This window comes from Diuraphis noxia, unplaced genomic scaffold, assembly GCF_037042655.1.
Source record: "Diuraphis noxia isolate RWA-SAM2 unplaced genomic scaffold, SU_Dnox_SAM2 contig0002, whole genome shotgun sequence".
In the NCBI taxonomy this organism is placed as follows: Eukaryota; Metazoa; Arthropoda; class Insecta; order Hemiptera; family Aphididae; genus Diuraphis; species Diuraphis noxia.
Genome location: NW_028301712.1, coordinates 75,717,901 through 75,935,155, shown reverse-complemented (window position 1 = coordinate 75,935,155; position 217,255 = coordinate 75,717,901). Strand labels below are relative to the sequence as shown.

Here is a 217,255-nt window from a genome sequence, read left to right as displayed (position 1 = left end):
AAATGTCAATTCTATGTTTTATAGAATATGGATAACTTGACTGTTGAACAAATTCACAATGTTAAAATGATGTACATAAATATATTCTTTATTCAATATATATATTATACAGATTTTTATATTTGTACACAAGAATACATCTGCATTATGAAAATCGGAAGCGATACTTTACTTTGTCATTGGAAACGTTAACAGAAATGTTAACGACTGAACGAAGAAGCAGATGGCGTAGCACGAATTTTATCAAAACAATAATACTTAAATAATAGACTAATAAACAATGCTCAATCATTATTTGTTTTCAGATTATTTTCTTGTGTTCTAACTTTAAATTTTTTATCTTATATACTATAAACCTATGCTTTAAATAATAAATATTAAGTACCTAAATTAAAATATGAGGTAATAATAGTTTGATTCCACAAAATGTATATAATTTTATTATAATATATATGCTTATAATTTTAGTGGTTTGAAAATACAAATATAATTTACAGTTAACTACGACATATATTGGATGCACTGATGTATTTTAATATCTAATGAATTGACTACTTATGAACCACCTTAATAATAATTAACGGAAATAAATTCCAATTTAGTTCTAATTTAAATAAAATACCGTTTATATTCTATATACTATGCGGGGTTGTATACTAGTTTAATTACAATAAAATATAGTTTCTAAGTTGTTGTAGAGATTAAACACAATGATTATTTATAATTGAAGTTATTAATAAGTTTATTGATCACAAAACCAAATATAATTTTAAATAACTATTGAACTGCTAAATAATTTCAAAAGTTATTCAGAAAAAAATTTACTGGCATGTGTGAATATTGCCTACACTTCTCGCCGTATGATCAGAACTCGTTTTGGATCTATTCATTTACCTATATTATTTTTCTGATACATCCAGTTTCATTAAACAAATAACATATATATTTTTTTTTAAATAATGATTATGCTATGTATTTGAAAATGTAGGTACCTAAGCTGTAACTCAAGTTTTAACTTAAATCAATAAAATTATAAATTATATTGGTATAGTAATACTGTTTTATATCTATTGTTTTGATTATCTATCATCGTTTTACTCTCACATAATTTTAGAATATATTTTTTAATATTTTATTATTTGGAAAATAAAATTATTTGCACAAATTCTCATTATTTTTATGTAAGAAATATTTTCACTAGTTTTGATATTAAATAAAATACGTAGGTCTCTACTTTTTAATATGATATATTATGGTATATTCAAAACTGTATTTAATATATTATTTTATAATATTATCTATGAAATATAAGTGAATAATATACATTATTTTGTGTGTATAAAATATAACAATGAATACGTAACTTTTTTTGTTTTTTGTAAGGACATATTATATAGGGAAGTACACTCCCCTTCAAAATCTCTCATGATTCACAATCCAAATGGGAATTATCCTTGACTATTCCCTCTGAATATTGAAATTACCTAGGCGTTACAAAACGCTTATTAATTATTCTAAGAATGTGGATTATACTTAAAGCCGTATCATTTAATCACATCACTCTAGCTAACTAATTATCTATGTATAAATAAAAAGCGTTATTCTAACTTAAGACGTGTTATAATACAATGATTTTAAACACGATACGAAACTAAGTAAAATAAAATAACTAGGTCTTCAGATAAATAGTATTCGGCGCTTATGTACAATAATGGTAAATGTAATAGTAAAAATAATAAAGATAGTATAGTAATAATAATATAGACAATAGGACGTGTGTAAATAATAATATAATAGTTACAATAGAAAAACCTAACTCCCCTTCTCCCACCCGTCTTCGCTGTTTACTCGGACACGACAAGGAGGGTTGTAATAATAATTGTGGTCGGTGCCTTCTTGTCGCAGTTTTATGCCGTCGAGATCGATCCCCGTGTAATCTGTACCGTCGCCGTGCGAGCTCTTCATCGCAGCCGCCGCTGGCGAACTGTTTCGTTGCGGCAGTGGCGGCGGGACGGCGGCGCATATAAACATAGAGTCCGCCACATAATTAAACCTCACTAGACGACAACGAAAAAAAATTATTACAATGGCCACCAACTCGTAAACAATTTATTAAGGGTGTTCGACGGTGTTCGGGGGTTCGGGCTATAGTTGCAAGCGGTGGGAGAGGGAGGAGGAGAGATAAGCCCGGCATTGCAGCGCTTACAATACAGCGGAGTTATTTATTTATTGTTATTTTTCCCCTCAGATACTTCTAAAACACTTCGCAGTTTAATTTTTGAGAAAAGGCAAAATCGAACGGCTTTTTAGAAAACACGGCTTAAAAAATCGGAGAAATCTTAATATCACGAAACGTGAAAATCTCTCAGCCTACGCAATCGGTAAACGCTTTAAAAGATATGTTTATTGTATTTTTTACAAATTATATAAATTTGTACTTAAAATAATTATCATTGTATTAACACCTATAAATTTCCATGGGCATCGAGTTTCTAATTTCAGTCAGTGATACGAAGTTCTTAAAAATTGTTTATGATATCATATTATTACGTTTGAACAAACAAAAATATAAAAACATTTTAAATGTAACTCATAAATTGAAATATTATAAATTAGCAACGAATCTAAGAATAAATTTATATTTTATTATTTACGAACATCATCGCTTTCAGTCAAAACAAGTTATTTACGAAAATTTAAATTTAAAATGTATAATATAAATTAATTTACTTGGTCATAGATATAATTAAGCATCCTATTTTTCTTTTAGCATATTATTCTTGTATACAAAATTATTGTTAGAGAATTACTCATTTGAATTTCGGTTTAGATACATCAACATTAAAAAAAAGTCGTCTGATTTAAATTGTACAGGAAAAAAGTGGTATCGTAACAGAACACTTTCTAGTTAATTTAAAAATTATTTGAAATTTTTAAAAGATTATGATGCTTAAGTATGTATACTCAAAAGTTGGTTCCGAAAATCAGAATTTCAATAATTAAATAATTAAATGGATAAATGAGGTTGAACGAATGGTCGACAAATTACAGTGTAATTTATAAAACAATAATAATCTGATTTACAATAAAGTGTAATCCATATTAAAATGTAAATAAACATAATATCCACTTATCGTTTGTATTTACAATTGGTAACGTATTAAATTTAAAAATGTTTTATTGAATAGGCATACTATATTTTTCTTCAGGATAAATATGAATGAATGTTAATCAACTTAAAGTTATGAAAACATACTTATAAAGTTATGATGCAATCATTAAGTATTTAAGTGGTGAAATTATAAAAATCACATACATTCTGATGAAAAATACATTAATATATTTATTTTATTATGTTTACATAATTAGGTAAATATGTTCTTTTGATTGTATGATAAGTTAAATAATAAAATAAAGAACACACTAATTTAATCAACAGTGTTTAAAGTGACTTTAAATATATTTTCATAATTCTGTGAAACAATTTTACTTTTTAAATAATTAATTATGTTTTACTTAATTTAAAGCAAATTGTCTGCTAAAATAAAAAAGTAACTTGGAATCCATTTTTTAATTAGACATCATTATATTTTTTCCTACCTTAAAGAAATGCATTTGCCATGTATAAAAAAATTTAAAGCCTGATCTCTTATGTTTTATTTCTCTTATTGAAATAAAAATAAAAATAATATAAATTAATGAAATAAATTAGGACATTTTTTTGTATTATAATACAAACTCAAAAATGATAAAAGATTAGCTATTTTACTGAAATCAATTTAATTATATATTTACAATAATGGGATAAGGTATTTTATTTTCTATTATTGCTAAATAAAATATAATTAATAGATACAATCTTTTAATTTTAGATTCTGATCAATCTGATCACAAATTTTCTCTTTTGTGGTATGTTAGTATTTTAACATAAATGTGTATAAAATATTCAAAAAATACTTTTGGAGAATCCGAGTATTGAAAAAGTAATTAAAAAATTATCAATTTAAAAAGATACGGAAAAACTCGCAACATTATTATCAGGAATATTGATTAGTGATTACAAAATTTACACTTGATTCATCTTAAAAATGCAGAGAATTTGATATAGGTAATTTTTGTTATGCGATTAGGAGGTTGTTAACTTACTTTTATAGTAATTTCTTTTCCATTTACTATTGAAAGTTATAATTCTTGATATTTAAAATGAGAGTATAATTTTGTTAAATTATAGTTTATATTAGAATTTAAAAATTATAAAAATAAGTTATGTTCATATTGAAATAAAAAATAATTGAGTAAAATGTAATATTTTTCATCAATTTCAATGTCATTAATAATCTTTATTTCGTGAATTTACTTAGATTAAGAATTTCGGTGTTGGTTTTACTGTGTTCCACAATTTTATTAAATTTGAAAATTATATTTTGCTACCTTAATAATAATACTTTTCCGCTAATCAATAATGAATTAAAAGATAGGTGATTACTGGAACACGGTTATTTGTCTCTAAATAAATTACCTAATTATAAATTAATTTATTACCTTTTTAATTCTTGTAGCGACTTTCCCGTTGAAATCATGGTTAGCGTCTGAAGTATAGGATCAGGTGACCGTTTTGTATCTTAGAATAAAAATATCTTTTTATTGTTCACTATTAATAATTCAATTTAATTTTTTTAAACACAACAACATATACGTATTTTAAATTATTATGACAAAAATTACTTTCACGAATACGTTTTTTTGCGTAGACGATCTGCGCAGTCTTTTACACTAGCCTTTGAACGTCTATAAAAAAGATAGTAATAACATGTATGTCCGCGTGACTGAAAACTCAGCTTTTTATATATAATGCTGTGTATCCGTGTGCGTGTGTTAGTGTGTATGTAATATCTTAACGTTGTATTTTGTCTTATTATATTTGCAACTTAATCTTATCCTTAATGGCTATAATTGTTGTAGTAATTTTATTATAAATTTTAAATTTAAAAATATATTATGGCTTAGGCGCACATCGTTACAAATGTATACTGCCTGATATTTATTGAGAAGGGATTGAGAGAGTATAAGAGAAATAACTTCATAAAAGTAATCACATGCATTGTTGGTATGTTGGATTTTAATAAGTTGTTTTTATCTGAAAGTTGAGAACATTTTTTTGGATCAGATCAAAGCTCAAATTTTTAATAATAATGCTAGAAAATACGCTTGAAAAATAATAAATATTGTGTATTATAAAATGCATATTTTAACTTCTATAATTATAATTTTGAAAAGAGGTCTTTTATCTGACCTGTAAAATGTCATCTTCTTTTAAATAAAAAAAATATTAACAAAATCCAACTAATTTACTGACGGTGAGAGTTTTTCTTGTAAAATATGTTTTTATACTAAAAATACACCGGTTCCAACGGAGAATGCTGGAGTACGGTATATCTTAATTTTAAACATAAAGGAAATATGAAGTAGATTGTATTTAATATAGAACATTATATTAATAACTAGTTATATAGTTAGTTTAAATACATTTTAGCATATTTTATAGGAATTATTTTATAATTATTTTTTGAATTTTCATCTTGCTTATTATAATTTAACATTGAGTCATTCATCGTTGATTATTATGATTTTTGGTTTAATTAATAACGTAGGTTAGGTACGTAAGTAAAAACTGGTTGAATAATTGATATTGTCATTCAGTACCTTAACCTAAAATTATGGCATGTAAAGTGAACATATATTTAAGTAATAGACATAAAATAACATAAACGTTATGCGAAATTGATTTATTGATTAGCTAAGATGTTAATAAAACAAAAAAGCGGGAAAGTGGTTATCGCTCTGCTGTACTCGTACATTAGGTGGTGGGGTGAACCTCTGACTAGGGTAAGTTAGATTTGATCTAACTTAATTATTAATGATAGGTATTATTGTATACGAAAAACGATTCTGAACGGAGATGATTTGTCAGTCTAGGATATATTATATTTAAATATTATCATATATTCTATTTTGAAACAAATATTTTATTTTTCAATTAAGACGCATTTTGCATAAGGCATGGATAATCAATTTTTCCAAAAACATTGCATGTAGTTATCATAATTCATAATACCTTATATTATCATAAATATACATATACCTGGTTTGAGGATAAATCGTTATCATTACGCGATTTCATAAAAATTTAAAACTCATACGCTCAAAACATTTTTCTTATAATGACGCTTCAAATTTTTTCTATAGCTATTTGAAGCAAAACTTATGGAACACTTATAGTGTTGAATTTTATAATCTTAGATATAAATAAAAACAGTATTATGAATTTTGAACTACAAAATAATTTGCAAATTTTCATGGTGTTGAAGATTTTTTGTCAATATTTGAACTACTAATATTGTTCAAATACTAATAAAAAAAATTGTGCCTTTGTATTCTTATTATTTTTTAATCACTAAGAATAACTTATGAGAAACTTTGTATTAAATTTTCAAGTATTTTGATTGGGCCAAACAAATTTTATCAACACTTCAAAAAAAAATTTCAGAAAAATTAAAAATTTCAGTTGTCTATAAATATCTCGGAAAAAGTCAAAATATTTTGAAAATGAAATCATGTAAAGAAAATGCCAATCTAAATAACTGGTAAGATTTTCACGAGTATCTACGACTTATACTTTTTGAATAATAACAAATATTTAAAATCGTTTCAGGATAAATCGTTATCGTTACGCTATTTCGTAAAAATTTAAAACTCAAACACTCAAAACATTTTTCCTATAATGACGCTTCGAGTTTTCTCTATAGCTACTTGAAGAAAAACTTATGGAAAACTTAGTGTTGTATTTTTAATCCTTAGTTATAAACATAAAAAATTTTATGATTTTTCAACTTCAAAATTACTTGCAAATTTTCTCGTTTTCGACAGATGTCGTAAAAATTTGAACTATAAACGCTTATAAAAAAAAAATTGTGACTAACGATTTTTAATTTTTTTAGCTACAATAAGAACAACTCATAAGGAACCTTGTATTAAATTTTCAAGTTTTTTTGGTCATCTCAAATTTTTTTACCGACACTTCAGAAAAAAATCTCATAAAAATCGAAAATTTCAGTGGTCTATAAATATCTCAAAAAAAGTCAAAACATTTTGAAAATTAAACTGTATATATATAACACTAACATAAACATTTGGTGAAAATTTCAAGTATTTACAGTGATTAGTTTTTGAATTACAACAAATATCGATTTGGTCCAAAACTGGTTTTGCGTAAAAATTCTCGTTTTTCTGTCATTTTTTTTTTGTTTTTCTCGATTTTTTTGAAAACTCTTGGAAAATGTTAACTTTTGACCTATATAGCGCACCAAGGATATTCACTTTTACATCGGAAACCACCCCCAACGTATGTAATTGAAGCATTATTTCGACTAGTTATGCTGTACACAGACACAAGAAAAAAAAAACATCATTGTAAAATCAATCGTTCAGAATCTAAAATAGTTTGAATATAGTATAAAAAAAAATTGTAACGCATATGGCCCTCCGCACACTATGCGATTAACACGCAACACGATTGACTTACGATATGTTATATCAATCTAATATTTAACCAATTACTAAAAATATTTTAGCAAAAACTTGTGTTAAATTAATGATCTTTTGAATCATAATAATTTAATTACACATTTAATTACTGGAAAAAAATATATAACTGAATTTACAATGCAATGCCATAAATTATTTATTTTGTAATCAATAGAAATAAATAATGATTACTTAAAGAATATTTGAATAATTATTATTTATATACCACAAACTGATATTTTGATATTTGCTAACTCATAATGATTTATATATAATACGGGTTTAGGATCATGATGGTATAATGCATATTTTAAAATTTTAAAATTTACTAATTTTGTTCTTTGTATTATATTTTAAAGTTAAAAGAATTTAATAATCAAAATTTAGCCATTGATCTTATTTTAAAAGTGTTAATCTGTATTTTGTGTGAAATATGAATATTTAATATATATACATATATAAACACTACCTTGTATTCAGAATTGGTATACAATGTAAAAAATCATAAGAATTTGATAGACAAACATCATTATAATCCTACGTGGCTTATACCAAACACTTGCGGCCTTCACTTACTTTAGAGTTTAGACCCTTAATATAGTTATTTAAATTAAATAATTGAATTTGATAATGTGTTTTGTGTGCAGGAAATCGTTGTACCTAAGTATAGTCGAATGCATCGAATCTCATCTGGTGATAAAATAAGTTAACATAATTATTGTAATATAGTTTCTTGTATCACTTGAGATCAAATGTAGTTTTTAAATGTTTTTATCGTTTTTAATTTAGCTGAGGAGGAAAATGTTAACCATATAATAGTTTTACCAAGTCGCAGGAAGGTACTTCTAATTGCATAAATCCTTGAAAGTGGCGAGTCAACCGTTTTAAATAGGACTTAAAAGTTTTAGAATAAATTTTAATTCATACGTGTGGTATATTATAGACAAAATTTGTCATTCATTAAAGTTCTCCAAAAAAAAGTTTCAGTTGCTTTTATCATGCCAATAATAATATAATCATAATTAGATCACTCGGGAATTTATTGGAATATGATGATATTATTAACAAGTTGAGTCACTTAAATGATCGTATAAAGATGTAATTTAACTTGTTAATTAATTTTAATATCATATTGATTTGATTACCATAAAGTTGTAAAAGGAGCAAATGTAGAGTATGGTAAAAATGAATAAATAGGTACACACAAAATCAGGGCACAAGGTTTGAGAGAAGATGATGTATTGGTGTCCATTTAACACTATTGGTACTTCTTCAAATATTATATATAATTTTTAAATCACTTATAAATATTATGTTATTAGGTATATTATATCCATTTCAGTAAACTGTTTTCTAAGACTTTATTACATACTTGATAATTGGGTTAGACATTCATATAATATGGATATTATCGGTTTGCCATATTATTTATTGAAATGCTGTTATTACTCGTATTTTTATTAGCGTTCATAGTTCAACTAATGAAATATCGTGAGCTAAACATTTTTCGATCGGGAGCATGTTATGTCGTATATCGAAAAAAGTTACTCATATAGCGCTAGGAAAAAAAGTAGATACCTACTTATCGTATTAATCAGAGTGTAAAACTTAAATTATCGCCAAATACTAGAAGGGCATGGGTACATGACGTATTGACGTGTATTATGTAACCTCGGCCGGTCGTAACCATCAATTATACATCATTCAGCCGAATACACGATGTAAATATTTATTTATTTATAAATAATCGTAGGTACGTTATAACAATATTATACATGGCGTGCGTGGTCACTGGTCATCATAATATTCATTCAACAACGACAACATAATATTATTGTTGAGGGAAAACCGAAAAGGGTAATCCGTCGCGGTTGGTGACGCTGTCTACTCTCCGGGAAAAATCAACGGTGGGTCGGTTGCGACAACCAGTGTCGGTGGGTGGAAGATCGAGAGAGGTATATATAGAGGTTTGGTCGTCTCTGTTCCGCGAAAACCACACTTGGGTGAGCTGGCAGTGGTGGGGTGGGCGGGAGTGGGTCGTCGGGGATGTTACGTTTTTCAAACTCTCCGCGGACGGCCGAGAGACGTCGTCGACGTGTGGTGTACGACATCCACCCCACCGCACCATAGTCATCGCGACCGACCATCGCCTCGGTTGGGGGAGCACACCCCCTGTCGGCTCGGAGCGCGTGTGAGTTTCCCCTTCGGGCGGGTGGACGGGCGCGCGCGCACCTCCACCGCTGTCACCCGTTACACTACAACGACATACTGCGCCCCCCGCGACGGAGAGCGGACACGACCGACCGGCCGGCCGGCAGAGCGACACACATATCCGACACCGGCGCCACCGACGACGCACACCACGCGCAGTACCGCACGTTTTCCCGGCGTGCACGTACGCGATAACAATAATTATTATTATATGATATTAGATTTTTAATAATAATAATAATAATATTACAGTATTTACGTATACCTACTATACGGTACCGACGATAACACTCCGTTCGCGTGAAACTGTTTTTTTCGTAATTGAAATCATCGTCTATTCGTGGTTTTTTGTACGCGTTTATTCGTGGTGTACACCCCCTTGGCCAATAACCACCGGGAGAAGTTTTGCGCGCCCACCACGTGGAAGCTGTGACGGGCCCGCCAAATCTTCACCAGCTCTCCGTCACTTTTTTTTCTCTGAAATGTAAGTATTAGGTTCTTACTATGTTATATAGATACATGCTATTTGTACATAATTATATAATGTCATCAGATACATGATCATCGTACATTTTTGATAAGGAGGACAAATATAAATTTTCTTCGAGGCGCAAGCGTTTAAAAAACCGCTAATAAATAATTTTTAATAATAGGTTTATAAATATTATCATTTATGACAGTGGTTTTCATCACCACGATTTACATATTTTATGTCTAGGTAGTGAAATACCAAAATTGTTGAGTCAAAGCTTTTATATAAACGAATATTACCATTGATAAGTACCTACCACGTGTTACAAAACTTTAAGAATAAAAATGAATGTGATCACGATCGAAAATTCGCAGGATTTGACATGATTATTTAACAAGTATAACTATAGTAAAACTATCAACAGACATCGTCCTAATAATTATTCACGCATCTGCTTCACAACTATCAGAATAATATATTATACCCCTTTACATGCTGATCATGTATATATAATAATATATCGCTGTTATAGTTATATCTCAAAACCGTGTACCTACCTATAAGTTTCGATTTGCTGTTTTGTTTCCGTGTAGGTAGCCTATTATCGAGAAACATTGGCATCCCAGTCGTTCCGACCATATTACCCATAATCAAAAGTTACCTACGCGACCACAATTATTTGTTGACTTTTTTTCCGGACAACGACGTAACGGAGTCCTATTATTATATGTTTAAACATTTTGTACACACTGACATAAACATAACCGATAAATATCGAATTCGTTCAAATCGTATATTTGTTGTTTAAGACGATTCAAGTTAACCCATAAACTTTCTAGCTGTTTCAATTGATGGTTTTTCTATTCTAAAATATATTTTTATCAGAAAAACTTTTTTCCCTAGCGACGTGAAAAATGTTTTCCAGTTTGTCTATTATACCTAAAAATACTCGTATTGTTGTGTATATTGTACATTTGTATTACGCACGTGATAAAATCGTTGGACTGAAATACACCCATGACATTTTGAAATAAAATTATATTACATATACGATATACCTATTTAATACGCGACTACAACAGTAATAAATTAGAAGACGTGTCTATATTAGAAATCACAACAAAGATTTTAATTAAAGTGGTACCACTTGTAAAAATGTAGACATTAATTAATTTAGATATTTATATTTTATAACAATAAAGGTATTAAAATTTACAAAAAAAAAAAAAAAATGAACTTTGATACTTAGACATAATATACTATTAATTCAAAAATAATCGATTAATTATTTAACCATGAACTAAAATATTGGTTATTTTGTTTTATAGTTTATTAATTTATTATTAAAATTATTATATTTTGTTAGAACCTTTTTTAGACTATACGTTAGGTAAATATTTCACAAATATTATAACAGCGGAAATTCGAGTTCTTTTGAAAAGTTTTTGATATTATTTAAAATTGCTCAATATCTACAATAAAAAAGTGAATTAGTTTAAGTGATACTCGAGTTTTCCTACATAATACATTCAAATAACTATCTATAGACTTTATAAAAAAAGATAAAGTTATGTATTTAAATAAAATATTTTTTTTACAAACTCCTCATTTATTATATTATTATTTTTGTATTTTTATTTAATTTAACAATAATATAATACTACAAACATATAAGGATAAAAAAGACTCGTCTAATAACACTATGTATATAATTTTATCTATATTAATTGTTTTACGTATACAACTGTTCAGATATATTTTTACGACGATATTAAAAAAACACGATAACCTGTAATAATTGATGAAATTGTTTTAACATCTTAACGCGACTTTAATCAAAATGGAAGCTCTTGTGAACCCAACATAAATAGCAGATACCTAATTTTATGTGGTTGGAAATATTGTGCATTTTATTTTCAACCTCTTTGAGGGTATAGTAATATGCAGATAGGTATCTAAGTAAATTATTACTAACTATACTACCTCTGTAGTTGTACAGATGGTGGAACATTTTAATATAGTTATATTATTCTCATCATCATGAGTCATTCTTTGTCACATTTTTTCATTTATCTTTATGTACTTACTTTTTTTAAATCTAACCATATATAAGCTTCATGAATATTTATTCTTATTATAGTTTAAATATTTTAATGTACAATATTAGAGATTTATGAAAACTTTAAATGCCTGTAGCATTTTTTTTTTAAACTTTAATGAGCTACCAAGAGAGTTGGGTATCTTATTAATTAAATTAGGAAATTAGTATAGGTAAGTATAATACATATATATTTAGATATATCTTTTATGATTACATAATGAATAATTATTAAATAGTTTATAAACGTCGTGTTTTTTTAATTTATGTATATTATTTATTTTGAACGAATGTAAATTATTACTTCAAATACTCGATTGCAATCTAAAATATGAGTGAAACACAAAAACATAACGAAAATATATTTTGAGCCCTCTAAAACTGTGAACTTTTCAAGAACACTATTGGTATTCAGTATATAAAAAAATATTCGAGAATATCCCAGCTATAGTAAATACCCTATAACGAAATCATATTCTGGGAGACTCCCCGTTAATGTTTTAATTCTTTGGTCCGTGTCCATAGGACCCGTTTGGAATATTAGTATTTGCTAGTCAGCTAACTGTTTAGAATATAAATCATTGTGATGAAAACTCTTGCCACTAGCCTCGTGGTAGAAGCTGTAGGTGTTTCACTAACAATAATGTACTAGTTTCGGAACAATCATCCGATGAATTTCAACACAACTCAGCAGGTAAATGAAGGAAGGCTGCGATGGTTTATTAATAGCGTAAGCGCCTGGGTCGGATGCAAAACGAAATTATGGTGGAATCGGCCGGCTTTGTTGATTGGACGAGTAGCGGATTTCAGTGATCCCTCTTCGATGATTACCTACACGGTCGTCACCTACATTGTCGTCTCATCACGATAGGAGTATGATTCACGACTATAAAACTGTGGGGGTGATCCAATCTTGGATTCAGAGGAGCAGAAATGTACAAACCCTAGCTGATCTCATTTCTTCCAAAAAAAAATACTTTTTTTTATGCACAATGTACAAATTCAAAATTCAAAAAATGTATTGGAAAATGTTCATAACACTGCTATATTATGATAAATTCATATTTGAAAGCAATATGATAAAGTTTGTAAATTATTGAAAATGGGAGTTGAGAACGATGTTGTCCAAAGTAGTTCATGGTGTTACCATGTAGGTACCTAATTATTAAAACACATTTTATAATAAATTTAAACTAAATAGACTACAATATCTTAAAAATAGATAATTCTTTTGTTAACCATATTAGTTTTTTTTATTATTATTGTAAATGGTATAAAATTAAAAATATAAATACACATAAACACAAATTTAAGTCTTGAAAAGCGCTGATATATGTGGTTATTGGTTAGGTGTTTAAGAACTTAATGGTTTTTTAATCTTAGCTTAGAGTTAAAGGCTATCTGCAGTACAACGAGATACCGAAATCTGGGTTTAACCGATGACCTGATCGTATTGAAAACGTAATTTTTTCACATGTTGTATGGTACGGATACACTGCATATTAGTGGGTGTAATTTAAAATATTTTGATCGCAGTAGCTTATATGATAAAATTATATTGACTTGAAAATTAGTGATTCTGTAAACACTGATTATATTTTCATACGCAAATGAGTCATCACTCATCGGTACACACACACACATATATATATATATATATATATATATATATGTATATATATATTATATCCACTGAGTAAAGCTTTATTGCATTGTATAAAATTAAAATGTATAGGTACATAAAGTATAGGTACATAAATTTAATACATTTATCGATGAAAAAAACACATAGATTTTTACTCCAATAATTTTAATATTATAATAATATTTTTACTTGATTATTATCAAATCATGATCCGAATTTTTCGTTCAACATAGTAGTTAATAATTAATGACTAATAAGCGGAAGATTGTAGAAACCATTTATCACATAAAAGTTTTGCCAGTTGTAAAATGATTTATGAACTAAACTATTTGGTTTATATTTCCGACCGGAAATAAACAATGACCAAGAGTGTTATTTGCGGACGTAAAATGTTTATGGGCTAGTTTTCATATTATTTAATAATGCCCGATATCACTAAATCAGTATTGATAATTTTTTAATAAATGTCTTGGCTTAAATAATATTATGTTAATAATTAAAAAATAGTATAGATCTATCTTGTATATCAAATTATTATTATCATTTTATTAGCTGCTAGTGTTAAACTATGATTGCTCAGCTCAATAATTACAATAAAACATAATAATAAATTAGATATTATAGAATAAAACCAGATTTAAAATTACATACATAATTAAAAATAATCAAAATATCCATAAACATTTCAAAATGTATAGGTAAAACTATGTTTTTTTTCAACAATCAATTAAATTTCTTAGGTTTATCTCATATTATGTTACTATAATTTGATAACACAAAGAAACAACTAAATCATTATTTTTAAAATTTTGTGAAAACGTTTAAAAATACAATTTGGTAAAAATATTAAATTAACAAATTATGACGAAGTGTTAATAATGCGTATAATTTTGTTTTAAGTTAATACTTATCAATTATAGTTGATAAAATATTTTAATGTATTAATATTTACCTATATTATAATATTTAATAATACATTCTATAGTTTGGCATTTAAATACAAAGTTAGTTAAGCCTTATCCAGTTTTCCGTAAATTTGCTTATACAAGAATGTATTTAAAAGATATTTAATGAAATGTTTTTAATTACTTAAAAATGAAGGAAACTTTACTCAAAATAGTCTGCATAGATTATTATTATACCTATTTTTTTCAAAATTAAAAATAATTTATAACATTAATACTTACTTGCTTTACATTTTTGCTGAAGAGGGCAAAGTGGTTTCAAAATGAATTGTCATTAACAGGAATCAATATGTTTAGTATATTATATATGTATTATTAATTTATTAAAATTGTGTTCTTTATAATATATTAGATTATTTAAATTCATAATTATATTATGAATAGCATATTAAAGAATTATTGGTAAATTGTACAGTTCAGCATTATCGTTATTTAAAGTAATTGATAGGAACAATTTTTTTGAAAAAATTTATCTTTTATTGAAATCGAAAAGAAAGAAGCAGATCTTAACTATTTATATCAAAATTAACGTATTCAATTTTTATACCTTGAGATTGTTATTATTATTTATATTAGACTAAGTATTGAAATTAAAAAAAAAGAGTTAATTATGAAGATAAACGCATAAACGGTTTGCTATACAGTAGGTCTTGAATGTATCTCGCCATTGTCTATTTCGGTCACTGATGTTCATAATAATAAATCTTAGACTTAACTTTTTGGTAACCAAAGTTTTTTAAATTATTTTAATAGTTATACCTAATTAATCACTGATATATGTTATTTAAAGAAAAATGTAAGATACTTATAGGTAGTAATACCTAATGATTATTAACTATTAAGGTAGTGATGTTAAAAATTAATTAAGTAATTTGTAAATACATTTATAGGGATACCATTATTTATTTAAATTTATAAAACAATTGTAATTTGAAATAACACATCTATTTTGTTTATCCGGTTGGAATACTATGCCAAAAAATGCTAGATAGTTTATACTTATGCTTGCACACAAACTAGTCAAATACTCTAGACAGGAAATATGACTCGTTCATTATGCATACTTTGCATTATTATTTATGAGAAAAAGTTCAAACAAGACGTTTTTATTGTATTGTTTATTGCTAATAAACCGTCTCGATGTTTAAGAATGGAAAATGTATATAAATCATCCAGCCTCCAGAACTAATAGAAAGACATATTTAACATTGATATTATATACAAAATTGGGCGTTAAGGCCTTAAGGGTATATAATATTGTTTAAGCTACATGTACTAGTAATAATCAAATAAATACGAACATTATTTTTTTATTTAATATGAATTCTAATAATAGTATAAAACATGTCTTTATGATAATTATTACAAATAATAATTTTAATTATAGGTGGATGATAACAGTATTTTTAAAGTTGTGGTATTTGGAAAAATTTATTCAGTAGATTTGGAATTGCCTTTACTATATATACAGCAAACGAAGTTTCACAACGGTAAAAATAGGGTGCAAATTCATGGCATAATACAAATTCTTGTTTATTCGAAGATGAGCTTGGGGCTACTGTAGTAACAAGTGGCGATGGTGTTAGGGGTATTGTCGTAGCAGGTGATGACGGTGGTAATGTGTTTGATACTTCTGTAGTTACCGGTGGAAAAGATGTATTTGAAGGCGTTGTCGTAGTAGGTGATGACGGTAGCAATGTGTTTGATGCTTCTGTAGTTACTGGTGACAGAGATGTATTTGGGCGTATTGTCGTAGCAGGTGATGACGGTGGTAATGTGTTTGATGCTTCTGTAGTTACTGGTGGCAGAGATGTATTTGAAGGTATTGTCGTAGCAGGTGATGACGGTGGTAATGTGTTTGATGCTTCTGTAGTTACTGATAGAAAAGAAGTATTTGGGCGTATTGTCGTAGCAGGTGATGACGGTGGCAATGTGTTTGATGCTTCTGTTGTTACTGGTGGAAAAGATGTATTTGAAGGTGTTGTCGTAACAGGTGATGACGGTAGCAATGTGTTTGATGCTTCTGTAGTTACTGGTGGCAGAGATGTATTTGAAGGCGTTGTCGTAGCAGGTGATGGCGGTAGCAATGTGTTTGATGCTTCTGTAGTTACTGGTGGAAAGGACGTATTTGGGCGTATTGTCGTAGCAGGTGATGACGGTAGCAATGTGTTTGATGCTTTTGTAGTTACTGGTGTCAGAGATGTATTTGAAGGTGTTGTCGTAGCAGGTGATGACGGTGGTAATGTGTTTGATGCTTCTGAAGTTACTGGTGGAAAGGACGTATTTGGGCGTATTGTCGTAGCAGGTAATAACGGTAGCAATGTGTTTGATGCTTCTGTAGTTACTGGTGGCAGAGATGTATTTGAAGGTGTTGTCGTAATAGTTGATGACGGTAGCAATGTGTTTGATGCTTCTGTAGTTACTGATAGAAAAGAAGTATTTGGGCGTATTGTCGTAGCAGGTGATGACGGTGGCAATGTGTTTGATGCTTCTGTTGTTACTGGTGGCAGAGATGTATTTGAAGGCGTTGTCGTAGCAGGTGATGGCGGTAGCAATGTGTTTGATGCTTCTGTAGTTACTGGTGACAGAGATGTATTTGGGCGTATTGTCGTAGCAGGTGATGTCGGTGGTAATGTGTTTGATGCTTCTGAAGTTACTGGTGGCAGAGATGTATTTGAAGGTGTTGTCGTAGCAGGTGATGGCGGTAGCAATGTGTTTGATGCTTCTGTAGTTACTGGTGGCAGAGATGTATTTGAAGGTGTTGTCGTAGCAGGTAATAACGGTAGCAATGTGTTTGATGCTTCTGTAGTTACTGGTGGCAGAGATGTATTTGAAGGTGTTGTCGTAGCAGGTGATGACGGTGGTAATGTGTTTGATGCTTCTGTAGTTACTGATAGAAAAGAAGTATTTGGGCGTATTGTCGTAGCAGGTGATGACGGTGGCAATGTGTTTGATGCTTCTGTTGTTACTGGTGGCAGAGATGTATTTGAAGGTGTTGTCGTAACAGTTGATGACGGTAGCAATGTGTTTGATGCTTCTGTAGTTACTGGTGGCAGAGATGTATTTGAAGGTGTTGTCGTAGCAGGTAATAACGGTAGCAATGTGTTTGATGCTTCTGTAGTTACTGGTGGCAGAGATGTATTTGAAGGTGTTGTCGTAGCAGGTGATGACGGTGGTAATGAGTTTGATGCTTCTGTAGTTACTGATAGAAAAGAAGTATTTGGGCGTATTGTCGTAGCAGGTGATGACGGTGGCAATGTGTTTGATGCTTCTGTTGTTACTGGTGGCAGAGATGTATTTGAAGGTGTTGTCGTAACAGTTGATGACGGTAGCAATGTGTTTGATGCTTCTGTAGTTACTGGTGACAGAGATGTATTTGGGCGTATTGTCGTAGCAGGTGATGTCGGTGGTAATGTGTTTGATGCTTCTGAAGTTACTGGTGGCAGAGATGTATTTGAAGGTGTTGTCGTAGCAGGTAATAACGGTAGCAATGTGTTTGATGCTTCTGTAGTTACTGGTGGCAGAGATGTATTTGAAGGTGTTGTCGTAGCAGGTGATGACGGTGGTAATGTGTTTGATGCTTCTGTAGTTACTGATAGAAAAGAAGTATTTGGGCGTATTGTCGTAGCAGGCGATGACGGTGGCAATGTGTTTGATGCTTCTGTAGTTACTGGTGGCAGAGATGTATTTGAAGGTGTTGTCGTAGCAGGTAATAACGGTAGCAATGTGTTTGATGCTTCTGTAGTTACTGGTGGCAGAGATGTATTTGAAGGTGTTGTCGTAACAGTTGATGACGGTAGCAATGTGTTTGATGCTTCTGTAGTTACTGGTAGCAGAGATGTATTTGAAGGTGTTGTCGTAGCAGGTAATAACGGTAGCAATGTGTTTGATGCTTCTGTAGTTACTGGTGGCAGAGATGTATTTGAAGGTGTTGTCGTAGCAGGTGATGACGGTGGTAATGTGTTTGATGCTTCTGTAGTTACTGATAGAAAAGAAGTATTTGGGCGTATTGTCGTAGCAGGTGATGACGGTGGCAATGTGTTTGATGCTTCTGTTGTTACTGGTGGCAGAGATGTATTTGAAGGTGTTGTCGTAACAGTTGATGACGGTAGCAATGTGTTTGATGCTTCTGTAGTTACTGGTGGCAGAGATGTATTTGAAGGTGTTGTCGTAGCAGGTGATGGCGGTAGCAATGTGTTTGATGCTTCTGTAGTTACTGGTGACAGAGATGTATTTGGGCGTATTGTCGTAGCAGGTGATGTCGGTGGTAATGTGTTTGATGCTTCTGAAGTTACTGGTGGAAAAGATGTATTTGGGCGTATTGTCGTAGCAGGTGATGACGGTGGTAATGTGTTTGATGCTTCTGTAGTTACTGGTGACAGAGATGTGATTGGAAGTATTGTAGTAGTTTCTAATACAGATAACTCATCGGAATTTTCTCCTAAATTTTGAAATATAATTTAAAATTATTAAAATAATAGTTTTGTTAAGTCTATATCAAATAGTGTTAGGTATATTTTATTTTTAAATTATGAGCGTTATAATCATGTGTTTTTTCTGAAACATTTGAGATAGAAAAAAGCTTGAAATTGCAAAGGTCTTCATAGAATGCCTTAATAGTAATTTAAAAATATTAATAATACATAATAGACACGATTATTTTTACATACAAATCTGACAAAATGCATCAAACCCCAAGTATCGAAAAATTATTTTTTTTTTTTTTTTAAATTCATAAACGTTTTCTCTTCATAGCTTACATTAAAAATTTTAATGTTCACAATCTTTTTTTTATATGCATTGATTTATCATTGAATTGAAATCTAACAAATACATTACAATAACATTTAATTAACTACCACCTTGTTTTCCTAGATTGATTTTGAATTATCTAGACTTAATAGTAGACTATAATATATTATGCATTAGTCTTAATAGTAATAGGTTGATATATAAAAAATATATTTATTTATTATTATAAATGATGAGAAATTTGAATAGTTGAACTACGTTTTTATGATTCATAAGAATTTATCATCGTTATTAAAATAAAAAGTATTTACTAACATGATTATCATGGGTTGTGTATTTGTCCGTTTCGATTAACATTTATTTTTACCTATTTAAGTAATTTATAGATATTACTTTTCATTCCACAATAATTGAACTTCAGTAGTATTTCACGACTGTACCAATTTACGACATTATAATTACTTCAATCAATTTTCAAATATAGAAAATAATAAAATACAAGGTAACACGCTATAAAAAAAATATACATCTACATTAATGTCATTAAACTACAATCCAAGTAAAATGAAGTAAAATTATATTTCTTTCTATTCTTTAAAATACCTATTTATTTTATTTAAAAAACAATAATAGACTTAACTTAACAAAGTTTAAAAATATCATTCATTTTTCCAGCGTTGACTATTGGTATTTTTTGTGTACAATCTAGGAGATTCGGTGTCGATCTATTGTTTTATAGTTGATTTCGCGTAAAAAACCTCAATCAGGAATATTATTAGGGAAATTGCATTTCGCGTTTAGATAAATTGAGTTGGTACACTTAAATCTCTTTTTCTACTCAACTAATTTATTCAAAAATCAGATAGTTTTTAAATTGCATTAATAGTTAAAAGCTTAACGACATTTTATATTTTTAACATATAAAATAAATTTAGTTTTTAAATAATAATGTTTCTAATGTATAATCTTAAGTAAGTTCATATATAAGTCATGTTTTAGTGTAAATTCTAATAACTTGAATGTAATTTTATTGTAACTATGAACATAATTTCGTTTTAAGATATAAGAGAGACAATTAAATCACTGAAATCTGAAAGTTTGTGGAAAAAAATTATTGATAAGTTGGTTTATAATGATCTAAACACTCCTATTCCCTAGGATGTAACAATATTAAAAGTATTATACATAAATATAATTTTAATTTAATCTTTTAACATCTTGGGTTCCGTTTAATTTGTCTACCAACTTAACTTAAATGGTTTTTTATGAACTTGAAATCAACGAATTTAATTTTAATTTTAAGAAATTTCATAAGTATTTTTAAATTAGTTTGATTAAAATTTTTTGAAATATTACATATTATAAAAATACTGTAAAAACACTACCTATCTCTAATTTCTATAGTGTTGGGTTTGTGAAAAATAAAGTAGGCTAGTATTATTTTGTATAAAAAATAAAAATAACTTGAACAGTTTAACGAAATATGTATGTACCTACTTAACTATAAGTCACCCAAATATTAAATTTAAATTTGAATTTTTCTTATCAACACATATAATTAACTTAACTGCGTTTCAAAAAAACCATCAACTTGCACAACATTGAGTGTTCGTGATTATTTTTTCTAAATTTATTAGAAACATTTTTCTCGATTGAATTCTCTATATGACTGAATTTTTGTCATCTATGTTGACACTTAGTTATGTTAGAAAAACTTTTGATTTTTTATGATTAATAGTACAACAACTTTACTATATGCGCTAGACATAAAATAAGTAGCTATAATCAGTCATGTGGACAGTCATATGGTACTACATTTCTAAAGTCACTATATCATCAATTTCGCCTATTTATTATAATTGATAATCTTTTTTATATTAAATTCTGAGTTTTTGAAAATATTTTTAGCAACATAATTTTTAAATTATACTAATATCAAAATTATGCCTAAAATTCTGAACAATTTTCTTAATAAACAGATTTTATAAAACGAATATAAAAGTATAAAGCATTCGTTGATATTAAAAATACTCTTAAAAATGCATGTCTTTGTTATTTGACGATTTATTTGAGTCAAAACTAAATTTTAAAATGTCGAATTTTGAATTTTCATTAAAATCCAACAAACTAAAAATGCTATGACGGGGAAAAAATGAATTTGTTTATTTTTAAGTAAATGTTAAATCATACATCATTATATTACTGTCAAAAACTTAAACATTCAAATTTTTGAAAGTAAGTTTTATCTAAGTGTAATATTTGTATAAATATAAATTTATAAGTTATTTTTCGAGATATTATTTAAATTGTGATTATTACATGGTAGGTAGTTTAAGTATTTAACTAAATAAATATTGTAGGTACGTCTATGAACAGATAGATACTATGCATCTAGGATAAGTAGGAATAGCATTGCTTGTATTTAATTGACGTTTGTGAACTATCGTATGAGTATTTAATATGTTTAATCTTTGAAATTTAAATCAACAATGGAAGTAATTTGAATAAAGCTTTTTTATAGTGTATTATTGTTGTAATATGGTTAGTTATTATAATCATTATTTTATTGTATGTAAGGTACTTACTGTTTACTGGTTTCGCAAAACTTAAATTCAACACAGCTAAAATTAAAATATATAATATCAATGAAAAATTAAAATGATGCATATTTGTCGACATTATCACTGTCGAATATTGAGGAGTAAATTTTTAAATGAAAAATTAATAAAGTGAACAAAATAATTTAACAGAAGTCCGTTCGTACGATCATGAAAGGATTGATAGACTGCAGACACAACACATCATCACAATTATATTACAGGTACGTTATGGGCGTATGGGCACCTGCGTACGATAATTTTCTCCGAAGTTCATTCATTCAGATATGAATCACCTATTAAATCAAGAAGGAAACATGACAAGTCCGTATAGACGTGTGTTTTCACCAAAACGTAATCTAAAAGGCATAAAATAACCAATATTTAACAAAAAAAAAAATTATTCCTATCAGTCACGTAAAGTAAAAATGTTCGGTTTTGTATTTTGTCTTCGTGTCGCATACGTATTTTTAATTGTTTGTATTACAAGACATGTCAATGGTAATGATTTATAAAACTATTAATATTTTGAACTTCGAGATGATAACGATACTATATAGCTTCAGAACAAATTATAAATTTTTGTTAATTAGAAATTTTCAATATTATTCGTGCTAATTTTTCAGAAATCAATAGTTAATGGATATTTATGTCATTTTATCGTAAACCTAAAATATTTTATTATCATTAGATGATTAAATAATTTTACAACATTTTTTCATTCTATAAATATAAATATAAAAAGGAATTATTCATACTCTTTTCAAACAGACTATTGTTTTATATCTTAAATCGACCATTCAAATAAATCAATTAAAATAATATTCGATTCCGATTCGGTATACCCACTTTTGTTCGCAGTAGGTACGTTGTAGGTAGCCTGCACTGTCTCGAGCAATGTAATTTATAACAAAATAATTCAACCTCTAAGCATATAAATTATATTATATAATTTCTTCGAATTTGATGCTGGTTTGTGTAAACATTATATTTTACGTTTTCTGTGACCTTATTATTTAGTTGATAAAAACTTTTATAATAACAATACAAATAGGTATTTTAAATATTTTTAAATTACCTTTAAGTGGAAAAATTATTATACTTATACCTACCTATGAAGGATTGACATAATATTTTTATATTAAAATATTATATTGGATTTACAACGATATGGATTGTTTTTTTAGAAAGTTATGTATACGACCAATTTTTTGATAGACGGAGTGTTCTGAAAGTTTCATATAGGTATAACAACTTTTTAAATTGAAAATTTTATTTATTGCTAGTACTTTAAACGTTTTTTGATCTGGAAAGTATAGTTACCCTAAACATAATGAAAAAAGTACAGTAAAAAATGATATAAGAAAAAAAAATGATAAATGTTTTTGGTACTAGTTCGATTTTACCAACTTAAAAAATAAAAACAATTAAGACTTGAAACAGTTATTAACAATAATTTATCCAAAAACAAGATGAACGTTGTATGATTTTCTAACAATTATGTAATAAATTTGTAGTTTTATTCCAATTACTTTTTCTGAAATTTTTCATTTAAATTAAAGAAAAAACATAATTATTATAATAATTTGTTAAATCAAAAATATAATGTATATCTATCTGAAAAACTTGTTGAAAGATAAGTTTTAGTTAAGTTTGAGACCTAAAATTGTACATAATATTCCAGAATGTATCTTTAATTTATTTTATATTTATATAATTTCTTTCGTTCACTCTAAATTCTTGCTTACTGCAGAATAATGTATAAACTAGTTATTAGTTATGTAATAACGGTTATATAACCAATATTTCCTTAGTTTAAAACGGATATAGGTAGGTGGTGCCATATTACGATTATTGATTAATCATGAGAAAAATTAATATTTTCCTAAGTGTTTTTTTTTTTTAAGGCATATTTACAATCTATACAATTTGCACGATAAGTAAATTTGATAACATAGGTAATAATAATATAATGACTTGATGTCTTAAGGGTGGAAAACCGTCCTTCAACAGTACCTCCTATTTAATTTTGTGGATTCATACATTACGGAGACCGTTTTTTTTCTTTTTGTAATGCAAGAGCGTCTCTTTGCCATTTTCTTTTTAACCTCCTCGGAGGTTATAGAGGACATGCGAGAAATTCCTAAAAGTTAAATGGTATTTATTTTTATTTAAATAATAATCATAATAATAATGATTTGTAGTAAATAATCTCGATAAACATGTAATATTATTCGTAACAGTAATATAAATGTTTATGTATTAGCGATCTCCGGAAAATATTATATGAAATATATTGTCATTAAAACTAAACAAAAGAGGAAACGTTTTTATTTGAATTAATCATTATAATATTTACAAGTCAATATACATTATTAATTTTATTATTTTTCACACAGAATAAAAGCAGACATGTGGCGTAGATAATAATATATAATTGTATTAATTTGAAATAAATCTTAATATTGCATACGAAGAAATTCAAAGACAATAAAGTAATAAATGCGAACTGTTGTTTCAGCTCAATGGATAATGTAGATACATCTTCTTTACAAGTTCGCCCATATTTAATACGTTGAGAAAAAATTTAATATCTTTCAAGTGATTTAGAGTTTTACTTATAATTTATAACTTTAATAGAAAACTTTGTTATTGATTTCTATTACCTAATACCAATTAATAATTTTTAATAGATACAACATACTGATAAATCGAATTATTTATTCGGCGAAGGCATATTTTAGAAAATAGATTTGTATAAAACTATGCTGTACACATGTGCCTGATGACCAAAATATTATATGTAAATCCATGAATGAAAACATTTTATTGTAAGTAAAATACTCTGTTATTATATTTGTGTCTATAGTCTATATAAGATTTATGTCGTTATTTCGATGATTCCGTCATAATGTTTGAACTAAAAACTTTGACTTGTTTTGTGCTTGGAATCATCATACTAAATTGAGTATATATGTGTATGTTTTTATTATCTATTATGTATATTATGGTAATTCCGTATCCTTTTTAGTGCCGGGTGGTGACCAACATGTAGGTAGGACGTAGGCACATTATAAAATACAATACGTGTATATTATTTGGTGTGAAATGAACATATTACTAATGCAGTGGCTATAATGTGGCAAACCAATAATATAATAGCCGTGTGACCAGTTAACGTTAACGTGGTGCATTAGAAGTATCATTTGCATCAGGCTGGGTAAATGATATTATGGTATAAACAGTGCCCGTTGAGGGTGTCCGAGTAATTGATTTGATGTCAACTCTAATCTCGAGATAACAAAAACAACATAACACAGAAATAACACTGTTATATGGTATAATATTATTACAGTTGTTCTAATGCGATAATATAATACGCTTTATCAAAAGTAAATTTTTATTTTTAGCCACGTTATTATAAATTGTAAATTATTGTAAGTATAATATTATACAAATTGTATGACTATAAATTATAATTTTATAGTCTTTATATGGTCATTATCGAGAACTGGGGAGTATTTTAAAACGTCTTTGCTGTGGATGTTATTTCGTGAAATGAAACATAATATATCTATTAAATGAAATCTAAATGTTTTATAGCACATTATACAATACTATACATCTCATAACTTTTTCTAGAAAAACACTTCAAGAGTTAAAAATAACAAATTTTTAGTACTACCACGATCCAAAGTTATATTAATAATGTGCTTCTGTAATTTTCAAAGATAATATTTAATAATATCGTGAAATCACGTGGATTCCTCAAGTTTAGATTCCAAGTGAAGAGTTTAATGTACATATTAGTTTTACGATGATGTATTCTTATATATAAATTTTTTCGTGTCCATCATTACATTTTAAAGTACGAGTAGTAAAAATGTTCCAATTCTTCACTTAAAAGGTAGTTAATATAGTCGTAAATTGACCAATGTTCATACCTTATTTAGTCCCAATAAAGAAAACAATTTTCAAAATAATCGGGAAAAGCTACAAAAAAATTAATGAAAACAGAAATATTTTATACAACTGTTTGTGAAAAAATTTACTTTATATTTTTATTGTAATTTATTACTCTAGAAACTGAATTTTCAAAAAACATTTTTTTATACTGGATATAATTTTCAAAATCTTATGTCTATTATGTACTAATTATAGCTATTTGAAATTTTTAACTAATTTTTAATTTTTTTAAAAATTAATCTTGATATAACAATTTTATTTTTGAGTAAAAGCATAACAATTTAATAGGTACAAGATTCCTCATAACTCATACATTTTTTTTGCTGTAACTTAAATTTACTGAAAATACATCATACCTATAATAATTATACACTTTTTTCACTTTTACATTTTTTGTTTATATTTTAAATGTTGAATATTCTAATGCAAAATACATGAAAACCGAACCTATAGTCATTACGTTAATAATTATTTTATATTAACGGAGAAAATCTTATCATATTTAGAATCATTATAAATGTATATTCTATTTAAATATTTCTACTGCATTTCAGTTTTAATTTTTATAAGTTATCGAACTATTAAATAAATAATTTATTGACATGATGTTATTATAAAAAATGATATATCATCATTTTGGAAAAATCAGTTTCGAATTACAAATAGTTTTATAAATAAATAAGATATAAAATAATCTTTAAAATAGACACTATAGCTTAGAATCGATCTTTATAATATGCAATACATATGAATTCCAATTTAAAGCATTTATTACAAGTTATGTATATTCGAAAACTAAAATTTTATACGTTAAAGCGATTTCCCCGGGTTGTTTTATTACGATTTATTACCGAAAAGGGAAATATTTATTTATCATAAATTAGCGATGATAACGTTTTTATTATTTAAACCTTACGCAGATGTAACCTTACTATGCTGTTCGTTTAAAAATAATAAGATATTTCCAATTTTGATTGTGTATTAAGATAATAATAGTACATTGACTTACCCACCTCGGCAGATATCAATTTTTTGTAAGGTACCTATATATTTGATTTTAATTTTTAAAAGAAATCACTAAAAATGTGAAAATGTCCAAGGAAACGTATAATAATTGTGCTATAAAAATAAATAAATATTTGCTCAGCAGAATCACATCTTAAAATACTATATCCATTGTGAAGCATGTAAGTAAAAAACTTGTAAATTATGGTAGAGAAGTGGATTTTTTTTTATATACTAGTTTTTCATTCTTATATGAAATTATATTTCTTGTAATGTTTAGCGTTCTATATACCTTTCAACTGATAACATAATAACAATTTTATTCAGATCACATTATAGTCAAAACGAATAAACCTTATCTACAATATTGTTCGATATGAAATGGGTTTATTTTTTATATCATTTTCAAATTTATTTGATATTTTTATCACGGCTACCGATATCTGTACTTATTACTTTACATTTTTATTTTTGTATATCCGTGTCTTGAAAATAACTCGACATTCCGTTTAAAATCTATTGGCCGGAAGACATTTAAAGTCACTTTTAGTCCCAAAAATATCTTAAACGGATTATAAAAGTAAAATGACCTATAACAAATGACAAACATCGCCAGTACCGTAATAAAAGAAGAAAAGTTTTTAACAACTTTGGTCTATTATAGACCATTCCCGATGCTATATAAAGTATGGTGAATCGGATTTTTAAACGCATAAATTCAAGAATCGGACTAAACATTCATTGACTCTAATGCACCAAGTTCACAGTAATAATAGATTTTCGAGGAAAAGAACAAAATATCTTTGTAATTGCGGTCGTATGCTTATACGGTGAACCACACATTCGTAATGTTGCTCACATAAAAAAAAATATAAGCATGTACCCACAAAATAAAAAATATAAATATATAACTAAATATTTGTGTATTTGAATTCGAGTAAATTTTTTTTCCATGAATTATTATTCAAAGAAATTTATTAAAATGTCCTAACAGCCAATACTCAATAGGTATTAGTACTTACCATTCTATGTACATCATTAAGAATGTATTATTTCACAAATAAAATTAATTGTATGTTATAAGATGATTGTTAAAATATATTATAGGTTTTTGACTAACTAACACGTCACGAACGAAAATTAGCTTTGTATAATTCGGTCGAAAATTCCAGATAAATAAATATCTAAACAACACATGTTTTAAAACAAAAATCTGTTGTAATATTATAGTCTAATATTATTACTTAAAAAATGCATTGATTTCACTAAAGCAATTTTGCTAATTATTTTGTTGTAAACAGCTTTTTCGTCACGCATTAAATGTATTAGTTCAACGCAAAAAATTTAATTTATCGAAAAAATTCTGAAGAAAAATAAACAACGACACAGGCATGTTAACTGTGTATAAGGAATATTATGTTTTGACTGAATTAGACAATTTTTGTCCAAATGGAGCTCAACTCATAATTGTTTTACTAACATAAAGCACTCAGTTCCATGACCACAAACTCGGCTATACAATACAATTCACTAGTATACCGTTGCAGCAGTTTAATATAGCAGTCTTTTATTTTATTTTCGCAAGTTCAAAGAAAAATAAGCTCCAAAACTTTATAATCTCTGATTAACGTACAATTATATATTCGTCATTTATGTTGTATAACGAAACAAATAAAAAATAATTAGTTTTTCCTTATTAAATTTATTTATTATTGAACTTACTTGCGCGTGCTTTGTATTGCTTTAAGTTTCTAATTTATAATGAACTGACTAAAATCTTAATTTAATTAACCACTATGTAAGTGTTAGCTCAAAAACTATTAACAAACTAATATGCTATTATTGCTATTATTATAATAAAATATGCTCACGCTCTCTTGTGTGTGTGCGAGTGCGCATTATGATATTAGAATAGATATTATACCTATAACCATCACATTATCTTAGTACTGAATAGGAATCGTTATATATTTAAATTGTTTTAACCGAAGCAGTAACAGAAGACTTAACACCAACTTTTTACGTGTGAAATTATTTGACCGCCTTGCCTCCCGAATACCTATATTATTTATAGTACAGTATAATGTATCTACATAATGGCTTATAAACTACAATAACGAGCTTATCAACTGAGATTTTTCATTGTAAAATCGGTTTAAAAGTAGTTGCGTGATGTTATGTAAGAATATCATAATATATTGTGTAATGATAAATATATAAGGGTGATTCACCTCACCCTCATTTTTTAATGAATATTTTCAAATTCTCGAAACCTTTTTGTACTACTTAAGGAGTAAATTCAAGTTTCTGTTTTTAAAAGGAAAACTTGCCTTTTAAATTGTAAATTATTTAGTGCATTAATATTTAGAAATTATTAGTACTTTTTGTTTTAATTTCTATACCTAATTCAAAATTTGAACAAGTATAGTTTTTCAGCTATTAAAATGTGTATATTAAGGATAACAGTCTTTAAAAATAATTTTACAAAATTATAAAATAATTTAAATATTGGATCTAGAATTAATTATACTTGTACCATTCTTATAAATTATAAATTTTGATAGATTAATATTAATTACGAAGATTTATTTTCAAATCATCATAGCCTCCCAATCTTCCAAATCCGTTATTATGAAGTTATTATTTTTAGTACACATATTGAAATTTAAAAATTATTCGTTCGAATCTTGATACTATAATACTACAATTTTTTCAGAAAAGTTATTTGCTGCATAATTTTCTAGAATAAAAGGAAAATTCTAAAAAACCAATAAAAACCAGAAATTTGTATCTCTACCAGGATACTCTTTAAGCAATACAAACAACCTCAACAGTTTAAAAAGTATTGTCTGAAAGTATATTTTAAAAGTCTCGAAAACCAGATTTTGCTTCTCTCTCTATATGAATATCCTGTAAAAATATATTATTTAGTCCTTCAATAAGGATAGTCATTTATTACTACGAGATGTTAAGTAGAATTAATGTTAGCGGTGTAATAACGTACCGAACACCAGTAATAAAATATTATGCTCTGTAAACATTAATTTAAAAAATCAATATCGGATGTGGTGCTACATCATATATTATATAATATTATATACAAATACTATTCTTATCGTTATGGACTAGTCCACCTATAGACGTGAACCACTCTCGAACAGGTGTATATTATATACTGTACGTTTATAAATATTATACAACCCCGTGACCCCGTATGACGCGTGTTTTTAGTCTTAGGTTTCGAAGTTGTTGTGTAATTCGAGAATATAATAATATCTTGAAGTCGCCGGTGTGTATAAGACGTGATGTGTTAATGTGTTTTAGGTAGGTTATAGGAACGAAGGTATGAAGTACCACGAGAAGTCAGTGTATACCTTTGTATTATAAGACGTGTCGAATAATAATAATAAGACTCGATTTTCCATCGGTTATGTCGGGTGCACATCCACAATATTTTTTTTCCTTTCGTACGCTCATTCAGTTTGTTTTGACGGCTATTTGGAATCCACCCGCCGTCTATACATAATATACACTGTATTATATTTATATATTATGATATACACAATAATAATAATAATAATAGTAATATTTAATCCCCACTCGTCGAAACGTTGGGGTGTACACCGTGTCACGACCACTCGTATATCGGTCTACACATGTGCGTAGGCATTATATATTGATGTTGATATTCCGTCCATACAATATTATAGGTATCTACCTGTGAATTTTTATTATTATTATATATTATTACTTTTATTATTATTATATTTTTTTCAACCGGGTATGCGCCACTCATTATATTATTATGGTTCGTGTACGCCGACGTAGTATCACACAAAGCGACCTATAGAGATGTCGGGGAATTGGAAATTGAAGCATTTTAAATAGCGTTTTTCTTTCTTCTATATACTATATTCCCTTTTATTTCTTTTTATAAAATATGTATGAAGTCAGTCCGATGGTATTATTATTATTATTATTTATTATGATTTAGTGGTGTGTTTCTTGTCAGCCATCTCACAAATGTTACATCGAATAGGATTCACTTTGTGTGCTTATATTTGTTTACGATTCACATCAATTACCATATGAATTGGTAGAGTGTTTGATATGAAAAAAAAAAATGTTCAATAAAGTATAATGATATTATATCTTTATAAAGAATGAAAATTACGTAAAACAATTTACACGTATAATATAATACCTATATAATAAAAACTATGTATTATCTTTTATTAAAATACCTGTAATGAAAACTTTGCTTTGAAGAAAACCCAAAACCTTCTTTAACAAAAATGACTCTTTTGTGTGTCTTAAATTGTTATTAAATACATTTCTTTTAGATTAATTATTGAAATTAAGTGGAATTAACGAATAATTTTCTTTTGAATTGATATTCTTGGGCCAATAACAAGTTTAACTTATTAATTATCTTAATAGTTTTAAAATTAAGGGCTTGTCTTTCAATTAATACAATAATATGTTAGCAATGAAACTATTTTTTAAAAGTCAAATCTATACATTTCGTTATAACTTGAATATTAAAATAAATATTTGAACATACCTAATTAAAAAATATTGAATATAAAATTAGTTAGTTTTAGAATTTTCTGATGCATAAAATACTGTAAGTTAAATTGCATCAATTTTAACATTCCGTTTTATGTTTTATTGAAAATATAAATTGATTAATCTAAATTACATCTATGTTGATCTTTCAATTTTTTTAAAAAACATTTAGAATATTATCTATATATAAAAGGAACTCATAAAAATTGTAATAAAACGGGCGTAAAACATATGTTTATAATAATGGAAGCAGTCTTTTAATTATTATGCCAAATTAAGAAGTGATTTTAATAATTATGAAATCAATAACTTGGTAATCTTTAGTTCTCTAGCTGTGACCTAAATATATAAGATTTAATTATAAAATTGGTACTATATACTTTTTGATACCAATCGTAAAATATTTACATTAGGTACATCTCTGATAAATTAACTTATAATTATTACTATTTACCAGTTATATACTTCGATTCAACCTTCGGGACGTATTTTAAATTCGATTCATTGTCTTTGTAATATTAATTTATTTTAATCATAAAAAATATGAAATGCAATATCTCCCATACACCAGTCCTGAATTCAAATATTTTATATATTTTATTTTTTTTGTAGCGTAATTATTTATGATTCGCTTTTAATACTTTAATAATTTATAGTATAATAAATAATAATCATATTTAAATATAACATGTATATGAAAACTCATTCTCTCTCAAGACTTATTGGAAGTCATTATATTATTATTATTATTATGCTTACTGCTTACATCCCCCCAAGGTATAAAACACGTATTAGTATTGTTTTTATGATTTGATGCTATTGTGGTTTTAAAACGAAAAGATGCCTATCAGAATACTATTATGTATTCGTATTGTATAATGGATGTGTAAATTCAAACACTCGTAAACGTTTTCCCCATTGGTTTTCCGACGATAGATGGGGATTCGAGATTGAAGAGGAATGACAAATGTGATAATCAATCAAATGGAAAAAAAACTAAGGGTAAATATATGACGTTATAAAATATAATAAATATATAAAAAAAAAAAATGGGCACAAATTACCCGTTAATCGTATATATAATGTTGGTAACCTCGTCAGAAATGAAAACATTGACAAATTTCCAAATATGCAATGATATAATATATTATATTTTATGAGTAATTTATTCATTTCAATATTTTCAATTTTGTGAACACATATTATAATTAATGTATGAAAATATAGTTCAAGCGTATCAGCATTTTGGACAAACATAAATAACGTCGTTGAAAAATGATTAAAAATAATATTCGTACTACTAATATAATAATGCATTTTCTATACGTTTGTACTATAAAACTGTTATTTCCTAGAAAAGACTTAAACACCACGGTTACCATATGTGTGAATTCTCAAAACAATATACTAAATAGTAGTTTTTCGTTTGAAACGTTTACGTCAACATTTGTTTATGTAACAACAATAATAAATTATAATATTATCTACAGGGCTGTCACTTATAATTTAAGTAATAATATTAATGAGAAAGTTTTCCGTTGTAGTTCAAGGTATTGGGGTGAAAATATAAAGGGCGCAGAAATTTAATTTAAATCATAAACATGTTATCAGCTATTGTTGAGTTAAAATGTAGTTTTATAGTTAATTTTCCTTAGCTCTATAATAATATTTTTATAATTTTCACGTATTCTAAATTTAAAGGTATATTAATTTACGGTATATTAACCGTATTTTTAATTTTTTATTAAATCTGTCACCTACTCACACGTGATAAAAATTACTGTAATGAATATAAATTTTTTTTTGTATTTGTTCATTGAAACAACCTCTAGGTCTTCGTCAATGCTTATCACAAGTGGGTAGTAGGGAGATCATGTGATCTATTTATCTATGTATAATGTATATAATACTATATACATGATACTAGAGGAGACATGTGCGGTCTTCGCTCCCAATGGAGTGGGACCTAGTTGGACACCGGATGACGCAATCGGACGACAGCGTGGAGATTTGGTGATCACGTAGAACCACACAAATTTTTTTTTCACTTTTGCTATGAATCGAACCGATGACTGTATGAGTCGTAGTCAACTGTGTGACACTATTTTATAGTGTATAATAAAAAAAAAAAAACGGTAACTTTTTCAATAAAACAGGGAAAACAATGCATAATATGTGTAATTTAATTAACAAAAAAATAATACTCTGTGTACAGTAAAATTTTTATTCTACAAGTAGCGCACGAGTCCATATTTTTCATATTCTTACGTAGGTACCCAAAACAAAAAATGATTTATTAAGTACATTCAAAAAAAAATATGGCTTAAAGTAAATCCATTTTTCTGACATAGTGAGTATATTGTCTATTAATAGATATAGTTTGTTTATTTCCTATTTTAAAATGATAAACGATAATGATAACAAATCTCCGAGACTCGTTTAACTGAAAACTGCGTTTATAGTGACTTTTTTGTTTTGGAAACGAGTGTAATTTTTATTTTTACTGTTACCATTATCGTATTAACAATACGAGTTTCGTTCGTGCGATTTTGATTTGTTGTTGTAAATTAGTTGTGGTAAAGTCACCCAAACGATGGCTATTTAATAATATCGTATCACCACACGACCAACGACCATAATAATATATTATAATAATAAATAAAGTAAATTGGTATAATATTATGATTGTCTACAGTTAGATGAATAAACGTACGTATTACCTATAGGCGATAAGTTTGGTTTTACGATTCCGATTCAAAAAATATATATATATATACACAAATAATAACATCCATTGATCAACATTATCGACCGAATGCGTCTGTAATAATACTATTTACACACGTATTACTCGTAAAATATGATTTACGACAGAATGTTATGTATTAACTAACGCGTGTCGCAACAACGACGATGGTAGATGGTTCCGAAAAACGGCTTAAAGATTAATTATTAATTGTTACACACCGTAATTCCGTCATCCGTATACAAAATCGCCTGTGTTAGGCACGCGTGTGACATAATATTTTATTTTCTAATAAATCACTGTTTTAACGGAAAAACTGTATAAGTCATAAAATTATACAATTTCTCGTTTTGCGGTAACACATGGCCAACAGCCAACAGGCCGCTTTACTGGATAGGGATAATGGACTCGGTGATTACGATAAAAAATAGTAATAATAACCAAATTACAGCCTATAGCGTGTTACATAATAATATTATTATAGTATTACACTGGACGATTTATACCGAACATGCTTCGAATTCTGATTTTCGGCACTTTTAACTAGTTTAGCTTAGATAGGGTATAAAGTCCAACATTTTCCATGTATAATATTATAATATACTAAAAACTAGGTACGGAAATGTTTTACGTCAATTTTATATTTTTGTTAAACCATTTTTAAAGACTATCTGTCTGCATATACATCATAATAACTAGTTCAAATTTCGATTTGTTGGGTTTTAGCGATAGGTACTTGCATTATCAACATCTTCAAAAAGGTCATCTGGTTTATAATTTATACTAGAAAAAGGACGATTCTCATTTGAAAAACGAAGTAGATATTATCTCCATGTAAACAGTAAAAAAATCTAAATTTTTTAAAGCATTTTTCTTAAAACGTAGGGTACCTCATCTGTACCTACTTTGAAATCCTAAAAGTAAGAATTCGATTTAATTGGTTATTAAATAAAAAAATATGGGGGGTAAGCACGCTTGATCTTGAAACACCTAGGCACTAACTGATTAATTTAAAGTGAAACCTCTAAGCACCGGGTACTCTGGGTCACTGAAATTTGTTCGCTGTTTAGATGTGTCCGCTATTCAGAGAGCTTAGTTTGTAGAAAATCCGCTGTTTAGAGAGTTGCGTTATAGGAAAGACTTCACTGTACATCGTAAATTAGACAGCAGTTTTACACCTGAAAACTTAAAGCTCATGGCTCAGAAATAAATCAGCTGGTTCCCAAATAATAATATGTCGCAGGCACCCTTAATGGAAGAAAAAATAATGTAATTTTACTTTCATATACGCGTATTACACGTGACGGATTCCGAACAAGGTGAATTATAGCGGTCGTGCACTATAATATAAATATTGCGTATTTTATTTATATGACTTTTACATTTGTATAGATTCCACATTTCGATAATCCGATGACAAATCCAAACGATATTACACTAATCATATCACAAAAATATATAAAATATGACGACTTTTCGGCTTTCGTATGAAATATGATGTATAGGCAACATTATCTAAATAATATTATAATATATTGCACTTGCATAAGAGCCCAACAACGCCGAGTTGTAGGTAGGTACACGTTTTGTAAGTACTTGTACAGTTATAGTGTTATACTAACTGTCCTATTTTTCAAAAATCCATTCATAAACCCTAGGAGTGTTAATGATTTATGATTGTCTTGTTTGACGACAACTTATATTATAAATATATGATTTACAAGCAAAATGTATATACACACAGGTTTGTACGATTGTAATAAATGAAATATTGATATACATTGTCATAATATATTAAATAAAGTAAACCTTTAATTGTAATCTATGGGTAATGGGCAAATATTTAAAAAAGAACTTAAATAAAATAAAAATTCTATACTGATACCATCATAAATTTAAAATGTTATAATATATAACATCTTATATTCTTACGTCTTGTTATAACAATATTTTTATTTTTATTCTTTATTCGACTTCAAATAGCATCTAAAAAATATTACATATTATTTAATTATTTTTATTTCAAATTTTATATATTAGGTAATATTATACTAAATATTTAGCATAATATAATTACTTAAAACAATATTGTAAGTTTTTATTAAGATATTCCAAATACAGGTCAAAATCAATCTAAGATAAAATACATTTCTATACAATATTACCACTTAAAACATAATTGTAGTTCAGAAATCATCGTGCTAAAATTATCCAAATGCATTTCAATCCAAGTACCTACTATGATTGAGTAATGAGTAAGACTAACGTGTAACAATAAATTCGAAATTTAACTAAATATATAAATAATTTTAATTCACATGAAAGTTATTTTGGTTGATTTATTATAAACATTACCTATATGCATTAATAAATTATGGAGGTACTCACTGTGTCTGGAGAGTGTATTTACGAAATAAAAATTAGATATTTTAAATAAATAACCTTAATATTCATCTAATATGTGATTAAAAAGTAAAAACCATTAATACTGAAAAACAATTTAATACTTTTTGATATAATTCATTTTTATTTAATATTTATATTATAACCAACGAAATAAGTTATATGTTTAAAAAAAAAATTGCAGATAAATTATAATATATTATTTTTTTTGTTATATGATCACGACCAGTGGCATAGCCAGGAGGGGGGCCAAGAGGGCTATAGCCCCCCCCCCATTGACTGTGTTTATTTTAGCCATTGTAGGCTATAGCCAAGAAGGATGCAGTTAAAAGATTGGAGCCTGTAGGCATAATAAATAAATAAAAATGTTTATACATGTATACAATTTAAAAAAAAAAAACGTAAATAAAAGAAATATGTTATTTATATTTTTTGAATTTTTTTGTGAGACTTAGCCCCTCCCCCATACAAAATTCCTGGCTACGCCACTGATCACGACTCGGCCTTTGGTTTTATATTCAATGCGATTAATTTAATGATATAAAATACATAAATATTAAATGATGAATTTATAGGCTCAGAATAACTTTTATTCTCTGATGTATGAGTTTTTTTGAAAGTCTGTAGTCTATATTTGAGGTACTTTAAACATTATAGAAATAGATGTGATAGTCATGAAAGAGTTTTATTTTAGATCTATAGTCTATAGATATAATTTATATTATGTTCAAAGATTTGCTCGTTCGATTTCGATTCTAAGTTGATGGAGTTTAATGGAGATTAAAATCTTTTAAGAACATATTTCATAGAAAAAATAAATATTTCCGTTAATTATATTAATGTTTATGAAAATAGCACATAATAAAATGAAATACTTATGTTTTACATTGAAATTATTGAAATTCAAAACTTAAACGTATATACATTTTACAATAATCAATATCGTATACCTAACCTATATTCAATATTATTATTTTTTTTATATGGTCAGGCACGTAACTAGACATTTTTCTATAAGGGGGCCAATATTTTTTGGCCCCTTTCTGTTTTTTGTACCCAATACCACTCCTCTCCTTATCAGACAATATCTATAAAAAATAATACTACATTTCACAATGTATTGTCTGTATTAGTTAAGCATTATATTTTTGTTATTTATTAATATAGGTATACAATATATGTACATCTTAAAAAACTTAACTATATTAGGACAATTCGTCTATTTCTATGGTTCGCTGCTTAGTGCTAAGTCTCTAACTCGATAGATAATAATATTATATTGGGACATACAGGGGCGGAGTGGGAAAAAAATTCAAGCCAGAAAAATTAAGCTCCTCCAGGCCACCCAAAATTTTCATCTCCTGGTTAAAAATTGTATTTTATCTAATTTTGTATGTAAATATACGTATATAGGCAGGAAAACAACAAATAGGTACTAAAATTATATATTATAGTGTATGTATTTTACAGATAAAACAATTAACAAAACTATAAAACCGAAATAAAATTAGATACACAAACCAAAATAATAATAAATCATAATAATATGTTCTAATGAAATTAAAATAAATATAGCAACTTACAAAGAATAAACTATTTTAGCTTTAGATATAATTATAATAATTGCTTTATTATAATTTAAAATATCAAAATAATAAAGAAATAATCAATTAAATTCGATTTCGTCTTCGTATATAGATAAATAAACTCTTACATTACCTACTCTACATTATTTTTTTTTCTATCTATACTTTAGGTAAACGGGCCATTTAGCTTCCAGGCCACCGAGAATTTTCAGTATCCTGGTGGGCCACTCCGCCCCTGGGGACATATCATTTTGTTAGGCATGTTTATTTTATCATACGATTACCGTATTGATCCACTATTATATATAATATAGTATTGTCTGTAGTTGTGTTTATCAAATGTGCGTTCGATACCCGTATTTGGCATTCCTAGATTTCAATTTATTAATAGACGTCTTATTTTCTATCTTGTATTATTAACGAATATTTTTAAAATTTCGGAATTTAATTTTTGTTATAAAATCGTTAACTTAACTATATTATGGAGTACCATATAATATACAATTTAGGGTTTAAATGGCTTGGGACAATTATATTACACACCATAATATTTAAAAATAAAAATCAAGGGGGCCAGTCCGGGGCCACTGACTTTTCTTAGGGGGCCAGGACTCCTAAGGCCCCCCTTGGCCACATGCCTGTATATGGTAATCGAAGATTATAATAAAAGTATACCTTACGTGGAGTTAAGGTATACTATTACCTATATTTATAAGTTAACGTATATTATTAATAATTCATCACCTGTGAATAGGTTTGTTGTATAATACAGTCAATAAGATATTTTCGTAGTCTATAGACAACTGTTTAAGTATTATCATTTATTTGTATTATACAATGAAATGTTTCCTTATTTTTTTATTGATAATAGTTTATTGTAATAATGTTAAATAATCGATTTAATTATATAAAAATATAAATTTATTTTTGTATGAAAATAATTTTAATTAAATATTATACTTAACTATCTAACCCGATATCTACTATTTACAGTAGAGTTAAAACTTAAAAACCTTTACTATATCTATCAATATTTATAAAAATTATTATTAGTGAAAATAAAGATTCTACATCGTGTTATATCGATTCAATATTAGTTCCCGATGAAACAATAAATAATGTTTAATTAAATTACAATATAATATTGATGGTAACAATAATCTATATGTGTTATTTTAACAATTTTATTTGGTGTAATAATAATAATAATAATAACATGTACAATGTGTTTTAATAGAATTAATAGTGTACACTATATTATATATTATATTTACCCTTATTGAATGTGATTACTGGGCTTGGGGACTTCTTGCATTCATATGTTTTTTATGGTACCAAATTGTTGAATATTGTATTTAACATATTATAGGGCTTGTTTTTTTAAATGGACAAATCAAAATATACATGTTTGGCTACATAACTGATCATTTTATTTTGTTAAAATTTAGCCAAAAAGAAATATTCACAAAGTTTTACCATTTTTAACAACCATTGATATTGTATAAGTGCATTTTTTCGTATATATACGTATATTAAATGCATACCGTTTCCCTAGTTTTTCCCATTATGAGTTAAACCAAATATTTTAGAGCATTTACGTTAATTTTAGTTACGTACCTACCCATATCCGTTTCAAAATGTACTTAAAACATTTTTATTGCATTAAGCCCCAAACCCTAGTCACATGCCTAATGGAGATTTTGACACGAGTGGTTTATTTGATTTTCTGTCGTGTATTTTCCAATATTTGAAAAACATTATAGTATCGTAAAACTGCCTCTATCATACAATTCATTGAACGTATTCGAAATAAAAATAATTAAGAGGACGCCACACCCACATGTGTTATCTCCATCTTACAAACGTACCTACACCATATCATAAACTGTTTTGCGTGGGAAAGAACCAAGAAGGCTACAGTCATAACTAAGAAACGAAATGTTCTCACTATAAAGAGAAGAATATTTACTGGGAAACATTGTTTTATTTATTTATTTTTTATTTTTATTTTTTTGATATCACAAATACAAAAAAAGTTATTCAAGTTTGAAATACTGAATTTTTAAGCAATAAGACATTTTTTCGTATTTGTGATGTAGAAAAATAAAAAAGTAAATATTCTCCTCCTTTGTATAGTGTAAACATTTTGTTTTTTAGTTATGATAGAAGCCTTCTATTAGTTTTTTAGTTTTCAAAATGGTTTTTGATATGTGTACGTTTGTAAGACGGGAACAATAACACATATTGCTGAGACGTTTTCTTAATTACGTTTATACATAGAACAGGAACCACAAAATCAGTAATATCCTTGTTTCATGGTAAAAGTTAATATATATCCACTATATTATAAACTAAATGTAAATTTTAATAATATATTATAACATTGAAACCTCTAAGTACCGGACATACTCGTTCGCTGAAATTTTGTCCGCTATTCAAAGGTTTATGATTTTGTAGTTACCTAGTCCTCCAAAAAAAAAAAGCATCCATTATTTGGAGGTGTCCGTTAGGGCTGCAGGTTTCACCTTACTTATATTTAAGAGATACGATCTACCAGTGATCTTATATCTATATTAAGCACTTAACACCATATAAAACAATAAGTTCGTCAGTGAAATATTTAAAACACTATTCATTTTCCGAAAGTAATGACACAAAATAAATAAGAATATAATATTATGCACCCATAGTACCATTGTTTTTCCTTACAACTTTATATACCCATAATAATATTTGTATAATATTATATATTATGTACTTATTGACAGATGGTCATTTTCATTGATTAATAAGACATATTTGTACAAGTGGTTATGAGTATGATAACCAAATAGCTGTTTTGATAGGTATCTAATGGATATTTGAAGAAATAAAAAAAATAATAGTATAAATCGGTATAATGCGCAAAAGCCAAAACAATAATATATAAAATAATAGTATTGATAAGAAGATAATAAATAAATTATTAAATTGCAATTTGTAATTTTAATTGTACGGCCTGATAATTGAATTTTTATCGTTATTTTACCGCTAATATTATACCATGTCATTTGGCAAGTATAATAATTTGTGCAATTTATTTAACATAATATTATATTTAATGTGATGCAAATACGCTAAAGATTTAACGATTCGAAATATTGAATCTTTATTTGAATATTTAAAATTTTCGATTTATACACCTCATTGTATATTATGATTTCTGAAAAAAATCCCCATTGGATTAAATTTACATTCTTATAGCTATAATGCTGTTATCAGAAACACGCGATATACCAGCGTGTAACGTTCAAGCATTCCACACGGAATAACTCAAGTTTTAGGGCCAATAAATGTCTGGTCTATCCCGTTGTAAATCTCAGCTTCTCTTTATAGTGCACGCATTACATTTACAGGGCTTTTATTATTATTATTATTATTATTATTATTATTATTATTATTCGAAACATTGTTTTATGATTTTATGAAATTTATTTATTATTATTATTACATAAACACTTCTGAGGCGCCGTTGCATGTCCGTAACTATAATAGTACATTTTGTTCCACATCGGTCATTTATATTAATTCCCTCGAATGTAAAATATCAGGAGTGTAAAAACAGTCGATCTCTGACGATTTTAAAGTCGATCCTCTTCTGCCAGAATTTATTTTTAGGGATACATTTACTAAATACAGTTTATCATACGTATTTTGGATTGGCCTTATTACGTTCAATAGTATTTTATCACACGAAGATTATAAAAGCCGAATACCGAGTTACACTTCCGATGGTCATTTAGAGCAACGTTTACGTTTAGTAGCGGCTTTTCTCCAGATTATAACTGACCGGCCAACGATATAATACGATAACGCGCTTCTACGCCGTTATTATGATGTTAAATTACTTTTGAAATTATTTAGAAATTTGATGTGAAACACTAGTTTGTATATTAATGATATATTTTAAACAAAAATGTTTATTATTGATAAAAATGAAACAAAAAAAATAATTTGTTTCTTCGTGAGTCGATCCTCAAAAGAAAAATATTGTCAGTAAAACTTGATCAAAAAAAGTTTGCCTCTGCCTCCTGTAATATATTATAATATATAATATATTATATAGACTATAGGAATTTAAAGATATGCGCTGTCGTTTTGACAATAACTGGCGTATAATATTCTAACATTATAATCCGGTTCGTTCAATCTGTCAGCTCAACCGTAATTATGTAAATGATGTAAAAAGAAAACAAAACTGTGTGTACAATGTACATAACATTATTATATTCACTTCAGTCAAACATCGTTATCGTACACACGCCGGTTGCTGCAGGTTTCCGATCGGTGGACGAAAAAAAAAATTTTTATATTTTTCACCAACCACCTGAAATACTTATATTTTTCTATCCTTAAAAAAACCAAAAAAATGGAGACACGATAACGTCATGCTTCCGAAAACTCATCGTTACTCATCCGAAAACACTTCATTTGCTATCTGTATTATGTACGTCATAATCACTGCAAGTGCCGGCTCATCAGGGTTTTCAGCTTAAAAACGAAAATGTACGCAATATTAGAATAATCATATTATAACCGAATGTCGTAAACAACAATTTGTTTAGAAATCTGTTCGTGCCTGCTCTATTCATATTCGTCGACTTGCGAATATTTTTTCTTGATAACAGTAATTTATCGTCATTGTATGGAAAATTCAAATTGATTGCACAAACATGTTATAAGATAGGAGTATTAACATGGTTGTATTGTGCAGTGTTATTATTATATGTCTATCGCCATTATGCCCGGAAATGATTTGGGTAATATTGATACAATATCCAATTATGACCTAATAATTAATATTCATTAAAATTAATTAACAACCTAGGTAATACTTCAAATTTAAACCTATTTTCACAGAATTATCAACCATATGTTATTAATTAAAAAATAATAACAATACATTTTAAGTTAGAACACGAGAATTTCGTTATTTGATATAAGCGCCAGAGGTATAAAAATTAAAAATACATGATATTATGTTCACCATTAATAATATTTTATATATTTCGAAAATCGTCAATAATTTAGAATGTAATGGTAATTATAAGAATCTGTATTTTTGTTCTTTAATTGTAATTCATAAAACGCCTTTATCTTAAAATTAATTTTCACTAGGGTATAGGAGTAGGTACACGAGTCACGAATGTGTTACTTATATGTAAGTAGGTTTAAACAATAATGCACAACGTTATACCTAATATAATTTTATGCCTGAAAAGAAGCATACAAGTATCTGTGATTTTCGTGTCATTTTTTTACCGATTACCCTTTTTACAATATGGTTTATTTTTTCATACTTCGTTTTGGCCCTTAAGTCTTCCTATGGAAATTTTCATCACAGTTTATCCTAATTATGTATTGATTGTACTTTAAAATCCACTGAAATTATAGTTCATGCCTACCTACCTAGAAACACAATTTTAATTTCATTAGTGATAATTAAGCAGTGCTAAAAAGTCTTGTAAGTTAACTGTAAGTTTTAAAAGTAAATGATAAAATCATCGATTATAATAATTATATTTTAGTCTCAAAACATTATACAACTCTAATCATTCAGGAATACTTGAATTTTATCTATTGATTGCCTATCATTTTACCGAAACCAATTTAATTTGAGTATTATCTGAAACAGTAAGTCATGAAAACATTTTTAGAAACAATAAGTAAATTATCATCATATACTATTTCTTTGAACAAGCATGTTTTTGATTAACAAATTTAATCATGTGTAAAAGGTTTAATATGAACACGTGTTCAACACCATAGTATCATACTTTCCAAGGGATCAATAATATATAGACACAAATCATTTACAATAATTTCATATAAATGTTAATTAAAGAAACTCCTATTGGGACCTTCAAAATTATTCACCCTCAAAAAACGAATCCATTTTTATTGTGTTATTTACACCCTATTACCCTACAAGTAATTAAAAATACTCGATTAAGACATCTGTATAATGCAGTCGATTTGTAATAATAATTATATTATGTTATTGAAGCGTTAGATTGTACTAAATTATTACGACTCGGCCCACTTATTGATAATGATGTATCGATGTTGTAATTACTCCAGCCTGTCAAACCACTAACCAGGTAATATCACTGCAACACCTTTTAGGAGTTGTATTTTCCTGTTCAAACCGGCTTAAACATCGGTTATCCATCAGTATAATAACTAATAAGTAATAACGTCCATGTCCAGTCCGTAAAAAGGGGAGTAAATATTTTACTCGCACGCCAGATCGGTCGGTAATTATGTTTAATGTTGATAAACTTGTTGCGGAACAAAATAATGGATGTTTCATTTCGGGTATTTCTGGAACGCGTCAAGTAGTTTTTATTACACTTTATTATATATACACATATTATTATAATACGACTGTGCCGAAGAAGTGGACGGTAAAATTCTCGGGCAACAAGTTGCTCTGTAATGTGCAGCTGTATTTTCATATACTACACCACAGCGGTAGCCTCTAGGGGCTAAATATAGAAGGGTTAAAATACCGAGACCCATAAAACCTTTGAAATTCTGACACTCGGACGAAAAGTTTGTACGCCGGCAATTATTTATCCGTTACCTATCGACAGAAAGCAATTAAAAACTATTATTTAATGCGGTTATTTTTTAATGGGGAAAAAAACTAATTAATAATGTTGTATAGTTTGGTAATTGAAACGTAATACGTTAGCGTCTTGATTTCTTCGAAACGTATGCCGCATATCTGTACTGTATTTACCACGGTAATGAATAATGAGCTTTTATATCTATTTTCTAGAGATTCTCTATGTTTATTTTTCGTTTCAAAGTTGCTGCCGTACACGACTCTACGCTTTATATACAATATATCGAGCTCAATATTATGTTTAGACTGGCTGGCCTATATGGTATTCAATTTTTTTTAACAATGTGATACACTTAATCTTCGGCGAAATTTTCGAGGTACAAGGGTTGAAAATCACTGGATTAGACGATTATAAATTTATAACAACCTGCAGCTGAACAGTTGTATAAACTGTCAATGAAAAGAACACTTTGTGAGGATAATAATTGTATATTCTAGACGCATATTACATATTATTTTTGTCTCAAGTTCTATAATTTGTAGTTATGATATTATTAAAAATAATTCACGCTTAAAATAGCATATCTTTAATGTTTGTAAACAAATATAAATTAAAGTCGGTTAACGTCTATTACAGGAAAAAGTTTTTAATTCATGCCACTTTGGTTTGTTTTTTTTTTACTCAGTATATTATTATCATCGGTATAATAATAAAAACTATTAACGAACAAAATTATGAGTTTGCGATGTCTACAAGCGTGACAAATATAAATTAAAAATTAACATATTAAATAGTACACATATACATTTTGATTCGACCGGGAAGGTGGCGATTTTCGAGCGCCGCCCCTAGTCACGAAAGCAACGGACAATTCAGAGTTTAGAATAATAAATAATAATTCGTAAAATATACATAGTACCTACCTATTGTTTATATCAAACATATTTTTAATCGTCTTTATTTCACCCTCATGCCTCGGTCATGTATGAGCTATGTGGCTCGGGGTAGTTCAATGTTTTTTAAGTACCTACGAACAGTAAGAACTGCGGAAAAACACTAATTAAAAAAAAATCACTAATTATAACACAATAATATTATTTTAATTTAATTACACAAATTGCATAAGAAATCAAGATTTTCTAATATTTTTACTAAGGTTTGTTTTTAAGTTTTTTGTTTATTTTCAGACTACCATTTAGGCGTTGTTAAAGATAGGTCGAGTTGAATCGACGCACTCGTTCTAAAGAATAATGGTTGTAATAGCATTTTATTACGGGTTTGCGCCCAAAACGATATAGCCGTGATTTACGTGTGCAGATAATAACATTATTATGGTGTCATTGATTATTATTATTGTGATATCACATAGTTATTTTATTATAATATGAACAACGTGCGTGTGACACGTGTACAATGATTATATCATATAACCGGTAATTGGTAATAATTATCACAATATTAATAATAATAAGTGTATATAACTCCGCAATGATGGAATTAATAATATCATTACGACTATCACACGCCGACGCCGCGGAAATACGAAACGAATATGAAACATTTTTTCCGCCGCACGTAATATTATTATTGTCGCGGAGAAACGAAAATATCATTATTAGACTATAATAATTTTTTTACGGAGCGTGTAGTTCTTTTTATTATTTTCTTTGTTTTTGATCCCACGCATACGACACCGGAAAATCGGCGACTCCGGACAACGTCTTCGGTCAAAGTCGATTAAGATCGATTCGTTCGTTTATTATGTCCGTGTCTCATGGGACGTCCCTACACACCTACTTACGTAGGGTGATATACAGGGGGATTCACTGAACAGAACATCCGCATTCTCTCTTCCCTCTTCAATAATGTAATAATTGAGTTATTCAAAATCTGATTTTTCTATTTTGTTTTATTGATCATAGTTACATTGGCCACTAGGCCATTAGTTATTAGTATAATTCAAATTACATTTATAGTTTATAGTAAGATTTATGCTTAAATTAGGTTGTATAATTCAATTTTCTTTAAGAAGTTAACTTTTAAATAATATATACTTATATATGTTTTAAATCGTGAGATTTTTGTATTACTCCAGTGTCTAACGTAAATATACCTAACCCGGTTTTCTACTGAATAAATTATTTAGTGGATATTTTTTTTTGAAAATGTTGATTATCAAAATCAAAATTAGTCTGAGATTTTATCTTTGCGTGCTATAAGATAATAAGTCCATCATCATAATGGGACTGAAAGAACTATCGACATTTATAATTTATTTGAAAAATGGCCAGAGTATAGTAAATACTAGATCCAAAATTACTTTTACTTTTTATGATTTTCCAAAATTATTTATAGGACTACAAGTCTGCTTCTCTTTGAAAAAATATTTTAATAACTTCCATAAATTACTGGTTCGAATTTTGAAATAGAGGATAGATGATGTAAATAGCATAAACTTAAAAAAATTAATAACCCATTATAACATAATTTACGGTAAAAAAAAATATAGTACCGATTTGAAGAACGGAAGGTCACGTCTCACGTCCACGGTTAATACAAAAAATGATACTTAGTATATTATTAACCATGTTTTGTATCACAACAAAATACTCCTCATAAGTTATAAATATAAAATATTAAAATAATATCTACAAAAAATATCAAGATTATGAAAATATGATTCTAAAATTTACCGGAGAATTCCTAAAATCAGAATTTGAAGAACTACATTGATTATTTAATGAAAAAATGGGGTTGAGCATGATTGGTGAATCACCCTGTACAATATTTCGGTAATTTAACGAATTGTTCACGGGGCGTAATAAAATTGTTAAAATATATAATATATAGTATTATATTGTTATTGTTGCTATGCTATGCATTGAAGGTATATTATTTCTTCGACGGAAGAATGCCGTTGGGGGTGTCGGCGGCCTTTTGCTTACAATATATTATTTTATAATAACATTAATATGGACATGCGTGTATAATATGTACATAATAGTATGCTTACATAGTGATATTATTATCGTATAATATCGTAAGTTGAGCGTAGGCGCGACCGGTCACGGCGGCTACGGAACACGGTCGCCACACACCGCACGTGGATTTGATAATACCATCGAGTGGAGGACGTGTTCAAGACATTTATTGTTATTATTATTTATACTATACTATACTCGTGGAGGGGGTCGGGTGGTAAGAATACGAAAAATAATGTAATAAAATAGATTTCGGAACATCGCCGTACACATCTGACAGCACCATCGACCTGTAATCGTCGTAAATGGCGTCAGTATGTCTGTTAGGCAACTCATCTATTTCTTTTTTATCTTTTATTCGTGCCGCGTTATTAAAATAAGTGCATTACAGACATTTAATAACATTTAGCCATTAATTATTATGTAGACGATTTTTTTGTAGACAAAAATATTATATTTTTTTTCGGTTGGAGGACAAATTTTGTTTTCTTGCTTTCGCAATGCTAGAATGCTTTAATTCTTACTTATCAGTTATCACCTATTACTTATTATGATATATCCTGTTGATAAAATATTTAAATGTTTTTTCTACAGTCGTAAATTTTCTAGATGAATTATGTAAATTATTATGTAAGCAATTATGCTATACAGTTAACATCACATAATATTTTATATTGACGTATTTTTGTAATCCATGGATAATTGTATTAATTAATTAAGTATAGTAATATGTGTAGTTGTAAACATCGCATTTAATTTTTTATTCAATAGTACTACTGACAAGACCATAACTTATGTCTTTTATCAACCACGTCATTGTATAATAGGTATAAATCAAGCCATTGTTAACTTTACACAAATGGGATACCTAGCTTAAAAACAGAGGAGATTATAATTAAGTAAATGACTCGTATTAATTATATCATTTATAAGGAATTTCTGTATACTTAACTACTACACTACGACAGCACGCACACAAAAAACGAAAAACGATTAGTTTTTTTTGGCGGTGGAGAGGGGGGTGGTTACACGTCACTTGTAATACACGGAATTATAGCCATTATTATCGCAAACCACAGATTTTCAAGTCAATTAGCTAAAGAGTGGATGGGTGTAACCACTTTGACGTGAGTTTGCATAAGAACAACTATGATCATCATTATACATGACAAGAATAATTTATGTTACAATTATTATCGTTATGTGTATAGTAACACCAATTATAATGTACAAGGACGGTATAGTTTATGATAAGGGGTATAGATAAGTTAATTTTTATATTTTAGATTAATTTTGTAGTTAATTTTAAGCTGGATCGAAGAATGAGATAGGAAGCCAAATGTCAGAGCTACTTGTCGATCTGACATAAAATTACCTATACAAAATTAATGTATAAAACTGACTCATACCCTTTTTCATAAATACCTACCTTCCATGAAAATTTATTTATATATGAAATCACAGTGCATTGAAAGATCTATGTATTATACGGTTATACCACCGAGTTAAAGTTTCTGACTGACGTGCACCAGGGGGCATTTTATCTTTTGATGGAAACGGTTAATTGCCGCTGCCTCAGATGGGAGGTGTTTGTCCATCAAAATCGACCTATTCGTTTACCTTTTCAGTGGTCATGGCTGTTATACATAATATCACGTTTAATATCACGACAACGAAACAAAGATTTTTATATTTTTTTGACATATAAGTTAAAATCGATATTTGATATAAATTTATTAAAATCTAATTGAAGATTCTTATCATGACATTTAATGCTGTGTACATAAAAATGTAATATTATAATGATAAATCCTAAAATATATATTTATAACTTTAAGTCTATTGAAAAAAAAATATATATATAGGAATATTTTTACAAAAATAATAAAAAAAGCAAATTAAGTCCCGAAAACAACGAAATATTATAATGTAAACGTAATATTATATTACTGAATAATTTCATATTTGTGGAGACGTATTAAAATGAAATATCATAATATAATACCTATACAGTGTGTTCACGCTAAGAGGTACTACTAAATATTTCATTTCGATTGCCTACCTTGTATTGAAATGGGGTTTTCACTGAATGACAGGAATGACAGACAGTACTTAAATACAGGTTTTTAGATAAATTTAAAATTTTTAAGACTTTCGATGCGCGATACTACTTATTTTTTTTTTTAAATAGTAACACTAACTTTTCTTTACATATTCAAATAGAGTATTTTTTTTCTAAACAATTTATGTATGAAAAGGTTTTTTCTAATTATGAAATTGAATATTTACGAGTAATTTATTTTTGACGAAATTTAAACTAAATTCAACTTGTTGTTAGTTGTTACTTATTAGTTGTTACTTTATTAGTAACTAATATTGTTAAATACCTATTTGCACACGGACAAGTTATAAATAAACACTTTTTTTATTGTAATTTACTATAATTTTTCTGAAATAAGAGATAGCTAATTGGATAAGTTGAATTTAGTTTAAATTTCGTCAAAAACAAATTACTCATAAATAATCAATTGCATATGAATTTTGTAATTAGAAAAAAACTTTTTATATATAAATTGTTTAGAAAAAATGCTCAATCTAAAAAAAAATTGGTGTTACCATTTAAAAAAAGTATGTTGTATCGCTCATGCGGGATTCGAAAGTGTTAAAAATTTAAATTTTTTTCTAAAAATGGGTATTTAAGTACTATCTGTCATTCAGCGAAAACCCCATTTCAATACAAGGTAATCGAACTGAAATATTTAGTGGTACCTCTTAGCGTGAACACACACTAGCTGTATATATTGTGTCGGATAAATGAACACGACGAAAAAAAAAAATAATGTATAACATTTTTCAATCAGCCAGGTGGGTATGGGTCGACAAAATTTAAAAATTTAAATATTTCTGGTGGCGAAAAATGAATAATTTATATTGTACCTACAATATTATTGCAGGTTAACGGAAAGGTCTTTTTGGCGGAAAGCTGTAACGCACCCAGATGGTGGGTAATCGCAGTGTACCAATAATATATTATTGAAAAACGAACGGCGCCTAATAATAATATGGTATGCTGCGATATTATAATATCTACTATTATTAAAATAATATATGCAGACCAGAGATCGTATTATCGTCATGGTCTTCGTTGTATCATATTGACGACGCTGCGCTACCTGAGTAGCCATATTATATTATAATACATAATTGAATAAATTACGTTTTGATAATAATACCGTGAACGCGTACATAAACTTAATATATATTACAATAATAGTAATAATAATAATAATAATATATAACGTTATTAAGTAGGTTTATTATATTATAATAAACGAGCTCGCGAGTGGGAGTCGGCTGCAGCAACGCATTGAAAACATATGATTTTATACTGTAGAAAATAATAATGAAATCATAGCCGACGGCCGGGACATTACAACACGGAATTCCTCGGTGTTTAGTCCAATTTGATTAAAGACCTAGCGCACGTTAAACGGTCATTTTTTGTAAACATAATCACATGACACACACGCGCACACCTATACCTAACCTACCCGTCTACCTACATCATGTTATACCTACCGAATACGCGCACGGTATCCGTCGAGTATATGATTTTGGTTCGCGGTCGCCGGTGGTCATAGTGGTTACTAGTGGATACGTCACATTGTATAACTAATATATTATTATTACATGGGTATACCTAAACTTATATTACACTACTAATAATCTATAATATTATGGTAACTATTAGAACGACGATAAACATGCCGTTATTACGACCACGGGCGATCCACTTGTCTTTCGGTGGTTATTAAATATTGTACTAAAAAAATTCTTAAAATAGTGAAACTTTTGGTATTACTATTATTATTATTTTAAATTTTGTAACGAGATTTCTGTATCATATATTATTACAGGATACGGAAAAATAATTATTGTGTATTTATTTTCACAGACAAATCACGTCACCTAATCAGTGTGATTCACCAATCCCCATTTTTTCCTTTAATAGGCAGTGAATTTGTTCAAATATTGATTTATGAAGCTTTTCAGTATAGCCTGATACTTGAGGATCATATTTTCAATTAATTAATTTTTTATCCATTTGATGAGGAGTATTCTGTGGTGATGCATTTTCATTTCCGAATGAAAACACACTTTTTCATCTGCAGGTGAACTTTATTTTTAGAAATGTTGATGTATATGTTCGAAATTTAAACAAGTACAGTTTTGAGTTGTTTAATTTTGTGATCCAAGAAAAATTGTTGGTCCCATATTATGGTAATGCTCTACTATAATTATTTGAGAATTGCTGTAGTTTACATTAATTTATCGACGTTTTATAATGTAATATTAAATAGCATTTAATGAAATTTAGTCGCTTAAAATCGTCGCAAATACGATCGCCTCCGTCGAATTGAGGTCGGAAAAACACAACCTATATACAACACGCCTATACCACATAAGAAGCAGTATAATAATAATATGGTTTCGACCACGAAATAGTTGTGTCGTCTGTAGAACATTCCTGCTGTAGTGGTAAAAACTCATCTGTATTCCGTCGTGGGTCTGACGTAGGTATAGAATAATATATCGTTGTAGTACAACACATGTAATACTACGTAACATAATATAATATTAAACATTTATATACTGTTAACCGTCGAACAAAAATGATCGTAATAAAATGTATTACATATTATATCGCCATGTGGTGTATACGTATATATACATCATATTATATATCGTTATAATAATAATATTATTATTATCGTTATCTATTCGTATGATAGTGATATGTTATCATAATATAATATTATTATAATAACAATATAATACGTATACACTTAAATCGTTGGTCATGTGTCGGATGATCGACTATATATTATATATACGAGACCCTTGGTCATAATAATGTTCGTGTCGTGTGTTATATTGTATAATATTATCGTCGGACTGATCTGATGTCATTTACCGTTTGTCCGTCCCGCGTAGGGTGATTTGGATGAAAGACGTCTCAATAAATTTCTCAACGAACGCACCTACACTGGTACAGTCACAAAACGCCCATAATAATAATAATAATATTATTACTATTATTAAATTAGTTTCTCCAGTCGGTATCGGCGATGCGTCCCCACAAACTGATATTATTGTTATTATTATTATTAATGTGACACGCGGTTAATGGTATATTCACGTCTTCTGCAGATTACCAGTTACCGGTTATCCTACCTGTGTAGGTACCTATATTTATTATGTGCTTACACAGATTGTATTATAATACACAATTTTAACGGCTTGACGATCACATAATTTTTGTATTTACCCCTTTTTTTTTAGTTATTTGCGCGTGTATGGACATGAGGTTTTATTAACGAAGTACGAAAATACTACGTACCTATTTTTTTTTTATTTATTTAAAGCCTCAAAAACTAAGGTTACATTGTAAAGATGTATTATTAAACTATATATAATTTAAATTATTAAATTATAGTAGGTTTTAGAGTACCTATTATACAAGAAATTGAAGGTTTGAAAACGAAAAAAAATATATATATTATATTATAAAGTTATAAACTTAAGTTCTTTGTAGAAACGTTATGATGTTGCTGCAATTTTCAAGACTGGGTCCAAATACTCCATATAAGTGATCCAGCATGTTTAGAGATATTCTGGTATCAGCATAGTTACATCAGTGTACAAACCTAATTGATTTCGAAATTCTCACTGAAATTGCTTGTGTTTAATCTGGATTACTTAGTATTGCTTTTGTATAATAAAGGTAAATGAGGTACGAACTATTTTAATCAAAACAAAAGATAATCATTGTCAAGTAGGTATACTGCAGCGACGTAATTTTGGAATTATATCTACGTGGAATGTAAAATGAATTATCAATTAACAACAATAATAACTGTAATCGCTCTAAAAAATTCAAAATTCAAAATAATCATCATTAAATCAACAACATTGAGACATTTTAATAATTTGTAAACGCATTTTTCTTTTGAACTAATAAAAATCAACTCGTGAATACATCAATCATTCGAAAAAATAAGATCAATATTATTTTAACTGTCTACACCATCAAATGGGACAACATTGATAAAACACATTATTTCATTCAATTTTTTGTTTATAAATCATTGAAAAATTAAGCTTTTTAAAAAGTGTTTTCTAATTATTTATGCTTTTTATAATTATTTAAAAGAAATAAGTTACTAAAATAACATTTTTTTTTCTTTTTTGATTACTTAATATGATTTTATTCAATATATTCACAGTATTTTACTAGGAGCATTATATAATTCTTGTGACGCCTTCTTTTATTTTTTATTTTATGCTTTTAGTCACTGTATTATTATATTTTATAACACATTAGATTACAGACACGTAATTGGCGAAAACTATTTAATTAATGTTAATTATTTTTTGCATTTTATAATATAACATATAAGTAGTAAGTACCCATCATAATATACTGTTTTTTAGCCTCGGCTTACGCCTTGTGTTCTGATTTTTCAATAGCTTATGTACAACTTATAAATCAGAGGAACAAAATTTATTTATTGATTGGAATTATTTAAATGGTATATTATTGTATCGATATTGGTTCCAAATAATAATATGCAGTCCATTCAGCGGTCTGATCTCATTAATACTTAATTTGGTTACAATTGATTTATGTTTCCAATAATTCAAATCTCTGTAGGTATATGTTTAGCTGATGTGGATTAAAATCAGGATTTAAACAGAAGTATATAATAACCTATACGAGTAAAAGTTAAAAAATAATTACTAAATCGCATAAACTATATTACATAGCTGATTTATGTGTGATTTTTTTCAATCGTTATTATTATTATATTTTTTTTATTAATAGATATTTAAAGAACATAATGTTATAACTTATAATATACGATGGACGTACAAACCCATATTTTTTTTTAAATCATTGATGTTGGACGAATAGTATTTAAACAATCGTATTTACAACAATAGCCATTTAAAGCCATGCTTAAGATTTCTTAATTAACAATTTTAAATTATGAAAATAATTGAGAATATTTATGTCTCTGCTAAAAAATGTAAACCATTAATGTATCGTTTAATTTTTTTTCATCTTATTACAGGATTGTGAACAATGAAAACAGTTAACAAATTAATAATAACTAATAAAATAAACACTTATAAAAATATCCTGTAGGTACTTATATATTATGTCTATTTTGTTATGTTATTTCCTTTGAGTTTATTTTGTTTTTATTCTCCATGTACATTTTATAATTTGTATTTATACTATACGTGAACGTAACTTCATAGAAAGGTACAGAGTTGAAATCTACATATTTTAATCACAACTGTAATAGTATTGACAACACAATATAATTCGATTGGCTGGTAAAATGGTTTTAAATTTAAATCGCTTATACAATACGTTTGTTTCGTAAAAGTGTAATTTTATTATTTTAAAACAAATCTACACGTCTTTTTTTCACGACTCAACGACGTGTAAGATAAAAAAAAATCCGATTTCTGGTAAATAGAAAATTGCGCTTTTTTCCATTGAACTCTCTATATACGCTCTCAGTAGCCCCCCTAGGGATAACAGATTTATTCTCAAATCGAAAATTTTCGATCGACAGCTATTGCATGTCGACTTGAATAGAGAGTATATATAAGAGAAAGAGAACGATTGTATTCAAAAGTATAACGCGTCGGCTGGCCTGATGGATCGACGATGGATCTAAATCGTATGTCGTGTGCGGGGCCTTTATATATTTTCCTCTATATAATTCTCTCTGCCATTTTTTTTCCACTTTAGGAACTTTACTTCTCACAGATTTTCACTACTCTCGTGCGTTCAGGCCACGTGTTTTTAATAAATAATGTGTGTTATTCGGGTGCGCGCATAAGTGTGTATATATTGTGTGTGTGTGTGTGTGTTCTAGACACGCCTCCTCTATATACCACGACTCAATAAGGTGACTGATGTCGTAATAAAGTGGAAAGAGAAATATTTTTTCAGACTTAGAGCTGCCACCAAGAGAAACTACCCGATAATGGAAGAGATGTGCCAGGTACTAAGTTAATACTCTGTGAACACGCCAAGCACCACTCACTCTTGCACCCCGTTTACACTTCTCTATGCACCATAATCGTTTTATTTTATTCCCTTAAAACTATTTCTCTTCTGCTCTGCTTTTACTGCTTACAGGTACTACAATTGCCTTCATCACTACATCGAAGTAAAGTTCTTATTTGGTATCGTCTCAAAAGCGATGCATTTAATAAATATGATGTTTTACCGCAAACTCGACCAATATAGAAAATCTCGTACAGAAAAAACGTTTATATTTTTACTTCAGGCGTACGCCATTAATAATGTAGGAAAACTAAGAGTAATAAGAATAAGAGATGATATTTTACATTTGACCCATATTCGAAAAGTTAGTTATTGTGTACATTTAAATATGTATTGCGTAAGATTGTACAATATTTCAATGAGTTTTTTGCTTAACTATTTATTTTCTAAAGTTATTTTGTAGGTTTACTGACTTAGACATTTCAAAATCAAAACCATTTTTAAATTATTCAATTTATTTTTCAAAACGATTTGATTTTATAATTACATTAGGAATTATTTTAATAAATATTCGGAATGACAATAATAGATTATATCGACTTATTCACAATATGTGGATATCATTCAGGCTCATCGACGAATGAAGCATATAATATCATAATAATTCATTATATATAGCTGTTCATAAGATTTTCCACGAATGTAAATTATAAATAATATGTAAATTACATTTTTTATCACGTTTATTTTTTTGAATATTGTAGATACATTTAAACATAAGCACTTATTTTAATGTTAATTACCATCATATCGGTGAAATATAGCGTTCACAGGCCATCAGAAGCCCCACATATTTTTTTGTAACAGTTTTAATCTTAATGTTTTCCATTGATATAGGTACCATATGGATACATTAAGTATAACAAATGGCATATTAATCATAATTTGAACCTGATTTGACTTAATTATTAACGGTCCGCAACCAACCTTAACAATATTATATACTTATGTACATTATCTATGTAATTATTTATTTATTTTATGTATATATTGAGATAAACCTTCATAAAAAAAATGAAGTGAAATAAAATATTAAAATCTAAATTCACGTGGATAGCATTATGGAGAATGTACCTACTAAGATATTACAATATATATATTATATATAATCTTTAAATTATATTTTAACTTTTTATAGTTACTATTGAGACTACCTAATCATTAAATCGATCATTTATCTTTTACAAATAATGGTAAGAATTTTAAAAAAAATAAATAACGAATACGTGTCAATTGAAAAGCTTATGATATTTGTATGTGCAGTGTTACATCATACTATAATAGGTATGTATGATTTATCGCACTATCCATCGCAATTATAATAAATAATGTAAACGGTTCTCATTTCAAAATTTTAATAGAAGTTGCATGCTTATTCAAATACACAGTATTGCAGTCTTTGTATGAATTATGTTTCATCAAAGCATTGTTTTCAGACTTCATTTTCTAACATTTCCTCAAGGTATTCACAAATCTGGTGATGATAAATATATTTCAGTGAAATATTAATGTCTAAAATAAACTATTCTCTACATCATATCCTTTGTGTTCTTGTTACATTTATATCCTTCTAAGAATGCACCAAAAATCCCTTAGGTAGACATGTTGTAGATAGAACAAAAGCAAATTTGTGTGTAATAATGCTATTCTGATGAGTATGAAATTAATACCATTACAAAAATATACTTTAAAGTTAAATAATATAATATATTAATATTATATTCATGAATTATAAGCAATAAGCATACAAGTAAGAAAAATACTATGTATATTAAAATATTTTGTTATCACAAAGACTTAAACCTATGCCTTCACTCATAATATACATTTGGTAAGAATTTTTAATAATTTAAATGTTATGAATGTTTTATTTCTTAACGATTATTATTAATATTCAGAAGATTTTTTCATTATTCGAGACTATATTGGTTAGCATATTAGCTAAATACATTTTAATGAACTCAATATGTAAATATATTTTGGTAAGGTATGATATCGATATAATTTTTTTTTATTTATTACTCAAAAATACCTAGTCATCTTAAGGATGAACTAATTTTTTTCTTAAATTTAACCGTTTAGGTATTATTGTAATTTTTACGCTGTAATTTATTATGAATTATTGTTATGACAGGTTAGGTATTCCGTAATCAACGAAAATTCCCCTAGGACATATAGTTAAACCATAAATTAAACATCGAGTATTCAATTTAAATTATAACGGGTTTCGAATTATCGGTTTGCCAACATTTTTATTATTTTTTTATAGCAATATCTACAGAACTTGTCAAAATTAATCTTAATGTTATAACATTTTTCCAAGTTCCGAGCTTCACGTATTTTTGGAGGGATTTTAAATCTGGAGAAACGCATAATAATGCAATGCTGTTGTTATTTCATTTCTACTTGTGTCGAGAATGTCGTTACGATGATTTTATTGGAAATCTTACTGGTAACATTTTTGTAACTTTCACATGGAAAATGGACTATTATTATTTATTGACTTTTAGAGTAGAAGATCGTAATAAATTTAATACAGTATTACTTAAGTAAAAATTTGAAAACCATTGCACATAATAATATTTTAGTTACTCTGTGGTTGTAATTATTATATTTTTGTTTGTGTACACGCTTTGTATTTAATCAATATAATTGTTTAATTGTCTGTGCGTAAACTCTGCCTTTAAAAACAAAAAAACAACATCACGTTTGTCTCTATCAGTTATTTATAATAATAATTATGGTAATAATGATAGATGAAAATATATGTATATTGAAGATGTTTCTTGTTTATAAGTACCATAATATAATACCTACCTATCTCGTTAATTATACACCAAAACCGAAAGTGGTCACCACTGACTAGATTGAGTTTATTAAAAATCTAAGTGTTTAGATTTTTACCACTATCTACTTACCAGAATAATATTTAAAATATAAAAATTAATAATTATAAACTCAGTAGCATAACTTGCCGATTTCGATATACTAGCGATGAACAAAAATATCAATATTAATGATTACATTCAAGCTTTAATAATATATAGCAAATCTTCTTAACTTGGTGGAATACAATGACTTAATAACCTTATAATAACTCCATCATACTCCTAGAGGAGGTGTATATTCATTGGGTTGTGATGGATTGTTCGCATACGTATCACTGCGACTTGGTGACAGTCATCGAGATTGACATATTTTATGGTGCATCTAATTAGTCATCCATCAAAAATACACTGGAACTCACCCCTATACATCGTTATTGTCGCATCTCAATAAATCACATGGCTGATAATCAAAAAGAGTTGTATGGGAATATATTATTATTATTTACGACGAATCCTGTGCGGGTATGGTCTATAGACTATGAGTAAGAAGTAAGGATTGTGTGCACCGGCTAGGAATCTATTATTCCCAAGTAAACATTCGTATACAAATCATGGTTACTGCTATTATTTATTATCATGCGACATAAATACTTTGGAGGACGACGTTATATGATAATAATATACAAGACAATAGACACATCAAACGCATCGTATGCTCTTTGTACGCGGTCGGCTGGACATTTCTATGCGGGCATAATAATATATCGTTTATACAATGCGGATCCGTAAAATTAAATAAAATCAGTGAATAACTAATCCAAAAACCTTCTTAATTTTTTTGTTTTGATCATCTGGAACAGGTTACATACGGAATTCTGTCGTTTGACTGGATAAATACCGTCCCTAATTTTTTAATGTCTTAATAAGTGTTATAATGTATACTATACAGTGCCAGTTTTTACTGATAAAAATTATAAAAAAATAACTTTTATGCGCAAATATATATTGAATCCCTATACTACTATCTTAGTATTATAATAAACAACAATATAATTATTTTGTATTTCTGTATGTTGTATACTATAATTTCGTACAATTACCATGCATAATTAATATTTGATAACATACCATCGTACTTTCGTACTGAAGAGAAAATTGAACCGATGTTAGTATGGTTTCGATTAATAACCACTGATCATAATCGTCACATTTAATGTACTCAAAGATATAAACTAGGTTGAAAAATCTTATCAGCTCAGAAAAATTGTTTACCTCTCGAATAAACACGATTTGTACAATTGTAATAAAGCAGTTCATTTGATTGCTTTTCATTATGAAATGTTTTCCAAGTTCATACGTTTGTATTGCTTAACTAAAAAAAAAAAATAAATACTTTTAAGTAAATGTTTAAACACACACACACACACACACACACACACACACACACACACACACATATATGTATATATATGGTTGGAATTTAAAAGTTGACGCCGATGTGGCATTAAATAAGTTTTCAGTTAATTTCGGCCAACACTAGAATATCCCAAAAAGTTTAGCGCCAGTAAAACGAGATCCCGAATCGTTAATAATTGCTGTAGCGTGTCGTGTTTCTCATAATATAGCTCGGTCAGTGTTATAGCCGAATCAGTAGAAGTAGTAGTAGAAGTTTATATACAGTATATCAGTACTGAAATAGCGGTAGTAATGGTAAGCAGTGGTAATAGTGGTACCGAATAAATGCGTAACTTTTTGAGAATCAACGCGTTAACTCGATTGTCTGCGAGTACGTCGGTCGGCGGCCAGAGACGAGATGAAATGGCATTAGTTTCATAGAGCATTTTGGCTGCGAAAACGACACACCATAAAACCGAAAACAAACCGCATAACGCAAATAATGAAAAGTTTATCAACCGGGCTGTATATAATATACATATAAAAATATATGAGCAGGCGTTTCCAAGACCATACCCGGACGCCGGAGGGGGAGGGATGATGTTGTAGCCGCGATTCGGGGTGGGATAGGATGGCTTTGCATTAGTAAGATTGCTGCTGCTGTTAGGGTGGTTTTTGCTTTTCTCCTTCTTCTTCACGACTGTTCTAGACTCCGAGCCAGTCACGAGCGTTGGAGGGTAGGCCGTCCCTGTACCCCCGACACCTATATGATAATATATAGTACCTACACGTATGTCGTCGACCTGAAGTCGGTCCACTTGGACCATGGCCAAATTTCGGATGATATGTATGGGCAATACACACGCGTATGTGGAGGTTAATAGTGTAAGCTCACACATATTATTGTACACGTTTGCGGGTACCTTATTGGTGTGGAGTATATACGAGTATATAGGTACATATACGCAAAGAGGTGTTTTTCACCCGATACTCTGATTTTACGACGACGACGACACTATATCCACCGAGCCACTCACTCCCTACTAAACCCCCCCCCCCCCTCCCAACACACACTATTAGGCTCGGAGCTTATCGAGAATCTAATATGCTATTCAAGTAATGTCGCACCGCGGTCGTCTGACTGTATTGCGGTGCCAAACAGCGTAATATCGGAAATTCAGCAACATTGCCGTAGGCAACGGCGTGGCCGGGAGCGTGGCTAACGAATTACACGGTTCGACTGCCAAACCCGATATTATACAGAATAGAAGCCTTTTCATCCATATTGTGTACATATTATTACTATACGTATATTATATGTGTAAATGTACTACCCCATGTTGTGCATTTTATCTGCAGCGATGCACTTATAAATCTATCGTCTAATTCGACGTCGTCTGACGAAATCGATCTCTTAGATAATATTATTATATTATTAACTATGCCATATAAGAATCTCGTTTATCATAATAACACGAAATCGTAGAGATGTGACGGAGATTGATGACGAAAAACTATAAAATTAACGCATAAAACTGCAGTAATTATAGATTGATTCAATAAAAAATCATATTACATTTGAAAAAAGTGAGCCGTCGTTGGGCGCTATGAAGAAAATATGCATGGAAATCGAAAGGATGGCTTAATATTAATGAAAATGAACGTGGAATAATGAAAAACAAAATATTCAGATTTCTTAAGAAAAATTATTCTTTATTTAAAAAAAAATATTTAAATATCAAAAAAGGCCAACGCCGGTCTCGTCCACCGCTTAAAATATTTCATTTCACATTAAAATGTTTATTTAAATAATTTGATTAGAAATTGATAATATATTTTTAAATTCTATTAACCTTATTTGTTTAACTTAAGATTATGTAATTTAAAATTTTATCATTATACCACTTAAATAAATGATCTAAAATATTTAATGAAACAATTCAATAACTTTGCTAAACTAACGCAGAAAAAAATTATTTTAAAGATTAACGATCGGTTGCAGAATTAAATTTATCATAATTAACTGTCAGTTTAAAGTTGAAATTAAATTAATTTTATATAGAATTTATATCAAATAACAATTCCAAAACAATTATGATTATATTTATGATTTTATTTATTAGATATCATTACTGTAGTAGATATATTTCAAGTCAATATTTCAACTACAACAGCATGCATTAATTAATTAATCAATTCGCATATTCTATGCAATGTTTTTAACAAATTACAAATTACAAATCACAAATTCAAACATACGGGGAAAAAGAGTACAAGTTGTCTGTTTATTTTTAGTTAGAAATAAATGGAATTACCTAAAATGCATTAATCAAAATTTAAATACCTTTATGATCTAATTGATCACATCAAGTAGGTATACTTATGATCAAAGTGTCGTGCAATGAAATGCACGTTTAGTTTAATTTAATAATATTAATTACCTTAAATACTCAGAAAACACTTATTGTTCGATGTATGTTGAAATTTCGGAAAATTGCCGTAATAATAATTTATAACTTATTATTAAGTATAGATCTTGTAAATTCAAAATATAAGATTTTTTTTCATTTATTTTATTTTATTTTTTTTTTGGGGGGGGGGGAGGGGTGTTTATATGTATTGAATAATTAACCTAATCGAACCTATATAAGAATTTTGCTTTTAGATTTTATGATTATTTATTCACATTTATCTAAATATAAGACACCATATTATAGATATAATAGTTAATTAAAATCTTTTAACAATATATCAATTATATTATATCGTTATGATATTTTTCTAAAGCTAAACTGTCTGCAATCTATACACAAATATTGTGATCTTATACAAATAGACAAAACAAAAAAAATGTGTCTCCATTGTTTGTTTCACCTGAAATAATAATATTAAAACAATTATGCATAAAAATATATAACTATTGCTGTAACATGGAGCTTGGACTATATCGACCATTAAATTTAATTGATTAATGTTAAAACAAGTTAAGATAAAATTTTAGAAAGAGTTTGTTGTAATAATATTAGTTTGTGATTAGTGTCAATGTGTAATAGTTTTACAAACACTTTATTAACAGTGTTGAAAAAGTTTTAAAATCTAATAGGTAATCTAAACATGTGAACTATATTTGCGTCTACTGTTTGATCATACTCACCGGTATTATGGTGAGTGGATATATATGGATAGTTGTGGTTACATCTGTATGGAGAAATTAATTAATGGCGATTTGTATAGTTGATCAGGGTTGAGTCGTTGAAAGAGTAACTTTTGTATTGACTGGACACAGACGAGAAATCGGATCGATACGTTTGGACACTAAAATTGGTCAACATATATAATTAACGGTTTTTGGCAAAACTCGAAGACGGATGTCCATGGCACTATATAACTATGCACCGTGGGTCCGTTAATTCCCAAGGAACAATAATAAATGTTGAAATGTGTGACAGCTAGTGGTTTCCGCTACTGACTGGGTAAAGTGGCAGCCATGACTGTAGTTGTTGTGAAGAATAGTTGTCGTTGTAGACCACGGAATGAACGAATTCGAAAGAACTTATTTCATTAATTTATAAATTAATTACCAATAACTTATTCGAAACTTTGATTTAGTAATAATTATGTTGATTTTTTTTTTAAATTTCATATCATTTTCTAATAAAAATACATAGTATTACCAAGGTGAATATTGATTATCAAAAATTTGTTGTAAAACCATTATTTTCACCCGATATGTGGATTGTGAAGAAAACAAATTAAGAAATAACTATTTAGAGATAATGAACGAAAATTTAATATCAATGTACTTTATAATATTTTAAATGATTATTCTGAGGTCTAAACTGTGGTAATATTATATATATATATATATATATATATATATATATTGATTAGTAATTAGTATAATATTATGGTAGTAGTAGTAGTAGTGGAGGTATTATTATAGTAGTAATAGTTAAAGTACAGGTTCAGTGATTAAAAAAATAAAAGTAGCAGAACGAGAAGTAGTAGTAGTTTCGGGGTCTTCTGAGTGCCACGCAGTTGTCAGATATAATATTATTTTGTTATACGTACCTATATATGTATATAATATGCTGTCGTCCTGCAAAACTATTTTTAATGGAAAATCGTCCGGGCCAGCAGTTCCAAATTGCAGAATCACTAGAAAACAATGCGAAACTATAGACACAATACACGCGCGTTTATTCTAGCCTCCATTCATATACAATCATATACCCATCCCGCGGACACTTCTCTCGCGACCGCTGGCCAAGTTTTCTATAATACTCAACGTTAGGACAACAGGGTCGTCGACAGCGCACGTTGTCGGTCGTTCGTAGCGGTCGGTCGGCTACACACATATATATATATATATATAAGGGTGGTGGAGGCAATCGAGAGATCACCGGACCTATCTCGTACGAATACATAAATGTATAATATGTTAGGGCAAATGTGTGTGTGTGTGTATGCGGGCGCGTGCGGGTGCGTCCGAGTATGTCCAAGGGTTGGTCGAGTGAGGCAAAAAGAAATTGATTGGGACATCCTGCTGCTGCAGGACGAGAATAAAACGGCCATTGTTAGGGCGTATTATTTTACTGAATAAACTCTATAGACACGGTAAAATCTCAGAAGTGAAAATACGTCTGCTATACTCGTCCACACACGTCCCTGATAATGTACACCGTCCGCGAAGACATATATATATTTTCAGAAACAATGTCTTTAAAAATATCTAAGTTGTCGAGTCTTGGACATGAGTATAAGTGATTTTTATAAGTCGTAGACGTGTCTAATAAATCAGGCACCTATTTGAAACCTTTAAGAACCAAATTTTCGATTTGGGCTTTGTGAAACAAATTATTCAAATACTGTATTATTGTAATAGTAATATCGTGCAACTTAAATAATAACTGTATTGACTTTTCATATTATGCAGTTGCTGAGTACCTGCAATTTACAACTGTATCACAACTATTCGAAATATTCTAGCCTAACCTAACATTCGATACTGAACGGTTTTTATAGCAATATTGAGTAAGAATTATGATTGTTATATTAGTTTGTAATTATACTATTCATGTTGCATGCAGTTACAGGCTTACAGCTTACAAAACTATTTGTTTCTGTTTAATAATTAATTTCCCAAAGAATTTTTGAAATCATTTAAAAAGAATAATTTTTCAACTCTTTCATACCAAATACTAAACCTATCTGACCATTAGTCATAAACTTAAATAATAGCTCTTATAAAAAATATGTTCATTAAAAAGTAATACCGACTATTATAGTAAATTATTATACAAAAAGTGATATTTTTTTTATATAATTTTACAACCACAGTAGGGGTTCTTGTTGTATACATATTTATTCAAATATTGTACACGTTAATACGGCTTAAAATACTTTTAAGACTTCCTAATTGGTGATTTTTTAATCGATTTTAAAATATTTAAGCCTTGTACATAATGTTACATATTTTAATATTTATATAATTTATGAGTATTAATAAAAAACTGTACATGAATAATAAAATCTAATTATAATTTGAATAAAATATTTTTTAATTATTGTAATTATATACAAAACGAAGAATATATTATTCATTTTGGAGTTAATAGTATATATTATTTAATCTAACATTATCTAAATAACATAATTTATTTGAAATTTTTAGTGTTAAATGCCTAGGTAAGGTTAGGGCTGTACTAGCACTGATCATTATTCATATATAATATGAATTTTATATTCATGTTAACGAAGACTGACATTTTTTTTTTTTTTGAACATGCGTTCTTATTTTGACCATGCAAATATAAGAAATCGTGCTTCATTTAAAATTGTCAAACGTCAACATTGCAAAAGTTCTTTACCACACCAATTTTCGGACTCTCCTGGCTGGTTTTGAACCGCATAATCCCTGACCCGTTCGGGTCTGTCGTTCAATTTAAATAAATTTGCATCCCCCGCAAGAGTTTTTCTTCTCGTATATTTAAGTCATAGCTCACTACGCAAACAAGTGGACGTGATCAGAATGGACCGATAACTTTGGCCGGACAGAATTATTATTAGCTCTTTTCTTCACCGTCTTCTTCTCTTCCTTTGAATTTGTATTTCCGTCTCGTTGAAAAAGCCCCAATCCACTTTTTCCTATTGCCACCACAATAATTTTCAACATGAAAATTGATCAACATTTATACCATAGATATAAGAGAATATCGGATGCATTGTTTTAATTTTTGTAGTCATCTTTTATTCTCTTTTGTTTATTCGCGTGATTATCATAAAAAAAACTGAAAAAAATATAATAATAATTTAAAACTGCAGATAGTTATACAGAGAATCTTGAACACTATAATATTTATTCGAAATACTATACATATTTTTCAGAAAATTTCATTTATTTATAAATGCAGTGCTTTTCAAATGAGAGCATTTAAATTAATTTGAAACACGCAATGTCATAAACGCAATTATTAAATACGATACCCTCAACTCAACTGGACTATATCGTTATGGATAATAAGTCGGTATACAATTAGCAATAAATTCAGTTTATATAAATAAAAATCTATGATTTATTAATGTGATATTATTATAGCATCTCGTATTTATAAAAATAAAAATATGATAGGTGCACATGACGTTATAAATTATTAAATGTACATTAAAAAAATTAATATAAAAATAAAAATGTTCATCATATTACACGAAAAACGTTGAATACATAATACAGGCAGACTTAGGTACTTACTTATTACCATACAAACTGTACAACATTCGTTTCATTTTGTAAACTACGACAGCAGTTATTATTATTATTACACGTTGATTTCATGTCACATATTATTATTAAAATGACCGATAAAATAATATTAAATACAAGCTTGAGACTTTTTGACACCTTCAGACATCAGAAGAACAACTGTGCAATATTATAATTCGTTAAAATATAACATATCGCGATATTTACGCATCAATGTGAACCCTGAATTATAAATATTCATATTTTATAACGTAAAGTAGAAGTTAGTACTAATTAATATTATATTATTCATAAATATTTCTCCATAAACCTAATATGCGTATCTTGTTATTGATAAAACCAACTACAGTATTCGACCACCAGCTGCGAATTAATATTATAGGTATATCAATAAGGAATAGAAAACCTTCCCCGGATAAACTAAATCGTTAATTATTAGTCCTCCTCGACCGTGCTACAACCTGTCTAATACATAACAGTTGTTGAGTTTTACCATTGCACCTTGGGCAGGTACCCTAAAAATAATGTAGAAAAGTAATAACTTAGAAATGTAAGTACATCAAACTAAGGTAATATAGATAAACTTTATTAACACAAATACGTGGAGAGAAATATTCATAATTTACATGTTGATGTAGTTATAAATATTCAATTATTTGAGGGCTTATTATTAATAAAAAATGGTTAGGAAATCGTCTAATCTCAAAATATAAGAAACTAAACAATTTAAAAAAAATACCAATGTCAGTTATAGTTACCTCTACCTATATCATATTATAATATACAGGTTTCGAGAAAATTACCGTAAGGAAATAATTTTACTGTTCGTAAGCTGTATTAAAAATGTATAAGTGCTCTCAACACTTAAACGTACATCATAGTATATATTATTAATATTATTATGCAGTGTATATGTTGATAACTGTCTACTATAACAGTGTTATGGTGATTTAAACGAAATTATTTTAATTAAATTTCCCAAAATTAGACGACTCTTCACGTCTTACTCGTATGTAGCTACTTACACGGGCATTCAAAATAAAATCACAATTCTAGATGTTTTTGAGCACATAGTCGACAGTAGGATCTAAAATAATTTTAATAAATTATTTACTATATATTAAATTACAAATATTTAAGTAGGTATCTATGTTTATTTATATTTAAATGTAAAATATGATATAATATTATATAATGAAATTACGTGCTTGTCACTATATTTATGAAAATTTCTAAAGTTTTTACCAGGTTTATGAAAAAAAATTAATGTAACTTATTGGATTTCATTACATATTTACATTGTAATATACATACTTTATATCTATATTATGTATACCGATTGTATAAACTGTTTCTGGTTAAAATAATTTATAACTTTCAAATAAATAACCTTACAAAACGGATAAGTGTAGCACACATCACGCCGCTGATTAACTTAAATTGTATATTATCTAATTTAAAATGACGAAATACAACGAAAAACCAGAATTATATTGTATTTTGCTCGTTTTATTAGTATAAAACTAAAACTTTTATCACTATCTATCAAAATCGACAGTCCTTTATGACATGAATTATAATTGGTGAATAAAATAAAATTTTGTATACCTATATTATTAATTATTATTATATATTCCTTACTAGGTATGACCTCTATAATATTTTTTCATTGTGTTTATATTGACATGAAACTCGTAGACGTTATAATATATAAATTTCTTTAAATATGTGATAAATAATAGTTTCTAACTTCTAACTTCTAATGTTTCAGTGTAAAAAGTGTATTGTATTAAAATAAGCATTTAGAAAGTAAACGATACATTGTAAAAATACAATGTCAACGATTCTGCAGAATAATTTTATAATTTTGAAGATTGAAATTAAATTGAAATAAGAATATTGTATAATACAACTGAATATGTTTTGTTCAGAAAATTATAGCTTTAATAATTTATACTATAAGTCATTAAAAAAATAATTGAATATTATTGTCAAGTATTTTTCGGGCGCATTATATAATCATCTATATTATTCTATCGCTCATGTATTTATTATTAAACAATTTGTCAATTATACTTTAAAGGTAATTAGGCTGTAGTTTTTATGTGCCATAATATTTTTCTGAATTGTTTGCATATAATATATAAGTATGTGAAATCAAATGTTTTTAAAACAATTATTGTTTGTATAAAATAATAATTATTATAATAATAGAATTCATTCATAAAAACTAATAATATAAAATTTAAAAATATACCTATAATTCGTAGATAATGCATGCATAATAAATGCTATTAAAATTTAACAAGTTTTTATTGAATTTACTATTAATTCATAAAATCCACAAAGGTATAGGTATAGGTATAGGGACTTATCATATGCCTTTCAAAATATTTACACACATAAGTTGTACTTGAAATACCTTTTTTTTTAATGAAAAGTAGGTAGGTACTGCATTCAAAATAATTACTTATCATATTAAAAAAACGTATTAATAAATTAAACTCAGTTTAAGCTCATTAATTACTTAGTGAAAATTATAACATAACCTATTTAATGATCGAATGTTATTAAATAATATTCGTGTTACAAGCATATATCACACACGATGCGCACTATTCTTACTAAGAAAAAATAGAACATTAAGAAAATTTTTTTGTGATTGAATGTCAAAAATGTGGACGTAAGTCTTGGAATGAAAGTATCCATAATAATTTCTCTCGGTTGTCCGCCAAACTCACCACAGAACATCACTTACATTTACTACTGGCATATATCCATTATTTTATTATTGTCTACATATATGCGATTGCGTGCACTTAGCAAGAATGCTTATTCGTTTTTATATTATTAATCCAATAATGTTACCGATTTCAGGATTGCGTTGGAAAATCCCGGATGATCGAACCGTCGCTCGTCTTACTGTAAATCCGACGGAATAAACGTCCACTCGATCGCGCAGTGTCTTCGAAGAACGGTGCGACTACAACAACGACGACATGGTGTGCGGCACGCGAGATTTCAACGTGTTAATCGCAACTCTCGTAGTAAGTACAGACGACACCTATTATACTATTATTGCTATTTGTTATTATTATTATTATTCATCCACTCTGCAGCTGTATTATATTACATATAGTCACAAGTTGAAGTAATAATGTCAGTGATATCGTGTTGGCATGTTTGCATATTGTATAATATTATAATATAATAATATTATTATAATGGTAGGCAATTTCAACTACTTTTTTTTCATCCCATTACACATTCGTACGATACTATTTTACTATATGCATACAGGGTGATTCATCAATCATACTCACGCCATTTTTCTTCAATATTTTGAAAAACAGATTTTTAGAATTTACAAATATACTCAAATATCATGTTATATTATTTTAAAATTATTGAGATATTTTACTTATATTTAAAGAGTGACATTTACTTAAACAAACATCTCCTTTTAGAATGAGAACCTTTCTGTTAATTAATGTAAATTACTCTAAATTATTTGATGAAACAATTTTATTTTCAATATTAATGTAAACTTAATTAAAAATTTAAAGAGTAGTTTTTGAGTTGTTAACATGTTTGTTGATGGACCGTTACAAATTATTAGCGATGTTAGATTAATGCTAATTGTCAAAACATTCAAATCACCAGAGTCCTCATATTTTCCGAACCAATTATCATAGACCTAATACACTTAGTATTATACAAAGCAAGTAAATTGCATTATTGAAGAAAAAAAGAAAGTACGCATGATTGGTGAACCACTCTGTATCAATAATATTATAATAAGAAAAATAACATAATACCGATCATTTGTATGCAGCGACTGTGAGGACTTGAGCTTATTGATTTCGCTTAAAATAATATTTGATACAGTCGTATTTCAAAAAAAAAAAAAAAAAAAACGTTTTTTTTTTTTATTGCTCTCTGAAATCGGCTGGGAGTACCATTGTTCGAGAACAGCATTCATATCTCGTGGACGTTTATAATAATAATATATTATATATTATGTAAAAAGGGGAAAGAAAAATTTATTTTTTTTCTTCGTGTGTGTGGTTTTTGTCGGTTCACCATAGGTAGGTACTGTATTTATTTTTAAAAAAAAGGTATGCTCGGTACATGTTGTGAAGTGTTACGCAACCCCGTGGAGTTATATAAGCACCCCACAACGTTTTTTTTAACCCTATTTCATATGTTTTTTTTATCTAACCTAATACATATTACATACCCGCTTGCAACAACCTTATCACACCTAACTATCATTTTACACAGATTTATTTCAGACAATAATCAAAACAAATACCACCGTGACCACCCGTGGATCCCTCGCGTGAATAATTTCTATATCGTCACACTCGGAAAAGTTTTCACACTGTTTGATTTACACAGGCGCGTTGTGCACGATTAGCATATTTTATGATGCGTAAGAAAACGCCTCGCGATCGTATGTAATAATATTATTATAATAATAATAACGACAATATATTATATCAACTCTCCGACGAGTCAAAAGACGCATTAAAAATGATTATAATCTGTTCGCTGGCTTATGCAGGTATGTATATAGGTACTTGATGTAATTTGCAACCACGATTTAAAACACGTGTTATGCAACTGGCACGATGATGTATTGTATCATACAACATTAATATTGCGTACCCATAAAGAACTTTGGAGTCGAGGGTATAAAATTCAGAAAATAGAAATAATTCTTTCTAAACTAAACCTGCGAATTGATTTAGGGATAAATCAATTCGTTATCGTCTCTATGAATTCTGTGTTCGTCACTCGCCATTCGAGGAATTCTTTGTTAATTTGGGGATGAGAGCGTAGGCTCAAAGACAGATAATTAGACAGGAGGTATACCTATTAAGTGTTAACTTATAATATCACTTTAATAATATTATAATAAATTTACATTACTTACACGGTACGAGTTTTTAAAATAAAATATATATTATATTCCGCTTTTATATTTTGTATGTATAATTATTAATTAAAAATATTTGTGTACGCTGTACGCCTTCGTAACCTAATATTAATCCTATATTAATCCATTTATAGATAAACGATAAATTATAACTTATTACTGTTTATGATCCTGATAATGATCTCTCCCCGGATTTTTTAGTTTTAAAAATTTATAGGTTATCATACAACGTATAAAACAATTAAATCTATAAAAAAAAAGAACTTTTCAGGCTGAATATTTTTTAAACGGTATTCAAATAATTATGACACAATAAGAACTTATACATATATTAAAGTTATAATTTATTTTATGTTACAATAGTACATATTAAAATGTACCAATAAGTTTAATTACATTGAGTGTAAATAATTGGCATGATGATTGTTGCTTGGTATGTTAGGATAATATTAATACCCGCAGTGTATAATAGGTATTATTCAAAATTATTGTTGTTACCTATTTAAATCTGTCACGAAGAAACGATTTAAAAGAAAAGCTGTACTGAATTTCACTAATTGGTGATTAATATTATTAATATATTTAACATTTAAGTAATTTATTTTTAATTTCTTATACATTTTAATTGTAAATAATATCATTATATTTTTGGCATACCTAGTTATAAAATGTAACTTTGATTATGACGATAAATATTATTGTTTAACATTTCAAGTATGTGTTAGTATACAGACAAAATCTTTTTAAAATTGTTATCATCAAAACGTCACACTAGTTTTATGAACATTCATTTTATTTCTTCAAATTTATAAGTATTCTATGTTATGTACCTTTATAAATTATCTTATATGTTTTCATTAGTTGTGAGTGCTGTGACTAAAATGTCAATGAAATGGATTTCGGAAAATAAAATATTATATTAATGAATATCTACATGTTTCATACACAATATTAAATAAGTATCTAATATTAAATCCGAACAAAAATTACATTTAGATTAAGTTTTGAAACTCACGGGCATAATTTTAAACATGGGTTTGAATTTCTTGATTCGAAATGATTTCGAATTTAGTATACTGTTAAGTAATTTTATTTCACAGCGACAATAAAAACAACTTTTGAACGTATACAATAAAAAATAAATGAACACAATTATTTTACAAGAGTATGTCTGGTGCTGAATGTTTTGAATCGATTTCTGGGACATATTTTTTTTATATAAATTATAGTTTAACTATTTCAACTTTGTATTTATTTATTTTTATTTTTAAAACATTAAAATCATATTTCAACATTTAACCATATCAAAATCCAATTTTACTAAGTTTAATATCGTCGTAATGTAAATAAGTTTTAAAAAAATAGAACGATTGTTTATGGTCCTACGTTCTATATACTATATACTTACCTAACTAAATACTAAATGCAATTCTATCATAATCGTTTTTATTTAATGTACGTTTGTTTTCAATAATAACTACTTAATGTATTATCCATTTTTAAGATTTGAATTTAATATTAAAGGTCTGGATAAAATCGGAAAACCTAATGGTATTTAGTCATTATATTTATTTATAGAAATATTAGAAATTCAATTACTAGAGTGCTAAGTCATCGTCTCTGTAGATGTATTTTCGCGTAATGTATATGAAACGAATAGTCTGATATTTACTATATTTATTATATATTTCAAAAGTTTCAAACTAGAATGATTGTACAATATTTTATAACTATTCGTGCAGAATTCGATAAAAATTTATCAAAAAATGAATAAAACACAATTTTTAATCGAAAAAGCAAAATTAATATGATGTATAGACCATTAATATTGTCAACATTTCCATTTTATTTAAGTTGCCAATATAAATTATTATCAACCATCAATTTAAACAAAGATTTAAGTTATCAATACAACATTAAAACAATAGTTTATAAATTTAAAAATCAGCTAAATTGTATTATTTATACATTATACATCAAAAACACATGATAGGAAAATGATTATTAGTAGAACAAAGTATTAAAGTATCAAACAAAATAGTAATCATTAGTAAAATCAGTGTATTTTCCTATTTGATATCGAATGAATAGCAATCAGAAACTATATAAAAAAGTATTTTAACACTTAGAACCCGAAATAACTAATGCTAACTTTAAAATCTATTTTAATTAAATGTGATAGAGAATCAATGTTTTAAGTTGGAATATTACTAAGAAATGTACTATGTCGAACACATAATTTGGAATACATTTGAAGTTTGCTTACAGTTGATTAAAGTATTGGTGTAAGATCTTTTGAATAATCACGTGGAAGGAAATTGATATATGAGACTTATCAACTAGATAATTTCAAAACCATATTTTTCACTTTCTAGTAGTTTATATCCAAAATATTTTTTTTTTTTTTTTTATTGAACTAAAAAAACATCAATAACAAAGGCTATTAGTTTTTTGTTAAGATACAATGTTAAGGATATTACAATGTTTATATGATGCTAACTACATATGGTTACTATTTAAGTTAATGTTACATTTTTTTTTTTTATCGATATGTTTAAATTTTGTTGTATAAATCCGATCCTTTGAGAAAGAAATATAAAATTATTATTGTGATTATTGCTACTTAATTTCACATCCATTACAATTCACAACAATAAATATTAAATATTATGTGACATTTTATTTCAATAACGTTACAATAATTTAACATAAAGTTTTTCCGAAGTTTTTAATAATATAATTATAATATAATATGTAACACCTATTATTATATACCTATATTAAATGTATAAACATAGTTTTGTTGTTTTGTTAGAAATAAAAATAAATAATTATACAAACACTATTACATTTACGTAGATAATTGGAATATTGTGTGTATATTTTAATATAGTTCAACGGCACTATATCAAACGTTTAATTTTAATTTTAATAATAATCGAATATTTAATCATAACTTCAGCACTGCAAAAAAATAATAATTAACGTTAATGGATATTGAATGAAGTATCCCCCTCAGTACCCAATAAAAAACTCGATACAGATACATTTTGAAAAGTGTTGGTAAAACTTAAGTTTTTAATTTTTAATACAACTCAAAATATTTAAATATACTCAATTGCATAAATTAAATATTCTTTGCTTCATTCGTGTAATATTTTTTCGTCTTTAGTAGAAACTTATTATTATTATGACTGAATTTTGAACATCATTGAAAAAGAATATAATATATTTAAAATTTTTTTTTAAGTACAAAAACTTATTTACTTATTCATACTTTAATCACAATGTAAATTTCATAAGTAATTAATATAATAACATACGAATTTGTACATGAATGACACCCTACAGATAAATAATGTACAACTATCAATCACATTACCGATATTACGTAATGTGAATCACATACAGAGTAATAAATTCACCAATCATACTCAACCCTTTTTTTCTTTTATACAACGTAGTCTGGTGAAAACAACCAAAGCTTATGTGAAATTACCTGAATATTTCAACCATAGTTATATAGAGTGAATCATCAAGCACGATCATTGCTCCCCCCTATTTTCCTTTATCTTAGACATTATTTAAATTCTGATTTTGGAATTTTTATATTTACGTAAAACTCATATTATTTTTAAAGTTTTGAGATTTTATTTGTACTACTTAAGGACTTTTTGTAGAGATTAGAATCCCCTTTTTTCTAGTGGTTATTTTTTCTGATAACTATGAAGTATCAAAATCAAAATTTGATCGAGTCCTAAAACGTGTGAATCGTGTGATAAGTCACTTATCCTTCTATTGAATAATATACGGTAAGTCCAATATAAATGTTTTTCTATTATACTTGACATTAAAAGGACAATAATTTTTAAAATGATATTTGTAACCTAATACAATACCCTAGGTATATTATATATATATATAACCTATACGAATTTTACATAATATTATATAATATATTATTATTTTATGCATTAAATGCATACACAATTGTTGTTGTTACAATCATTATAAGAGTAGGTACAACTTTGAATAATATAATATTCTTATAGTTTAACATTTGAAAATGTCAACCTTGAGCAGGATTAACTTATTTTCCTCACTTAAATTCTTTCTTTATTGCTATAAATTGCGTGCCCTAAATATTTCTAATATTTCTAATATTTTGAATTAATAGGACCCAATTTTTTAACAGGGTTTCATATTACCTACCGGACAAAAAATATATTAATTGGAGATTTTGTGACTTATATACATAGGTAATTATTCTGTAATATCTCACTTCTCAGATATATAATATATAACTTTCAGTAGTATAATTTAATCAGTAGATTAAAAAAAAAAATTAGGTATAAATAAAATATATCTGTTAGTTTTCAACTTTAATTTTTCTGTTGTATAATTCAAAGCTATAGATAGTCTGTCAAAGTATAGTTCTACACCAATTAGAAATTTTCCTGATTCAACTTAGATCAATACAATATTTCATCATTAATTAAAAATTAATAAATAAGTTTTAAAATATATTATTATATAATATTTATAATATTATATTGTATATATTATATTAATTTTTTTCGTGAATCCCAATGACCTTTGATGCCAAGAGTTAGACCTAATAAAAAAATTAATAAACCCAGAGTAATAGTTAAATTAAATTGTCCATATTATATTTTTTAGGAAAAATTTACATATACTGGCTAAACTAGAATAATGTTTAATGTTTAATAAACTATATAAACTTTAAAATACTAGATTTAGAGTGATTTTACTCTTAACATTTGACCAGCCCAACAAATTCACGTTATACTGAGATCATCTATTTTATTTAATCTTAAATGTTTTTTAAATAAATTGTTAAAAAAATTTAAATCTTGGTGCATAATTCAACATAATAAAATATAATTGGCAATACGGTAACTCATACAAAATAATATTTTGGTGTATTGTACTGCATAGTGAAAAAAAATTTCAAACTCTTCATGGTTATTCGTTTTTTATTATGTAATTTATGTAATAGTTTTAAATTTTTAATAATCGTTTGTTCAATTAAAAAAATTAAAAAATTAATTTCTAAATAAAATATGAAATATTATATTGATTTTAAACTAAGCATGTTCGTGAGTGATAAAGTATGAAAATGTTTACTATAATGAAACTAAAATATACACTAAACTCAAGTATAATATAGAGAGGTACCTAGCTAAGTGCACAAGTAGTTAAAATTAATTTTAAACAACCATTTAATTATAAACAAAATTCTCTTTTTAATAAATTAATATTTACGTATTCATCGAGCATTGATCTAACTCATACTGTATCTCATAATCCGGTGACGCATTTAATTTGACGTGTGATATTGCAATATTTTACCTTGTGGTACAAAAGTATGAAACATGGAACTCCTAATAGACAGTCGTCAGTAAAATCAGTCTTACTTTAGGCATCCATTGATTTTTGCACTATACCACTCGTATAACCAAGTATCTATATTATTTGTTTTAATAACCCTTTATTACTACAACAATAGCTCTTATATAGGTTCCCCGATACAAATAATCGCGTAGTGTTGAATTATTATGTTTTCGTGTTGTGTGTGTGTGTGTGTGCGACGTGCGTAATACATAACTCGAGGAAACGGTCGTCGGGGGTTTTAATGGATTTCGTCTTCGCGAATTTTCGTGGGCAGGATGAAAATAATATGTTTGGGCGGGACGACTTGGTAGCGGGAAAAATAAAAGCAATAAATAAAAATGTAGCTTGGCCGTAAGAAAATAGTGCCTGGAATCCATTTAAGTCTATCCGCGTTTTTGTGCGGTATTGGAGACGCAAATTCGATTTGGTCCTATTACCGACCACGGTCCGGTATTTACTAGCCCATTTCTAGTAGATCTAAAGAAAACGTTGTGTGGCAAAGTGACTGTAGTTACAAGTGCGAAATGTTTTCAGGGTGAAAAAAGAAACGTTTAAAATACGTGTTCGGAGCAACACGCGCTTATCGATTTTGGGCATTGTATTTTCGTTTAACGCACTTACAAACTTATATAACTACCTATATATAGGTACTGCAGGTGCAGTCCACTATCTTTCACGCACGCCACTTAAGTTAGACGCATTTTTTCATCTGTTTCTATATTTTTCAGGTTTCTTCAAAGAATACGATTTTCATTGTTAGGGTCGAAAAAATAGAGGGCACCATTATTCAATACAGATATCTTTGGTATTTGTTCCACCTTGAATCCAAATTGTATACAGCTGATGTCATACATCGTATAGACGCAGTCAACTACAGTGTACTCTAACGACAAAGATGTCATACTTTCCTCACCGTCACATTCGTCTTATCGTTAATTAACTATCAAACTCTTACTGTACTTTTTATGATAAGTAATATTTTTTTTTATTGTTTACGGATGCGTCACGATTGCCCAAATTGAATGTTCTACAAAATGTACAGCTGAGAATAAAATACGTTTGTGCGTATTACCTAACACACATCCAGGGGTGGGTCTTATGGTTGTCAACTTGAAACAACACCATTTAATCGTATTTGTACAAAAAATAAAATTTTTTAAACTATGCTTTACATTCCCACAAAATATGTTCCATTAGGTTCTATTTCACACTTGATATTATATTATTATGCAAATTTATAACCGTTTTATAGGTATAGCGAGGTATAGTAAGTTGTTCCACTGGCTACGCACAACCTGACTAACTTTTTTAAAGAGTACAATTTGTGTTTTACGTATTAAAGATATTTCTGAAAATACACTAATTTAGAAAACATGATAATTTGTATTGTAAAAAAAAAACGTATAAACAGGCCGTGATATATTTCAGATTTAAGTTCGGTAACCTAATGTTATCATTGCAATGTCTTTAATGTAATATTTTTTTCGGTTTGAGAGTGAAGAGGAGGGAGTGGTAAGTCTTTCGTGACCTATTATACCTATCTGGTCTATTGTGGTCTTTGAAGTTATATACGCTGTAGGCGAATATGAAGAAAAAGTCTCCTATTTATGAGATAATAAACAAGGGTCTGACAAGTTTAATCTCATTTTATTATTTGTTGCGACACAACGCGTAGTAATACACCGTGCACATACACGCCGAAAAAGTTTGTTTGAAAGTCTTAAAATACATAAAAAAGATGCTAGAGAAAAAAAAATTTTTTTAGTCGAAAATTGTTCAAGGATCCATAAATTGAACACATGAATAATTTGGATCATGATCATCAAAGTATCATTTGGATAACTACAATTAACAATCGTAACAATACAAATGACATACTATATACACAATACGTGATAATGTACTGTAAACACCAATTTAATAAAATGTAATGATAATAATATAGTGTCATTATTAAAATATTGTTCGCGTTACACAAATTATAATCGCACAGATGTATTGTATTTATAGACGCCCGCGCGCTCGTGCGTGTGTGGCATTGTACAAGTCAAACATTTTCTGCAACCGAGTAAAGCGCCATAGTAACTTAAAGTTTTTCAGAATATTACAGCCAGCAGGATTTGTTTACGATTGTTTGTTATATTTTTTTCTTTCGTGTACATAAAACGGAGCAAAGAAAAAATAATAATAATATAAAAACGTCAAAACCGATGTAAAAAAAGAAACCTACACTCGGCGGCTATTATTTTTACGACCCAAGAAAACTTTGGACCTCGCCCCGGGCTAAAGAAAGAAATCTCGGAACTTTTAACAACACCTGGACACCGTCGTCGATAATCCCGTGCGCACTCGTCCCACAGGACAATAGGTACCCAATGACCTTAAGGACTTGGCCATTCAAATATTCGCACCTGTGCGACGGTCCTTTTTTGCGTTTCAAAGTCTACAGTTCTGCAGTAACCTATACGGGGGCTCAAATATGACAACCACCGAAGTATGTACCTAAGTATATCGGCCCCGATAAAATGCGTATTTATATTTTATTTTTTATGGGCGTAAAAATGTTGTTGCCGTTTTTTTGGGCCCTGCAGCCCCCGAATATAAATTTACGCGTCCGCGTCCACACAGAAATAATGAATTATTGATTGTTCGATGCCAAAAAAAAACACTATAAAATTTGATAAACAGAAACATAAAACCACCGGGATAAACGGAAATGACAAATTCTTATATCAGCCGACTATCTTCCTCTTCATCACCGTCCCCTTAAAAACTTGCTTTATATTTTTACGACGAAAATCCGTACAACATTTATTGGTTCGCGAAAACACATAAACCGATTTGCCCGTAAATAATTGTAATGTTATAATGTCAAATTCTGCAGGTTATGTTATTAGTAAACTACAGTTTTTACATTAATATTTTATCAACCAGAATAATCGGATTTATCAATTAAATCCTTACGTAGAATTTTAACGTTTCGTATACACACAGTCACGAATACAATATATTTTGTCATTCAATAATTTTAAACTCTAAGATGATAGCGAATGGCTTAGCGGCACATAGTTTTCTAGTGGTTATGATATATAATATATTCTTCTGAGAATATTTTTTTAGCAATAAGTTTATCCGTTTTTTCCATATTGTCCTTCGTAGTTGATTGGAAAAATGGTGTGAACACTTATAATTCGTTTGTCAAAATTGCAAAGTAAATATTTAAAATATATATATATTGAAAAATAGCAATGAAAATATTTCTTATAAATAGGTAGGTATACATTTTTTTTAAATTAAAATTAATCATTTTTGGTATGAACGTTTGCCAGAGATTATTTTCAATTTATATTCCAATTATCCAAAAAATAAAAATAATACATTACTGAACTATTTTTATTAAGCTGATATTTTTTTAAGCCAAGATGCGATTTTTGTTAAATTGCATTACTTTGTAAGTTTTACTTAGAATTGCTTTTTTAATGTCATGTTACTATACCTATATATATATATATATATATATATATATATATATATAGTTATAAAATTAAGAATTATAACTTCCGCTCAAGTTACCTACATGTATAAAACTAAATGATCTATTCCCACTAAAACCTTTATTTGGTTTTTTAATATTTGATTAAATTTTTCAGTTAAAATTCTTTGTTCTAAATTTTAATTTTTTCATAAAGATGATTAAACGTATCACCTTTATTAATTAATTAAATCAGAATAATATAAAGATATAATTCATTATATATATATATATATAAGTAATATTTCGGACGATGTCTTTTTTTTTTATTTATATAGTTAAAAATTGTTTCTAATAAAAAAAACCATTATGCTATATTGCTATGTTTAATTTACTGTAAAATGACCGAATATTCTGTTAGACTTTTGGTTTTAAAGTGAATGTAAAATAAAATTAATCCATTTGATTTATGTGCAATCATTTTTGGGAATTAGTGATTATAAAATATAGTATGTATATACTATATATGATTCTACGTTGAAATAGGTCATAATCATTGGTATAATTTTAATCAACCAAATGCATCAAGCAAAAATGACATACCATAATAGTAGATGGGAATAATTAATATACATTATACAATATATATTAATTTAAACATTTTAGATATAATGAACAATAATATTATTATCTCTTTCATACATTTTATTAATTGTGACACGGTGCGTCAAACTTTTGACGTACCATGTACGGAAATAATTTCATAATACATAGTTTTGTACAATTAAGAAATGTTTATTGAAATTTACAATAAATAAAATAGTAAATAAGTAATATGATATATCCGGGCCGCAGGGCTAGCTTAAAGAAGCGGACCACAGCGGGCGGTATCAGGCCTGTAGAGGCGCGATATACTTTTACAGATTGGAAATCTGTTTACAAATAAAAAGTATATGATATTGAATGGGTAATATTGAATTATACACGGACTTTAATAAGCCGTGATTCAATATCAACCGGTAGTGAAACCTATGTAGGTGCACTAATTATCTGAAAAGAGCCTTTTTAAGTGAGCCGACTGTGAACAAACCCGCGTATGAAGCCGCTGGAATTTGTTCATAGAAGACTTATTGGCGTTGGCCAATCCGCAATTGCGCTAGATATTGTAGCCTTGGGGCGAGTGCCTTCGCTGTCGACTGCCGCACGTAGAATCGTCGGTGGCCGCTTCGTTTTGTCGAGTGTCTTCGCTGCCGTCGGTATGATCGTCGATTGCCGCCTCGTTTTGACGAGTAACTTCGCTGCCGCAGGTAGAATCGTCGGTGGCCGCCTCGTTTTGTCGAGTGTCTTCGCTGCCGTCGGTATGATCGTCGATTGCCGCCTCGTTTTGACGAGTGTCTTCGCTGCCGTCGGTAAGATCGTCGATTGCCGCCTCGTTTTGACGAGTGTCTTCGCTGCCGTTGGTAAGGTGTTGACGATAGTATTGTTGGCGGAAGAATGAATGTTGCTCTGCTTTGCTTTGCTTTGGGAGGGGTGGCTATGCCGTTTACTATTCCAGGCTTGTGCCTCTACTAGTGGATGGATTTTGGGGTTGATTGGTAGGTTCAGTTATGTTAGTCAGTCCAATTTAATGGGTATGGTTTGAGTAAACGTTTGGTGGTTGGAGGGGAGTGGGTTTTACCTAAGAGGCGGATATGATCGTAGTCGGAAAAAGAGTTATTGTAGAACATTGTTTTTGATTGAGAGCAAATGGAATTTTGGATAGATTTGAAGTTGGCTGATTTTAAAAGGGCCGAGTTTCTAACGATAGAGGGCATACCGGTTATCGTGCGTATGCCGATGTTTTGGACGGATTCAATACGTCTCCAATGGGAGGGGCCGATAAAGGGTGCCCAGGAAGAGCCAGCATATGTAAGTATGGGGGTCACGTAAAGTTTAAGTATGTTAAGTTTTGTTTTCAGCGGAACGGGACTAGTACGGTTAAGTAAGGGGTAAAGCATACCACGGACGCGGGTAGCTTTTTTGGTTACGTCTTGAATGTGTTGGTTGAATGTAAGTTTACGTCCAATCGTGACGCCTAAGTATTTGGCCTGTTTTGACCAGTTAATGGGTTGGTTATCGATGGTTAGAGGTGGAATGTGGGTTGTATCAGAACGCCCGAAGAGGACGCCTACTGTTTTGGTCGGGTTTATTTTGATTCGCCACCTGTGGAACCAGTTGGACGCGAGGTTGAGTTGGTGTTGTAGTTGTATGGTTGCACGTTTGGGGTTTTTATTACTAGTAAAGAACATCGTGTCGTCAGCGAAGAGTGAGAGGTTGGCTTTAGGAGTCGTTGGAATGTCGTTAATGTACGTCAAGTATAGCGTCGGTGAGAGACAGGAGCCCTGAGGGACTCCTGCGAGTACGTGTCTGGTAGTAGAGAAGGAGTGTTCGATTTTAGTGGTAAAAGTACGGTCGGTGAGAAAGGATTGGATGATTTTTACGATTTCTAACGAGATGTTGAGTTTGGAGAGTTTGTAGAGTAGGCCTTCGTGCCAGACGCGGTCGAAGGCTTTCTCCACGTCGAGGAAGACGGAAGCAGTGTTTAAGTCGTTGTTAAAGTTTTCGCTCAGTTGGTGGGTGAGTTTGGTCAGTTGTAGTGTGGTCGAGTGTTCTGGTCTGAAGGCGAACTGTTCGGGACGGATTTTGTTTTTGAGTTTGTCTTGTAGGTGGGTGAGGATGAGTCGTTCGTAAATTTTGGACAGGGAGGAGAGGAGGGCGATTGGTCTATAGTTTTCGGGTTGTTTATGGTCTTTGCCTGGTTTGGGAATGGAGATGATGACTGCTTTTTTCCAGGCAAGGGGAAAGTAGCAGATTCTGAAGGCGCTGTTGATGATCCGAGTAAGGGACAGTATAACGTTGTTCGGTAGGAATTTAAGAGCCGTGTTGGTGATGAGGTCTTCACCTGGGGCTTTCTTTTTGCGAAGGTTGCGAATTATGTCTTGTATCTGGCCGGGAGTGGTAAAGAGGTTAGATCGGGTGATGTCAAGGCCTTGTAGGTACTGGGAGTGAGCGGTTACGTCTGGTAAGTTGGGGCCGGGGTTTGTTTGAAATTGACGTTCGAGCGAGTCGGCTATCAGCTCTGCTCGTTCGTTGGCCGGAAAAACTAGGCCGTCGGGGCCGGTTAGTGGGTGAGATGCTGGACGTTTGTGTAAGAGACATTTGTTGAGTTTGTATATTGAACCGTCTTGGTGGTCTAGTGAGTTAAGAAAGATGTCCCATTGGTCAGTATTGTGCGTTGCGAGTAAGGTACGTATGAGAGATATTTTGGCGTTTAGTTGTCGTTTAATTGTCGGGTCGCGGTTTATTTGCCATTCGCGGCGTATACGGTTTTTGTCTTGTATTTCCAGTTTAATGTAGTCTGGTACTACAGTGGACGGGTGATTGCGTGTCGGTACGTATACGCTGGATTCAACCGCTTGTTGGATATGTTTTGTGAGGTTTTCGATTGCCAGGTCGATAGACTCACGGTCGTTGGTCGGTTGAGTGGTTGAGTTCGGTAAGTTCGCGAGAGTTGTCGTGTATTTTTTCCAGTTAATAAACCGATTCGTAACCGGTGGAGAAGAAGAGATCGGAGTGCGGAGTGTATCTAGAAGAATGGGGTTGTGGTCGGAAGATAGTTCGTTGAGGTTAGTGATTTGGGTTTGATAGGGTAGTCGTACGAGGGCGATGTCGAGTATGTCAGGTCTGTATCGTGTGCATGTCGGGAAATGTGTTGGAGAAGAGGGAGCAGTTACAGAGTAGTCCGATTGTTGTACGTGGTCAAAGAGGACACGGCCGGCAGCGTTAGTCGTGTGGCTATACCACAGCGGATGTTTGGCGTTGAAGTCGCCTGCCGAAATTTGCCACTCGGCACTCTTTGTCAATAGGTCAAGGTCGTTTGTCGTTAGTAGGGTTCCGGGTGGTTTGTATACGGCTGAAATAAGTACTTCGTGGCCGTTGAGTTGTACGAGGATGGAAGAGGTTTGGATGGTTGTGTTTAGGGTAACTGGTTGGTGGACGATACGTCGGTTGACGAGAACGGCCGTGCCTCCGTGGGCGGGCGAGCCCCGCACGGGTGGCAGGTCGTTCCTGTACGTAAAGAAGTTAGGAATGTGAAGTCTGGCAGAGGGTTTTAGGTGGGTTTCGTTAAGTAGGATTATGTCGGTTTTCAGTTTTAGTGCTAAAGAGCGCAGTTCGTCAAGTTTGTGGTTAATGCCGTTTGAGTTCCAAAATAGAATTTTTAAGTTATCCATTTTGGGGGGATAGTATGGTTAAGAATGATTGTATTGCTGTTTGTATCAGGGTTTTGGGGTCCTGGTTGTTTACTATGGCTGTTAAGAGGTTGGTCAGGAGGTTTAAAATGAGGGACAGGTTAATTTGTGGGGCTTCGGGACTGGTCGGTTTTGGTGGTGGTGGTGGTGGGGGCGCTTGGCCGGTGGTGGCTGCAGCGTACGAGTGGGTTTGAGGTTTTATTGTAGTTGTTGGTGGGGGCGGGGGTGGTGTAAAAGATTGAGTTGTCGGCGGCAGGGTTTGAGGTTTGGTTGTTGGTGGTGCGATTTTGGGTTTTATCGTCAAGAGATGTGGGCATCCGCGGAAATTAGCCGTGTGGGGCCCGCCGCAATTGCAGCATGTCGGGGTTTGCTCGGGAGTTTTTTGGCATTCAGATGCCAAGTGATTTCCTGCGCACTTGACGCATCTGGGTAGGTGGCCACAGTTACGGGAACCGTGTCCAAAACGTTGGCACGAAAAACATTGTGCCGGGCCGGAAGGTTTAAGGGCTTCTACCGAGATTGTAAGATAAAATAGGGAGTTGAGAAGGAAGATATCCTTGGCATTCGGGGTTGCCGCAATGTGTACGAGGCACATGGGCATCGGTTTTTCGGGAGTACCGAAACGGCGAATGTATTTTGTTTGGAAGTTTAGGGTTTCTAGTTCGGATTTTAGATCGTCAGTGGTGATGTCGGTCGGTATGCCCTTTAGAACGACCTTAAGGGAACGATCTTCAGGGAGGCTGAAGGTATGGAATTCAGTTTTGCTGTCAACTAGGACTTTCTGAATTTGTCGGAAGTGGGTGGGGTCGGTAGTTTGGACAGTTATTTGTCCATTGGATGTGGTTTTGGCTGTAATTGCCGATGGAGTGAAGTTCGGAAGTTTGTAGATGGTTGGTGCGATTTTTCGCCAGGACGCAGAGTTTAAGATTAAGGGGGGTGGCCTGATTTGCTTGGGTTTGGCTGATGTCGGGATTTGTTGTTCGGATGTTTTGGCTGGTGGAGGTTTAGTAGTCGGGGCGGAGTGTTGGGCAGATTTGTTTGACTCGGTGTCGGAAGAGGAGCAGTATGACGACATTGATGAGTCGGTCGTCGGAGTTGGAGAGGGGGGGGAATCCCTCTGTGGACCTTTTTGGATGGTGGACGGTGGGGATGGTGAGGCACGTGGGCGTCCCTTCTTGGAACTCCCGGGTGTATGCGCGGGGCCCTTCCGCTTGTTAGCTGTTTTGCCCATGGCAAGACCGTAACAAACTCAGGGTTTTTCCACTGTAGCTCTGAAAAGAGCGATTTTCTGGTGGTGTGACGGGTGGGTTTAGGGGGGTTTGGTTTGGTCAGGGATGGGATTCTGCGGCAATGAGAGGGCGCGGCCCCTCGACAGATAAACGGTGGGAGGTGGATACCCGTCGCTTTCGCGACGGCTTACCTTGGGCGCTGGTGCCCTGTCGGAGTAGCGGTGAAAACGGCTGTTGATTTGGACTACGACGTCGCTTCCGCGGCGGCTTTGGTGGGCGCTGTTGCCCTGTTGAGAGCGGTGAAAACGGCTGTTTGCGTTGCTGACGCTTCCGCGGCGGCTTGTTTTGGACGCTGATGTCCTGTTGGAGTGAACCGGCAGTTGACGGTTGGCGATCGGGTTTAACCCGTGGGCGCTGTTGCCCTGTTGAAGGTACTGATTCAGAAGCTGGATGCAGTGTTGAACGGCAGAGTAGGTGTTCACAGGCTGGCTGTTGACTGAATGATACTGGCTGACTGACTGTTGACTGATGAATGAATGTTGCTCTGCTACTGTGATCGGTATATATACTATTTCCCGTACCGACTCGTAAACCACCGGTGTGCCGCCGTGCGTAACTGTGTTTGCCGTCGGTACGGTTTGCCTCGCTATTTGGTCAATTTTGGAGTTTTAATTATTATGATGGTATATTTTATTTCGTCACGATCTCCTCTTTCTATAGCCATATTTGTTGGGAATGTACAACGCCTAGAAGGATTTCAAATTCGCCCCTCAATCTTTGTGGCATTGTATTTTGTAAATTCTGTTTTGTGATTGGTGGTCCTGAAAAGGACCGTTTTATATGTTGGTAATATACTAGGCTCCGTTACAATTGTGAACATAATACATGCAATAAATATTATAACACCACAAAATAATATTATTTATAACTATAAGAAAACAATTTATCCTATGTAATGAATAATTTTATTATTCAATTGAATGTATGACTTCCGCAATTTCACTTATCTATGCATTTATGAAGTGTAAATTATTTGAAATAAGTACCTTCTAACCAAAGGATAAAAGGATATTATTTAAAATAGTTTTGGAACGTATTTATAATAATACCGTCTATTACAATTTGGTTTCACAATTATTAACACTTTCCGTAAAAAATAAAAATAAATAAAATGATAATCCATGTTAATATTGTGTTAAAATACTTAATATATTTGTAATTAGCATTTAAGAGATTAACTAATGGCTCTTGCTGCCGAGTTATGTATAAAAATCAATAAAAAAAAAAATAATAATAATATATTGATAGTTATCAAAAATTAAGTCGAATTTGCACCCTTGACAGAGTAAATACTAAATATAATGTCTTAATGTTTTCACTTTTTTTAAATAATGACATTTTATAAATATAAATCACAAAACCATAATTTATGAGCACATAAAAACTACCTATGTTTTCCTAATAATCTAAACCATACATAAATTTTAAATTCACTTAGCTAAAATTGATACTTACTATAATTAATTATTATAATATGCAGTAATATTTTTTCTTTGAAAAATATATACATATATATTTAGAAATAATAAAACGAAACGCAGTGAACTGACTTAATGCTTGTAGTATAGGTGATAAAAAAAGTAGATGATAACTATTTAAACTTTTATGGCGACAAGAAAGAAAGAGGAAAATGTGAAAAAAAGAAAAGAAAAAAAATCTTTTCAAAAGCTCTTTATATTTTTCACCGTCCTAAAAAACCACTTGTGAAAAGAGACCACAGATCTCGACCTTAATATTGCATTTCATTGTTCTATCACTAAAACCCCAATTTACCGCACAAAGTGCTCAAAAACTCTTTGCATTTTTCACCCTGACTAGTAACTTTTATATTTCATCTTGGATTTAAAAAAAAAGTTTTACGACAGTATATATAAATCATTAACGTTAATTTTTTTAACCTCCAAAAATATAATTGACTTGGTTTTCATAAATATACTACAGTAGTAAGTAAAAACCCTTAAAAGCCCAGTAAATTATCTACAAAGATAAGATAGCATCTCGCCTGCCTTTTTTAAGTTGATCTGTATATTATTAACACTCAAGTCTTTAATCTTCATAATTTTAAAAAGAAAGTTAAAATTAACTGGATTTTTCAATTTTTGTACCGAATTCAAAATTCTTGTTCGGGTAATATAATTATTCATCAATACAATAATTGATACGAGATGAACATTTTATTAATAATTATTTTATACATCATATATTATAATTTAATACATTATACAAACAAAATAAAAACAAATTAATTTAATAGTAATTACCATGAGTCTTAATCATTTACTTTATTAATGGAAAATTAGTAACCAGCAGCTAAATATTTTTTTTCGACATCAAAAAATTAATTTAAATGTAGCTATTATAGTTAGTTCATATCTATATTTTCAGATATAAATTAATTCATTAGCTACGTGACTCTAATGAAAGCAAAATAACATTTACTGAATATATATGGAATTTCTGAATATATTTTATACGAGTAACACAACGTCTAAATATTCCATGTGTCGGTGGCAAAGGTCGAGTGTAGACTTTCAAGGCAATAAAAAAAAAAATCTACTCATATATTGTGCACCGGCTGTGGGGCACTTAAAATCATAGTTAAGTCAGGTTAACCTGGTGCTTAACCACTGCAATTTAAAAACGCGTTATTTGCATTTAAAACAATGGCGGTTTTATCAAACAAAATATTGTTTAATTCTAATAAAATTAAAAGATTATATTAAATTAAATACAATTATTATAAATAATCAACAACATATTAGTCATCTAAACAAATTTAAAGTATTTTTTCCCCTTAAGGCTTAAAACCAAATTTAAAACAATTATATGGACATTTTGTTGAATATAAGTTATTGTACCATTATTATCTTAGATTTAAAATGTAGAACAAGTCAGTTTAGGTGACTATTAAGAGTAATAATCATATACTATCAAATAGGTACTACACATCTATTAATGCAATAAATTAAACACATTACCACCAACCTAAAGTTTTTATCAAAGTCTAGAAACATATCTTTTAAGGATATTTAATTATTAACCTATGAGTATTATTTGATAAAATTGTTCAAACAACTGATTATAATAAATATTCACACTACACACAATCTAAAGAAATACTTAAATTGTCTGCCATAAAAATAAGTAACCCGCCGTATAATTGTTTTTGAGTAATTGGTTAATCTATTTTTTGACGGCGAAGTGTTCATGTTGTTGGTAATTTATTCAAGTGCAAAAATAACGACTAATAAAATGTGTTTTGAGCTATGAACAAAATGATTAAACACGACTGCTTGAACAAATATTTTCATTAAATTTCTTCTGAAAAAAAGAATAATAAAATCTAATGATGCTTCGTTTTGCGTATACCTATAGTGATGTACCTTTTAATCTCATTATAGATCTTTGTAACAATAATATTTTGTATTTATTGAAGAAAAAAAATGACAATCATAAACCATTGGAATATTAAATTTAAAATATTTCTCCATAATAATTCAGTATAACGACTGTTCACTCAGAATTCTACGAAAATATGCGTATGCTTTTACTAAATATTTTTTTCGTCATACCTAGGTACCTAAAATAATTGAACAGATTAGTTGTTGGAACGCAGTTTTTTAAATTTCTATTTCAGTTCATATTCTTTCAATTTACTAACTCGAACACTGCAGACTATTTATTACAGATAATAATTATATGCGTGAAGTACTTGTCTGCCTGGAACTGTATTAACTGCAATGTGTATTTGTTTTTCGTATTTGCGTTTACACAATTATTAATGTCAATCGACGTTTTAATATTACGTTTATTTAATCATATATTAACCATGTTGGTAAGCATATCATTGTAAAACTCGATCAATATTGTTACAGTAATAGATATAGTCTGAAAATCAAAATAATAACAGTTGATTTTTCAATCGTATAATTTAGAATACATTATTATTTATTATTAACCATATACATTAGTACCATATACATAAACCTAATATTTTGAACGTATATTTTTCTGTTCGTATTAAATATGTATAAACGCGTTTATAATAATACCTTACCGTGTATTTGTTTTTTTTATAAATTGTTCAATGTAATACGCTAAATTAAGTTTACTCAACTCAAATTGACATCATTTAAATTTATTGTAGATACACTTTGAAATATTTGAATCACTATATTATATTAAAATCAATATTTTAATAACTTTTTTACCATTTTTTTTTATTATTATTGAACGATCGTTATTATTATAATAAATACGTAACAATATGAGATACTTTCGCATTCGAGAAAAAGTGGTTTTTAGTTATTATAAAAACTGTATTTATCTTGTCACCTAAATCTAAATTAACATGCATCAACGAAAAATGAATATGAAGTTTATCTAAACTCATTAAATGTTTAACGACTTGGCCTATATTGTAACAAAAATTATATTGCTAACGTTTGCGAATTTTCAAGAAAGGCCGTAATTGAGGTTAAATTGAATACTCGAGTTTTATGTAATTTAATGAAACACATTTATAAGTAATAGCCCTTGAAAGTATAAATGCAACTGAAAATTTTCTTAAGCCCCATAAGTTTCATGCATATTATTTTGAGTTTTAAATTAAATAACACCAGTTACAAGTTCAAATTTTTGGAAACACACTAACGAGTTAAAATATACGTTTTTGAAACAATCTGCGTAGAAATTAATATGTTTAATTGACCTGTAAGATTTTATTTTTGTATATTATATTATTTTATATAAAAATAAAATCAAGATGTCTTGTGTGAGTGAATTACTGCGACAACGTCGCATTTGCTTTTATTCGAATGATAAATAATATGGAAATTCTAACAACACTGTTGGACGCTTTGCAGATGGAAGTGTTCCTGACGTCTGCCTCGTTTGATAAAAGTAACACTGAGTGCGATTTCATCATCTAAATCAATAAGGAAGATAAAAATATTCAATTATCAATTATTTCGAACACATAAAACAATAATTAAAACATTTATTTTAGAAAATCGTTTAAGGTAAAATTGAAAAAAAAAATATCATAATATTGTCTTCAAAAAATATAATAGTGATTTTTTACTTATTATTAGTTTTTTTTAAATTCATATTATTATAGATACAGTAATACGTCGAACTATAAATGTTATTTTTTATTTTTACACCTGTGGCAAAGCCAGGAAGGCTGAGAAGATTGCAGCCCCCCTAAAATATTAAGAAAATTTAAAAACTATTTGAAAGTCGCTAAAAAAAGTCTTAAATTTTCATCTTTATTTTATTAGCTTTTCTTATTTGTTGGTGAACGAAAATTAACTATTTATTTATTTATAAATTTAACTAGACCTTTACACTTTACAGTTACCTATAGTCGAGGTAGTAGATGCTTAATGCATTTATCATTGTGTATCGGTCGCGATAGTGCAAAATATAAGCGTTCTGCGAATTTTCATTATCATCACATTAATTGATTTCATGTTAAAATCTATGAATAAATATTGGTAACCTGCTATTGAGGCAGAATTTAAATTATTAAATTATGACAGTCCAAATGGAAAACAACTGGATCAAAATTTTGCAATCGAATCATTAACATACTGTGACAGTAATATGTTTCCAAACCATCCTAAAGTTAGTATCAGTACTACTTGTATCAACTGTTACTCCAGAAAAGATTTTTTTCTTTGAGAAGACTAAAATACTATCTATGGAATTAAACTTCAGAGTCAAGACTTGTCAAATTCTCATAATTATCTACTCATAGATATTTTGATATTTCAGATGATCGCGAATATTGGACACATTTGTTAGCAGCGAAAAGGCCTAAAGGTTAAAATTGTCACTTTATTTTTTGTCATTTAATAATAAAATTATTGAAAAAAGTTAAATAGTCATTAAACGTGTTAATTTTTTTATTCATAATATATTTAATGTTTATTAAATTGGGATTTGTTTTATAATATACAATTTTGGTATATTATATACTATATTATGTTCTATTAAAGATAAAATTTATTTTTTTTTTTAAATATGCAATGCGCGTAAAATAATTAACTGTATATTACTACTATACTATAAAACACAATATCCAAAGTGTTCAGAGTATACAAGTGTATTACTAAATCAATTCGTTTATAGGTTTTTAAAATGGAACATTTAAATCCATTTTAAATAAAAATAAAAATGTAATATAAAGTTAAAATGCAATAATATTTTATAAGTTAGCATTTATATATCATAGCCACTAGGTAATAAGTTATTTAAAAATAATAGGTTGTAAAAAATATGTAAATAAAACGATACGATACGATTAAGATCTAACTTAATTAGATAATAAAGATTTATATTTAAAATTAAAACTAAAAATTTATATCAGAACACAATCAAATCAGTGTTGTGAAATAAACTAAAAATCGCAACGTTTTAATATCAATAATATTTAATTTTTAAATTTAAATCATAAAAAACAACTAGGTATAACGCAGCGAAAGACCAAGTTGAAATTAAAATCAAAAATGTTTTGTCATTCGATTTGAAGACTTTACCTAGATTTTGAGTTTTAGCATAAATTACGTACATATACAGGGCCCAAGGTATTTTGACGCCCCGGGCAATTTTTTGAAAGGCGGCCCTAATCAAATGCTTCATAATACATTTAATACTTTTTATACTTAGCTGCATTTTCTGCTTAAAATTCTTATATTTATGGATAGGTAAAGGATTGCAAAACTTATTTGGATACAATTTATAGACGTATCGACTGTAACACATACTTTTTTGGTTTTCCCGAGTTAATGATTATATATCATTGTATATTATTTTTTAATTACTTGTAATATAATAATAAAAACTGGAAAGTGGAGTAAATTCCTATAAAAAAAATGTATAACAGAATATTCTGTCATAGATAATTTAGTAATTTAGCTATATCATTGTCAATTTGAATAAAAATACCTGTTTCGCTAAAATTTATAAAATATTCCTATATTAAAGTGCCCCGGACAACCGCCCGGTTCGCCCGTATCGTGGGCCGGCACTGTACATATTATACTATTTGTAAATTGAGTTAAACATTAGCCTGCATGGACAATAATAATAATTAAGGGCAGAAATAATACTATTCACTTAACTCCTAATTATTACTACTTTGTCTTGTTTTAAATACTAAATCACTTTGTATATCTTTTTAAATATTAATTTAATATGTAAATATACTAATAGATAATGTACTGTTACATCCAATGGTCATAGACGCCGCGGATAGTTGTTTAATAAAAAAAAAAAAAAAAAAAAAATTAAGGGCAGTTCGAATACAATAATAATCATTGTCTCTGGTCTTCAAATCTTTGTGATGTTAAACGAGTAGATTCCGTCGTCTAGTCAGTATAGTACGGTTATTCGGCTTGTACGTAAATGTAATACCTATACGTATATAGTGGACAAAACACGAAAACGGAAAAATCCGTAGGTATACTGTACATGTTTACGACGTGCGCACGATTCCGCCGCACAAAAGGAAGGTAATTTTGCGGTGCACTTTCCACGCCATTCTCGCTACCCGGCCGTCATAATCTCCGGATGTCACGCACCTTTGATCTCCAATCATGCGCTCCTTTTGCTTTCTGTAATCATTTCATAGCATTTGTCCCGCAAACAGCCCCGGGTCAGCCGAACCTGTGCGTGAGTATATACACATGCAAACGGTTTTCCGGCATCAAGTCCTTCAAACGACGGCCGGATGGTGGGCCGCGGGTAGAAAAATCTTCCGTCTATTGTGTGCACTATACTATATAGTAGCTTCGTTATCTGCATTATTATTATTAAGTTTAACCGTCCGAGGATTCTGTGCTTGTGACATTTTCAGTAGGACACGAGCGCGTGTGTGGGTGGGCCCGCACACAAAGGCTTATTTAGTAGGTAATAAACACCGCCGAGCCAACCGCTGAGTGAAAAATATAGGTACGATAAGTATAATAACCTATAATAATAGAACCTACCACGAAATGACGTAATGTCACCATGTCATTCGCAAACGTCATTCGCTAACCGAGTAAAACACAAGAATATTACCTATGACGAAGTGAACTCTCTTCTGAAAAGAATTTAAAAATACGGTGGTCTTTTCTTTTTATTTGGGTACATTATATTTGTATTACTATGTAATGTATGAAAATCAAGAAAACTACGTTTGTATAAATTGTATGATTTGTATTCGGAAAAAAAATGAAAAGAAATTAAAACGCTGATCGACGGAGCAAACTGTAAAATCGTATATTATTTAGTTATTAATTACATAACTATATATTAAACGAACAAAAATACTTTTTCTGTAATTAATGTTCAAAAGTTAACGAGCCGAGTAAATTGTTCAATAATTCGATACTGAATCATTATGCTTGTGATTTATTTTGAATAATATTTTACGAAATAGCTTATGGCTGACTAACTGTACAAACCAAATTAATTATTTATTTATGATTATATATTTTTGTTTAAAGGATTAAAGATTGCTAATTGCAAATTTGAGTCTTATCATTTTGCAAGATTCTTAAGGTTTTAGATCACATTAATAAATTATACAATTATTGTGATGTACATATATACCACAAAATGATAAGACTCAAATTCACAACAAACAATGTTCAATAATCATTCTAACAAAAATTTATAAACAAACCTATAATATATTAATTGTATTTAATCGATGTAGGATGTAATGTTGACATAAATAGTTTAAAAAGCAAAAAGCATTTATTCTTTTACATAATTACATGTATAAGAAAAACTTTAAATACATCAATTATTTTTATTAATTTATCGTCTTGTCAGTAATTAAAAAGACAAATTAAATTTTAATTCCAAAGTTTGTATAATATTGCGTATATTACAGTTAATGCATAATAAATAATAATGTACCTAACAATATATAATATATGCAATATAGGTACTATGAAAAAATTACGTCAATTTTTCAATTATTATTATATAATTATTTAATACAGTAAATATCTTTAGTTTATAATAATATGATTTGATAACAGTGTCGTTTTAAATATTAAAGTTCTAAATAAAATTATTTGAAATAAATATATAATATTTGTGTGAATGACTTATAAGGGATGTTGTGGATATATTATCCATGATCTTTGGGACTTAATCCGGGGGCATACCTAGAACTGCAAACTTGGCAGTTTGTGCTAGGTTGATTGAAGACTTGTCTTTATATTATTCTCCATTTAAAAACGATGTCATTAGTTTTTCCACGACAGGATCTTTTTTGGCGGCTTCGGGATTTTTTAGGTAGAAACATAATAATATGCCCAATTCAAGGCAGTGTGGACGATAAGGGGGCATGTACCGTTTCCGCCAAAATTTGATGTGACCGATTCCGCCATCGCCCGTTTTCACCAATCTACCTGCTATGGTAAAATTATTATAATTATATACATTATAATAATATAATATATTATATTTTAATATTCTGTATTAATTTCAGTATTATTCGTATTATTTTCAACTTGAAGTAATTGTACGTCGTATATAATATAATAATATTAATTATTGGAAAATATATTTATAAATAATAAAGCAAATAATAATCACATAATATTTTGTTATATAGTTTTAATAAGTACAATAATAAAGTAAAAGTCACTTATTAATAAATAGATATAGTAGTTTTATGGAGTAAAAAATGTTCTTATCGGTAGTTTCAATCTTATCGATTTATATACAATGATTCCATATTTAAGTAATAAATATATATTTTATAGAGTATGTATGGATAGATACCTAATATATATTGTATGTATGTGTGTATTTAAAATTGCCACTATCATAGATTAATGTGTACAACTATGACTATCGCTTATCGCTCATTTGTATCTAACATCTCCTTATGTACCTACTAACGCATCATGTGTACGTAGTTTTAGTGAATTGAAATTAATTAAAACATTTTTACGATCGATGATGAACCAAAACACTTAAAATTTATGAACTATGAATAATAATAATTATTATTCCATAGCAGGTAGATTGGTGGAAACGGGAATCGAACCTTTTTTAAATTGGCGAAAACGGGCGATGGCGGAATCGGTCATTTCAAATTTTGGCGGAAACGGGTAATTCCCTGATAAGGTGCGTTATTGAAAGCTGTTCTAAAAAATCAGTTAATTCTGTATTTCCTGCATTCATTAGGTCGAATGATTGAGGTATGTTGTCCCAGATAAGCCTCTAGACTTTAGTCTAGATTGAGGAGACATCGTCCACTATTTGATGGATGGAGCCCACACTAATGTTGGGGCTATGGACCAATTGCGCCTAAAACAAAATTTGTATTTAAGGGTCAATATACCAATTGCGCTGCATATATTTTTGGGTCAGTGTACCAATTGCGCTGCATATATTTTTGGGTCAGTGTACCAATTGCGCTTCTTATATTTTACGGTCAATATACCAATTGCGCTTGTATTAAAATTTGCCTGATATTTATTGATCAATTGATTACTAGCTAAAGTGACTGGTTTTAATATATTTTATACCAGTATCGGGAATTTTATGAAACATTATTATTATCACGCACATATTTTGATCACGGAAGTATGCATTTGAGTGATGTACGAAAATTGTATTATATATTTTTTTAAATTAGCATATTATTATTATACCTCGTGGTGACTAAATGAATTATTTTAATATCTTAATGTAGGCAATTGTTCTTTTATACTTATGATGATTATATTCTCCTTTCCTCGTAGTGAAAAAATGTATTATTGAACAAATATATTATTCTGTAAACTAACCAAATTATATTATTCTAAATTGTAATGCCATGTTCAAATTATAATTAAAAAAAAATATTATTATTATTAAAGCATGCAAAATACAAATATCATGTAAACATCATATAAACTCAAAATCTTATTACTTTATGATTTAACCACCTATTCTCTGATTATTATTAATATTATTTTATTTTAGATTTCATTGACTAAACTGCATAAACCTTGTAAAACTGTATAATACATGTAAAAAATGTATAGAGCGCAATTGGTCTATCGACCCTAACATTTTTAGAGCGCAATTGGTCTATCGACCCTAAAATTTTTAGAGCGCAATTGGTATATCGACCCTTAAATGTTTAGAGCGCAATTGGTATATGAAAAGGTAATTTTAAGCGCAATTGGTAAACTCCCAATGTTGGTTGAACAATTTGACCTTTGCCATTCTAGAATAGTTTTTTGGTTTCATTTAATGTTGGAAGGATCCAATTCATGCCATAGAAGTGAGGTCACGTCAAGAGCGTGTTTACCGATGTACTATTATAAATATTTCGTTTAGGGGGTCATAGAATTTATCCGTATTGAAAAGTGTTGTATATATGCATGGGTGAAAAGGTTGAGATGTGTTGAACAAACCAAGCCTATCACCATAATATACAAAAAAAAATTTTTTAAATATTTATAATGTCCTAAAATTAAGAATAAATTCCACGAGAAGATTCTCCTTTCTTGTTTATGCTTTCGGTATAACGGCTTCTTATCTATATGTGGCTTGGTAGCTTGCAGACGATTAGTAGATACATGTAATTTTTTTAATGCCATTGCTCCATGATTTTAGTTTTTTTTATCATTGTTTACGGACATTTTGGTCAGTTAAGGAACTTTTTGAGTTAATTTCTATATATTTTAGGTAAATGTTTTATTTTAAACTCCCCCCCCCCCCCCCAAAAAAAAAGGATTGCCAAGTCTCAATAATATCTGATACACGGTTATTTCACCGATTGCGCGCTTTAACAAATTCATCGTACACGTGTTTATTCAGTCTGTATTAAATCCGGAGTTAAATTACGAAAAAATTAAATCATATTATTGACTCATATCTTTTAAAGTTGTTTCAAACAAAATATCTTACATATAACGATAAAAATTGTTCCTGGTATTCAATCGTTATCATTTTATCAAATCAACTATCGAATTTTAATTACTTCACGATAGGTACTCACGATGAAATGGCATCGTATGTAATATAGTTAAAAAGAATGGATGGGGTAGCTTAGACAATATTCGTATGATCTAAGACTCCAAAATTTATAACTATGTTATATGTCCCGCCAACTCCGCAAACAGTCTTGGTAATCCACCGAGATTATTAAGAGGCGCTGATGTCACGATTTAACTAGCACATAAATAACTGTATAAATTTAAAAAAAAAATCGTTTACGTACATATGTACGAGTATATATGTATATAATGTAAAATAGTCAAACAACATCACATTGAGTGTTACTGCTGGGTAGCTACTCCCCTTACGATTTCGCAGTCAACTTGCACATTTCCGCTCATATGCTTATTATTGTAACTACTATTTATTAGTTTATTACAGATTGTATAATATAGGTAATATTCTAATAAATGTTTAAAAAAAAAAATTATATGTCAAGCACTATTATGTTATGGATATTTTCCATTATTTATAAATTAGATTTTATTTAAGTCTATCTTTGATCCGACATGTCTCATCCTAGAAATAAATGTTGGTTATTTTATTTAAGTATAATGATGTGTTTACATATCATTAAAACGAATTAAATAAATTTATTTTTTTATTATTGCGTTATTACAAAACGTAAGTTAAGTTCACTTAAAATTAAAATATTAATTTATGATTATTATTAATTTCAGTAAATTGACGTGTTTTAGTTACTTTTGCTCAGTGTGCAAGAGGTAATATTTATGAAAAGAGAATATAATTATTAAATACATCAAAAACAATCATTTTTGGGGGTAAAGGAGTGGTGTTAATATGAATTCGATTATTTATATAATACATTTAAGTAAATACATTTATTTAAAAAAAACAAAACATTTGCGTTCTAAAATTAACCTAACTCTCTGCAACTTTTGCTGGTCGTATGTTATAAACACTCTCGGCTATAAGCGAGGAAGTTGAATATCAATATTTGTATTATATCAACAACCATGTTATAAGCAAACGTGGTGACGAAGTGCACGTACCAGTGTGTGCATAATATTCTAACCTAATTCAAAACGTGTTTGTAGTGTAGAATACTCATTCGTATTTGTTGACCTTTCCAACCGCATGCGTGTAAACTTTAGTAATTAAAATGTTTAATCATATCGCACAGGATTAAAGGTAGCGTTTCACGTTTACCATAAAACTACCCCCGCTCTCCGTTACAAATGTTGCATTTTTGTTAATTTCGTTTGAACGTAGCCTGTAATAGTTGTATAAACCAACTTGATCAGCGGGTGTAAATCCGTGGAAATTGCACCAAATTAAATTAACAGCTGCCTCGGTAAGTGTTTAATGATAATCATAAAAACAATCACATATTATAACAGTGTGTCGCGAGTGCTTCAAAAAACTTTCGTGCCACATCTGATAAGTGGCGCTTTTGACCTTATTTTGTTTTTTTTTTTTTTTTTAAATAGCGTTCCTAATATAATCATGCCATTTTCTTTTTCATCATCAGGCTACTTTTCTAGTAGTTAAAAGTAAAAACTAAATACTTTATATGTGTATGTATTTGATGATACCTATATAATTTGTATGGTAAATATAAATGGTTGAAGTGTTATATTATGCTTATTAATAGTTAAATAAATTTTACAAAAAAATAGGAAATTGAAAATATCTTTTGTCGACTATATTATATGCATTATGATGGATTTCCTAACATACCAATTTGGTTTTTTATGCATCGGCTGATGGAGTATTTGTAAATTTAATACAAGACCAATAAGACGCAGAAAAAAATAGGGTTGCCAAATTACATCCTTTACTAAATCCCAAACGGCACCCCGACTTGTGACACTAGATCGCTATAAAACCGGTTATGTGTTGTAAAGGGCGTCAACATGCTCTAGTGCTGTAATAATATTGTTCTATGCATGCATGTATCGTCATTAAAATGAAAATTGAATTAACTCGCGTTATCATACGAACGTTTGTTATAATAACGTTTTCGCCGAACGAATATAATTTTTTTTTTTGTCGTTCCCGCGAGACTCGTAGCAGTTGAAATGCGTATCACTTTTGTACGCAAACCGGAACGGCTTAAAAAACTGTTTGGCATGAAACTCGGCAGAGCAAACTGATATGATGCGGAGAAAATATAATTATTATCATTATAATAACAAAGGTGATCGTAAAAATACGCTTTATTTTTTAGCAGACGCAAATCGAACGGCGTTTACTGCGTATTGCTCAAAAGTGAGTAATAAATGTTGAGCGCATGTTGTTCACAAGAGTGGAGAAATTTTAACTGCAATTATTATTATAATAATGATAAATTGTATATTTATATAATGTAATACTACTATCAGTAGTTTTACACATGGGAGTTCACCTGAAATCGCGTTTAAAATTACCCATCCATATTAAACCAATTATATTGCACTCGGTCATTTTCAGGGTTGTTGGATGATAAAATTCTGTATATTCATTACTTATCTCATATTATTAATATTAACTACGCAAAGTTTATTAATAACGCAATGCAACGAACCAATGAGAGATAAATAATAAGAAATAGATAAATTACTAGCGATAATTAAAAATTTGCGACGTCTGAATAGGTATCAATCAAGCTCATGATTGTATTGGTTCCAATGACATTTATAAGAGTCCACCGCCATCGAGTTAAACAATATTGGTTGCAAATCCGCAATTACCGTTTTAAATGCAAGAATTAATCAATTTATTAGTAATATACGTTTTCATAAAATATATATTTATAAATTCTATAGTACGGTACTATATATTTTTGAGGGTTAATAATTCTTCTAAATTGAATTCTCGTTAAAAATGTGAATGCTAATATCATCTTCAATGAATCCATACCTTGCTATTTGGCTCTTCTCATATTTTATCCATCACATCATCCTTTATAACATTTTCCATGTCTATTGCTTCTGGACAATTACTAGTATTTTTTTACATAGAATTTTTATATATTATATACCGTAACTATGTTATCAAAAATAAGGTACACTCTATCACTTAATTAATATACTTCTCAGTGTCCAATAAATATGTATGCATTCTTTTTGCGGTAAATGAAACTAGACTGTTGGATTATAAGTTCCTATCACTTACAATTTTTAACTCTTGTATTTTGAACATGCACAGCAAATTAACTTTTTTTGTGTACTGTGTTCTTGTGGACAATGTGTTAGTAGTTTCGTACTGAACAATTATTCCATCAAAATATACGACAGAGTAAAAATCTATGATAATATTTTTATGCCCACAATTATTCTGCATGAAACTCGGACGCACCGAAAACAATTTTCGCATGCAATTCGGTTGTTATGATTATTAATCATTATCTACCGTATGCGATTCGGATGCACCTACGGCTGCAGGAATATCACAATCCACAATGATAGCTATTAACAGGGTTTAGGGTGTGTATACATGGGTACCTATAATATTGTACTCTGCGATTTTAGGACATGTCTTTTCGTTTGGCTTTCGCTGGTGAAATATAATAATAATAATAATAATAATAATAAAGGGAGACCTCATTAGACCAAATCGCGGCCGCACCAGAGTTGGATTTCAAAGCCTTTTATGCGCAGGGCCCTTCATTATTAAGGAGATCTTATTAAAAGATAGCACTGCAGGTTCGTCTTTTCACCATGAACTACTACTACCTGTATAATACACTACCACTAAACTACTCAGCCACTACAGTTACTATAACTACTATTATACTATCATACTACTAATTATAATAATAAACACGACTGCTGCGACTGCGATAACAGTAATTAAATATTAATATTTCAACCTGGGTATTTATAATATTGTATACTGGGTGATTCACCGACCATGTTCGCCCCAATTTTTGCCTTTAATTAAGAAATTATTCAAATTTTACACAAATAACTATACCTCATATCTTCCAAACACATATAAAATGGTATCTATTATACTTACTATACTTGCATGTAAATTTAAATTACTCAAAAACTAGTCTTTCAAATTTTGATTTTGAACATTTGAAGAAAAAAACTAATCCGTTAAATAATTTACACTAGAAGGGAGATTTCATTTGAAAAACAAAAGTTTTTGTCTCCAAATTATAATCTTTAAGTGGGTAGTCGAAAAATATCTTAAACATCTTATTAATTTGAATATATAATTTATGCAAAACATTATGTAAATCTTAGACGTACGTCTATAATAATTGTAACTGGGTTCGCCCGTATAAATAAATAAATAAAAATAAATAAGTAGGTACCTATTACATAATTTATTATAATATTTAAAAACTGCAAAACCCATATTTTGAAAAAGTGTATAATAGAAGAATACCGGTGAAACACCCTGTATATAGTGTACGTATTTACGAAAACAACGGTGTAGTAGCTGCTTAGCACAACAGATATTGTTCAGCGACGGAAACATTAACGAAAAACGCAGAAGAGACTTCATTAAGCCACCACCGTGTTATATTGTACAACGACAATTCAATTTCCAAAACCACGAGGGCGCGTAAACAGGTCACTAAAACTCAACTGATTAGTTACGTTTAATTATTATTATTATTATTATTATTACACATTATTATATAGATAGGTACATTTTCGACCCTTCCACTCGAAACCATGAGACTTGTTATATATAGGTATATATATAGAAATATGACGACTTTTTCGGGAACACGCTAAACGCCATTGTGTATACATAATATTTAAATAAGTGTACCTACTGACTTTTATAAATAACGAGTATTATACATATATAAATTCCACTTTTTCGGATATTCAGTGTTTGTTCGTTTATTTTATTCCATTTTGTCGGTCAATTACGAGGGTTCACGGCATACCCTACCACCCTACACCAGAATACGCGAGATCTTTCAGCTCGGGATTGTGTTCGATTAACACACGCTCACACACGCTCACACACGTTAAATCTGAATAATGGAAAACGGTTTTTTTTTTTTTGCTGTTGCTGTTGCTGCTGCTGATGTTGATAATGATGTATACAACATTTTAATGCTCGTTTTTTACATTGTACTTTTTATCTCTTCTCGTCCATCCTTTGTACACATGTTTTGCATTATTCCGCGTGTTGTGCATGGACAAACACAGACAATTCCAATAATATATTATCCGTATATCGAAGTATTATATTATTACTTACTAGAGCGACTTTATCGATTCTTTAGCTAGTTAAACATTAGAGTTTTTGTTTTGTGTTTTTTTTTTTTTTAATATTATTATACTGCACACACACTTTGACTAATTGTGCACCTAGCGTAATGCACAAAGTGATTTTTCAAGCATTTCCATTTTCCACTCTCTTTTAAATTGTATTACCTAATAATAAATTAATTCAAAATAAGGTTCTTAGAATTTATATAATAATATAAACTCAAATACCACGAGGCACGAATATTTAAATACTTAGATTTTTGTACTATTTAAGGATGATGTCTTGTAACATAACAAACTTTTTTCAAAAGATATTTGCTTTTTTTTATGTAATTTGTTGATTAGGTATACGATTTTTTTGTTAAAAAATGTGTTGTATCTTAATCGAAATTTAAATGACTAGATTTTAAATTTTTAAACTTTATTTATATTAAGGACTTAAAGTCCCTAAAATAATGATCTTACATGAAACATAAAATATATTATGCAATATATATTAGAGTACTTACGACCTTTTTTACAAATTATAAAATGTTAATAAACATATTAAAGCTACTTTAAAACCATCATACTTCTTATATTTTTTAAATTTATTCTATTATAATGGCTTATTACCCTTAGTATCTACACAAAGTTTAATTACTCAGTAACTTCTTATTAGAATTTCAATTTGTGTGATATATAATTTCTTTAAAATCCCCAAAAAAATTATGTGCTTAACAATTTCTAATAAAAAAGATGTTTAGATCTGTTCATTTAAGTTAAAACCTAAATATTTGGTATTATATGATATTTATAAACACGTTTTCAAAATTCAAAAAATAATAAATGGAACGAAATAAGCATAAAAGCATAGTTAAACTTTAATCTGAATGCTCAGTGTATCATGTTGTAACTAATAATTATTAGTTTTTCATGGAAACTTTGAATAATTACACCTTCTTTTTTGCATTTGGAAAAACTACCCAATAATGAATAATATATTATTAGATAATTTTTGAAATTATTTTAATATTTAAATTGGTTATTTTTCATTTAATATGTTGGGGTGGACAATAGGTGGACGTAACGACGTCACTAAGTATACATGAATGATGGTTGATATATATATATATATATATATATATATATACTTATTATATATAATTTAATTATTAAGTGATAACGTATGTAGCTTGATCTGATAAAGAAAATGGATTTTATGTACTAACGGTTAAAACGGACAATGCAATGACGATAATATTAACGTAATAATTTACGCTTATAATACGTTTACTATACACTAGAAAAATGTAGGTAATATTATTGTAAAATATTAAGTTTTGCAATTCAATTAAAACAATAAATATAATATAATATTACGTACAGTGTAGCATTCATACTCGTATACTCGTAGTTTACACATTTTATTTATTTTATAACTTTATGTATAGGTATATATAAAATTACTCAATAAATTCGGTTTAGGGGTGATTCATCAAATGGAGTGTGTTAATAGCATACCTATAATATATGTATAACGGTGTTAGTAGATATTAAGCAGAGATCATAGTTCAATACATATTATTATAGTTGCAATGTTGTTCATAATAAATAGTTACCTATATATGAACCAAAAAGTAAAAAGTACCTAGTGTTACCGGTCTGTACTTAAGATAAAGTAAATCAGTTACTCGAATATTGCTTTTAGGTGTATATATTATTTTTACTATATATTTTTGCAGCTAGTTTGCAATGGCGCTGATGGTGTATTACACAATTAAATTCAAATATATGAGATTGTTGTTATTACAGCGATCGTTCAAAGACCTAATGGGAGAGAGAAACGGGATGATGCTAATAAATAAGATTAGCGAAGCGCTAACTTACAGCGGTCGTATACTCAACCCCTTCCGGTCGCTTGTGTGTTATATAATGTATATATTATTGCATATTTTGAACATTTCTCTCTCCATCTACATTAAAATATTAAGGACTTACAACAGTGCAGTTGGTGCTCATCTCTCGTTGGAAATTGAACGCCGCGAATACAGCATAATATTTATTACATTATCAATAAACAAATAAACATTTATCGTAGTCCAACCCAAAAGCCACGTATGCATCAAATCTATATTCGACAGTCCTATATAAATACTAAATAGTAAACAATAAACAATATCAATCGAAAATAATATGCACAAGACATTTGTGCATAATTATGCGCAGAACAATAATAATGTATTTTTTAATGAAAGGCCAAATAAATACATCATATTACGTTTTATTTTATTTTATGCAATTCGATTTATACAAAAAAAAAACAATATTATAATATTATTCTTGTAATTATTACACTGTTCTATGCAGTATTGGAATTTGGCATTAATTAATTCTACACACAAAATTCAAAGTGAACGAATTAAATTTTGTGTATTATATGTGTGTATGTAACATCCATTGCATGCGTGTGATTCTCTGTATCACCACTTGCATTCACTATTTATGTGGTTATTTTTTTTTTCATATACATAACAGAACTATAACTTTGGGGTAGTTTTTATTTTTTTCAACAGTACAAAATTTATAATTTGTTTACAAAAATGCACTACCTTTTAAAGTTAATAGTTAATCGAATAAAATATTCGAGTTGTGTTGAGTATCCGAACAACAAAAACACTACACCGAACAGATGAATATAAATATGAACTGAAAGGAGTTAGTTATAGCACAAACCGTTATTATTTTGTTTAATGTGCCAAGAGTTGTAGGCACCTCTACTGACTTATAGGGACCACTCGTTTATTATTAAGTTGTAAATGTTTTCAAACACATTTTAGTAATTATTCGGTTTTAATTTGATTAAATTACATACTTACGACCTTTTGAAAAGTGGATGTATGAAGTACTGTTAATATAATATAATTATGTTACGTTGAAATTGTAGTGCTGCAACCGTTGTAACGAAGAAAAATAGTCGCCTGGTTAGTGTAATTGCATTAATTTTTTTTTTTCAATGATAAATTAAACTACCTGTACAACAGAAAAAAATTAGTTAAAAATAAAATTGAATAATAGCCAATAGGTCCATTATATTATTCATCGGTAGCTAATAATTAAAAACTAATATTTATTTTTCCTAAGCCCGTTTAATAGCCACGTATAACGACAAATAATATGAAATACGTGAACGGTGTATAGGTATCTCATAATGAATATTCAAATTCAAAATCATAAACCAATTCTATCAATATTTGTAACAATAAAATAAAATCATAAAATCATAAAACCAATATAATATGCTATTTTAAATTTAAATCAGAATCAACAAAAAAAAAAATCCGATAAATCAAATAAATTGAAATCGAAATCGAAAATTTTCATTTCGATTTCAAGCCCTTACTATATAAAATATATATTTATATATCAAACATTTTAATACAACTAACAGGATGAAGTTTTGGATTCGAAAAATAAACTAATAGTCATGTGTAATTTAACTATTTAAGTGACAGATATTGTAACATTTGTAATATTTGTATACAGAATACATAAGTGTAGGGTGTAGGCCATAACGCAAAGCTACCAATTCGTCGTATGGTCGGTGAAACGATGTATTATACAGCGGCGTTTTCACCGCGATGCCGTTTCGGGATTTTCGGGAGCTCGTGTAAACAGCAATAAATATTACTTCCGTCTGGAATATCAAATCGGATGGAGAATATAATACAATTTCTACCACCGCCACACACTACACGTGTATTGTACATTGATCATAAAATATATTTTTTGTCTTCATATTATATATGTTTCCGATACGCAAGTGAAAAAAAAAAATAGAGAGAAAAAGTTGTTTTCCCCTTCTTTATTTTTTCTCGGCATACTTTTGACTGTACGCGCGTGCAGCGGGAACCGCGGTACACCCCGTACAACCGAAAACTTTGCTCTTATACGAAAGCTCCTCTGGCAACTAGGAAAAAAAATTATTTATCGACGTGATTTCTGTCTTTATATATTATACACGAAAAGAAAATACATTTTTTACTTACGCGCGTTTAACTTTTTTGGTACTGTGCTTATTATTATTATATTTATTTATTTATTGTGTTATTATGATGCGTTTTCCGTTTTATTTTTTCAGTTAATACTATCGACGACCAAAGCTTGGAACTCTGCGAACTCGAACACATCTTACATGGACGACGTAAGTAATTTATTTCTAATCTATATTTTATATATAAATAATACTGACTGCTGTATATATATATATATATATATAGGTATAGCTAATAGATAGATGCGCGTTCGTAGTTCGTACACAGTTAAGACTTGTTAAGGTTTTAATATCCTTTAAAGCATGTTATTAAATTTAACATTATATGAATGTGCTTCTCCGCAGTCAGTTAATTATTATTTTTTTTTTTTACAACGACCTTTTTAACGCAGACACTAGGTCATAATATTTACGTGTTTTAATATTTACGGTATTTATATTTTTTTCTTACCCGAGCGCGCACGAAATATAATATATTCGTAGGTTGGGTATACGCCATATAATATTAACAGTAATAATATATCTACAGATACATCGGATTCATTAACGGGGTTTTTTATTTACAGTTTTCCAGCATTAAATATTATATTGTTATCGTCACCGTATAAGCTAGCTCCGTTTTAACGCGCATATTTCATTTAGCAACCTATGCGCCGTGTGTATTATAAGCGTATAATCATAATATTATTGTTATTACTATACACCTGAAGCACATTTTGCGACGAATTTCAGAGTCACAGTTATATGACTGTACCTATATAATATATATTATACATTATATCCCGTAGGTAGGTACATGTACAGTGGCAGCAGTTGACAGCGGTTGTATAAAGTGCATATACGACAACGCGTCACATTTGAAGTTTAGACTGTTCGGATGACTAAATTATAAATGGGGCACTAATCGATTCTCTCGGGCGTATTTCTGCAATATTTAATTTATGTCGCGTATCTCCAGTGTATAGGTCAGGTATAACTGTATAAGTATATCTATAAAGCGTTATACGTAACGATTTTAATCCCACACATTATATAGGTAGTTTATAAATAGATTGTATAGCTATATAAATATTATAACAAACGGAAATATAATATTATGATATTATATCAATAATATCATTATCATAGTGTTATTATACAGAGGGAGAGGATAATAATGTTATAATAGTATGTGACGTGCGATTTACACGATGGCACATCAATAGCATACTTAAACGCAAATGTTTCTTTAAAAACGCATTTAATGAAATTCTTATCTTTAGAATTTTTAAGTAGGCATACTTAAAGATCATGTTTTCAAATGTATTCAAAACTGCCAAAAGTCAGAGTTCGAATAAATGCATAATAAAGAGAATAATAGGGGTGAACATGCTCGCGAATATTACCCTCTGGTGTGTTATTATATTATTATAACTATATACAAGGTTAGGAATAAGGGATATTAAATATATTTCATCACTGCATACAAAACTACAATATTATGATATTATAATGTTAACAAAACATTTTGTACAGTACAGATGCGTATCCGGGGGACGGAGTTGCTAGTCGTCAACTTCCTTCACAAAAATTTCAGGAAGAAATAAATGTATACCATGTTTGTGTAGTCAAGATGTTAAGAATATAATGTTATAAAAATACATAATGCCTATATAAATATATACGGGGTAATCCCCCGTTCCAAAAACCGAAAACAAATGAGACCGTAACGATACGATATAATAAGAGCGCAGACTTGTCAAATATGTAATTTCATAATTTATTCTTCTGGTTGATCAAATGATATTATATTATATGCTATAAGTATAAGCATATATAATTCAATTTATAGCATAGAGATTGAAAATAATATGAAACACTTAGTGCATATATTGAAATAAATTAATATAGATAATGGATATTATTATGGATTACCCAGATATGACAACAAGTTGTACGGTTTTAAAGAATTGTTTTATTTATAATCATTTTGTATCTGTAATGGGATTTTGCTGTCTGTAACTACAAACTAAACTAGGTAATAAAATATCCATTCAGATTTTGGAGTTCAAGATTGATATTACTTATTTCTTAAATGTTTATAGTTTATAATTATTAATTAAGTATGATTTATAAGAATTAATTTTTTTAATTCTTTAATAAAATGTATTAGAGTGCATATTTTTAATTTTAATGTTTACCAATAATTTATACGTAATTTTCGTAGTTTGGTTCATATATTTTGCTTGCTTTTAGTTCACGTATAAATCCGCGCTTTAGAGTTACCTATAGTCGTATTAAAATATATACGTCATATTAAACATTCGATTTTTACTGAATGTAATACATGCATTTTTTTTTTTTTTGGTAGTATGAAAACTCGTGGTCGCCCTGGTCCGAGTGGTCGTCGTGTTCAAGAACGTGCGATGGCGGAGCCACTTATCAACTAAGAAGGTGCAATGCAGTAGTCGGCTGTAAAGGTCACCACGTCAGATACAAAATCTGCAACATGGAGGTAATTTAATATCAGTTGTACTAATGCACTTAAGTAGTTTTGTTGTTATGTTTTCGTAAAAATAATTGAAATAATAATAAAACTAGTTTTTAATTTGCCATGGAATAATTAATATTAATTATTGTGAAATATTGGCGTATTATTTTTAATATTCTAAAAAATTTTCTTGAACATGTAATTTCTGACCTACCTAATTTAAAATAAAGAAATGACATTTTTCCACTGCACTATAACTATATTCAATTCATTTTCACTCAATGATTATGATTAACAGCACCGACAAAAAACAACCATAGTATTCTACCAATTACAGAAAGAAAATTGAAGTTTTTTTTCGTGCGATATTTAAGAAAGTCGGTGAACTACGTCAGCAAAATATTGTTATGATAAAATGTTGAACTAAAATCAATATCCAAGGAATAATTAACACATAATGTAAACATAGATATTAATATTAGACTTGAAATTACTACAGCCCCATTTTTCATTTATTGTTAAAGCGCATAAAAGTCACTTGAAATATAGAAAAATAGAAGAAAGATGGAAAAAAAGACTAACATTTCTCATTGATTATAGGATTTAAGATACAATATATTTGAAGATATGCGCTAATTTTATTTCAGAAAATAAGGGGTTTTCCATCCACTCCATTTCAAGCACTACACAATATAATAGTTGCTTATCAACGAATCACATATAGGTAATAGGTATAACTCAAAAAACTGTGCAAAGTTTATGTATCTACCTACATAATCGTGGTATGTGATCATCATGGGAATGGTGTGAATAATTTGGCAATAAGTTTAAAACTGTTTTTGAAAAAAAAGATATTGTATTCATTTGCAAGAATGCTCTCGATTACGTTCTTATGGCTCGCAATATTAATTTAAATAATTTAATACTATGTACCTATATAGGTGTTCCGGGTCGTTGTCGTTCATTACGCGTTTGGCTCGGTGTAATTTTGGCATCCATTTCCTCGGAAATATGCACAAATATGTTTTGTACGTCATTTTTTATAGGGTTCTGAAACCCTTGGTGTGTGTAATGCACGATATTAATTTCAAATGATAATCGGCAGATGCAGGTAGATCATTCGTTGTTATTTGAATCAAATCATTTGTTTTAAGCTCCGGGCCTGGATTTATTACCTGTGAAGAATGAAATTGTGACTTATGTGTAGTAAATTATATTTAACGCTCGAATATAGACAGTTAAGCCGATATATTTCCAACATATTAACTTAATAGTTTGATTTTTATTTTGAGTGATATGCTTCCATATATTATCAGAAAAATCAATGTTGCCCAAACAAATTTTCCGTTTGGAGACCCTACTTAGAAAATAGTCAACGTTAATCGAATCAATATCACCGTAAGATAAAAAAAAAACCATGACCTATTATTAAATGTATAACCATGTAAGTATATTATCCAGTGACTGATAAGTTTCTATATTTTGTAATATTGAGTATTTTATAATTTAAAGACAATTTACAATTTAAAAATAATCATAACACACTTTTAAAACCAAAATCCAAAAATAAGCTTACGATATTCACATGATACTTATTTTTTTTTAAATTTAATGAAAGGTCAACTTGCTCTGATATTAGACTTTTTTTTAAAAATATTTTCTACAATGTTATGCGTTTGTAAGACGGAGATAATTCAAGCGTATGTAGCGTCAGCTGAACATTTATGTAAATTTGATTTTTATTTAATAAAATGTTTCTACATTCGTATATCATGATACACGTAATTAGCATATTATGGTAGGTTTATTAATAATTAATAAAATATACTTTATATGACCTGACCTAAAAAATTAATAATATAGTTGACGATATTTAACTATTAGCGGAACAGTGTTAGGTTTACTTGGTCTTAAAAAAAGTATTAATGAAGAATATTTATTTTGTTTTAGTCCCAATAAAACTTAATTGTAAATAAATCACAACATTTCTGAAGACAATATTATTACTATTGTTGTACGGACAAGACCTACTACAATTATTTTTGAAATTTTCATAAATTATTTATTATTTGACAGACAAATTATGGCTGAATTATTGATAATACAAGTGCCTAGAGTCTAGACTGCAGAGAGCTTGATACATTTAATATACTGGATTTATTCATTTTTAATGAAAATTATTGTGTAATAAATCGGATTTTATTTCTTTTCGTTACTTATAAAATTTGTCTAGATTTACAATTGAATGCAGTAATCACACCATTCATTACATAAAACATCACTTTGGATGGTTTTGTTTTTGTTTTTATCATAATCTTTCGACATTTTTTATAGTATTTGAATAGCCATTGCCATTTTGTAGACCTATAGCGCGTGTTTTTACAAATTGAGTATAAAGCGTACAAATATTATAATACGCATTATTCGAGATGGTTTTACGATGTAAAAAAGAAAACCAGCATTAATAAGAAACTTGTCTGGTATATAATATAAAGTTTTGTTTTAATGGTGTGAAATAGTGTAAAATAAAGATTTTCTTGTTGTTTTGCTCATGAATTTTGATAAATTATATAACTAAAAAGTTCGAATTTAAAGTACGTCTTAAGTCGTCATCATCATTCATCTTCAGCTCGCATACACATATAACTCATTGAAACAGTCATGTATAATTTACTGAAATTGTTTTAATATTATATTAACCCTCTGTTATTAGTATCATGTAGATACCTAAAGGCAAAACATTTTCAACTTTCAACTTTGTGTCTTTTAGTTCTCATATATTTCCAATCATAAAATCGATTGATATATTATACTTTATTATATCTAATTGTAAATATTTTTACATAAATATAAATATATATATTCATCATATTTAAAACATTGTTAAAACATCTACCTACCTCCGTCCTTCGGTATTATTATTATACACAACAATTTTTTCACAAATATCAATTATTTTACCACTATCCGTCATAATACCAACCAAATTTATATTATAATTTACACAATACCTCATAACCTATACATAATTACAGTTGATCATTTATTATCATTATAGTGACTGATGACATTATTGTCATTATTATAGTATTATGCTGCACATTGTATACTACAGGTTAAAATCATTTTGTACTGTAACATGATAAAAATTGAATTTCGTTCAAAAATATATTTAAAAAAAAAAAAACTGAAAATCAACTTACATTCAATAAAGTCGAAAAACTAATTTTGTTGTACACAAACTGCTACACTGTAACGAAAAACGTGTAAACGAACCAACTTATTTTACTTTTGTTTTGAACATCGTGATTTATAAGCACGAGAACTTATTCGTTCTGAGATTGAAACGACTCGATATACTTTATTATGACACGTATAATAAAATGTATATTATTTTTATAACATATATAGTGTAGGTACCTATATACCTATTACCTATACACACGTTCACTCCATTTTAATATGTAATATTCCGTTGTTCTGAATGTTTTTCCTTTGTATACAAATTGTTTTTTTTAAATATCGATTAACGTGCAAAAGAAATATTTTATATTATACTGGCAAATTTATTTACGTAATAATATACTTTAGTTTCAAACACCATTACGGGTAGTCGTAAATTTCGTAGCGTCGGTGGGGGAAGTCTGGAAACACGCGCAAGGACGACGACGACGACAACCGAGATCGAATGCGATTTTAAAGTGGACTCGTTCCACGAAGCCCGCTGACTCTCCGGGGCGGGCTTTCAACCTATCGCCAAACGTCAAAACCATCCCTTTTTCTCGCACGCTCGCAAACAATAATTGCTATTTCAATCCGTCGTTCTTTCGAGGCGTTCGCATTTTTTTTTTTTTTTTGGAAATAAATCCCATGTGTGTAACTACTACGAATACAAAATAATTCACAATAGTCGTTAATATCTTGTAGCTAATAAAAGTAATATTAATTAAGTGTATAAAATAAAATAAATTATTAAGTCAAAGCTATACCTTGGTTATCTTCCATATGTAAATTAATCATAAATACAGAGACAAAATACATCAATAATAGCAACTACGGTTAGGATGTTTATGCACTAAAAAACGAATAAATGTCAGTGAACTTAAATGCATAAAAAAAATGCTTGATATGCATGAAAAAATTTTAAAAAGGGCAATACCTAAATATTTTTTACATTTTAGTTATTTAATGCAAATCGAAAAAGGTGTTTTGAAAAATGTATAATATAATTATTAATTACAATTAGAAGTGCTTTCATATTAAATATAAATTTAGTTACTATGTCAACAAATGATAAATATAATAAACTAGAACTTCGCGAGATAATGTGTGATCATTTTACACCGGTTAGGACCTACAAATTTCTAATTCATTGTTACAATCGACAAGTTCTTTAGAACATTTTATGTATATCCCTAAACAATAATATAGAATTCCCAAAAATAAATAATAGATTACTTTTTATATAATCTATAGCTACGTAAATAAAATGATAATATACAAACTTCTATTAAATGTTAGTTAATTACCTTCCTTTTTTTATAAATGATATATTTTGTATCAAAAGCCATATAATAAGTGGTATAACCCAGAAAAAAAGGAAAAATATACGAGTATACTAATATATATATATTGGATTTCGAATAATATGCAAAATAAAATTTTTATATTCCAACCTAGACATCATGAAACAATACATAACTTGTGTCTGAGAATATAATATACAATAGAACATAAAAAATCATAAACATCCCAACCCTAAAATATTAACAGCTATAGAATTTTACGCTAATATTTCGTCGTACCATTTCGGTATTTTTTTCTTGTTAAAGGTTATTAAAATATTATAAGTTAATATTAATTTGTACATAATTTATTTATTATTTCCGCCACAGCCCTGTCCGGATGGATTGGATTTCCGAGCGGTGCAGTGTTCGGCATATAACGACCAGCCATACGACGGTGAGACCGTGGAATGGCATCCTTACTACGACGAGGAGAGCCCTTGTACACTAATGTGCGTCGACTCTAAAGGTCGAGTTGAAGAAATGGCCCCCAGGGTGAGAGACGGCACCAGGTGCAGGCTGGGTTCGTTGGACATGTGTATCGACGGAGTGTGTCAGGTGAGATTCAAAAACAGAATACAGTTGATATATCATATAAATTAATAATTATAATATAAAGCTCAGAAGAGATTCTCAATTTTTTTTCACGTACCACTCATGTTCATTATTACATATACACCAGCCATGTATCGTGTACCACTAATAACTGAAAATGTAAATATTCAAAATTGGAATACATCTTTAACAATTTATTTAGAGCCTAAAATACAAAAAATAATATTAAATCCGTTACAAATATTAGGTAGTAAAAATATTAATTTATTAATTTCTCGTTCAGCCACCACATGACATTTAGTGTACCTCCATGTATAGTCTTTTGTACACACTATAACAACACGCACTCGTACAGTTTGAGAACCATTTATAAAGAGGTAATGAATGCAAAAGCAGCACAATAATAAAGACAATTAGATCGATTGAATTCAATTGTAATTTCGTGATTGATAAAACAATAAACTATAGTCGCGATTTAATATTGCAAAAGTTTCTTTCTTGTTTTGACGTGATTTTCATTAGATTCAAACCAATACAAAACAATAACAATGGTTATAAATTATAATCAAATTTTAAGCTTAACTATTAACCTATAGGTAATCTACAAATAATATGATAACTCAAATAAATCACGTTTGAACCCACCTTCACGATGACAAAGTGTGGACCATGCTCCGTTTATTTGTTATCCATGGTAGCAGAGGTCATTGGCAAAGACAGAAGAAAAATATACCTACAGCGAATTGCTTAAAATTAAACAAGTACTGTAGATCACAATAGTATTTCATATTTAATGGGTTGGTTGTTTATTTACTATTATCATGTAATTGTATGACATTATCCGATTTTTAGGTCAAAAAGCCCTTAAGTAATTCATCCTCACTGTAATATAATATAATTATTTTAACATGTTTACGAGTTTACGACAATAATAGTTAGTTGACCTTTCACGAAAACTAACCCTTGAATCATTGTCCGCAGAGAGTCGGCTGCAATTTAGAAATCGGATCAAAGGCCAGCGTGGACGAGTGTGGAGTCTGCGGCGGAGATGGCACATCGTGTTCCAAGGACCTATACCACTGGGGAAAAATAGGCACTGGTTGTTCCGTGTCTTGCGGCGGAGGTAAGTGCGTTCGGCTGACGGCTGTTAAAAATTTAAACTAAATTGTATAAAACATTAATTAATTAAATATTATAATATTATAATGTTCGTATGACTTGTAAAGTACACGAGAGACGCAGTGTCCTCTAAATATTTTTTTATTCCTTGAAGCGACGTTATACGTGGTCAGAGATAAAAGCATTTTAGAATTTTCATTTTGAACTTCGGACGTGGTAAATACGGTGGGTGATCTCGGAATTTTCTTGAGCACCAAACATTTATCCGGTGTGAGTGTACCATATATGGGATTTGATCAATAGGTATCATAAAGTTAATTTTATGGTATTTTAGTTTTGCAGTGACAATATAGTGGTATGCAATCATGTTTTATTTATTTATTCTTATGGCATTTAAACGAAACGTAATGAAAACTAAATAAGGACCTACTGATATAGAAATTTATCAGTACCAGCGAGATAGGTACGCTTTAAAAAAAAAAGATACAATTGCATTTTCGATGAGAAGTATTTTAGGTCAGTCGGTTGAGAAAATAATAATAAATTAGACATGCAATCCTATCATTGCAAGATAATTACAAATTAACCGTTCGTCTTCGTACTTATTCGATTAATAATAATTGTGTTAGTGGAAGGGGGGGGGGGGGGGGAGATTACTGCCTAGACTCTAGGCCTATTATACATGATAATAATTGAAACTGTTTAAATGTTGGAATATTGTATTATCCGGATTTATTCATAAACAATAATCGCAACAATTTCATTGGATAAATTTAGCATAAGTTGGATTTTGCTAGGAACCACGGTGATATGACACTGTTTTCCTGTGGTGCCAATTTTTCAGTTGTCTGGTTATGTCATAGTATGATTATTATGCGTGCGCGCACGACCACAAGTACTCGCACGTCAGGATCGAGGTCGTAATAATATTAGTATCGAAAGAGTTGGTCGGTATACACAGAGTAAGTTATTTACCAACAATGCTCAATCTTATTTTTAATTTTTGAAATTTTGAAATATATGTATAAAAATACTTTTTCAAATTCTTGAAATTTTTTATATTACCTAATTAAAGAGTACTCTGTCTCTGTGGCAATACAAAATTCTGTTTTTCAAATGAGAACCTTCCTCATCCAACTTTTTACTGTAAGTATTTTAGGGGATAATCCTTTGTACAATTTGATGTACTTAATTCAAAATTCAAACGACTAATTATCAGTTATTAAAATTCTTTTATACTAAGGATTATAATTTAAAAAAGAATGTATGTACAAAAATATAAAATAGTTGCAATACTAGTTCTAGTGTTTATTATGTATATTAGTATATATGAACCATTTTAAAAAATTATAAATTTATTGATAAATTAATATTTGTTAGGTACTAATATGTTTATCATTACGAGTAGCCCTCGTATCTTCCATACACCTATTATCCTTAGTACACAAGTTTAATAACTCAAAAACTGTTCTTTCGATACGTAAAAATGCACACAAAATTAATAACTATAGTAAGTAAAAAGGTAAAAAGGTGTCTTTTTTAAAAACAGAATTCCGTGCTTCAACAGGATGCTCCTCGAGTGGTACAAAAATCTCAAACATTTTTAAAGATGATCTTTATAATTATTTTTAAAAATTCCGAAAATTAGGCTATGAATAACAGCTTTATTACTGAAGGAGAAAAAAAAATGATGATCATGGTTAGGATGAATTACCCTATAAATACATATATATGTACTTACACAGAAATAGAGCGACACCATGTCCGTACAAACCATCAGTGGCGTATATTGTACTCCCTCCTACCCATAATACCATTATATACACACAAACTTCTGCAGAGGTAGCGTGGCAGACAGTTGGATTTCATTATGTCTAAAAGGCCGAATTATGAACAAATAATCCTAATAATACTCTGGAACCTGTAATAACGGTCTGCCGTGTCTCGGCGGCTTTTGACCGCCACGTGAAAAATACTGACAATGATAAAACGTTTTAATCAATTTTAGTACCGCGCTCGCAGTCTGTTTTTCCGTCACCTCTTATCACCCCTTCCCGGAATGTGATTAATGGCTCCGAATGCCCCCGCGCGAAGTTCTTTACGGAATAGTACACCGCTGTATGACTTTCTCCTTATTTTCTTCTATTATTATTGCAGTGCCTCACCACCCCTCCAACCACCCTCCATCACCATCAACACCAACTACCTACCACCGAATCCTCAAGCCCATCGTCGTTGTGTTTATATAATATTATTTTATACGGGCCAATCCGAGAACAACGCCCAGCCGAATATAATCCACGCCGCAAAGTCGCCGCAAAGCTCCTTAACCACGTGCTCGTCGTGTTTTTGTTCTATTATTGTAATAAGACATATATTGTAGATTTGAATTAAACGCATTTGTATTCCGACGGTACTCGAATAATAATAATATGTATATATCATAATAATATATACATATCATGGAGGTTACATCTACGTGTACGATAGTACATAATAATATTATTATTATTATAACGAATCCGTTTGCACACGACCGTTCTTCAAATGGTACACTTAAGATAATGTTAATAGTTCGTAGATACGGTTGACGGTTGTTATAATAATATTATAATATTATCGCATTATCCGATATTATAATCGATGTTGCATATTATTGTTATCGTGCGCATTACTTACCGTCGTTATTTATGATATACAATGCTATTGCATTATTTTATTCGTTGCATTTAATTGAATATACTTTTTTGACATGGATAACTTTGCGGAGAGCTCTTCAACGAATGCAGCACTTACGCAGTTACGCCATTCCATTTTAATTGTCCATTAATTAACCGCGATATATTCATATTATTCTTGTTGTGCAAGTATAAGCATGTTCTCTTCGAGTATACTACATTTTATTGTATATATTACATTATATTATTTATGCTCACTGTGGATGAATTTCGCATTTTATCAATGTTCAAAATACTATATAATGTGATATCTAGTAATCAGTACAAGCTACGTCTCTTCAATTATATCAAAATTTATATTTGTAAACGTAAAGGCATACAAAAAATATCGCACAACTATTGAAAATGACATTGTACAATCTACAGACTACAATTTAAGCACTTGGACCAAGTCTTGAGAATTGCAGCAACATCATAACGTTTCTACAAAAAACTAAACTTTATAATCTTATATAATTATATTGTCTTTTTTTCGTTTTTCTATTCCTTGTATAATACTCTAAAACCTACCATAATGTAATAATTTAAATAATTTAAAGTTTGATAGTGCATCTGTAAGCCAATAACCTTAATTTTTGAGCTTTTAAATAAACCAATAAGAAAAAAAAATCTACAATTTATTAAATCAACAGACCGATTATATATTATTATTTATGACTTTGAATCTTTCGCCTGCTGTTGGCAACTTTATAATAATGCTATGGACTGCATAGACGTATAATACTATAGAGATAATATTTTGTTTCTTATTAAAGTTTTTATTTGTTCTTATAATATTATAGTAAATAATACCTATATTACATTATAATAAATAATATATTATATTATTTACACATCTGTTCTATGATTTCCGATTTTATGTTACTTAGCATGTCTATAAATTATTTTTTAGCTTTTAAATTTATGTTAGTCATATATTTTATGAATCAACCATTTATTATGTATGTTATTTTTCTGTTAGATAATATTATGTGAAGACTAATAAAATTTGATTTTTCATGTTTATCAATTCAATTTTCACTGATCGAATCATTCACGCAGTTTATTCGATATGTTTTTTAAACCAACCCGCTTATCATATTTTCCAGTTGACTTCTTATCTATATTAATTCTGTCGATATTTTTATTGACACTAAAATATTCTGTTTTAGGTATATTTTCTATTCCCGAACTATAATCTATTTTAAGTTTTTTTAGTTGATGCTTCAGTTAACAATCGTTTTTGTTTCTTTTTTTAAATTTATATTTTAAGTTTAACCATATTTCACTATAATTAGCTATTTATAACCGTTGCAACTTGTATTAATATTATAACTCACATTTTTAAAGATTATCTTTGAAGGATAAGATTATAGAAATATTTGTATCATAATATACCTACTATAGGCTTAAGTACTTATAACACATTATGCAGGTGCAATATACTTTGTGAATACAACATTTATAGACACCGCCCATCCAACCCCCTAACCGATACACCGGTACTACTACGAGTTCTGTGAACTAGTATATAGATACCAATATGGATTTATTCGCGAGTTCGATCGTAGAAAATTCTCTGTGGTTGTCATTTGAGTTATTGATCAGCTCGCGCGTACTTTGCCCGTCACATGATTTCTTGTGCATTAAGAATATCATTTATAATATATTACCGCACTCGTACAAATGGATGTAGGTAGTAATACTGTATTATACATCTAGAATTTTTCAATTGCATTTTACCTTATACGATTTATTGTACATTATTCTTACCAGTAATACACATCCGATGTCAAATAATAAATTATTATCGTCATTTTTACGATGGAAACTAATCCACATATTTTAGGAGTGCATGTAACACACACACACACACACACCATACACACAGATATATATATATATATATATATTGCATGATACAACGACGTTTGTATTCTGTGATATATATTTATACGCGGCACACAATAATAAAATGGATCGTTATAAATAACATCCAATATTTTGTACTTACAATTTATTTTTAATAGAAACAATTTAAAAATGTTAATAATTTAATACCTGTATAATATTATGATGGCTGAATGACTAATGTGAACTGTCAAACATTTATAATGTTATTTAAGTATGAATATAACATTAATTTACCATTAATATTGAACATTTTTAATTTCCTTTGTAGATAATTATATTATATTTGTTGAATTTATGTAGCTAGTTGATTGGAAGTAAGTAGTAGAGTCGCAGAAATAGAAAATATACAATACACACAAGAGTTATTTTGTTCAGATTTTTAAAACACTAATGAAAGTGTATAACAATGATTGCATAACTCATCATTTTAAAATTATTTGGTAATTTAAAAAATAGATTGTTATCAATAAATATAATTGAAATAAATTAGGTACCTTCTGTGATTTTAAACATGCATTACAGTCTGAAAGTTGTATTTTTTGCATTTTAATCGCTTTAAAGTAAAGTTAAATAGTTAAATAAGTTAAATTTTGGAAAAACTGTTTAAGTAAATAAAAAAATTAGGATTTAATGAACCAAAGATAATTTTTATTAAACATTGCAATATATTTATCCATTAAAACTTTTGATAACAATACTTTAACATAGATTATAGCTTTGAGTTCATTGAATATAATCGCATAGCGTATATTATCATCTGTTTTATATAAATTAAAATGATACAATTATTTCTGTTAGATTTTGTGCAGAACACATATTTTTTGTATAATATGCATTCTCGCACGTGAATATGAGTATATTATTATTTATTTACAATTATTTAATGCAAACATCATATGAAAATAACTTCTCTTTCCCACGTGGATTATATTATGTCTCGTTTTAATGGTAATATAATGCTATTAAATATTTACATTTGCTAATATAACATTACCACTTTATAACTCTGGAATATAGGTTTGACTACCTATATTATACATTTAGGTAGGTATAACAAGTTGAAATTCATACGGTTTATTGAGGTAAGCCATCGCTATTCATTAGTTAAAATAAATAATTTTAATAATAAAATACATAGTTAGAGCTGACTGAAAAAAGTAGGTGGAGTTTTCACGTGATAGAGGAGTATGATAACCACAACAGCTAGCTTTCTAATTATTGTCGACGCTTCAATACAAATTATAACCATTATTATTGCACGCACGTTTGAGACACTTTATTATAAAGTTTATGTTTTGTATGAAATAATTAAAATTATAATTTTATATGTGTGACAAGCACAGAATAACCTCTGTATTCGAACTCCAAATTTAAGTTCGATAATCACTTCCAAGTTACCAAAGACACTATTGCGAGTGGGTGTGGCTATACTTTTGAGTTACTCTACGACTAACTCAAAAATAATATTTATTATTATTATTGCAGTTTACATACTATTATGATTCATAACTAAATTTTGAATATATACTCAAGTGTTTATATGATTATTTATTGTTAACTTTGTATAATCCACCTATTTGTATTTTGAATATAATATTCCATTTCACTCGTAAAATTCGAAAGCGATTTATTACTTTTTTATATTTAAAAAATAATAGCAGAAAAAAATGTTTATACACTGATTTACTAGTTTTATTTGTCTGATATTAAAAAATGAAATATATATTCCGAATAATTGAGTACGAGAAACATTTCGTATATTACTTGCAAATTCGACCCCGAATAAAACAACGAATTTATCACGACCGCCAAGTAAATAAACACGAATTCAACGGGCGCAGGCTAATCGGGTTTGAGATTTTCCAAAGAAGGGAATGAGAATATTATGATGTTATAAGTTCGTAAGTATACATTTTGATCAGTATGTTATGGCATTATCATCCCCGTTGGCATTGGCCTTGTTTTCTCTACTTACACATTTTTTTTTTTTTACCACATACATTGCAACATTTTTCTTCTAAATCAAACCGTGGATGTTCGAAATATAATTGTCTGTTTCGGATAAACACATAATATACTCGAATATACTATATGTATATACCATTCTCGTTGACTAATAAAATAACTAAGGGTCAACAGACATATTGGACTCGATTTATATGCTTCGTGTGTGCGTAAAACGAGGATAGTATCGTTGTAATGTTTTATGCTGTTCGCCATCAATAACAACCTGATCCTTGAACCAAGATAATTCTGTATTGTAATATTATATAGTATGTATTGCTCTCGAATTTCACAGATACAACTTAACGATATCCAACAATACGTCGCAATAAACTTATATATTATTATTATACATTATACATTATCATTGTTGTTGGTATTTGCACTTAAATAAAAAAAAAATATTCCATTAAGTGACATTTGTTATTTAAATTTGAATTAAAATATAAAATATAAAAATGGCTGAACGAAAAAATATAATATAATTAAAATTGTTCGTATATAGGTACCTAGAGTAGTTTGTTTTTAAACCGGATGAAAAACAAAAGTTTTGGTCGAATACTCACATGGCTCTTACATTTTTTACTAAGGGTTAATTAAAGCGAACAGCGTAATGCAGTGAATTTTATTTATGTAGTTGTAAAATTAACTTTTTGATAAAACGTTGAAAAAGGCCGTTAGTATCTATTACACTTAGAAGTTGCAGCTGTCAAATGCGCGTTTAAATGCAATATTATTTTACAACAAATAAATAATTAACAAGCAAACATTTTCAATAACAGTGTTTTAGTGAAGGACTCTCATTATATTTTTACACCCAATACCTATATATATCTGCCATGTTTTACAATTTTAGTCGATTGTGTTGGCACTAGATTTAAAACTTGGACCCTGAAAATTATTACTTAGCAAATAAACAATTAACATTAAGCGATATAGGTATATGTATTTTCACTTAAGTTGGTTTTACCTATATATCTGCCATGTTTTACAATTTTAGTCGATTGTGTTGGCACTAGATTTAAAACTTGGACCCTGAAAATTATTACTTAGCAAATAAACAATTAACATTAAGCGATATAGGTATATGTATTTTCACTTAAGTTGGTTTAACAGCTTAATCGCTCATCAGATATGCCTACATGTAGGAACATATATTTTATTTATTTTATTATAGCGCGCTGTAAATAAGATCTTTATGTTTAAACGTTGATATGAATACATACCTATCTAATATATTTCAACATGTTTTTATTACGTTTGGATCAATTCAGATTATTTTTCACAATAATTATAGGTACCTATATTTATTGTTTTTCATACTAAATGACGTGTAGTTTTGATTTAATTTTTAACTTTAATAATTTAAATCTTAATTCACTTTATTTTTACTTAATTACATAAATTTGTGTAAAAATTATAATGACAAACATATAAATATGATTGTTATAAAACGTATATCAATGGAAACATTCGTCTCTTGCAAAGTGCACTATTGTGATAAGCTGATCTCACCTTGGATCTGTAGAACATTACCGTCGACAAAAAGTTGAAAATGCATAGATGAGAATCAAACATAGTATGATAGGTATATGGAAAATACCCAAGTCATACCATATCATATAATATTTATTATACATACGCGAACGATGTGATAGCGCTATAGTGACAGATAATAGTTAGGTAGATACTCTGTTACTCGGCAGACAAGCGGAACCAGTAGACGGGAACAGGGGATAAAATTTGTAGGTCACAATCGATCTTACAAACTTCTACGACAAATTCCTCCAAATAGGGTATTTTCGAGCTGTAAAATAGACGAATTTGACCGAAGTAAAATTATTCGGGACAGGAGCTAGTGTACTCTGCAAATACAGAAAATTTCCCAAAGATTATAATATACAATTCAAATATATATTATTTCTCTATTTTAACCATTTTACTAGGTCTGTATCAGGCGTGATTTCTTTAAAAAAAAAAAATTAATGTGATTTAAACAAAGAGACTGAAGTCTAGTTATATTTTTATTTTATTCATTACATGTATAAGTAAAAAGTTATTTAATAGTTATATTTATTTTTAAAACGTATTTAAATACAAAGTAGTAGTTTGGATACTTTATTAATTGTTTTCTATTTTTCATCGTAAGTTCATAATATTGTTATTTTAAAAGTATTAATTAAGATCTAAGAGTACTGCTAATTTTTATTTTTATTAATAATGATACTGAAGTGCCTAATGTTATATATAAATTTATATTTTGTTCATTACATGTATATGTAAAAGTTATTCAGTATTTCGGTATATTTATTTTTATTTTTTAACATAAAATAAAAGTTGGATTTTGTGATCGTTGTACAAATTTTAATTAAAAAATGAAATTATAGTTACTAAGTAATATTTTTTTAAATAATAAAAATTTAAACTGAAATAATATAAGTAAAGAACTGTAATTTGGATCATTTATAGCCATAAGTTTAATTTAAAACTGAAAATTATGATCAATATTTAAAAACTTATTATATTCCCGGGAATTTGGCCATCACTACGCATACTCTGCCGCATGCACGGCTGTGGGTACAGCACTAGAATAATTATGTTAGGCAGCGAGCGTCTCCCACGACATTATGATAATATCGTCTTTTAATTATAAAAAAGCGATATAAATCGTAATATTATAATATTTACTATACGCTATGTGCATAATATTTTCATTAAAATATATTTTTGTGTGTTTCGTTCAGGGTACGAAATGTCTAGAATAATCTGTCAGAACCGAGACACGGGCGTTGAAGTGGATGCTGATCTGTGCCCGGGCGAGAGGCCAAATGGCAGCGATCTATCTGTGGAGTGTAACAGTCAACCGTGTCCTCCCAAGTAAGTGAACACCAGTACAACTGTACAACTGGCATATATATATATATATATATATATACCTAAATATAATAATAAAACAATACATAGAACGCGTACGATTAATATATATCATATATCAAATAAGTAGGTATACTATACACAGTACACACGCATAACACTATATATGTACCTACATATATGCTAGCGCGACGTTGGTGAGTTGCAACTGTTTTATTCAAACGCCGCCGCCGACACGTTTCATGCATTAAATATGCAGTCTCCGGAAAAGCCGTGTTGCTCGGTGAGTGGATTTTCGTTGTGATTTTCTTGGATCGGGTCCGACGTGGTCGGGGGTTCGTGTTCTCGGAGAGACGAATGGAGGGAGGGGACGAGTCACGAGCTTAGAACACGTTGAAAGATTAAACGTTGTGTAGTGTCGCAAAAATGCTTTATCGCTAAGCTGAGCATAATAACCACGCCATATGGGATCCGTGTGGGATTTTCGTAATTTTTTTTATTTTTTTTCTCTTTTTTTACCGACAGCCGTCATAGCACGACTTTAGCTAAGCAAATCCCCTTGTACATGCCATCTGCACAGAATCAACAACGTGTGTATGTCGCATTTTTGTCGTTCGGTTTTAATGTATTCGCGTGTGCCACGTAGGTAAATCTACAACAGTTTGTCAGTGTGTAAGGCCCAACAACAATTAAAGGCGTTTGATGGGGGGAAAAAAACATTGATTAGAATAAGAAAAATAGACAAGTTATACGAAAATCGGTTGATTTACTTTTTATTTCATGTTTTCTTCGGATCAAAAATATATTTTCTAAACGCGATTTTTTTTTTTTTATACATAAATTTATTAAGGTATCGACATCAAAGGTCTTTAGCCTGCATTAGTTTATAAGTGAACATTATAATTATTAAAAGTATTTACATGTGTTTACAATTTATGACTTATGTTTATACTATGGAATAATATATTGATTGCGTCCGTATTGTCTTCATTGAGTGCTTAATGGAATGAGGTGGGGTTTTTGAGGATCTTGCGGGCTTCCTTGTATTTCTAGTGTTAGTGTCTCATTGCAAGTATCGCATACTGGAGCTGGTTCTTTTCTTATGAGATAAGCATGAATTAAATGTGAGTGGCCTTAAACGCGATTTGTCTTACATTAATACGATGAATCACATAAGTTCAGGTTTAATTTAAGTTATAAACACTATTAAAAAAATGAGATAATGTTCATGTATTTGTAGATTAAAAAAAAAGTATTTACTTTCAACTTTATTGACGTTACATTTTTTTATCGTCTGACTTTCACTTTTTTGATACATTTAGTTTTGTAAGTGAATTTTGCATTAAAAATGTCTATTCACACTGTTTTAAAATAGTAAGTAAGATATCTGCGTATTACAAATAAGTTAAGATATACAAGGCAATGCACCAAAGTTCCTTTTTTATATTGACGAACACGAAAACAGCAAATATAATATAAATATTATATGTGATTAGTAATTACAAATATCACACATTGTACTACCGTTAAGTTCGATTGTCAAGTGTTATTGAATATAAAGATAATAATAGATAGATTTTTTTTCATTGGTCTTGAGACCGCGGGCAACTATGGTCATTAGATATTGTTGGGGATAATACGGTTGTTTGGCAAGGCTTTTGCCACTAAGAACCTGGATGGTCACCCATCCAGGAACTAGTAGCAGCGGTCGGTACGTACACTCAATTACATTACGTGACTGATTTCTAAAACTGCGCTATTCGAAGCCACCAGATTTGTTTAAAATACATCCTAATAGACAGTTAACACAATATTATAGTAAGTAATGTTGTCCGTCCGTTGTTATTATTTATTTAAAACGCGAATTGTAAAATCAGTAGAAAAAGTTTTAAAGAAATCTTCAAAGCAAGAAAAAAAAAATTAACTTGATGGATGAAACTTGAACACTATTATGACAAAAATAAAAATATCATTTACCTTTCAAGTCAGATAGGGATTGAGCAGTTTTCTTAAGGAATTATTTAAAGTTATAACGAATGTATACGCACTCAATTATTTACGGGTTTGCTCGTCTCGGTTGAAATATTATACTTCAATATCCAATGATATATATACGTCATTTTTAAATTAACGTAATTGAATAATTTATAATATACATAAAAAGTAAAATAAAATACTGTGTGTGGCAGAGACAACTGACGAGTTTCAAAGGACATAACTGTGGAATTTAAAATTATCTAACGTTAATAACCTTTCAAATGTATCCGATGGGTTATTGGAATCCATACAAACTAATTATTTGTCGTATGAAGTGTAGTTGTAGGGAATATGACGCTGGTTTTGTGGAATCGCCATTTGATTCTAAGTTAGATAAAAACTTGAAATTTGGGTTGATTTCTTATATTAGCCTTATCTAGACATGGAAATATTTTCAAAATATTTGAGCGACTTTTTAAATCTAAGATTTGAAAATGTTTAATAATCTATAATATATCCTAGAAAGATAAACCATCTCCACTCAGAAGCGTTTTTCGTATACGATGATATAATATCATTGGATTCAAATTTAATACCATCCATTACAGTAACCCATTTGTAACCTACTGTACAGCACAGCGACATCCACGATTTACCTGCTTTTTATAAATGAAAATAAAATTGTATTTGTCTGGTAAAAAGCTTCAAAATTGAATACATAAACCCTAATATATTGTTACAATGTTAGTTAAAAAATATTAAAAATACATAGTCACAACTTTTTTAAATAAACATGGGAAGTTCAAATTTTGATAAAATACGTAAAAATCACAACAATTTGCAATTTTTTTTTTTGAGGTAATAATTCATAAAAACCTGTATTTTTAAATTTAAGATATGCAAATTTAATACAAGATTCTTCATGAGTTTTTCTAATTTAAACCAATAAAAAATGTCTACCGGAAAGTCAAATTAAATTTTTATAAGCAATTGAATCACAACATTGGATGTTCACTCAATTTTCTTGTACTGATATTCTTATTTTATTGTAATTCAAAAACGAATAACTATAGAAACTTAAAATTTACACCGTATTTTTATTTTATGAATTCCTATACTTCATAAAGTTTTCAAAATTTTTCAACAATACTGAAGTTATTTATAGACATTTGAATTTTTCTGTTTTTTTAGTTTTTGATTCTATAAATGTCAATATAATTTTATTCAAAATCAAAAAGCTTGAAAATTTAATACAAGGTTCCCCATGAGTTGATATGATAGTAGTTGTAAAATATTAAAAATACATTGGCGCGTTTTTTTTCATAACCGTTTAAAGTTCAAATGTCGAAAAAAATTAAAAATAAAAGATAAAAAATGTACAAATATAAATCATATTTTAAATTAATAATATGTTCCTATCTTTTTGAAGAGCAAACTTGTTTAATACTTCATCGGGATTAACAGTAATATCTCTACGGACACTTAATAGAGCTAGCCCAGTTAGTCTTTCTTGTCCTGTAGAGTTCCGTAAAAATGCCTAGACACATTTTAATGTCGAAAAAGTCCGTTCGGAAGTTGATGTACAAACCGGTAGTGTAGCTAGTACTTTTAATAAAAAATTAATAGGTATTTGGAAAAAGTTCAGGATTACAACGATTCGACGTGTTTGTCACAGTCTCGCAGACGACAGAATGGTATGATAAAGATAAATAATAATATATTTATAATTTACACAAATTAAATATTGTTGTTAATCGTAGCTGACCCCCGGCCGGCATCGAAAGCGGTCGTTGTCCATCAATAATAAACAATGACAATCTATTATTAATATAGACGTCAGATTTCTATATAATTCGCGCGAGTATAGAAGTCTGTGATTATTATTATTAGACACTATAATAATATTTTCATAAGATAATATTATGATATAAAAGTAAAAATAGTCAATGGTAAATTTAATTGGAGGTTAAGTCATTTTTGACTGAAAATATTTCAAGTTGGTATTAAAAATAAATAATTATTTTAAATATAATAAAGAAGGTAAAATATTGAAGAAATTTCGGGGGGGGGGGTGGTCCAGACATCCTGGACCCCCCCCCCCCATAAATACGGCCTTGCTGAGTGAATGATGTTATATTATTGAATTCAAATTTAATACCGTCCATTATACAATAACCTACTATACAGCAGAGCGACATTCACTTACCCGTTTTTTTTTTTTGTGGTATTTTTAATCTGAGTACACTGAACAACGAGGGGCGTCATTTCAACTTTTTTAGAACAACTACTGGTTCAAATCTTAAAAAAAATATATTATCCAATTAAATAAATGCGTGGAATACAATAAATAAACGTATTCATTTCTCAAACACAAAAATAAATATTTAATAAAATTGCAACGGTATTGCCACCACGCCAGCAATGCTGAACAAACAATTCGTACATTCACTCGTAAGACACGAATTCTTATTTATACGCTTTTGTGTTAAATATTTTTACTCGAAATATATTTTTTTTAAGTTTTAGAATCACAGAATCTCTAACCACGAGTCATTGTAGATATTATATACCACAAAAGGTATAATGCAAAATAATATAACAATGAATAATTGATTGTTGTATTATCTATGATGTCATTATTTTTATTATGATGTTACCATTTATTCTAAGTCAAATATTATGCTAATAAACTCCATCAACTCTATTTACGTTCAAATAATACGACACGAGTTATCATACTAATAACTACAAAAAAATAATATAATAATAAAATACCATAGATCATATTCATTACATTTACTGTATGATACATCTTAATAACGCTATACTTGATTTGGTATGAAAATATTATTAATCGATTGATTCTGAGTTATTTAAGACTTCGAAACAAATAAATAAAAATATTTGAATTTTTTCGAAGTAATTTTCGAAATTGTCAACATGAGCTGAACCAATAAATCGTTTGTTCATTTACGAAATATTTTTAGATAACAGTTTTAATCTCTTTTGTTATTTTGTCACTAGAAAGTCAGTTAACAAAATAGCGATTTTTTGTCATACACAGCTTTTATCACGTATATAAGAGTTTGGCAGAATTTTGATTACCCTCGTTTTAATAATCACTATGGCAGCTATAATAATGTATAGTATCGTTGGATCACGGTAAATTGAATCTCAGTCATTTTAAGTAAATGTAATTTCCTAACCAATTCCCTTTGTACTCGGTTTAAATTTAATCGAAATATTACAATAGATAGACTTAATTTTAGTATTATTTAGATACGTTTCATAGTTTAGTTTAATAGATTTTCTACTGCAGTAATAGACAGTAACAATATTCGTATCAGCAATAGAACCTTAATACCGTAAATTGAATGTTAAACAGAATTAATTCATCATTGATTATAATTTATATTTGATGTATTATAAATATAAAAAAAAAAAATAAATAATAATATTAATACCGTTTTTGTATTAAATACTATAATTTACTACATATTCATATGGCAGGCTCTGTTTGCATATCATAAAAAAACACCTTTACACATATACACACATATCATTGGAAAATGTTTTAGACATTTATCGCTCAAATCATCTGCTCAGAAATTATAAATAAATATACAAACTTTATACGTATATTTTTTTTTATTTCATCATAAGTACCTATATGATATATAAATATATAATATATAAAATGTATTAAGTTTGAATTACATCAATTATATTATTTTAATACAATTACGGTAATCTACACAAAAATCTATGAAAAAATATTATGGGTTTGATATTATTGTACCCGAACGATTTTGTGGAAGATTATTGTTTAAAATAAAATTTCAATCGATGAAATTTTATTTGTCTTATTATACTCATGTTTAACAAACCTAATTTATTTTTTTATTCTTTTTTTTTTTTATTGTTATTAACCTTCAGTCAGTAAAAGTGGCAAGGACGTTTTGTCCAAAAAACACTTTATGTTGTGTATATTGGTGACGTGGTGACCCAATTCTGAAAGGCCGGCAATAATGTCTTCGTGTGTAGTGGATGCGGGGAGATTTCGTATAACTACGCGTAACGCACACAAGACGTCGGGCTGATATGTGTGATAACTATAATCATTCTCCTCTAAATGTGTTAATAACAGGTTCAACAAAATGCGTGTGGATAATATGATAGGAGGGCGTGGATTTACAGATAAAATCTGTAGAGTCGAGGGTGGTCATGAGGCTGCTGGAGGTGAAGATGGAGATATTGCCCATATTTTTTATTTAAGCAGTTGATACCTTACATGGTTTGTCGGCGCTATTGCGGATCTTGACGTTGGAACCGGATGGGTTTCACGTCAGTTTCGTCACGGTTTGCGAGAACGGAAAACCGATTTGGACTCGTGAATAACTTAGTTTTCTTTTCTTCAGCCTTTGGCGATAGAGAAGATGTAGAAAAATTTCTTTTGTTCGTAATTTTGGAAGAAACCACATTAGGTTGCGGTGACATAATAACTTGATTTATATGAATTATGGTCGAAGCTATAAAAGAGGATACGATTAGATAAGAGAGCGTCGAGCATACTGCTAATAAACTAACGTGCGCACATTACGACAATCGGAACAAACTTTTTTTTTAATCGTTAAGTAAATATTTTATATTTAATATGGATTTTCTAAAAGAGAACAATGTATTGGTAATTGGTACGATACGTTACGATGAGTAATATATGTATATTAAATGAAAAATATGAATTTTCTTAAACTTTAATTTTAATATAATATAGTATGTATTAAATATAACAGACGGACTGTGGTGTGCCCAAAATTTTTTAATAAGGTGAGGAGAGATGTTATAAATAATAATATATTTTACAATAATATTTTGATAATAACTAATAAAAAGTATTAAGTAATGACTCCAAAACAGTTCTTATAACTAATAAGTTGTTTCTGTAGGTCATCAAAAAAACAAGTGGGGGGGGGGGGATATAACCACTAACTCCCCTGATCACGCCACGGCAGACGAATTAACAACTTGAATAACAATGAAAATAGGTCCCTACTTCAACAATTTAAGGATTGAAAATAAAAAAATATATTTTTGGACTATTATAATTTTTTTTCTTAGTAGACGAATTTATATTTTCTCATTCAACAAAAATTTTTTTGCAGACTTTTATACATTCCATTTCTTAAATCATATTCTAACGTATCTTCCAACCTTAAAGTTAGGTACATACTTCATTATGGTCGTTACGACGTCGATAAATTATTAATTTTATAGACGTATCTCAATATAACCATTAGACGTTTTATAAGCTTCCTTTTAAAAGACGATTTAAGTAATACACGTATAGTAAGTACCATTATTATTCGATGAAATATAAATGGTTTTTAAACGAATATATACGGCTGTTTCGTTAATTTTATATCAATCTTTCCAAGGTAAAAACAATTGATTTAATAAACCATAATTTGAAATGCTCAATAAAAATAACATCTAGGACTAGTAAACATGAATATTTTATATATATATATTATACTTTATGTAAAATAAGCAGTTTTTGCAATTTTACTAGATTTTCTATTATGATAAAAGACCTAGGTACATAAAAATTAAAATGCAATTACAATATTACATTTGTGATTTGATTTGCTAAGTACAATTTAATTCCATTGTTTTGTCTAATAACAAGATACATAGGTAATAGTTTTAAAAAATTGTAAGTTCAAAAAATACGAAACTAGCAAACACTGTGAAAGCATTTTACACTTTAACAATGACTCAGTACAGCGTGTATAAAAATACTGTATAGTTATTATATTATAATATATATACATTAAAAAAAAAAAATAAGAGACTGGAAATACTTTAATATTTCAATCATCGTGGACCAAGGAATAAAAAGCAATGTGAATTAATTAATAACGTTAATTAATCATAATATGTATTTCTATATAGTGCTTGTCGCAGACATTCGATTTTAGATTATAGTTAGGTATAGGTTTGAAAATAAACTTCTAACATCTCAAAATAAAAAAATATAAAGTTTATCTTTACACATTTTACAGAAACATATTTTACCATTGAATTTATTAAGATATGTGTCAGTTTGCTAGATCGAAACAATAAAATCGATGGATTTGACGAAATCAAAAAACAAACTCAGTTTTTACGTTTGACACTGTCATGCATTTTATATCACATACGTATTAATACATTTGAAATAATATAGATTCTTAGATTTACGTACATAGATAAACATCTTAAATTATAGTGTAGCTTAATATTTTTAAAGTGTATCTTATGCTGCAAGTGTGCGATTGCATACGGTTGATTTAAGTATTGATTCGATGTACTAAATTTTCATCACCAAACGCACTGACAATTAATACAATTTGAATTTAGGTGAACAAATAGTAGCTATAATTTATAGCGTTGGTAATACAAAAAGGTATACGAAAATAAAAGCAAAAGAAAACAATTACGAATCGTGTGCTTTTTAATATGCAATATGTGTATACATATAAGGCATAGCATAGACATAAAAACTCTTTTGATAATGTAACTGGAAATTAATTTTTAAAATTTAAAAATACAAGTTATAATGCTCGCGTTGAAGATGTTTTCAACCATACGTCCATACATAATATTCTTGTAAAATTTATAAAGAGTTTCGGGAATATTAATTTGCAGTACGTTTTATTATTTACTCAATAATATTAATTCAATATTTTTGTTCATATAATATATTATATTATATTAAACTAATACTTGTATTATAGTTCTATTTAAGTTTTAGTTTATTTTTTAACCATAAAACCTTAATTTATACTAAAAAAACTTAAATTAGTTTCCATTGAGTATATAAGTACATATTTGGGTGTTATAAAAAACATGCGTAAGTACTGCTTTGAAAAATAATTTAAAATAATATATTACTTAGAGATCTATAACATAGCGATCTAGCCATTCCAATAGTCCAAAAAGTCGCAAAAACTTATTTCTACAAACGCACACACTCCAAGTTCCACAGCCATCGTAATCCGCTGATTTCTGAGCTATCCAGCAACGCTATTCCTGGTGACCCCAAAAGACGTCTTAAACGTACCTGGTGCCGTTATCTACTCATCTAAAACTGTATACATATACCTCTACCTCTCCTTAATCTTTTATACTCTCTCTTGCTAGCACATTAAAATCCTAGCCTAACATCTTAACCTTAAGTGCCTCCAATGGGCAGCTTCTTGTCTCCTGACACTCAAGCCTTGTCACCTCCATCACATACGTTTATTGTAAAATAATATTTACAAATTGTGTATATACTAATATAATATGATAAAAAAAAAAAAATTAATAATGTATTATATATTCCGCTATGCATTATGTATAATTAAGAAATACACAAATTTAAAAATAAGATGATATTAAAACAGTAAAAGACAAAAATTAGAGTAGTTGGACTTAAAGTTAGTTACCTCAGTTCATACAAATAAAACAGTCTGGAACTTGTTTTTATAAATAATTATTTTAAAATATCAATTCTATCAAATAAAATTAACCGAAGTTAAGGTTTTTTTTCAATTTGTTTTATTAATAAATATAAATAATATTTTTTACAGCACTATTTGATTTTAATACATCTATAAACATTAATAATTTATAGACAAATTATTACTATACTGCTCAATGTTTTATTTTATTTTAAATAAACCTTTATTACCTATATACCTACAAATTGCATTTATACAGTGTGTAATAAAAGTATAAAAAAGAACCTATACATAGAACAAATATGTTTTTTTGTAATTTAATAATAAATTATGATTTGCAATTTGAAATATCTTTCAATTTAACAGTTTGTAAAAACAAAATTCAAAATTAATTTTTATGTTTATAACACCTGTTCATATTGATTTTTAATGTGTTATAATTCAAGATAATAATTTGTTATTTATTTATTATTAGGCACATCTTGAAATCAATGAAATTATAGGTAAAATATTTATAACTAAATTATAAATTATTTCTACCTTATTATTGAAATATTTTCCTTGATACTCCTTTATTATAATTGGCAATAACTTTTAACACTGAAAAAAAACATAAAACTGCATTAGGAAAAACAATTCTAGAATTTAATTTATGTGTGACTGTAAAAAATATTATTTTTCATGTTTATGCTTGTCATTTTCAAATTAAATTCTGCCATTAACTTAATACCTCATTCTGTCTTATTATTAAAAACTCGTAGTATCTATAATAGTGTTATATTTTATAACCTTGCATTTTAATTTTTAATTATATCCAAATCATTAATTCGTAAGTTTCATCGCTGGGCACTGGATGGCTTCATCCATCAAGCAATTCACTAATGCGGGTAAATCTTAATACATCTCACATAATACTACCACCGTACGTCACAGAAAATACAACAATATAATAATATTACCACGATGTTTGTTCTTATTTTGCGATTTCGGAGCACGTGAACAATCGTGGTTGACATCATAATAATGTAATAAATTATAATATATACCGTAACTCGTCGATTTTCATACATTCACACTTACATACATTATAAAATATTAATTCCATAATTATAATTTATAATTTAATTCCGTATAGGAACTGTAAATTTAAGCATATAGAATTTGATAATGCTACATTGAATTATGTTTATACAAATAGTTCCGGGCATTAAACATTATTGATTGATATTATACTAAAAATAATATTAATTTCATAATACTAATAAATCAATGACTAAATTTTTCTAAATAGAGAAAAAAGATTAATTAGTTGCACAAAATGTATGATGAAGTCCCCGTATAAAATGTTATTTTGAATTTTTTTTCACTTACTTGTTGGGGTAGATCAATAATACTGAGCCATGTTCTTCTATATTTTATCGTATAAGTGCGTAAAATAATTATTTTCCATCGTGGTAATGGATCATTAAAACCATTAAAGTTACTATGAATAAAACTTAACATTATCATTGCTCCATTGCACAATGTAATGAGAACTGAAAAGAGTGAGAGTTGACTTGAAAATAAATAATAACGCCAAAATCTCTAATCGATATGATTGTTTCCAGAAATCAATTATTTCTTGAGAAGTTAAATATGATGTTTTTTATAATGAGTAAACTTAATTTTTCATCATTTGCTTATTCTCAGTGACAAATCATTCTCAATATATTCGGCTAAAGTTGTCTGAGTCTTATTATAAGGGCAATCATTCGGGTCCATTATTATGCAAGAGTATAACTTGAGATCATCAGCAAAAACAAAATATACTATCAGTATTTAATATTATTAAAAACAGTTTGAAAATCTAATATAGATATTATATAATATTATTATGCGTTATGGTGAGAATAAGACGATAATACTAGGAAAAACTAGGTTTAACCCATTAGGCACACAGTTTACTAAGTAATCCTCCTTGCTGGCCAGAATTTCGGGCTTTAACCCATTGATCTTGGTAAACTCTAAGGTATAAAAATTATTCAGTCAAACTCCGAATGATAAGATTTTACTTCTTACTTTTATAAATGAGAAATGGTAAGTCTGAGAATAAACGATTCATAATTTATATAGGTAGTCTAAAATATAAAAAAAGCGGGTAAGTCGTGTATGTCGCTCTGCTGTACAGCAGGTTACAAGTGGGTTACTGTAATGTATGGAATTAAATTTGAATCCAATGATATTATATCATTGTATACAAAAAACGATTCTGAGCGAAGACGGTTTATCTGTCTAGGATATATTATAGATTATTAAAAATTTTCAAATCTTAGATTTAAAACGAAAAATTTTTATGAATTTCTAGTTTGAAATAATTTCTGTATTTTCGTGATTTTTACATAATATGTTGTCAAAACTTAAGCTTTGAATGCTTAAAAAAAAAATTGTGACTATGTATTTCTTTTATTTTTCAACTTCTATTGTAAAAATATGTTAGGAGCCTTGTATTAAATTTTCAAATCTTAGAATTAAAAAGAAAAACTTTTATGAATTTCTATCTAAGATAATTTGAACATTGCCGTAATTTTTACGTATTTAGTCAAAATTTGAACTTTAAATGCTTATAAAAAAAAATCGTGCCTACGAATTTTTAATATTTTTTAACTTCTATTGTTACAATGTGTTAGAAGCCTTGTATTAAATTTTCAAGCTTTTCTACCGAACAAATAAATTTTTATCGGTATTTATAGAAAAAAAAACTAAAAAAGTTGAAAAATTAAAATGTCAGTTAAATGTGTTGTATGTCAGTTAACAGCTCAAAACAAATCTAAATATTTTGAAAATTTTATCAAATATATAAAACGCCTATATAAACATTCAGTCAAAATTTCAAGTATCTGCGGTAATTTGTTTTAGAGTTACACCAAAATAAGGAAATCACTAAAAGTGAAAATCCAATGTTGTAAAAATTTAAATTTCAAATCCTCATAAAAATTTAATTTGAATTTCCGGTGGAATTTTTATTTGTGATAAAGATTGAAAAACTAGTAAGGAATCTTGTATTAAATTTTAAAATCTTAGATTTAAAAAGAAAATTTTTTATGAATTTCTAGCTTAAAATAATTTGTGAATTTTCGTGATTTTTACGTATTTTGTCAAGATTCAAACTTTGAATGCTTATAAAAAAAATTGTGACTATGAATTTATTTTATTTTTCAACTGCTATTGTAACAATATGTTAAGAGCCTTGTATTAAATTTTCAAGCTTTTCTGCCTAACAAATAAATTTTTATCGATATTAATTTAAAAAAAAACTAATAATGATCGAAAATTTCAAATGCCTATGAATAGTTCAACTTAAGTCGAAATTTTTTGAAAATTGCATGGTGGATAGAATATACTTATATAAACATTAGGTGAAAATTTCATGTATCTATGGTCAATTGTTTTAAAGTTACATCAAAAACCAAAATCGATTTTGTCGAAAAATGAGTGTGCGTAAAATTTCCCGTTTTTCCCTTAATTTTTAGTTGGTTTTTCTCAATTATTTAGAAAAGTATTAAGATTTTTTTACTTTTGACCCCCCAAAGTTTCAACTAGATTCACTTTCTGATCGAACGAGGTACTGAAGTCAAAAATCGAAGCATTTTTACTGCCCCAAAACGTGATGACAGACACAAAAAAAAAAAACACACACATCATGGTAAAATCAATACATTCATCGCTCCGCTCAGAATCTAAAAAAATAATAGGATGCATATGTTTTTAATTTAGTTTTAAATGTATTTTTATTGTTTTGACAATGGATATACTCGTACTTTTTGATCATTGATCATAATTAAAAATTTGAAATAATACTCAACTGTTTTTCTTAATTTCAGTAATAATTATTAGATAATTAAGAACATTGAACAACTTTGGCGTTCCAAACGAAAATTGTTATAACGGGTTATGGGTATAATACAATTGTTATAATACAAATATACAATAGTCTTTACACAAGTGTAGTTGGTATATTAATAGATAATAATAATAATTATGTTTGAAAAAAATAAACGGTCTCAAAATCCAACTGATGCTGGCCAATTATAATAATATTATTGTGTACTAGCTGGCCACTAATAAACAACGGTTTGTTTGAAATTATCGGCTTTGGTCTACGACGAAATCCGGAAATGATTCATTTTATTTTTTTCTGTCTACCTACACGCGCATAATACACCTGCAAAATGGCTGCATCTTATAATATCGAGAAATCCGACCACATTGAAAAGACCACCATAAGAAAAGTTATCGACAAAACAAATAGCAACATCGAATACGATGAAATGGAAACCAAGCTACACAGATTCGATAACTACAACGAGGAAATAACTTATGACGATTTGGCGGGTCTACTGAGTTATGCAAAGCAGTTCACAGGCGACGACGCGTCGACTGCCATAATCGCTCAACCGGACGAATCCTCCAACATTGGACCGGCTGAGATAAACATTATTGCAGACGACGTGATTGCGACGTCGTCAACCAAGCAGGTCGCGGCCGTAGAAGAACATGTTAAGCAAAATGACGAGGCGTTGGACGTCACGCCGACCAGGGGAAAGGAGGTCACATCCCCTTTTTGGGGCTTGTTCGTCTGGCTGGACCCGGGAAACACTCCAGCGATACGCGCACCTCCACGCCCGGGCATCTTGATGAGAATCATTAGCGCGGTGTGGAGAGGCGTAACAAGAGCCGTACGCGGAATTCGTTGTTTTTTAATGAGTTTTTTCCCGAAGTGAAACCGTACGAAAGTTCCCCCCCCTGGTTGAGGGCAGCAGACAAAGGCGTGGCGATGTGAGGACGAGGAAGGTACGTGACAGAGCACTGCAGGGTGATCGGCGGTAAGTCGCCAATACGTGTTATTCGGCCACCAGCTGTGGCGCAACGGGATCGCAGACGTCGGGTGCTCGGGTTCGCCGACACGCGAGACCCTCTGACGGCGCGGTGGACGCCTAGCTGCTTCGGTTGCGATCGACGACGACGACACGACGACGGTGAGGCTAGCCATATCGACGCGGGCATCGACGCCGCCCCGTCGATACCAATAACGACTGCAATGCACGAATACGACTCGTTGCGACGGTGACGACGGATTTCCGTAGAGCTCAAAGTGTTCGGGTAGTAGATGATTATAATTTATGTAGGGTAGATAGGAACACGGATGTCAGTATAGCGCTGATGGACTCGAAGAAACTAAACGTTTCAGAGTTACGGCGGTGCGCGACTCCACGGCGGGACCATTGGCCGAGGCAGACTGCACGGTGCCGACGGATGTGGCCAGGGCGAAAATCACGGAGAGTCTCACTACTGATTCTCTCCCCTTTTCGCCTAGTGGTCTGACGCTGTCGGCCTAGTCACGACGCCTCGGTTAGGTCACCGCCCATTCCACAGTACCCATCATATTTTATAGTCTTCGTCGCTCGCTCCGGGAGCTTAGGTAACCGTCGTCACCGGCACAACGATTATCGTATTAAACATCTGCAGTATCGTCAAGCGCACAACATCGCGCACTAGCCACTTGTCGTCAATCGTTGTTCGTCTCGCAACCGTCGTGGTCGGGCTCCATCCGCTGCCATGGTCGTCTTCGCGGCCCGGGCAAACGCGCCAACGATTCTTGAACGCCCCTCAGGACCGACCGAATAATGTTGTAGAGGTGACCAGTAGCCTTACTAGCATCTTCTGCGATTATCACTCAATCGCCATTACGTACCACTCACATCGCCACGTCTTCTCTGATGCCTTTTTTTGTTTTTGTTAAAATTATTAGTTATTGTTTTTTTTCAATTTGCATTGTATTATATATTATACTTCATCTTTTCGACATAATCTGTTCAAAATGCTAAAGCACACATTTGTTATGTTCACTAAATTTTTCATTAAATTTTTCAATAAAATATATTTTGTTTATATACAGTAACATTTTGTTTTTTATTTTTAGCATTAAAAAGTACGTTTTTTTAATTTAACAGAACGATGGTCTCACTGTGCAAAATCATGGTGTCGCGTGGGACCCATAAGGAATACTAAAAATTTGCTTTTTTGTTACGTATCAATTCGACCAAATCTCAATAAAATATATTATAATATATTTTTGACACGTCTTACTTAAAATTATAAATTTATCGGTGTGGTAAGATTAAGCGTGATTACAGAAAAAAGAAAAAGAAAAAATTAAAACACCACGCACACAATATCATAGTAAAATCAATACATTAATTATTAGTCGGCTTAGAATCTAAAATATCAATAACTACTTTTTTGTTATTGTTCTATGAATACCGCATTGTCTTTAGTGTTTACGTAAAAGTAGATATTGCTCCGATCCACAAGTCAGACGATGAAATCCGTGTTGAAATCCACAGACGCTGTCTAGTAGTCTAGTTGATGATGTTGATAATACTTGTTGTGGACATAAAAAAAAATGCCATTAAATAACTCAAAACAAGTAAAAATATTTTGAAAATGTTATCAAGTATAGGTTAGGTTAGGTTCCATCTGCGTTCTCTCGCCGTGGTGAACGGTCGTGTGTTGTTTTTAGTGCATTGCTGATAAGGCCTGCTCTGTGTAATATATTTCGTATATTGCTATAGTTAGTTCGTTTTATCTATGTCGTCGTCTTCGGGCGGCGGCTCTCGCGCCGGCCGGAATACGTCTACGAACAGACTAAAATCGACTTCTCAAAATGGAAGTTCGGGGCTCGGCTCCGAATTTACACTCGTCTCGTACCAACGTAAGTCTAAAACTAAACCAAACCCAACCAGTCCCGTCTCTCCAGGTTTACAACAAATTATGGATAATCCACCGGTTCTTGATACATCAAACACTACTTTCAATTATAACATTCCCGATAACGCTCACGATAATTGCATGGTGGATAGAATATACTTATATAAACATTCGGTGAAAATGTCATGTATCTATGTTAATTTGTTTTAAAATTACATCAAAAATCAAAATCGATTTTGTCGAAAAATGAGTGTGCATAAAATTTCCCGTTTTCCCTTAATTTTTAGTTTTTTTTCTCGATTATTTAGTAAAGTATTAAGAATTTTTTACTTTTGACCCCCCAAAGTACCAACTAGATTCACTTTCTGATCGAACGAGGTACTGAAGTCAAAAATCGAAGCATTTTTACTGCCCCAAAACGTGATGACAGACACAAAAAAAAAAAAAACACACATCATGGTAAAATCAATACATTCATCGCTCCGCTCAAAATCTAAAAATATTCCATAAAAGAAACTTCTCAGATCAATTATGGGATAAAATTGAAATAAGTATCTGAAACTTGTTCTACATACCTATTTAATTTTAACTTATTTTATAAATAAATATAAAATTATTTTTTAAAACAATAAATATTATTCATAATATAAAATTAAGCTCTAAATTAAGACGAATTAAATGTTGTAAAATAATTGATGAATATGATTATGTATTATTGATGACACATTTAACTATTTTTTTTTTCATAAATTATTTTTTCAATTTTGTTTCATATTGTTATCGGTGATCAACCGCGTGTAATAATAAATGAAATTGTAATCTGTAATAGTTTTCTTTTTGAATTTATTGTTATGTTTTAGTTTAATTAATTAAACTTGATTTTAATTTAGATAATTATTTAAATAAATATTTAACAGAAGAATTTAATTAAATTAATCATAGTTTTAAGCTAAAATATGTTAACTACCAGAAAAAAATCAACTGTGAGTGTCATAAATGGATGACTGCTAATATTAAGTCTACTACAAAAATATTGATATGATATATGAAGGTATATTTTGAACCTTATAAATGTATATTATACTATGGTTTATTGTGTCATAGTATTTAATTAAATTTATTACAATTATACCACATAAATACAAATTTTTGAAAACCCGTTTATATTTACAAATAAACTTCAATCAGAAACAATGTTCAAATTCTAATTAATTTCACTGTAACTCATTCGATTTTGACTTTGATTTTTTAACTATTTTTTTTTTTGCATATTTTGATCTTTAACCATATGTATACTTATTAATCAATCCATTAATCTACCTAGACTGTTTATCTTATGATTTATGATTTATGATTTGTAAATGCTAGGACTACAATGGTTTAAAGCAACTACATTTTGTACTTATTTCGACATTTATTTTATTAAGATCAATCGGTAAAAGCACAAAACTCCAACTTTGCCGGTCATTTAATCAATCTTTTCCCGGAACTCTTACTTTTACCATAGCACATAATATTATAATTTATATGTCGTTACAACAGTTGGCAATGGTCTTGTCTGGTTTTCCGTCCCACATTAATGGGACACTAAAGTTTCTCGTCTTACACCATAGACGCAGACGATTTTCACGAAAAACGAGTTTTCCCGTTAATCGAAAGACAAAATCGACGCGATGTGCACGTCCAGTCAGCCACAGCCATCGTATATCACACGAATTGATAATATTGTTATTTGCAGATTTCGTCTTTATAATGTGCTAAAGCACTGTAGACGTTTTTCTAGCCGAGATCATAATATGAGATATTATCTCGGTGTCGGTGCTATACTAAACTGCAATATTATATTGCCCGTTACTCGATAATATTACATCGTCCAAACAGTCGTTTTCAAGTCTGAGCAGTATTATAATAATAATATAGTCTATAAACCGTATCCACCATAGATCGAGTTTGTCGTTAGCGTTCGTAATCACCGTAAAGTTTAATTTTATATAATGTCAAGTTCTATTATATAATATACGTATTATTAATAATATAAATAATACCTAACTGCAGGATAGATAATACGTAGGAATGGGTAGGATTATTGTTAAATTTTATTTATATAAGATCACGTCCACAATACATACGTATTATTAACAATAATAGGTCAGTGTTTGTCTAGCCACTTTAGGGCCTAGGAAGGAAATTTGTTTAAGGGCTCAGCCTAGGGTATGTCGTTATCAAATCATAATAATATCTAATTACCTAATCATACAGCAATTTCAAATTATAATTTAAGTTTTATATTGTTATATTTATTGGCTATCAAGCTTTGTAAAGCAAGAACATCATTCATAATATATAATATATATCAACGAATACATCGTTAATTTAAAGTTAATTCAAATCTTTTTTTTAATTTACAACTATACATCCCTATATAGGTCTTTTCAAACATTATCTTTGAAATAAATATATCTATACCATAATCATCTTAATTAAAATTTAATTAAAAGTCTTGACATATCATCTCTAGAAGAATTCACTTTATCTACAGTTAGTAAAAAGTAAAATAGGCTCTATAAAATTTTGATTTCAATTCAACGACGGAAGAGTACTTTCTTCTTTTCTTCTGTATGAAAAACCTCGTGTTGTGTGTTCCAATAAATATGATTCAAGTTGATCGATTGTTTTAAAATTTCTTTGCTAGCTTCAACTTCTTTGGTGCGTTAAGACACAACATTCCGATTTATAATAGTACTGATATCATTATTAGAATTCAAGCGTAACGGGGCTAAGCAGCATTTTCATCAGTTTAAGACCTTTCACGTGATGGTAAAAACCTTTATGTTTGTTTATACACACTTAAATGACCCGTTAAAATTTTCAATTTTTGAGTAAAACGTATTAAGATATCACACAACTTAATCAATAGGTAAATACGTCGTGTTTCGATACATAGGCGTGGGAAAGGTAGGCTATAGCCCACCCTGCGAGTCGTACTTTATTTGTTGTATATATTGTGACATGATACATTTTTATCATGAACCTTTAATAATAAAATAATAAATTACAATTTTCAATGATAGTAGATAATTAATTAAATATATTGAAAAGTTGTAAAATTGAATTGATAAAATATCTTAAAGTATCTCTTTAAGTATCTAAATCATAATTGGTTTGGCCCACCTTGCCAAAAAGGTCTGCGCACGCCTAAATTTCGATGTTATATGATAGGTAAAATACATGCATTGTTAGTCTGTCACCATTCGATTACTTATAATTATTTTAATATTTTAATTATTTGTATATTAGTGCTTATAATATTTTATGTCGTATAATTATTATGTATCTAATCTAATGTATTATGGTTAAAAAAAAACAATAGGGGTACAAGCAGCTATATCTAGATAGCTGTGTTGTTCAGGCTGACACTGATTGAACGTGATAAATAATATGCTTGAGAATTCTGGTGAATATTTTTACCAGTTGACAAACCTCTCACTATACTCGTAACTTTCTATTTCGATTTGACATGTTATCATAATATTGTAAAAGCAAAAATTATCAACACACGTATTTCACTATACATGGTATATCTGGAGATACCCTTTTCTGGCCCAAAATCGAGTAGTAAATGAAACACATTAGTTATAAATAATAATATTGATTAATATTAATGATAATATTAGTTTCACAAATAAAATAATAATAATATTCTAAAACCCATAAAATATGTTTGGTATTTGTAAAAAATACTGGTTGATAGGAATAAATCATTTTTTTATTCTGTTATTAATTATTGTGGAAAAACCAAATCGTTCACCCCATAACACACCGATGATTGTTCTTTCAAACTACACTTTTAGACTTAATATTTTTAACCAAAAATTAATTCATGACAGTTATTGAAAACAAATCGAACATTAATCATGCCTTTAAATAGCTAACATAAAAAAGAGTAAAAATACTCAAAAAATATTAAAAACTTCAAGTATCCACCACAATTATTTTATGAATTATCAAAAAATAAGAAACCGATTTTGTCGAAATAACTCTGTTTTGTGTAAAAATGTCTATTTTCCCATAATTATTTTTGTGTTTCTGAATTTATTATTTAGAGTATTGTGAATTTTTACTTATGTACTGCAAAAGACAAAATTAGATTCATTTTCCTAAAAAAAATACCTAAGTTAAAAATCAAAACCTTTTTTTTCTGCTATAAAAAGTTCTTAAGATTTCTCAAAAAAATATCATTTTTAAATCAGTACATTATTCACTCAGCTCAAAATCTAAAAACTGAAGACCAATAAGTTAACTGCAATTTAATTATTAAAAATAAAATAAAAAGTAGACAATTTAATTTATTTATTTTTTGTTTTTATTGTGGAAGTGTTATTTCCTTGAGTAATGTTATAGTTAAAAAATTTTAAGTACATACCTTAATCAGTTATATTTATCTACCTAAAATTCACGAACAGTTCCATTTCTGATAGAATCACAATATAATACAATAACCGAATTATTTATTTAAATTTGATTATTTGGTCATATTTTGCTGGGGCCACGATTTTGATAGGACGTACTACAAGCAACCGAGAAACGTGTCGATTTTTAACTCGCTCAAATATTCGAAATATGTCTATATTTGAAAACTGGTGCAACGTATTTAACGCGTGTAAATTAGAATATGAGTACAAATGTGCTCATCGCTATTTTTCTGTTTATCAAAGCTCAAAGAAAAATGCTTCTTTTAATTGACAAAGTTTTACTGCGAATTCGAACAATATGTGCATATATTATTATTTTACGATTCTAAGACGTATAATAACTTTTAATGAGATATCTCATCGAATCGAAATAACGAACTACTCTGGCAAACACTTTCTGCGTTGGTTTTTGTCAGGAGACAGCACAGAGCACAGAGAAATATCAAAAACAAAAAAATCTAACGTATTCGTGTTTATAATTTTTATTTTTACTCTAATGTATTACCATAATATAATATCTACAGAGGCGTGTGAAATAATTTTACGCATCAAACTTTTCGATTGTATTCATGCTGTTTATCAAAAGTGAAATTGTTTTCCGATTTGTTTCTAAAGTAAATAAAATTTAAGGCCGAATAAACAACGAGTATAGCGCTTGTTTTCCATAATATTAGTTGAACAAACTAAATAATGGTTTTGTTCAACTCATAAAATATTTTCATTATTTCAAGATCCATGCTAATAAGAAAAAATATTTTTTTTTCCATTTTGTTTTTAATGATTGCGAAACTACGATTTTAAATTTAATATTTTTAACTTATTAATAATTATCAATTATTACAACAAAATTACATATAATTCATTTTATACAATTTTTTTTTAAACACACAATGTTCAACTTAACATCGTAATATAATTATTTTAATAAATTACCGTATCAATTTTAACAATACTTAAAACACAATTGAGTATTTAGAAACATTATAATATTAACTCAGTAAAGTTATTGTTTTAGATGGTTATTTGAAATTATTTTGAATTACGCTTGTAATTATTTAATGCCTACTTGTTATGCGACTTTTTAACGGTTGATACGTACATATACATATACCTATATATATATATACATAATATGAAATACATAGATACATGCACGTATAATCATTAAAGTTTCATGTGTATTAAAATATTTTTTTCTTTTTTTAATTTAACTCGTGCGAAACGCTAACCCTCTGAATATTTTATTATGATTTTTTTTAATATTTATTATTATTGTGATTTTTTTTAGGTGGGTTGCTGACGACAACTGGAGTCCCTGTAGCAAAACATGTGGAGGCGGAATAAGGGTACGACACGTTTATTGTGTGGAAGAAACAAATGGCACTAGAACAAAGGTAATGAGAATTGAATTAAAAATCAAATTAAAATGGTAATATAATTACGAATGGTTTCAATGCAGTGGTTTTTTGTTTATTATTTCGGCTCGAATGTTAAAGCAAGTCGCGAAAATCTCGTCGGTAATTAAACGTTTTTCACAGTTTCTGAACATGAGTACATGACGTATTATGTACATTATACACAAATTATAAGACTCATACGCATAGTGATTTCAGCTCTAAATTGACCGATTGGTTTTAATGCCCAATAGAAAACGAATTTATCATAGGGACACAGGGTAGATTTTTCTGACTAAAAACATTGACATTGGATAATCTCCGTTAAAGACCGTTTAACTAATACGTTGAGCACCAATAATCTACCAAAAAGACTGGCATTGTTTAATCCCTAACGAAAAATATTATGAAAACGACAGTTTTGCAGCCAATTTGTAATATGCTTGATAAAATTGCTTATTGTTTATTTTTTTCTGTTATACAAATTAGATTTAAAAAAGTACAATGGTAATAATAATAAAAAAAATTTTGAACAAGAATATAATATTTCGAAGAATAAATAATGGGTAGTAAACAATTTCAAAAAAGTAATTTTAAAGGTGTTCCGAATTTAAATTATTCACTTCATATTACCTTCAAATTAAGAAATATTGAAATACATAAATTACGACGAAAATATTCATAACTATTATTTTTCAAATGATTATTAAATACTTAATACATAATCATAATATCGTATATAATTATAAGGTATTACCGAAAATATTAATTCATCATTATCGATATATTTGTCATCTTACTTAGACATTAATTTTTACACAGCAAACCAATTAAACTTTTTAATTTATTTAATTAGTAAATTCATAGGATTAAAAAAAATATATTATAAGGTTAACGAAAAAAAAAATAGTTAATAATCTATAATAAATTGTATGGTTTTCATTTTCATATAGCTGAGTATATAAAAAATAAAATTATTTACCTGCAAATTTATTAAATTATTAATTTTGTGTATTATAAATTATTACATCTTTTTTAAATTTTTTTATATCTTAGTTTTTTGAATAGTTATTTGTTTTGTAATACACAAAGCGTAGAAAGCTGCTTTGAATTAATATGCTTACCTACCTATTGTTTTAACCAAACATTGGTTCAATGAAAATGTAACCCCAACCTAAGAAAAACTAAACGACGCCCTTGCATTAGATTAAGTTAGCTTAATTAATATTTGTAAATATATAATTGAAGTATCGCGACTAGTGATTTAAAATGTGATCCACTTAATTTTTTACTATAAATGATTTGTTGAGAAGATGATTTTTTTTTAAATAAAAATGTACTTAGTAATTTCTGAGTAATAATTCAGTTATTAAAGTTAATTAAAACTTTAGAATACCAAAAATTAGTTTTCTTAATAATTGGTTTAGAAGATAATTTGGGTAGCTATCGTGTTGTTTAATTTATGTTATTCACTATCAAACATTTGCAATTGCAAAAATTGTCCATGTTTATTTAATTGTATAATACAGTTACCTAGGAAAGTACTAAGATAAATATTACATCAGAATATCAAGTATAGTGACATCGATGAAATAATAATAATACATTTGTAATAATTTACTATTGTTAATATTCTATAATATTGTGTTACACTCATCACGATGATATCTCGACGATATGAATGCAGAACACAATATACATATATATGTATGTATATATGTATATATATATTATATTGTCATCAATCCGAATACATAATTTCGCTGTCATTTACAACAATAGATACGTCCTGCTTAGTATAAATTTTATTATATACAGTGTACACATCCGAAACCAATAAAGTTTCATTAATATTCATAATAATAATAATATTCGAATAATAAGTATAAATAATAACATGTGTAATAACAAATAATAAATCTTCGTTAAACTAGATATGCGGGTTGAATGTAATAGCAATTATTATGAATAAGTAGCACTTGACATTAATACTTAATAATATAATTAGATAATTAAATAACATAATATTCGCACTGTACCTACGCGTACTTACATACATCTCCCACCATTTTATGGAAGAAAAGTCGTCGTTTCAGTCGTAGTAATAATAATTTAACGGATTTCCTGCACTGAGCTAATTTCAAAATAAGCTATTGAAGTGTATAGTGTCATCCCATCATAATATTATAAATTCTTCTTAAGATTAATTTACACGGTTATTTTGATGATGTAGTATCTACTATTAAAATGTTTACAATATATTACTATAAATCATAAAATATATAATAGTACTTATAACCTATAAATATGATTTTGTAATGATTCTGCGTTACAACAATGTACTATTATAATAGTAACTAACCATTTAACGGGTGTCTACGAAAATGTTTAATATATAATATCAATGTCTTTACGTTAAGATAATGTAGTCGGTACTTCCAAAGATGATAATTTCAGTAGAATATAATATTACTACCGGGTGATGTGGCCTTATGCCAATATTTTAATAGGTTTTTTGTTATTTTTTATTAAAAACGTCTTTCTAGCAACAATATTCTAAACATCGCTACTGAATATTTTCATGCAAAAGGTACAATATATTCCTATACAGGGTTATTCACCAAGCAAGGTCACGCAAGTGTTTTCTTTTAATAGGTAATGAATTTATTTAAATTCTGTTTTTTTATATAAAAAAAATAATATAAATATTAACATCATATCCATATCATCAAATATCTTAATACCTATAGATACTATTTAAGAAGTATCTTGTGCTGATACAAACTGGTTTTCAAATATGGATTTTTTATATAAATTGTTAATTGAATTTTTTTTTTTGGAAATTTGGTATCTAAATAGAAATTTGAACGAATAGTTTTGAGTTGTATGACGTTTTTGTATTAAGAAAAATAAGCCCATGATAATGTGTTTGGGTTATAATAATATGGGCAAATATTAATCTAAAACTTTAAATGATGTATATATTTTAAAATTTGTTAAAATTGTCTGAATATAAATAATACTAGATTCTATGTTGCATAATATATTTCATATTATTTTTAAATCATTTTTAAAGACTATAATCCATAGTGGGTAGATACATTTCAACAAAAGAAACTAAACTAGATAGTTTTTAGCAAAAACTGTTGATTTTTATTTAAAGAAGATAAGTTTTTAAAGCGACACAGAACACTTAAATGGTAGGTATAAAAATTGAAATATTTAAAAATGATGGCTCTTAAGACATATAGGTATTTTATTAGAATTCTTTAGTAAAATTCAGATAAATTTATTGTTAAAGAAAAAAATTGAGCTGAGTATATTTGATGAATCGCCAATAATATTATAACATTTTTACTGTACGAAATAGAACAGCTGCAATAATAAATAGTTATTGAAAAAGTAAACGGTGGTTCTGTATTATTGTAATCGTAATCGGTTCGTTTTAGGAATGTTATACATTTTAATATTATAATAATGTTCGTGTCTGCGACGATTGACGTCACCGATGTTTGATACGAAATATTTCAAATTCCAAGCGAGTTAATCGAGTTGAGCGTTCGAATTTCGTTGGCAATGACTTTCACAGAAGCACTTGTATTATTATTTACGAACGTTATATTTATATTTTTATCCAAAAATGTGTACTCGAAATATGAATGCCGATCGAAAATCGACTATAATATAAACAAGTTTTCGCAAGTTTTCGTGACAAACGGAAACACTGTATAATATATTAAATAACCATTATAATGCATAATATGCATTTTAGATTTATAAATCAAAAACCGAAAATCACCGAAGACGTTATCATTACAAACCGTGGTACTACCTAGAGTGGTGGCGACGATGACTTCAGACATTATCAAATCAAATTTTTCTACGTTTACTAATGTAACTGCTACGATGATATTCTGTTGTTTTCTCAGCCTTGAATAGCAAAAATAATATAATGAATAATGATTATGGTAACCCGGCGTCTCAGATAGGCAAAACAGGTACACCACTGCCTCGAATCCATTTTCTTAGGCCAATGTGTTGGTGTGTAACAGTGTATTCTTCGTTACTATATATTATCTTTTTACGTACTACTCATACAAAATATAATGAAATGATTATTTTATGATTTTAATGATTATAGCTTTTTGAAAGGAAATACTCTACGAATGAATATCACTGATGCATAATTGTTTTGTTGGTTTAAATGTGTGGTATGCTGAGTTTTATTAAAATTATATATCGAAAACGTTTTAATTCGAAAAAAATAATATGTATGTGTGATTAAAACGAATAATGGAAAGAAAACAATTTAAAGTATCATAATATAACATCAAATGAAAATATGACTGATCAAAACATAACAATATCATTAAAATATTTATATTTTTTTAACGCATTACTATATATAACTAAAAATAAAATATTTTTGTTTATTGTATACTATGTTAATATAATATAATAATATTGTATATATACATATCATTTAAGATAAACTAATTTTATTTCCATATATAGATGGTGAAAATTGATGCTAAGTATATAATTCATGTTTATGTTTATGTTTAAAATTATATTATTTGGAAATTCTTCGTTGAAAAAACTCAATGGCTAATAAATAATGGTGATTAGGTATTAATCAATTGATAAAATTTAATGAATACGTATTTAAATTAAAATCAGTGGAAAATTGTGATTGTTAGTAATTAGGGATTAGAATTGATGGAAAGATTAAATGAAATGGTACTTATTAAAAGAACGTAACAATATAACGAAGTTAAAATAATCATAATATTAAAGATTAAATTCGAAAGCAAAGTAACTAGAAAATTTTGAAAACTTAAATACAAAATTTAAATAACATTTAAATTCATTTAAATAACGTTAAACGTAAAAGTACAAAACATTTTAATTCTCAATAACATTAAAATAAAATGTTTTTTCCAAATCCGAGTATTGATCAAAATACGGTATACGTATAACTATTTGAATTGGCATATAACATAATATTACCATAATGATATATTTATAAGGAGTAAGGAATGAATGATAGATTTTAAGTTACACCAAAAACTAAGTAATAATCAATAGTTTTTAAGTAATACTACGAAGTTTTAGTTTACTTTAAATTATAGGTACTAAATTTGGCTATCAAACTCTACTATAATAGCCCTTAGAAATAAAAGCTAATAGGCACTAACTCTCTTAAATTTGTGTGTGTTTTTTTTGTTGGCATTTGCTGTGCTCGTGGTCACATTTTCACAACCTTTCTTTACAAAGAAGATTTATAGTTTGACTGGCTAATCACTAACCAGTGAACAGTGAACACCACCCGGTATTATACCTAATACAACCTTCTTAACGTCTACTTTGTTTATCACTTTTTCTTAACATAATATGACGTATAAAATCAATGAGACATGGGAATTTCTGCTTCAACCAATTCACCATTCATTATATCATTATAAATTTCATTTTGAATGTTAATTTAAAATTGTCTACATAAAAACATAATTTGTTCGATGTTAATTATACGTGAAAATTTTGAAGGTATAAAATTATAAATATTTGTTGGTATTTATATAAGAAAAACTATTCAAACGAACATGAAAATTAGAAAATACTACCCATGATAAATAAACGTGAAAGTTAATACATTAATTATATTTATTTTATTTTTCAAAACCTGTAAGTTACAGGTAACAGCTGTTGTGGACTAGCACGACTTAAATAAGTCATAATATAATAAATTCAGAAATATAATATAATATTTGTATACCTTATTCTTTTCTCCGAAAAAAAAAACAAAAAATGTACTAGCAAACATATGTACTAGCAAACATATGTATGGTTACCATAGGCGCCCGCAGGGGAGGGCAAGCTGGGGCATTTGCCCCCCTGGCTTTTTCAAAATATTTTTTTTAATTGAATGTTTTAAGTTAAATTACTATATACTATACAACAAATTTAAAGTATAAAATAAGTTGTAATATAATAAAATATAATATATTGTATACCAGTATAATAAAAAAGGTTATTATTTTACAACACCTAGTAAAATTATAATATTTATCTTCAAATCCTAACATTGCCCCCCCCCCTTGAAAAATTTCTGCGGGTGCCTATGATGGTTACTCTAATGAAATCGACTTCAGTGCAATACCCATGTAAATATATTAAATACAATTATATTTTATACGTATTATGGAATAATACACTCACGCGTGTGTTACCTACGTTATTTATTATAAGGACCAAATGAGTATATTCTGTACACCTTCAGGTATGGATACAACAACAATATCATAGGTGGAGAGGCTCACAGGAAATTCATTGGTTGAGGGGGAGTTGGTGTGGCACGCATGGTGGCGAAAGCGTTCCAAAAATTCAAGACGGCGGCCAAAAAGTTAAGCTCCCACGGCGGTCGTTAACGAACTCGTCCCGCACGATATGCGTAGTGGTGTTAAGTAAGCGCGTCCGTCCGTATACACTATATTCATACACACACACACATAATATATATATATATATATACATTATGCATGTGTCTGTGTGTAATATATAATGTAGTTATATACTTATGCAATATATACTATATATATTGCCATAGTTTATAGGTAGGTACAAATAATAATTATGTATATTATGTTTAGTGTGATTCCCCAAGCATAGTCTCTCTCGTTTTAGTGTATTTAGTGTAATTTAGTGTATCATCTTTTTTGAAAATTTTTATGTTCCTAATACAAAATTCAAACGAGTTTCAGTTATTATATTAAAGATAATAGTCCTAAAAAACGGTTTTGAAAAGTCATAAAATAGAATATGTAATATTGAGTTTAGCATTTATTATACTCGGACCATTCTTACAATTTTAAGTTTTTAAATTAATAGAAATAGAATCTTTGACAGATTTTAATATTAGTTACTAAAATGTTCGTATTATATGTTTCAAATCCATAATCATGGACCTATAAGGTTATATTCCTTAGTACACAAGATTAAATACCTCAAAAACTACTTATTCAATTGTTGTTTTCAATATTTACTTTGAAATAAATCGATGTCATGATTTACGATTTATACGATAAATAATGATGAATAATAAAAAAACAAAAACAAAAATAAATAGGTTATGCTTTCACTGAATGGCTTCTTCCCTTATCACTTATTCATATTGTGCCCAAAGACACAAATTGTATATTTCTCTAAAAACTCTTTAAGTAAATTCGAAAAATCTAAATATTTAAGAAAAGAGTGCATGTTTAGATAATCACCCTGTATACGATATATATTATATACATATAATATCGTCTATGAGCACCGTTATTTTATCGTATAGGCTGACGTGTCTAATGATCTGCTCGTAAATTTGTTCAAATATTGACCCCGAAAAAAAGAAAAAATAGATAGAGAGCCCAAGGTGAAATATTTTGTTAAAGCTAACGTCCTATCGCGTTTATTCTGTCATCAAGCACATTATGTTTATTTTTTTGAAATTTATATCTTACTTAAAATATTAATATCTTTAGAATGTAAAAAATTTTCAATTCTAAGATCATATAAAATCAAAATATTGATATATTGAAATAATATCAATATAAATTGAATTAAAATTGCTTTGAGTATATATAAAATTACTTTTTCAGGTGTAAAATCAGGTTGCGTTACGAATCTATGATACCTTGTTAAGTAATTTATTTTATAAAATATTAAAAACACAATTTAAATACTATTAATGCCACATGTTTACTACCATCTAAATCTATCACTTACATTTAATTCATACAACAACTTAAATTATATAAACATTTGAATCAAACATTTAACCTAAATTTACAACATTTGGTTATAATTGTATATCTACTGCAGTGATTTCATAATAAAATAACATGTGTTCAATTTTCAAAATTCAAAAATATTGTTAGCCTTGCTGGTAAAAAATCATATACTATTATATGTATCCACCATGTATAAAAAAGCAAAATAAATTTAAAATCTTTTATGATAATATTTCGTCTGAAATGTATTACATTTATAATATAACATTTCACACTACTGTAAAAGTCAAAAAGAGCGGTTTACGTTTGAGCGAGTTTATGCAATTTTTAATGCGTTTGGGCAAATAGGCATATCTACTGTGGGTACTACTTGGGTGAACATTTTTAGTATTGTACATTGCGTTACATAAAAATGCATGTTTTTTTTCTCTCTCGTAATAATTTATAATAGAACTGAAACAGTTTCTGAGTATCATAGGTATGAATTATAATTGAATCGTATTGAATCGTAATATTCATAAAAAAAACACAAAAAATTAAAAAACAAAAAATTGAATTGGCCACTTTATAAATCATATTCTAATATTAAACTTCATTAGATTAATAAGTTATTATTTTTTTTCTAAAAATAAAATTCATTGAGATTCTATTGTTATAAGTTCTTCACTAATTTTTATTATAACGTAATAAACTACAAGGCCGGATGGAGAGGTTACTAATTTTGATTTAAAGTAACTTTTTCGTCTTTAATAATTAATAATAACCCAGTTACATTACGTACAAAGTAAGTAGGAAATAATATTTACAGTTGTTATTAAAAGAAAATAAATATTCTGATTTTCTAATGTTGTTAAGCATTATGTTTTTGTGAAATTGAATTTTATAAACAAAAATGTTGTATTGTATTTATTATTTATTTTTTTATCATTATAATATAATTTTAATAAAAATAATTAATTATAAGATAAATATTATAATATAAAATAAGTATAAATAATTATAATATTTTATGATGATCAAAAATTAAAAATACATAAATTGACTTCGAGTACACTGGATTATACTACATTGTAGTGCTGTGTATTATGTATTTTTTTTTTTTTTTTTAATTGGTCTTTATAGCTTCGGCGACATAGGTCATTAGCTTTATACATAATTTACATTATATACTATTCTTAAAACTATATTTATTCTAATTAAATGTATTTATCTATTTTGGTTGTCCTGAGGAACGACATGATTTTTTCGGGTTGACAGTCGGGTCCGATTGATTCGTATAAGTTGGTTGATATATCTAGTTTTTCTCTTTCTTCTTCATTTGATCGGCATTCTGTCATCAAGTGTTTTACTGAGAGGTTTACTCCGCATGTGGTGCATTCTGACGGTGGTTGGTTCTTCATGAGGTGTCCATGTGTGAGGTGGGTGTGTCCGATTCTGAGTAGGTTTATTATTATTTCGGTTTTTCTTGAAATTTTGTATTGCGGCCAGGGATTTATGTTGTGTTTTATTTCACGTAATTTGTTGTTTTGGTTTGACCAGTGATTTTGCCATATATTTTGAGTGATTATTTTTATGTGTCTAATATTGTGTTACTTTTTTGTTTGGGAGTTTCGGATACTATGGCTTCTTTTGCGTGATGATCGGCTAATTCATTTCCGTGAATTTTGCAATGTCCTGGTGTCCAAATTATTTGGACGTTCTTGTTTTGGTTTTTTAGATTATCGATTTGATTTATAATGTTGGCGGCAATGTCGTTGGTTTGAAATATATTTTGGATGCTATTGATGGAGCTTAGGGAGTCTGTGAATATATTGAAGTTTTATTGAGGATAGTTTTCAATATGTTTAAGAGCTGATATTATGGCGATGGCTTCGGCGGTATAGATTGAGCTATTATGTATTTGTACAGCCAATTAAAAATATCAATAAAAATTAAGCGTAAATTATATTATGTATATCAATTATTAATTAACTATCGGTGGAATCAGCATATACAATTACTATCCGGTGGAATCGACAAAATACCTCATAAACAGAACTCAAAATTCAAATCGTTAATTGTTGAGCTCATTGTAGCTCATTGTACTCATATTAAACTTTTCCAAAATACATTTTTCACAACTCACCAAGACACATCATTGGAAATTCATATAATATATCTAGAAAAAAACAATTAGCCTAAACGCATTACGGTCAATAAACCACGTATGGCAATGCAACCTCAATTAATAATTTCTCATTAACCATTTTACCAATTCACACGACGCACATGAATTTTATATGAAACCAATAAATACACACAACACCCATGTTATTAGTTTCAAACGAAATGGTTGTTTTTGAGCCGGCCGTACATAAAATAATGTGGTTTATTCGTTTGGTTGAATAACTTTGATTTGACAACATCAACAACAGCGATTGCAATAAGTGAAAGCCACAGGCCATCGTTTCAGACACGCACAGAGGTGACAGATCGTGTAATACTATATTATTGAATTCGACAAAATCTTTGTCATTGATCTACATATATTATATATACTACGAAATTATATTATAGTCTGCGAATTGTGAATTGTTCGGTTCAATAGGCGAGTACCTACACAATATTCAAGTTTCAATTCAATGGTAAATAAATACAAACTTTTTAAGTTGTACTGCTAATGAGCACACTTTCGGATATTGTCGTAATAATAGGTACCTATAAAATATTGTATTATATGATATTAACACAGTTGGAATGGAAGTCATCTAACCAAAATAAATTAAGCAATTTAATGACGAAGCTACTAATTTATACTTGGTCATAAATTTTATCTTGATATTATAAAAGATACATCATATTTACAACTTAATAATTGTCATATATATGGCAAATAGACAGTAAGTAATAACATATTATATAGGTAGTCATTGAATTCAAACTAAAATTTTAAACACAAAAATGGTTTATATAATATTGAAATATTTAATTTTTTTTATAAATAATTTTGAAACTTTAATAAATACTTATATGGTTAGGATATCAACTCTAATTAAGTTTCATTATGAAATTAATTTAAATAAGTAATAAATAATTTGTATATAAATAGTAATATTATAACAATTACCAATAATATTTTTGTACTAAAGAACTTACTATATAAACGACCAACTAATATAGTTATGTGAAGGCGGCCTCAAAATGAGCCTGAGATCCTCGAGATATTTTAGTACGAGACTTCGATTATTACGAAAACCAAAAATCACGATCCCTCCTCCCCCATTCAGTAATTATCTTACTGGTTCGATGTCAGTTATTCATACAATTTATGGTTATAATCTCTACGAGCGATTCTAATTTAGAAGTGTACTTTGCACATTATAATATTTAATATTATATCATTACAATGTATATTAAGTATTAACCCGTTTGCTGACAATTGGTAGACGCACATCGAACACAAGTAATTTAGTCCGCATCAATATTGTTGTCGAGTATTTACTCATTTTCTCAAAGAGATCAAGTATTCCGAATGATTTGTAATATCAAATCGTTGCTCGCTTTTTAGTCCTCCAAACAACTCCGCCGGCACCAAATCCAACATAACCTATCAAAAATGATCGACTCTATAATCGATTATCGTTAGTAAATAATTTCTAATAATACGATTTGTTCTGAAGAAACTCCGTTAATGGCTATTTTTACGGTGTATTATTCAATTAAAAATAATAATAAAAATTTGGTGTACCATTGTACCACGCAAAAATTTTTACCAGTGACGTTCCCAGTTGGTGAAGTGATGTTTGATGCTTCTGTTTTATTGCCAAGCATAATAATATGATTCATTAATTTTCACTGCTTTGATTTAGTCAAGCTATACATAAAGAAGAAAAATTAAATTTATAATATTTTTCAATTCGTTTATTTTTGTTTTGTATAATATTGTATGTATGCTATTAAAAAAAAAAGAAGATATATTGAATATTATAATACAGGTCCAAATTAATCAACTGTTGCGCCTTTTATGTAGCATATAATTACAAAATGTACTTAATATTATTATTATTACTATTATTAATATTATAAAAGTTATTAAGACATATAATCACAGAATGAATTATTAATCTGTTACAAAATTATATACTATATAGTATATAGTATTAACACCCAAAATCAATTTCAATCCAAATCCTACATCAGCGCGAAAAATACGATTGTTTCGTATTTTTTTTTTTTTTTTTGAAACAAAAAAAAAATTAATTACTGTCCACTTGTTTATTTCTCTGTCTGACGTTTAATTGATTCACTTTAAAATGCGCTTATAATAGATTCTTACATAAAGCTATAGAATTTAGTATTTACAAAGCAAAATAAAATTATATGTCAATATAAAATATTGTAAAATATAATTGCGTGAGTATTTTATGCATCAATACAATTACTGGTAAATATAAATTTAAAAAAAGGCTACCTAATATCCCGAGACGAGCTCCCTCGTGTATGACGTGCGGGTCGAACTTACAATTAAACATATTCTCACGGAATGTCTTGCATATACCTCGATGCAAGAAATCGCAATAATCTATCCAGCGATTTATACGATATACTAGGATCTTTTCTGCAATCACCAGACATATTCATGTTTCTCCAGGAGACAGGACTGGACAAACTTATTTAAAAAAATAAAACACAACCTTATTATTCTCATATAATTTAGGCATTTATTGTTATTGTTATTAAAATTTTACTTTATTATTATGTAACACCTGTCAAAAAAAAAAAAATGTATCTTATCCCAACGGCCAAGTTTCCGAGGGTTATTTATTTAATAAAAAAAAAAATTATTTTATATAATATTTATACTATTTATTAAAACATACATTTTATAAAATATTCGAGCAAATAACCCATTTAACAGCTGAAAAGTACGTATTTTACTCGTCGTCAATTAGATAATTATTTTAATTAAAAAATTACAAGAAGCATAGTATAACTTCGATACAACGGTGATCGAAGACACCGGAAATATAATGACCATTCATTAGAGGTGACCATCCTATGAAAGTATGAAGGTGATAACTATACATATAGAATGCATGCATATTAAAATAATATACCATATGGATAATAAATATAATATACTAAAAACTGTATTAAAAAATCACTAAATGTTATTTACTATAATGCATGCGATTTTCGATTTTAAAAGTTGTTGCGTATTATAATTTTAAAATAAAACATTTTAGTAGCATAATTTTATAAAATATATTTAAATTAAAATAATAGGGTGATATTAGATTGTTTTAAATTAATTCTATTATTTGAACAAATTTTTGAAACTTTAAACTTCGTATTGCGTTCGATTTACATTGGACACTGATGATAAAATATACATAGACCCGTGTAGCGCTCATTGCACAAAAATAAAAGTTCTATAAGAAACCCATAAAACATTTTTCTATTTGGATACTTAGGCGTATAATATTATTTTGGATAATTGAAAAAAAACGAAAAAAAAACAGGAAAAATATTTGTATTTTTCTCGTAACACTTGATTAAACCAAAAAATTACCGTTATATATCAATGACCAGAGTTACCTAAAATTTACTGTATTCAATATTTCCAATATTTTCAAATATACTTGATTTGATTTACGGTTGGGTATGGTATTTCAAACAAGTAGTGAGTCGGTGTGTGTGGGGGCCTAAAACCGTAAATAGAGCTAAATATGGAACCTGTTTACTGATTAACATTATGATTGCGGTAGTATGAACAGATATTGAAGTAATAGTAGATAAATGGATGGCATCTAATAAATAAAGTGCATATTATGAAGCAATGTGGGTACAATAATATATAGAGCAAAGCAACTTACTCGTAAATGATTAATAAATTAATTCAGCAACGTCAGTTGTAAACGCAATTATATGTGGTACTGCACGTCATATTGTGTTTGTATAATTTAGTTCATCTGTGAGTAAACCATCATTCAGTAAAATATACTGTTTACTAGGTGCAAGATACCTAAGGTGTAAATAAACCCAATATTATATATATTTAATGAAATTTAACAAGATGGAATATATTTTATACATTATTATTATATTAATATTATCCGAATGCACAATATAATTTGTATAAGTTGATATAATATATTATATTATATCAACTCGTTATTCGCATTACAGTTTTCTATTATTTGCGTTGTTCTGACTTGTTCAACACTGCGTGCTGTCCTGTCTCCCTGCACTAGCCAGTGCATTAAAATACCCAAAAGAGCATCGTAAAGTTCTTTTGTTCATTTTTTGTTCTATTTTCTTCCGACGCGTATGTCTAAGCCCTGCAGCGGCAGCGCACAATGCGAGTTTTCGATAAACACTTGCCACGGTGGAGTCGAGAGAGTCCAACGTATTGCGCGTTGAGACTTTTCTTAAAATAAATTAACGAAAAACACGACATTAAATATAAATCAATCCGAGAGGTGGTTTGGGGTGGGTGGGGGCGCAACAATGAACGAGCGTATCTCGTAACGATACTGTGTCACGTAAGGTTTATTCGAAAGTCGAATAAAGAAAACAGAATAAGCCATAAACATCAAAATCGGTGGTTTTATCGTGGTTCGTAAAATCAATGTAAATACAAATAGCCGTTGATATAAAAATAAATCTGGGTATAAATTAGAGTCTCGAGGAATCGTATAATTGTATTTTACCCGTCGTTTTATAATAATTTATACACGATAACGGGAAAAAAAACACCGCACGTTTCCTTTTGAACGTGCAAATACTCAATCGGGCTGGTGTTTGATGAACATTACGAAATTACATCTCGGAACTCTATTTTAGTCTATGTGTATAATAATAATATATTCATAAGTACTTATATATATAGTTACGTTAATATTGAAATTGTTTATATTTTACTCGCATGTGACTGGGTAAGATACAAGAGTGGGTATAAGGAATTCGAGTGCAGGTTCTTGATTCGAAGCTTACTTGTAGATATTATGTACGTATTACAACAAAATATAGTTAAAAAATATTCGACAAGATAATTACTGAGATTGAAGTATTGAAGATAGGTAAATATGTTTAGATGATTTTATCGTTATTATTATTTTTTTTTTTTACTTTATCTAAAAAATCTTATCTTACACCAAAACCGAATTATGCAAGATTATAACTATAATATAATATTAACTATAAGTTGTTACAAAATATGTATTCTGTTTATAAGGTACCTTTTCAATATACATCACTTTCGTTTATTATAAAACATTTGTTTAAAAAAATGATGTATCGAACTTGTCAACTTGAATATTTAAACCTTATAGACTATCGGAGTGGAGTGCAGCTAAGAAATAAACGTCGCAAATTCTAGTTCACTATTTAATTATTTAAAGGACGCCTTGCCATTGATGTGTTGCCTCCGTCTTATAAAAGCACAACACATCAAAAACTATTTTGCGTTGAAACATCCGAAAAGATTACAGTCATTACTATTAAATGAAATTTTCACACTGTGTAGATGAGAATATTTACTGCGTAACATCGTTTTTATTTTTGCGATATCACAAATACAAAAAAAAGTTATTCAAGTTTGAAATAATAATATTTTAAATAATAAGAGCTCTTTTATTATTTGTAATAAGTATCAAACAAACGAAAACGATATTGCACTTTAAATGTTTTCATCTTTATATCGTGAAAATTTTCTTTCTTAGTTAAGTTCCATCTCGCCTTGATTCTTTCCCACGAAAAACTGCAGTTTTTGGTAGGTATGTTGTACGTTTGTATGACACAGTGGTATTCTATTAATCGCCCATCTAAACTTTAAATACTTACTATAATTATAAATTTATAACTGATCGTCTAAAAGTCGATTTTTATATAAGTATTGAAATTATTTAAAAAAAATATGAAACATGAATTTTTAAAAATTATGTTTTCGTAAAAAAAAGTAAAAAATTAAAAATAAGAATGGTAAAAATAGTTAAAAAATTGTCTTGTAAATTCATTAAATAGTAAATATAATATGCAAAGAAAATATTTCCAAAAAAACTTACCTATATGACGTATGTATATGGTGACGGGTAAATCATACATATTATACATCGACCGTGTTTCAAAGTATTACAATTATTATTCTAATACGGTTCGACGTACAATCAATAGAAATTCATTCACTAAACACGCACAAACAATCAAAACTTTACATTTTATTTTTCTTATTCGATAGTTTTAGTGTATTTAACCGATGTTGGGTGGTATATTATAACGCTCACATTTATACATCAATTGACGTGAAAATTATTGAGTTTTTTTCGCTACATATAAATTGCATTACATTTGTGATTTGCACGATTATTTAAGTGTATGAAATAAAAGTTTTTTTGTCAGGCGTTTCGATTTACGGTAAACTTTATTAATCCCCACAATACTATATTGCGCATACCTACGACCGTCTAGTACAGTTTAATTGGCTGAATTAAAGAACTCAGAAATAATAATATAATATAATACAATAAAATAACAGTCACGATTGCGTATCGAGTTGTGCGAGCCTATAAAAAATAATCGAACAAGGATTAGTAGTGGAATTAAGTAAAGGTAGGTATAGTGGTATTGTTTGCTTTTCATTTGAATGATTAAATTTGTTTTTTTTTTTTTCGTTTTCTGCTCCTAGGGTACCGCGTGTAAAATGTGGTCGTAAAATGAATTAAGAACGTTTGACCGTAAAAAAATTAACTATTATTATAATGCCTACGGTAGGTATTTCCATAATAATTATTACTGAAAAATCTCCGTGTTCGTGCATTTATTTTTAAAATCATAAGCCAATGATAAAATCAAATTTAAATAAAAACTAACTTTGAATATTCTACTTGCATAGACCCCGCCGAGGCTGTTTTAGGAAATACACGGACAGCTCCGGAATTCACGGCGACGTGGGTAAACCGTCATTTATGTATAATATTGTTGAACAAATTTACTACGTAACGAAATATATTATAATAATATCAGCGTAATACTTTGTGCAAACTTCTATAATGTAATTCATAACAGCTTTTACTCTAAATTTTGAAATATTTACGTCCCTTATTTATTTCGGCAAAACTTAAACAATAATAAACTTTTTTGATCGTTCAACTCACGCAGCATTCACGAGCATGTCAAAATCGGATTTCCGCATTACGATTATTCGTTTAGTGAAAATAAAGTATTTATGATAATAATAATTAATAGAACGATACCGTGTGACGAGACGGTATAATATTTTTAAAGTCAAACATCATCCACGCGTACTGATAACATGCAAATTTTTTGTCATTATCACCCCGGCCTTTCACCAATTAAATTTAAAAAAATTAATAAAAAAATCTCCTTCGGGCCGGATTTGAACCAGCGACCTATGGATTTCTATGACGTTTACACCACTACAGTCCACCGCTCTACCAACTGAGCTACCGAAGGTTGATAAATCTAGATCATTTTAGTGCATTTAAATCGACGCGTTCGCTTTCACCGCAAAAATCACTTTTAATGAACCGGTCAAACATGCACCGGACTAGTATTTGGTACAACTCGTATATACGTTTCATAGTAGGCACACTGTATAGCGCGCCGAATACACTCGGAAGTATACTTATCTGTCTATCACTCAACTCCTGAATATTAATTCCTAATATTACGACTCGAAGGCCTGAGAACGAACTATTCCCCTTAGCCAATGGGAGACTACAGAATTAGTGACATATAATGATACATAGATCACACTATACGCCAGTGTTTCTCACAGGGCTTACTTAAAATGTTAAGTGTGTGCTGTGTTATTTCTGTAAACAGACACTATTCCAAAATATCCCGTGACTTATAATAACTACTATAATAATATTTTGCAATGAATAACGATGGAAAACAAGTTTAGAAACCCCTGCATCGATGGTAATTTCCCACGTATTGTTACACTCCGTAGACGAGCCGCGAAACAACCAGTTCCAGACAAGTCCTTCTCTATCCGTGACCTGGCTCCCGAAGAACGCAATCTATACCAATCGCCAGCGGATGCGAATGAATCACAATGGTCGAGGTAACTTACAGGCGAGCAGTTACCAGCCCGCACGCTTGGCTGTGATTTCGCTAGATACAGCCCCTGAACCCGTTTTAATATGTACGAAGTCCCGATATAATATGAGAACGAACTAAGAGTTACAGAAATGGTTGGAAACTCACTGCTTAGCTAGCTATCCAGTTAGTCAGCAGAGATCAACATGGATGTTGATGTCAACATGACCTAACCATGATGGATACCAAAATTACACTGTAGGACGAGCCATGAAGTCATCAGTTACAGTATCACCAGATTTGCCAATGAACCACACAATCCCGATCGATGCCAAACCGTCAAAACCGAGCCCTGCTTATATAAATGTGATAACAACTGATCATTAAACTTTAGTGCTCGAATGTAATTCAACGAACCAGCATCCTATTCTAAAATAAGAAAAAAGATTCTCACCTTAAAATAGAAACATGGTGGGAGATTAAGATAATTTATACACAGACAACTGACATAAACAATGTTCATCACTTTAATAATGTAATATTAAATATGAATATAATATGTAAATATTTACAATTTTTAGTTATGAGTAATAACTTATTATATGTTGGCTATATATAACTTTGAGCTATATTGTAATGTGTTTGATAATCGGTACATCGCCGCGATCCGAGAGATCTCCCAATTTCGGACGCTGGGTTATTACTTATTTATTCGTAGCTGTCAATAGGCACTTAGTCAATATTTTACATCAAACTTAAGGGTAAATCCTCCCCTGTCCACAACCTCGGGACGCTATCTATAGCACTTGTCATCGTAGGTAAAACCACAAAAGATAAAGTAACGGACCACCTGTTAGCACTGTTACCAGATCCAAAACTATTGGTCGCAATTTCGCTAGATACCGCTTCTAAATAATTGCATATAGTTTTTATATTTTATTGTACGCTATAATATTATTATGGCATATTTATTGTTATTAACAACTAATAAAATACAATAATCATGTTGTTATGCTTATTTTTTTATATTTACCTACACTATGTACGTGATCATCATCCTTCCATCTATATTGATGTGCAGATTAAAAATGCAAATGTGTAATACCTACAGATCTAAAAAAAGTATGTAGCATACAAAATTCATTCTAATTTATAAATAAAGAAATATACCTTTACCTATCCACACAATACATAATAGATACCCACCTACCAGCTCAACTATAATATGTACAAATAAACTGTACAATTTGGTTTTTTTATTATTATTATTATGGCTGCGTAGTGCGTATATTTAATATAACAAATTCACCGAAAAGTATACCACGTTTGGTTTATACTTATCATTTGCATAGTTCATATATACAGTGTACTAAACATACATCGTAAAATGTCTTTAATAATATAAAATTGTATGTAAGCTCAAATTTTATTTCGTTGTCAATAAAAAAAATTTAAAAAAAATGTAAAAACATAAAATATAATGGTTTATATTATTTTGTTGCTGTATTTTTGCTTTATTGATAAACTATAGTGCCGTTCGTCATAAACAGCATACAACTATATTAACTTCACAGCTATGCAAAATAAGAGCAAATTTTATTAAACTTCTTTAATAATCTATTAACGTTAGTTTTTTACAATTTTGAAGGTGGAAAATGTGTTATATCAAACCATTGACGTACCCAGTGCGTCTGAGGGAGTTCAGCCTTGGCTGTATATGGTATATATTTTATACGAAAAAAGGAAATCTAAAAATAATGATGTTTCTGAAAATGGTTTTGAAGAAACATTTTATGTATTGTCAATTATTTTTAGATGTTATTATTACGATTTACACGATTACGGAACATATATTAATAACGATATAATAGAAGGTAACGAATATCAAATGGTGATTAACTTGATTAAGTCTCCCCCCTCACTGAAAAATCCCGGGTACACCACTGTAGCAAATTCAAATTGGGTTTTAAATAATAATTTTTATTATTATTATCATTGAGTTAGTATACGTATAAAAAAATAAGTTTGAAAGTAGCATGGAACGTATTTTGTTCCTGGATTGGAAATATAATTGTGCAATGGAAATTATACTACATTTTTGAAATTCCTTCGTGAATAAGGGTAAAAAATAAAAGGTAAAACCGCTCAAAAATATATATTTGGAATTCGATAATAATCCTCTTACGCGCTAGCCCAAGTGACCTTTCATAAACAATGGTCTATATTATAGTCTATACATATACCCAACTTAAAAAAACTATATTATTGTATATTATATACAATACAATTACAATGTATTCATAACATTATAATATAAATTACTTGGTAACGAATTCTATCCCCCACTTAACTTTCTTTCAAAAAATATATTATGTTTAATAATTGGATACAAAAAATGTAATCATTAAGTACCTAAGCAAAAGCTTTAGTTAATAACCTATATTGATTATTGATCATTAACCTATATATTTCGGTTTTATTACAATAATTTATAGTTTCTATCTAAATACTATACATTATAGTATGTAATATTTAGTTTTCGTATTATCATAATTCCATCGTTAAGCAGGCGCACTAAATAAAACTTTTTAAATACAATGTTTTTCGACGTGATTAATGGTTGTCATAAGTAATTACAAATATTGTTAGAATTTATGATGCACAAATATTGTATATAATACATTATTATATATTTGTACCCATAAACAAAATCATCACTTACAGAATATCCATTACATACCTGCTCAGACGTAGGTAGGTACCTACACATATTCCATAATCGTGCACCATGGTATATTACCAGTGTCCAGTGGCGTATTTACAATTTTTGATTAGGGGGGTGTCATATCATAATGAAATAATTTATAAATTAGAAGGTATAAAATACTTAAACTCAATTCAATTTATTTTTATATTAACTATAGTTATATTAGAATTCACAAATTATATTATAAAATCTAGTTTTCTTTTTTTCTTTGTTAATTCATCAATAATTTAAGGTCTCCAGACGCATTCAATGATTCTTTGGGGGGACCCCCCCCCCTATAAATACGCCACTGTATATTACAATATTAAAATATCTATACAAGTGACATAAAGCATTAAATAATTATACAATAATATTAAATGCAATGTTAGGTTGTATCATTACCTTCTCGATGCCCGAGATTATTATAATTATTACTCAATTCCCCGTATCCATTCACAATAACTAACTAGCGGTGCATTATTAGATTAGTATCCAGCTAGCAGTTATTGTCAAGTTAAGCATTAGGCATCATTAACTAATTTCATAGGTAGCAACAACTCGCAATTATTAATTCGTCGATACTGGATAAACGCCAAAACACATTAGTGTCAAAATCGATTACACTCGAGTTGCGGATATTTATGATTAAAAGTAGTTATAAGTGTTATTATAACCAAAAACTTCAAAATATATATAATAATATAGTTATTATTTATTGATACTACTAGACATTCTAATATTTAAATATTTCTCGATTTTTGGATAAATTTAACCTTATTTAACTTAAACTTTGAAAATTAAGTCAATTTAATTAACTACCCAAAAGTTTGTTCAAACTAAATACTAATTTTTACAAGCTTTAATTTTACGGGAACATCTTTAAATCTATAGATTGAGATCGTTTTCAAGTAATGATTCTTGAGGTCAATCTTCAGTCTTCTATAACTAAAAAAGAAAAAAAAAGATACGTACAGTTAAAATTAACTTCTGAAAACGTTTAAAAACCAACTAAATGAAATTCATGCATCCAACAATCAAAAAAACTGTATACTCTCATACCTCGATCGCAGAGGGGAATTATGATGGTGGTTCTCTGGATATACATCTCATGGGATAGCGAGACAGCAAGTCTGTGTCCATTTTCTGTGTCAACATAACTTTTTATTATTATTACTATTGTTATCTGTATAATATTTTTATCGTAATAACGTTATTTTTTTTTTCGAGATTTATCGTTTTCAATCCATTTATTTAATTTTAATATTTTATTAATTTTTCAATTTCGGAAGATATTGGTATAGAAGAAAATTTACATATTTCGCATGAGAAAAAAATGTAGAAGCTTTTCTAAATTAAAAATAATTTTCTTAACAAAATTGCTCAGAAAAGGCTTTTAAAGTTGTCGGTGATTGCTTAAGAAAAATCAGTATCACAAAACAATCAACAACTATAAAGATGTAGTACACATATTTATTATTTATTTTTCTGCAATACATCGCACGCCTAACGCATTTTTACAATTGGCAACTCATCCAATGTACCGCATCACCATCTTCAAACCTCAAAAAAAAATTGTGTCAAATCATGCCACATGGAGGTAGTTTTGTTGCCGTCGTGTTAGCAGTTTATCGGAGAATATCATGGCACGTTTCGGAAATATAATTATTATACTTTCACAACATGTTTTGGTCATAAACTGTTCGAACCGCGGGTGAAAGTGCGAACACCCAACTAAAAGCAATAACGAGCACCATACTCTCCGTCCTTCGGTAGCTCAGTTGGTAGAGCGGTGGACTGTAGTGTAAATATCCATGGTTATCCATAGGTCGCTGGTTCAAATCCGGCCCGAAGGAGACATTCATTTTTTTCGATATTTTTCCTATACATTTTGCATCGAGCTCACACCGTTATTTTTGCAAGCAAAAAAATATTATTTTATAACGACCGTAGCACATGATAATGTACAATATTATGAGTAATCAATATTTAATAATATTTCGTGCATCCTGGTTATTGATATTGTTCTTACTTGATTTTTATATAGATAAAAATGGAGCGTGGGAAAATTTTTTTAAACGGGACTTAGGCCTTTCACTAGAGTCGTATTTAAGAATTTTGCGCCCCAAGTAAGAAAAAAAACACTCCCTTCCAAACCTACATTTTTTTAGCAGTAGGAGTATTTGTAAAAAATACATGATAGTTTATTAGTATCTGAGTGTCATTACTTTTTTTATCACCCAAATGACCTAGGTACAATATTATTGTATCAAATTTTCTCCAAAATTGCCGTCCACATTTGAAATTAGCCCCCCTAAAATATATTTCGTGTTATAAATTATTGGTTATTGATATTGGAAATGATTGTCATAAGGAACTATATAATAAGTATAACTTTCAAGGATTTTCAAGTATTTTAAGTATTAATGGCTAAACTGACATTACAAGAAGACTTGAAATTTAACATTTCAAAAACCATCAATCATAATTTTATTTTTACAAATTAATACAAGTGTCTAAAACTCTAAGTCAACTGGTGTGCTTAAATTTAGTATTCACATAATGATTGAATATTTTAAAAACATTATATATATGTATATGTCTATATATATATATATATGAAATAGTATTTTTAGAGGATAGTATTTAGTGTAAGATTATCTAAGTATTTCCAAATTATAAATAATCATATTGGTGATTTTATTTGGTTGTTCATTTCATATGTTTAATAATAATTGAGACTTAAGTATGAACAATTAAGTAATTGTCAATATAATAATGAAACAGTTTTGGTTGGTAAATTTTAAATATAAGAGAAGGATATGACGAAGTGTTTCTATTATAAGTACGTTTAGTCTCCACAAAAATGTTCGTAGATTTCTGTCTATATTTCGATTTGTATAATTATCACTATGGGTACGTATCTCGGAACATATTCGTCGACGACAAATAACGGGTGTCAATATCGTACAAATCCATGTTTAAGTACATGTATAAATGGTATACAATTATAATACATATGGTCATTCAAAATGCAAAGGTAAAAATAGGGGGTGGAGGTCTCACTCTCCCTCCCTTCTCAAACTATTGGATAGTTAAATTTTTAGTAAATTTAGCCTCTCGGAAATTTCACTGAGTTTCCAATTATAGAAAAATATCTGACACAAAATTTGTGAAGGTTATACAACATAAATATTGATGAGACCCCAGCATGAAATTAGAGGATTGAACGCAAGATTTGTATGTTAGAGAATTTAACAAAATATTGGTCGATACGCTGTATATGAATATACCTAATTTAATATTACTATCTATATTATATTTCGTTCTACTTGTAATCACAAATTTATGTGAAGCTCAAATAGTAGGTGTGACCCCCGATGGACAGCTACAAAATTCCTATATAAATTTATATAGCCATCATATTATATACCTATGACGCATAAATACATAAACACACGTTGCTGTTTAATTACACTTGACAATTTTGCGGATGGCTCGGTGTATCATTAAAACGACACGTTATATATATGTATGTAGGTAAATTGAGATAAAGAGGGTAAGAGAGCACGTGATGACTTATCACGTGTACTTGATGATGGTGCCCCATGCCTATATATATATATATATATATATATATGCGTTTCGAAGAACTTGTCTAAATTTTGGATATAACCCTTTTTTGGCAACATAATATACGCGTATTATACTCGAATGAAATACCAACAGATCGATGTCGTCCACACGCTTTAGTGTGTCATAAGTGCTTCAATTTATATATTTATGAAGGTGTTCTGCAGTATCCCTGGGTATATATTATATGTACAGCTTCAGTAAATTGCAGAGGGTGGGTTTTATACTCTTGTTGTTCACGCGTATACATACGCGGCGTTTATGTACCTACTACAACTCAATACATTGTCGAGAAGAGCTGCAAATAATATTGCCAAGCGATTTCTGCGAATATTTTTTTTAATAACAATGATGCGACGCCGTTTTCTACTAATAGGCTTTTAGGGGGGGGGGAAAGTAATAGTATGAATTAATTGTTTCAAAACTTGTCAATAATTTATTATTATTCATAATATGTATTATGTAATATTATTACTCGCATCAATTTCACTCCGTGTCCTAGCACTGGTATCCAACAAGGAAACACTCAGCTTTCTACGTAATAGTAGTGTCACATCACATCTCATATGATAATAATCAGTACAAAAATAATATAGCAAACATCTATTATACATTCTTTAATGTATAATAGATTATTCTAGTTTTCATCTACCTCTTTTTAATATTATTTAATGTATTATATTGCTTGTGATTGTTAACAATAATATTACTCCATCCCATGCACTGTAACATTTTATGTTACTATATATTACTATATGATTTGTACATCTCATCTAATTCCACATGGTATAAAAATATATATTTTTGTTCATTCAATCAAATGCATAAGTCTTCATTATAAATTTTTTTTTGTAAATTTATCCGTCGACTGTCACACGGTATAGCTTATGCGCGATTGTATACAAAGTAAGTACCTGGTATACCTAACAACAATAAAGTGTTGTAATATAAAAAAAACTGTGATGGGGAGTTGCCCGTTTTCACCAAAACTATAATTTTTCCTTTTTCACCGATTCACTTTTCCAGCAAATCAAACATTGGCGATTACTTTTTCTACCAAAACATAAATTTCCCTATTCTTATTCATATTAAAACTTATACTATAACATTTATACAATATTGAGTGGTTTCAACTTGTGGAGAAAGAATTATAATATGATAAAACAATTATAAATTATAAAATTGAATAGACAATTTATTTTTATTCGTTTTATTTATAATAAGATATAATCGTTGACATTTATAAATAAAAAATAATAAAAATTGAATATTTATTTTTCTTCTAATATTTATCATTTGGAACATGTTTTTATTATAATGACACATATTAAAAACTCGTAGTCGCTTTGTTTTAAAAAAGTAAATCGTATATCGGTATGATTTTGGAGGAAAAAAAGGCAAGGTATAGGAACTTTTGGCGGAATCCGTATGTGCCCCTCTGATGCGATATCGTAATCAGATAATACGCATTTATCGATTGAGATCATACGTTAGGCATTTTGGACAATTTAATACCTGTAATGATACACCCTGATACCTATATGGGATTTAGATGCTTTTGTATGATATAATTTTATTTTTTTATCTCGTTTCCGTGCATAATATAGTTTATGTATTCTAATTACTCAATCGACGTTTTTAATGTACCCTCAACAATGAAATGGCCGAGAAAATAATATGTGAATAACACAATCAATCGATTTGTATGAGCATTTTTTTTAATAATCGATGCAATACTTTATTACATTGTGTAATGAGGCAAAAAATATAATAGCAAAACATGTTAAATGCCTAGTATATTGTTTTAATAATGCAGTGAATTTCGTTATTTTTATTAATCTTCTTGACATAATGTTATAGCACCGCGATGCGCATGATGGTATATTGTGCAGCTGTGTATAATAATAATGTGTTCACAGAATTTTATTTTCCGTAAGTTAGTACATTAACAAACGCACTCACATTTATAGTATACAAATGTAAAAAAAAATCCTTTAGAGTCCTTTAGAGTGGCACAAAGTACGATTTTAATGTTTAAACTGTTTTGTACTTTAGAGCCTTCAATTTTATTGTACACTACTACAATATCATATAGTATAATAGATTATGATATCTTATCTTAGATAAATAAAACGTTAATACAATATGATTCACTGAATTTTTGTTAAATGGGTTCCTATATGAATTATAATTTTAGATAATTAAGTATACAGTACATACTTGTTACTATAAACATTTAAGGTACCTATAGAATACAACTCTGGTATTTTTTATCTTTACTTATTTTAGGTACCATAATAGACTGCATAAATTAATTATATTTCTTAATTGCCATGTTAATCAATAGCGAGTGCCTCATGTAAGCTTCAATATTATAATACTCATTATTATACTAATTCATAATTTTGTTATTCAAAGATATATTATTTTAATCAAGTATTTTCGAACTAAAATTGAATCAAATTTATGAGTGAACATCCGAACATGTATTATAATTTCCATTGGCGTTATTAGCATACACATTTACACAAACGCAGATATGCAGCAAATTCACCTTTATAGATTATCGTGATGCATACATTTAACAGCGAATTCGTCACGTTTTCTCTCGAGTAACGGAGTAAATCACTATTATTAAAATTTAAAAGGACGACTTTTCATTACATAATATTGCGTGGTTAAAATCGGTTTACAATCCGCCCGAGTGTTCTAACCATTTGGATATTATATTATTGACCAAAAACGGAAATCGCAACTTTTACGAATTATTATTTTTATTAACTTAAAAATATCAACAGCAAAGGTTATTCGTTTTTTGTTTAATACATAATGGGTGATTTCTAGAACTAAAATTATACAATTAATATGGTGTTAATTATGTGTGATTTCCACTAACATTAATAATATTATCGTTAGCAGAAGGTTTTAATTGTATTGTATAGGTAGGTTTTTCTTAGAAAAGCTAACACGTATTTGCGATGTTTTCGATGCCTGGTCCAATTCTTCATTCATGTTGGTTGGAATGCTAAATTTTCTGAGTTCGTCGGAATATTGATAGCACTTTGTTATTGCCTAACCGCACAAACTGTACATTGAGGGAGCTCATAGGGTATTGTTATTATTATTAAAGTACATAGCATTTAGCAGCTTTAGAAACTATCTCCTACCGATATATTATATTACGTGTTGGAAAATTTTGTGGTTAAAAATATTAATAATACATTGATATACACCAGGCGCTGCATACGACCATGCAACATGACTGGTTGGGTAGGCGCACGTTGTATTGTCAAACCCAGAAAACCACAAACAGACCGGGTCCAGTTAATTTATTGAAAGAAAAAAAAACTACACAGTCATTTCGTCCACACTGCAATATATTATATTAATTTAGGACGTACTACTGCGGCGTACTGTTGCAGGTGTGTATTCATTTATTATTATTTGGTTACCATTGCAATACACAAATTCAACCTACGACTGGTGTGTATATGCAGTAGATAGATGGTACACGTTATAATCATCTATCTGCAGTGGTGGTCTTAAGAAAAATGAGCAAGTTCATAAGAATTCTAGAAGATCCAATAAAATATTCCCCCGAAGGTAGATAGGGCTACATCATTTTAGTTTTTTCAATAAATATTGGAGTTAAATATTACGGTAATTTAATTATCTACTATGGGTATAATATTAATAGTTGTTCTAAACGATTAACTAGGATAGAAGTGATTCTGTAGAATCAATCTTAAAATGTATAACTAAATAGCTTTAGCTTAAGAAAAATATAATCATAGTGAAGTGGAACTCTTGAAACATAATAACAATAAATGCATGTATATAGGTTTTCAATATGCGAGCTGCAATACAAAGAACCAAAAACAAAATCACCAATATTGTGCACCCTAGTATTTTCAATGAAGGTGTAGTTCAAAGTTATCTTAAAAATGTATTAAAAGTATCACGTACCTATAATGTTCATATATATAATATATATTTTTAAATTTAAAATAATTAAAGAAATATCTATTAAGGATTGGGTTAAAGCTCAAAATATAATTTATAGTATACAATCCTATACTAATTGTTGTATCTAGTTTGCACTATAAGGATTTAGAGTAGGCAATTACCGATTTCGATCGAAGTGAGTAAAAATTTGTTTTAACCTTTATTTACTGTTGTGAGTTGTGACCAATACGCGAAAATGGCGTCTACTCACGAAGTATTTTAGCAATACATCACTGGATACACCTATCAACGCGCATTATACAATAGTATTATAATAGTCCACGCGTGAACAATTGCAGCAGGCGCTATAAATAATAATAATAATACAATAACGTAGGTAGTCACTGAAAATACTATAGGTGCAGACATGTCGTGCACTTATACGTATTTTACCTCTTTCACGCTGTATGCTGATGTAGGATAATAATTTTTCGACATTCTGGACTGTGTCCAAAGATATAGGAACTTGGCACTTGCTATTCGCTGATCCAACTAGGTATCCCGCGGTAGTTTATGGTTCGAGATACTACATTGGTACTACGATACCATAAATTTTATTATAGTTGGTATATTGTCATCATCACGAGGACTTCACACTTGATAGTGTAAAGACCACCAACAATATAATAAAATATTATTTTATCGCATGATAATATGCAAGCCAATGAGGGCCCGAAAAGTTTAAGACTCACTATTTTATACGTATATTTATACCCTATATATACTGTAATACAAAAAATTACAAATTGATTCATTCAATAGAAAATGCTCGCTTTTGAAAATAATAACAAATTACGATTTCTATTTATATAACTTTAAAAAATTATAGTTTTTTATGGTTGTAGCTGTATTATTCCAACGGTATATCATTATTATAGGATTGACATAATCATAAAAATAATTATAAATCTAGAATTTACATTTATTTTCGCGATGCTATGTTTATTACTAGCCCGTGTAAAATACATGCTTGCCTCTCTCACAATTCACATCCCAATTAGTAAGCGTGTACGTTCGTATAATAATATATTATATAACATGTATTATAGTCAAAGGCACAAAGTATTGTCCATATAATATCGGTTTTTGAGTTTTGATCGAAACGTTTATCAAATCGCGTTTTGTTCGACAACAATAAATCCAATGTATGCGGGTATTCCAGATATCAAAAATACTTTTCCTATAGTTTGCCCTTAAACTGACGTATAAATAACAGCCAATCGGCAATAAATAATAAAAGTTTAGTGATTTTTTTTCCGTGGCAAATTTGTAACGTGATACGTGAATGTTAACCGCGACGTTATCGTCGAGATTAAAAAAAAAAAAACTAACCTAACTGATGTTTTTATAAAGTTTATTAGGTATAAATAAAACGCTTATGTTTTTGATACAAAGTACACAACAATAATGATATTATTGATATTAAATTGATCCCTTATTATGAGCGTAATAAGCAGTTCTGTACAATAATAGTTATGTACCTATCATAAGTCATGATTTCTGTGTATCATATTATAATATGGCTTTCAACGACAGTACCGATTTATTATACAACTCATATCATATTATAAATATATATATATTATATGTTTTCGGTGTCGACTTTTGTAGGTACAGTATGTACCTACTATACTATAACACTACAATATTATTGTCTCTCCAATATTGAAGAAGTTATTTTTTTCGGGGTACGAGTAACCATTATCAATTTGTTCGGCGAAATTTGTGACTTGAAAATTTGTTAATTAGGTCAGTGCTTTAGTGTATAGTATGTTAATAAAAATACGATTTGTGCAGTTAAATAATTCTTTAGAAGCAAAACATAATGAACAAATTCCATTAATTTTTTAATGAATAAAAACGATGAAGAATTCTTTTTTTTTTAGAAATTAGAAAGAATTATTGCGGGTTATTTATCTTTGTTACTAATGTTGTAGTGTTTTATAATATATTAAACAAATTAGAAGAAAAAAATCGTTTCACAAATTATTATACTTCGGATTATATTAATTTATATTTTATTACTGTATAGAATTAAAATTGTCGCCATTTTTTATAAAATATAGTAGTTACGTACGTATAGTAAATGTTAGTACAAAAAACCTGTATGCTTTAACAAGAAAAAAAGTCAATAATGGACAATAGTAAATAATATATAATAATAAAGTACAGTAAAATTTACCCTTGTTTAAAATTTGTAAAAAGATATCTATTTACTATACCTACTTATTGTTGTAATATTGTTTTTAAGTATCAGGTATTATGTAGAAGGACGGAGTACCCAAACTAATTTTTCAGAAATTTTAACGTACCCCTACTTTTATTTTTAAGGAGAACGCACGGGACGTAGCATCATTCTACATTTTTTTATCAAAATCAATTTTTTTTTCAATGTAAAATCTTAGATATTAAATGGTAAAAGGGATGCAGAAGAAAATCGTTGTCCAAAAAGAATCGAATTGGAATATAAGAAAGAATATTTGAGTTTGTTGTTATATTTTATAAGTTATGGCTATAACATAAAATATAATATTTACAGTATAATTTTGTTGAATTTGATTATTTATAAATATTTTTTATATGATTTGAAAAGGGTTATTAGGGGGAGTAGGGACGTAGCCTCCAAGGTTTAGTAACGTTAAACAAGTAATGGAGACGCTCTTTATTTAAATTCAATAGAGTCCCTCTAATTTAATAATGCCAAGTCGAGTACTGTTATGAACACAATATACCATTTGTAAATTTGTTATAATAAAAAAGCTCCTTATTTATTAACCAGTATTGTATGTGCTACTTCAAAGTTCAAATATTACAACACGAGTTTGACAATATAATTATATAATATTATTACTATTTATTATGACTAATATAAATTATGTATATTTAATATTAGCTATTGAGACATTAGGTACATATATAATATATATTATGTTATACTGTACGTCTTATCACAGAATAGATTAAATAGATTTAATCTATTCTGTGGTCTTATACCACAATTTTTTATTTGTACGTTCGACATCGTATCTATACAGATCAAAATAGTATCCAATAAACTATATAGAAATTAAATCGGTAACAATTAATTTGTATAGGTAGTATTTTAATATATACACATAGACAAGTAGTTTTAAAGTATTTCATACAATTTGAAATAGTCAATACGGCTTTTAAAGGTGATTGAACTTATAATACTAATTAAATTATTAAAACTATTAAGATTTTTACATAATCATACCTACTCGAGTGAAAAATGTTAAACATTAAAACACGTAAATAGAAAAATAAAATAATATTATTGAAAATCAATTTATATTATTGCAAATGTATTGTCATAATGAACCCCATAAAAAAACAAAACAAAAAATGATTCTTTAGTTGAAAGAATGTTAAAAATATTTAGTATTGGCTTACTGGTTTTGTAATTTTTTACATAACAACCTTATTTTAATCACTAATCATTACCTATTGGCTATAAATATTATAATGTTATATGTACCTACCTATTGTACAGTGTACACTAAACATTCCAAATGTCCAAATAATTAATTTATAAGTGATACTTCTACTATTGTTAGAACATTTTTTTGGAACTTTTTTTATAAAATGAAATCAAAAACTTGTTTTTTTTTTTTTGAACAGAGCTATACTGTATTTGTGATTAAATAATAAATGTATTCTCTGTTAATGATATTGAAAAAATTAGCAAAAAAATGTTTCCTTCGAGCCGGATTTGAACCAGCGACCTATGGATATCTATGATTTTGTACACTACAGTCCACCGCTCTACCAACTGAGCTATCGAAGGTTATTGTAAATGGGTCGATTTTTACACATTATAACCTTAATTATAATAAATATTTAATAAGATTATAGGTAGTATTAGTATTCACATTCCTGTATACTTAATAATATTGTTATTAATTTATTATTGGTAATTATTTTAACGAGTAATAACTAATAATTAATAATTCAACCACCTTAACTGATGTACAGCTAAGTAGGTATTAAATATTATTTACCTTTTACAGGTATACTTACATAAGTAGTAAGTATATCTATAAATGATAATTTGACAAATACTTATATTTTATACCAACTGATTAAGTTATAAGTATAGTAATTTATATTTATATAGTAGATTGTAGGAACTGACCTAATTAATTTTTGAAGTGGGTTGTACTTAGGAACAATAATGTTTAAACTAAATTTTTATATCAACAGTCATTATAATATATAATATTTATCAATAAATGTTATGAATTTATGAAGTGTGACTTCCGTTTATCTATTTATGTAAACTAGTAAGTAGTTACTTACTTATTACAAACCTCCCTTCTCACATAACATTTTGGGCCCTGTACCAAATATTTTAACTGGACCTATAAAATATTATTTAATACAAAATATGTATTCCTATCAAACTTTTAAAATTTCAAAAATTACCAAGGTACACATTAAATTGAATGGACCTATAAACTCTTGGTCCAACAGTCCTTCCTTGTCACATGTTGTGACAGTATTTTCTTTTAGCGCACCAACTGTAATAAGAATAAGAATAATTGAAAACAAATAGATACAGATACATAGCTAGGTATGACGTAGGTAGGTATAATAATATACTATACATACTCAAATGTTACTGACTCTAACCGTGTATGGTACCCCAATCGATATAGATAGGTGAATCATATTTAATGAATTTGTTTTTGATAGTTATAAGCAGTGGCGCCGGATGAAATTGAAACTGACAGTTCAAATAGTTAGATTGGCCCACCCATTCCTTCAAACGACTGAGCAACAGACTCTACTAATAATATATACGTATAATTAATTGACATTCCTGGGTTTAATAAAAATTATAGTAGTAAGATTAGGAAGTATACTTTAACTCTATTATTTTACCCATCCATTAAATTTTGAAAGCAGTTCAACGGAACTACCTGAAGTACTTGTTCGGCGCCACTGGTTATAAGTTTAAACTATTCAAGACATATTTATCAAAATTTCAAGTATTTTTGGTTTTCTTAAAGTAAGCACCTATATATTAAAAGATAAACACAAAATAAAAACTAACATTTTCGTTAATCTAATTTAAGTGTATCTAATTTTTTTATAGGTAATTTATGTACATATTTTAAAAGTAGAATTATGAATTTCCATAAATAATTAATAATTATTCAAAATAGTTGCAACTTATAAATAACAAATTTTAAAGTATAATTTATGATTAGGAGGTCGTGGTTAACGGTATACCACAATAATATTATAAAATATATTGTTAGGTATATACTATGTCACTATTATTCAGGGATGGGTAAGAATACACAAATACACTGAATAATAAATAGTTACGTGCAGCACTATTGACTGCTAATATAATAAGAGGAAAGGTGGAAGCTATACTTTCTGTTTTTTCGCTCCCAAATCTTTGGTTTCATATAACTGTTTTGAAAATATTTTGAATAACGTGGTCAAGGGAGGGATTTGTGAGTTATGGTTATGTTTTATATACTTTTAAAACTATTACTAAGAGTTGTCCCTATACAGATTGTAGTTCGACCTATTTACTTCTATATAGATACGTCATACAATCGAATTTCGGTAAATCAAATATTTTCATACTTTTTGAAGTGTTGTAAAAAGTGTTTTAGGAATATAACTTAAAATACAATATAATTGTATTTATAATCAATGTTATTAGTTATTACTGTTATTAGTTATTTACCCTAAAATCATCACAGATATTATAATTCAAACGTATTTCAGTATTTTTAGAGATCGAAAAACGTTAAAAGATATTCAAGCGTTATCATAACATTGGTCATCGATATTCGATTATCATTAAATTATAAATGGTAAGAACAATGAAAATGTAAAAAAAAACTTACCTTAAAAAATATTATGTATTTATAGACTAAATAGGCGACAGCATGTCTCACGAGTCACGAGTCACGACGACAATAAGTAATAATTTATGACATTAGGTACCTAAAATACCTATTACCTATATGTTATAATAATAGGGTCTATAATTTATATTGAAGTGTCATTACTCATTGGTATTCCTTCCTGCAACTTTATAATATGGTAGGTCATAGCTGGTATTTATTTTGTCGTACTTTTACGATACCACATATAATATTATACTCTAAAACATTTAATAAGTTAAGTCATACGATTTATCAGAGTTAGTATAGTTTTTCTGTTAAACTTATATTACTATTCTCCTACTTATTATTAATATATTCTACCTTATATCCACACCCTACACAGCATCATCTACCTATAACCTATGCGGCTATATATATGTATACGTGTGTATATTGTGTGTGTTTACATATACAGAGTGTCCCACAGAGATCTGACATTCTGACAAATGAAATAACTTTTGTTCTAACCAATATTTTTTAAAAATTTCTTTTAAATATAATCCATAAACACTTGCGCTACATTTTTAGAATACATTTTTTATTTTTAAATACTGAAAATAAAAAACTTAAAAATTGATAAATTTTTTTTCGAAATATTCAATATAGCCTACAATTTGTAAATTTGATTTTCAGAAAAATTTATATGGTAAAAACACTTATTTAGTCAAAAGGCTGATTTTTTACAATTTTTTAAATATCAATATTTTCGTTAGGTAAATTATAGTAATTTATAGTTAATACATCAGATATTATTAAAATAAATACAATAAAAAAAATAATTAGATTTTAACATGCACTTATTTAAAAATGTTCTTATAATATATATTTTTAAAAAACTTTATTATTATTTGAAATTACAAGGTTTCTAACATAAACTAGATCGTAATTTACTTAACGAAAATATTGATATTTAAAATTTTTTTTAAAAATCAGCCATTTGACTTAAATAAGTGTTTTTACCATATACATTTTTCTAAAAATCAGATTTACAAATTGGCTATATTGAATATTTCGAAAAAATTTTTTATCAATTTTAAGTTTTTTATTTTCAGTATTAAGAAATAAAAAATAAAAAATGTATTCTAAAAATGTAGCGCAAGTGTCGACGAATTATATTTAAAAGAATTTTTTTTTAAATATTGATTAGAACAAAAGTTATTTCATTTGTCAGAATGTCAGATCTCTGTCGTGGGACACCCTGTATATATACTTGTACTAGTTCTACTTGTATCGTTGATATAATTAATAAATATAGGTATAAGAGATAACTTCTGCAATACTTACAGTTCAAAATACTATCTTGAATCGTGGTGTGCATACAAACCGTGTACCTGCATGTTAAGTTAGGTTAGGTTTCAGTATTTTTATAATCACGAATTAAGGGTTCAAAATCATACTGACCCAGATCTTACGGTAAATATTAATATGTATGATCGTGGTGGTGTCGGTGCGTATATAGTGTATACTATATACTATATAGTCTATATTATTATATTATGATGCACAGAATAAAATTATTATCTTAAGAATTGAGCCACTCTCAAATGGGAAACCATCCGATGCGAAAGAATATATCAGATTACAAAATAATAATATACACGAATGTCAGTATGATGTGGCTGATGTGCCTCATCATCATGTCTGTCTCAGCCATTTACGACGGCAAGTTTTTCGACAGAGCCTATTTTGTGGTAATTGTATGTACGACGTAGGTGCTTAAATTCTATACATTTTAACTGGTCACTTGTAGTGTTATCAACATTTATTTTAATAGGAATCTGTTTGCGTTCCTCTATATCTTTTAATATAAAAAATAACTTGTTCTAAAATCTAATTCTAATTTCTAAAAAGATATTCGTCCCCACCCTTTGGCTTTTATTTATAAAAACATGATGTGTTAAATAAATAATTACATGCAGGTTTCTTCATAATATTGTGATACAAACGTATACGACAGGCAGTATACGATGATTAAATTATAAATAATTATGAAATTAAAAATATAAAGGTACGCTCCACTTGTAGGTTATTTTTGAATTTCAAACAAGAATGGAATCCAAAATAAATATTGTTTGCCGTATTAAAGTTAGTAATTACAGATTTGCGTTGCTCAAATTACCTAATCGAGACAGAAAAATTATACTGTGGGCAATCGCGTTACACAATTCAATAATCGAGTAAACATGTATTTCTGGTAAATAAATACTTTGAGTAGTTGGCACTCGTCGCTTCCCACTTCGGCGTTACTAATATACTGTGAGAAATTTTGTAGGTAATGAGGAATACAAAAAATGCGATTCACGATGGCTCTTGGATAATATAAATAAATGTATATTATATTTTATATTTGTAGTAAATGTTAAACACATTTTACGACTTTACGTCATTCACCACTACAGCTGCCAAATCGTATCAGATAGGTTGGGAAGTTATTATAACAATATTATTCGAAGAAAACTGGTTGTACTCAATAATTAGTCAGACATAATATACAAATGTATTATATTATTGCTTTAACGGAGATTTCATTAATATACGTTTATTAATCAATAAATTTTACTATTTTTTTTACTAATTAACATGGTGAATGCAAATATGTGGTGTTGACATTCCTAACGGTCCTCCAGAGTATAGTTGTATAAAATACAAGTACAAAAATACAGCAGAACAATTAAAATGAACTTTTCTGGTAATGAGACCATACTTGATCTTTTTTTCAATTATAAATAAACGATTTTTTCCATTGTATTAAAATACATTTATCAATTCTGTGTGTGAAAAACAATTAACAAAATTATACTGAAAGCAATTATTTATACAACACTCAACAGCAACATTCAAAGTATAATAATAATATGTCAAAATATTATTATTCTGTATTTAAATTATCATATTATATGGTTATCTTGACATGTAATTATATTATATTGATTATTATGATGCGACTGTCAACTCTAAGAACCACTGTTATATAAACTAATAAAAATAAAAAATTGTGTGCGCAAAATAATACTTGCACAATTTGTATTACACTGTTATCGTTTTTTATTCCAATATTATTGATTCGATCGATCATGAACAATAAATAAATCTGCAAAAAAAAATTTTCCTTCGGGCCGGATTTGAACCAGCGACCTATGGATATCTGTGATTATTAGACACTACAGTCCACCGCTCTACCAACTGAGCTACCGAAGGTGGTTGAAAACGGAATAAAAATCAGCATATCTAAATCGACTGCAACTTTTAGACGTTAGGTTCTGTCGTCGCACATTTTATTGTTTTCAGCATTAAGCTTACAGTTTCGCTTTGTGTAGTGTATTTTGTTTACGAGTAGTAGCTGCTACCTATTGGCTATTATAATTTATTTACTTACTATAGTAGGTACCTTCTCACATCGGAATTATATTATGTTTATTGATATCTGATACTAGGGGTAAATCCCAACCCTTTGATTCCTTAAGATATATACCTGTTCCAAAGATTTTCGTTCTCGTTTATCAATTATTAAGGATTATTTAAAAAAAAATTAACTTATACTTTATATTACCATCTAATTTACCTACTGTTCACTTAATAACTAGGTACCTAATATCAGGCCCGGATTAAGGCGTAAGCAGTGTAGGCTTCAGCCTACACAACCACGGATTTAGGGGCACGGGCAAGGACACCGCATACTATCCTGATGTTATTTTAAATTTTTATTTAAATATATCGGAAAGTTGAAATAGTAATAATCAATCATAGATAATATTATTAATATAATATTATCTATGTAATCAATAATAATAAAAAGAAAAGTATAAATTAATGGTTCGTTATTTTTTATAATATGATTATTTTATATTTTTATAACTCTAAAATATATTTTATTTTATTTTAATTTTACGTTTTTACATGTTTTCACATATTATACATGTACATATTGTGGCTAATAAACCTAAAATAATATTTTATTATTTAATCAAGTATCGAGTAGAGAAATGTGTACAATATTTTTTTTAAATAGGGGCACCAAATTTTTTACAGCCTATGGGCACTGTAGATCTTAATCCGGGCCTACTTAATACTATTATGTTTGTGGCTAAGTGGCTTACCTACCTATTGGTTAGGTTGGAAACACCACGTGAGTAATTTTTTGACCATTTGAAATAAATATCTGCTTTACATTAAAACAAATGTCTAATAACTCTATTAATTCTGAAGCACCATATTTTCGTCAAAAAATTGTCCTGCCTATTGTTTACATTATTAAATCGATAGCTGTCATTCCGTCAATTGGTTGCAGCATATTGCCATATGTTTTATTACGGTATGTTCGATATAGATATATCGAGCAAGTTTATTATTATTATGTCATGCACGCTTGGATACTATTATTTAAAATTCATAATATTATACGTGTATCTGCGAACCGCAGAGAAAGTACAAATTGTTTAAGTGCATTAACAAGCCACTTACCCTTCGTCCTTCGGTAGCTCAGTTGGTAGAGCGGTGGACTGTAGTGTTTAATTTAATAACAGATATCCATAAGTCGCTGGTTCAAATCCGGCCCAAAGAAACCAACTTTTTTTCTAATTCGGTTACATGGAAATTTTGTCGTTTAAGTGCAAAAAATAAATTACTATTTAAAATTATTTATATCCGGTTGTCGTATCGCCGCCGTCATAATTTTAAAGCATCAATCTCAACTTTGTTCCTGCTGCAATACAGTTGTTAAAATTGATTATTACCAAAAAGTAAGGCTGTAAAAGTTTTTAACAAGCATACTTCAGAACTTTTTCTTTTTTAAGCGTACAACAGGGAGTCAAGTGACATTTTGAATTTATAATACCTATACAGCTATATTATACAGTATACACGCAATCATAAATATAATTCTAAGCATAAATGGGTTAAAAATTTAAGTGAATTTGAACCTTTGAATTTAATGGGATTTCGTTTTTATTGACCTAACTTTTAACAGAATTGATTTTTATTGATATTAACTTAATAAACAACGAGTTGCTTTCAATCAAATCCTAGTAACGTTTATTTATAAATGATTAAATAATAAATGTAATACAACGATTATTGATGGTAGATACATAGATAGGTACGTAATATATGATAAGAAATTAAAATAAAATAAAAAAGTTCTTAAACTTATTCTGTGTTTCCATACCCAGAGTTATCAAATTATTAAAATAACTTATTTTCACTACAATCAATACTATTGAATATATATTATTTTTTTTTATTAGCGTTCAATTAGCATTATATAGGGCAAAAATTGTATATAAAACAAAAATAGAAACATAGGTACCTATATTGTTAACGGTGAATATGATATTATTGGTAGGTAATTAGGTCAATGAGATATAAAGATAATTTGTAAAATGAAATAAGTTATTTGAGCTTTAAGGTGGAAATGAATGGATTTATTAATAAGGAAAGTACTGAAATAAATTCGGAAAAAGTGTTATCGTTAGTTTAGAGTAATTGGCGAATAGGATATTAATGGAATCGGCGAAAAAAGCTGTGTTAGGGTGAGGTGGTGGTTTGAGAATGTTAGACGTATGTATACTGTTATGTTTGGAATTTGACGATTTTACTAAGCTTTTATATGATGTTTGAGCAGAGATTGTATTTTGGACATCACTTTTAGTTGGAAATGTGATCACCCTCGAAAAGGGCAAACTTGACTGGACTGCTTTTTTTTTGTGCAACTGTCTGATAAGTGATCTTCCTCACATTTAACACAGCGTCAGGGATGATGGCATTAGTTATCGGTGTGTCTGACAGTTATGAACTGGTGTCAACCACTTTTGGTTCTACATTAAACTTTAATTTTGGAGTACAACATTGAAGACAGTTTCAAAACTTCTTAATTGTTGATATTAAGTCTACAAAAAATAAAATCGGTAGTAGCTGTCCGTTTTTAATAACGTCCAAGACTCGACTGGATCTATGAGTCCCATTCCTCAAAAGCATCAAATATATCAGAGAATTGAGATGATGGTTGAGTGGTGAAAATTTCTTATGACAAACATGAAAGGTCAATATGTTGGTGATATAAATGTGTAAAAACAGGCATCAGTGGTCATTAGGTGTTGCGTAATAGTATTTAAATTTAGACGTCCTTGAAGGCGGATAATCGAATAAGAAGATAATGAATTAAACGTGAACCCGTTAAAGCCGGTGAGCTGTACTAAAGTATTTTTAAATGTAGAGAAATTGTTAATGCTTTTGACATAGATTGGTGGAGCCCTGATGTGTTGAGTTGAAACAATGGATTCGTAAATTGCATCAAATACATAATTGCTGATGTCGAGTTCAATTTTGTTGTTCTCCTCGAACACCAAAACAGCAAAATGGTTTGGTTAAAAAATTTTTTGATTTTTTTGTCATTTGGATTCGGTGACAATTACGATGATGACAAATTTGTTTCTTAGGTTTAAACGGAGACACTATAAGTCCTTTTTTGACCGGTTTTTGTTATTCATATAATTTTGTTAATATAATAGAAAAAAATTTAATAATGATCATGACAATAAGAATTAAGAATGTATTTAATGAGCGTACTCAGAAGTTAGAGGTAACGGAGCGAAAAACCAACGACGCAATAACGTGCGTGTTTTCATGTTAAACGTAACTGATGGATTATTGGCAATTTATATATCAAAAAAATCATGTGCTTAACTTAAATTCACGCAAGTAAATTGTTGGTCTCTAGCCATACACGTTGCTTTATTTAATTAATACTGGATTTTGTCGGTTTTGATCTATTTACGTTCATTATTTTTTCCTTCGATCTCGATTGAATATATTTATTTTTTTTTTATTAGTGGGAACCCACGGCAACATAGGCCATTAGGCATGGGGTGGTACGATAGGGGTTGTTATTGTGTATTTGCTTGTATGTTTTAAGTTGGTAAGTTTAACACACGTTTATGTATGTGTGGCAAGGATATGTTGCTGAAAACCCCTAGTGGTCACCCATCCGGGAGCTAGCAACTGCGCCCGGTACGTACGCTCAGTGCGTTTCAGCAGAATGAGCGTACGACCGCGCCTCACTCAGCAACGATTGAATAGTTAAACTATAATAATACATTAATACAGTATATAATAAATATACAAGACCTATAGGTATGATGTTGGTTTCAAGTGCTTTGACGCGGCTCCTTTTGCAAACTCTCGCGACGCCCCTGGGAGCCGCAATGCACAGTTTGAATACCTCTGAGTTATAGTATATTTATACCTATATATTATTATAGCAAAGTGGTGTACCTACTGAACCCTTGTGTAGTGCTCCAGCATGTATTTTACATTTTTACCATCATTTATATGCTTAAAATATCGTTCCTTCGTCTACTGCATACTATTATAGTTGGCGTGTATATAATCCAGTTTATATTATAATGATGACGTATGTGGTCAAGTTCGATATTATTATTATATTATTGTATACATTTTGTTTTATACGTATACCGCGTTTTGAATTCGAGCAAGTACCTCGAAATATTCCATAAAACAATGTCTTAATGACGTTATTATGGGGGACTTATGGTATTGTACGCCGAACGGATTTACAATTATAGCACTGTCAGCGTCACTTTTTTATAGGGTTTGAACTAAAATCGTGTTAAGTCACGTGTGGTATGTAGGTATATTATATTTTATCACCACAAGATAATACAGAGTGCAATTTTTTAACTGTGAATCTGTTGTCAAATGTACATAAGAAAATGTACCGCAGTCATTGTTAAATTTCAACGACAAATACAGATAACCATTTACATTTTAAAATACCACATTAGGTCCTAATAGATTTAAAAAAAAAACATAATTTAAACATATTCCATTTATTTATTATTCGATATTGCCTGGTCTACAATAAAAAAATCGACCGATTTTCATGTGACAAATTTTACCACGACCAGTTTCATACGACCAATTGACTGTCACTGTATAGGTACTCCGAATTACATCAATATACAGCTATGAAAAATGTTTATTTCAAACAAATTTAAAAATGCACAGACTGCAGTGATACTTTCATCATAAAACTTAAAGCTCCGTGCGTTTGAGATATTGCGTACAATTGTACAAATAAAATTAAGAGGACGTCGCATTCGCATATTATGTTGTCTCCGTCTTAACAATAATAAAATAATGATATCAATAAAAACTTATTAGAGAACCTTGATAATAATCTTACATAGTGTCCATTTTTTTTTTTTAAGCTACTAGTATAAAAATTAATTGTTCATTTCACAATATTATATTTTTAATTATATGTATAATATAATACGAATACACCCAATAATTGTATTAGTAGTATCAAGTCCTTGTTAGACAATAACAATTATCACGAAATCTTCAATGCATGACTGAGTCATTAAAAATGTATAACTTATTTCAATAGGTACATAAATTTATAAATAAATATTTAATTAATCTACAATAATTACAAAGTATAATCATTATTCTTGTAACATGTTATTACGATATCAAAATATTAATAGCTGTGAAATTATAACATTTTATAGAAACAAAATAAACAACTATGATTATTCTAAAATAGTTACTTGTTCATGAGAGTTGTTACTTATTTAGAACGAGAATTTTTACTCCAAGTAGGTATGGTATATATAAATATTGTTGAATAATATTATAGCCGTATAAATAATGATTAAATATATTTATTTTTGAATTGTATGAAGACGATGTTAACAAACAAATAATTATAATATTAAAAAAAAAAAAAAATTAAAACATGATATTATATATACTACCATTTTTTTTTTTATAGGTAGTATCTTGTATTTTGGATTCGGAGTGGAGCGAGGAATGTGTTGATTTTACCATGATGTGTGTGTGTTTTTTTTTGTGTCTGTCATCACGTTTTTGAGCAGTAAAGTGCTTTGATTTTCGACTTCAGTACCTCGTTTCATCAGAAAGTGAATCTAATTGGTACTTTTGGGGGTCAAAAGTAAAAAATTCCCAATATTTTTCTTAATAATTGGAATAAATAAATTAAAAATAAAGGAAAAAATGGAATTTTTACACACAATCGATTTTCGAAAAAATCGATTTTGATTTTTGATGTAACATTAAAAAATTGGACCATAATATTATTATTATCTTCAAATTATGTACATTTAATATTAATTATTACTGATCAACTACAACATAAACGGTGGAGAAAAAATCTTTCTGCTAGTTATGAAAACTAAATAAAGAAAAACCTATAATTTTTAATACGTTTGCTGATGTTCTATACGACGTGAATCACACTGTTGATATTACAGAGTAGCTATTTTATGATTGATAGACAGACATAAACATAATAAATTGTTAAATAATATATAAATATGTATGTTTTATGTATAATGAGTAATGACAAATGGAAATACGCCATAATGTATTTGCGATAGTCTGTATTTAACAAAAAAATCACTGCGATATTATTATACAAGGTAATTCACTTACCATGCTCATCCCCATTTTATATTTTAGTAATGAATTTATTTTAGTTCTGATTTATGTATTTTTAAAAATACTTGAGACTATAATATTATAATAAAATATTATTTTAAAATTCTTGAGATATTTTTATTGCCTACCTACTCAAAGAGTGTTCTGTGGCGATCCAAACTTCTGTTTTAAATGGAGGTTCATTTTTTTTATTTTTTTTACTGTAAACCATTTGGTTGATGTACTTAATTCAAAATCTAAGCGAGTAGTTTTTCAATTATTAAAATGTTTTTATTAAGTGTAAGATTCCTTATAAATACCTTTAAAAAATATATAAAAAATACATGTAGAATTCACTATAGATACTTGGGCCATTTTTATGAATTGTGATTATTATGAATATAGATAGATTAAACGATCTTTAAATAGTACGAAAAATCTTAATAATTTGAAAATATTATATAGTAGTTAAATTTAACTAAATATTTCCTATATCATGTTTTGAATAACTGCATTATATTGAAGAAAGAAAAGGGAAATCGTCTTAACTGTGACTGGTGATTGGTGAATCATCCTGCATAATGATTAATGATAAATGATAATATTTCCAATTACAATCATCATATTATACGTTTTGTTTATTTCGTTTTTTGAATGTTTGTGAGTTGGTCGGTGACGTCATCGGAGTACCGACCTATTTTATTGTGAAGCTCGTCTAAAAATGAAAATTTACTAACGGAAAACTTGTTATCGTGGACGATTTGTTATTGAGGTTGACACATTAACATATTTATTATAACACGCTGTAAAATGAAATACACGAACAAAATACATTTTGGTTGTATTCAAAAAATACAGACTTGAAGATATCTTTCATAGAACATTCTCGACGTGAATTTTTGCTGTAATTTATTCTTCAGTTTTTTCCTAACTTTTTTATTTATTTTTTTATTATTATATCGTTTTTGTTGTTTTAGTTCACTCGAGAATATTTTAGTAGTGCACGGCGGTATCGGTTGTTCGTCCTGGCTGCATTCGTAGTACATTATTAATTAGCACTGCACTTGTTTTGAATAATAATAATAATAATGATAAATAATGAATCACTATTAATAACTATACGTACATTCCTTGCGAATATTACAACATTTTATTTCATTATCCTGTACACGCAATAATACATTAGATAATAGATGGATATTAATAAAAATACAACATAGTATTCAATATCATTGTTATTCATTTATATTTTTTGAACACTAATATAGTTTTCAATGCCCACATAGTGTCCTGGAAATATATCATTCCTCATTTACATAACTGATTGGATCTAGGGTAGTATTTAGGGGGTTCAGAAGGAACATTTCCATGGACGTAAACATTTTGGGTAGCTAAAATACTTCAAAAGAATTTCCAGATGATTTAGGAATATTATTTCCAAATGAAATCGTATATTTCATAAGACATTAAAAGTTATAAATTTAGATAGCACTAAAAGTCATACAAAAAAGTGTGTTTATTTAAGAGAAAGCATAGCTCTAAGGATGCTTCGATTATGATATGAATGGAAATAATATAATCAAACTAAATGATTAAATTGTATGAAAATTAGTTTATAGTTATATTTTATTCGTGTATTTAATATATATTATGAAGAAATGGAGCCGGAGCTTCTACGTCAAGTTAATAAAATATCTCCGCTAATAGCATGACTGCATAATATAATCTTGAGGTATAATAATATGAATATATTTTTTTATATTATTTCAAAACGGTCAAATAGTCTTAAATTGTTTATTTTAGAAATTAAATATGCCTAACAGTCTGAAAATAATGTATATGTGGCTATTTGATATGCTTTTAATAAGTAATTATTATTACTAAGTGATAGTTAATTATTAATTATCTATACTTAATACTTATATACCTACGTGAAATGTTCTGCAGGTAGAGGAGATCGAAGTTGACTCCACATAGTTGTTAGTTTGTTGGGCTGGCCAACTTATTAGAACTGATATTTGGTACTTATTTTATTTCTTATTATAAGATGGCAGGGTTTTCGATGCGACGCTCGTTTTATAAAATATAAATTTCATTTATTTTTTAATCTGAAATAGAAGTTCTAATTTTGAATTTTTAAGTTTTTTTTAAATTTTAAACTAAAATATTCCAATTATTTAAAAAAACGTTTCTTATTTTTTTTTTTTTTTTTTGGTTGACAAAACGTGTCATCTAGCTTTTTTTTTTTAATTATCCCACCGCAACTAAGGCCATTGGGAAGGGGGTAGTACTGTAGGTTCTTATGGAACTGTAGGTTGGTTTTACACGTGGGTGAGAGTTTTTGGCAGAATTTCTATTGGGGCACCCGTAGGTTTCTGCCATACCCCGGAGTGGGGGATGGCGACACTTGTTCTCCGGACACCGTGACTTGCCCGGAGAAAAATGCCGCCCGATGATTGAGGTTTGAGCATCGAACCCAGTCCGGCTGAGCCACAGCCGACGTGGTAGACCACTCGGCCACCTCGTCCCCCCTAGCATTTTTTATTTAAACTTCATTAATTGAATACTTGTTTTTACCCCAATGATTTAGTAAAATATAATATGATTACTTACTATATCCATTTGTATTGAAAAATCAATGAACACCAAAAAGTATACATAAACATATTATATTATACAATCAAAAAATATATTAATACCTCCATTATCGTCAATATACCTCATAACTTTTAATATTACTAATTTTCGATTTTCCCAACAGCTATATAAATATAATACATAATTACTCCTTATTTATGGTATCTATCATATATTCATATTACTTATTCGAAATGCGTCTTGTACTCGTGTTAACAAATAATATTATTTGATTCAGTTCAGTAATTCAGTTATAATATTATGTATCTTTATAATATTTTATAACCTGACATAATTTTATCGTGTGTTATAGGTATGGCATCACATGTGTCACGGGCATAAACCAAAAACTCAGGAACAGTGCAACATCCAACCGTGTTATTCCGACTGGTCAACAGGTGAATGGTCCAAAGTGAGTATAACATGATATCAAAAAATTAACTATTAAGTCACTACTCACTATTATAGTATTATCACTGTTGAAAGTGATGCCTTACAAAGTTACAAATCGCAATTGGTTTCCAAGTAATGCATCTGGTCGTTTTCGGAGACAATTCGAATCTCCCGCACAGTATGAAGGCACTTCAATGGCATCCAATATCATACCTGTATTATAAATTGTATTGTCCATATTTTGTAATACACAACCGCAAAAAATTGTAATATTATAATAATAATAATACGATGTAGTTTTATCAATATTATTTCTCATGTACCTATTCTTGATTGGTATAAGCATGTTTAGCCGTTTAGAGTTTAAAAGAAATCTATAATATTTTCTGATATGATGTATCTAAAGCAATTCGAAGGTGTTCGTTGAGAGACGTTGTCTATAATTTAAATTCCGAATATATCGGTTCATCCAGGTCCGGTTTATCCACGTTGGCTTATACATTTTAATGCAAACATAATATTATTATGTCCACGAAAAAAATTATACAGTTGTGCAGGCAGTTGGCTAATGTCTGAAATCGTTATATCGAAATCGTATGTATAGCTAATCACCGTGTTCATGTGCCGTTCAATTTATTGCAGTGTTCGGCGACTTGTGGCGACGGAATGCAGATCAGGAACGTTACTTGCAAATCGAAACAAAAGTACCTGACTTGCGATCCGATGACAGAACCCAGGCGGACCAAGACTTGTTCGACTAAGTTGCCATGTTATAGTAAGTCCAGTAAAATAAAATATATTATATCACATTTCATGATACCTTTATGTTAAAATACCTATACTCAGAGGCGTACCTAGGATTATGAAATAGGTAGAGGGAATAATATAAATTCAACCAAGTTTTTTATTACAGTTTTCGTTGTGATGAATAATTAAAAATACTCCTGTGTACGTTTGTATAGATAATTCCTCACCTAATAATAATATATTAACTGGAGTGTTATAGTTAGCTATTTTAATTGATAATAATTAAAAAGTTTTTGGACGTCGACTTTCCTTATCCTTTTTTTTATTATTAATTAAAGCATATATTTATTACGATTGTTTGGAACCGTGAGTATGGATTTATAAAAGTAATTTATGTTTAGTTAATGATACACCTGAGTCCACGTGTCTTTATTAATTTGTTGATGATGTAAGTTTTATTGTTGATTTTTTGTGAATATATAAAAATGTTAGTATTATCTTTTACCTGGTTAACGTTGTTTGATCTGAATAATGATGTTATTTAGAATGGAAATAATATGAACACAAATTCACTTTAAAAGAAAATCGTTTTAATACTTCACAACAAGTATAAGATGTATTTTTAAATGAATAAGCTAAGTTAATAATTGCTATATAATTTTTTAGTAGCGAAATAAGAAGGTGTGTGTGACGTTTTTGGCTAGTATGAACAGACTGATCTGATCATCGAAATAGGGGTTCTACTTATAATATTGAGTATTGACCTTTATGTCTTGTTGTTCGATATTAAATTGTTTTTGTTTATTTTGCATATATACATGAATATAATCAAGAAATGTTTTTATAACATTAATGACATTTATACATGGATATATATGTATACACAGTTATTACTTATTAATAGTTTCTTGTACATTTTGAATAAAATCAGGGTACATGGATACAGATATTTATTATGTTTTAATAGTATAATATGATGATATTAAATCATGAAGCTGTGTGGGCGCAATGATGTAGATATCATTACATCGTTTATAAATAATACATTTATTGGGCAATGTTCATAGGCGCCCGTAGAAATTTTTCTAGAGGGGGGGGGGGGCAATGTTAGGATTTGAGGATAAACATTATAATTTTACTAGGTGTTTAAACATTACTAATGTTTATGGTGGAAAAAGGGTTTAACACCCAAGGCTAACGCATGGCTCATCAATGCTATGCCCACTACACTGAGTGCAGTTTTATTAAGAAAGACGGATTTAATTTTGTTAAAACTCTATTGCGAAAAACTTGATTTAAGCATAACAAATTGTATGTAAACGTAAAATATACCCTCCCATTTATGTATGGTAAATAACATCAGGCATAATATGTCCGTCTTGGTTACGACGATAAGCATCAATTTGGCTACGAAATTGACAACCATTTACCAATATATCTCTATAAGGTAAAATTTATCAATGACAACAGTAGAATATCTTAACGTACTAATAGTACGTGGTACGAATGTCACCCAGTGAAAAAAATCGTTGAGACTGAAAGGTTGGTTTCATCTATACCTATATGTTTCTCTAGCAGAGAACACGTGGCTTCCAGGGCTACAGCCAAATAACTTAAAATATTCTCTGTCAATGACATGAAGAATTTTTTCTATATATAAGTGTTTCAATATGGTTAGTCATTGGTTTTCGTAAGCATCATGAGTCTAGGCACAGCCCAAAATAAAGAAAAAAATTGATAAGATCAACTTTTGTCTCCGATTCATACAAAAAAAGTTGGTCCCCGAATTTCCCTCACTATTACGTGATTGTCGCTACAGTAGTGTAGCACCATGCATCCTTCCGTATCAATATAAATATGAGAACTCTGTAACCATAATATGTCCGATAACCACGTGATCAAAATAATCTATGCATTTGAAATATTTATATCGACGTCTAACCACATGGCCCAATGGCTCAAGAAACGTGATGTACACTATACAACTTACCTACTATAGACACAATAATATTTTATAAAGTCGCAATAAGCACGAGAACATAATACTATACGTTCGTTTCTATGTATACACATACGGCGAGGTATTTTTTCCTACCATGGATGGCGCGGAGGACTTGTGACAAGTGGTCGAATAATGGTCGAAGATAAATTCACTCGTCGTTGACGTTATATATATATATATATATAATATATATACACGATCGGTAGCATTCACGTGTGCGTGTTCTGTGTTTGTTTTGAGGGGAATGCGCCCCACGGGAGCGATACTTTTCATTTTGAAAGTCTCGCGACGTATGTATGCCGACAGCTGGACTGGCAAGGTTATACGGTGCATATCAAAAAATGAAAAATTCAATGTGTCGCCATCGTTGCGGTGGGCTTCGATTTGTCGTAGGAAAAATCTCATCGATATACCCAAACGAATTTATTATTGAACGGTTGGAATAGCATCGCCCAAGCCTCACACACAATGTGTGATGTATATAATATTGTGTGTACGGCCCGGCCCGAAGAGACCTTCGACGTGAATTAATATAATCATAAAACACGGAGATCGGGTAAAGTCCGTTTTATTTTCGATTACAAAACCACGGCGGCGATACTAAAACGGCGATTTTAAATTACATTTTTTCATACTGCTAGTTGTATAGCGGTCGATAACGATATAAACCCGCTCGGCTCGACGCGCATAAACCCTTTCCGCCTTCGCACTCAGGCCTTAAAAAAAGTATAAGTGTTATAACGCCCGTGGAACTGTGGAAGTTAAGCTTGACTGGCCATAACAGTCGTGAAATTTGCTCGAAGGCTAATCGAATCATTCCCCATATCGTTTTTATTGAGCCGTTCCATTCGTTTGTAGTAAAAATAACACTTTTATACGCGTTCAATCTTCACTCTGGTCAAACAATCCCGAATCCCATAATTTGTTTTTCTTTTCGTCGAAATACTCGATCAAGGCTATATATTTTATAACAACATAAGTATTTCGTATATTATATATATAAAATAATATATGTTATAAACTTATAAATTATAATATGTGGATAATGTATATAATATCCTAGCTGTAAACCAAGTCGTACAGATGCACTTCCGCAGAAGGCGTAAAGTTGGTCGAGTACATGACAGGGCTGAGAACTTATTATTTAAATTTTCGTAGAATATAATATATTTTAATATACATGTCACTCTAAGGGTTAGGTAACGTAACAAACTATTAGGTTACGTATATGGTGTATGTCGCGTCGTCATTCCATTGATCAATACTGCAAATATGTCTTATAATTAATGTAAATGTTTATAGTTGAGTGCTGTATATAATAGCATGTTTATCAATAAGATTCAAGACTTCTTACATTCGTATGTTTTTTTTTTTAAGATTATGGAGTACTTAAAATTATATATACATTTGTTTTTTTTAAATTTAAATACAAAGTTTGACTTTTTATATTATTTATTGTATAATTTAAATTTAAAAACTAATAGTATATATTATTTGAAAAAATTTTAACAGTTATTAATAACATAGATAATGCATATTTTAAATAATTTTTAATTGGGCTTTCTCTATAATTTTGGTAAATTTAATTGCAAAATCACATGTATTTTTTGAACATCTTTTTGTGCAGTCCCGACTCCAAGACCTTATTCATCTATAATTTATTTTATTAGTGTGTTGAAAGCTTCGTAGATAATTTTCTAACACAACAGTATTCACCACGTTGATGTGTTGTATACAATGTTTATATGATGTATACTATCCCTAATAATAATTATTAATTATATATTGAACATCTAAACTATGATATTTTGAACGAAAGTTGTAAAATGGTTAACTAATTTCATCATATGTCTCAAATGATTCAATTTCCGTAATAAATTATTCACATTTTAAAAATATGGTAAGTCTACTTATACAAAAATAAGTATTTTTAAGTTTTATAGCTAAACATTCACTCAGAATGTTACCTTTACATTTTTTAATTGCGAAGCTAAGTGGCTTAATTAAAATGTTTGCCAATTGCACAATGACCAATGCACTGTGTAAATGTGATGTATAACTATAACTTTAAAATATTTTGAGCAATGTTCATTATAATAAATTAAAATTCGTTAACGATTTAAAATTCTCATATTGCTTATATTATTATTGTACAAGGAAAATAATTATATTGTATAAACGAAATTTGTAATATTCCAGTGATATATAATAATAATATATTTGTATACCATAAAATTGTATCATCTTCTCAATAAACGAAAACTAGTATTAATTGTTTTTTGTTTATGAAATTCGACGAAACAGTGCAATAGAAAAATATTGTCCGGTATAATACTAAAAACTGTTTTATAAAATATAAAATTTTATATTATTTTCAAAAATAATCGTCAAAAATAAAATATATAATACTCTTCTAGACCAACATAATAAATCAAAGTATCATGTTTTCAGTTGTTTATTTTACTTGCTATTGTTACTTAACGTCATGTTTGATTTTACAGGCGAAAATTTCGACTCAGACTCGGATTTCCAAGCGTCGTCCAAATCGAGTTTTTCACAAGCCCACGCTCAACGATTGATCGGCCAACAAAAACCTTCCCCACACACACTGTAAACTTTTAGCGCCCACATTTGCACGCACGACGATTTATTAACCTGATAATATGTTTAGGTTCGTTTCCGACAATTGGAGCCCATGCAGCGTCACGTGCGGTGATGGTATCAGGACGAGAAAAGTGTACTGCAAAGCTCATTTAGATTACACTCAGATCATGACGAAGTTAACAGATGACGCGTGCGTCGGTCCCAAACCACCAGAGGTTGAAAAATGTTTCTCGGTGCCCTGTTCGTTGAACAAAATGTACGATATATATATTATTTTAAACTATACGTTATCATCGTATTATTAATATGACGTCTCATCGTGACCACTGACTAATAATATTGTATCCGTGATTTCAGATTTGATCAAAATGAGAGGTCCATCAGGGATGGTTACGCAGACGCCAGCTCCGATGATTTTAATCCACCGAAAGTCGCCCCCGGTTCGTTTGGTAAAACATACTCTTGGAAAAGAGAAGGCTTTACGCATTGCAGTGCTTCTTGTCTTGGAGGTTAGATTTGTATTGCCTGGCCATATATGATTACGATAAGCGATTAATTGCTGGTTTTGATAGTGAAAAATAACATCAATTACAATAACAATATTTTGATGTTTTCAATATTATTACAATTGTTTTAATATTGTAAAAATTGTTGTACGTCATCTGTACATTAATATGTAAGCGTTTTCGAGTTATAAATAATATTATGTTTGTGTATTCATAGTTAAACGCTGTGCTTCAGCTATAATAAACCTACGTCTGCGTAAAACGCGATTTCATAATAACATTTGAATTAGGTAGTTTAATTTATATTATAATATTATAGTGCAGACCAAAGGTCAAAAAGGAGTTGTAAATCGTATTATAATTGTGTTTTATAGTAGTGAAAACTTGAGGCTTCGAATTGTGTACAGTTTTATTTTTATTTTTTTAGACGATAACAATTGATAATAATAATATAGACGAAGATAATATAATATTATCAATCATCATACTGAAACTTTTTATAAACGATTATTGTTAGTTTTGTTTTGGTGTCCATCTGTATAGGTGTACAAGAATCGTTGGTGCTGTGCGTACGCGAAGAAGACAAGAAAATTGTCTCCCCGTACTTGTGTTCCCGAAACGATCAGCCCGAAGTACTGACGCAGACGTGTAACGACCAACCTTGCCCACCCCGATGGAACGTTAGTGACTTCCAGCCGTGTTCGCAGAGCTGCGGAATCGGGCTTCAGATGCGCGAAGTCAACTGCATACACGAAGTGACCGAAGGGAACACAGCTATCGTGCCGAACAACATGTGTCCACAACCACCGCCCACGGACCGGAAGCAATGCAACATGATCGACTGCCCCACGGAATGGAGAACTTCTGAATGGTCAAAGGTACGTTCGTATAACCGATTTGATGACGGGTCTTATATTTAAAATTAAAAGTAGTTATTTTGAAATATATTTTAATATTTCAAATTGGCTGTAAAATATATTTTATATATATATTTTTTTTAAATAATAATTATATATTTAGCATATATAATTTTTTTAAATACATATTTCAAAGCAAACACTAAAATCGTTGGCTTTTACTCATTTATATTTTATGTATAGTACAAGCAGTAGCTAGGTATAGTCCATTATATGTCGATTTTTGTTAAGTTTATCGTGGTCACATGAACGTAACACAATCGATTTTATAATATGATATATTTTCTTAGCAGTTATAATAGAAAACTTAGAAATGTTGTTTAAAAACATGTGATTGTGATAAATTTCTTGATACACTAGAAGTGACTAAATAATAGAACAATAAAGAATTTCATATATTTTGAAAAACGTATTTTTCTAAGTTTCCTACGCACATTTGATTGTATCGCTATAATTTTTGGATGTAACTAACTTTGTGTATATCATTCAATGAATAATCGTGACATATTTGTTCTTTATTTTTTATAGTGTAGTAAAAAGTGTAACGGTGGAGTCAAAACCAGAGTAGTGGAGTGCGTGCAGAGGATTGCCCATGGACACATCATAAATCGGCCAGACACAGATTGTGGCACCGACAAACCACTCGACAGCAGACTGTGCAACCCGAACGCTTGCAGTTCGCAGGAAGCGGTCATGGTGTCAGATGTAGCCCAGAAATACGAACAGGCCACCACCGAGGAGGACGTCATGCTCAAAGTCGGGGGTGAGGCGACGGTGTACAGAGGGGTGGAAATGAAGATGCGGTGTCCCGTTAACAAGAGGTATCTTTAATATCATAAGTGTGCGCAAGTACTCCACTTATCTTATCTGGGAAGGCAATGCCTTTAAAACCTAACTTAATTAGAAGTTTGACCACCTCCTTCCCTAATTATATTCAGAAACTTAAGGCGAGGCATTGATGTTTGAAATTAATCATCTCATAAAAATATGGACGTGTAAGATGCCGAGATATGTATTATAACATTATTATAATATATAGGTGTTTACTATTTAATAATAATATCATTAAATAACATAATATTATGAACAAATACATTTTAAATTTCAACTTAAGTGATAACAAAAAATCAATGCCTCTAGAAATGCTTAATATTTACTTCCAAAAATATTTATTTGATTTAAGTTCCATTCGCCTTTTGTGATGGAGTGGTTTTATGTTTTAAAAATTTCAATGTCTCCGCCATCATCAATTTATAATATTGATCTTGTTCAATAAACATATTTAATAATCTATGGGTATGCTCAGTCGGCATTGGAACAGAACAAATCAATAACCACTGTCCGTAGCATCCTAAATAGGAGATGGTAGGAGTTTTATCCCTCCCCCTCCCCAGGCGATTGAAAATTTTCAGTCACGCCACTGACCAGTACCTAAAGCTGTCTTATGATTTGCAACATGCGTTTATATAAAGTGATACGATATTATATTAATTTGTTGATAGAATATTTAAAATATTTCTATAAAATAGAAAATACTTTGTCCGGAGATCTAGCATAGAAAGCAGAAGTCTGACCTGCCACTACCGTGTGCGCATTTAACTATAATGATATAACAGTATTGAGTATTACTATACGCATATATTATAATAGTATCACCAAGTATTAAATAATAATGATCAATGACGTCACACTATAATATTATAAGATCTACAGATATGCAGCGGGTGTGAATTACACGACGTTTTAGATCTGAAGTGCACTTGGTACAGCCCTCTGGGGTTTCGTGTTATAATATAAAGGATATAATAATATATCTATCACATCTTTTTTGTTTTCGACCATGGTTATTATATGAACGCGATGCATATAACGAAACGTGACCGCCGTACACATGGGTTGTTGGGTAAATGCGAGTTTATTTTGTTTGTAGATGACGTTAAGACATTTTTTGTAAATTCGCTCGATCAACGTATATATACCCAATCTGTATGGATGAGATAAAATTTTAATCTAATACGCTTAATAGAATTCAGATAACTGAGCAAATTAAGATTTTTTTAGACATATACATTATACATATATCCTGCGAGCAGGAGTGTCATTTGTGGGCTTTAAAGGCAGCATTTGCATCCTATAAAGCATGAACGATATTTATATTTTACAGATTTTTTTATTAAAATGATATAATGCTTTTCTAACACAAAAAATGACATTTTAATGGCTTAGACGTTTTTAGGATAAAACTGATCATTTCAATTCTGCTACACTAATATAGCTATTGATATATTTATTGAAAGATTTTAAGCATTGTTCAGCACTTTAGTATTAAATATTTTTAATTATGTCAGAATTTTCAGAATTTTCTTATGCATGATCATTTTTAGCTGAAAAATATATTTTATAATATCTTTATGTATCATATAGATATTGGATACCTCTACTCGTTTTCATTTATATAATATTCGTCTTATCGTCTTTAAGTCACAAATGCAATTTTAGTCCTCGAAAAAGAGTCAAAATCACCCCCTCCAATCCCAATCACAATTTATTATAACGAAAAATATGTTAAAAATGTTATTGATTAAAATAATAGCTTTATATCATATCGTATGTATTTTTATACAACAAATTCCGTTTTTAAAACGGATCAGAAATCTTTTTTTCATTGTGGTTTTTATATTCTCTCGACTGATACCTATTACTATTTAAAGATTATATTCTTATATATTTATTTTTAGTTCGTCATTTATATTGACATTATACTAACGAGATTATTTTATTGTTTCTAAGAATTTTCTAGAAAATTGCTTATCCTACCTTTTTCCACGTGGCACATCAATCATTGACGAGCTAAAAGCACTCTTATTACTAAATAATATATAGGGACTGCATGGCGCATATTACTGAATTTGATCGACAGTCAGTCATCCACACAATTTATTATTTATTCTATAATTTAACCATTCATAATGGCTAATTTTTACGTGTGTGATATTGAATGTGACATTTTTTTAACAAAGGTCAGAGAATATTTATTTGTATTGCGTTTTAAATAATTTTAGTTTTTCCCAATTAAAAACTTCAAATCGCATTTATTTCTCAAACCCATTTCATGATGGTTTACCCCGTTTACTGTGTAATATATTATGATGAGTGATAAGGATAACTAACTAGCTCGTTTCACTTTAATTTTTAATTTAAATATTGCATTGTACTTCTTTACTCGTAGAAAATAACCTTTATTCTATGTTTTGTTTTTTCCACAACTATGTAGAACGTATACTGATATATACGTTAAAGCTTTTACTTTTATATTTAAAATTTTATTTTAACTCTTTTGATTGATAATATCTGAATTTTTTATTAATTGATATATGATTATGATTATAATACTATTATATATTAATATATTATTATGTATTATCTTTATGCATAATTATACATTGGTACATATATTGCATATTATATTGTATATATTTTGTGTGTTTAACAGTCAAATGTGAACGGCGAATTTTGTTTAACTTGTATTTAGTTAACAATAATATTATTACCATTTTTATATTATAGTGTATATAATGACCAATATTAATGGGTTACAGGGGAAAAATACAGTGGTCAAAAGACGGTCAGCCGTTGCAAAATGGCAAGAAGGTCCGGATATCGAAAAAAGGCATCCTCAAGATCCGGGCCACCACGTACTCGGACCGAGGCACCTATACGAGTAAAGGTATGTTACATATAGAAATTTAACAGTAAAATGTTATGTTATAAATTGTGTAGCTTTATACTACTATATTTGTATTATCGTATCAAACAAATGTATATATATATATATATATATAGTGATCCTTTATTATATGAACCAATGCATCAAACTATGTCTTAAAAAGTACAAAGAATTTGACTACATTAATGCTTTCACGTTAAAAAACAAGTACTAATACGTAATCATGTATACAAATACAAAATATTAAGTTACATTATATAGTTCTTAAATATATGTAAAAAAAATGTTTAATTAATATTATGCGGTTTTCGATAGACTAAACACTCGGTATATTCCCTGTAGGTATCTAATGTAAACAAACTTTTATTATTTTATAGCTGGTAACGCCCAAGCGACAATGAACATTAACATCAAACCCCAACCAGGAGAATTTCCGAGTTCCGAAGAAATCGACAAGCCTTTGAACCAACAAGACCCAGGTACAATTTATGTACTGACACTACTTGCAGTTTGTAGACATTATTTATTTGAATAATATCATGTTCTATTGGACTGTTCCTAAATATATTATAGTTACAGGAATTAGGAAATATAAATATAAATATTGGTTTCGACAAGTATGGTGTATTATTTTTCAGATAGCGAAGTTTGTTGAGTTTATATAGTATCATTTTCTATTTAAACTTAATACGAAATATAAACTTAAATTTAAAAATGTTATTTCTAAATTTTCGACCAATAGAGGTGTACTTTTAGAGCAATACGTGGTTTTAATAGTAAAAGCAACGGAAAAATTAGACTATTGACTTTAAGGGTAAATTATCAATACATGTACCTAACTATAAATTATATCACACAGAACATCACATGATTATATCATTCAGAATCCAACCCCAACCAATCGTCAGCATCTTCTCGAAACGCATTTTTAGTCACTTAATCACATCACTGTTGTTTTGCATAATATATATGATGTTAATTTATTATTATTGTAATCATTTATTTATGCGTAATGATATATTCGTCTAAAGGTATGAATCCTTCATACGCGAATCCACAAGGGATGGAACCATCATTCGACATCAGCCACGAACGCATCAAAGGCGAACACAATCGCGAACAGAAACACAAACAGTCACGACAGAAAAGTACCACCATTCAGTCAACCGTAACGAGCACGGCATCTTCCGAAAAGCATGTAGTGGCAAGTATCTTCTTGATTTTGACTTTTTTTCCATTTAACTTAATTTTTTTTTAACTTTTCATTTTTTTTTTTATTATATACTATCTGATACAACCTGACCTGTTTTTCTCCAAAATTGATTATATCGTTTAAGAACAACGTCATTGGCGCATACACACGAGTCTTATACATATACATATTGTGTTAGATATTGTATATGGCTTAAAAAAAAAAAAGTATAGTTGGTACATTACAACGTTTCTTTGTGTCTGTAAACAGGAAACAGAGAAAAATGCTATAGACGTCTCCCCAAAACCCACCACTTCCGGAAGTTCACGAAACTTGCCTCACCTTCACAGTCTTCTTTTTAACCTCAAGGTGAGATAAAGGAAAATAAAACTGAATTCCTGGGTTTTCGTCGTAGATGATTAGCTCCCTTACGTCTATTAATATAATATATACAATATATACATATATATTATTATTACACTTTGTTGCACATTCCGTTGACTTAAATTATATATAATAGTATTTTATTTTTATTTTTATTAATCACTTACCTAAAAACACATACACACACACACACACATACACACATGCATACACATTACATTAGTATAATACACATTATTATTATATAATTCGAATATTATAATGATATATACGGTTTAGCCAACCCTACATACATTCACCATTTTTTGCCTATTATTATTATTATCTCATTATTAAATCCTTGCATGTATATAATATAAGTACGTATTTGATTTTGTTTATTTGAACCCTGTACTTATATATCTAATTTTAATGCACCCATGCACATTCGATTACCATAAACATCACGTTATTTTGTTTGAGTTGTGCCGTTACACGTAAATATATGAGCCTGGGGAAAGTTTTGTTTCATTTTCCATTGGCAAAACATCTTGACATTCATTCATACTAATAAAATGAGTAGGCTCTGTGGCCATTTCAGGGTGTGAGCAACGCAAAGGTGAATAGAATGTTCATGGAAGAACCGGCGAACCCAGTGCCAGAAATCGAAACCAGCACCGAGGAGGACACGTTCGGCAAACCCGTTTTGCTCGGCAAAGGTACCTATAATAAGCTAGCTATACAATACATAGGGATGTTTATAATTATTTTAATAATAATAGTATCATGATATTAATATTGTAATTAATTAAAAGAATAATTAAACACAAGCTGTTTCTCGATGTAGGTGACCGGAAAAGCGTGAAATTCGAATGGGTCATCACGGAATGGTCAGACTGCTCTCCGCCTTGCGGGGGAAATGGTTTTCAGGTACGATTTTGTCTTCTATTGTTGCAATGGCTCAGGTATATTTATAATTTATTTCGTTGGTGGCGAACTACTACGCCTCTCGGTGATGTAAATTTTAAACATACATTGTCCCTGTTGTCTCATATAAATATTTGTCTTCTAGCAGATGAGAGCAGCTCACTGCATGGTCAAACTGAACAACATGACACAAAGCGTGGACAACAACTTGTGCGAGGACGCCCGGTTACCGACGCCCGTCACCATACAAAAGTGCGAAACGGATGATTGTCCGCAGTGGTCGGTGACCGAATGGAAACCGTGTGAGGAGTCCAAATGCTTCACCTGGAATACTGGTGCGAGAGTAAACTTATAATATCATAGTACCTATTATAATATCATAGGCAGCATATTTGTTTGAAATGTAGAAAAAAGCATGCATTACTGCACACTTCCCTTTCTCTAATCATATATTTCCACATTATTTCTATGGAATTATAAATTTTAATTTTAATTTTCTCAAAAAAAAAAAAACATTTTTGTCTGTTTGTGGGACGGAGATGTAGAAACGGTATATTATCCAGAGTTTTTTTATTAAAATACATATTATATATAATATTTTATTACCAACTATGATAAAATTCAAGTACTGAATAGCCGTTTTAATAAATAATGACATAAACTAGAAAATTTGGAAATTATACAATTAAAATATATTTTGTTATCTAACATTGAAAAATGCTTAAAGACATTGTTAGAATTATATACAAATACAAGTAGGTATGCAACGACTAAATTTTATGAATATTGGTCCTAACTAAGTTTCTAGGCATTGTTAACGTTACAATAACACTAATAAAACTAAGTAAGTTAAACTTAGTTCGAATGTTCAATAGTATTTTGGCAATAACGTTGACATAAATAAATAAATATGATAATTTAATTACCTGATAAAAATGGACGTCAAAAAATGAGTTAATCATTTTATGAAAAAAATATTAATTATACAAAATAAGAACGGAATTATGGAAACATTTTAACTTAATTGGTATAAAATATTTAAAACATAAAGAATTTAAGAATTCTAAGGTAAAATAATATTATAATATTGTATGAAGATTACAGCTCGTAAATACAGAAATTATAATCAGGTATTAATACTAGTCATCTAATTTTATGAAAAAATATTCATTTATTATCAAACAAGATGTTGCTAATCACTAGTCAATGAATGCCTTTTTTCATTGATGGTAATATAGTGATGGATATAATAATAATGATAATAATGGATTAAATACAAAAATATACATAGATATATTGTTATTGATTATACTCACTAAAAATCATAATTACATTCTAATAATGACTATAATTTGTAGAACCTAGAAAGAAAATCATGATAGCATAAGCTGCAGAATACTGATGCTGACTGATCCATAACATAGAATTATAATATGATTTTGTAATATAGGTAATAATCAAAAATTAAACACTGGATTATGTATTTTACATGAATTTAACATGAACTCAGAACTTAACTATTTGTATTTTACGTACTACAAAAAATATATATTAAAATGTATTTCCATATCCTGTGTTCCAAATTAAATTACTAAAACAACCACACGTCAAGCTCTTATCAAATTTCATTGTTATGGGGGAAGGGAAATTTTGAGACACAATTGCCAGAAAAAAAATATGTACAGCGAAAAAATGTGTGGTTTACACATCAATTAAAAATAATACTATGCGAATAGTAGAAGATCCCGTGTTCAAATAACGTAAAAGTTTTAAATAAAATAAATACATGTTAATAAAGTATAAACAAAAGTGTCATTAAATTTAATATAATAGGTAGTTATAACTAAGTTTAAATCTTAAATTACGTATTTAAAAAAAAAAACAGAAATATTGATTATGGATAAATCAGATTTTACTGTCATGATTTGTATAAAACATTTTTAAATAAATGATCGAATATTGAAATTAATGAATTTCGGCTTTTATTTATATTCGTATATATACATAATATAACGCTATATATACTGTATTATAGTCTTTTCGTCGACCTATAGATCTCCCTGTAAATATTTAACTTCATTTAAATTTTTAAACACGCCACCCCCTTTTTTTCTACTTTGCGCAGCGATGCAGAGGCGAAACGTGTACTGTCAGAATTCGGATGGAGCCACTATATCGGACGAGGCGTGCCACGGGATCGAAAAGCCAGTGAACCGGAAGGAATGCTACAACGATCAGTGCAAAGGCACTTGGAAAGTGGGCGAATGGTCCGAGGTAAGTGTCTACAGACTGTAGCGTGTGCGTGTATATGTGTATGTGTGTGTAAGCGTGGGTAATAGGTACGTGTGTGCGGGTACCATCGATAAATAATGCAACCAAAGATAAAAAAGTGAAAAAGGAAGCAAAAATAAAATAGCTGGAAAAAAAGAAGGGATAAAAATCGAGTTTTTCGATTCGCGTCGTCGTCATTGTCAATTACAAGTTATTTGTGATCGTATACCCCATTGAGCGGGTGCGTGCGTTATCTCAATTTACGCCGCGTATAAATGAAACTGTCGCGCAACGTTCGATAAACGCGCTGAACCATTTTTGAAGCTGTGTAGTGTGTTTATGTATGTTTGCGTGTTCACTCCTATTTGTCCACAAATCACTGTAATATTAACCTATACTGCAGTTGCATTCCTGTGGATATATCTTCGGTTTTTGAAATTTCACGAACAGCAACTTTATTTGCATCAATTATTCAACTGGAACAGACTGTGCGTGAGATACTTAAATTTTTATTTTTACAACAAAACATTATAATACTATGCTACAAAACGTCATATTTTGTTATACATACTCACATTATCTCTGTCTCACTCACTCTTTCTTTCTCACTCGCACACATAACATGTGCATACGTTACAAACACCGCATAAGTGTGTGAAATTTCGACTCACATACAAATAAGGTATAAAATCAACTTTTGACGTGCGTAGGCAACACTCGCACGAGTAACGTCAATCTTCGTCTGTATTAAATGTATTACCTATCGTTATAGTATAATAATATTTCCTATGCAGTTGTATTATAATAATATTTTGACACAGATTTCTAAATGTTGCTCGAATTCGGTAAATTGTATAGGTACATACTTACATCATCAAGGTGAATTACGTTTAAAGGATACGACACACAGAGGTATATTATTATTAAATATTTATGCACCAAAAATTGAAATTATTATGAATTCATTTTATACAATTAATATGACATGTTATTATTATTTTTCTGTCCACAATATTTTATTTATTACAATAATATATCAAATGCTGCGTTAATATCAGAACGAAGATACTGAATGCCAGACATTTTTTTTCTCTAAAAAAAATTGCAAGATCGCTTACAATATAATTTTAATAATTATTATGTACAAATCATAACGTTTAACAGGCAGTTATTATTATTATATTATTATACTCCAGATTTCAAAAGTTTTTAATCTATCATTAACAATTCAAATTTCACCCTCTGAATCTTTTCGTTTGAAAATGTATAATGTCCTGTGATACCTATATTGGCTCATTATGTATATTTTATTATTTTTAAATATAGTTTACAAAGAAGTTTATGTTTCTAAACGTTTACGACATAACTAATCATACAATACAACAGTTAATACCCAAAACTTAATTTAGAATTTATTCAAGGATTCATGAATATTTTTTTTAGAATTTTGCTCAAATTTGGGCATTACGGATCACAACAATCACAGTATTTTTATTTTTTTGGTTTCATATTAGTATTTGTTTAAATTTATTTAACAAATAGGACACATTTATTAGAGGAGTAGGTATACTAACTTCTGAATAAACAGCACTTTTTTCTTATACTATACTTAATGTAATAATGTGTTAATATTATCACAATTATGCCGGTCATGACATTTTTTGTTGTGGTTGTTACTGTTCTTAACCCAATTTTATATCGTGCTCATATTGCACTAATTACACAGACAATTCGTAGGTATATAAATATAATACAAAGTGAATATTATTATGACGATATTATATGCTGCAAATGCATGAATTCCGCCATCAATGTTATTATAAATATAACTATAGGTTCACATCTCTCGTCTATTATACATATGCATTATAATATTACATGTAAGTACTACAACGTTCACATTTTTCGATTTCAGTGTACGGCGTCTTGCGAAAAGGATGGGCTGAGGTACCGAATATTGCAGTGCGTTTGGTACGGCACCAATAAGCCGGCCGGGACCGCCTGCCGCGACCAGCCCAGACCACCGGTGATGAAGACTTGCACCGGACCGCAGTGCGCAACAAGTAAAAACACGCATAACTGTACGAGAACTTTCGACAATAGTAGTAACCTCGTTACGTAGGGTGGGCTACGCATGGGGAAAAAACCCACGACCTCCATGATAGCCATATGTTCATATTGTTGCCGAGCGTTTAGAGCTTAAAATAATTATTGCTTATTATTTATTATGTAATAATTGACATGATACTTGACTATACGTTAGATCGTCGTAACATGTGATTTATAAAATAAATGCATATATTGTTAATATTAATAATTTAATAATACTTTAAAGCTGGTAAATTAATAAATTAATATTAAACGCGGTGTGCAGAAAAATTTAAATATCCAGAATCCAGAAAGTGTTCCAATTTTTTTTTTTTTTTTTTTGAAGTCCAAAACCTCCTCTAAAGAAACCTTATAATATTCAGAACAATTTAGATAAATTATCAGTTAAAATTATACAAAAAACTCAGAACTATCCAGATTTTCATAATTTTATAGATACAGTTACCAAATCGTTCGTCATTTTCAACTCTTGAATATTCACCCACAGTATAACATAATGTGTCGAAACTCATTAAAAATTGTTGTTAAAACGTGCTATGAATCTGCGGGCCATCATATAGTTATTGTTTACGTTTTGTGAATCATAATACAATTTTAAACACGATTTTTGTTGCAGAAGACGAATGCAAAGATCACAGCAAACACAACTGCAAGAACGTAAAACAAATGAACATGTGTCACTTGCGTCAATACCAAACACAGTGTTGTCTATCGTGTGCATAAATACATCACCACTGTAATTTTATTTTTCTATTAAAATTTTTTTTTTGTGTAAGTTTCAACGTGTTAATACGTGTTTTTAACATTCATTCCGTTGTACATAATTATTATATACGATGAGTTACAATAAGTATTAAGTGTAACACACTGACGCACGTCTTGTTGAACTAATATTAATATATTGTTAAGTAGGTAAAATATTATTTTATTCCGATTTTGAATGTGTGCCGTTGGTTACGTATGATATTTTGTACTCTTTAGTATACTATTATACTATTCCTAGCATTCTATTTTTTTATTGTTCCGTTTTCGTTGAATAGGTAGGTACACACATAAGCGGAAATTGGCTACTATTGTTTTCTTTTTTTGATGGGGGGAGGGGAAAGAGTTCTAAAACTTGAGAAGAAATTATTTTTTACTTCTCTCAAAATACCTTATTAAAATGCTATGTTATAGATGATGTTACCAAATGATGATATTTTTGTTTAATAGCTGTTATAGGTATTCCGCGAAATCTTGAAAATTTAAAAATTGTTTTGGACTTAAAAATTGTACCTAATAAAGTAATACAATTTTCAATTTTAAAACCTAAGATTTTAAAACATGAAAAAATGGCCTTCATTGTTGTTTATATACATATACATTTAAAAATAGGTATTAAAAAGACTGTATAGAAAGTCAGGTTCACCGAATTATTTTTTCAGTGCACTGAATGTTCAGAAAATTAAGCAAATTCACAATCACACACGTGAACTTAATGAAAAATAACGAACTTTTTCTTAGTCCACATTAAAAAATATTCTATTCACGACATAATACTTTTTATTGAAAATTTCTGGCTTATAAGAAAATATTAAAACTATTATTTGTTTTAAGCGGGATTAAGTACCCCAGGAACACCTCGATTTCCGTCTATATGTATACGTATCAATCTTACAACACAAAACATGATGGTTAAGTAGAAACTGCAGAGTGTTAACCATGGGTGGAAAACTTCAATAATAGTTCAATATTTACTTCCGTAAAATATTTAATGGGTCATTATAATCATAATAATATTTAAACGGCGATTACCGATCTTCCTCGGTAGTTTTGTTGACTGCGCGATTCGATCAGTTTTATTACCGCATTTCATAAATACTCCAATCGTTATAGTAATGATATAAATTAATAAATATAGTATGATTAAGTATTATATAATGTTATTATAATATATTTGTATCTGTTTTCTTTATAATTTAAGTTTAGAGTAATACAAATTACGCACTAATGAAACGACTGAAAAAAAAAGAATCGGGAATATTCTGCAGTATTGTTTTATATACGATTATTTAAGTACGATTTAAATATAATATACAATATAAGTTCATTATCAATAAACCCTATTAAAATTTAAATATTAATTATTATTCATACCTGCAATAACGTTTCAAATATTATACATTCCATGCTCTATGGCAGTTTAGTTACATCCGTTGATTGCAGGACGTCTGGACGTGTCCTAGATTCTTTATGTGTTCAAGTTTCTTCTTCTATATAAATTTTAAAAATAAATAATAATAATAATTTTATAAATATAGTAAAGAAACCGTTTTAAGCAATATCATTACATTCCCATACATTTGTCAAAAACCATGTTCTGAGTTTATTATATTATGCATAGCAATAATTGGTCACGTATTATTCGAGTTAAATATTAGAGTAACACTTTCGGCACACTAACAATCGTTTAATTTATAATATGAACCTATTACTATGTGTATGTAAATCATCATTGAAAAATCTTGCAAGTCGTACGAAAACTTGTCAATGCACATGTTATGTAGGTAAATTTTTATAAATAGTCAAAAAAAAAACATTATGCATCTCGGATCATTAACGTGACATGGTCACAAGTTTTTTTTTATACATTGGAGTTGTTAATTTATCAATTTGAGATATTAATGTATAAAAGTACCTGAAGTAATATTCATATTATAAATATTATCCATTCGCTTTAAGAAGAAAATTATTATTTATCGAATAATAAATTACTATGCATTCTCCTTAGCAGTTATATCGCCCGGCTAACGCGTGACTGAAAAGTCATAATTTGTTACAGTTTTTGATGCCTACATAACATTTTGAGAGTTACATATTATTATTAAGTCTTTTGTTGTTTTTTTTAGTATTATTTTAATTAACCATTAAATTCTATAATTATCAGTTGTCTTATCATTACAACTACCTATGTCGTTACTTAAATTTAATTTCTATGGTGTGATGAAATTGCATTTAATTTTATTCAAAAATTCCTAATTAACCGTTCTCAAGCTGACAGCTGTATTCAACGTTTCACTTAAGCGAGTTTAAAGGACCCCTCGTTGTAGTAATGGACACGTCCTTATAAGATCGAAATTTGAGGTGGCTAAGAATTTTGAAATTTCCGTGTATATAAGTACCTGCCTAGTACCTATATATACCCGGACCAATAAGTTATTAATTGTTACTTGGCAATACAAATATTTTTAATTTACATTCAAAAATGTTCATTTATCCAGCAGTTAATATTTATTTCTACCTACCTACTAATGTTAAACATTAACAATTTTCAAAATTACAATTAGGCTTGCTATAATATAATATTATTGTTATTAATATTTTCTCTATAGTAAACCGATTCACAAAACAAATACATTATCGTAACAAATTTAATTTAGTTTATTATTAATATGTTATACCTTATATAAACAAAATAATGACTGATAAATAGATTTTAGACGATTATTTGATTACCTATTATGCGAGATTAGTTAATTTTACCTTCGTCAGTTAGAATAATGAAATACTTACAAGTCTGTAATAGCTAATAATACATGATATTGTATAATTATAATATATATAGTTTTATCAATGTATCTAACCAATTCGTTTTAAACCTTCTTATTGTTATTATTGCTATTACTATTTAATATTATTTGTATCTTATATATTATATTATATATACCTACCTAAATAATTATCATAATCATACCTTTGCTAATATAATATTATGTTGATTTCGTTTGGCAAATATATTATTATATATTATGTACATAATAGTATAATAACATCAGTGGAGTAGCCAGGATTTTTCTTCATAGAAACGGGTTTACACTGGAGGTTAACCTAGTTTCTTCCATAAGTTTAACATGTAGAAAACAAAATAAAAATAGCAATGAATTTTCTTTTTATATTTTAAAAGTACAATTTAAGACTTTTTTAGCGAATTTCGTAGACTATTGAAATGATTTTTAATGTTTTCAACATTTTCTGGGAGTGGGGCTGCAGCCCTCTCAGTCATCCTCTTGGCTCTTGGCTACGCCTCTAAATGTCTGAATACTATTATTGTTTCATCCTACTGCCATACCTATATGAGTTATAGAAAATTAAAGAATTAAACTATCTTAAATGTATCAATTAAGTTATTATAAAGAAATAAAATCAATTAGTAGCCCAAAATATGAATCGTACATAGACATGTATACTGTATAGGTACTACAGTAATAATGTAATAAATAAGATATTTTCAATTTTATTTACCGTTGAATTTCATTATTTTTAATGCATTTTAATCTTAATTATTCATTCCGAAATATTGTGTAACATTATTATTATTTTAAAAATATAGTTATTTATACTACCTATATTATATTGTAATTTGTTTTGTCGAAATAATAATATGTTTAAATAATATTGTACAGCGTTGTATTGCTTTGAATAAACTATATTTAGGTGTGCCTAAAATGAACAATTATTAGGAAACAAATAATAAGTATGTTGATTATAATAAAATAATAATAATTACTATTATTGTGCTAAAATAAAAATGAATTTTGTAACAAATGTTTATTCTGTGTCAACTCATTGATTAAATTATCATAATGTTATAAGACGAAAGTTATAAATACAAAATAACATATATAAAATTATTCTTTAAATCGTTGATATTTATAATCATTAAAAATATAGATAGTTCATATTTATAATTTACCTATATAATTAATTATTCTTGTACATACCTTGCCTGTAGACGGTAATTTATATATAGGTACTCTTTTATTACAATGATGCCTAAATAATGTATACCTATCTTTACGAAAATCGAAATTGATTATTATTAACACTTAATCGAGGTATTTGGCATTATTTTATTTTGTAAATGTCAATCTGTCATACTTTGGATGGTGGTAATAATTTATCAATAAATCGAACACTGAGGTTTGGTCAATGGTTGTGATATTTTATATTGTTTCTTATTTTAAAAGGCGTTTTAATAC

The 217,255-nt window shown here is 28.9% G+C and overlaps 2 protein-coding genes and 5 non-coding genes across 11 annotated transcripts; 3 read left to right on the top strand and 4 right to left on the bottom strand.

Annotated features, from left to right (window-relative positions):
- Window positions 1-9,905: 9,905 nt before the first annotated feature.
- Window positions 9,906-216,671, top strand: nolo (ADAMTS-like no long nerve cord). 5 transcript variants are annotated; one of them, XM_089218554.1, is made up of 25 exons: window positions 9,906-10,279; window positions 70,204-70,373; window positions 108,043-108,105; window positions 110,306-110,449; window positions 115,321-115,548; window positions 116,527-116,668; window positions 126,044-126,176; window positions 148,142-148,247; window positions 194,793-194,891; window positions 195,515-195,647; window positions 200,123-200,231; window positions 200,293-200,481; window positions 200,583-200,665; window positions 201,275-201,609; window positions 202,177-202,469; window positions 205,248-205,375; window positions 205,753-205,854; window positions 206,407-206,579; window positions 206,838-206,936; window positions 207,514-207,649; window positions 207,778-207,860; window positions 208,003-208,192; window positions 209,983-210,131; window positions 212,044-212,191; window positions 212,854-216,671. In XM_089218554.1, the coding sequence occupies exons 2-25, from the start codon at window positions 70,326-70,328 to the stop codon at window positions 212,958-212,960; spliced, it is 3,420 nt and encodes a 1,139-aa protein (XP_089074680.1). In that variant the 5' UTR covers window positions 9,906-10,279; window positions 70,204-70,325; the 3' UTR covers window positions 212,961-216,671. The 5 variants fall into 5 exon arrangements, with proteins under 5 accessions (XP_089074680.1, XP_089074679.1, XP_089074681.1 ...); XM_089218553.1 differs by having other exon boundaries at window positions 200,583-200,734; window positions 207,532-207,649; XM_089218555.1 differs by having other exon boundaries at window positions 200,583-200,734; window positions 212,044-212,209.
- On the bottom strand, window positions 15,505-22,488 carry LOC149058935 (uncharacterized). Its single transcript, XM_089221151.1, has 2 exons — window positions 22,313-22,488; window positions 15,505-19,416 (listed from the first exon to the last, which is right to left on the bottom strand). The coding sequence occupies exons 1-2, from the start codon at window positions 22,404-22,406 to the stop codon at window positions 16,382-16,384; spliced, it is 3,129 nt and encodes a 1,042-aa protein (XP_089077277.1). The 5' UTR covers window positions 22,407-22,488; the 3' UTR covers window positions 15,505-16,381.
- TRNAY-GUA (transfer RNA tyrosine (anticodon GUA)) lies at window positions 165,384-165,475 on the bottom strand. Its single transcript is given in 2 exon segments — window positions 165,384-165,419; window positions 165,439-165,475. It is a non-coding gene; the product is annotated as a tRNA-Tyr (tRNA).
- Window positions 170,579-170,668, top strand: TRNAY-GUA (transfer RNA tyrosine (anticodon GUA)). Its single transcript is given in 2 exon segments — window positions 170,579-170,615; window positions 170,633-170,668. It is a non-coding gene; the product is annotated as a tRNA-Tyr (tRNA).
- TRNAY-GUA (transfer RNA tyrosine (anticodon GUA)) lies at window positions 180,169-180,258 on the bottom strand. The gene is given in 2 exon segments: window positions 180,169-180,204; window positions 180,222-180,258. It is a non-coding gene; the product is annotated as a tRNA-Tyr (tRNA).
- TRNAY-GUA (transfer RNA tyrosine (anticodon GUA)) lies at window positions 185,491-185,581 on the bottom strand. The gene is given in 2 exon segments: window positions 185,491-185,526; window positions 185,545-185,581. It is a non-coding gene; the product is annotated as a tRNA-Tyr (tRNA).
- On the top strand, window positions 186,851-186,944 carry TRNAY-GUA (transfer RNA tyrosine (anticodon GUA)). The gene is made up of 2 exons: window positions 186,851-186,888; window positions 186,909-186,944. It is a non-coding gene; the product is annotated as a tRNA-Tyr (tRNA).
- Window positions 216,672-217,255: the final 584 nt, after the last annotated feature.

Bases quoted from the DNA above. Each gene is read 5' to 3' on its own strand.
- LOC149058935 (XM_089221151.1), bottom strand. From the start codon at position 22,406: ATGTCGACAAATATGCATCATTTTAATTTTTCATTGATATTATATATT. The intron at 19,417-22,312 runs GTAAGTACCTTA...TTCAAAATTTAG, and splicing joins TTTTGCGAAACCAGTAAACA to GAGAAAATTCCGATGAGTTA.
- nolo (XM_089218551.1), top strand. From the start codon at position 70,326: ATGGTGTGCGGCACGCGAGATTTCAACGTGTTAATCGCAACTCTCGTA. The intron at 200,482-200,582 runs GTACGATATATA...CCGTGATTTCAG, and splicing joins CCCTGTTCGTTGAACAAAAT to ATTTGATCAAAATGAGAGGT. The intron at 207,861-208,002 runs GTACGATTTTGT...TTTGTCTTCTAG, and splicing joins GCGGGGGAAATGGTTTTCAG to CAGATGAGAGCAGCTCACTG.